Source organism: Macaca fascicularis, chromosome 8, assembly GCF_037993035.2.
Source record: "Macaca fascicularis isolate 582-1 chromosome 8, T2T-MFA8v1.1".
NCBI classification, from domain to species: Eukaryota; Metazoa; Chordata; class Mammalia; order Primates; family Cercopithecidae; genus Macaca; species Macaca fascicularis.
The window spans coordinates 15,358,033-15,646,390 of NC_088382.1; the positions used below are offsets into that span (position 1 = coordinate 15,358,033).

General features: G+C 47.5%; 4 protein-coding genes, 1 long non-coding RNA gene and 3 pseudogenes across 11 annotated transcripts; 3 read left to right on the top strand and 5 right to left on the bottom strand.

Annotated features, from left to right (window-relative positions):
* Nucleotides 1–588: 588 nt before the first annotated feature.
* LOC135964502 (SH3 domain and tetratricopeptide repeat-containing protein 1-like) lies at nt 589–52,350 on the bottom strand. Of its 7 annotated transcripts, none has more exons than XM_074000310.1 (8): nt 16,282–16,378; nt 11,163–11,503; nt 10,279–10,459; nt 8,953–9,102; nt 5,728–5,850; nt 4,865–5,021; nt 3,708–3,903; nt 589–975 (listed from the first exon to the last, which is right to left on the bottom strand). In XM_074000310.1, the coding sequence occupies exons 3-5, from the start codon at nt 10,410–10,412 to the stop codon at nt 5,808–5,810; spliced, it is 327 nt and encodes a 108-aa protein (XP_073856411.1). In that variant the 5' UTR covers nt 10,413–10,459; nt 11,163–11,503; nt 16,282–16,378; the 3' UTR covers nt 589–975; nt 3,708–3,903; nt 4,865–5,021; nt 5,728–5,807. The 7 variants fall into 7 exon arrangements, with proteins under 7 accessions (XP_073856411.1, XP_065374733.2, XP_073856409.1 ...); XM_065518661.2 differs by having other exon boundaries at nt 10,978–11,503; XM_074000308.1 differs by lacking the exons at nt 11,163–11,503; nt 16,282–16,378 and adding an exon at nt 52,143–52,350.
* An 8,715-nt stretch (nt 52,351–61,065) lies between these two features.
* Nucleotides 61,066–77,790, bottom strand: LOC135964503 (zinc finger protein 705D-like; annotated as a pseudogene).
* A 3,270-nt stretch (nt 77,791–81,060) lies between these two features.
* Nucleotides 81,061–241,115, top strand: LOC135964672 (SH3 domain and tetratricopeptide repeat-containing protein 1). The gene is made up of 8 exons (XM_065518879.2): nt 81,061–81,090; nt 89,749–89,872; nt 132,307–132,487; nt 133,663–133,813; nt 136,998–137,120; nt 137,828–137,984; nt 237,800–237,996; nt 240,729–241,115. The coding sequence occupies exons 1-7, from the start codon at nt 81,061–81,063 to the stop codon at nt 237,901–237,903; spliced, it is 870 nt and encodes a 289-aa protein (XP_065374951.2). The 3' UTR covers nt 237,904–237,996; nt 240,729–241,115.
* Nucleotides 81,906–90,764, bottom strand: LOC135964674 (zinc finger protein 669-like). The gene is made up of 3 exons (XM_065518888.1): nt 90,347–90,764; nt 83,450–83,576; nt 81,906–83,254 (listed from the first exon to the last, which is right to left on the bottom strand). The coding sequence occupies exons 1-3, from the start codon at nt 90,416–90,418 to the stop codon at nt 83,181–83,183; spliced, it is 273 nt and encodes a 90-aa protein (XP_065374960.1). The 5' UTR covers nt 90,419–90,764; the 3' UTR covers nt 81,906–83,180.
* LOC135964860 (uncharacterized) lies at nt 185,837–187,075 on the bottom strand (annotated as a pseudogene).
* Nucleotides 191,788–232,614, top strand: LOC141407563 (uncharacterized). The gene is made up of 2 exons (XR_012417089.1): nt 191,788–191,995; nt 232,585–232,614. It is a non-coding gene; the product is annotated as an uncharacterized lncRNA (long non-coding RNA).
* Nucleotides 241,116–275,730: 34,615 nt separating the features above from the next.
* On the bottom strand, nt 275,731–278,218 carry LOC135964662 (presequence protease, mitochondrial-like). The gene is made up of 2 exons (XM_065518868.2): nt 277,648–278,218; nt 275,731–277,015 (listed from the first exon to the last, which is right to left on the bottom strand). Exons 1-2 carry the CDS (start codon nt 277,725–277,727, stop codon nt 276,778–276,780), a joined length of 318 nt encoding a protein of 105 aa, XP_065374940.1. The 5' UTR covers nt 277,728–278,218; the 3' UTR covers nt 275,731–276,777.
* A 6,929-nt stretch (nt 278,219–285,147) lies between these two features.
* LOC135964504 (uncharacterized) lies at nt 285,148–286,039 on the top strand (annotated as a pseudogene).
* The last annotated feature ends 2,319 nt before the right edge of the window (nt 286,040–288,358 follow it).

Consider the following 288,358-nt stretch of genomic DNA (forward strand, 5'->3'; position numbering starts at 1 on the left):
CAGTGGCCAGAGGCGGGACTGGCCAGGCTCAGCCCAACCAAGTCTGGGAGCAGAGGACACTGAGTGAGGGATCCCCGGGGCCACCGTCACTGGCCTGTGGCTCTCCTGACACCACAAGAGAGGTCCAGGAGCTGACCTTGGGTCCTAATGGGGGACACCTTCCTGGCTGCAGGCTGGCAGGGTGGTGTGGTGGTCAGTGTACTGGGCTCTGCGTCTCTGCCCCTACCTGCTGCTGTGTGACGGTGGGCCAGACACCTAACCTCTCTGTGCCTCTATTTCTTCAATGGCAAACAGGGACACTAGCAGCCCCCACATCCGGGCACAGTGGCCTGAAGGTTAAAGTCAAGGGCGGCACGAGACCTACAGTAAAAGCTCTGAGCAGGGAGGGCAGGGAGCTGCCCAGAGAGTTCCACCACCATCTCCCCTCTGGCCACCGAGGAAACCGAGGCTCATGGTGACTTGGCCCAGGTCTGTTGGACTCATGGTCCTTCTCATCCCCAAGATCAGAGGGCTGCCACCAGGGAAGGGGCTGGCCCCTAGACACAGCCCAGGAAGCACACAGGGAAGGATGCCCTGGGGACTTCGGTATGTTATTGCAAAGAAAAATTTATTGCTATTTGAACCCTGCTTTCATGCCCCATTTCCCAGAAAATGAGCCACGGGAGACACCAGGAGAGGGAGGAGACCGTCCTCCTTGCACAAAACCCACACCCTCGGATGCCGTCCTCAGTGAGGGTGGCTGGGGGCCAACCAGGGGGCCCACCCGCAGAGTGGCAGAGGAGGCAGGTTGACCCTGCGGACGTTGAGCTCTGTGGCAAAGGTCCTGGCCTTCTGGTAGAAGAGGAGCGACTTCTCACGGTCCAGGAGGAAGTTGTGGGAGACGGTGGCCGGCCGCGTGTAGATCTTCAGCTGTGCCTTCTTGTTGCCCAGGTCCACGGCGGCTGCCAGTGCCAGCTGGTAGTACTCAAACGGGTCCTGAAGGGGACAGGTCATGCTCAGCAAAAGGGGGACTCGGAGCCCGTCTTCCCAGAGGCCGTTCCTGTCTCCAGGTCATTCCACGTGTCCAGCCAATGCTGGCTCACCCCATGAGCCCCGAAACCTGTTACACTGCTGTGGTCTCAGCTGCAGGAAGTGGGGACGACCCTTACACCCCTGGAAGCCTTCCTGACTGCCCCTACGCCCCACTCACCCCAAGCCTCCTGCCCCAGTGCCACCCTCTCCGCAGGCAGTGGCTGCTTTCCCCATGGGCTGAGGTCAGGGCAGATCCTGCCTGCTCTGAGAGTTCCGTGCAGGACCCGTGGCTCCGAGCCACAGCAGGGGCACAGCGTTGAGTGACCCAGGCTCCCCTCTGGCCCCTGTCCATGCTGACCATTTCCAGGCCCTCCACGGGACAGGCCAGGTACAAAACGATCTCACAGGTGTCCTCTCTGGCAATGTTCCCTGAAATATTGACGGAGTGTGACGCCCCAGACATCCAGTCCCATTTTCAATGCATCTTTGGCCCAAACTCACCATCCCTGGGTTGGGATGCCGCCTCCCAGACCTCCTCCTTCACCCTCCCATCCCCCACCCGGCTTCTCCCCAGGCGCCTCCTCCACATGGGGGTCACCCAAGGAACCTCTCTGAGACCCATGCCTGGCCTGTCCCTCTTTACCATCTCAAGATGGCTCCCAGGGTCAAGGACAAAGTCCAAGATGCAGCAAGTCCATTCCCCCACTGCCCCGCCCCACACACGGAGCAGGGGCGTGAGAAGGCCCCGAGTCACCGCCACTGCTCATCCAACGCCCCCGGCCCAGCCGAACACTGGACTCTGTGCCGGGTGCGTGGCTGAGCCTAACGTCCTTGCTCCCAGTCTGAGGGACCTGGGAGTAAACACTGACCACACAGGGTGGCCCAGGCTGTGGCAGAGGGAAGCCCAGGAGCCTGTGGGGGGCCCAGGAGGCCCCAGACTCAGCCGGGGGTGGAAGGCAAAGGCTTCCTGAAGGGGTGGGGGCAACCCAACTAAACAGGAAGGAGCCAGCCAATGCATATGTCTCTGCATGTGCCTGTGCATGTGCTTGTGCATTTGTGTGCCTGTGTGCATGCCTGTGTGTGCGTGTGCCTGTGCCCGTGTGCATTTGCGTGTGCATTTCCATGTGCCTGTAGTGTGTGCAACAGCTAGTGAGTGGCAGGCTGAGCCAGGACACACCTAATCTTCCCTATTCCAGGGCTCACTCTCACGTGTACACTAAAGGCGACCCCATTTTAGAGGCAATCGGCAAAGATGCCCATTTACCCCTGCCTCTCTGCCAGCCTTCCAGGCCCCATGCAGCCCGGCGTTTTCTCCTACTCCTCTGGGCCCTGGGTCCAGAGCCTCCTATACAAGGAGGAGGGTGTAGCCTTGGAAAGACAGCCGCCCTTAGGGAATTCCAAGGGGGCCTCCCTGTGGGAAGCTGGCCTGCACTGACAGCATAGTCACGACGAGGCCCAGAGGGCTGTGCATGGGAAGGAGGTGAAGGAGGCCTCTGCCCCTCAACCCCAACCGTGGACTTTGGCCTCTCAGGTACTACTTGGCCCTTTCCTTCCTCCTGGGCAGGCGGAGTGGGCGGCAGCCTTGACCAAGAGAGATAAAGGCCTCTTCTGGGAGGCCCGTCTCCCTGGGTCCCAGGCGAGCCCCTGAGCGGTGAGCAGCGTCCCTCTGGGTCTGACACTTGGCACCTCCCTGTCTGGCTGGGACTTGGGAGGCCACAGGGACCACTTCTGACCACCAGGTGTCGCCAGCACTGGGCGGGGGCCTCCCGGGCAGCCCCAGGCCTGCGGGTGGGGGATACGGGGCGAGGTCGTAGGGCTGCCCCAGATCCTCATGTTGTTCTAAGGACCCCAAGATCTCGGCCCCTGGACTGGAGTGCCCTGGCCCCTCAGCCCATAAGGAGCACTGATGCGGTGCCGGTGCGATGCTGAGGAGGGGCGGTGCCTGCTGGGCAGAGGGGTGGAGACACGCCAGGTCTGAACCTGACAGTCCCAGCTCTCCACCCCTGCAGGGCTGGGGGCAGAGGGAGCACAGCACCTCCGCTCCAGACAGACCCGACCCAGCAAGGCCTCAGCCTGGCTGGCTGGGGCCCCGCCCCACTGCACCTGCCCTGAGCTGGGGTTTCCCTGTCTGTGAACCCGATGGTAAGACACTGGTCCCACCCCACCCTTCCTGGGTGATGTGAAGATTCAAGGTGTCTCGGGACTCCAGGAAGGAGTTGCTCAGTACAGGCTGGCACCCTGGGCAGGCTTCCTAGAGGAGGCGCCACGATTTGGGTTGGATCTTGCAACGTGGATTCAATGTCAAGATGATGTGGTCCTCCGAAATGTCCTTCTCCTGACCCTGTTTTCTTTGTTAAATGCAACTTGACACTTGACTGTCAAGACTCAGTTTTGGTGTCACCTCCTCCAGGAGGGTCCCCCTGACTACAATCCGCCTTCTTTACCCAGGGGCCACCATTGCCCACTCATGTGTCAGCCTCCCTGGCTGAGACTGAGTTCTTGAGGGTGGGGACTGGCCAGCTTGGGAGCTGGGTTGTATCTGCTAACATTGCCGGTTCCTCCAGCCGCATGCAGAGCTCCAGGGAGGCCACTGGGCCATTCCTAAGGTAGGCTGGAACCCAGGAATCTGGGGTCTGGGTGGAGATCCCACTCCAAGGGGGCCGGGAACACCCCGAGCCCTGCCCCTCCCCACCCACCTTCAGGTCATAGAAGATGATGTCACCGAGCACCAGGTACACCTTCACGTAGTAGAGGGTCTCCTCGTCGAACTCCAGTGGCGAGTTGCAGAGCTACAGGGCCTTGAGGTAGAAGTGCTCTGCCAGCTTGCCCTGGCCCAGCTGATGGTGCAGGGCGGCCAGCGGTGGTAGGCCACGTGCTCGTTCAGCCGGTCCCCTGGGGTGCAGGCCAAAGGGGCAGGTGTGAGGAAGTGGCTCCCTGGGGCAGGGAGGGCACAGGCCCCTCAGGAGCAGGTATGCAGACCCCGGGCAGCACCTGGCTTGCCTCCAGGCACCTGCGGTCACCTGGGCAGCTCTGGCCAGTCCCTTCCAGGTTCCCAGACTCACTTTCCCATCTGCAAAGCAGAACTAATAAGGCCTGCCCCTGTCTACTGTGAGGCTTTGGCAAAGTCGGACTTGGATGGCCCAGCTCTGTGCCTACACATAGCCACCTGCCTTTGCTCACTGGTTTTAACCAGGGGAGCCCAAAAGCCATGCAGTCCAGGTGCTCCCGGGCACCCCGGCTCCAGGCAACCCACAGACGTGACATCCGACTCCTCCTGCGTGTGTCACAATCAGAGCCCCCTACTTTGGGGAGTCAGCTGCACACCTACTGTGTACTGGGCCACGGGGCACAAGGTGCTGGGGCATGCGGCCTGCCTAGGGTTCCCTGTCTCTGGAGGGGGACAGACGACCCTGGCACAGCACCAGGGGATGCCCGGCCTTAAGGTGCCGACTGCTGGAAGGAGAACTGGGATTTTATCAGCCAGAGAGCCGTGTGGTTGATGAGGTTGGGTAGGGCACAAGAGAAAGGGAATGTGCCACTCAGCCTGGCACATACAGGGACCAACGAGATGCCTGGCATGTCTGGAAGGCAGAGGGCACACTGGGCGGCCCTTGTGGTCAGCAGCGGGAACAGGCAGAGGAAACAGAGCTCAGTCAGGCAGGGAGCTCTGCACTGCGTGAGACACCTCGGGCCGTGCCCCACAGCTAGACGGGGAAGCCAGTTGGGCAGATCTGCCTGCCTGGACAGGAGACCAGGAAAATCCAGCAGCTGTTTCAGCTCCTGCCCTGCAGACCTGGAGGCTGGGCTCTGGCAAAGTGTGGGTCCTGGCAGGGTGGGGGCTCAGGGGACTTACCCAGAGTGATGCTGGGTGCTAGGGCCATGTAGGCAAACTCCAAGCCGTCCTGGGGCTTCTCCAGTGTGGCCAGGAGTGCCACCAGCTTGTTGCACAGCTGTAGCTGCAGCTCCGCCTTGCAGTTGCCCGTAGTCACTGCCAGGGCCAGGACCCGGTCCTACCACACAGGCAGGTGGCTCAGGTTTCCCACAGCACCCACCTTGCCCAGTGCCCTCCTCAGAGCTCAAACATGTGCTTGGAGCTTCCCACGCCCCAGCTACCCCTGCACCTCCACACAGCTCTGTGCTCTGGGATAACACACAGTTCAGACACCCAAGTTGGGGGCTGAAGAGTCACCTGAGGCCCATCCAGCTACACCCAGAAGCCTCAGACCAGCCTTTCCCACCTGGGCACCAGGGGGTCTGGCTGGGGGGAGCCAGCACTCCTCTCTGCTCTAAAAACACCGCATTTATCTGTGCCCAGGGCTGAGCCACACCGTGAGCTCAGAGGAAGGGAGAAGCTGTCCCACTTCGGGGTGCAAGCAGACCTGGGCCTCCCACTGACATGCTGTGTGTCCTTTGACATGTCCCTGTGCCTCTCTGAGCCTCAGCTTCCTCATCTGGAAGATGGGGACAGAACTTCCAGCTCATGGTTGCTTGAGATCATCAGGTACAAGGGTAGAGCCATTGTCACATCCAGGCCCCAAAAGTTTGTCCCGGGCAGGGGCATGGTCAATATCATTCCCGGTGAGACCACTTGGAAACTGAGCAGGTGCATGGGTGGCCCTGCCTCCAGGTGGGAGGCCTCTGCCCTGCCACACCTGTGCCTCAGCCCTCCAGGTGCTCCCCTGAGGCCCACCCACATCAGCCCACAGACCAGCTCACCCGGTAGAAGGACACGGCTTTCTCCCGCTCCCAGGCCCCATTGAAGAAGATGTCTCCAGCTGCCTCAAACAGCTCCAGCCTCAGGCTGGGGTCTCCTGTGTACAGGACCACATTCTGTGCCACCTGAAAGGAGACAGAAGTTCCCTCAAGACCCACACCTGGCGAGGTGGCCACGCCCACCTTTGCCAGCCTCCTTCCTCTCACACACTACAGGTACACCTGAGCATTTTTCAGGCTCTGTGCATTAGCGATGCCCCCACCACTGGCGTGAGGACAATGAACTGATGCACCTGAGTGCCAGGAGGTGACTGAGCAGCTGCAGCCCAGGAGCCCGACACCCGTGAATCCTACCACCAGGGCTAGGCCTAGCCCACTCCGCCTGTACTCAAACCAGTCTCCGTGGCCCCCAGATAGCTGGGAGCCCATCCCCTGGCTCCTTTCTGGGTTGCCACATCCCTGCCACATCAACAGTGTTTGTGGGTGGGCCGGGTCCCCTCTTGGCCATGAGCTCTTGATCCCTCTCCTCAGCTCAAGGAGGTATACAGCAGGTGCTCAATCACGAAAGCTTCACCAGGCTGGTGAGCTTCACAATTTGTTCCAGATCACACTGTGTTTGTGAAAGCCGCTGAAAACAGCCACTATGATAGATTCATTTTGTCAGGAGATGTGCCACGTGTCGCTTGGAGCAAGTTCTTCTGTGTGTTAACTGAGTGGTCACATTATTTGAGCATGTGCTGTACACCAGCAGGTGCTGGGCACTGTGAGGGGCCGCGCCTCTGCCCTCAGGGAGAAGATGCTGGCCACTGGGGGAGGATGTGCAGGAACCAGTTGGAGGGAGGGAAAAGGCACACAACAGGTGCTCAGCAGTGGCTTAGGAATGAGTGGATGGATGGATGAATGGATGAGGAGATGTAGACACATGGATGGATGGATGGGTGTGTGGATAGATTAATGCTGGGATGGATGGATGGATGGATGGATGGATGGATGGATGGATGGATGAATGGATGGACGGACGGATGGGTGGATGGACGGACGGATGGGTGGATGGATGAATGGATGGATGGGTGGGTGGGTGGAATGATGTATGTATGTCTGCATGTATGTATGGGTGGGTAGATAATGTATGGATGGGTGGAGGGTAGATGATGTATGTGCATATTGATGGCTAGATGGTGGATAGACGAATGTATGGATAAACCAATGGACAGATAGATGAATGGAGGGATGGATTAATAGGTAGAGTAGTGGGTGGATGGATGAATGATGGATGGATGGACGAACAGTGAATGGATGGATGGGAGAAAGGATGGATGATGGAAGGATGGATGGATGATGGATGGATGGATGAATGAATGGGTGGATGGATGATGGATGGATGGAAGGATGAACAGGTGGATGGATGGATGATGGAAGCATGGATGGATAATGGAAGCATGGTTGGATGATGGATGGATGGATGAATGGATAAATGGATATGTGGATGGATGATGGATGGATGGAAGGATAAACAGGTGAATGGATGGATGATGGAAGGATGAATGGACGGATGGATGGATGAACAGGTGAATGGATGGATAGACGGGTGAATGGATGGATAAAAGGATGGAAGAATGATGGATGGATGAATGGACAGATGGATGAATGGACAGATAGACGGATGATGGATGGATGGATGATGGATGGATGGATGGATGGATGGATGGATGGATGGATGGATGATGGATGGATGGAAGGATGAACAGATGAATGGATGGATGATGGAAGGATGGATGGATGAATGGATAAATGGATAGATGGATGAATGATGGATGGATGGAAGGATGAACAGGAGGTGAGTGTGATGGATGGATGAATGATGGATGGATGAATGGTGGATGGATGGAAGGATGAACAGTTGGACGGATGGAAGGATGAACAGGTGGATGGATGAAAGGATTAACAGGTCGATGGATGGAAGGATGGAAGGATGAACAGGTGAATGGATGGTTGATGGAAGGATGAATGGACGGATGGCTGGATCAACAGGTGACTGGATGGATAGACGGGTGAATGGATGGATGATGAATGGATGGATGATATAAGAATGGATGATAAAAGGATGGATGATATAAGAATGGATGGATGAATGGACAGATGGATGGATGATGGCTGGATGGATGATGGATGGATGAATGGATAAATGGATGGATGGATGGATGATGGATGGATGGAAGAATGAACAGGTGAATGGATGGATGATGGAAGGATGGATGATGGAAAGATGGATGGATGATGGAAGGATGGATGGATGAATGGACGAACAGGTGGATGGATGGTGGCTGAATGAATGGATGATAAAAGAATGGATGAATGATGGATGGATGGATGGATGGATGGATGGATGGATGGATGGATGGATGATGGATGGATGAATGGAAGGATGAACAGGTGAATGGAAGGATGAACAGGTGAATGGATGGATGAACAGGTGAATGGATGGATGCTAGAAGGAAGGACGGATGGATGGATGGAAGGATGAGCAGGCGAGTGGATGAATGACGGAAGGATGGATGGATGATAGATGGATGGATGGATGATGGATGAATGGATGGATGGAAGAATGAACAGGTGAATGGATGATGGAAGGATGGAAGAATGGATGGAGGGATGGATGGATAGGTGAATGGACGGATCATGGATATATGGAAGATGGTTGGATGGATACTGGAAAGATGGATGGAAGGATGGATAGAAGGATGGTCGAACAGGTGAATGGATGGACGAAGAGGTGAACAGAAGAATGATGGATGGATGGATGGATAGAAGGATGAACAGTTGGATGGATGATGGAAAGATAGATGGAAGGATGGATGGATGGACGAACAGGTGAATGGATGGACGAATAGGTGAATGGGTGGATGGACAAGTGAATGGATGGATGATAAAAGGATGGATGGATGATAGACGGATGGAGGGATGGATGATGGATGGATGGATGGATGGATGCTTGGAAAGATGAACAGGTGAATGGATGGATGATGGAAGGATGGAAGGATGGATGGATGGATGGATGGAAGGACCCACAGGTGTATGGGAAGACGACGGAAGAATGGATGGATGGATGGATGGATGATGGATGTATAGATGGAAGGATGAGCAGGTAAATAGATGATGGAAGGATGAATGGATGGGTGGATGGAGAGTCAACAACACAGGGGTCCTCCTGCATCCCTTGCCACTCACCTGGATGTACAGGTCCACCAGCTCGCTCTGCCGCAGGATGTAATAGATCTTCCCTGCTTGCAGCCAGGCATGCGCCTCCTTCTCTTCCTTCTGAAGGTCAATGAAAATCCCCAGACTTCCTTGGTGTAGTCCAGAGTGGATTTGTAGGCCCTGGAATCAGACACAGGTGTCAGAACAAGGGTTCTCATCCTCCTGGAACCAGTCTGCCTCCTCCCTTGGGTCTGGTGACAGATGAATCTAGAATGTGCGTACTGGGAACGGCCCTCTTGTGTGTGCAGTGTTCTGCTCTTCCCAGGCTGCTGGGAGGGCCAGGGTGAACACCCATGGCATGGAAAAGATGAAGGACATCCTTCAGAGGGAATCGAGCATCATGCTGCCCTGTGGCAGGAGGAGTGTGCTAGTCCATCTCCCCTGCCTCCCAGACATGACCTGTGTCTTCTCCAGACGCACCAGGAGCCGTTAGTGTTCAGAGGCTATCTGGGCCGATGGTTCTCAAGGTGTGCAGGCATCACAGTCACCCGGAGGCCAGTCCTTATAGCTTGCTGGCCCTGCCCACAGAGCTTCCGGCTCCACAGGCCTGGGGCAGGCCCTAGAACTCCCACTTGCCACAAGCTCCTAGGTGACATGGATGCTGTTCTACTGGTCCAGGGACTACACTTTGAGAAGCATGGCTCTAGCACACTGGCCCATTTTCCTTCTGTGAACCTGAGACCAAGACTGGAGGCAGTCTCCCGGGTCCCCATGGAATCTGGCTCCTTCCCTGCCCTCTCAGTAAGTCCGACACTCGAGGGGGTGTGACTGCAGCAATGTCACTGGGCCCTGTGGGTGGGGTGGCCAGGGCCATGGTTACCCCACCAGGTCAGGATGCTTGGGGGAAGCCGAGTAGGCCACAAATGGGACGTGAGACCTTGAAACCCTGTCCCAGGGAAGCAGGTGACACAACTGGCTCTGTCTTCTGTGAGAGAGAAGCCACAGGTGGCTGCTGTGGTCACATTTAAGGGGACAGATGAAGGCCAGGAGTGAAGATTCGGGGCAGGCAGAGGTCAGAGGACAAAAGCCATCATAGTAGGAAGAACAGCCCAGAGTGCACGTACTGCCTCTGCTGGGGTTGAGATGACCTTTGACCCAACAAGGGAGGCTCAAGCTGGGACTCACGGGCCAGCAGCAGCCCTGGGATGACCCCAGGCCCACCAGCTCAAAACATCTGATGCCAAGGAACCAAATGATCAAAAGGAGAGGGGTTGCTGGTGTCCTGGGCCAGCTTCCCTTTGCCCCCCTCCCTGCCCTGCCCACCCCCACCTCCACCACTGCAAAGCCAGCCCTTACCGCTTGGTGCCCAGGGACAGGTAGAGTTGACTGATGGTCTCCAGGAGCTGCCCCTCCAGCACCTTGCCGGCCACCTTGCGGGCCAGGGAGAGCTGGAGCTCATGGTAGATGACACACTGGGCCTCGGTGGGCATGACGGTGCTGTAGAAGTAGCACAGCCAGTGGACGGCCCGCAACTGGCCTGGGCAGAAGACAAAATGGAAGACGTTAATCTCCCAGCATCGAAGCGAGGCTGGCTGGGCTCGGAGGCCCCTGCGCCGTGCTTGCCTCTTTCACACCTCTGTGAGTCTGGGCCCCATAGGCGGGGAGACTGAGCGCAGACAGGCCATGCACCCGTGCCAGGGCAGACGCCGAGCACACAGTCACATGGGCACACCTTGGTGCAGAGGCTCATGGTAGAGGCCAGCCTTCTTTACAACTCCCAGGGCCGAGGTCCTGGCCAGGCTCGGCCCCTGCACCAGGCCATCTATTTCTGCTTCACAAAGCCCCTCAGGCCAGGACCAGGGCCGCCTTCAGCCTGAGCTGATGAGGCCAGGGGTACAAGTAGACCCTGTCACCGATGGAACCCTGAGAGAGCAAAGCCAAGCGTCATGTCTGCCACACACGGCATCATGTTGGCGGAATGGGGTTCAAAGCCGGCCCCTGGCGTTCCCACACATGCTTCTCTCATGCAACCAGGCTCCCAAGCCACATGCTCACTGGCCTCTCCCAAAGTCAGGGCGCTGGGAACGGTGGAAAGCTTCTGATTTTCTAGTGCCAGAAACATTCCGGAGATTAACACAGGAAACCAGGTACGCTGAATGGACATCTGTTACACACGCCACCCAACAACAGCTGAATACACAGTCCTCTGAAGCACCCAGGGGACATTCCCCATGACAGACCATGTGCCAGGCCACAAAATGAGCCGCAGTGAATGGAGAAGGACTGAGACCGAAGCAGAGGTGTTCTTCAGCTGTACTGGCACGAAACTGGAAATCAACAGTGAAGGAAATGTGAGAAATTCAAACATATGTGGAAATTACACACTCCTAAACAACCAGTGAGTCAAAGAGACCATCAGGGAAACTGAAAACTAATTTGAGAAGAATGCAAACAAATGCACAGCCCGGGACAGCGCAGTGGTTCACGCCTGTCATCCCAGCTCTGTGGGAGGCCGAGGTGGGAGGATCGCTTGAGTCCAGGAGTTTGAGATCAGCCTGGGAAACATGGTGAAATCCCGTCTCTATAAAAAAATAAAATATAAAAATTAGCCGGGTGCGGTGGTGCACGTCTGTAATCCTAGCTAGCTACTTGGGAGGCTGAAGCATGAGAATGGCTTGTACCTGGGTAGAAGTTGCAGTGAGCCAAGATTGCACCACTGCATCCCACCCTGGGCATTAGAGCAAAATTCTGCCTTAAAAAAAAAAAAAATAGCACAGTGTATCAAAAATTCCAAGATGCAGCTAAGGCAGTGCTGAAAGGGAAATTTATAACTGTAAATGTCTACATTCAAAGAAAGAAGAAAAATCTCAAATCAAAAACCTAACCTTCCACCTTGAGAAACTAGAAAAAGAATGAACTAAACCCAAAGCAAATAAAAGGAAGAAAATAATAAACATGAGAGTGGAAATGGGAAGTAAAAATACAGAGAATGGAAAAACAAAAGAGATAATCAACAGAACCAAAAGTGAGTTTACTGAAAATAGTAACAAAATTAACAAATCTTTCACCAGACTGACCAAGAAAAGAAAGATGGGACACAAATGACTAAAATCAGAGACTGAGCTCCATGGCTGACGCCTGTCATCCCAGAGCTTTGTGAAGCCGAGGTGGAAGGATCGCTGAGGCCAGCATTCAAGACCAGCCTGGGGGAACATGATGAGACCCCATCTCTAATAAAAAGAAATAAATAAAAAATTAAAAACCCAAGTTTCTAAAATCAGAAATGAAAGAGGAAACATTATTGCTGACCTGACAGAAATAAAAGGATTCCATGAAAACACTACGAACAATTGTACACCAACAAATCAGACCATCTAGACACAACAGCCAAGCTCCTAGAAGGACACAAACTACCAAAAGTGACTCAAAAATGACCCCGAGTAAGCATGTGGGGTAGCAGCCCCGCCCTCGGTCTCCTCGACCGTTCAGCGCGGGGTGGGGAGACATGAAAGAATGATCCCCGTTCCCTGGCCTGCATTTCCAAGTCTGAATCCCCCAGCACCCCAGGGAGGGCCTCCTAGGAGGAGGTGCCACAGGCTATTATGCCACGAGCAACCGGAGGCTGCAGTGGGGGCTGGGGCGCTGGATTCCTGGAGGGTCTCCTTCCAGTCAGAGAATGCCCCTGGGGAAGAAGCCTGGGTCTGAACCGGGGCCCCTTCACACGGTCCTTTCCAAAATCTCATCCCTCCTAGGGCCAGGAGTGGGTGCCAGGCCTGTGCTGGGAAATGGGCAGATTTGGCCACAGCCCCTGGGACTCTGGTCCAGGCCACAGGAGGCATCTCTGAGTGGTCTCACTATGCCATGACAAACCGCTGCAAGGCAGAGGGGACCCACAACAGTATCCCTTGTCTCGGCCATTTCCCTGGACTCAACTTCCTCATCTATCCTCTGCGGCCTAGATTTCAGACAGCCCTGCCCACCTACTGTCTGTCTGTTCACTGCTCAGTCTGCAGTGACTGTTCGATAGCACTCCATGGCTCCCCAGTGCTCTTGGGGAAAAGGCCAAGCCACAGCCTGAGGCCCCAGGCCCTGCTTAGCTCTCCAGAAGAGCTTCTCACCATCCAGCACCCAAACCACCCACTCCTAACTCTGCACCTCCCTGCATAAGCCCTGCTCACTCACCCCCGCTCACACCCCACTTATCCCCGCTCACACTTCCGCTCACTCACCCCAATCACACCTCCGCTCACTCACCCCCACTCAGTCATCCCCGCTCACGCTCCCACTCACTCACCCCATCACACCTCCGCTCACTCACCCCCACTCACTCATCTCCATTCACACTCCCGCTTACTCACCCCCACTCACACCACCACACCCCACTCATCCCCGCTCACACTCCTGCTCACTCAACCCCCATCACACCTCTGCTCACTCACCCCCACTCACTCATCCCTGCTCACTCACCCCCATCACACTTCCGCTCACTCACTACCACTCACTCATCCCCGCTCTCTCTCCCGTTCACTCATCCCCACTCACCCACCCCCACTCAATCACCCCCGCTCACACCCCCTTCATCCCCGCTCACTCATCCCCACTCGCTCACCCCTGCTCACACCCCACTCATACCCGCTCACACTCCCACTCACTCACCCCCATCACACCTCCGCTCCCTCACCCCCACTCACTCACCACCACTCACCCACACTCGCTCATCCCTGGTCCTTCACACAGGCTACACCACCAGCCCCTCCCCCACCACCTATTACTTGACTAAATCCTCTCAACCCTCTGGTCCCAGACTAAAGAGGCTTCCCTAACCCGGGGCCAAGTGCTGGCCCGCCATCACACCACTTACCCTTTTGTGGCTTCTCTGGCCTAAAGCTCACATTCCCACGCTCAGTCCCTGCCACCCGAGGACCCCACAAGCCCCATTTGTGGGTGGGGCCTGGCACACAGTGCACAACGAGCTGCTTTTGCATGAACTGCTCTGCGGCTTTGGGCAATCACCCGCCCCGTGTCCTCTGTGAAGTGGGATGACAGGTGCGCAGCCTGCCAACATACCAAGCAGATAACACGGGCACAAGAACCGGCGTTCACGGCCTGGCTCATGGAGGGGCCCCAAGTCCCAGCTCAGCAGAGCCTGCCTTGATCCCAGGGTTATGGCTAGGGATTCCCAGCACGCAGGACTTTCCGTGCTCAAGGCAGCATGGTCCCTGGGCAAACTGGGAAGAGCTGGCTGCCCCAGTAGGGCAGACAGCCTAGCCCTGTGTGGGAACCGCCTGTCTCCAGGGCGCTTGCCAACATCTGCTGCTGGCCATGACTCAGCACTTTCAATGGTGGAAAAACCACCACTTGTTTCTGAATCACAAACCCCAGGTGTGCCCTGACCTGAGTGGCCCCGGAAGGAGCACATGAGGAACCGGGGCACTCACTCTCCACATGGCCCATCCCCACAGTGACCAGAAGGGCCCACTCATAGTAGCCCTTGCCCTGCTGGGCCGGACCCTGGTGGGTGCAGAGGTGGCCCAGCTGCAGGAGCACGTGGTGAAGTCCCGGCCACACTCCCTGCAGGACAGCCTCGATAACAGCCGTACGGCCTCCAGGAGGTAGTGCTGGGCCATGCTGCTGGCACCCGCGTGCAGGCACAGGGTCCCGAAGTTGGCCAGCACCACTGCCTGGTTCCTCCGCTGGCCCAGGTCCTGAGCTGCCCGCAGGGTGTGGTAGTAGCCCTAGGCTGCCTGTCTCGTCCGGCCCAGCAGGGCAAGGGCTACTATGCCTTCAGAGCCACGTCTCTCTCTTGTCATCTAACCCATTTAAACTCTCCTTTCAAACTCTATGCCAGACCTAACCACTTCTCACCTTTCTCATCATTTCCAACCAGGTCCAGCCCTCATCATAGCGCTCTGGGTTACTGCAAAAGCCTCCAAAATCGCCAGGCACAGTGGCTCATGCTTGTAATCCCAGTACTTTGGTAGGCCAAGGTGGGTGGATCATCAGAGGTCAGGAGTTCAAGACCAGCCTGGCCAACATGGTGAAACCCCTTTACTAAAAATACAAAAAATTAGCCAAGCATGGTGGTGGGTGCCTGTAATCTCAGCTATTCAGGAGGCTGAAACAGGAGAATCACTTGAACTCAGAAGGCAGAGGTTACAGTGAGCCGATATCGTGCCATTGCACTCCAGGCTGGGTGACAAGAGCGAAACTCCATCTCAGAAGGTTAAAGAAAAAAAAAAGCCTCCCAACCCACGTCTCTCCTTCCACCTTTCACCCTGCCCTGCATTCTACCTTCCACTCTTAAACATTTCAGAAAAAAAAAAATTATATCCACAGAGAGAGAAAGAGAAAGTAGAAATGGGGTGAAATGTTTGGGGAATCTGAGGGAAGAGTATATGGGAATTCTCTGTACTATTTTTTCAACTTTTCCATAAGTCTGGAGTATTTTGAATTCAAGAGTTAAACAAAGAAAAAACAAAAACAAAAACAAAACTAAAACACTGTCTCCCTTTGTGAACCCATCCTGTCTTTCCCCTGGCAACTGAAGGACGCTCTCAACTAACACATCTATTTTTTCATGAACACTAAAAGAACCCTTGCCTAGTTTTGACTTTCTGTGCTTGGCAGTAGAAGTGTGTGTGTGTGTATTTCATATATATGTGTGTGTGTATATATGTGTGTGGTGTGTGTGTGTATATAGAGAGAGGGAGAAATACATATGTGTTTATATATATAGTATATTTACATTGGTAATGTATATAAATATAAATGTATGTGTGTGTGTAGATATATATAATACATACCCCATAGCCTGTCCTTAACCTGTTTTAAACTTAGTCGGAAAAACACACACGTAAGCAGAGAATTTCAAAACAATATGATGAATATTTTGATCGAGGGATGTGTTGCTATGGAACACGCTGCTAAGACACAAAACCTCCTAGATGGGGCAATGAATGAACGAAGTTTTGCACCAATAGGCACCCCCTCTGATATCACCTCAAACGTTTATAGTTATATGCTTTTGCTTCCCCCAGGACCTCTGTTTCATAAGGGTTAGTCCTAGAGCCCAGCGAGTTCCTACTACAGCTGGCACACATATGCCATTCAAGAAACAGTGGCTGAGTGAATGACGAGTTAAGAACCATTTGTCAGCCAGTGCCCAGTAACATAACATGCACTGGTATGCAAATTATATTTTTGTTGAAAACAAGGGCAGGATCACAAATTATCTTTCCAGAGAAAGCAAACATCAAAAGCTTCTTTACCCTACTAAAGCACGTTCTAAGAAGCTCCCCTTATATAAAAGAAAACCTCCTCATTCGTTATCAATGGCATGTAAACCTAATAAGCCTTCACCTCTGATGACATCTCTTCCATCCCCAGGGCTAGATGAAGGAGGTTCTGGAAACCCTGGTAGTTGTGAAGGTGGCTCCCAGCTCTGACAGTCTTGAACCCTGTGGGCGCGGGGGTCACACAGCAGAAGAACAGAGGAAAGCATCATCAGGCTTCAAATATGTTTGAACCAGAGATGGCAAATAGGCTGCAGCCAACTGAAAACACCAGAGATTCATGGTGGCCACCTGAGGGGTTGTGCTCTTAAAAAACAAAAATTAAAATTAAAAACTAAAAAATTAAAAAAGGAAGGGGTCAAGAATCCATCAGGTCTGACTGAGATGTGTATCAGTGACTAACACCCCGTATGGCAAAAGTACTCCGGTGCGCTTTGGGTACTCACAGCTTCAGCAGTATTCAAAGGCGTGTGCTTCCCTAAGACTAAGCCACGGGAATACCCCCCCAGCAACACTGCCAGGAGAAACGTCTCACATGGATTTGGCTAGAAATACAGTTGTCTTCAACAAATTAACACTGAATACATCCTGACTTATTAGAGCCTGTGAGAATGACATTCTCAATGATAACAGTTATCACTACAATCTCCAAACATCTGTGATCCTACAAGGAGGAACTGTGACAGCGCAGGCCACGTGTCCAGACTGCTTCCCAGACTGCCTGCTACAGAATAAAAGAAATGAAATCCCCCCTAAGAATGTCTTCACTCACATTTAGCCAGTTGTTCCTTTGTGTGCATCTCTGTGCTAAAATGGCCATTCTTCCCCACAGCCTGAAGTCATACGCTAAAATCAATGAGACTCACATGAAGCCAGAAATGTGCAGATGCCAAGGAAACCAACACAAACGAAATGGGCTGGAGAGTGTGGCCAGGAGGATGGTACTTCCCAGGAAGCAATTACTTCATCTCTGCCCATGAAGCAGGCAGCTGTCACTGTCCCCCAGGCCCACGCCAGCCACTCGAAGTAGGTTCTAACCAAACTACCTCCAACAATCAACATAAATACACCACACAATTGGCTTCTGAAAGGACACCTTGCAACCAACAAGAAACTGTAAGCACAACTTTGAAAAACTGTGCAACTAAAATCCTTGGAAAGGGATCAACACTGCCACATTTTGACTCAAATACTGTTTCGTGGTAGCACTGCAATAATTCACTGAAACAAAAGAATGAATGAGGAATATGTTTATATAGGAATCAGAGGAAGCTTGACTAATCATTTAAAGAAATAGGTCAAGAAACTGCTAGGTTCAGATGCTACCGTGAGACACTGTCAGGGCCTTAGGCAAATTCACTTCTCTTGGTCCTGTTTCTAGGTTCATCAAAAATCAGCTTTGGACTAGGGAATCTGTTGCTTTCCAATGCCTTCCTTCTGCGATTCCAGCCCAGATTTTAGGACTGCTCTCCCACTTGGTATATGAAAGCATTTTCTATGTATAATAGCAAGAGTACATTTCTGTGTTGAATGCAGTTTGGGACCTACTCTATGAGGCAGAATATCATCATGTAATGTTAAGCATGATGACAAGGCGTACTCTAGATAAGGATAACACATAAGACATGGCCATACACCTGTGCGTGCCTGGCAGGGAGATGGGGAAGTCTCATTTAATGAAGCCGGGGTGCCTGTTGCACCTTAACATCCTCAGTCCACATCAAGTTCACAACGTTCTTCTGACATCAAACCACAGGTATCACATACTTTTCCATACTTTCCACCCAAGATTAAAATATGCAGAGCACCGTGATAAAGACGCCTCCATCCCCAGCATGTGGGCTCTCATTCTGTAGAATTACATACTTTCGGGGCAAAATGGTGACCAGGTTGCAGCGGCAAGCAAGACTGGGCTCCGTGGGGACAGCAGACCCTGCAGCAGCCACCACTCCTGTCGCCACAGTCTGATGCAGCTGCAGAGAAGCTGTGGCTGAGGCCATTCACTTTGTGAGAGAACCGCACAGGAGGGAAAAGCTAGGGAAGGTAGGGAACAGGGCAATGTCAGGCTTCTGAGCCCAAGCCAAGCCATCGCATCCCCTGTGACTTGCAAGTATATGCCCAGATGGCCTGAAGTAACTGATGAATCACACAAGAAGTGCAAATGCCCTGTCCCACCTTAACTGATGACATTCCACCACAAAAGAAGTGAAAATGGCCGGTTCTAGCCTTAAGTGATGATATTATCTTGTGAAATTCCTTTTCCTGGCTCATCCTGGCTCAAAAAGCTCCCACACTGAGCACCTTGTGACCCCCACTCCTGCCCAGAGAACAACCCCCTTTGACTGTAATTTTTTTACCTACCCAAATCCTATAAAACGGCCCCACCCTTATCTCCCTTCGATGACTCTTTTTCGGACTCAGCCCGCCTGCACCCGGGTGATTAAAATGCTTTATTGCTCACACAAAGCCTGTTTGGTGGTCTCTTCACAGGGACGCGCATGACACGCAGGTGCAGAGCCAGGGAAGGATCTGGGATGAGAACAGAAAGGAATGTGCCTCCCTGTACACATGCTCGGATTTTATGACAATGTGCGCAGGAGGCTGAACTGGATGCCTGAGAACATTCCTCCAAGTTCTTTTGCTGATTTTCTAAATATTGGTGTAAAATCTGAACTCAGACAAAAATTTTTTAAATCACTTAACATCTTTGTCTGGTGCTCAGCATCATGTCTACATGATCATCTAGAAAACCAACTTCTGTTCTAAGGCTCACATCCTCCTATAAAGTCCTAGGGATTTCACAAGGGAATGCACTTCTCATTCACATCAAGAACACACACAACTACCATTAAAGAAACGCTTAATTTGCTTACACAATGTTTTAAACACCCAGATTTGAAATACAATAGAGAAGACAACTTTTTGATAGCTCTGCTTTCCAAATGCGAACTGCCCATGGAGAAAATAACCTGCCGTGATTTCTAACCAGTCAACCACCTGTCTTCCCTGGCTGCAGTAGGAGCAATCTTTCTGAGCTCAGGATGAAAAAGAACCCAGCTGGTTAGGGGACAGAAAATCATCACTTCTCAGGGGGCTTCCCGGGTCCCAAATCCCCATGTGATACATGGAAGTAAAAAACTATCAATGACCAAGCATCTGAACGCTTATCCCACCTCGCCATCTGCTCCTCCTGCCATGCAAATTTAAAATTAATAAGCCTGCTATTAGAGAACAGAGTTGGTGCTGCATCTTTCTAAAATTATGGATAATTACCAGCCCACAATGGCTTCTAATCAGATTTGAGTGGTCCCTTAGACAGAAAGCTAAAGTGCCTCAGCCCTAAACTGAGAAGAAAACAGAAACTGAAATGCTCTAGATTTGATTTTTTCCCCCTTGTTCTAAAGTTGCTGTTCCCGAATCTCCTTCTACTGTCTTGTTCATAAAATGTATGAGAAACAGGGAAATTTAAAGACATGATAGAAATGGCCACTTTTTCTAGGTACAAACTTTGTGAACATGATTTTCAGCTGCTGGGCTTTTTCTCCACAAACTGTGAGCCTGGAGTACATTTTCTCCCTCGTGGTTATACATTCAGAGTCAGGGAAAGTGGCTTTAGCAGTAAAGAGGGGAGTGCAGTGAGAAGTGACCGGGCACTGAGAAGGGCAGACAGGGACTCTACCTCGGTGGCCTGCAGCACTCCTGGGCCTCGACCTTTACTTCTCTATCTGTACAAGGGATCTAAAGGCCCGTGATTCTAGAACACGACAGCTCTTCATACATACATACGCAAACATCACACGCCTATGTGAAAGCTGTGACACTTGGCTGATTTCCTGAAGAAGTTGTCTTGTATCATTTCTACTCAAGTACTCCGCCTCCTTCCAGACAAGTATCTGAGGATGATGGTCTATCCCACAGCAATGTGTGTAACCTCTCCTGCTTAGGATCCCTGTTCACATAGCATTTTCCAAAAGCATTTGGTGTGAAGTGACAGAAGAAAGAAGAAGGTTCTTTCAGCCCATTCATTCATTCATTCATTCATTCAAAAAATATTGACTAACTATCTATGTGCCAGGAACTGGTGATATAACAGGGAACATATATTTTTGTAGGTAGAGACAGACAACCAAAAAGTATGTTAAAGAGTGATCAATGCTGTAGAGGAAAATACACCAGGAAACAGGAAAGAAGAATACCCGTAGCCACCCTACACTGGGGTGACGCTAGCGTTACAAAATGGAAACAGTGGCCAGGCGCGGTGGCTCACACCTGTAATCTCAGCTCTTTGGGAGACTGAGGCAGGCGGATCACCCGAGTTCAGGAGTTCAAGATCGGCCTGACCAATACGGCGAAACTCTGTCTCTACTGAAAACATAAAAATTAGCTGGACGTGGTGGCACACACCTGTAATCCCAGTTACTCAGGAAGCTGAGGCACAAGAATCACTTGAACCTGGGAGGCAGAGGTTGGAGTGAGCCGAGATCGCGCCACTGCACTCCAGCCTGGGTGACAGAGGAAGACTCTGTCTCAAAAAAAAAGTAATAATAAAAATAAAATGTAAACAGAGAATAAGATACCAAAAGAAAGTACATGAACGATTAATTGTAACAAAACCCTTTGTAAGTTGATACTTTCCTTCCTGGATCCTTGTCCCTTACAAATGGAAAAACACGGCGGGTAGGGGTAGCATCAAAATGATGGTGATGTTTTAAGATGACTTTGGGTTTCAGATGTCTGACAGCCATACTCATGTACTTCAACGAGAAAGCTCTAGCTCTATAAGCCATCTGGGCAATGGTTTAATGTCTTTTTTTTTTTTTTTTTCCCCAATGGGTTTTTAAAATACAGGAAAACATGTGTGTTTATTTGGCTGCTCTGTGCCCGCACACGTGCAAACTGTGCTAACAGGTTTTTCCATTTTTTGCTGAATTTGCCAGCTTGCCATAAACAGGCTTCCATGTCTTAATTGTCTATAAATAGCACAAACACCCAAAAATGCAAATCAAGACAAGCTGTTCCTTCAACTGCTGCTGCCATGATGACAGCGAGCGACAACTGGCCAAATCAATACCTGGAGACTGAAGCTGTCCGGCAGACAGCACAGGGTCCACTGCTTTTCCCATAGCATTTAAAGAAACAAGCGGAAACGGCTCTCCACACAGGACAGACACGTCCTTTGTCCTTTGAATAAATGCTGCCAATGCCCAAAATACTTTCTCCATCACACTATCTATATAGAATTCAAGTTCCTTCCAATACCATAAGTAACGCCAGTGATAGACTATGTTTAGCCATCATGACCCATTAGCATTCCTTTTCCTCTAAAATGTTGAAATAATAACATTGAGTGAGCACTCACAAGGTGCCAGGCTCTGAGTTTGATCTCGCTGAGTTCTCATTGAAATCCGGTAAGATCAGTACCATATTCTCTCATTTTTCATAGATGAGGAAACTGAGGCATAGAAAGGCTAAGTAAGTTGTCCATGGTCACAGGTTATTTAGGAACTTTTCTCCAAACTTTCAAAAGTTAACTACTACCACTATTACAAATGAGTTTCTGTTTGTTTGTTTTGGTTTCTTTTTTTTGAGACAGGGTCTTGCTCTGACCACGCTGGAGTGCAGTGGCGTGATGATGTTTCACTGCAGCCTCTACTTCCCGGGCTCAAGTGATTCTCACACCTCAGCCTCTCCAGTAGCTGGGATTACAGGCATGAGCCACCACACCTGGCTAATTTTTTAATTTTTATTTTTTGTAGGGATGGGGTTTCACCATGTTGCCCAGACTGGCTCCGAACTCTGGGCTCAAGAGATCCTCCCAGGTCGGCCTCCCAAAGTGCTGGGATTACAGGTGTAAGCCACTGTGCACAGCCCTACAAATGTGACTTGTACAAAGTCAGAGCAGTGAGCAGGAAGAGAACAGAGACTTCGGCGAGTCTCCTGGCTGTTGCAACACCATATCCCTCCTCCATACCGTAATGTGTCTGCACCCACCAAGCTCCTAGACGTTGAAGGCAGGCCAGCTCAGAGACGAAACAGAGTCAAGAAAGAGAAGATGCAGACATGCGTCCTGATTTCAGCTCGAGCGAGCATCTCTCCCCTGCAGCTGCACAGGCAGAAACCAGGGGCCGTGAGTCTGAGGCAGTGTGTTTGGTTCCTGGCAGGTAATCTTTTGGGAGACCATCCCATACAATTAGTGTTACACTTCTCAAAAAGGAAGTGTGACTTGTATAGAAAAATCGATTCCATTTGGGAGAAAGGTCTAATAAAAACACAAAAGGATAATACATTCATACAAAAAGAAATTCAATTCATCTGTCACAAACCGAAATCCCAAAGCCCTCTGGGCACACAGCTGCTTTTCTGAGCTGAAATTCAACTCCAGTTGAGAAACAGGTCAACTTTTCTAAAAAGATTTCTTTTTCACATGCCTTCAATAAAAATTCCTTTCCCTCACTTGTCATTTTCCAGATTTAATGGCTCTGTTGGCCTTCCTCTCATTTAGGCCATGAACACTGACTGCAAGTCTGCTACGGCCCAGACTCCAAGGGAGGCACCCTAGGGAACACAGATGACCGCAGCACAGCGACACCCTCAAGGAGCACACATGGGGAAGGCAAGATGATACCATCGCAGCCTTCACACACAAATGAACTTGGCATCCATATCCCGTCCCATTTCTAGAAAACAACGATGCTGAGTCAGTAAAATGTACTGAACAGCCTGCAGTATGGAGGCAGGCACGAGGGGGCTTCATGCGGGGAAGAGCACCTTCAGAAGGGGGCATGCAAGCAACGTGGAGGCAGGAGACGCCCCCATGCACAAGGGCCAGCCTGGGGGCCTGCAGAAATGCCCATGCATCTGGGAGGACGGAGAGAGGACAAGATACTTAAATGCTCCAAAATGAATAGAAGCCTCCCAAGAACCTCTCCCGAGATGGGGCAGGGATTTACAAAAGACCAAACCGAGCATGCGCAGTTACCTGAGCATAGCGCCACCAGAGCGAGCTATCCAGGAAGAAACAGGGTCATTAGAAGCCTGAGCCTCTACTCCCAGCTCTGCAACTCATTCACCCTATGACCTTGGTGAAGGCTCTTAGCTTCTGTGAGCCACAAGAGAATCACGGGAAAACAGAAGATATGAAAACTGCTCTGCCTTTTTCACAGAACTGCTGAGGGAATAAAATCAGATAATGGATTTTAAAATTCTCTGTGAATTACGAAGCAAAATACAAACGCATGAAATCATTCTTACCATTAACAACAGCACTGTCAAATTAAGAGCAGAGTTAAGACCACAGCATTTTCCACCCCCCGGCTCCCGAGAGAAATAGTGAGTCCAGCCGATGTATTTGGGCAACCCCAGTATCTAGGCTTTGAGAGCCTCAAACAGCTCATGAACTCTGACAGTATCGCTCCAGCCCAGTGCTCACTAAGTTCTCCAAGACAGCCAACTGACAGAAAATACTATAGATTTTTCAGCTGGGCTTGAAGCCCTCCAAGCTCACAGCACAGCTCAACAATGAAGAAGAGTTTTCTGCCACTAGGCTCAAAAGCTGGCTTTTGTAGATTCCCATAGAAAGAACATTCAAGGCCAGGCGTGGTGGCTTATGCCTGTAATCCCAGCAATTTGGGAAGCCGAGGCAGGAGGATCACCTGAGGTCAGAAGTTCAAGAACAGCCTGGCCAATATGGCGAAGCCCCGTCTGTACTAAAAATACTAAAATTAGCCGGGCATGCTGGCGGGAACCTGTAATCCCAGCTACTCGGGAGGCTGAGGCAGGAAAATCGTTGAACTCAGGAGGCTGAAGTTGCAGTGAGCTAAGATCACGCCACTGCACTCCAGCCTGGGTGACAAGAGCAAAACTCCATCTCAAAGAAAAATAAAAAAAAGAAAGAGCATTCTTTTTTGCTGATGTTAAGTTTCCTGTGCTTAATACAGAGAAATCATATAATACTGAAATCCTGAAAAACATATCATAAAAAGCATTTAGTGACTGAAAAGACATTCAATATAACCTGTAACAGTGAGTTCCCCTCCTCTCTCCAGCCAGCTCCACTAACGCTGTGACCCTTAACAATGCTTTCACTACCACAGAGGAAAATTAATAGGACCTCTTACCCCTCTCAGCTGACAGCTAAACCAGTGCTTCTCCCTGGGCTCACTAAAGATGACCTTTACCCAAAACCAGGCTGCAATGACCCTGTAGATGTTGACTAACAATTTCAAAATTCCCATATTCTTTGTCCACTCTTAAGGAAGATGAACTGAAGCCAGGGGTCTCCAAGTCAGAACTAACAGAGGCCTTAAACATCAGATGGCCCATCCCCTTCTTTGACAACCAGGGGATCTAAAGCTGAGCTTATGGAAGAAAACAGCCTGTTTAGTAACAAAGCAAAAACCAAAGCCTAGTCACTTAACCTCTGGTCTAGAACTCCTGCAACAACCCAACTCCCATACAGGATGAGTCTCCCTAACCAGAAACTCCGAAATCCACAACTTTTTTTCAGTGCTGACGTGACGCTCAAGGAAATGTTCATTGGAGCAGCTCAGATTCTGGATTTTTGAATTCAGGATGCTCAACCAGCATGTATAATACAAATATTCAAAAATCCAAAAATGTAAAAAAATCTGAGACACTTCTGGTTCCAAGCAGTTTGGATGAGGGATATTCAACCCGCATTTTTTTTTTTTTCCTCTAATGAAGGAAATTAAAAATGAGGACTGAGCAAAGTCATTCAATCCATACTAAAGTCATTCAATAGTTTAATTAGTACCCATTTAAAGTTAAGTGCTACCCACAGATATCTAAAAGGATGAACAAATACATGCCTACAATCCCAGAACTTTAGAAGGCCGAGGCGGGAGGATCATCTGATGTCAGGAGTTCAAGACCAGCCCAGCCAGCATGGTAAAACTCCATCTCTACTAAAAATGCAAAAATTAGCCAGGCGTGGTGGCGCATACCTGTTATTCCAGCTACTCGGGAGGCTGAGGCATGAGAATCACTTCAACCTGGGGGGAGCACGTTGCAGTGAGTCAAGATCACACCACTGTACTCCAGCCTGGACCACAGAGCAAGACTCTGTCTCAAAAAAAAAAAAAAAAAGGAAAAAAGAAAACTAATTTAAATTGTGTTTTCACATGGAGCCCATGTTCCCAGAACACAAGCCCTGCTCTATGCTCCAAAGGGTGCCCCTTTATCTTAATACTCACCATATTCCATGGCAGCCATTGGCGCGTGTCTGTCCATCGCACTAGACTTCCTGCACATGAGGCAGGGATCATATATTATTACCTTTCTGCCCCAATGTATGGCCTAGAAGACACTCAGTAAATGATTACTGAACTAAGTCAGTTACTAAGACATTTAAACTTGTATTAACAAAATTGATTTAATAATTTTGCCAATGCAGTGTTCATACCACACAGCTTAAATCTCAACCTGTGGATTCATCTTGTGTTCTGCTAGATTATCACCTATTAACATTCAGGAGGCACCTAGTATGTGCTAGGCATTACTAATTGCTGGGGACCTAGCAGTGGCAAAACAACATTCCTTGTTCAAAGAGAAGTTCTAGTATAAAGAGGAATAGAACAGGCTAGATTAATGAGAGAGCTAAGAAAAGGACAGGCTGCTGTGGGAAGCACCTGGTCTTGTCTGGATGGTACACAGTTAACGAAGTCTGAGTGCTTCATATAGCGTAAGATCATCTCCTCCAAAGAAGCTAATGAAGCTTTGATTCCCCAGTAGCAGAAGACACCACAAAGGTGCCCACAGCCACGTGCTTAGTGTACGAAGTGAAACCAACCAAACTAACAAAGCTCCAACTTCCAGAGGCAACGGTCCAATTATGAAATCCTCTGGCTATGTTCAATTGAAATTCAAGGTATTCAAGAGGCCAATATTTAAGTGATAAATTAACCCAACCACTTAAAACTAAAGTAGTCTTTGGTTCAAGGGGTAAGGGTATACTACCTTTTACAAATTTATTAGCTCTTAATATTTACATTTAAATATGATGAAGATGGTGTAATAATAACTTTACTGAGTAGTTACTATGTGTTAGGCACCAAACTAAGCACTTTACACACACATTTGCACGATCCTGTGAGATGATAATGACCCCTTGTCATCCCATTTCATAGATGAAAGTCAGGTTTATATAAGCTTAAAAACTTGCCCCAAATAACACAGCTAGTTAGCAAAACCCAGGCAGCCTGACTCCATAGGCCTTGTTTAAAGAAGTAATATTTATAAACTGTCCAGCACAGCGGTGGTGCAAACAAGAGTTCAATAAATGCCTAAAGGGTACTTCATACCCAAAATCGTTTCCCGCCAATCAAACTAGACTTACTCTGGTTCTGCATAACCAACTGTCAAATTATTGTTCCATGAAGAAAAGGTGGAATGGATAGAGATCAGAATAGAGTGAATAACTGGTAAATATACTTGATGACAGGTAGTAACAGGATGTGGCATTTAGGCTATTTCCACATTTGTTTGCATAACACTTTTTTCACAGTTCTAAAGCACAAGAACCATTCTAAGCTGGTGAAAGCATAAGGCATGTCTATGATCCAGGACTCCAATTCACTGTGGATTGGTGGATCTCAACCTTTACGGTATATCAGAATCACCTGGGGGTTTTTAACAGCACTATAGCTGCCCAGGCTCCATTCCTGCAGATTCTATTTCAACTAGTCTGGAGTAAGCACGAACGCATTTTTCACAGCCCCCCAGATGCAGCTAGGTTTGCAAACCACTGTCCAAGATGCTCTCACACTTCTGCTCAGTTCAACACACACTCACTGAGATTCTAAGCACTAGGAATCAGGGTAAGTTAACAAGTCAGGCTCCACTCCCTAATAATATTGGCAAAGAAACCAATATCAGAGATTTATTTCAGTCCAAACCAAATAAATTGCCGGGTGAAAAAAATGCCCTGGCATAGTTTGCCACACAAAACAACTTCCTGTATCTTCCCAGTCAGTAGCCTAGAGACTGACTCTGAGCCATGAGAATTCAGAATCAGGGGAAAATGCCAGTCTGAGGCATCTGTCACACTCCTAGCACACCCCCAAAAGCGCCCAGCTACATTTCACATCCACTGTCCTAACAGGGGTCGAAATAGGGAAGAGCAGTGCAATACAGAAAACAGAGCCCGCTGGGTGGCAAAAGGCTGGGAAATTCCAGTCCTAGTCCTGCTACCAATCGCTCTGGTCACTTCTCTCTGGTCCTGGTGTGGCCAACAGTTACATGAGAGAGTGAGGCATAAAAACACAGATGTCAGGCAAGCTCCAGCATCGAAAATACATAGAAATTAAAAAGCATTAAGGTGATATCAAGGAATGTATGCCATCAACCAGAAAAGTAACTGAAATATTCCTTTTCCCATTCTTAAGAAATCAAAAGTGGAAGCAGAAAATTGAGCAATCAGCCTACCAAGTTGACTGGGGCAACAGAATACACTCATGGATTCTGCTCACAACATCGGGGGTGACAGACCAAAAGAAGAACCGCAGAGCGTCCCTCTCTCCTCTGTCCACCCATGCCACCAGCACGTGAGTGCGTCCACATGCAGCGCCCAGTCTCCTGTTCCACCGACGTCAGCGTCCACACTCCGCAAGCCTACTAAGTGCCACATGTGCTATGATGCTCCCTCATCTCATCACCATAGACATCCCTGCTGGAGGTGAGTATGTGACAGATGAAAATCATGGAGGCCTAGGGAGGTTGAGACCCGCATTCCCACTGCGGTGAGGGCGTGCTTGAGAGGAACCCCACGGCTGGGCGTCCATGCTGCTCTCCTCAGTAATCACTCCCGGACCAGAGCAGCGAGGGGGAATTTTCTTCCTCTCACTATTTTCAGCCCCTTGGCTGACCCACCATTCCCCAGAAAGCTATCGAGTTCTGGCAGCTCTGAGGCCACAAAGCCATAAACGCAGGGGACACACAGCCCATCTGTCTCGAACGGGTCTTTTCCTTGTCATGCTGGTCATTTCTAAGAGCAGATGGGTTAAGAAACACTTGGCAAGTTACCACGAAATGAACCCTCCACTCCTGCCTGGGGGAAGGCTGACTAGCCAGCAGTCAGGCCGGCTTTCTTCCCCTCTTCCTGCATTCCTGTCCCTAAGGAGCCACAGACAATCCCATCAAATATAGGCAGGGGACAGCCGCCTCCTTCCTACAGCTGGAGGGGGGAAGGGTCCTCTCGGGCCTTTCTAACTGCATGAAAACCAAACTGGGAGTTGTACTGACTCGGGCCTCACCCATGTTGCAGGCATGTACAACAAGGTGTCCAGTGGTATCATCAGGCAGAACTACGAATGTGCTTTCCATCGTTTTCATACAATGATTCCAGAACCGCTATCCACACAGCTCCACGTCTCACACATACGACGTGCTTCATGGATTACACAGCATATTCACCAAGTCCCTCATCCGCTCCTCCCAGCAGCCTTGTGTAATACCTTGAGTGTGCTTCTTCATCGCCATTTCTTAAGAAATGGAGTTTCTGAGGTTATGAAACCAAAACTTTCCCAAGAACATCCAGCTAGTGTTAGAACCAGGATATGAGGGCTTCTGATTCTAGAACCAGTATTTGTGCCACTGTTCCACATGGGCCCCTCCAGGGATTTCTGCCTGATCTTGAAATGCAGACAGGAAATCCATCTCTCTACAGTCCTGGGGTTCCCTATAGACAAGAAGTCAAACTTCTAACAGAAAGCTTATACTTTTTTGGAAGACTACCTGGGATATTTCTTTTAAGTTAGTTTGTTCATGTTTTGGAAAGATTGTTCCAATGACAATGCGGGGCATGAAGTGTAGAAAGGATTCCATGATGAGGCAGAGAAACAATTCGGGGGCTCTTACAACAGTTCAAATGAGGCATGAGGTGCAACCAGAAAGGACAGAGGGAAAATGCATTGGAAAGAAATGCAAAATGAAATCCACTCAGACCCAGGATGGAAAAAGGGGGATTAAGCATGATGGTGGTTTCTAGTTTGAAAGACTGATGACCAACGATGTCATTAACTACTGCAGAGTGGTATCTGGGGCCTGGGTGCACCAGTTTGTTTAACCATTCACCTGCTGAGCAGTCTCCGGGCTGTTTCCAGTTTCTAGCCTTCATGATGAAGCAGGAGAATCACTTGAACCCAGGAATTCCAGACCAGCCTGAGCAACAGAGGGAGGCCCTGTCTCTTCAAAAAATTTTAAACATTAGCTGGGCATGGTGTTGTACACCTGTGGTCCCAGCTACTTGGGAGGCTGAGGTGGGAGGATCTCTCCAACCTATGAGGCTGAAGTTGCAGTGAGCCATGATCGCACCACTACATTCCAGCCTGGGAGAAAGTGAGACTTTGTCTCCAAAAAAAAAAAAAAAAAAAAAAAAACTAGAGCATCACCCATATTAAAGACAAGTATTGTCTTTTTGAAAATTTAATTACAGTTATGTAATGGACATGTAAAATGTCCACTTTGAAAGCTTGAAAAATATATAACTCTAAGTATTCTTACCTTAAAATTCTGATTCCTACCTAAGATATCGCATACTGTTTACATAAGTATCACAATGTCTGGACAACAACTAAAAATGTGTACGAGAGAGAAAAATGAGCATGTATGCCTATTGAGGTATATTTCCCCCTTATTACATAAACAAGTCATCACGGCAAACCCCTGTGACTGTATCTAAAGCAAGCCTGCAGTTTTACTTCTCTGTATTACAAAATGCAAGGCTAAAATTCAAATACTAAACATTTCCTGAAGCCAAGGGTAGTTTACTTAAAATAAATGCCTAGGGTCTATATCAAAAATATGAAAAAGCTAGCTACTTCATAGCCATTCCAATCTAAGTTCAGCTTTTTTTTAATTGACACATAATTGTGTACTGTACATACGTATGGAGTACACATAGTGATGTCATAATACATGTAATGTATGTGATCAGTGTAATTAGCATATTCACCATCTCAAACATTTATCATTTCTTTGTGTTGGTAACGTTCAATACCCTTCCTCCAATTATTTGGAACTATATATTCTTTCTTTTTTTTTTTTTTTTTTTTGAGAAAAAGTCTTGCTCTCTGTATCCCAGGCTGGAGTACAGTGGTGTGATCTCAGCTCACTGTAACATCTGCTTCCCAGGTTCAAGCTATTCTCCTGCCTCGGCCTCCCTGGTAGCTGGGGTTACAGGCACCCACCACTATGCCCGGATAATTTTTGTATTTTTAGTAGAGATGGGGTTTCACCACGTTGGCCAGGCTGGTCTCAAACTTCTGACCTCAGGTGATCCACTCACCTCAGCCTCCCAAAATGCTAGGATGACAGGCATGAGCCACCGCGCCCAGCCTGAAACTATATATTGTTGTTAACTACAGACATCCTATGTTATAGAACACTAGAACTTATTCCTATCCAGCTATAATTTTGTATCCTTTAACAAATTTCTCCCTATCTCCCTCTTCCCCCACCCTTCTCACCCTCTAGGATCCTCTGTCTACTTTCAACTTTCATGAGATCCACTCTCTTTTGCCTTCCACATAAGAGAACATGTGCTGTGTAACTTTGTGTCTCTGGCTTATTTCATAATATCTTCCAGTTCCATCCACATTGTTGAGAATAACAGGACTTCATCCTGTGTTACGGTTGAATAGTACTCCACTGTGTATAAAGACCACATTTTCTCTATCCATCATCTGCTGTTGGACACCGAGGCTGATTCCATATCTTGGCTACGGTGAACAGTGCTGAAGGAAACACACAGGTGCAGAAGCCCCTCCGACACTGATTTCCTTTTCTTTGGGTATCTACACTGTAGTGAGACTGCTGGATCACACTGTAATTTTATTTGTAGTTTTCTGAGGACCCTCCATACTGTTTGCCATACTGGGTGCCCTAGCTTACTCACTCTTATTCTTTTTTCTCTTTGAGACAGAGTCTCACTGTTGCCCAGGCTGGAGTACAGTGGTGCAAATTGGCTTGCTTACTGTAGCATCCGCCTCCCGGGTTCCAGTGGTTCTCATGCCTCAGCCTCCCGAGTAGCTGGGATTACGGGCGCCTGCCACTGCACCCGGCAAATTTCTGTATTTTTTAGTAGAGATGGGGTTTCACCACGTTACCAGGCTGGTCTTGAACTCCTGGCCTCAAGTGAACCACCCACCTCAGCTGCCCAGCAGTGCTGGGATTACAGGTGTGATCCACCACTCCCAGTTAATTTTTGTGTTTTTACTAGAGACGGGGTTTCACCATGTTGGCTAGGCTGGTTTCAAACTCCTATCATCAGGTGATCTGCCTGACTCGGCCTCCCAAAGTGCTGGGATGTCAGCGTGCGCCCCGCGCCCAGCCTGCTGCCCTAGTTTACACCCCCCTACAGTGTGTAAGAGCTCCCTTTTCTCCATATCTTCACCAGCACTTGTTATTTTTTGTCTTTTTGGTAATATCCATCCTAACAGGTGAGATGATACCTCACTGCGGTTTCTGATTTGCATTTCTCTGATTATAAGTGATACTGAGCATTTTTTCACATATTTTTTGGCCATTTGTATGTCTTTCTTCAGGAAATGTCTGTTCGGTTGGGTGTGGTGACACAAACCTGTAAGCCCAGCACTCACAACGCTAAGGCAGGAGGACAACTTGAGCCTAGACCAGCCTAGGCAGCATAACAAAACCCTCGCTCAAAAAAAAAAAAAAAAAAAAAGAAAAGAAAAAGAAATATCTGTGTCTGTTCAGCTTTTTGATCTCCAAAAATTAAGAGCCCATTTTGGAATCAGACGACCTGCCTGATTGAGAAACAATCTGTGTTTGGTTCTACTCTGCTACTTCCTATGTGACTTTGGGAAGTTCCCTTAGCCACTTTGAGCTCAACTTCCTCAACATTAACCAGGAATAAGTAGCACCTGCCTCTGCTGGTTAACGCTGAGGACTGAAAGGAGAACCTCCACAACGCCACTTGACGATGCCGCCTGGCGGAAGCCCCTCAATGCGGGGCTGGTAGGATCATCTGAAGCCAAATACAACTTTCCTTTCCACTGTCCCAGGCTCACTCTGCATGCGATTAGCAAGGAATAGCGAAAAAAGGAAACCAAAATAGTTGCTTAATTTTTAATAAATTTTATAAAGAGGGGGTGGTGGCAAAATAGGAGGGAGAGGAGGGGAAGGAAAAGCAGCCGGTCACAAGTTCTAGTCCAGGGCTCATCCCCGGCCTCCTCACTCAGGCAATCACCAGTCCCCACCTCCTGGGGAGGGGTACTTTCTCCGCTGGCTTCACATACAGGAAACGCACTGCCACAGGTGTTCAGAAACCAGGAGCACCTTGAAATGGGCAATGTGCTTTGGGTAGGAGACCTACAATTTCCCCAAAGAAACCACGGCACAAAAGTGACCCACATAGGAGGGACCAACCGCTGTAAACCCTTGGTGGCAAAAACGGATGTCATACCTTCTGTACAGGAGACACACACCCAAATAAAACTTGCCAAAATAGCAGAGAAAAAAATACAGCAGAAATCCAGTGCCATTCTGTCACAGAAATATTTATATCCCAAAGCCAGGGACCTCTCTGGAACACTGTCTTTATTTCCACGTTTCATGGAAGATGTTTGAGTGCACTCACGTGTGTCTCAACAAGCTTCCAGTCCCTCCTCTAAACCCTGTGGCTCCTCAGCAAAACCCAAAAACAAGTATCAGTTTTCCTTCCAAATGGGAAATTTCCTGACCTAGCGAAACCAGCATCAAATCCACTTATTACGAGACAGCTGATTACAGGCGAAGTCCTCTAGTCCAGGATGACTCCCCTCCTGCAGGAGCAGGAAGGATGGGCATAGCAGTGGCCTGCCAGACCACATCTCCAGGCAGTTTGAAACCATGGCTGCTCAGGTGAGCCATGATAAAAATCAAAACCAAGTATCTCTGAAAAGTGTACATGGCAAGACCCAGACCTCGGACCAGACTCAGCCGAAATGAATGTTGCAAGGTTTGTTCAGAGACCTCCTCCCCATGCCCCCTCTCCCCGGGACCTCCCTCCTTGAACTAGGGGCCCAGGGCCAATGGACAGCTCCCTTACCTCTAGCCCAGTGCATTTCCAGGACCAGCTCCCAGACTGTACCAGACCCTGAAATGTATTCACTGAATGCACTATTTCTTGAAATGATCATAAATCACCTGATTATAACAACAATTGTTTTAAAAGTGTTCTCTCTCTCCCGCGGGAATCGTGCCATGAGTTTGAGCACGCAGCTTTGCTTCTCTCTACTGCAATTCTATCACTTGCAAAATGTTAACAATTACTGTGTTCACCCATAGCATTGTTGTAAAAAGCCTTAAGACCCACTTCATGTAGCCTGCCTGGAGCACAGACCCTGTCATATGGTAAAAGCCCACTGAAGGTGAGTTATCTGTAGCTATTATTACCTAGTACTACAGCGAACAAAAGGAGTCGATCAAGTCTCATCGTATCACCATGAAAGGATGTCCATGTAGACTGCGGAGTGGGAGTAGGGGGACTCAATGTGTATCAGGTACTATTTTGTTTTTTACAATGTGTACATGTATCTTTGTAGGTACACTGGAAAAGATCTGGAAGGAAATACACCCAGTGTTAATAGTGACTACCCCAAAGACACATTCATCCAAACACACAACAGAAAAACACTCACCATCTTTCTGTCTTCCAAATCATTTGAACTATTTTCAATAAGCATCTATGGCTTTTGTAAAGTTTTTGAAAGGAATTTATTGCAATTTTTTTCTGGAGAAACAAGCAGGAGCATGAAAAAGGTAGAAACAGAAGGTAAAATGGAATGGGACTCAATGGAATTGAGTCCCAGCCAGGCTCAGCAAGCACACGAACCACACACCTCTCACTACAACTCAACACCAGCTCTCTCTTCTCTTGGTCCTATGGCCCAAGACTTAGAGATAAAATGTTTATTGTTATCACATCAATCACACCAAGGAGCTTGGAACCACCCTTTCAAACTCCTCTGGTTCTGTGTACCTGCCCGGGGCTGTTAGCTTTCCTCCTGTGTCTTTGGCTGGCCTGTAATCCCCTAGTGGTGGAAATGCACCCGGACACTTAGCTATCATCCCCACAACACTCAGCACCGCAGAGACCAGGGCAGTGATGCCCACTCGGACTGTGATTCTACTTATAAAGCAAAGGACCAGGGGCCAGATGTGACTTGTCTTTGGTAACTTACCAGCTGTTGCTTGAACCAGAACAAAGCCAGGTCTCCTGATGCCCAGAAAAGAGCTAGTGCCTGTCCCGCTAGAAACGTGGTGAAAATGTTTTGCTTGCTGTAAAAAGATGCACTACTGGAGAATATGGGTGCAACTTCTCATGGAGCCACTCAGCCGAGATCACTAGGAAACAGGGCTGCCGGATGAGACACTCGGCCCAGGTCACCAGGAAACAGGGCTGCCGGATGAGACACTCGGCCCAGATCACCAGGAAACAGGGCTGCCGGATGAGACACTAAGCCCGTCCACCGGAAAGGAAATCTGGTTGGGCAGTAGAGGGAAATTCACACAGGTTACTCCAGCCCAACGGCAGCAACAACATGAACCAAACAAAAAATACCTGACTGGAAAGCCGTAGCCTGGCTAGCAAATTCGAAACAGAGCCACAATCCTAGCAGCACATATCACTGCAACACAGAACTTCAGTCAGTGTGCACACACTTTAAGTAGAAATGTAAAACGCCCATGTTTTTGGAACAAGCGGTCTATTTGTGTGTGTGTGTGATGTCAAACAAAATAGCTCAGAAGAAACTGTTGGCAAGGAAATAGAAATAGGCGCCCTTACACATTGACAGTGAGATAACGGTATGGCCCTAACGGAAGGGAATCGAGCAACACCCATCAACATTTAAAATGTGCAGAACCGTGGATCCCACAATTCCATTTCTAGCAATGCATCCTATGAACATATTCACGCAAATATGCAAGAATTACGTACAACTCAGCACTGATTAATCCAAACGGTTGGGAACAACCTAAATATTTACCAGTGAGGAACAGGTGGAGAACAGTATTTATCTTAAGCCGACATCTGTGTTTTTAAAAAGAAGATACATAGGCTGGGCGCAGTCGCTCACACGTGTAATCCCAGCACTTTGAGAGGCTGAGGCAGGTGGATCACGAGGCTAAGATATCCAGACCATCGTGGCCAACATGGTGAAACCCTGTCTCTACTAAAAATACAAAAATAATCTGGGCATGGTGGCGCACGCCTGTAGTCCCAGCTACTCAGGAGGTTGAGGCAGGAGAATCGCTTGAACTCAGGAGTTGGAACTGGTAGAGAACAGTATTTATCTTATGCCAACATCTGTGTTTTTAAAAAGAGCTGAGGTCACGCCAGCCTGGTGACAGAGCAAGACTCCATCTTGGAAAAACATACAAGCAAACAAACAAACAAAACTGACAACAGTGGTCACAGAGCAGTGATGAGAGTAGGACTGCCTTTCACTCTCCAGGACCTTTTGAATGTCGCTCATATTACATATTCAAAATATATGACTACAGTAAATATTTTCAAAGTAACTATGAAAAACTGGGGAAATAATAATAATATCTAACACACAGGACTGCTGCATAATTAAAGGATGAAAAATTTTAATCACTATCAGAGTTCAAAGGAAGAAAGATTAATTCTACCTTGGATGTCAGAGCAGGGATCATGTAAAAGAAGTGAGTATTTCAAGTCTTGAAGGATGGAGAAGATATAAAGAGGCAGAAGTGTGGAGATGATGTCCCAGATGGAGATAAGAACATAGGCGAAGAAGATGAAGAGATGAGAAGGTCTAAATTCTAAGTGCAGCTCTCAGGCTGGGCTTCAGAACAGGGCTTAGGCAACAAGCTGGGGTGCAAGGCTGATGGCGGGAATGGAAACACTGAAACCCAAACTTCCGTATCACTCCCGGATCATGAGCCTTGAATGCCAAGCCAGGGAACCCGTCCTTGATCTTAACAATGAAAAATCACTGGGCTGGCTGTGGCAGTTCATGCCTGTAATCCAGTGCCTTGAGAGGCTGAGGTGAGAGGACTGCTTGAGGCCAGGAGTTTGAAACCACTCTGGACAACACAGCAAGACTTCGTCCTTACAAAAAATTTAAAAATTAGCTAGGCAGGATAGTACACCTGTAGTCCCAGCTACTCAAGAGGCTGAGGTGGGAGGATCACTTGAGCCCAGGAATTTAGGGTTACCGTGAGCTGTGATGGCATGCCTGCATTCCAGCCTGAGCAACAGAGCAAGGGCATGTCTCAAAAATAAAACAAAATGAAATAAAATCACTAAACGTTTGTAGAGACATAAAGTATAAAATCATACCGTATATGATTTAATCCAGATATATAATATAAGTTCAAAGAGGAAAAGAGAAATTAGGAAGCTGTTATAAGAAGACAAGACTCAACTAAGACATGAGCAAACGCCCTGGGCTCACAGCGCTGTCTTTATATAAAGGAATGAACTGCCACATTTATTTTCATGGCATCACCAAGTTAAATACAGGCTACAGTATTCTGGAACCATCTCTGTATCAGTCAAATCACATGGCCATAATACCATAGGCAAATACCATAAAAAACACCGTAGACTGTGTGGTTTAAACATTAGTTTATTTCTCACAGCTCTGGAGGCTGGAAGTCCAAGATCAAGGTGTCGGCCGACTCAGTTCCGAGACAGGGACCTCTTCCTGGCTTGCAGACAGTCACCTTTCTTCTTGTTTCCTCACACCAGGGCAGTGGGAGCTCTCTGCTTTCTCTTTTTTTTTTTGAGACAGAGTCTCCACTCTGTCACCAGGCTGGAGTGCAGTGGCACATTCTCAGCTCACTGCAACCTCTGACTCCCTGGTTCAAGCAACTCTCCTGCCTCAGCCTCCCGAGTAGCTGGGATTACAGGTACATGCCACCACACCCAACTAATTTTCATATTTTTAGTAGAAACAGGGTTTCAGGATGGTCTCAATTTCCTGACCTCGTGATCTGCCCACCTCAGCCTCCCAAAGTGCTAGGATTACAGGTGTGAGCCACCACACCCAGCCTGGTTTCTTTTCTTCTAAGGGCACTAATCCTGTCAGACCAGGGCCCACGCTCATGACCTCATCTAACCCTAATCATCTCCCAAAGGTCCTATCCCCTAATGCCATCACACTGGCAGTTAGGGCTCCAGTACAAGAATCTGGAGGAGACATAAACATTCACTTTATAACAATGTCTTTTCAATCCTGTTGAAAAAAGCAACCAAATGAGTAGGCGAAGAAGTACCTTATATGTAAACAAGTCAGGACTTTTCATATTTCTGCTAATACATTAAGGTCAATTTAAAATGTCTGATAACAAGAGTCAGAAGCAGAGATAAATGAAAGTTAGCTACTCTGCATTTTAGGCCCACATTGAGTTGTCTTCCAATGACATTGCGGCACAAAGAACACTGCTTTCTATTCCTGGTTTTGCCACCAAAGAAGCTGGAACATTTCCCTGTATTTCCGTTTATCTTGAAAATCACTGGGCTGATCTAGCAGACCTCTAAGGTCTCTTCCATTCACAAATTCCACAAATAACTTCCTACCAACAGAGGCTACACAAATAAACTACACTGATGAAGGGGAAAGCTAACACTAGCAAACAATGAGATGCACACAAGACAAGACGTATAGAGAAGTGGATCAACCACAAACCGGTGGACGATGAGCCAGCGGGGGATAAAAACACATTCCCTAACGATGGACAGACAGGCAACGGCGCCGAGGTAGTATTGTTGAAGATTTCCTATTTTATACCTTCAAGATAAATGGCCCAATTGTTTATATTCATTCTGATTAAATGTGAACGTGAAAACTTCCTTCAGGGGACACAGACATCTAAAAAGTTCCCAATGTATCCAATTTGTCATTTGATATTTTTACTGACCAGAAAAATGAGGGACTGAATATACAAACAGACCATGCCTGATCATATGTATAAAGACAGAACTCAGACCACAACCGGTAGCTGCCCACCCGGGAAACCAATCCCCTATCTACAGTCAACAGCCAGGAGGCCAGCCAGGCTAGCACATCAGACAGGAAGCCAGACTGCTCTCTCTCCACAACCCAGAAACTAAACCACGACTCTGTCCCACGTGGCCAGGATTTGACTCAAAACTGACAGCCACCCTAATTTTGGCCCCTATTTCCAGTTAGGATAATTCAGAGAAAGCCATATATGCCCCTAACCAATCACATAAAACACCCCACTTCTGCACAGCCGCCTCCAGCCCCCAAAACAGCCTCCACTGGGAGCCGTTCTTTTCCATCCTGAAGCTTCCCCACTCCTCATCCGCCACTCACTGCCATGTCAGTCTCTGCCACACGCAAGTGACGGTGTCGACTCCATTGCCACAGCAGCTCTGAGAAAGTTGCCTCTGCCTGTCTCATGTGGGCAGTCTTCCTTTATTTCCCCCAAAGAATAAGTCTTAAATGAGGGGCTTCTCTCCATATGGCCAAGCTATACAATTCAGAAGCCCAACATGGCAGATTCCAAGCCTGGAAAGACCGTACACCCCTCAGGTCCTCTTTCCACAAAACACAGCTTCCTTGAGTTCCTCAGTCACTCCCCACCAACCAGGGAAGGAACCACGTGTTATGGAAAGATCAAGGGCCTTGAAGTCAAACTTCTGAGTTCATCAAGTACTTCATTTTTCCACTTAAATTACATGGCCTTGGCCAGGTGTGGTGGCTCACACCTGTAATCCCAGCACTTTGGGAGGCTGAGTTGGGCGGATCACCCAAGGCTGGGAGTTCAAGACCAGCCTAACCAACATGGAAAAACCCCATCCCTACTAAAAATACGAAATCAGCCTGGCGTGGTGGCACATGCCTGTCTTCCCAGCTACTCCGGAGGCTGAGGCAGGAGAATCACTTGAACCTGGGAAGCAGAGGTTGTGGTGAGCCGAGATCGCGCCATTGCACTCCAGCCTGGACAAGAAGAGCAAAACTCTGTTTCAAAAAAAAAAAAAAAAACGGGACCTTGAACAATTTTCTTAACTTGTCTAAGCCTCTATCTTCATCTTCAGTAAAATAATTTTACCTCTAAGATTGCATTCAATGGAATCCCACATGTAAAACAGCTGACAAATATTAGGGGCCCAACAGCTGTGCGCTCCTACTACCGCCCCACTTTACCCCAAGGGAGAAGCACAAGATGTCCAGAAAAAGCCTGTTGATCCCTATACCTCAGCAACTGGTGTTCACACAAGGCACAGTGGGATCCAGACTTACCAGGGTCACCCAAATACAAGACATGTTTTCATTTTTCAACTTAGGTACACATGGCTTCTAACGTTCACCATGTATGATCCATAATTTAGAAGAGATTTTCCTACACTACCCCGTGGTTCTATTTTAGCAGACTTAGATGTGCCATAATAGCTCACTCTCTTAAGCCCTCTTCAGTATCAAAAACAAAACTTTAACCTGTAACACAGTTATCAGCAGCGAAAGTGGAAAAGGTACCTATGAGTCAAAATGACCTTCTGCCCCGCCCCGCCCTACAAAAAGCTGTTCAGGAGGATTTGGGCTGGTTATGAGAATGCTGTCTGTATTCCCAGGGACAGACAAACGCCTACCCTCATTAGAAGCTGCGCTGCTCAGCCTCCAGGGTAGAAAGCTCCCCACACCCGCTACCCAAGGAGAAGAGAAGCAAACGGGGTGGCCAGGCTCCAGGACGTGGACTGTTTAGTGTGGTTTCTGCAGTCCAGGTCACCGCCCTAGGTGAAGTTTTTCCTTCCTTCTTTTCCACCCAAGTGGCCAAGGTCCTACGGCTGCTGTAGGGTCTCTTCCCTAGAATGAGCCAGCCCAGCCATTCCCTTTCCCTCTTTTCATTTTTTTTTTTTTTGAGATGGAGTCTCACTCTGTCACCAACGCTGGAGTGGAGTGGTGCAATCTTAGCTCACTGCCACCTCTGCCTCCCAGGTTCAAACAATTCTCCTGGCTCAACCTCCCTGGTAGCTGGGGTTACAGGCGCCCACCACCACGCCCAGCTAATTTTTATATTTTTAGTAGAGACGGAGTTTCTACTTGTTGGCCAGGCTGCTCTCGAACTCCCGACCTCAGGTGATCCACCTGCCTCGGCCTCCCAAAGTGCTGGGATTACAGACATGAGCCACCGCATCTGGCCGAGTCAGCCCAGCCATCCTGACTTTTTGTTCTGGCAAAATTACTCTCTTCCACGTCTACCTTCCAAGTAGCTAAATCAGAGATCCGGCCTTGGGGCAGGCTGGAAGAATCCCTGATTTTGGTCCTCGAGGGGTCCTACCAGGGTCTGGGACAATTCCAAGACTTGTGTTCTTAAAGAGGAAAGAAGCCTCACATACACAGCTCTCGCAGAGCTCAGGCAGAGCTCACGCAAGGCTTGGGAGGCGGCCCTAAGGTTTGGGTGTGCCATCTATGATAAGAGCTAAGAGATCTGAAGCCAGCTGTCTGGGTTCCATCCTCAATTCCAACAGCGCTGGCTGTGTGATGTTAGACAACGTCCCCAGCCTCTCTGTGGTTCCGTTTCCTCACTGTAAAAGGGCCACAATAATAGAGCTGCTCTCAAAGTTAAGTGAATTCGTGCATATAAGGTATTCAGAACAATGCTTGGCACATGGGGGACTTCAATACACGTATTGAACAGAGTAACTTAGCAATTAGTAAATATATTCATGCAGGCCATGCACGGTGGCTCATGCCTGTAATTCCAAAACTTTGGGAGGCTGAGGCGAGAGGATCACTTGAGCCCAGGAGTTTGAGACTAGTATGGGCAACACAGCAATATTCCATCTCTAAAAATGTGTTTCTGTAACGTATATGTATATATACACTCATGTATTCACAGCGTATTTATAATACACAAAATAGCTGGAATGCAGACTTAACTATTCACAATGGTTACTTCTAGAGAAGGGGGAATGCAAATTTCAGCTTTTTATGCTACACGTATATTCTTGTATCATCTGAAATATTTAAGCAAATTGTATGTATAAATTTGCCCCAACACACATAGCAGAACAGTGTAGTTTTGACTCAAAAATCTTCACATCATGGAAGATGGAATTGTTCTGTGAAAGTTATAGAGATGAAAAGTCTCCCTCCAGCCTAAATGCTCTTTCATCTGACCTATATTACACACACCAATGCAGACGCCCCAATCCTTTCCCCACTGTCATAAGAATTTTTCAGTGAACTGCAATCCCCTTTACAAACTAGATGATAGTTAGAGTCACCAGGCAAGAACGTGGATCCAGTTCTGCTTTTTCAAAGCCCAATGTTCCTCACATAATAGCAATGCATTCTTCAACCGGTCCACTGCCCCCAACACCTGACCTCTCTGTTGTACACAACTCAGCAAAGCCTGGGAGAAAGCAGGTGCAAATTTCACTTACTCAGTAACAACACATCCCGCCTGATTCCTCTGCTGGGCTAGTTCTCAAGTCATCTTTTTCTAAGCTTTCATTCGGCTCTACCACATGTACCTAGGCTGGGTAAAATACTTTACCAGGTTTTTTTTTTTTGAGACAGCGTTTCACTCTCTACCCAGGCTGGAGTGCAGTGACACCATCTCGGCTCACTGAAACCTCCACCTCCAGGGTTCAAACGATTCTCCTGCTTCAGCCTCTCAAGTAGCTAGGACTACAGGCGCACCCAGGACTACCACCACACCCAGCTAATTTTTGTATTTTTAGTAAAGATGGGGTTTCACCGTACTGGCCAGGCTGGTCTCAAACTCCTGACCTCATGATACGCCCGCCTTGGCCTCCCAAAATGCTGGGATTACACGCGTGAGTCACCGCACCTGGCCTACTTTACCAGTTTTATTCCTGAATTAAACCTGTTATTACTATCAATAATGTCAATCAGTGCCATTTCATTCACCGTATGACACACACACACAAAGCACTTCATACTCGCTCCACCTATCTGCTTTTCTGCAATGGCCACAGTGTTCCCCATCTTACAGGAGAGGCACAGACAAAGACAATGACTTCTCCAAGGTTTTGTAATTCACAATCAGTGGCAGAACCAACATGACCAACCACGTCTGGCCAAGGCCTGTGTTTCAGCCACACCACCTGGTTGCTGCCCCTAAGGCTCAATGGGCAAGTAACAGATCACTCCGATTGCAGAGGCTTCAGAAATGCCCTCCGCCATGGTACAATGGACGGTTCGCTCTCAGGAGGGGAGGCAGGGGTGGGAATCAGCACACAGTTCTGCTAGGTTTCTCATGCAGGGCACAGACTATGTATTTTGTGCCTTGCTTTACAGGTGAAATGTCTCCTGCCCCCTGTACAACAGCTTTCTTTGTCCTCTCCACATAAAAGTACAACTGAGTTCCTCAGGGGAAGGCAGTGATCACTGCCCTGTGCCACACCTGACTGATGTCCAAACAAGTGGACACACAGGCTCTTCTTTTATGGCCCAGGTTGCTCCCATCTGCTAAGCATCGAAAACTACACACAGGATTCGCAGAACATGAATGACATGGAGGTGACCGCTTTATCTCTGTGGAAAACTTACTGCACTGTCTTAAAAAAGGGAATTCAGGAAAAGCTGAACATTTGAGGCTGGCTGGCTGTAATCTTCAGCTGCTGAGAAAGCCTCAGCTGCTCGGTTCCACTGTGGAAATCCAACTCCTCCCTCAAAGTCCAACTCAAGTACACCTCCTCTGCGGTGCCTGCCCCTTCCTCCCTTTCACAAGCACGTGTTCCCTCTGCAGTCCCAGAGCATTCTATTGCCACCTCTGGAGCCACGCTGTCCCAGCCTACAGCCAGCTCAGTGCGCAGCTGCATCTCCCTGTGTGTACCTGCAGGCCCCACCTGGGCTGGAAGGCTGCCTTCTTCTCCTCCGCACAGAGGCCGCACTCAGGAACTACTGAATGAGGGATGGAGTGGATGAGCAAGATCAGCCAAGGGCTACAGGGAGTGACCTGCAGCTCCCAGCAGGAACAGCCCCTGCCCTGCCAATCCGGAGGTGCTGGCTCTGTTCTCAGCAGGGCCGCTAAAAGCTCCGTTATAACAGCTCTAGGCCACAACGGTCAACTTGGTGTCAGGCCCTAGAGACACCGAAACTCCTAACAAATAAAGAGGCCGCGTATGCAGCATGCCAGTTAAAAGCACAGGCTTCGGAGTCAGAGCTTGAATTCCACTTATTATGTGATCTTGAGCAAGTTACTCAATGCATCAGTCTCATTTTGTCACCGGCAAAATGAGGACATTATCTGCCACACAGTGTTGCTGAAAAAGTAAGTGAGGTGACAGACGCAAAGTGCTTGGCAGTTACTTACTCTTATTGGTTTATTACAAAGAAGAGAACACGGGAACAGCCAAATGCAAGAGAGGCACAGGGCACACCACGGGGCAGAGAGGTCGGGGCTCCCATGCCGTCCCTGGAAGTGCCACCTTCCCAGCACCAAATGACTTCACCAAACCAGAAGCTCCCCAAACCCAGTGTTTAGAGGGTTTTATGGAGTTTTCATAACATCAACATGATTAAGTCATTGGCTACCCGTGACTAGCTCAATCTCCAGCCTGTCTCGTCTCCCCTCCCAGAGGTAGGGGTGGGGCTGACATGTCCAACTCTATAATCATGACTCATCTTTCTGGCAACCAGCCCTGATCCTGAACCTGTCTAGGGGCCGAAGCCACCTGTCATCTCATTATCATACAAAAGACAATCCTATCACCCCAGAGATTCCAAAAGTCTTAGAAGCTCTTGTATCAGGTATTGAAACCTAAGACCAAATATTATAACCAATGATGTTCCTATCACTCAGGAAATTACAAGGGTTTTAGAAGCTGTGGGCCAAAAACCAGGAAGAATACTAAATATATACACTATTGTACTATGTATCCCACTATCACAATAATTTTTTTTGAGACAGAGTCTACCTCTGTTGCCCAGGTTGGAGTGCAGTGGTGCGATCTCAGCTTATGGTGCGATCTCAGCTCACTGCAACCTCCACCTCTCAGGTTCAAGCAATTCTTGTGCCTCATCCTCCTGAGTAGCTGGAACTATAGGTGTGCAACACTACAACTGACTAATTTTTGTATTTTTTAGTAGAGATGGGGTTTCACTGTGTTGGCCAGGCTGGCCTTCAACTCCTGGCCTCAAGTGATCTCCCCGCCTCGGCCTCCCAAAAATCTGGGATAAGTGACGAGCCACTGTGGCTGGCCTCACTATCACAATAATTATACTGAGAGGATGGGGGAGAAAAACATGGGGAACTGGAGGAGCGGGGAAGGTAAGCAGCCTGAATCTTTGTCTTCCACAGTAAGACATCTCCCTGTCTTTCACACAATCTGGAAGAACGAGCTAAAACATAAACACAGTAACCTCCAGGGACCAGGGATCAGAGTGGAGAAGGGTAAGGTAGGGGATTGCTGGGTTTTGTCCTAAGCCTTGTTAATTTCTGACTCTTAGAGCTGTAGGTCTGTACAACTTTGCTAAAAATGAGCATTTACCTGTAATCCCAGCACTTTGGGAAGCCAAGGTGGGCAGATCACGAGGTCAGGAGATCAAGACCATCCTGGCTAACACGGTGAAACCCCGTCTCTACTAGAAATACAAAATATTAGCCGGGCGTGGTGGCAGGTGCCTGTAGTCCCAGCTACTCAGGAGGTTGAGGCAGGAGAATGGTGTGAACCTGGAAGGCGGAGCTTGCAGTGAGCTGAGACCATGCCACTGCACTCCAGCCTGGGCAACAGAGCGAGACTCCATCTCAAAAAAAAAAAAAAAAAAAAAAAAGTTTTTAGTTTTTAAACAAAATCTGATACTTGACCAACAACAATAGTATATTAAGTGATATGGTTTTGTGTTTTTGTTTGAGAGAGGGTCTTGCTCTGTTGCCTGGGCTAGAGTGCGGTGGTGTAATTCTAACTTACTACAGCCTCAAATTATTGGGATCAGGTGATCAACTCTCGAGCAGCTAGAACCACAGGTGTGCACCACCACGCCCAGCATTCTTTCTTTTTTTTCTTTTCTTTTTTTTTTTTTTTTTGGTAGAGGTGGAGGTCTCACTATGTTGCTGGTCTTAAACTGCTGACCTCAGTGGATCCTACTGCCTCAGCCTCCCTAAGTGCTAGAATTACAGGTGTGAGCCACCACACCAGGCCAAAGTGGTGTATTCTAAAATTTTTTGTAATCCAACCACTTTGAAAAACTATGGAGAGCTATAAATCGTCTCCCCATAAACACACATGGATGCATACACACAAAATTGTTGCACAGGATTTTGGGGACTTCATAAAGTTCTGAAAGCCAGGTTAAAAACCTTAGGATTATAGATTCTGGGTTGTTTTTTTTTTTTTTTTTTCCTTTTTTTGAGACAGAGTCTCACTTTGTCGCCCAGGCTGGAGTGCAGTGGCGTGATCTCCGCTCACTGCAAGCTCTGCCTCCCAGGTTCACGCCATTTTCCTGCCTCAGCCTTCCGAGTACCTGGGGCTACAGGAGCCCGCCACCATGCCCGGCTAATTTTTTGTATTTTTAGTAGAGGTAGGGTTTCCCCAAAGCCAGGATGGTCTCAATCTACTGACCTCGTGATCCACCCTGCTCGGTCTCCCAAAGTCTGGGATTACAGGCGTGAGCCACCGCGCCCGGCCCTAGATTCTGGTTTATTAAAGGAAATTTATTTCAAGTCAGAGCTTGTCATTTATTGCACAGGAAAATAAAAATTTCGTTAAGAAAATCAAAAACACCTACATGATAAAATGAGGTCCTGCTTGGTCTTAAACTACTTGGTGACCACCATCAGTTGTTTTCTTGACCACAGGATGCACCTAATTCCTAACTATGAATAAAGGTACAAACATTGTTTATTGGGCTTTTGGCTTCAGCCTGAGACAATCGGATTCTCTCAAACTCAGGAATGTGAATCGCTGTTGGGTGGATGCAGCTGTTTCCATTCTAGAAATGGACCTGGAATCATGTACTTTGCGACTATGAAGAGTCCTTTGTGTAAAACTTGAAAAGGCAAGGTCCCAAATTCCCCATATGGGTGTTTCTTCCAGTAGAGGAATTACTCTAATGACTTCTTAGCAAAACTTACATGATCAGGGCAGGCCATCAAAATACTCCAGAACACAAAGTTTAGCTCCATTTCTGATGGACCTGTCTCCACTGCTATCAGTCTCACCAACAGCCTCACATCAAGTCAGAGGAACGGTTTTTTCATTTAAGAAGGATCTTCATGGCTGGGTGTGGTCGCTCACGCCTGTAATCCCAGCACTTTGGGAGGCCAAGGTGGGCGGATCACGAGGTCAGGAGTTTGTGACCAGCCTGGTCAACATACTGAAACCCTGTCTGTACTAAAAATAAAAAAATTAGCCAGGCTTGGTGGCACGTGCCTGTGGTCCCAGCTACTTAGGAGGCTGAGGCAGGAGAACTGCCTGAACCCGGGAGGTGGAAGTTGTGGTGAGCCAAGACTGCACCACTACACTTCAGCCCGGGCAAGAGGATGAGACTCCGTCTCAAAAAAAAAAAGAAGGATCTTCATGTTCCTGCCAATTTGAAAAAAAAAAAAAAATTGGTATCTGTTAACCAGAGGTAATGAAAAGCACCTCCCAGGCTGCTGTAGTAAGTGGATTGGTAACTGTGGTGGGAGATTCCAACCCGCGAGACCTGTGACTATATCACGCAGCAAAAGGGCTTTGCCAAAGTCCTTAGGAGGAGTATCTTGGGCTATCCAGGGAGGTCCAATCTAATCCTATGAGCCTCTAAGAGCATAGAACTGGCCAGGCGAGGTGGCTCACACCTGTAATCTCCGGACTTTGGGAGGCTAAGGCAGGCAGATCATGAGATTAAGAGATGGAGACCATCCTGGCTAAAATGGTGAAACCCCATCTCTACTAAAAATACAAAAATTAGTTGGACATCCTGGCGGGCACCTGTAGTCCCAGCTACTCAGGAGGCTGAAGCAGGAGAATCACTTAAACCCGAGAGGTAGAGGTTGCAGTGAGCTGAGATCATGCTACTGCACTCCAGCCTGGGCAACAGTGCGAGACTCCATCTCAAAAAAATATTTTAAAATAGGGCATAGAACTTTCTCCAAGTGCAAGAAGAGAAATGCACACAGGGGAACTGAAGAGCCTGACCAGGTCCCTGGGTTAGCTAGTCCTGAGCTGATGGGACCACGTGCAAAGACCAGATAGAGGCCTCAGGAGCTGAGGGCAGCCCTCAACAGATGGCCAGCAAGGGAACAGACACCTCAGTCCTGCAACCACAAGGAACTATATTTGGCCAAAAGCGCTTGGAAACAATTCTCCAGTGAGGAATGCAGCTCAGCCCACATTATGATTTTTGCCCGGTGACACCCACGTCAGAACAGTGGGTGCCCCAAAAAACTGTGAGATGATACAATTTCAATTATTTTAAGCCACAAAATTTGTGGAAATGTGGTAAAGCAGCAACAGAAATGAATAGTGATTTACGTGGAAACCCCTAGAAGAGTGTCTGGCACGGTGTTGACACTTGACAAGTGTTTACTGATTTCCTCACATCGCAAGGCAGGGCTGGCCACACTCCATCCAAAACAATAGATGATAGACTTGTTCTGACAAAACAGATTCAGTGAATTATAAATGGCCCAGAACACCTACAAATTTTAAGTTTCAGGTAAGTGATTGACTTTCCTTTCACTTAGAAACCTCCCAATGCTCATCTTACTGACAAACTCTAAGTACCAGGCAGGAGACTAAACACCAGACAAACCCAGCCCCAGATGCCCCGAGGGAGCCCGTCCCAGCACTCACTCCGCTGCACTGAAATGATGTCCAAGTCAGTTTATCCCACTAGACCAAGAACTCCAGCTCTCCATGTGTGAGTCACCAGTGCTGCCTCTGCATCTCTGCTTCTAGGATGGTGCTTCTGCACTTCACAGGAAATCTGTATCAATGTTTGTCAACACTATGTATGACAGTGTCACTTAATATCTGCACAGAAAACATCAATTCTTTGAGGACCAGGGCCGGGTTTATTAGCCTTCGTACTCCCACTGCCACTGTCTGGGACATCAGAGGCACTCGGTAGAAGTTGGTGAAGAGAAAGAAAAGGCAGAGGAGAGAGAGGAAAGCAGGACCAACACCGCAGACACAGATTCTGAGGTGGCTGGAGGAGAGGCAGGACAGAGAAACTTCCTGGTTGCTGGGATGGGGTTCACTGTGATACCTGCTGCTGGATTTCAAATGTCAAAGGTGACGCTTTGCTGACCTTGACGTCTGACTGCCCTTTAGCTTTCCCAACCTCAAGACAGGGCACTTAGAAACTGCAATGTCAAGAAATTATGCTTCATTAAGGCATGGGAATGTTATTTACATGAACCTTCATTACTGCATTTTTTTTTTACATGGGAATGTAAATAATTGAAGAGATTGTTAAAGACTAATCACGCACATTCAATAACTTTGTAAAATATTAATGATAACTGAAACACAAATTTTGATGTTCCCCAAAAATGCTAACATATAAAACAATACTGGCCAATTAAAGATAGAAAACAATCCTAATGAAGCTCCCCAACAGACACATTAAAACTTCTCTGTACATTAAACATTTGAGATTTCAAAGGAAAACCCAGATTCATTCCATTCTTAATATGGCGTTTAAAAAAAAATCTTAGGTAATACAATATTTCATTTAAAATTTACAAAATTCCATTACATTCATAATTTCGTTTGATCCTCAAAACAATCTCCTGAGTTAGGCAGAACAGGTATTACTAACAACTAACTCCATTTTATAGGTAAGGGAACTGAAGTTCAGCAAGTACTTGGGCTTAACAAAAGCTTTAATAGGGCCACATATCGAAACCAAATCCTCTGCTCAAAAGAACTAGAATAAGTTATCTTTTACATATTATTCATACTTATATCCTGTCAATATCCAAAAATGTTTTGAGGTAGCCTGCAATAATAGACACCTATCCAATAAAAACATTAAAATGAAAAACCGGGAAAAAAACAGCAGGTGATATGGGAGACAGACGAAGGTAGATAGCAAAGGCTGAGACTTATAATCTAACAAAACTTCATCTCTGACCTTCCAGTTCCAGGGAGATAACGCTAAAGGAAACAAGATGGTTTATAGACTCAAAATCTGACAAAAGAGAGGTTGCATCAGTTCTTAACTCTGAAACACTCCTAGCAGCCACAGCAAATCTCTAGGACAACATACCAATGGCATCAAAGCAAGAGTATACTTCAGTGATAGAGTGAATTAAGTTCCCTGTTTGGGACCCAGGCCAGGGCTAGAGAAAAGAACTCTGAAATATAGAGCTCAGAAATAAATCCTCTGTCGGCCACAGGCAGTGGCTCACACCTGTAATCCCCAGCACTCTGGAAGGCTGAGGCGGGCAGATCACGAAGTCAGGAGATGGAGACCATCCTGGCTAGCACAGTGAAATCCTGTTTCTACTGAAAATACAAAAAATTAGCCAGGCGTGGTGGGAGGCCCCTATAGTCCCAGCTGTTTGGGAGGCTGAGGTAGGAGAATGGAGTGAACCCAGGAGGCGGAGCTTGCAGTGATCCGAGATCCTGCCACTGTACTCCAGCCTGGGCAACAGAGCAAAACTCTGTCTCCAAAACAAACAAACAAACAAACAAACAAACAAACAAAAAAAAAAAAAATATATATATATATACACACACACACACACCCTCTGTCTTCTCCATACCCATATGTCCCCTTCCGTGAGAGACTTCCTTTCATTTAATCCATATAAAAATCAAGCCTACTCTAAATGAAAAATACTTCGACATAGAAGCAGCATTAACTAGTTAAGTTTTATTAAGACATTAATAAAATCTAGAAAACAATAAAGAAAATCTGGTCGCGTTTTGAAGCCCTCTCCTAAGATCAGATTCCCCAAAAGAACAAAGTGTATGGGGCATATAACAAAGATATTTTCCTAATCTAAGAATGCAAATCAAAATAAAGGCAAAATCCTACTGAGTGAAGCAAAAATTGTAATTCAGTAGCTCAAGACTTGACCAAATGTCTATTTTTAATCCCTATAATCATCCAAATAACTAGGAATAGCAGAGAAAATTGTGTCTCCTTTCTACAGAGACACATGGTTTTAAGAAACTCAAACACATCAAATTCCCACCTTACCAAACAGGTAAATTGGAAAGGAGCTTAGTATTTTATTTTTAAATTATTTATTTACCTTTTTATTTTTTAGAGAAAGGGTTTCACTCCGTCACACAGACTGGAGTGCAGTGGCATGATTATAGCTCACTGCAGCTTCTAATCTTGGGCTCAAGTGATCCTCGCTCCTCAGCCTCCCAAAGCGCTGGCATTACAGGTGTAAACCACAGCAACCGGCCTATTTTAAAGAATTAATTACCATATACCTTAGAGAATTGTAGCTCCTTTATAGGTCATTCAACATGTGATGCAATTTTTTACAAGTGCATTTTTTTTTTTTTTTTTTTTTTTTTTTTTTTTGAGATGGAGTCTCACTCTGTCGCCCAGGCTGGAGTGCAGTGGTGCAATATCCGCTCACTGCAACCTCCACCTCCCGGGTTCAAGTGATTCCCCTGCCTCAGCCTCCCGAGTAGCTGGGACTACAGGCGTGTGCCACCACACTCAGCTAAGTTTTTGTATTTTTAGTGGAGACGGGGTATTTTTAGTGAAGACGGGGTTTCACTGTATGAGCCAGATTAGCCATCTTCTAACCTCGTGATCTGCCTGTCTTGCCCTCCCCAAGTGTTGGGATTACAGGTGTGAGCCACCACACCTGGCAACAAGTGGTAATTTTCAACTATGCTTCAAACCATTACACAAGCCAAGTACATCTACTCAAGGCACTCTCAAGTTTCCATTTACTCCCATTTTAGTCAACAAAATAAAATGTTAAATTGGAACATATTTCACATGACACTTAAAAGATCAACAAAATGCTCCTGAAAAGTTCTGAGCTCAACAACTCCATTAATGAGAAAAAAACAAATCAACTGGATATAGGGAAGATGCTGCACATAAAACACAATTGTGAAGAATATGCAAGATATTGCCAAAAAGTTACTTAAGTTTTCATCATAGATACTTGTCCTTAAGTCTGAGATAAAGTATATACTCATGTAACTAAACTCGTTTAAAAGGAAACAAAGGGGAAGAAGAAAAAGAACTTCCACTTTAGAATCCACATTTTCAAAGGCGTCCATTATTTACACCATTGCGGGGAAGAGAATTTTTCTCTGCTGTATTTGCTTGAAAGAATTAAAGCTGTAGGGCAAAAATTCTTGGAAATTATGTAGTTTACGATCCTCAAAAGTGAGAAAAATGAAGCCCAGAAGAGAAGGCCTTCCAGGAAAATTCCAGAGCCGGAGGTAGACCCAGTACATTGTTTTTGTTTTTGTTTTGAGAGGAAGTCTCACTCTATGGCCCAGGCTGGGGTGCACTGCAGCCATTTCACTCACTGCAACCTCCACGCAGTCCCCTCAGTGAGTTGGCGAAGCAGTCTCGCTGCGAGGGAAGGCGGGGAGGGCGGGGAGGGCGGCGGAGTCTCCCACTCGCGGTGACCCGTACCCCGCCCCACGAGTGGGTCCTCGCAGGGCCCCCTCTGCCGCACGCGGGGACCAGCCACCCTGCGGGGTACGGGGCAGAAGCCCGCGCCCGGGTCCATGCAGTCCACTCCGCGGCAGACGCGGGGAGCCGGGGAGCAGTGGGGACCGGCCCCCACCCGCAGGGCAACCGGGACTCCCCGCGCGGGCCCACGCGGTATCGCAGCAGGCGCGAAGCCCCCGGTGCCACACGGGGCCGAGACAAAGCCCAGGCGCAAGGACCCCGGATCCCGACCTCGGACCCTGCGGAGCGGAGCTCGGACCCTGCGGAGCCGAGCTCGGAGCCGCCACACCCGGGGCAGAGACGCCCACCCGGTCTGGAGACCCCGTCGCCCATGGCGCCGTCTCACCTCAGGCCGCCGCCTCGCAGCCCTAGCTCCTCGCCGCGGCGCCTGGGCCGACTGGAGCGCAGCTCAGCAGCCGACAGAGCCACCGCAGCCTCAACAATGGAGCCCCAGGGCGGGGCCGCCGCCGCGCCGCTTCAGCCCGTGTTGCCCGCTCAGGATCCGGCTCGGATCAAGGAGCTGCAGCTGGCGCGGGGCTGCGGCCCGGAAACACACCCTGCAGGTGCACACGGCCCTGCCCGCCTCCCGCCGCCCCGCCCCGCCCCGCCCCCAGCGGAGCCAGGCGCCCAGGGCCCGCCCCCCGGCCAAGGGGGAGCCAGCTGCGCGGAGAAGGTGGGGCCTGGGGGAACAAAGGGAGGTTGGGCGGGGCGGCGCTGGGACTGGGCGTGCGGGGTACCGCGGGAGGACCGGACCCAAGAGCTGGCCGGATCCTGGCCTCCTGGAAGACCCAGCTCAACGTCCACCTGGAGTCTACTGTACAGGACGCGCTCATCTCAAGCCCAGAACTCAGGCTTTTAGGACAGAGAGCGAGAGACAGGCTTGCTTTACAAAAAGGGAAACTGAGGTCCAAGGAATAGGATTGCCTGCTGCCCGAAGTCACGTAGTCCCATTCACTCGTTCACCTTGTCATTCAGCAAACATTTGGAAGCACGTATGGTGGGTGTTAGGAGTGAAGTAGGGCCGGGCGCGGTGGCTGGCGCCTGTAATCCCAGCACTTTGTGGGGCCGAGGCAGGTGGATTACTTGAGGCCAGGAGTTCGAAACCAGCCTGGCCAACAAGATGAAACCCCATCTCTGCTAAAAATACAGAAACTTAGCCGATCGTGGTGGCGCGTATCTGTGGTTGCAGCTACTGGGAAGGCTGAGGCAGGAGAAATCGTTTGAACCAGGGAGGTAGAGGTTGCAGTGAGCTGAGATGGTGCCACTGCATGTGCTCCAGCCTGGGCGACAGAATGAGACTCCGTCTCGAAAAAAAAAAAAAAAATTAATAGATGGGAAGTAGAGGCGAACCTAGGCCTTCCCTGAAGGAGCTCGGCCAAGGAGTACCTGAAATGTCTCTGCATCTCTTTAAGGTCTGATAAACGAACCAGGAGCGAGCACTAATCACTTCCCTTTCCTGCCACAGAGCTTTCATGTGTTTGCTGTTCCCCGCCTGAAATGCCAAGTACCAATGGTATTTATTTATTTATAGAAATGGGGTCTCCCTATGTTGCCCAGGCTGGTCTCAAACTCCTGGCCTCAGGCTATCCTCTCCTCTCAGCCTCCCAAAGTGTTGGGATTACAGGCATGAACCACTGTCCCCAGACCTGATCGTCTTTAAAACCTCTTTCCTCATCTTATTTGAGCTCCCTGCTTCATGTGACCCCACACCCTTGGTTTCCCTGTACTCCCATAGCTGCTCCTCGGTGGGTCCCAGGGACCCACCCCCTTCTCTGCCCCACTTGTATATGTCTGGACTCAGGCCAAATGCCCTTCCATTTGCAGTGGGCACTGCCACAGGAAATCTCATGCCCTTCCGGGCTTCACAAACCATCCACATGCTCGGCTGCCTGCCAGAGACCTCCATCCCATCAGATGCCCAGCCCTGACCTTCCCAAAGCTCCAGCTGGACGCAGGGAAGCATCTCAAATTTTCCACAGGCCGAAACAGAGTGCTTTATTAGTGCCCTAACCTGCTCATTCACATTCTTGTGATTCTCTGTGAACAGCCCCTCCATCCACCCAGCTGCTCAGGTGAAAATCTCAAATCCTCCTCCAGTCCTTCCTCCCAGAACCTCTCATGCAGCCCTCTGCCTTCCTAGGACACTGAGCACCCCTCACTCCCAGCGCCGGCTGGGGTGCTGTCTGAGTGGCTGCCACCCACGTGGCATGAATTGTGACCTTTTGCCCGGAGTGGTGGCTCACGCCTGTAGTCACAGCACTTTGAGAGGCTGAGGCAGGCAGATCGCTTGAGGCCAGGAGACTGGGACTAGCCTGGCCAATATGGTGAAACTAAAATACAACAATTAGCCAGCCATGGTAATGCGTGCCTATCATCCCAGCTACCCTACCGAGGAGGCTGAGGCAGGAAAATTGCTCGAACCTGGGAGGCAGAGGTTGCAGTGAGCCAAGGTCACACCACTGCACTCCAGCCTGGGCAACAGAGTGAGAATCTGTTGCAAATTAAAAAAAAAAAAAAAGCAGAAGAAGAAGAAGGAGAAGAAGTGTGACCTCTCTAAGGCAAGGCAGTGTCCCACTCTGATTCAATTCCATGTGTAAAACAGGACCTGCACCCTGAAGGCACTCACCCAGGGAGGCTGCTGGGATGGGTGGATGCAGTTAAAGTCTTCTTGGTGGCTGGGGCTGACCCCATCCCCATCGCTCTTCCCACACACACCTGCACACTCATCACTCCCAAGCTTGCACCCACCACTGAAAGCCTGTTCCTTAATCTGATTTGCCTAACAAGGTCCCCGGATGAACAACACATGCTTCCCTACCTCTCCCCTGCTAGGGCCCCACCGTGTTCTGGGATGTACTCAGGGATCAGGAGAACAAAACCTCAGGGAGTGAAAGGACATTCCAGGGTGCAGGCCTCTGCATCCCCCTCCATGCCCTCACCCCTGCCTGACACACCCTCACCCCTGTACTTGACCAACTCCTACCAACCCTTAAAGTCTCACCAAATTCAGTGGTGGCAGCCACACCCTAAAGTGGCTGACCACCCCCCAGTGACCTATGCCCCTGCATAATCTTCCTGACCTTGGGTACGAGCAAAACCGGTGACTGGCTTCTAACCCATAGAGCCTGGCGAAAGCAATGGGATGTCACTGTCACAGTGCGTCACCTTCGCACACTAGAGAGAACGGTTCCGCCTGCAGGCGCTGCAGGAGGGAGATGCTGTGCTGAGAAAGGACCTTTGGAGGGCCCCGTAGGCAAGGAAGCAAAACGCTGGGCCCTTGCCAAGCGGGTCCGAGGAAATGAATTCGGCCAATAACCTCGGCGGACCTGGAAATGGATTCTGCCCTGATGTAGCCTCAGATGAGGATGCAGCCCAGCTGCTTAGCGTGAGATCCCAAGCACACGACCCGCTAAAATGTGCTCAACTCCTAGCTTGCCAAAATTGGCTTAAAGGTGTGTGTTGTTTTAAGCTTCTAAGTTTTTAGTTATTGCCTATGAAAGTGTTAAAATATGAGACAATAACTTAAGTCCCCTCCCCATCACACACATTCTGCTTTCTGGCATTCATCACAATTATACTTATTGATTTAAAATCTCCCTCTTGACTGGGTGCAGTGGCTCAGGAGTTCCAGACCAGCCTGGCCAACATGGTGAAACCCCATCTCTACTAAAAATACAAAAATTTGCTAGATGTGGTGGTGCAATCCTGTAATCCCAGCTACTCGGAAGGCTGAGGCAGGAGAATTGCTTGAATCCAGGAGGCAGAGGTTGCAGTGAGCTGAGATTACACCATTGCACTCCAGCCTGAGTGACAAGAACAAAACTCTGTCTCAAAAAAAAAAAAAAATTGTCTCTTACCACTAGCATGAAGGTTCCATGAGAAGAAAAATGGAAACTCTTGCTCATAACAGTGCTCCAAATGCCCAGCACGGTGTAGCTCTAGGGCAGTTAGTCAATGGTGCATGCTGCTGGTTGGAGGGCCCAGCTGGTCCTCCCAGCTGCCTTCTCTTTGGTCACATTCCATTATAGAGAACAGAATAGTTTCTTGCCTTTCCAGAGTCCCTCTTAGTGGGGATTGGCCTAGTGACATTGTCCTGCCCCGGGAGACATAAGTGGAAGTTGGCTGAAAGGTTTCTAGCCTTGGTGTGCTGGGACAATTTGAACCAGGACATGACAGCTGACCGTCCATTGTGTGGGAATTCTGCAACTTGGTTGTTCAACACATTCAGTACTTAAAAATATTAAATAATATAAACTCGCAAATTAAAAAATGCATTAGACCAGATGCAGTGGCCCACGTCTAACACATTGGAAGCCTGAGGCCAGAAGATCACTTGAGCGCAGGAGTTCAAGACCAGCTTAGGCAAAAAAGGAAGACCCTGTCTCTACAAAAAATTTTAAAATTAGCTACGCATGGTGGTGTGTGCATGCAATCCTAGCCACTCAGGAGGCTGAGATGGGAGGATCGCTTGAGCCACCTGTTCAAGGCTCCAATGAGCTCTGATAGTGTCACTGTACTCCAGCCTGGGTGACAGAGCCAGACCCTGTCTCAGAAATAAATATATTTCATATATTAATAAATTTATAATAAATGTATATATACACATTTATGTATTATAATTATATATTTAGACATAAATATCTATTTCTTGTTTTATTTATTTATTTATTTATTTATTTTGAGATAGAGTTTAACCCTTGTCACCCAGGCTAGAGTGCAATGACACAATCTGGGCTCACCGCAACCTCCGCCTCCTGGGTTCAAGTGATTTTCCTGCTTCAGTCTCCTGAGTAGCTGTGATTACAGACAAGCACCACCACACCTGGCTAATTTTTGTATCTTTAGTAGAGATGGGGTTTCTCCATGTTGGTCAGGCTAGTCTTGAACTCCTGACCTCAGCTGATCTGCCCACCTCGGCCTCCCAAATTGCTGGGATTGCAGGTGTAAGCCACTGTGCACAGCCTACATTATATATTTATATATTATAATTATGTATATTAATTTTATGTAATATATATAAATATAAATATAAAAACTTTCCTTGCCTTCTCTTGTTTCTACCTACAGTCAGTCCCATGACTTCAAATACTATCTACATGTAGTAATTTTAAATTTATAGTTTTTTAATATATATATATTTTTTTATGTTGTTGCTGTTGTTGTTGTTGTTGTTGTTGTTGAGACAGAGTCTCGCCCTGTCACCAAGCTGGAGTGCAATGGCGCAGTCTCAGCTCACTGCAACCTCTGACTACCGGGTTCAAGCGATTCTCCTGCCTCAGCCTCCCAAGTAGCTGGGCTTATAAGCGCCCACCACCACGTCCAGCTAATTTTTGTATTTTTAGTAGAGACAGAGTTTTGCCATGTTGGTTAGGTTGGTTTTGAACTTCTGACCTTAACTGATCACCCACCTCGGCCTCCTAAAGCGCTGGGAATACAGGCGTGAGCCACCTTGGCCAAAATATTTTTCTGTTTCCAAACATTTTATATGAGAGGAAAGTGGAGAATAAATTATCTGACACTCTACTGTAAAAAAAAATCTTTGTGCCTCTCTTCTTTTCATCTTTCCTAAGTGCACATATTACCAAAATGTCTTTAGGTTGAGGTCTCCCCGTGAAAACTTTACAGGGTGTTGTGTCCTCAGCCACCCTCCTGTCTTTTCCTAGTCCTGGCATTTTAGAACTGTCTGGGGATGACCCAGGATACCCACTGTGGCCATGTCTATTGGAGGGTCTAGTGAGTATCAGCCCCAGGGTCATCTCATCCCCAAGGACAGCCCGAGGTAGGGGGTAGAGTCTCTCATGGGAGCAGCTGGATGCTCTTGGCCTTAGAGGAATCTCCTGGTATAGTTTCATCTAAAATGGTGACCCCTTAGGGTTATTAAAATTTTAGGACATTAAAATGAATGGACAATACAACGTAATGTCATTAAAGCTAGGTTATTGAAACTGTTCCTCCAGCCGGAGCTTTTATTCCTCGGAGACACATTGACGATCCGCAAATGGGATGCTGATATTGAGAGGAAAAGGCAGAAATGATTTCTGCTTTCTAGATTGTCTCAGACTTGCGAAGAGAGAAAAATTGTCCCAAAGGACAAGGAAACCCACCCCAGAGAGGATGTGCAAGAACCTGAATATGAAAATGCACTTAAGGCACACAGGAGGGCAAAGAGCAGTGCCAGTGCCTCCTAGGTGGTCACTGAGTGCTTTACTGAACAGGATGGGTGTCCCGAGGAATAGAATGGCCTGCCGTGACACTTAGAAAGGTCTGTGTTGGAGTCAGCAATGCCTCTCCCTGAGTTTGTTACCTTGATAAGGCTTGTCCGCTTATTTGACTTTCAGTTTTTCATTGACTATAAGATACATGTTGTCAGTACAGCTTGAAAGATAAAGGTACTATTTCCAAAGTAGCAAGGTAAAATGACGTATATAATTTGCTAAAAATTCATATTTATTCCTTCCCCAGAGTGAGTGTAGTAGGTTTTAAAGGTCTGTTCTTTTTAAGGGTAATTTCAAATGGAATTGTAGGACTTAGCTTTGTCAATGCTACTGGTGAAATAAAAGTATGATAGATAAATTGATGATTTACAAAGATTCACCAAAATGTCAGTTCCCCTCTTGTAGCATGGTGAAGAATTTATGACAGTGGATACATCTGTATCCTCTTATCTGGATATCTGAGGGGTTTTTTGGTGTTGTTTTTTGTTTTTTTTGGAGACACTGTGTTGCTCTGTAGCCCGGCTGGACTGCTGTGGCACCATCTCTGATTACTGCAACCTCTGCCTCCCGGGTTCAAGTGATTCTCCTGTGTCAGCCTCCCGAGTAACTGGGATTATAGGCACCCACCACCACACCCAGCTAATTTTTGTTTTTTTTAGTAAACACGGGGTTTTAGGCCTGGCACGGTGGCTCATGCCTGTAATCCCAGCACTTTGGGAGGCCAAGGTGGGCGGATCATGAGGTCAGGAGTTCCTGAGTTCCAGAGCAGCCTGGCTAACATGGTGAAAAACTGTCTCTACCACAAATACAAAAATTAGCTGAGCCTGGTGGCAGGCACCTGCAATCCCAGCTACTCGGGAGGCTGAGGCAAGAGAATTGCTTGAACCCGGGAGGTGGAGGTTGCAGTGAGCCAAGATCTTGCCACTGCACCCAAGCCCAAGCGACAATGCAAGACACCATCCTCACACTTGACATAAACCCTGGCTGCAGAGTAAAATCAATCACTTGTGGAGATTTTTTAATATAATGATGTGTCAATTTCAACCATGGATAAGGCCATTTAGCCTTAGTAAGACCTATCGTGTTAAGATTGTGCCTGTTTTGCAAAATTTCATGTCATCATCCCACTTGTTATTCAGGAAACGTTTTCTCTTGAGTTTTAGGTTCAGTACTGAGGCTCCTTGATGGACAATACATTTTCCAATTCTGAGGACAAGGCAGAGGAAGCCCCCTCTGTGAGAACTTTCATTTTGCTTCTGGAAAAGTACATTGAATCAAATATAGGAAAGGCTTGCATGGTGGCTGACAGGTTCGCCTGCTTTATCATGCTGGTGTTTTATCTTCTGGACAGAAGTAAAAGGAACACAGCTATGTCTGTCTCTGTGTAATAACTCAGGACTTACCTGAGTAAACTCTGGGGTGTCATGAGATGAACTGCTACCTCCACTTAGAGAGGCTTCAGGGACAAAATTTCAAGAGATTTCTGAGGGATAGAAGAGCAGGGCTGCCTTATTCTCTGATCCCAGGTAACTACTCAGAGACCGAGGCAACGGCTGGGGACACCCAAATGCATATACTAGGTGTCTTTGATCCAGCCTCCATTTCCTTGCTAAATCTATGCAATGACACACTGAGAAATCTGACGAGTGGGGCTGAAGATCCCTGATGTGTCAGTTCCAGGGTTGGATGGAAACAAGTGGTTTCAGTGGACATTGAAGTAAAGGGAGGTGAGCTGTGAGGAAAGAGCCGTCGAAGACTGGGGAGGCTCGGAAGTTGGGGTAGAATGTCGGCCCATAAGCCAAGGAGTGCAGATGCACATCGATTTGTTAGGGCTGCATAAATGAAAGAAGGACTTCACCAACACACTAAGTTTTTTCAACAACCGATTGTATTCTTTCAATATTTGTAAGTATTGATCTTTTGGAAATGTTTAATGAGATTTCTTATATAATTCTGCATTCAATTTATGCCCAGGTCACTTTGCTATTATACATTTATGTGCTGCATTTTTATGAATAGACATTTTCTCAAATTTCTTAATTATTTTGCTAAACTATGTGTTAAGAGTTTTTTCTAGAGGTCCACCTTCTTGACTCACTTTTCTGATGAGAAATCTATCAGGTTTCTCCACAGTGATTTTCAAATTTGATAGCTCCTCAATGTGAGAAACTTAATGTCAACTAAGAAATGAATTACCACTAAAGAATATTCTCCTTTCAAGATGCTAACCGTGTTTTGTCCAGTGTGAAATCTCACATGTGCCACAAGCGTTACTCTGTGAAGAAAGGATTTCTCATGATTTTTCAAGGCATAACTTCTCCAGTAAGAAGTGTTTGGTATTCCAAGAGAATTCATTGCCCTTGGAAAGACTTTCCCTTCTTATTTAGCTTATAAAGGATTTCCTTTCTTATTTTCCATTTTAGCAGCATTTTATCACTGTGTTTTCTTGTGAACATCAAGCCTAGTGCTTGGCTGAATGTTTATTCACAGAAAATATAAATAAAAGGTTCATCCAAGTAAAGTTTTCTTAGGTTATTTGACAACAAATTGCACATAAAAACATTTTCACACTGAACACAGAGCTAGAGATTCTCTACCTGAAAGTCCCACACGTTTTAAATTATTAAAACTGTTGCTGAAGACTTTTAGTTTATCATGTTGACAGTTTCAGCTCTCTCGTGTCATTTATGATCAGATCACTAACAAGTCTTTGGTACACACATGTCGTACAATTTCTCTTCCATATGAATTTATTGATGTGGACTGAAGAATAAAGGCAACTGAAGTAACGTCCATGTTGGGTATAGTAATTCTACAAAATGTGGGTCCTTTGGCATGTTTAGATGTTACACTACAGCTGAAGTCCCTTCCATATTCCTTACGTCCATCATTCCTAACACCATGTCATCTAAAGTCAGAATATGTTCTGAAGGCATTTATAAGTTTCTCTCCAGGGTGAATTTTCTGATGTTATTTAAGATTAGTACGTTGACTGAAGGCTTTCCCACATAAATGGCATTCATATGGCTTTTCTCCAGTGCATGTTCTCTCCTATCATCTAAGGTCAGAAGATACACTGAAGGCTTTCCACACATAGAAGACAAGCATGTGGTTTCTCTTCAGTGTGAATTCTTGTGTGTCCTCTAAAGCCAGAGCTTTGACTAAAGACTTTCCCACTTTTATCACATTCATAACGCTTTTATCCAAGGTGAGTTCTCTTATGTCTTCCAAGGTTAAAGGATTGAATAAAGCCTTTCCCACACTGATGACACTTCTACGGTCTCTCTCCCGTGTGGGTTTTCTCATGTCTTCTAAGGTGAGAACGCTGAGTGAAGGATTTTCCACATAGATGACATGCATATGGCCCGTCTCCAGTGTGAGTCATCTTGTGCCATCTAAGGTGAAAGCAATTAGTATAGGCCTTTTCACATATATTACATTGATATGATTTACCTTTAGTATGAATTTGTTTATGTGGTTTAGGGGACAACTGATTACTAAGGGATTTTCCACACTGTTTGCTGACGTAGGGTTTCTTTCCACTCTGAGTTAACAAACACTGAGTCATTGTGGAACTGTGAGTGCAATCTTCTCCCAAATCATTACATTCAAAGGGATCCTCCAGAATGAGAGAGTTCTCCTTTAGAGACAAAGATTAAAAGCTCTTAATGATTTACCGACATACATCTATACATTCATTTCACCACCTTTGAATCCTAGACCAACCATTCAGTGGTAGAGCCCAGTTGAAATGTTTCCAATGTTACTTGTGTGAAAGGAAATTAAATTTTGGCACCCCAAACTCATTTAACCAAAGGGAAAAATCAAGCTGGGAACAGGGTCACACAAACCTGCCTCCCCCTTCTGGTTCCTAAATAATACGGCTACAAGATGAAAAGCTACATGCCTCCCCCATATTTTGCCCACAAGGAGATTCCTGATGAGCTGTTAAAATTACACCATGACAATGCAAACTGATAGCTTGTCTTTACAGGCGCAGTCATCCCCAGTTCACCAGACACAAATGCATATCCAATTGTTTCCCTGCCCCATTTTGCCTATGTTGTCTTATATAAAATGCAGCTTTCCTGCATTATTCCTCTGCCTCATTTGTTTATGTCATCTTATGAAAAAAAAAATCCAGATTCACTAAGCCAGAAAAATTCATGAATGACTATTTTTTTCTACCCAACTTTTACATGAAAATTGTGTACTTCTCAATATCCCACCCTTTCCCCCTTTAAATTTGGAGAAAATTATCTTTGGAGAAAGGTATACACCTGTTCCCCAGGTGCATGTCCTTAACTCTGGCAAATACATCTCCTAAAATGATTGAGACTTGTCTCGTCATTTTTCTCGATTGACACTTGCGTACACATTGTCTCCTGCAGACACAGATATTTTCTCTTTTGTAAGATCCCAACTGCAGAGTTATTCCATTGATTGTGATGATATCAATATCTTTCAAAGTCTGAGCATGAGTAATGTGTATGCACTTGTTCTATTTTAAAGATCTCATGTTATGGTTTACAACACAGGTCACTTTATTCACTGAATTCAAAGTATCAAATTTTTTTTTTTTTTTTTTGCTTAGAAAGCACTTAGTGCCAGCCTAATTACACTCAGGTGCCTGTGCGTCATTACTAACTTAACCCATTACCAGATCTTTAACTTAGATGACTGGTGTACAGAGCTATAAAACTCACCATTGTCATACCGGTGGATGCATCTTTTCTGATAGGATGCATGGTTATCGTGTGTTTTTTCTTAAGGGCACTTTCCTTGTCTGAAATAATTGAAAAATAAATTGTTACCTTGGTATTATGGTAATAAAATTGTTTGAAAACCCACAAGGCCTGTTTACTTTTTTTCAAAAATTGACACTTAGATGTGGCAAATGTGTCAAATGAAGAAAATACTTCAATAGAACAGAAGGTACAGCGTCAGCAATTAGAAAAGAGTCTTAAAATTAAAATGTGAAAAGATTTAAAATGGACATGAGCTATCAGGCAGGTAAATAGAGGGATAGTCTTCACAGGGGTATCGGTAAAAGAGTCAGCATGTGACAGTTTAACCCCAACGAGTACATGAATTATCCTTTTCCTGAAAGTAAAAGAAAAGGCAAGAGGACACAAGAGTAGCATCTGACATATGAACAAAACTGATGATACCATCTAAGGAATTCTGCTCCAGTAGCTTAACCTACATTTTAGAAATTACCACTCATTTAATAAAACCTCTAATTAATATTTGACTGATATTATTCATTGACAAAGCACCTCCTCCTATTAGAGCACAGGACCCTGTTGCTTACCCAGATTCTGGCCTTGGAGAAATTCTCTTCCTTCCCGCCAGAGCTCTTTTCCTTCCTCCAGCTGCAAAGTTATATAGGATTTGCTTATCTGGTACCCTGTTAGTGGAAACAGTACATGTGTTTTGAGTTCACTGTCAATAAATGTGCATTATCACCAACTGTAGGGCAGGCTATCAAGGAAGAATAAAACAGTGAAGGTCAGCTCAGGCCACAAGACCTAGAACACAGAAAACTCCCCAGGATTTTTTTGACCCAACATGAGACTAGAAAATAAATCCAAATGAAAGGTCCATCAGGAAAAGGAAATTCAAAACAGTCAGGACCTATGAATGCTGAGTCCATGCCTAAGTTCCAAGACACAATGCAGAATACACAGTCCTTTCAGAAAGAGATTAATTAAACCTCTGCACAGTATGTTTATTATTATTCTCATGCAGAACAAAAAAAAAATTTGATTTACAAAAATAATTGATGTTCTATACAGAAAAGATATTGCTATTGTTTTCACTAATGGGTCTCAGCCTAAGCATAGCGACTAAAGCAGAAGAGTTATTTAGAAAATATTAAATTTAATACATTGAAAATATTCATTAGGCCGGGCGCGGTGGCTCAAGCCTGTAATCCCAGCACTTTGGGAGGCCGAGACGGGCGGATCACGAGGTCAGGAGATCGAGACCATCCTGGCTGACACGGTGAAACCCCGTCTCTACTAAAAAATACAAAAAAACTAGCTGGGCGAGGTGGCGGGCGCCTGTAGTCCCAGCTACTCTGGAGGCTGAGGCAGGAGAATGGCGTGAACCCGGGAGGCGGAGCTTGCAGTGAGCCAAGATCACGCCACTGCACTCCAGCCTGGGCGGCAGAGCGAGACTCTGTCTCAAAAAAAAAAAAAAAAAGAAAAGAAAATATTCATTAAGTTCTCAGGTCTGTTCTGAGTATTAGACACTGAGTACCAAGGAAATCATGAAATCCTTGTCAAGATTACATTCTAATTGAGTGACAAACTAAATAAAACAAAACAAAATAAAATAAAATAAAGATATTTCTTTCAGACAGATTTAGAGAGCTCAAACTTTTTCAGATAAGATCTGTGAGAGAATCAGAGAAGAGATTAGAGTTAGATATGGGGAAGCTGTTCCAACACTTATTGAATGAATGAGTCAATGTGTGTCTACATACATATGTGAATGTTGAGGGACTCACCGAGGGACACCAGGTGACTGTTGTTTTCCAGTCACCAACAACTGGATGTGTCCATCCAGTTCTCTTGGATGTGTCCATCATGGCCCACTCTTCCTGGGTGAAGTCAATAGCTACATCTTCAAAAGTCACTTTCTTCTAAAACATCACAGACACTTTAGTTTAGACAGAGAATCCCTTTTAACGTCCAGAGGAGGAAGGCTGAGATGACATAGGTAGGAGCTGGGTATGCAGAATTCCCAGTGTTTTAGGTTCCAGCCAGTTCATTCTCAATACTAAGCTGGTATCTGCCTTTCCGATTCATTCACAGAGACGTACCCACTCTTAATCCATTAAACTTTACTATGAAGAAATATCACATGAGGTGTGGCATAATATAGCCCAGATATTTTTCAGTAATGTGTTAATCACCTGTACATAACTGATTATAAAATTTTCGCTTGAACCTTCATAAATAAAACAAATTTACCATGAATTTCAAGAAAATTACAGAGTAGTCACAAGACAAATAACCATGATTTACTACTTTTTAAACACGGCCGTGATTAAATAAATTATTTCTCTAGATAAACCACAGGTTTCTCACCAATCAAATGGTTAAAAGACCTATTATGTGCTTTGAATAATCTAACGAAGTAATAGAAAACATGTTTCCTATCTAGCAAATATTTATTAAATACATGTCATTGGTCCCTTATTCATTAAAAAGTTAGAAAGTAATGAACCAGACTCCAGCATTCTTCAGAACTGAACAAGTTTTACGCAGAATATAGGATTCAATTTATACATAGAGTCACTCTAATGTTATGTCATTCAGGTGTTCATGACAAGGCTTGAAGACAGTCGAGCAGCACAAGACAAGACCGCTGAGGCTGGTACACTGAGGAAGTCTTAGTCTGATGATTCCTGTGATATGAAGCTTCCTGTTCTCAACTTTCTCTGGGCAATCCAAACATCAGTTATCACTGCCTCTCTTTTAACTTTACTTTCTCACTTGGCTTGTTCAAGGATAAAAAGACCTCTTTACTGTTTTGCTTTTTTCTAACCAGCCCTTATGAAGCATTTCCACAGAACCCTAAATTGTACTCTATCTACTATATTCCTTCTCCTGAGTGTGCAACCATAATTAAGTAATTGTATTTCTTATATGTTACTTTCAGTTACCAGAAGGTGAAAAGGTTAATTATCAAAAGGTAAAATGAATGGGGATAAGAATAATAATGACTTCTTTAGTTGTCCTTTTGCAAAGTTTTTAAAAGCACAAATATATTTTATCAAACTCTCCTTTTTCCTCAGCACTGTGCAGCTCTTGCCCAAGGCCTATCACACGGGATTTATTGAACTCAGCTGCTAGAACATCAGCCTCATTATTGGGCTGTGATCTTCTGCTCTTCACGCATCTCTATTGCCTGCATTCATCAAAATCCTAAGTCTATTTCAGCCAACGGTACAGTTAATGGGTCAATTATTTCCCTATGAGGTTATAGGATGGATAGAAGAAAAAGAAATACATAAATGAGACCTCTCATGTCTTTTTTTGTAAATAGCCTGAATAGGGGCTGGAATAAAGTAGTGTATTATTAGAAATTATATTGATAATTTAGGAATCTTTGACACATGATACCCAACCTAGAGTCCTGAGAAAACTTAATTGGAGGCCAGATACCTGAAAGTCTCCTGATTGCATTTGGAACACCCAGGCTGGATGGATTTTGCATCATGAAAACAAACAAACAAAAAGAATAAAAATGAAACACCCATGCAAACTGCAGAAAACTGCCCATTTGCCAGCAATATGGGTGTCATTTCAGCAGAGAGAGGCATCCCCTACTCACTAGTGAATGCATTGTCAAGAACTCAGTCTCTCTCTGTCTTCTTCTGGATTTCCACTTGCAGACACTTCAGGCACTAAAAAAAGCTGAGGTTGGAGAAAGAACAAGTGAGACACCAGCCTTGTACACAATTTTCAGACCAACCTGTGATGAAAAGCCAGACCTTCACTGAAGTGTGACACCACCTGCACCACAGCCTGACCAATACACACAAACACACAGAGGCCTCTCCTCTTTCCCCAAGGTCAAAATTAGGAAGCCTATGACTATGGTTTCTGGCAAAGAAGGAACACAGATATCTTGTGAACGAGAACATTAAAAGCACTGAGTTTTGTATGTTAATTGACACAAGTCCAGATATTCAATTCCCTCACTGATTTTAAAATACAGGGACCCCTGACTCCGCCCACATGTGGAATATGATTTCCACCTGTAGATAAACACTGTGGGATTTCTCAGATTTTATTATCCCAGCTTTATGCCCTAGCAATGTTTCTCCAACACCAATCACAGCCTTCTGAAGCCTTACTCCACTTTTACTTTCTCTCAATTTCGACTTTTGTATTTCCCCTTGGAACTTGGAAATCAATCAAGTAAGAATCTGTTTTAGGGTCAAGTGCGGTTGCTCTTGCCTGTAATCCCAGCACTTTGGGAGGCCAAGGCAGGTGGATCACCTGAGGTCAGGAGTTCGAGACCAGCCTGGCCAAAATGGTGAAACCCCATTTCTACTAAAAATACACAAATTAGCTGGGCATGGTGGTGCTTGCCTGTAATCCCAGCTACTCAGGAGGCTGAAGCAGGAGAATCGCTTGAACCCAGGAGGCAATTACAGTGAGCCGAGATCCTAACACTGCACTCCAGCCAGGGCGACAGAGCAATACTCTGTATCAAAAAAAAAAAAAAAAAAAAATCTGTTTTAGGATGGGGATAATCATTTCAGGAATTTATTTCACTTGGAGGGTCAACACTCCCTTCCTGCTGATCTAGCCCTTAAAATCCCCTGCATCAGAAATTCGCAGCAGTACCCTGGGTCATGGTGTTTCTGTCCTGTGTATACAGTCACAATCCTCTAAGATGCTCAGAAAATACAAAATGACTTAGGGCTGAGAGAAATGTAGCAGCTCAATCTGATATTTTACTAAGGTGGCATCTAAAATTCTTGCAATCATGGTTTATATTAGTCTTTGTTAGTTGCAATATCTCTGATTATCATGATACATATTTGCTGAGAAATACTGATGTCCATGTGTATATTCATACATAGATATGTAGGTATATAGATGGATATGTTTATATGAATGCATGTGTTTGAGATGGGGGAAAACATGCATGTATTATTTCCCTGCTAAAAATAAAAAAAAATAAATATATTTTATGTACAAATGATAATTATGTTTCATAAACAAAAAATTAACTGACCCATTTGTACATGAAGTCCAGGAAAAAATAAAAAGGGTAACTTTGTATTAATTGTGATGTTGTGCTTACAGATATACATAAATTTCCTTATTTAACCCTTATAATAACCCTGCTGATGATAGTTTATTTACCAGTTCAATAAATGATCAACAGAGTTTGAAAAATATGACAAAATTACAAAACTAGAAAATGACACAGCAATACTTTTAATTATATTCTGCCTTGTCACTGCCTCTTCTTGCTTTTTTACAAAATTACTCCCCTAACCAAGGTTCTCTATGATTCTGGGGACTCCAGGATTTAGACCCCAGTTCCCAAACTTCACTGTGTCTATTTTTACTGCCACATTTTAATGCACATTTACAGACTTCAACAAGCACTTTTCAATATCAACTTTTTTCTTATTCCTTGGTCTATTTCCTACATCTGTTTATCAAGGCTTCAGTAACATATGACTCCATCTGCCTGTCCCTTCCATGAATGTACCTGACAGTACATGTATTATGTAGTCTATAATTCAAGCAGAAGAGATATTCCTTCAAAAAAATAAGATATTAGAGAATGCCTACAAAGCTTCAGTGAAACCAGCTGTAACCCTTAATATTATTACCATGTAAACTCTTCCTCGAATATCAAAATAAGATTTGGACTTTAGAGAATATTTGTGTGTGATTATAACCCAAACATGAACTAAAAGTAATTTAAATGGTCGTATACAGACTGTGCCAGGGACAAACAAGGACAAATATTATAAGAAAATCAAAGCACACTTATTTCCTAAAGGACTCTTGTATGGAATCTATAAAAACTATTTCAAGATATAGAGATTAAATATATTTCAAAACAGACACATACACAAGCAATCTTTAGGATAAATTTTTTAAAACTTATGTTATGGGTCTAAAATTTTCATTAATTCATGGAAAAAATGTATTGACAAACTTCTCACCAGAGCAGGAATAACAACTTACGTATTTGGTGACTTCAAGATGAGAGCCTGCACAGCTTAGTATCTCCATCCAGATCTCTCTCTCTCTCTCTCTCTCTCTCTCTCTCTCTCTCTCTCTCTCTCTCTCTCTCTCTTTGTTTTTTGACAGAGTTTTGCTCTTGTTGCCCAGGCTGGAGTGCAATGGTGAAATCTCAGCTCACTGCAACATCCACCTCCCAGGTTCAAGCTATTCTTCTGCCTCAGCCTTCCAAGTAGCTGAGATGACAGGCATGCGCCACCACGCTTGGCTAATTTTGTATTTTCAGTCGAGACGGGGTTTCTCCAATTTGGTCAGGCTGGTCTGGAACTCCTGATCTCAGGTGATCCACCCGCCTCAGCCTCTCAAAGTGCTGGGATTACAGGCATGAGCCACAGCGCCCGGCCCAGATCTCTTAAAAAGTCATGAGGAAGGAGCCATTCTGCATCCTCAATATTACCTTAATATTTTCAGGACACCCATAACAATTAAGAGGCTGACTTGTGACTTCCTAGCCCTTTCAGGGCTATTTAGGCCCACCTTAGTGAAGTATTAGGAATGCAGTATTAGGTCTCAAGTTCCTGGACACCAAAACCATGTTCTCCAACAGATCTTCAGTAAAAATAGCTGATGTCTATATTCTTTTGCCTGTCCTTTCCCTTCCTTTTAATTCAGAACTGCGGTCTCAAAAAGTGCTATTATTTAGTAGATTCTCTCAATTCTCAACACCAGCACTATTCAGTGTTGAGTAACATCTCAGGTGCTAGGGAAACAGCAGCTGACATTCTAGTAAAGCACAAATAGAAAAGCAAAGATCACCACAGAGTAAAAGAGAATAGATTTTTTAAAAGTATGAAACCAAAACGAATATATATCAGATTACACTATAAATGGAAAATCCTGTTATCTTGACTGGATTGCAAGTCAAAACCTCTCATGGCTTCCAACATCCAATATATTCAAAGCAGTTCAGGAATGGTGAAAGTGGAATGGAATTTAGAATTATTCTAAGGTTGCATGTGTGAAAGCACCATGCCCTGAAACAAAATATTTATTTTTAAAGCGCATAATGAACACTTCATACAAAGTTTGTGTAACCAGAGAAAAAATCTCATATTTTTTAAAAAAGGAATATGCAACATATTTACATATAATAAAATAAAATTAAAATAACAGAAATGGAAGACACAATCTGACCTCTGAAAATCAAGGGAGAAATCTCTTTTAAATAAACTTGGCACAATTTTTAAAGTAAGTTATGAAAAATAATAATACCTGAATATAGTATGTAAAAGTACCAACACAATAAAGCTAAAACAATATCCGTGGAAAAATTATTTGCTGTACATTATTTTTAAAAAATGATCTAAGTACTTTCCTCAAGAAGGTAAATGAATGAAATTTTAAAATTGCCTGAGAAAATCTGTGAAAGGAAATGAATATAGAGAAGCAGAATATAATTTAACTATAAACCACACAAATAGAATTTAAAAATAAGGCCGGGCACAGTGGCTCATACCTGTAATCCCAGCACTTTGGGAGGTGGAGGCAGGCGGATCACCTGAGGTCAGGAGTTTGAGACCAGCCTGACCAACATGGAGAAACCCTGTCTCTACTAAAAATAGAAAAAAAAAAAAACAAAAACAAAAAAACAAACAGGCGGGCGTGGTGGCACAAGCCTGTAATCCCAGCTACTAGGGAGGCTTAGGCAGGAGAATCGCTTGAACCTGGGAGGTGGAGGTTGCGGTGAGCTGAGATCATGCCATTGCACTCCAGCCTGGGCAACAAGAGCAAAACTCTGTCTCGAAGAAATAAAAAATAAAAATAAATTAAAAATAAGTGGCAGCCAACATGCCCCACATGATTTTCTGTGATGAAAGAAATGCTCTATATCTACATTGTCCAATGCAGTAACTACCACACATATGTAGTTACAGAATTTCTAGTTTGGCCACGAATTTGGCAATTACTACTAAGGATATGCCATTTAGTTATTTAATTATAATTAATTTACAGTTTATGGCCACATGTGACTAGTAGTTACTCTATTGGTCAATGCAGATCTAGAATCTTGGAGAAGGCAGTTAAAATAATGAGATATGGTCAAAACAAAAATGGAAAAGGCACACAAATAGTGAACACAGAATATGAGAATGTGAAGTAACAATTCACACAGTAAAATTTACTAATGAGATGCTGCCTTGATGGGACACATGTCTGATGCTATTCAAGGCTTGTCTTGTTACAGGTAGAAGAGCAGGAGCAGGGCAGGAGAGGGCTCTTCCCCTACCCACTAGAAATGTCAGGTGATGGCCTGTTAGTGATCACTTTGCCTCTCTAACAATGATAATTAGGCAGCACCAGAGACAGGCCATTTCCTGGTGGTCTACACCTGTTAACATCAAAAATGTTAATTAAATGCAGACCCCAGGAAGAAGCAACTTCTTGGGCATTTATGTTAAGAGACAAAAATGGCAAAGTATAATCTTCCGGGGACACCACTGGAAAAGGAAAGAAAGCCTCAGATGGACATGCACATAACTCCCTAAACACACCGTGCATGCCAATTCCAAAGGGTAAGGAAAGCACTGTGCATGCCGGAAACTCTCCCTAAAGGAAGAATCGTGGGAAAGAGGCAAGCCCATCCCAGGATCAAGGTTAAAGGCCCTTCTCTTTTCTCTCTTGGACCTTCAGGCATCCACTTGGGTCTCTTCCAGGAGAATTTTCCTTTCCTTTCTGTTCTAAAGCCTTTTTAAATAAACTTCCACTCCTGCTCTGAAACTTAGTCTCTTTTTCCGCTGTATGCCCCTCAGTCGAATTCTTTCTTCTGAGGAGGTAAGGACTGAAGTTGCTTATGGACCCATGCAGATATGCTGCCAGTAACTCGAATCTCTTCTACTGGTAACAGTATCATTGTAAGGGAATGAGGCCAGTTCACATCTCAGTGCTCGGAGAACTCACCAAAAATAAAAAGTTGGAGGATGCTGTGAACTTATCTACCTTCCAAGGCAAGTCCCACAAGCAAGCAGCAAGACTCCCTTTCCCCAAGGTCTTAAACTCTTCTGATGCTCCTTCTCTGGGAAAACGCATCCTCTGGCTTCCCCTTATATAGGAAAAAACAATTAATAAACCTAATCAGCACTACATTCCAAGAGACATGCCCTGATTGCACAGATACTGAACCTAATCGAAACTGCATTCTGGAGACACACCCGGTTCAATTTGATTGGATTTTTGAGACAGCTACTGAAAACCCCACATAAAGTTGGAAACCAAAAAGTTAAGGCTATGTTGAAGGAAAAATAGGAAGATTTTTTCCTTTTTTCATTCATAAGTACTTTTTTTTTTTTTTTTTTTGAGATGGAGTCTTGCTCTGTTGCCCAGGCTAGAGCGCAGTGGTGAGATCTCGGCTCTCTGCAAGCTCCGCTTCCCGAGTTCACGCCATTCTCCCGCCTCAGCCTCCCGAGTAGCTGGGACTACAGGCGCCCGACACCACGTCCGGCTATTTTTTTGTATTTTTTTTAGTAGAGACTGGGTTTCACCCGTGTTAGCCAGGGTGGTCTCAATCTCCTGACCTCATGATCCGCCTACCTCGGCCTCCCAAAGTGCTGGGATTACAGGCGTGGGCCACCGCATCCGGCCTCATAAGTACTTTTGAGTGTATTATATGTACTAGAAAGCATTCGCAGTCATGGGGTACAGCAAGAAACCAGACAAACTAGAGTCTTATGGAGACTCTATATTCTAAAATTATTTGGAAGTAAACTGGACTTGAAAACAAATGGAAAGTGAATAGATATAAAAAGTTTCAATGCTCATGATGACGTAAAAAAATAAAATATATTGCAGAAATGAAGTCAAGAAGTGTTAGGGGTCATATGGTACTTCTAAGGCCATTGGTATCCTCTAAAACTCAAGCAGGCTGAAGACATTTGCATAACTAAAAGGAAAGCAGATGCTAATAGAAGACAATGAAGAAAGGGCCTGAAAGGCATTTCAGAGACCTTGGCTGGTGGCAGCCCCTCCCTTCAAAGGCGTGGAGGCCTATAAGGGAAGACTGGTTTTGTGGGCTGGGCCTAGGGCTGCACCACCCCGGGCAAGCGCAGGACAGTGCTCACAGCATTCTACCTCCCAACCACTCCAGCTCCAGCCATGGCTAAAAAAGGCCCCAGACACAGTTTGGGTCACTGCTTTGAGGGTGCAAGCCTTAAGCCTTGGCAATTTCCATGGGATATTAAACCTGCAGTTGCACAAAGTACAGGAGTGCGCTGCTGATAAACACATACCCAAGACTGGGCAATTTACAAAAGAAATAAGTTTATTCGGACTTACAGTTCCACATGGCTGGGGGGAGGCAGAAGGCGAAAGGCATGTCTTACATCACAGCAGGCAAGTGAGAGAATGACAGCCAAGCAAAACTGGTTTCGCCTTATCAAACCATCGGAACTCGTAAGACTTATTCACTACCACAAGAACGATATGGGAGAAACTGCCCCCATGATTCAATTATTTCCCACTGGGTTCCCACAACATGTGGGAATTGTGGGAGTACAATTTGAGGTGAGATTTGGGCGGGGACACAGAGCCAAACCATATCAGAAGCCTTCACCTGGATTTCAAAAGATGTATGGAAAAGCCTGTATGTCCAGTAGAAGCCTGCTGGGGTGGAGACCTCATGCAAATGTCTACTACAGCAGTGCAGAGGGAGAATATGGGGTAGGAGCTCCCACAGAGTCCTCACTGGGGCACTGCCTAGTGGAGCTCTGAGAAGACGGCCACCATCCTCCAGACCCCAGAATCATAGATCCACTGACAGCTTTCACCCTGAGCCTGGAAAAGCTTCAGGCACTCAATGCTAGTCCTCGACAGCAGCCACGGGGACTGACCCTTGTATCCAAAAGAAAATACCACAAAGACACGAGCACTCATATATTTATTATAGCATTATTTGCAATAGCAAAGACATGAATATTTTCTCTATCATCGGATAGAGAAAATGTAGTATATATACACCATGGAATACTATGCAACCATTAAAAAAAATTATGTCCTTTGCACCAACATGGATGCAGCTAGAGGCCATTATTCTAAAATAATGCAGGAAGAAAAAACCAAATATCATATGTTCTTAGTTATAAGCACGAACAAAGCGCTGATTATACATGGATGTAAAGATGGGAACAACGGATACTGAGGACTACAAGAAGGGCAAGACTCCGTCTCAAAAAATAAAATAAAATAAAATAAATAAATAGGTGAAGATCTGAATAGACATTTCCCAGAAGAAGAGATACAAATGGCCGACAAATACATGACAAAATTCTTACCATCTCTAATTGTCAGGGGGATGCAAATAAAAACCACCATGAAATGTCACCTGACACCTCTTAGAATAGCTGTTATCGAAAAGATGAATAGTAAGTATTAGTGAGGATGTGGATAAAAGATAACCCTTGTATATTCGTGGTGGAAATACAAACTACTATGGCCATTTTGGATAATAGTATGAAGGTTTCTCCAAAAATTTTTAAATAAAACTACCTGCTGATGAGGCTGTTGAGATATAGGAACACTTTTACACTGTTGGTGGAATGTAAATTAGTTCAACCATTGTGGAAGACAGTATGGTGATTCGTCAAAGACCTAGAACCAGAACTATCACTTGACCCAGCAATCTCATTACTGTGTATATACCCAAACGAATATAAATCATTCTGTTATAAAGATACATGCACACACATGTTCATTGCAGCACTAGTCCCAATAGCAAAGACATGAAATCAACCCAAATGTCCATCAATGATAGACTGGATAAAGAAAATGTGGTACATACACACCATGAAATACTATGTATGCAGTCATAAAAGGGAATGAGATCATGTCCTTTGCAGGGACATAGATGGAGCTGGAAGCCATTATCCTCAGCAAACTAACCCGGGAATAGAAAATCAAACAGTGCATGTTCTCACAAGTGGAAGCAGAACAATGAGAACACATGGATACTGAGAGGGGAACAACACACACTGGGGAGGCAGGTGGAGGGAGAGTATCAGGATAAATGGTTAATACATATTTGCATTGGAATATTATTCAGTGTTACATAATAATGAAACCCTGTCATTTGTGACAACATGGGTGGACTTTGAGGGCATTACGTTATATGAAATAGGCCAGCCACAGAATGACAATTACTATATGATTTCACTTGCATTTGAAATCTAAAATAGACAAACTCACAAAAGCAGAGAGTAGAATGGTGGCTGCCAGGGGTCGTGGTGCAGGGGAAATGGGTAGATGTGGTCAGAGCACAAAGTTTCAGATATACCATATAAGTAAGTTCTGGAGGTCCCCAGGCTCACTGAGATGCGTACCTTAAACATGGACAGCTTTTTAAATGTAATCATAGCTCAACAAATTGGGTTAAAAAAAAAAAAAAGAGGGGGTTGGTTAAAAAATTTAAAAGGAGGGGTAGACGTTCCCTTGTTTTTCTCTCTTTGTTATTTTCTTTCCTGCTACCTGGAATTAAAAAATGATAGGTGGGCATTTAGCAGCCAAACTGGAGCCTCTTCTAAAATGCAGCAGAGCAGACAGCTGGAAGGGGCCTGCATCCCTAATGAATTTGGCAAACATCTGTACCAGCCATGATACGTGTAACTATAGATTTAAGTGAGAAAGAAATAAACTTCTGCCTTGTTTAAGCCACTTTGTTCAGACATTAATTTCATATGCGTATAGAGAATGTATGCTCCTTACGAGTAGGAAAAATGTTTATGCCATATGGTTCATAATGGGTGTTCAGCAATGTAAGGTGATGCTGATTATGATGACAATAGTGACAAACAGCATGAAATAATAAGTAATGAAAAAAATGGTTTAATAGTTGTATATGGTTACTTTCTTTAAAGATTCTGCTGCTAATATCATTCAATGTATTTGTATGCCGGTGGGAGTTTTATTAGATGTAGACTAAGAAAGTTGACATTATTTAATGAAAAATACTAGATCAATTTTAAAAAACAGTAAAAATATCATGAGATGGAACTAAGCATCTGTATTGCAAAGCAACTCTCCCAGTTGATTTTATGCATAGTAGTGATTGAGAATCCCCTGATCTAGATCCAACAGATCTCAACCTTTATAGGTGCTATCAAGGAAGCATCTAAGGAAGAAAATTTTCCTGATTCTATCCATACCTCCAGTTAGTAATAGATCTAGAGAACTAGAACCCAAATCCAGACCTCCTGCTTCCATGTGCAGTGGTCTGTCGCTGTTCTGTTTTGTTCCACTTGGTGAAGAGGATTTGAGAATAAATGGCCACATGATTCAACTCCCTCCTCTGCTCTGAGGAATATAGCCTTGTCCTAGCAAGCAAGAAGCTCATACAGTGGTGGAAGAGGCAAATATACATTCACTAATCTAACATACAAGGCAGTAAGCACTGTAACATCAACAAAGCACTTTGGGGCTTCAGACCAGGAGCAAGTGGGGTGATTAATTCTTAGCAGGGCTAGTAAAGTCTGGGAAGTGTTCACTAACAAAATGTCTGATCATTAACGAAAGCAACTGGTTTCTCAACATAGTCTAATTTATTGTAACAATATAAATGGTTGTTTGTTCATAAACTTTCATCTTTTGCCAAAATGTTTGTAGCTTATGTTCCCATTGAACAAGGTTTTCTGGCCAAAACTGTGCACCCACATCGGTCCTCCCATAAAAGCAATTTTGCATGCATAGAACACCTCTATCTATGAATATTCCTAATGAGGTACAGAAAGGCTTTCATTATCCAAACAGAGACATTCCACTGGTGCTAGAGAGCCACAGACGGAAGTTTTCTCTGCCTCCTGGAAATGAAGCCAAACTTTCTTCTTTCTTCAGCCATAAGGATTCCTGTCCTCCTCTTCACCATTTTCTTCTTTATGAGCCAGGTTCTACCAGGTAACAAAATAAACTTGGTAAGAATGGAGTGCCTAACACCTTACAGGGATTCAGTACTTAAAGAGAAATCACCATCATCTATGACCAGATAGGGGATCTCATAGGAAATCGGGAAGACACACCAGTCTCTGGCTCCCTGGTCAGGCCCAGTTCTGTCCAACCCATCTATATAGGCCCCACACACCCAGTGCCCACCAGGCTCCTGTCAGCCAGGAGGACCCGTGCTCATCCCCTGAAGCATCCCACAGGGACCTGCATCCCACAGGGACCCACATCTCGGGGCCAACCTCCATGGGGGCCTCTTGGTTGTGGTGGCAGGGGCGGGGGGTAGTTGACCTCCAGCCCTCCCATCCTGGCCACTGTATTTTGTGGTGATCGTTCAGTCCTGGGAGCTTCCTGGGGACCCCAGAAGGAAGAGAACAGGGTGGTCATGGCAGCCTCAGCCCCAGGCTCTGGGCCCAAGCGCAACAGAAGGTAGAGAACAGGGTGGTCATGCCAGCCTCAGCCCCAGGCTCTGGGCCAGAAGTTGATAATGACCAATTGAGAGCAACCACTGAATTCGATCCTCTTACAGATACACGAGAAGTTGGCGAAGAACTGAATGTCGACCATTCTATGGTCATCCAGCATTTGAAGCCAATTGGAAAGCTGAAAAATCTTGGTAAGTGGGTGCCTCATGAGCTGACCAAATATTTTAAAAAGCATCCTTTTGAAGTGTCATCTTCTCTTATTCTATGAAACAACAATGAACCATTTCTTGATCAGATTGTGACATGCCACGAAAAGTGGATTTCATACAACAGCCAGCTCAGTGGCTGGACTGAGAAGAAGCTCTAAACCACTTCCCAAAGTCAAACTTGTACCAAAAAAAGGTCATGGTCACTGTTTGGTGGTCAGCTGCCGGTCTTTTGATCCCCTACAGTTTTTGAATCCTGGTGAAATCTTTACATCTGAGAAGTATACCAAGTTAATCGATGAGATGCATGGAAAACTGTAGCACCTGGAGCTGGCACTGGTCAACATGAAGGGCCCAGTTCTCCACAACGTGTGACCACATGTCATACAACCAGGGCTTCAAAAGTTGAAGAAACTGGGTTATGAAGTTTTGTCTCATCTGCCGTATTCACCTGACCTCTCGCCAACCAACCACCACTTCTTTAAGCATCTTGACAACTTTTTGCAGGGAAAACACTTACACAACCAGCAGAATGCAGAAAATGCTTTCCAAGAGTTCATCGAACCGTGAAAGCATGGAATAAACAAGTTTATTTCTCATTGGCAAAAATGTGCTCAATGTAATGGTTTCTTTTCTTTTAAAGACTGAGTCTCACTCTATCACACAGGCCAGAGGGCAAAGGTGCAGTCTCAGCTCACTGTAACCTCTGCCTCCTGGGTTCAAGAGATTCTCCTGCCTCAACCTCTTGAGTAGCTGGGATTACAGGCACATGCCACCACACCCGGCTACTTTTTGTATTTTTAGTAAAGACGGGATTTCACCATGTTGCTCAGGCTGGTCTCAAACTCCTGACCTCCTGAATCACCCGCCTCAGCCTCCTAAAGTGCTGGGATTACAGGCGTGAGCAACTGTGCCCAGTCCACTGTAATGGGTTCTATTTTGATTAATAAAGATGTGTTGAAGCCTAGTTATAAAAATTTAAAATTCATGGTCCAAAACCACAATTACTTTGGCACCAACCTAATAGTAGAAGAATTAAAAGAGGCCTTTATATTAGAGAGCCCATGGATGATAAAATAATAAAGAATATTACAATTTCCATAATGCACAAACTTGGTAACTTAGACCAACTGGATGAATTAAAAGACACAATCTCTTAATACTAAAACATACGAGAAATAGGTAATCTAAATATATTGATATCTATTTTAAAAATGGAATCAATACTTACTAACCTCACAGAAAACCTATATATTCCAAAAATCTGCCATTCTGTCATGTTATTCTAACTGGTGGGATTCGGGGATTTCCATTTTGATAAGAACATAGGTGAGTCGCACACACTTACTTTCAGTGCTCATTGGTCAGGAAACCTATGTCCTCTATCGGATACTGCAGAGCGATGCGTTTTGGAGAATTTAGGCAAGATAATATTATTTTCAGAATTAAAGGAAGACAACCTGTTTTATGTACAGCACTTCCTCATAATATCACAGGGGATACCATATTTAAACTTTGGGGTATCCCCAGGTATAATTCATATTTGAGCCACATGTGAATTTCAGACACGGAGGCTGCCGAACTTTGGTGGCTTTCAACAGATGTGGAAGTTAATTCACAACCCACTTTGTGGAGGCATAAAATTCAATGAGCACTCATTTAGCAATTTATTTTAATACTATTTTTGTAAACTTTGCATTTCCAATTAGGTGAAATTTTAAACCTGTTTCAGTTCTTATACACTTTTTTTTTTTTCCCCTGAGACGGAGTCTTGCCCTGTCACCCAGGCTGGAGTGCAGTGGCATGGTCTTGACTCACTTCAACCTCCACCTCCCAGGTTCAAGCAATTCTCCTGCATCAGCCTCCCAAGTGGCTGGGATTACAGGTGCCCACCACCATGCCCGGCTAATTTTTGTAGTTTTAGTAGAGATGTGGCTTCCCCATGTTGGTCAGGCTGGTCTTGAACCCCTGATCTTGTGATCTGCCTACCTCGGCCTCCCAGAGTGCTCGGATTACAGGCCTGAGCCACCGTGCCTGGCCTCTTCACTCTTTTTAGGCAGAGGGGAGTAAGGGTTGCTTTAAGTTAGGAGGGACTCCCGTGTACCCAACCCATTTGTGTAAATTTCTTCCTTCAGAGTTCTTCAAATCAGCATCACCATTGTTAAAGGCCTTCCACATGGTAATAATTGTGCTACAGGGTTTTACGCACATGAAGTTTATGTTTGGCTGAATGAACCTCCTTGCTGTGGCACAAGGGGGGCATAGGCGTTTTCACCAATTATGAAGTGGGTTCACTGTGCAATGGCTACCAACTTTTCTGAGTACAATGAGACCAAACACATTCATACATAAATTCCATGAAGTGAATTTATTACTTACAAATAGCAAACAAAAGACAACAGAAGCCTAGGATTCAGTATGAACCGCTACCACAAGATCAGGAAGGCTACCCAGAGCAGATGGATGGAGTTTTGATGTAAACACTTCACTTGCACTACAACTGAGGGACCCCAGAAAGCAGCCCACCTTGGGTTTTCTCCAATGATGTGGTTTGCTGGACACAAGCATTAAAGGCCATTCTGTTTTGAGCAGGGACTATAACAGAGCCTGGGCTGTTCTGACCAATGTCACCTGATTATCAGGATATTGCCTTCCCAGCATATCATATAGTTATCTTGAGAACTACCAGTAAGAAAGGGAGGAAAATGGCCCTGCACCCTTAAAACTGAAGGATCAGGATATTTGTTGTGACAGAGGCACAGACAGTAGCGACAGAGTATTCTTGTGAGCCATCCACTAGTTATCTTGACTGGAGCATGGCACCTAACTGCCTTTCTCTTTCCTTTCAATGGAAACTGTTTCAGAATATTTTGAATATTTTGAGTTTCTACATCTACAGAGTTGAGGCACATGATTGCTGGCAGTGTAGACTCTCTGCATGGTTACAGGAAAGAGTTCAGGAGCCCATCAAGCCACATTGGAGGAGACCACCTAATCCTCCAGAGACTGTCATTCCATCTTCCTGGAGTTAGCTCCACATGCAGTAAGGCCATTATGTCTAAGGCCGGCAAGACTTGCCGTCCGAAGATTCGACTTTTGGCATGCTGATAAGCAGCAGTGATAAGAAAAACCCACACACTCGCTAGGAATTTTTCAATGAAAGCAGCTGAGACTCTTCTTCATATGCTTTGATAGGGGCTAATATCAAACTCTTTCTTCCCATTTTCTTTATTCATCCGTGACTGAACCATGAGGCACCATAGATGTACACCTCATCAGGAGGGTGTAGGGGACAGTGGCAAGGGGAGCAGCAGCACAAGAAACAAACAAGGCCACTACTTCTGCCTACATAAAAACTATTGTCTTGGAGTATATAATAATTAATAATGTTCACATGGCTGCCCTAAGCATACAGAGATGGTGACCAGAGTAGATGCAGGGACTACAGAGATACAGCCTGATCCTTGCTAATTAGGACTTAAGTGTTGGCTTATGTGCTGCGCTTTTGTGCATTAATAAACCAGGGCCTCAAAACTGCCTGCTAAGCACAGGCCAAATGTCATGCTGGGTGCAAGTAAACATTCATGTCTAGGAGATGAGAGCAGTTTAGTGTGGGAGAAGATGACAACACCTGAAGACCACAAAACACTGTGCAGACCAAAGGGAAGGCCCATCATCAGCTCACGGTTCTGACTCAGGTGATTGCTGATGTGTTACGGAACCGTCAGCCGACAGCAGGTAGGTCAAGTTGAGCAGGTGTCCTTCATGAGGGCTGGTCCGTTCCATTTGTGTTGCCAATTGTTTCAACAGCGTCTCACGCACCCCACTGGTGAGGAAGGAATGAGCACCCTACGTTTACTGGCACCGTTAAACACATAACATCTATTACTAAACAGATAAGCCAGACATCAGTTATTAATTACTTATAGGAGGATGGTGTAAGCTCCCACAGGCCCAAACAGGGATTAACTTGGGAGCAGAGAGTGGTATAGCAGTGGTATAGCATTAAAAAAGTGAGGATGTTCTTTTTTTTTTTTTTTTTTTTGAGACAGAATCTCTCTCTGTCACCCTTGCTGGAGTGCAGTGGTGTGATCTTGGCTCACTGCAATCTCCGTCTTCCGGGTTCACACCATTCTCCTGCCTCAGCCTCTCTAGAAGCCGGGACTACAGGCACCCACCACCACACACGGCTAAATTTTTGTATTTTTAGTAGAGATGGGGTTTCACCGTGTTAGCCAGGATGGTCTCAATCTCCCGACCTCATGATTCACCGGCCTCGGCCTCCCTAAGTGCTGGGATTACAGGCGTGATCCACCCACGCGGCCGAGGATGTTCCTTGTTCCTACAGGAGTATGTGATTGGTTTGTCTATTGGCTGATAGGGAACTGAATCATGTGACACTGACTGGTAAGACTGTAATACTCTAAAATACAGTATATAAACTATCATATCATAATGGTGCAATACTATCTACTACAATAAGAAAGGCATTGATGAAAAGCCCAACGCTATCATATGTGACTGAGAGATTGAATGCTTCCTCTCTCAGATTGGTTACAACATATTGTCCTATCACAGTCCTCTCTCCTTCATTCAAAGTGAATGACCCAAATAATAGACAGAAATAATAAAGAATAAAGGGCAACACATACAAAGAACTCACGAGATGATACTCTATAGTAAAATTTATGTACTTAGGAATTAATACCAACTCATTATTAGCAAAAAATAAACATCTTTACATCAAGAGTAGTTTTTCCTTTAATAAAGAAAGGTGGAATGTGTATAATGAACAAGGGATAATCAAAATTTGCCAAATGAGGCTAGTAAGACAATCCCAACAATTCACAATCATTATTCACTGGTCCGTTAATCACAGGACAATACATAAAAGCGAAACTTACCCGACCGGGTGCAGTGGCTCATGTCTGTAATCCCAGCACATTGGGAGGCTGAGGTGGGCAAATCATGAGGCCAGGAGTTCAAGACCAGCCTAGCCAACATGGTGAAACCCTGTCTCTACTAAAAATACAAAGAATTAGCTGGATGTAGTGGCAGGCACCTGTAGTCCCAGCTACTACAGAGGCTGAGGCAGGAGAATGACTTAAACCCAGGAGGCGGAGGTTGCAGTGAGCCGAGATTGCACCACTACACTCCACCTCGGCAACACAGTGAGACTCCATCTCAAAAAAAGGTAATAATGAAATAAAAAAAAATTAAACTTACCTACATATTAGAAAAACATTAAAATTCAACCATGAATCCAGCACATTATCAAATGAATAGACAAAAATTCTACCAATAAACTTAATATCATTATCTATGAAACTCAAGTACTACTGCTTAAAGAGCATTTACAGAACTCTCACCTCAAGGTTTCCCTGCAAAACAAGGTGAATTGCATACTCATGACTCCTTAAGAATGAGCCACTGATAAAAACAATATACTTGTAACTTGTGTAACATACATTTTTTCAAGCACTGCACCGTAATTAATTTGCATCAGGCTTTCCAAATTAGAAAAGCTTCACTTATAGAACTTCTTTCCTGTGGGAGTTTTCACATGACTTTTCAAGTAAATGTGAAAACTGAAAATATTCTTGCAGTTTCTAAACTATTAGAGTTTTAATCCTGTGTACGTTCTTGTATTTACAAGGCCCAGGGAGCTACAGTGTCCATTTTCATATGTCCTTGAGTGGGTATGAGAGAAATGAAATATTCCCACTTTCTAAAAAAAATAAATTTCAAGTGACTCTTATTTGTTTTGATTGCTTGTTTTTAAGTTCATGACTTGATAAGATTCCTTCAGAGGACTTTATTTCCTCTTCTCAGTACAAATTATCTATATCTTTCCCAGGTTTTTCAAAGTGATCTTCAATATTCTGGTCTTTCCATTTGTTTCCTAAAATGCAGACCCACAAAATTATCATGAATTATTACAAACTACAGAAACATTACTAGATTTAATGTTCTTTGTACACAGTGCCCATGCCTGATTTATTCACCAAATCATTCCCTTGCCACATTGCAAATCACAAATAGCACTGATGATAGGGAAATACTTCTGTAATTAAGTGAAATGTGTTGTCATTCTCACCTACAGAAGCCAGGTTCCTGCAGGTTTCCTGCATCACTTCTCTGTAGAGATTCTTCTGAGAAGAATCTAGCAAAACCCATTCCTCCTGGGTAAAGTTCACAGCCACATCCTCAAAAGCCATGGAGTCCTAGAACATTCCACACATGTGGATAGAAGGATGGGTGAGACTGACTGCACTGGGAATCTATACTCAATCCATAAGCTGTTTACATGATTCTAAAATTTCCAAGCATTTTTTCTGTGACTTGATTGTCACAACTCTTACTCTGTTCACACATACTCCCTCCCACACAGCAGTACTAATGCTGGAATTGAACTATTCAGAAAGGCAACAGCAAAGTAGAAACACCCATCTCATTAGAGAATCCAGGGAGTAAGATGTGCTGCTAGGAGTTACCTTTTAACTTCACTTTGTGCATTTTTAGTATCTGTCATAATAAAGTCCTACCTGATGTGCATAAGGGAGTTAATATTATCAGTCCTGAGACTACTTATTCTTAAAAATGCCTGCTCACAAAGTTCCACCTTTGTTTGTAATAGTAACTTACATTTTGAAAGGGATTCCACCAACCCAAGTAATAAGAATGACTCACTGCATCTAAATGGCTTATGCAATATATTTACCAAAAGTTTTTCTGCCGAAGGTCTATTATTTTCACTGCAGTGGTGCTTAGGGAACCAGACACCGAAACACAGTCTGAACACTAAGTGTTCAATGAGTTTCCCTGGTAGACAATATTTTACATGTGCTGTCACTTGTTAACTGGGGAGTTGAGCCCATTCAATGTGATTATACCAAGAGAAAGTAGGCTTACTAAATTTAATTGAGTAGTAAACAAAACCAATAATTGATATTTAACAATACTAATACAACAATTTTTAAAATTTCTATTGCACAATGTCAAGGCAGAAAGGAATAAGAGGAAATACGACACGTGTTTTTTAAAATGACATTAATGTCACCATTTCCAGATGCTATTCCTATGAAATCACATAAATTCCCCAATCAGGCTTTTTTTAGGAAGGAAAAACTACTTTTTCATGCGTAGTAAAAATGACAAATGTCTAATGCTTTTTAGTCATCTAAAAAAAGAGTGATGACTTGTCTAACATACTTCTAAGATTTTCAAACGACAATACTCAGGACAGCACAGTATTAGCAGAGAGACGAGCAAGCAGACCAAGGGGAAGAAAAGTCGTAATGACCCAGCATTTATATGGAAAGTTGATGAATGATAGAGTAGGCACTGTAGAATAGAAAAAGAAATCACATGCACTTTAAAATATGAGGCAAACCAGGCTGGCATCTACTTGGGAAAATGCATTGCATTCTTCTCCATTCCATGATCCATAATCAACTTATTATATATTCAAATATGAAAGATAAAACCAGAACACTTTCAGAAGTCACAGGAAGATTTTTTTTATGAAGGATTAGGCAGAATTTCTTTTATGTAAGAAAACAGTGATAAAGGAACAGACAAACTCAAACATATTAAAATTTAGAGAATAAAAGGAAAATAGAGTGGGCCGGGCATGGTGGCTCACGCCTGTAATCCCAGCACCTTGGGAGTATGAGATGGGTGATCACCTGAGGTCAGGAGGTTGACACCAGCCTGACCAACATATCAAAACCCCGTCTTTTTGCTGTTTGTTTGTTTGTTTGTTTTTTGAGACGGAGTCTTGCATTGTCGCTTGGGCTGGGGTGCAGTGGCAAGATCTTGGCTCACTGCAACCTCCACCTCCCGAGTTCAAGCAATTCTCTTGCCTCAGCCTCCCGAGTAGCTGGGATTACAGGTGCCTGCCACCAGGCTCAGCTAATTTTTTTGTATTTGTGGTAGAGACAGTTTTTCACCACGTTGACCAGGCTGCTCTGGAACTCCTGACCTCGTGATCCACCCACCTTGGCCTCCTGAAGTGCTGGGATTACAGGCATGAGCCACCGTGCCAGGCCTAAAACCCCGTGTTTACTGAAAATACAAAAATTAGCTGGGTGTGGTGGTGGGTGCCTATAATCCCAGTTACTCGGGAGGCTGACACAGGAGAATCACTTGAACCGGGCAGGCAGAGGTTGCAGTAAGCAGAGATGGCGCCACTGCAGTCCAGCCGGGCTACAGAGCAAGACAGTGTCTCCAAAAAAACAAAAAAAAAAAACACGAAAAACCCCCTCAGATATCCAGATAAGAGGATACAGATATGTCCACTGTCATAAATTCTTCACCATGCTATAAGAGGGGAACTGACATTTTGGTGAATCTTTGTAAATCATCAATTTATCTATCACACTTGTATTTCACCAGTAGCATTGACAAAGCTAAGTCCTACAATTCCATTTGAAATTACCCTTAAAAAGAACAGACCTTTAAAACTTACTACACTCACTCTGGGGAAGAAATAAATACGAATTTTTAGCAAATAAAATGCATCATTTTATCTTGCCTCTTTGGAAATAGTATTTTTATCTTTCAAGCTGTACTGACAAAATGTATCTTACAGTCAATGACAAACTGAAACTCAAATAAGAGGACAAGCCTTTTCAAGGTAACAAACTCAGGGAGAGGCAGTGCTGACTCCAACGCAGACCTTTCTAAGTGTCACGGCAGCCCATTCTATCCCTCGGGACACCCATCCTGTTCAGTAAAGCACTCAGTGACCACCTAGGAGGCACTGGCACTGCTCTTTGTCCTCCTGTGTGCCTTCAGAGCATTTTCATATTTAGGTTCTTGCACATCCTCTCTGGGGTGGGTTTTCCTCATCCTTTGGGAGAATTTTTCTCTCTTCACAAGTCTGAGACAATCTAGAAAGCAGAAATCATTTCTGCCTTTTCCTCTCAATATCAGCATCCCATTGGCAGACCATCAATGTGTCTCCGAGGAATAAAACCTCCAGCTAGAGGAACAGTTTTAATGACCTAGCTTTAATGACGTTACGTTGTATTGTCCATTCATTTTAATGTCCTAAAATTTTAATAACCCTAAGGGGTCACCATTTTAGATGAAACTATACCCGGAGATTCCTCTAAGGCCAAGAGCATCCAGCTGCTCCCCTGAGAGACTCTACCCCCTACTTCAGGCTGTCCTTGGGGATGAGATGACCCCGGGGCTGATATTCACTAGACCCTCCAATAGACATGGCCACTGTGGGTATCCTGGGTCATTCCCAGACAGTTCTAAAATGCCAGGACTAGGAAAAGACAGGAGGGTGGCTGAGGACACAACACCCTGTAAAGGTTTCACGGGGAGACCTCAACCTAAAGACATTTTGGTAATATGTACACTTAGGAAAGATGAAAAGAAGAGAGGCACAAAGATTTTTTTTTTTACAGTAGAGTGTCAGGTGATTTATTCTCCACTTTCCTCTCATGTAAAATGTTTGGAAACAGAAAAATATTTTGGTCAAGGTGGCTCACGCCTGTATTCCCAGCGCTTTAGGAGGCTGAGGCGGGTGATCAATTAAGGTCAGGAGTTTGAAACCAACCTAGCCACAATGGCAAAACCCTGTCTCTACTAAAAATACAAAAATTAGCAGGACATGGTGGTGTGTCCGGAGCTGCACGCCCCGGCCATAGCGAATAATAATTAAAGATTAAATGCCTGAGCTATATTCATTTCCACCCCACACCTTCTCTCTAGATTTACCTTCTTCCCTATATTAATACCGCCATTAAAAGATGGCTCTCCTCCTGCTTCTTCTTCACTCACTTTTCCCGCGCCCGGGAAAATTGTTACTTAATAGCGCAAGCGCAACATGACGTCCGACCGGAGAAACCGAAACTAACCTGGCCACGCCCTCGGCAATGAGATCATTTCCGCCTTAGCCCAACCCCTTCCCTTCCAAGTGTATATAAGGCAGTGCATTACCGCCATTAAACGAGACTTGATCAGAGCACTGTCTTGTCTCCATTTCTCGTGTCTCTTGTTCCCCAAATTCCCAACCCCTTCTCCAGGGCCTGCTCTGACTATCCCGCGGGCCAGGATAGTGGTGGGCGCTTATAAGCCCAGCTACTTGGGAGGCTGAGGCAGGAGAATCGCTTAAACCTGGGAGTCAGAGGTTGCAATGAGCTAAGACTGCGTCATTGCACTCCAGCCTGGTGACAGGGCGAGACTCCATCTCAAAAAAAAAAAATATATATATATATATATAATATACATTTAAAATTATTACATGTAGATAGTATTTGAAATCATGGGTATATACTGACTGTAGGTAGAAACAAGAGAAGGCAAGGAAAGTTTTTATATTTTTATATTTATATATAATTATATAAAATTAATATACATAATTATAATATGTAAATATATCATATAGGCTGCGCACAGTGGCTTAAACCTGTAATCCCAGCAATTTGGGAGGCCAAGGTGGGCAGATCAGCTGAGGTCAGGAGTTCGAGATTAGCCTGACCAACATGGAGAAACCCCATCTCTACTAACAAAAATTAGCCAGGCGTGGTAGTGTGTGCCTGTAATCCCAGCTACTCAGGAGTCTGAGGCAGGAAAATCACTTGAACCCGGGAGGTGGAGGCTGCAGTGAGCCCAGATTGTGTCATTGCACTCCAGCCTGGGCAACAAGAGTTAAACTCCATCTCAAAATAAATAAATAAATAAATAAAACAAGAAATACATCTTTATGTCTAAATACATAATTATAATACATGTGTATATATACATTTATTATAAATTTATTAATATATGAAATATATTTATTTCTGAGACAGGGTCTGGCTCTGTCACCCAGGCTGGAGTGCAGTGGCACTATCATAGCTCATTGAAGCCTTGAACAGATGGCTCAAGCGATCCTCCCATCTCAGCCTCCTGAGTGGCTAGGATTGCATACACACACCACCATGCGTAGCTAACTTTAAAATTTTTTGTAGAGACAGGATCTTCCTTTTTTGCCTAAGCTGGTCTTGAACTCCTGGGCTCAAGTGATCTTCCTGCCTCAGGCTTCCAATGTGTTAGACGTGGGCCACTGCATCTGGTCTAATGCATTTTTTAATTTGCGAGTATATATTATTTAAAATTTGAAGTACTGAATGTGTTGAACAACTAACTTGCAGAATTCCTGAACGATGGACGGTCAGCTGTCATGTCCTGGTTCAAATCGTCCCAGCACACTAAGGCTAGAAACCTTTCAGCCAACTTCCACTTATGTCTCCTGGGGCAGGACAATGTCACTTGGCCAATCCCCACTAAGAGGGACTCTGGAAGGGCAAGAAACTATTCTGTTCTCTATAATGGAACGTGACCAGGGAGAAGGCAGCTGGGAGGACCAGCTGGGCCCTTCAACCAGCAGCGTCCACCATCGACCAACTGCCCTACAGCTACACTGTGCTGGGCATTTGGGGCACTGTTATGAGCAAGAGTTTCCATTTTTCTTCTCATGGGACCTTCATGCTAGTGGCAAGAGACAATTTTTTTTTTTTTTTTTTTTGAGACAGAGTTTTTTTCTTGTCACTCAGGCTGGAGTGCAATGGTGTAATCTCAGCTCACTGCAATCTCTGCCTCCTGGATTCAAGCAATTCTCCTGTCTCAGCCTTCCGAGTAGCTGGGATTACAGGATTGCACCACCATGTCTAGCTAATTTTTGTATTTTTAGCAGAGATGGGGTTTCACCATGTTGGCCAGGCTGGTTTCGAACTCCTGGCCTCAAGTGATCCACCTGCCTCGGCCCCACAAACTGCTGGGATTACAGGCGCGAGCCACCACGCCCGGCCCTACTTCACTCCTAACGCCCACCATACGTGCTTCCAAATGTTTGCTGAATGACAAGGTGAACGAGTGAATGGGACTACGTGAGTTCAGGCAGCAGGCAATCCAATTCCTTCCACCTCAGTTTCCCTTTTTGTAAAACAAGCCTGTCTCTCGCTCTCTGCCCTAAAAGCCTGAGTTCTGGGCTTGAGATGAGCGCGTCCTGTAGAGCAGACTCCAGGTGGACGTTGAGCTGGGTCTTCTAGGAGGCCAGGATCCGGCCAGCTCTTGGGTCCGGTCCTCCCGCGGGACCCCGCACGCCCAGTCCCAGCACCGCCCCGCCCAACCTCCCTTTGTTCCTCCAGGCCCCGCCCTCTCCGCGCAGCTCGCTCCGCATTGGCCGGGGGGCGGGTCCTGGGCGCCCGGCTCCGCTGGGGCAGGGCGGCGGGCGGCGGGCGGCGGGCGGCGGGCGGCGGGCGGCGGGCGGCGGGCGGCGGGCGGCGGGCGGCGGGCGGCGGGCGGCGGGCGGCGGGCGGCGGGCGGGGCCGTGTGCACCTGCGCGGTGTGTTTCCGGGCCGCAGCCCTGCGCCAGCTGCAGCTCCTTGATCCGAGCCGGATCCTGAGCGGGGAACACGGGCTGAAGCGGCGGCGGCGGCCCCGCCCCGGGGCTCCGTTGTTGAGGCTGCGGTGGCTCTGTCGGCTGCTCAGCTGCGCTTCAGTCGGCTCAGGCGCCCAGGTGAGGAGCGAGCGCTGCGAGGCGGCAGCCTGAGGTGAGACGGCACGACGGGCGACGGGGTCTCCTGACCGGGCGGGGGTCTCTGCCCCGGGCGTGGCGGCTCCGAGCTGGGCTCCGCAGGGTCCGAGGTCGGGATCCGGGGTCCTTGCGCCAGGGCTTTGTCTCGGCCTTGGGCGGCACTGGGGGCTTCGCGCCTGCTGCGGTACCGCGTGGGCCCGCGGGGGAGTCCCGGTCGCCCTGCGGGTGGGGGCCGGTCCCTACTGCTCCCCGGCTCCCCGCGTCTGCCGCGGAGGGGACTGCATGGACCCGGGCGCTGGCTTCTGCCCGGTCCCCCGCAGCGTGGCTGGTCCCCGCGTGCGGCAGAGGGGGCCCTGCGTGGGCCCACTCGTGTGGCGGGATCCGGGTCACCGCGAGTGGGAGACTCCGCCGCCCTCCCCGCCCTCCCTAGCAGCGAGACTGCTTCGCTAGACTCACCGAGGGGACTGCGCGGACCCTCGGACGAGGGAGTCCGTGACTCTGGGTGGGGGCTGTTTCCCGGCCCCGCATGACGGCTTCCTGTTTTGTCACCTATATAGGTGGCTGCGTGGACCCGCGCGCGTGGGTCCTGGCCGCCCTGCTAGTGGTGCTGTGCGCCGCCCCGTGGCTCGTCTGCGTCGACTCCGCCTGGGACACGCGTGTAGTGGGGGTCCGTGTGCGGGGGGCGCGGTTGGTGGGGGCGCACTGCCCCCGCCCCATAGTTTATCCTCTCACTTGCCTGGCGGGAGGAAGCGAGAGGCGCGGGCCCGGAGCTGTCGCGCAGTGGCCACACCGACCTCTGCCCTGGCTGGCGGGTCCCAGGGGGCGAGGGGCCCTCACAGCGCGTCCCACCGCGGGTCCCACCGCCGCACTTCCTGCTCTGGCCCCGGGCTGGGCTCTGATTGGAGGGAGCAGGGCCCTTCTGCCCAGCACTTCTTTATTTCTTCCGTTAGTAATGGGAAGAAAAAAAAAATCTGGAAAGCCAGATTGAACTTTGTAGCTCTTAGCGCTTGGAGAGTGGAAGAAACTCTCCCAAGAATTTGGCGGGCTGGAAAATGCGTTTCAAGCAGGAGCATCCACACCCACGGAATGAGGCCAAGGCAGTTACAGTTAGAGGTCAGACTTATGAGGGGAGAGCGAGGCTGAGGTCCGTGGGTGGGGAGACTCCGACCTCAGCTTGATGGGAAGACCTGATGCTGCCCCTCAGACGCTGTATTTCTCAGCCAGCGAAGAAAGTGGAATCACTCCTTAATGAATGCTTTCATCAAACTTTTGAAAAACCTGTAATGTCCCAGGAAGCGAAATCGAACTGGACAGTTTTCCCCTTTTAAGAGTGTTAAACGTCCTGGAGACAAACAGCAGAAGGCTCAAGGAGTCCAAATACTCAACCTGAAGTTCTTTCTGAACAAGAGATGGTGTATAAGTAACAGGCATAGGAGACAAAACTGAACTAATCACCACAGCTGTGGCTCCTAGCCCTGTAGCGTGTCATGCAGGCCCTTTTGCCTTCTCTGCCCTCCGCTGTCCCAGACTCCAAGACTACTGCGCACCTCCAGTCATCAGCTCCTGCCGACCCATTGCTATGAACTCTGTTTCGGTGGCTCTCTTCTCTCTGAAGTTTTGCTTGTTCTCCTGAAGTCCTGGTCTTTAAGAGCTTACGATCCGCAGGGACAGATTGGCTTTGGGCGGTACATAGTTAACTGTAGCACAGCTTGAAAAATGCTCTGATAGAAGTGCGCAGGCAGTTTGTACATACGGGTAAATGCGAGGTCCTTTTTCAATACCATGAATCCAAGTATTCATGCTATTTTAAATCTGCAATTCTTTGACTCTCCAGAGGGTTTTTAGATTAATTTTTTTTTTCTATTACTTCCTAGTGTTTGTAGCATAGTTCAGAATACTTGATTAAAACTTACCAGGTCGGCCGGGCGCGTTGGCTCACGCCTGTAATCCGAGGACTTTGGGAGGTCTAGGCAGGTGAATCACTTGAGGTCAGGAGTTCGAGACCAACCTGGCCAACATGGTGAAACCCTGTCTCTACTGAAAATACAAAAATTAGTTGGGCGTGGTGGTGGGCGCCTGTAATCGCAGCTCCTCAGGAGGCTGAGGCAGGAGAATAGCTTGAACCCAGGAGGCGGAGGTTGCAGTGAGTGAAATGGCTACACTGCACTCCTGCCTGGGCCATAGAGTGAGACTTCCTCTCAAAACAAAAACAAAAACAATGTACTGGCTCTACCTCCGGCTCTGGAATTTTCCTGGAAGGCCTTCTCTTCTGGGCTTCATTTTTCTCACTTTTGAGGATCGTAAACTACATAATTTCCAAGAATTTTTGCTCTACACCTTTAATTCTTTCAAGTAAATATAGCAGAGAAAAATTCTCTTCCTCGCAATGATGTAAGGAAGTCTCTCACAGAAGGGGACACAAGGGTATGGAGAATAATTTTTTGTTTTTTTTTTTTTTTGGGGTGACGGAGTTTTGCTCTGTTGCCCAGGCTGGAGTGCAGTGGCAGGATCTCGGGTCACTGCAAGCTCCGCCTCCTGGGTTCACTCCATTCTCCTACCTCAGCCTCCCAAACACCTGGGACTATAGGCGCCTGCCACCACGCTTGGCTAATTTTTTGTATTTTCAGTAGAAACAGGATTTCACTGTGCTAGGCAGGATAGTCTCCATCTCCTGACTTCGTGATCTGCCCGCCTCAGCCTTCCAGAGTGCTGGGGATTACAGGTGTGAGCCACTGCCTGTGGCCGACAGAGGATGTATTTCTGAGCTCTACATTTCAGAGTTCTTTTCTCTAGCCCTGGCCTGGGTCCCAAACAGGGAACTTAATTCACTCTATCACTGAAGTATACTCTTGCTTTGATGCCATTGGTATGTTGTCCTAGAGATTTGCTGTGGCTGCTAGGAGTGTTTCAGAGTTAAGAACTGATGCAACCTCTCTTTTGTCAGTTTATGAGTCTATAAACCATCTTGTTTCCTTTAGCGTTATCTCCCTGGAACTGGAAGGTCAGAGATGAAGTTTTCTTAGATTATAAGTCTCAGTCTTTGCTATCTACCTTCGTCTGTCTCCCATGTCACCTGCTGTTTTTTTTCCCCGTTTTTCATTTTAATGTTTTTATTGGATAGGTGTCTATTATTGCAGGCTACCTCAAAACATTTTTGGATATTGACAGGATATAAGTATGAATAATATGTAAAAGATAACTTATTCTAGTTCTTTTGAGCAGAAGATTTGGTTTCGATATGTGGCCCTATTAAAGCTTTTGTTAAGCCCAAGTACTTGCTGAACTTCAGTTCCCTTACCTGTAAAATGGAGTTAGTTGTTAGTAATACCTGTTCTGCCTAACTCAGGAGATTGTTTTGAGGATCAAACGAAATTATGAATGTAATGGAATTTTGTAAATTTTAAATGAAATATTGTATTACCTAAGATTTTTTTTTTAAACGCCATGTTAAGAATGGAATGAATCTGGGTTTTCCTTTGAAATCCCAAATGTTTAATGTACAGAGAAGTTTTAATGTGTCTGTTGGGGAGCTTCATTAGGATTGTTTTCTATCTTTAATTGGCCAGTATTGTTTTATATGTTAGCATTTTTGGGGAACATCAAAATTTGTGTTTCAGTTATCATTAATATTTTACAAAGTTATTGAATGTGCATGATTTAGTCTTTAACAATCTCTTCAATTATTTACATTCCCATATAAAAAATGCAGTAATGAACGTCCATGTAAATAACATTCCCATGCTTTGATGAAGCATAATTTCTTGACATTGCAGTTTCTAAGTGCCCTGTCTTGAGGTTGGGAAAGCTAAAGGGCAGTCAGAAGTCAAGGTCAGCAAAGTGTCACCTTTGACATTTGAAATCCAGCAGCAGGTATCACAGTGAACCCCATTCCAGCATCCAGGAAGTTTCTCTGTCCTGCCTCTCCTCCAGCCACCTCAGAATCTGTGTCTGCGGTGTTGGTCCTGCTTTCCTCTCTCTCCTCTGCCTTTTCTTTCTCTTCACCAACTTCTACTGAGTGCCTCTGATGTCCCAGACAGTGACAGTGGGAGTACGAAGGCTAATAAACCCGGCCCTGGTCCTCAAAGAATTGATGTTTTCTGTGCAGATATTAAGTGACACTGTCATATATAGTGTTGAAAAACATTGATACAGATTTCCTGTGAAGTGCAGAAGCACCATCCTAGAAGCAGAGATGCAGAGGCAGCACTGGTGACTCACACATGGAGAGCTGGAGTTCTTGGTCTAGTGGGATAAACTGACTTGGACATCATTTCAGTGCAGCGGAGTGAGTGCTGGGACGGGCTCCCTCGGGGCATCTGGGGCTGGGTTTGTCTGGTGTTTAGTCTCCTGCCTGGTACTTAGAGTTTATCAGTAAGATGAGCATTGGGAGGTTTCTAAGTGAAAGGAAAGGCAATCACTTACCTGAAACCTAAAATTTGTAGGTGTTCTGGGCCATTTATAATTCACTGAATCTGTTTTGTCAGAACAAGTCTATCATCTATTGTTTTGGATAGAGTGTGGCCAGCCCTGCTTTGCAATGTCAGGAAATCAGGAAACGCTTGTCAGGTGTCAACACCGTGCCAGACACTCTTCTAGGGGTTTCCACGTAAATCACTGTATTCATTTCTGTTGCTGCTTTACCACATTTCCACAAATTTCATGTCTTAAAACAATTGAAATTGTATCATCTCACAGTTCTGTGGGGCAGAAGTCTAACGTGGGTGTCACTGGGCAAAAATCAGCATGTGGGCTGGGCTGCATTCCTCACTGGAGAATTGTTTCCAAGCGCTTTTGGCCAAATATAGTTCCTTGTGGTTGCAGGACTGAGGTGTCTGTTCCCTTGCTGGCCATCTGTTGGGGGCTGCCCTCAGCTCCCTCTATCTGGTCTTTGCACGTGGTCCCATCAGCTCAGGACTAGCTAACCCAGGGACCTGGTCAGGCTCTCCAGTTCCCCTGTGTGCATTTCTCTTCTTCCACTCGGAGAAAGTTCTATGCCCTGTTTTAAAGTATTTTTTTGAGATGGAGTCTCGCACTGTTGCCCAGGCTGGAGTGCAGTGGTGTGTTCTCAGCTCACTGCAACCTCTACCTCCCAGGTTCAGGTGATTCTCCTGCTTCAGCCTCCTGAGTAGCTGGGACTACAGTTGCCCGCAATGACACCCGAGTAATTTTTGTATTTTTAGTAGAGATGGGATTCACCATTTTAGCCAGGATGGTCTCCTTCTCTTGATCTCGTGATCCGCCTGCCTTAGCCTTCCAAAGTGTAGAGATTACAGGTGTGAGCCACCACACCTGGCCAGTTCTAGGCTCTTAGAGGCTCATGGGATTAGATTGGACCTCCCTGGATAGCCCAGGATACTCTTCCTAAGGCCTGTGGCAAAGCCCTTTTGCTGCATAACATAGTCACAGGTCTTGGGGGTTGGACTCTCCCACCACAGTTACCGATCCACTTACTACAGCAGCCTGGGAGGTGCTTTTCATTGCCTCTCGTTAACAGATACCAATTTTTTTTTTTTTTTCTTTGCAAATTGGCAGGAACATGAAGATCCTTCTTTTTTTTTTTTTTTTTGAGACGGAGTCTCATTCTCTTGACTGGGCTGGAGTGCAGTGGTGCAATCTTGGCTCACCACGACTTCCACCCCCCGGGTTCAAGCAGTTCTCCTGCCTCAGCCTCCTGAGTAGCTGGGACTACAGGCACATGCCACCAAGCCTGGCTAATTTTTGTATTTTTAGTAGAGATGGGGTTTCACTCTGTTGGCCAGGCTGGTCACAAACTCCTTACATTGTGATCCGCCCGCCTTGGCCTCCAAAAGTGCTGGGATTACAGACATGAGCCACTGCGCCCAGCCATGAAGATCCTTCTTAAATGAAAAAACCGTTCCTCTGACTTGATGTGAGGCTGTTGGTGAGACTGATAGCAGTGGAGACAGGTCCATCAGAAACAGAGCTAAACTTTGTGTTCTGGAGTATTTTGATGGCCTGCCCTGATTATGTAAGTTTTGCTAAGAAGTCATTAGAGTAATTCCTCTACTGGAAGAAACACCATATGGGGAATTTGGGACCTTGCCTTTTCAAGTTTTACCCAAAGGACTCTTCATGGGTGAAAAGTACATGATTCCAGGTCCATTTCTAGAATGGAAACAGCTGCATCCACCCAACAGCGATTCACATTCCTGAGTTTGAGAGAATCCGATTGTCTCAAGGCTGAAGCTAAAAGCCCTATAAACAATGTTTGCACTTTATTCATAGTTAGGAATTAGGTGCATCGTGTGGTCAAGAAAACAACTGATGGTGGTCACCAAGTAGTTTAAAACCAAGCAGGACCTCGTTTTATCATGTGGGTGTTTTTGATTTTCTTAACGAAGTTTTTATTTTCCTGTGCAATAAATGACAAACTCTGACTTGAAATACATTTCCTTTAATAAACCAGAATCTAGGGTCGGGCACAGTGGCTCATGCCTGTAATCCCAGACTTTGGGAGGCTGAAGAGGGCAGATCACGAGGTCACTAGATTGAGACCATCCTGGCTATGGAGTGGTGGCTCACACCTGTAATCCCAGCACTTAGGGATGCTGAGGCAGTAGGATCCACTGAGGTCAGGAGTTTAAGACCACCAACATAGTGAGACCTCCACCTCTACCAAAAAAAAAAAAAAAAAAATGCTGGGCGTGGTGGGGCACAGCTGTGGTTCTAGCTGCTGGGGTTGGGGGGGGTGTTGATCACCTGATCTCACTAATTTGAGGCTGTAGTCAGTTAGAATTACACCACGGCATTCCAGCCTGGGCAACAGAGCAAGACCCTCTCTCAAACAAAAACAAAAAAAACCATATTACTTAATATACTATTGTTGTTGGTCAAGTATCAGATTTTGTTTAAAAACTAAATACTCTTTTTTTTTTTTTTTTTTTTTTTTTTTTTTTTTTTTTTTTGAGACGGAGTCTCGCTCTGTCACCCAGGCTGGAGTGCAGTGGCATGGTCTCAGCTCACTGCAAGCTCCGCCTCCCCGGTTCACACCATTCTCCTGCCTCAACCTCCTGAGTAGCCAGGACTACAGGCACCCACCACCACGCCTGGCTAATATTTTGTATTTTTAGTAGAGATGGGGTTTCACCCTGTTAGCCAGGATGGTCTTGATCTCCTGACCTCGTGATCTGCCCACCTTGGCTTCCCAAAGTGCTGGGATTATAGGTAAATACTCATTTTTAGCAAAGTTGTACAGACCTACAGCTCTAACAGTCAGTAATTAACAAGGCTTACAATAAAACCCAGCAATCCCCTACCTTACCCTTCTCCACTCTGATCCCTGCTCCTTGGAGGTTACTGTGTTTATGTTTTAGCTCGTTCTAGATTGTGTGAAAGACAGGGAGATGTCCTACTGTGGAAGACAAGGATTCAGGCTGCTTACCTTCCCCGCTTCTCCTGCTGCCCACGTTTTTCTCCCCCATCCTCTCAGTATAATTATTGTGATAGTGAGGCCAGGCACGGTGGCTCGTGACTTATCCCAGATTTTTGGGAGGCCGAGGCGGGCAGATCACTTGAGGCCAGGAGTTGAAGGCCAGCCTGGCCAACACAGAGAAACCCCGTCTCTACTAAAAAATACAAAAATTAGTCGGTTGTAGTGTCCCACACCTGTAGTCCCAGCTACTCAGGAGGGTGAGGCACAAGAATTGCTTGAACCTGAGAGGTGGAGGTTGCAGTGAGCTGAGATCGCACGATAAGGTGAGATCGCACGATAAGGTGAGATCGCACCACTGCACTCCAACCTGGGCAACAGAGGTAGATTCTGTCTCAAAAAAAAAAGTATCGTGATAGTGGGATACATAGTACAATATTGTGTATATTTAGTATTCTTCCTGGTTTTTGGCCCAGAGCTTCTAAAACTCTTGTAATTTCCTGAGTGATAGGAACATCATTGGTTATATTATTTGGTCCTATGTTTCAATACCTGATACAAGAGCTTCTAAGGCTTTTGGAATCTCTGGGGTGATAGGAGTGTCTTTTGTATGATAATGAGATGACAGATGGCTTCGGGCACCTGGACAGATTCAGGATTAGGGTTGGTTGCCAGAAAGATGAGTCATGATTAAAGAGTTGGACATATCAGCCCCACCCCTACCTCTGGGAGGGGAGATGAGACAGGCTGGAAATTGAGCTACTCACGGTGGCCAATGACTTAATCATGTCTATGTTATGAAAACTCCATAAAACCCTCTAAATACTGGGTTTGGAAAGCTTCTGGTTTGGTGAACTCATTTGGTGCTGGGGAGGTGGCACTTCCAGGAACGGCATGGGAGCCCCGACCTCTCTGCCCCGTGGTGTGCCCTGTGCCTCTCTTGCATTTGGCTGTTCCCGTGTTCTCTTCTTTGTAATAAACCAATAAGAGTAAGTAACTGCCAAGCACTTTGCGTCTGTCACCTCACTTACTTTTTCAGCAACACTGTGTGGCAGATAATGTCCTCATTTTGCCGGTGACAAAATGAGACTGATGCATTGAGTAACTTGCTCAAGATCACATAATAAGTGGAATTCAAGCTCTGACACCGAAGCCTGTGCTTTTAACCAGCATGCTGCATACGCGGTCTCTTTATTTGTTAGGAGTTTCGGTGTCTCTAGGGCCTGACACCAAGTTGACCATTGTGGCCTAGAGCTGTTATAACGGAGCTTTTAGCGGCCCTGCTGAGAACAGAGCCAGCACCTCCGGATTGGCAGGGCAGGGGCTGTTCCTGCTGGGAGCTGCAGGTCACTCCCTGTAGCCCTTGGCTGATCTTGCTCATCCACTCCATCCCTCATTCAGTAGTTCCTGAGTGCGGCCTCTGTGCGGAGGAGAAGGAGGCAGCCTTCCAGCCCAGGTGGGGCCTGCAGGTACACACAGGGAGAGGCAGCTGTGCACTGAGCTGGCTGTAGGCTGGGACAGCGTGGCTCCAGAGGTGACAATAGAATGCTCTGGGACTGCAGAGGGAACACGTGCTTGTGAAAGGGAGGAAGGGGCAGGCACCGCAGAGGAGGTGTACTTGAGTTAGACTTTGAGGGAGGAGTTGGATTTCCTCCGTGGAACCGAGCAGCTGAGGCTTTCTCAGCAGCTGAAGATTACAGCCAGCCAGCCTCAAATGTTCAGCTTTTCCTGAATTCCCTTTTTTAAGACAGTGCAGTAAGTTTTCCACAGAGATAAAGCGGTCACCTCCATGTCATTCATGTTCTGCGAATCCTGTGTGTAGTTTTCGATGCTTAGCAGATGGGAGCAACCTGGGCCATAAGAGAAGAGCCTGTGTGTCCACTTGTTTGGACATCAGTCAGGTGTGGCACAGGGCAGTGATCACTGCCTTCCCCTGAGGAACTCAGTTGTACTTTTATGTGGAGAGGACAAAGAAAGCTGTTGTACAGGGGGCAGGAGACATTTCACCTGCAAAGCAAGGCACAAAATACATAGTCTGTGCCCTGCATGAGAAACCTAGCAGAACTGTGTGCTGATTCCCACCCCTGCCTCCCCTCCTGAGAGCGAACCGTCCATTGTACCATGGCGGAGGGCATTTCAGAAGCCTCTGCAATCGGAGTGATCTGTTACTTGCCCATTGAGCGTTAGGGGCAGCAACCAGGTGGGGTGGCTGAAACACAGGCCTTGGCCAGACCTGGTTGGGCATGTTGGTTCTGCCACTGATTGTGAATTACAGAACCTTGGAGAAGTCATTGTCTTTGTCTGTGCCTCTCATGTAAGATGGGGAACACTGTGGCCATTGCAGAAAAGCAGATAGGTGGAGCGAGTATGAAGTGCTTTGTGTGTGTGTCATACGGTGAATGAAATGGCACTGATTGACATTATTGATAGTAATAACAGGTTTAATTCAGGAATAAAACTGGTAAAGTAGGCCAGGCGCGGTGACTCACGCCTGTAATCCCAGCACTTTGGGAGGCCAAGGCGGGCGGATCATGAGGTCAGGAGTTTGAGACCAGCCTGGCCAATATGGTGAAACCCCATCTTTACTAAAAATACAAAAATTAGCTGGGTGTGGTGGTAGTCCTGGGTGCGCCTGTAGTCCCAGTTACTTGGGAGGCTGAAGCAGGAGAATCGTTTGAACCTGGGAAGTGGAGGTTGCAATGAGCTGAGATGGCGTCACTGCACTCCAGTGTGGTCTACAGAGTGAAACTCTGTCTCAAAGGAAAAAAAAAAAAAAAAAAAAAAAAAAAAAAAAAACAACCTGGTAAAGTGTTTTACCCAGCCTAGTTACGTGTGGTAGAGCCAAATGAAAGCTTAGTAAAAGATGACTTGAGAACTAGCTGAGGAGAGGAATCAGGCGGGATGTGTTGTTACTGAGTAAGTGAAATTTGCACCTGCTTTCTCCCAGGCCTCGCTGAGTTGTGTACAACAGAGAGGTCAGGTGTTGGGGGCAGTGGACCGGTTGAAGAATGCATTGCTATTATATGAGGAACATTGGGCTTTGAAAAAGCAGAACTAGATCCACGTTCTTGCCTGGTGACTCTAACTATCATCTAGTTTGTAAAGGGGATTGCAGTTCACTGAAAAATTCTTATGACAGTGGGGAAAGGATTGGGGCGTCTGCATTGGTGTGTGTAATATAGGTCAGATGAAAGAGCATTTAGGCTGGAGGGAGACTTTTCATCTCTATAACTTTACTTTCGCAGGACAATTCCATCATGATTTGAAGATTTTTGAGTCAAAACTACACTGTTCTGCTATGTGTTTTGGGGCAAATTTATACATACAATTTGCTTAAATATTTCAGATGATACAAGTATATACGTGTGGGGCAAAAAGCTGAAATTTGTATTCCCCGTTCTCTAGAAGTAACCATTGTGAATAGTTAAGTCTGTATTCCAGCTATTTTGTGTATTATAAATACGCTGTGAATATATGAGTGTATACATACGTATATGTTACAGAAACACATTTTTAGAGATGGAATATTGCTGTGTTGCCCATGCTAGTCTCAAACTCCTGGGCTCAAGTGACCCTCTTGCCTCAGCCTCCCAAAGTTTTGGAATTACAGGCGTGAGCCACTGCGCCTGGCCTGTATGAGTATATTTACTAATTGCTAAGTTACTCTGTTCATTACGTGTCTATTGAAGCCCCCCATGTGCCAAGCATTGTTCTGAATACCTTATATGCATGAATTCACTTAATTTTTAGAGCAGCTCTATTATCGTGGCCCTTTTACAGTGAGGAAAGGGAACCACAGAGAGGGTGGGGACGTTGTCTAACATCACACAGCCAGTGCTGTTGGAATTGAGGTTGGAACCCAGACAGCTGGCTTCAGATCTCTTAGCTGTTATCATAGATGGCACACCCAAACCTTAGGGCCGCCTCCCAAGCCTTGCGTGAGCTCTGCCTGAGCTCTGCGAGAGCTGTGTATGTGAGGCTTCTTTCCTCTTTAAGAACACAAGTCTTGGAATTGTCCCAGACCCTGGTAGGACCCCTTGAGGACCAAAAAACAGGGATTCTTCAAGCCTGCCCCAAGGCCGGATCTCTGATTTAGCTACTTGGAAGGTAGACGTGGAAGAGAGTAATTTTGCCAGAACAAAAAGTCAGGATGGCTGGGCTGACTCGGCCAGATGCGGTGGCTCATGCCTGTAATCCCAGTACTTTGGGAGGCCGAGGCAGGTGGATCACCTGAGGTCGGGAGTTCGAGAGCAGCCTGGCCAACAAGTAGAAACTCCGTCTCTATTAAAAATATAAAAATTAGCTGGGCGTGGTGGTGGGCGCCTGTAATCTCAGGTACTTGGGAGGCTGAGGCAGGAGAATTGTTTGAATCTGGGAGGCAGAGGTGGCAGTGAGCTAAGATTGCACTATTGCACTCCAGCTTGGGTGACAGAGTGAGACTCCATCTCAAAAAAAAAAAAAAAAAAAAAAAAGGGAAGGGGAATGGCTGGGCTGACTCATTCTAGGGAAGAGACCCTACAGCAGCCGTAGGACCTTGGCCGCTTCGGTGGAAAAGAAGGAAGGAAAAGCTTCACCCATGGCGGTGACCTGGACTGCAGAAACCACACTACACAGTCCACGTCCTGGAGCCTGGCCACCCCGTTTGCTTCTCTTCTCCTTGGGTAGAGGGTGTGGGGAGCTTTCTACCCTGGAGGCTGAGCAGCGCAGCTTCTCCTGAGGGTAGGCGTTTGTCTGTCCCTGGAAATACAGACAGCATTCTCATAAGCAGCCCAAATCCTCCTGAACAGCTTTTTGCAGGGTGGGGCAGGGCAGGGCAGAGGGTCATTTTGACTCATAGGTACCTTTTCCACTTTCGCTGCTGATAACTGTGTTACAGATTAAAGTTTTGTTTTTGATACTGAAGAGGATTTAAGAGAGTGAGGTATTATGGCACATCTGAGTCTGCTAAAATAGAATCAAGGGGTAGTGTAGGAAAATGTCTTCTAAATTATGGATCATATATGGTGAACGTTAGAAGTCATGTGTAACTAAGTTGAAAAATCAAAACGTGGCTTGTATTTGGGCGACCGCGGTAAGTCTGGATCCCACTGCGGCTTGTGTGAACACAAGATGCTGAGGTGTAGGGATCAACAGGCTTTTTCTGGACATCTTGCGCTTCTCCCTTGGGGTAAAGTGGGGTGGCAGTAGGAGCACACAGCTGTTGGGCCCCTAATATTTGTCAGCTGTTTTGCATGTGGGATTCCATTTAATGCAATCTTGGAGGTAAAATTATTTTATTGAAGATGAAGATAGAGGCTTAGACAAGTTAAGGAAATTGTTCAAGGTCATGTCATTTGTGTTTTTGTTGTTGTTGTTGTTCGTGTTTTTGTGTTTTTTTTTTTTTTTTTTTTTTTTTTGAGACAGAGTTTTGCTCTTCTTGTCCAGGCTGGGGTGCAATGGCGTGATCTCGGCTCACCATAACCTCTGCTTCCCAGGTTCAAGTGATTCTCCTGCCTCAGCCTCCCAAGTAGCTGAGATGACAGGCAAGCGCCACCACACCAGGCTGATTTCATATTTTTAGTAGGGATGGGGTTTTTCCATGTTGGTTAGGAGGGTCTTGAACTCCCAACCTTGGATGATCCGCCCAACTTGGCCTCCCAAGGTGCTGGGATGACAGGTGTGAGCCACTACGCCTGGCCAAGGCCATGTAATTTGTTAAGTGGAAAGATGAAGTACTTGATGAACTCAGAAGTTTGACTTCAAGGCCCTTGATCTTTCCATAACATGTGGTTCCTTCCCTGGTTGGTGGGGAGTGACTGAGGAACTCAAGGAAGCTGTGTTTTGTGGAAAGAGGACCTGAGGTGTGTATGGTCTTTCCAGGCTTGGAATCGCCATGCTGGGCTTCTGAATTGTATAGCTTGGCCATATAGAGAGAAGCCCCTCATTTAAGACTTATTCTTTGGGGGAGATGAACGAAGGCCACCCAGCCACCCACATGAGACAGGCAGAGGCAACTTTCTCAGAGCTGCTGTGGCAAGGGAGTCGGCACCGTCACTTGCGTGTGGCAGAGACTGACATGCCAGTGAGTGGCGGATGAGGAGTGGGGAAGCTTCAGGATGGAAAAGAATGGCTCCCAGTGGAGGCTGTTGTGGGGGCTGGAGGCGGCTGTGCAGAAGTGGGGTGTCCTATGTGATTGGTTAGGGGCGAATTTGGCTTTCTCTGAATTATCCTAACCAGAAATAGGGGCCAAAATTAGGGTGGCTGTCAGTTTTGAGTCAAATCCTGGCCACGTGGGACAGAGTCGTGGTTTAGTTTCTGGGTTGTTGAGAGAGAGCAGTCTGGCTTCCTGTCTGATGTGCTAGCCTGGTTGGCCTCCTGGCTGTTGACTGTAGATAGGGGATTGGTTTCCCGGGTGGGCAGCTACAGGTTGTGGTCTGAGTTCTGTCTTTATACATATGATCAGGCATGGTCTGTTTGTGTATTCAGTCCCTCATTTTTCTTGTCAGTAAAAATATCAAATGACAAATTGGATACATTGAGAAGTTTTTAGATGTCTGTGTCCCCTGGAGGAAGTTTTCACGTTCACATTTAATCAGAATGAATATAAACAATTGGGCCATTTATCTTGAAGCTGTAAAATAGGAAATCTTCAACAATACTACCTCGGCGCCATTGCCTGTCTGTCCATCGTTAGGGAATGTGTTTTTATCCCCCACCGGCTCATCGTCCACCAGTTTGTGGTTGATCCACTTCTCTATACGTCTTGTCTTGTGTGCATCTCATTGTTTGCTAGTGTTAGCTTTCCCCTTCATCAGTGTAGTTTATTTGTGTAGCCTCTGTTGGTAGGAAGTTATTTGTGGAATTTGTGAATGGAAGGAACCTTGGAGGTCTGCTAGGTCAGCCCAGTGATTTTCAAGATAAACGGAAATACAGGGAAATGTTCCAGCTTCTTTGGTGGCAAAACCAGGAATAGAAAGCAGTGTTCTTTGTGCCACAATGTCATTGGAAGACAACTCATTGTGGGCCTAAATTGCAGAGTAACTAACTTTCATGTATCTCTGCTTCTGACTCTTGTTATCAGACATTTTAAATTGACCTTAATGTATTAGCAGAAATATGAAAAGTCCTGACTTGTTTACATATAAGGTACTTCTTCGCCTACTCATTTGGTTGCTTTTTTCAACAGGATTGAAAAGACATTGTTATAAACTGAATGTATATGTCTCCTCCAGATTCTTGTACTGGAGCCCTAACTGCCAGTGTGATGGTATTAGGAGATAGGACCTTTGAGAGGTGATTAGGGTTAGATGAAGTCATGAGCGTGGGCCCTGGTCTGACAGGATTAGTGCTCTTAGAAGAAGAGAAACCAGGCTGGATGTGGTGGCTCACACCTGTAATCCCAGCACTTTGGGAGGCCGAGGTGGGCAGATCAGGACGTCAGGAGATTGAGACCATCCTGAAACCATTTCTACTAAAAATACAAAAATTAGTTGGGTGTGGTGGCACGTGCCTGTAATCCCAGCTACTCGGGAGGCTGAGTCAGGAGAGTTGCTTGAACCAGGGAGTCGGAGGTTGCAGTGAGCTGAGATTGTGTCACTGCACTCCAGCCTGGTGACAGAATGAGACTCTGTCTCAAAAAAAAAAAAAAAAGAAAAAGAAAGCAGAGAGCTCCCAATGCCCTGGTGTGAGGAAACAAGAAGAAAGGTGGCTATCTGCAAGCCAGGAAGAGGTCCCTGTCCCAGAACTGAGTTGGCTGACACCTTGATCTTGGACTTCCAGCCTCCGGAGCTGTGAGAAATAAACTAATGTTTAAACCACACAGTTTTTACATTTTTTTAAATGGTATTTGCCTATAGTATTTTTATGGTGTTTTTTATGGTATTTGCCTATAGTATTATGGCCATCTGATTTGACTGATACAGAGATGGTTCCAGAATACTGTAGCCTGTATCTAAGTTGGTGATGCCATGAAAATAAATGTGGTAGTTTATTCCTTTATATAAAGATAGCACTGTGAGCCCAGGGCCTTTGCTCATGTCTTAGATGAGTCTTGTCTTCTTATAATAGCTTCCTAATTTCTCTTTTCCCCCTCTAATTTATATTATATATCTGGATTAAATCATATATGGTATGATTTTATACTTTATGTCTATACAAACTTTTAGTGATTTTATTTCGTTTTTTTTTTTTTTTTTCAGACATGCCCTTGCTCTGTTGCTCAGGCTGGAATGCAGCAACAGAATCACAGCTCACGGTAACCCTAAATTCCTGGGCTCAAGTGATCCTCCGGCCTCAGCCTCCTGAGTAGCTGGGATTACAGGTGTGCTATCCTGCCTAGCTAAATTTTAAATTTTTTGTAAGGACAGAGTCTTGCTGTGTTGTCCAGAGTGGTTTCAAACTCCTGGCCTCAAGCAGTCCTCTCACCTCAGCCTCTCAAAGCACTGGATTACAGGCATGAGCCTCCATACCCACCCCAGTGATTTTTTTGTTGTTAAGATCAAGGACGGGTTCCCTGGCTTGGCATTCAATGCTCATGATCTGGGCGTGATATGCAAGTTGGGTTTCAGTGTTTCCGTTCCCGCCATCAGCCTTGCACTCCAGCTTGTTGCCTAAGCCCTGGTCTGAAGCCCAGCCTGAGAGCTGCATTTGAATTTATACCTTCTCATTTCTTCATTTTCTTTGCCTATGTTCTTATCTCCATCTGGGACATCGTCTTCACCTGTGTTCTTATTTCTCTCTGGGACATTGTCTTTGCCTACGTTCTTATCTCCACCTGGGACATCGTCTTCGCCTATGTTCTTATCTCCATCTGGGACATCATCTCCACACTTCTGCCTCTTTAAATCTTCTCCATCCTTCAAGACTTGAAATACTCACTTCTTTACATGATCCCTGCTCTGACATCCAAGCTAGAATTAATCTTTCTTCCTTTGAACTCTGATAGTGATTAATGTTTTTCATCCTTTAATTATGCAGCAGTCCTGTGTGTTAGATATTATTATTTCCCCAGTTTTTCATAGTTACTCTGAAAATATTTACTGTAGTCATATATTTTGAGTATGTAATATGAGCGACATTCAAAAGGTCCTGGAGAGTGAAAGGCAGTCCTACTCCCATCACTGCCCTGTGACCACTGTTGCCAGTTTTGTTTGTTTGTTTGCTTGTTTGTTTTTCCAAGATGGAGTCTTGCTCTGTCACCAGACTGGCGTGATGTCAGCTCCCTGCAACCTCCACCTCCTGGGTTCAAGCGATTCTCCTGCCTCAACCTCCTGAGTAGCTGGGACTACAGGCGCGTGCCACCGTGCCCAGATTATTTTTGTATTTTTAGTAGAGACGGGGTTTCACCGTGTTGGCCAGAATGGTGTGGATATCTTGGCCTCTTGATCCACCTGCCTCAGCCTCTCAAGGTGCTGGGATTACATGTGTGAGTGACTGCACCCTGCCTATGTATCTTCTTTTTAAAACACAGATGTTGGCATAAGATAAACAGTGTTCTCCACCAGTTCCCCACTGGTAAATATTTAGGTTATTCCCAACCGTTTGGATTAATCAATGTTGAGTTGTACATAATTCTTGCATATTTGTGTGAATATGTTCATAGGATGCATTGCTAGAAATGGAATTGTGGGATCCAGGGTTCTGCACATTTAAAATGTTGATGGGTGTTGCTCGATTCCCTTCTGTTAGGGCCATACCGTTATCTCAGTGTCAATGTGTAAGGGCGCCTATTTCTATTTACTTGCCAACAGTTTCTTCTGACATCACACACACACATAAAAATATCCCTTAGTTCCAAAAACATGGACATTTTACCTTTCTACTTATAGTGTGCGCACACTGACTGAAGCTCTGTGTTGCAGTGATATGTGCTGCTAGGATTGTGGCTCTGTTTTGAATTTGCTAGCCAGGCTATGGCTTTCCAGTCAGGTATTTTTTGTTTTGTTCATGTTGTTGCTGCCGTTGGGCCGGGCTAACCTGTGTGAATTTCCTTCTACTGCCCAGCCAGATTTCCTTTCCAGTGGACGGGCTTAGTGTCTCATCCAGCAGCCCTGTTTCCTGGTGATCTGGGCTGAGTGGCTCCATGAGAAGTTGCACCCATATTCTCCAGTAGTGCATCTTTTTACAGCAAGCAAAACATTTTCACCACGTTTCTAGCGGGACAGGCACTAGCTCTTTTCTGGGCATCAGGAGACCTGGCTTTGTTCTGGTTCAAGCAACAGCTGGTGAGTTACCAAAGACAAGTCGCATCTGGCCCCTGGTCCTTTGCTTTATAAGTAGAATCACAGTCCGAGTGGGCATCACTGCCCTGGTCTCTATGCGATGCCAAGTGTTGCGGGGATGATGGCTAAGTGTCAGGGTGCATTTCCACCACTAGGGGATTACAGACCAGCCAAAAACACAGGAGGAAAGCTAACAGCCCTGGGCAGGTACACACAAGGAGAGGAGTTTGAAAGGGTGGTTCCAAGCTCCTTGGTGTGATTGATGTGATCACAATAAACATTTTATCTCTAAGTCTTGGGCCATTGGACCAAGAGAAGAGAGAGCTGATGTTGAGTTGTAGTGAGAGGTGCGTGGTTCATGAGCCTGCTGAGCCTGGCTGGGACTCAATTCCATTGAGTCCCATTCCATTTTACCTTCTGTTTCCACCTTTTTCGTGCTCCTGCTTGTTTCTCCAGAAAAAAATGCAATAAATTCCTTTCAAAAACTTTACAAAAGCCATAGATGCTTATTGGAAATAGTTCAAATGATTTGGAAGACAGAAAGATAGTGAATGTTTTTCTCCTGTGTGTTTGGATGAATGTGTCTTTGGGGAGTCACTATTAACACTGGGTGTATTTCCTTCCAGATCTTTTCCAGTGTACCTACAAATATACATGTACACATTCTAAAAAACAAAATAGTACCTGGTAAACATTGAGTTCCCCTACTCCCACTCCGCAGTCTACCTGGACATCCTTTCATGGTGATACGATGAGACCTGATCGACTCCTTTTGTTCGCTGGAGTGGCAGGTAATAATAGCTACAGATAACTCACCTTCAATGGGCATTTACCATGTGACAGGGTCTGTGCTCCAGGCAGGCTACATGAAGTGGGTCTTAAGGCTTTTTACAACAATGCTATGGGTGAACACAGTAATTGTTAACATTGTGCAAGTGATAGAATTGCAGTAGAGAGAAGCAAAGCTGCTTGCTCAAACTCAAGGCATGATTCCTGAGAGACAGAGAGAGAACACTTTTAAAACAATTGTTGTTATAGTCAGATGATTTATGATCATTTCAAGAAAGAGTGCATTCAGCGAATACATTTCAGGGTCTGGTACAGTCTGGGAGCTGGTCCTGAAAATGCACTGGGCTAGAGGTAAGGGAGCGGTCCATTGGCCCTGGAACCCTAGTGCAAGGAGGGAGGTCCCGGGGAGAGGGGGCATGGAGCGGATGTCTCTGAACAAACCTTGCAACATCCATTTCGGCTGAGTCTGGTCCGAGGTCTGGGTCTTGCCATGTACACTTTTCAGAGATACTTGGTTTTGATTTTTATCACGGCTCACCTGAGCAGCCATGGTTTCAAACTGCCTGGAGATGTGGTCTGGCAGGCCACTGCTCTGCCCATCCTTCCCGCTCCTGCAGGAGGGGAGTCATCCTGGACCAGAGGGCTTCGCCTGTAATCAGCTATCTCATAATAAGTGGATTTGATGCTGGTTTCGCTAGGTCAGGAAATTTCCCATTTGGAAGGAAAACTGATACTTGTTTTTGGGTTTTGCTGAGGAGCCACAGGGTTTAGAGCAGGGACTGGAAGTTTGTTGAGACACACGTGAGTGCACTCAAACATCTTCCATGAAACGTGGAAATAAAGACAGTGTTCCAGAGAGGTCCCTGGCTTTGGGATATAAATATTTCTGTGACAGAATGGCACTGGATGTCTGCTGTATTTTTTTCTCTGCTATTTTGGCAAGTTTTATCTGGGTGTGTGTCTCCTGTACAGAAGGTATGACATCAGTTTTTGCCACCAAGTGTTTACAGCAGTTGGTCCCTCCTATGTGGGTCACTTTTGTGCCGTGGTTTCTTTGGGGAAATTGTAGGTCTCCTACCCAAAGCACATTGCCCATTTCAAGGTGCTCCTGGTTTCTGAACACCTGTGGCAGTGCCTTCCCTGTAGGTGAAGCCAGCGGAGAAAGTACCCCTCCCCAGGAGGAGGGGAATGGTGATTTCCTGAGTGAGGAGGCTGGGGATGAGCCCTGGAGTAGAACTGGTGACCGGCTGCTTTTCCTTCCCCTCCTCTCCCTCCTATTTTGCCACCACCCCGACTTTTTAAAAATTAAGCAATTATTTTGGTTTCCTTTATTCGCTATTCCTTGCTAATCGCATGCAGAGTGAGCCTGGGACAGTGGAAAGGAAAGTTGTATTTGGCTTCAGATGATCCTACCAGCCCCGCATTGAGGGGCTACCTCAAGGTGGCATTGTCAAGTGGCGTTGTGGAGGTTCTCCTTTCAGTCCTCAGCGTTAACCAGCAGAGGCGGGTGGTACTTATTCCTGGTTAATGTTGAGGAAGTTGAGCTCAAAGTGGCTAAGGGAACTTCCCAAAGTCACATAGGAAGTAGCAGAGTAGAATCAAACACAGATTGTCTCTGAATCAGGCAGGTCGTCCGATTCCAAAATGGACTCTTAATTTTTGGAGGTCAAAAAGCTGAACAGACACAGATATTTCTTTCTTTCTTTCTTTTTTTTTTTTTCTTTTTTGAGCTAGGGTTTTGCTATGCTGCCTAGGCCGGTCTAGGCTCAAGCTGTCGTCCTGCCTTAGCATTCTGAGTGCTGGGCTTATAGGTTTGTGTCACCACACCCAACAGAACAGACATTTCCTGAAGGAAGACATACAAATGGCCAAAAAATATGTGAAAAAAATGCTCAGTATCGCTTATAATCAGAGAAATGCAAATCAAAACCGCAGTGAGGCATCATCTCATCTGTTAGGATGGGTATTATCGAAAAGACAGAAAATAACAAGTGCTGGCGAGGATATGGAGAAAAGGGAGCTCTTACACACTGTAGGGGGGTGTAAACTAGAGCAGCTGGCTGGGCGTGGGGCGCACGCTGACATCCCAGCACAGTTGGGCAGCTGAGGTGGGCGGGTCACTTAAGGCCAGGAGTTCAAGACCAGCCTGGCCAACGTGGTGAAACCCCATCTCTACTAAAAAATACAAAAATTTGCCAGGTGCAGTGGCGGGCGCCCATAATCCCAGCTACTCGGGAGGCCAAGGCATGAGAACCACTAGAACCCGGGAGGCAGATGCTACAGTAAGCAAGCCAAGATTGCACCCCTGTACTCCAGCCTGGGCAACAGTGAGACTCTGTCTCATAGAGAAAAAAGAATAAGAGTGAGTAAGCTAGGGCACCCACTATGGCAAAGAGTATGGAGGTTTCTCAGAAAACTGCAAATGAAATTATAGTGTGATCCAGCAGTCCCACAACAGTGTAGATACCCAAAGAAAAGGAAATCATTGTCGAAGGGGCATCTGCACCTCTGTGTTTCCTGCAGCACTGTTCACCATAGCCAAGATATGGAATCAGCCTCGGTGTCCAACAGCAGATGATGGATAGAGAAAATGTGGTCTTTATACACAGTGGAGTACTATTCAGCCATAACACAGGATGAAGTCCTGTTATTCTCAGCAACGTGTATGGAACTGGAAGATATTATGAAATAAGCCAGGGACAGAAAGTTACACAGCACATGTTCTCCTTTGTGGAAGGCAAAAGAGAGTGGATCTCATGAAAGTTGAAAGTAGACAGAGGATCCTAGAGGGTGAGAAGGGTGGGGGAAGAGGGAGATAGGGAGAAATTTGTTAAAGGATACAAAATTATAGCTGGATAGGAATAAGTTCTAGTGTTCTATAACATAGGATGACTATAGTTAACAAGAATATATAGTTTCAGGCTGGGCGCAGTGGCTCATGCCTGTAATCCTAGCACTTTGGGAGGCTGAGATTGGTGGATCACCTGAGGTCAGGAGTTTGAGACCAGCCTGGCCAACGTGGTAAAACCCCATGTCTACTAAAAATACAAAAATTATCCGGGCATAGTGGTGGGTGCCTGTAACCCCAGCTCAGGGAGGCCGAGGCAGGAGAATAGCTTGAACCTAGGAAGCAGATGTTGCAGTGAGCTGAGATCACACCACTGCACTCCAGCCTGGGCAACAGAGCAAGACTTTGTCTCAAAAGAAAAAATATATATATATCTATATATCTATATATCTATATATCTATATATATATATATATATATATATATATATATATATATAGTTCCAGATAATTGGAGGAAGGGTATTGAACGTTACCAACACAAAGAAATGATAAATGTTTGAGATGGTGGATATGCTAAGTACACTGATCACATACCTTACATGTATTATAACATCACTATGTGTACTCTATACATATGTACGGCACAAAATTATGTGTCAATTAAAAAAGAAAAAGCTGAACTTAGATTGGAATGGCTATGAAGTAGCTAGCTTTTTCATATTTTTGATATAGACCCTAGACATTTATTTTAAGTAAACTACCCTTGGCTTCAGAAAATGTTTAGTATTTGAATTTTAGCCTTGCATTTTATAATACAGAGAAGTAAAACTGTAGGCTTGCTTTAGATACAGTCACAGGGGTTTGCTGTGATGACTTTTTTATGTAATAAGGGGGAAATATACCTCAATTAATAGGCATACATGCTCATTTTTCTCCCTCATACACATTTTTAGTTGTTGTCCAGGCATTGTGATACTTATGTAAACAGTATGCGTTACCTTAGGTAGGAATCAGAATTTTAAGGTAAGAGTACTTAGTTATATATTTTTCAAGCTTTCAAACTGGACATTTTACATGTCCATTATATAACTGTAATTAAATTTTCAAGAAAACAATACCTGTCTTTAATATGGGTGATGCTCTAGCTTTTTTTTTTTTTTTTTGGAGACAGCATCTCACTTTCTCCCAGGCTGGAGTGTAGTGGTGCGATCATGGCTCACTGCAGCCTCAGCCTCATAGGCTGGAGAGATCCTCCCACCTCAGCCTCCCAAGTAGCTGGGACTGCAGGTGTACAACACCATGCCCAGCTAATGTTTAAAATTTTTTGCAGAGACAGGGCCTCCCTCTGTTGCTCAGGCTGGTCTGGAATTCCTGGGTTCAAGTGATTCTCCTGCTTCATCCTCCCAACGTGTTGTGATTACAGTCATGTGCCACTGCCTGGCCCCATATAAGTGGGATGATGACTTTAGCCTAGGAGTTCCACACCAGCCTGGGTAACATGGCTCAAGACCCCGTCTCTACAAAAACTAAAAAAATTAACTGGTCATGGTGGCACCTGCCTGTGGTCCCAGCTACTCCAGGAGGCTGAGGCAGGAGGATAACTTGAGCCCAGGAGTCGAAGCTGCAGTGAGCTCTGATCTTGTCATTGCATTCCAGCCTGGGTGACAGAGTGAGACCTTGTCTCTTAAAAAAGTTACGGCTACCTGATTATTCATAGGAAAAAAACCTGAACTCTGATCTAAACCTCATACCTCGCACAAAAATTAACTCACAATGGATTATGGACTAAAATGTAAAATGCAAAATAAAGATGAAAAGGGGAGATAGAGACTAGGAGAAACTATTTGCAAACCACATGTCTGATAAAGGACTCATATCTATAATATATAAAAAACTATCAAAATTCAACAGTGAAACCAAACCATCTACTTTGAAAATGAATAAAAGACCTGAAGAGATATTTCAGATAACATATAAGCACATGAAAATTTGTTCAACATCATGAGCCATCAGAAAAAGGCACACTAAAGCCACGTAACTATACACCTATCAGAATGCCTAAAATAAAAAGTAGTAACAAGGCCAATGCTGGTGAGGATGCGGGGAAACGGGATCACTCACACCTGGCTGGTGGGAATGGAAGATGGCACAGCCATTCTGGAAAACAGCTTGACAGTTTCTTAAAAAACTAAATGTACAATTGCCATAGGATGCAAAACTCACATTCATGGGCAGTTATCCCAGAGAAATGAAGACTTATGTTCACACAAAAGCCTTTATGTATCTGTTCATAGCAGCATTCTTTATGAAGGCTAGAAACGAAACAGCCCGGAGACTGCTCAGCAGGTGAATGGTTAAACAAACTGGTGCACCCAGGCTCCAGATACCACTCTGCAGTAGTTAATGACATCCGTGTTCATCAGTCTTTCAAACTAGAAACCACCATCATGCTTAATCCCCTTTTTTCCATCCTGGGTCTGAGTGGATTTCATTTTGCATTTCTTTCCAATGCATTTTCCCTCTGTCCTTTCTAGTTGCACCTCATGCCTCATTTGAACTGTTGTAAGAGCCACCGAATTGTTTCTCTGCCTCATCATGGAATCCTTTCCACACTTCATGCCCCGCATTGCCATTGGAACAATCTTTCCAAAACATGAACAAACTAACTTAAAAGAAATATCCCAGGTAGCCTTCCAAATAAGTATAAGCTTTCTGTTAGAAGTGTGACTTCTTGTCTATAGGGAACCCCAGGACTGTAGAGAGACAGATTTGCTGTCTGCATTTTAAGATCAGGCAGAAATCCCTGGAGGGGCCCATGTGGAACAGTGGCACAAATACTGGTTCTAGAATCAGAAGCCCTCATATCCTGGTTCTAACACTAGCTGGATGTTCTTGGGAAAGTTTTGGTTTCATAACCTCAGAAACTCCATTTCTTAAGAAATGGAGATGAGGAAGCATACTGAAGGGATCACACAAGGCTGCTGGGAGGAGCGGATGAGGGGCATGGTGAACATGCTGTGCAATCCGTGAAGCACGTCGTATGTGTGAGAAGTGGAGCTGTGTGGATAGTGGTTCTGGAATCATTGTATGAAAACGATGGAAAGCACATTCGTAGTTCTGCCTGATGATACCACTGGGCACCTGTGTTGTACATGCCTGCAACATGGGTGAGGCCCGAGTCAGTACAACTCCCAGTTTGGTTTTCATGCAGTTAGAAAGGCCCGAGAGGACCCTTCCCCCCTCCAGCTGTAGGAAGGAGGCGGCTGTCCCCTGCCTATATTTGGTGGGATTGTCTGTGGCTCCTTAGGGACAGGAATGCAGGGAGTGGGGGAAGAAAGCCGGCCTGACTGCTGGCTAGTCAGCCTTCCCCCAGGGAGGAGTGGAGGATTCATTTCGTGGTAACTTGCCAAGTCTTTCTTAACCCATCTTCTCTTAGAAATGACCAGCATGACAAGTAAAAGACCCGTTAGAGACAGATGGGCTGTGTGTCCCTTGCGTTTATGGCTTTGTGGCCTCAGAGCTGCCAGAACTCAATAGATTTCTGGGGAATGCTGTGTCAGCCAAGGGGCTGAAAATAGTGAGAGGAAGAAAATTCCCCCTCGCTGCTCTGGTCTGGGAGTGATTACTGAGGAGAGCGGCATGGAGAGCCCAGCCGTGGGGTCCCTCTCAAGCACGCCCTCATCGCAGTGGGAATGCAGTTCTCAACCTCCCTAGGCCTCTGTGATTTTCATCTGTCACATACTCACCTCCAGCAGGGATGTCTATGGTGATGAGATGAGGGAGCATCATAGCACATGTGGCACTTAGTAGGCTTGCGGAGAGTGGACGCTGGCGTCAGTGGAACAGGAGACTGGGCGCTGCGTGTGGACGGACTCACGTGCTGCTGGCATGGGTGGACAGAGGAGAGAGGGACGCTCTGCCGTTCTCCTTTTGGTCTGTCACCCCCGATGTTGTGAACAGAATCCGTGAGTGTATTCTGTTGCCCCAGTCAACTTGGTAGGCTGATTGCTCAATTTTCTGCTTCCACTTTTGATTTCTTAAGAATGGGAAAAGGAATATTTCAGTTACTTTTCTGGTTGATGGCATACATTCCTTGATATCACCTTAATGTTTTTTAATTTCTATGTATTTTGGATGCTGGAGCTTGCCTGACATCTGTGTTTTTATGCCTCACCCTCTCGTGTAACTGTTGGCCACACCAGGACCAGAGAGAAGTGACCAGAGCGATTGGTAGCAGGGCTAGGACTGCTATTTCCCAGTCTTTTGGCACCCAGCAGGCTCTGTTTTCTGTATTGCACTGCTCTTCCCTATTTCGACCCCTGTTAGGACAGTGGATGTGAAATGTAGCTGGGCGCTTTTGGGGGTGTGCTAGGAGTGTGGCAGATGCCTCAGACTGGCATTTTCCCCTGATTCTGAATTCTCATGGCTCAAAGTCAGTCTCTAGGCTACTGACTGGGAAGATACAGGAAGTTGTTTTGTGTGGCAAACTATGCCAGGGCATTTTTTTCACCCGGCAATTTATTTGGTTTGGACTGGAATAAATCTTTGATATTGATTTCTTTGCCAATATTATTAGGGAATGGAGCCTGACTTGTTAACTTAGCCCAATTCATAGTGCTTAGAATCTCAGTGAGTGCGTGTTGAACTGAGCAGAAGTGTGAGAGCAACTTGGACAGTGGTTTGCAAACCTAGCTGCATCTAGGGGACTGTGAAAAAAGCTCGCGTGCTTACTCCAGACCAGTTGAAATAGAATCTGCAGGAATGGAGCCTGCGCAGCTATAGTGCTGTTAAAAACCCCCAGGTGGTTCTGATATACCGTAAAGGTTGCGATCCACCGATCCACAGTGAATTGGAGTCCTGGATCATAGACATGCTTTATGTCTTCACTAGCTTAGAATGGTTCTTGTGCTTTAGAACTGTGAAAAAGTGTTATGCAAACAAATGTGGAAATAGCCTAAATGCCACATCCTGTTACTACCTGTCATGAAGTATATTTACCAGTTATTCACTCTATTCTGATCTCTACCCATTCCACCTTTTCTTCATGGAACAATAATTTGACAGTTGGTTGTGCAGAACCAGAGTAAGTGTAGTTTGATTGGCGGGAAACGATTTTGGGTGTGAAGTACCCTTTAGGCGTTTATTGAACTCTTGTTTGTACCACTGCTGCGCTGGACAGTTTATAAATATTACTTCTTTAAACAAGGCCTATGGAGTCAGGCTGCCTGGGTTTTGCTAACTAGCTGTGTCATTTGGGCAAGTTTTTAAGCTTATATTAACCTAACTTTCATCTATGAAATGGGATGACAAGGGGTCATTATCATCTCACAGGATCGTGCAAATGTGTGTGTAAAGTGCTTAGTTTGGTGCCTAACACATAGTAACTACTCAGTAAAGTTATTATTACACCATCATCATATTTAAATGTAAATATTAAGAGCTAATAAATTTGTAAAATGTAGTATACCCTTACCCCTTGAACCAAAGACTACTTTAGTTTTAAGTGGTTGGGTTAATTTATCACTTAAATATTGGCCTCTTGAATACCTTGAATTTCAATTGAGCATAGCCAGAGGATTTCATAATTGGACCGTTGCCTCTGGAAGTTGGAGCTTTGTTTGTTTAGTTGGTTTCACTTCGTACACTAAGCATGTGGCTGTGGGCACCTTTCTGGTGTCTTCTGGTACTGGGGAATCAAAGCTTCATTAGCTTCTTTGGAGGAGATGATCTTATGCTGTACGAAGCACTCAGACTTCGTTAACTGTGTACCATCCAGAGAAGACCAGGTGCTTCCCATGGCACCCTGTCCTTTTCTTAGCTCTCTCATCAATCTAGCCTGTTCCTTCTATTCCTCTTTGTACTAGAACTTCTCTTTGAACAAGGAATGTTGTTTTGCCACTGCTAGGTCCCCAGCAATTAGTAATGCCCAGCACATACTAGGTGCCTCCTGAATGTTAATAGGTGATAATCTAGCAGAACACAAGATAAATCCGCAGGTTGAGATTTAAGCTGTGTGGTATGAACGCTGCATTGGCAGACTTATTGAATCAATTTTGTTAATACAAGTTTAAAATGTCTTAGTATCTGACTTAGTTCAGGAATCATTTACTGAGTGTCTTCTAGGCCAGACATTGGGGACAGAAAGGTAATAATATATGATCCCTGCCTCATGCACAGGAAGTCTAGTGTGATGGACAGACACATGCCAATGCCTGCCATGGAATATGGTGAGTATTAAGATAAAGGGGCATCCTGTGTGCCCTTGGAGCATAGAGCAGGGCTTGTGTTCTGGGAACATGGGCTCCATGTGAAAACACAATTTAAATTAATTTTCTTTTTACTTTTTTTTTTTTGAGACAGAGTCTTGCTCTGTGGTCCAGGCTGGAGTACAGTGGTGTGATCTCAGCTCACTGCAACGTGCTCCCCCCAGGTTCAAGTGATTCTCGTGCCTCAGCCTTCCGAGTAGCTGGGATAACAGGTGTGTGCCACCACGCCTGGCTAATTTTTGCATTTTTAGTAGAGATGGAGTTTCACCATGCTGGCCGGGCTGGTCTTGAACTCCTGACATCAGGTGATCCTCCCGCCTCGGCCTTCCAAAGTTCTGGGATTGTAGGCATGTATGTTTTCATCCTTTTAAATATCTGTGGGTAGCACTTAACTTTAAATGGGTACTAATTAAACTATTGAATGACTTTAGTATGGATTGAATGACTTTGCTCGGGCCTCGTTTTTAATTTTCTTCATTAGAGGGAAAAAAAAAAAATGCGGGTTGAATATCCCTCATCCAAACTGCTTGGAACCAGAAGTGTCTCAGATTTTTTTACATTTTTGGATTTTTGAATATTTGTATTATCCTTGCTGGTTGAGCATCCTGAATTCAAAAATCCAGAGTCTGAGCTGCTCCAATGAACATTTCGTTGAGCATCACATCGGCACTGAAAAAGTTGTGGATTTCAGAGTTTCTGGTTAGGGAGACTCATCCTATATGGGTGCTGGATTGTCACAGGAGTTCTGGACCAGAGGTTAGGTGACTAGGCTTTGGTTTTCGCTTTGTTACTAAACAGGCTGTTTTCTTCCATAAGCTCAGCTTTAGATCCCCCGGTTGTCAAAGAAGGGGATGGGCCATCTGATGTTTAAGGCCTCTGTTAGTACTGACTTGGAGACACCTGGCTTTAGTTCATCTTCCTTAGGAGTGGACAAAGAATATGGGAATTTTGAAATTGTTAGTCAACATCTACAGGGTCGTTGCAGCCTGGTTTTGGGTAAAGGTCATTTTTAGTGAGCCCAGGGAGAAGCACTGGTTTAGCTGTCAGCTGAGAGGGGTAAGCGGTCCTATTAATTTTCCTCTGTGTTAGGGAAAGCATTGTTAAGGGTCACAGCGTTAGTGGAGCTGGCTGGAAAGAGGAGGGGAACTCACTGTTACAGGTTATACTGAATGCCTTTTCAGTCACTAAATGCTTTTTATGATATGTTTTTCAGGATTTCAGTGTTGCATGATTTCTCTGTGTTTAGCACAGGAAATTTAACATCAGCAAAAAAGAATGCTCTTTCTTTTTTTTTTTTTTCTTTGAGATGGAGTGCAGTGGCATGATCTCAGCTCACTGCAACCTCAGCCTCCTGAGTTCAAGCTATTTTCCTGCCTCAGCCTCCGAAGTAGCTGGGATTACAGGTGCCTGCCAGCATGCCCGGCTAATTTTTGTATTTTTAGGACAGATGGGGCTTCGCCATATTGGCCAGGGCTGTTCTTGAACTTCTGAGCTCAGGTGATCCTCCTGCCTCGGCTTCCCAAATTGCTGGGATTACAGGCATAAGCCGCCACACCTGGCCTTGAATGTTCTTTCTATGGGAATCTACAAAAGCCAGCTTTTGAGTCTAGTGGCAGAAAACCTCTTCTTCATTTTTGAGCTGTGCTGTGAGCTTGGAGGACTTCAAGCCCAGCTGAAAAAGCTGTAGTATTTTCTGTCAGTTGGCTGTCTTGGAGAACTTAGTGAGCACTGGGCTGGAGTGATACTGTCAGAGTTCATGAGCTGTTTGAAGTTCTCAAAGCCTAGATACTGGGGTTGCCCAAATACATCGGCTGGACTCACTATTTCTCTCAGGAGTCGGGGGGTTGGAAAATGCTGTGGTCTTAACTCTGCTCTTAATTTGACAGTGCTGTTGTTAATGGTAAGAATGATGTCTTGCGTTTGTATTTTGCTTTGTAATTCACAGAGAATTTAAAAATCCATTATCTGATTTTATTCCCTCAGCAGTTCTGTGAAAAAGGCAGAGCAGTTTTCATATCTTCTGTTTTCCCGTGATTCTCTTGTGGCTCACAGAAGCTAAGAGCCTTCACCAAGGTCATAGGGTGAATGAGTTGCAGAGCTGGGAGTAGAAGCTCAGGCTTCTAGTGACCCTGTTTCTTCCTGGATAGCTCGCTCTGGTGGCACCCTGCACAAGTAACTGCGCATGCTCGGTTTGGTCTTTTGTAAATTCCTGCCCCATTTTGGGGGAGGTTCTTGGGAGGCTTCTATTCATTTTGGAGCATTTAAGTATCTTGTCCTCTCTCCCTCCCAGATGCATGGGCATTTCTGCAGGCCCCCGGGCTGGCCCTTGTTCGTGGGGGTGTCTCCTGCCTCCACGTTGCTTGCATGCCCCCTTCTGAAGGTGCTCTTCCCCGCTTGAAGCCCCCTCGTGCCTGCCTCCACACTGCAGGCTGTTCGGTGAATGTTACTGACTCAGCATCGTTGTTTTCTAGAAATGGGACGGGGTATGGATGCCAAGTTCATTTGTGTGTGAAGGCTGCGATGGTATCATCTTGCCTTCCCCGTGTGTGCTCCTTGAGGGTGTCGCTGTGCTGCAGTCATCTGTGTTCCCTAGGGTGCCTCCCTTGGAGTCCCGGCCATAGCAGACATGAAGTCAGTGCTCATGGTCTAAATAAGAGGAAGGCCAACAGAGCCATTAAATCTGGAAAATGACAAGTGAGGGAAAGGAATTTTTATTGAAGGTATGTGAAAAAGAAATCTTTTTAGGAAAGTTGACCTGTTTCTCAGCTGGAGCTGAATTTCAGCTCAGAAAAGCAGCCGTGTGCCCAGAGGGCTTTGGGATTTCAGTTTGGACAGATGAATTTAATTTGTTGTTGTATTACCCTTTGGGGTTTTATTAGACCTTTCTCCCAAATGGAATCGATTTTTCTATAAAAGTCACACTTCCTTTTTGAGAAGTGTAACACTAATTGTATGGGATGGTCTCCCAAAAGATTACCTGCCAGGAACCAAACACACTGCCTCAGACTCACGGCCCCTGGTTTCTGCCTGTGCAGCTGCAGGGGAGAGATGCACGCTCGAGCTGAAATCAGGACGCATGTCTGCATCTTCTCTTTCTTGACTCTGTTTCGTCTCTGAGCTGGCCTGCCTTCAACGTCTAGGAGCTTGGTGGGTGCAGACACATTACGGTATGGAGGAGGGATATGGTGTTGCAACAGCCAGGAGACTCGCCGAAGTCTCTGTTCTCTTCCTGCTCACTGCTCTGACTTTGTACAAGTCACATTTGTAGGGCTGTGCACAGTGGCTTACACCTGTAATCCCAGCACTTTGGGAGGCCGACCTGGGAGGATCTCTTGAGCCCAGAGTTCGGAGCCAGTCTGGGCAACATGGTGAAACCCCATCCCTACAAAAAATAAAAATTAAAAAATTAGCCAGGTGTGGTGGCTCATGCCTGTAATCCCAGCTACTGGAGAGGCTGAGGTGTGAGAATCACTTGAGCCCGGGAAGTAGAGGCTGCAGTGAAACATCATCACGCCACTGCACTCCAGCGTGGTCAGAGCAAGACCCTGTCTCAAAAAAAAGAAACCAAAACAAACAAACAGAAACTCATTTGTAATAGTGGTAGTAGTTAACTTTTGAAAGTTTGGAGAAAAGTTCCTAAATAACCTGTGACCATGGACAACTTACTTAGCCTTTCTATGCCTCAGTTTCCTCATCTATGAAAAATGAGAGAATATGGTACTGATCTTACCGGATTTCAATGAGAACTCAGCGAGATCAAACTCAGAGCCTGGCACCTTGTGAGTGCTCACTCAATGTTATTATTTCAACATTTTAGAGGAAAAGGAATGCTAATGGGTCATGATGGCTAAACATAGTCTATCACTGGCGTTACTTATGGTATTGGAAGGAACTTGAATTCTATATAGATAGTGTGATGGAGAAAGTATTTTGGGCATTGGCAGCATTTATTCAAAGGACAAAGGACGTGTCTGTCCTGTGTGGAGAGCCGTTTCCGCTTGTTTCTTTAAATGCTATGGGAAAAGCAGTGGGCCCTGTGCTGTCTGCCGGACAGCTTCAGTCTCCAGGTATTGATTTGGCCAGTTGTCGCTCGCTGTCATCATGGCAGCAGCAGTTGAAGGAACAGCTTGTCTTGATTTGCATTTTTGGGTGTTTGTGCTATTTATAGACAATTAAGACATGGAAGCCTGTTTATGGCAAGCTGGCAAATTCAGCAAAAAATGGAAAAACCTGTTAGCACAGTTTGCACGTGTGCGGGCACAGAGCAGCCAAATAAACACACATGTTTTCCTGTATTTTAAAAACCCATTGGGGAAAAAAAAAAAAAAAAGACATTAAACCATTGCCCAGATGGCTTATAGAGCTAGAGCTTTCTCGTTGAAGTACATGAGTATGTCTGTCAGACATCTGAAACCCAAAGCCATCTTAAAACATCACCATCATTTTGATGCTACCCCTACCCGCCGTGTTTTTCCATTTGTAAGGGACAAGGATCCAGGAAGGAAAGTATCAGCTTACAAAGGCTTTTGTTACAATTAATCGTTCATGTTCTTTCTTTTGGTATCTTATTCTCTGTTTACATTTTATTTTTATTTTTACTTTTTTTGAGACAGAGTCTTGCTCTGTCACCCAGGCTGGAGTGCAGTGGCGCGACCTCGGCTCGCTCCAACCTCTGCCTCCCAGGTTCAAGTGATTCTTGTGCCTCAGCTTCCTGAGTAACTGGGATTACAGGTGTGTGCCACCACGTCCAGCTAATCTTTATGTTTTTAGTAGAGACAGAGTTTCGCCGTATTGGTCAGGCTGATCTTGAACTCCTGAACTCAGGTGATCCACCTGCCTCAGTCTCCCAAACAGCTGAGATTAGAGGTGTGAGCCACCGCCCCCGGCCGCTGTTTCCGTTTTGTAACGCTAGCGTCACCCCAGTGTAGGGTGGTTGGGGTATTGTTCTTCCTGCTTCCTAGTGTATTTCCTCTACAGCATTGATCACTCTTGAACATGCTTTTTGGTTGTCTGTCTCTACCTACAAAACTATATGTTCCCTGGTATATCACCAGTGCCTGGCACGTAGATAGTCAGTCAATATTTGTTGAATGAATGAATGAATGAATGAGCTGAAAGAACCTTCTTCTTCTTTCTTCTGTCACTTCACACCAAATGCTTTTGGAAAATGCTATGTGAACGGGGATCGTAAGCAGCAGAGGTTACACACATTGCTGTGGGATAGCCCATCATCCTCTGATACTTGTCTGGAAGGATGTGGAGTACTTGAGTAGAAATGATACAAGACAACTTCTTCAGGAAATCAGCCAAGTGTCACAGCTTTTCACATAGGCGTGTGATGTTTGCGTATGTGTGTATGAAGAGCTGTCGTGGCCTAGAATCACGGGCCTTTAGATCCCTTGTACAGATAGAAAAGTAAAGGCCGAGGCCCAGGAATGCTGCAGGCCACTGAGGTAGAGTCCCTGTCTGCCCTTCTCAGTGCCCGGTCACTTCTCACTGCACTCCCCTCTTTATTGCTAAAACCACTTTCCCTGACTCTGAATGTGTAACCACGAGGGAGAAAATGTACCCCAGGCTCACAGTTTGTGGAGAAAAAGCCCAGCAGCTGAAAATCATGTTCACAAAATTTGTACCTAGAAAAAGTGGCCATTTCTATAGTGTCTTTAAATTTCCTTGTTTCTCATACATTTTATAAACAAGACAGTAGATGGAGATTTGGGAACAGCAACTTTAGAACAAGGGGGAAAAAATCAAACCTAGAGCCTTCCAGTTTCAGTTTTCTTCTCAGTTTAGGGCTGAGGCACTTTAGCTTCCTGTCTAAGGGACCACTCAAATCTGATTAGAAGCCATTGTGGGCTGGTAATTATCCGTAATTTTAGGAAGACAGATGCAGCACCAACTCTGTTCTCTAATACCAGGCTTATTAATTTTATATTTGTATGGCAGGAGAAGCAGATGGGGAGGTGAGATAAGCGTTCAGATGCTTGGTCATTGATAGCTTTTTACTTCCACGTATTACATGGGGATTTGGGACCCGGGAGGCCTGCTGAGAACTGATGACTATCTGTCCCTTAACCAGCTGGGTTCTTTTTCATCCTGAGCTCAGGAAGATTGCTCCTACTGCAGCCAGGGAAGACAGGTGGTTGGCTGGTTAGAAATCAGGGCAGGTTATTTTCTCTACCTGCAGTTCCCTGTTGCAAAGCAGAGCTATCAAAAAGTTGTCTTCTCTATTGTATTTCAAATCTGGGTGTTTAAAAAATTGTGTAAGCAAATTAAGCATTTCTTTAATGGTAGTTATGTGTGTTCTTGATGCGAATGAGAAGTGCATTCCCTTGTAAAATCCCTGGCACTTTGTAGGAGGACGTGAGCCTTAGAACTGAAGTTGGTTTTCTAGATGATCATGTAGACATGATGCTGAGCACCAGACAAAGATGTTGATTGAAGCGATTTAAAAAAACTTTCTGAGTTCAGATTTTACACCAATATTTAGAAAATCAGCAAAGGAACTTGGAGGAATGTTCTCAGGCATCCAGTTCAGCCCCCTACCCACATTGTCATAAAATCCGAGTGTGTGTACAGGGAGGCGCATTCCTTTCTGTTCTCATCACAGAGCCTTCCCTGGCTCTGCACCTGCCTGTCATGTGCGTCCGTGTGAAGAGACCACCAAACAGGCTTTGTGTGAGCAATAAAGCATTTTAATCACCTGGGTGCAGGCGGGCTGAGTGCTAAAAGAGAGTCAGTGAAGGGAGATAAGGGTGGGGCCATTTTATAGGATTTGGGTAGGTAAAGGAAAATTACAGTCAAAGGGGGGTTGTTCTCTGGTTGGCAGGAGTGGGGGTCACAAGGTGCTCAGTGTGGGAGCTTTTTGAGCCAGGATGAGCCAGGAAAAGGAATTTCACAAGATAATGTCATCACTTAAGGCAAGAACCGGCCATTTTCACTTCTTTTGTGGTGGAATGTCATCAGTTAAGGTGGGACAGGGCATTTGCACTTCTTGTGTGATTCTTCAGTTACTTCAGGCCATCTGGGCATATACGTGCAAGTCACAGGGGATGCGATGGCTTGGCTTGGGCTCAGAAGCCTGACATTGCCCTCTTCCCTACCTTCCCTAGCTTTTCCCTCCTGTGCGGTTCTCTCACAAAGTGAATGGCCTCAGCCACAGCTTCTCTGCAGCTGCATCAGACTGTGGCGACAGGAGTGGTGGCTGCTGCAGGGCCTGCTGTCCCCACGGAGCTCAGTCTTGCTTGCCGCTACAACCTGGTCACCATTTTGCCCCGAAAGTATGTAATTCTACAGAATGAGAGCCCACATGCTGGGGATGGAGGCGTCTTTATCACGGTGCTCTGCATATTTCAATCTTGGGTGGAAAGTGTGGAAAAGTATGTGATACCTGTGGTTGGATGTCAGAAGGACGTTGTGAACTTGATGTGGACTGAGGATATTAAGGTGCAACAGGTACCCCGGCTTCATTAAATGAGACTTCCCTATCTCCTTGCCAGGCACGCGCAGGTGTATGGCCACGTCTTATGTGTTATTCTTATCTAGAGTGCGCCTTGTCGTCATGCTTAAAATTACATGATGATATTCTGCCTCATAGAGTAGGTCCCAAACAGCATTCAACACAGAAATGTACTCTTGCTATTACACATAGAAAGTGCTTTCATATACCAAGTGGGAGAGCAGTCCTAAAATCTGGGCTGGAATCGCAGAAGGAAGGCATTGGAAAGCAACAGATTCCCTAGTCCAAAGCTGATTTTTGATGAACCTAGAAACAGGACCAAGAGAAGTGAATTTGCCTAAGGCCCTGACAGTGTCTCACGGTAGCATCTGAACCTAGCAGTTTCTTGACCTATTTCTTTAAATGATTAGTCATGCTTCCTCTGATTCCTATATAAACATTCATTTATATAATGTTCATTCTTCATTCATTCTTTTATATTCATTTATATAATGTTCCTCATTCATTCTTTTGTTTCAGTGAATTATTGCAGTGCTACCACGAAACAGTATTTGAGTCAAAATGTGGCAGTGTTGATCCCTTCCCAAGGATTTTAGTTGCACAGTTTTTCAAAGTTGTGCTTACAGTTTCTTGTTGGTTGCAAGGTGTCCTTTCAGAAGCCAATTGTGTGGTGTATTTACGTTGATTGTTGGAGGTAGTTGGGTTAGAACCTACTTCGAGTGGCTGGCATGGGCCTGGGGGACAGTGACAGCTGCCTGCTTCATGGGCAGAGATGAAGTAATTGCTTCCTGGGAAGTACCATCCTCCTGGCCACACTCTCCAGCCCATTTCGTTTGTGTTGGTTTCCTTGGCATCTGCACGTTTCTGGCTTCATGTGAGTCTCATTGATTTTAGCGTATGACTTCAGGCTGTGGGGAAGAATGGCCATTTTAGCACAGAGATGCACACAAAGGAACAACTGGCTAAATGTGAGTGAAGACATTTTTGGGGGGATTTCATTTCTTTTATTTTGTAACAGGCAGTCTGGGAAGCAGTCTGGACACGTGGCCTGCGCTGTCACAGTTCCTCCTTGCAGGATCGCAGATGTTTGGAGATTGTAGTGATAACTGTTATCATTGAGAATGTCATTCTCGCAGGCTCTAATAAGTCAGGATGTATTCAGTGTTAATTTGTTAAAGACAACTGTATTTCTAGCCAAATCCATGTTAGACGTTTCTCCTGGCAGTGTTGCGGGGGGGGGGGGGTATTCCTGTGACTTAGTCTTAGGGAAGCACACGCCTTTGAATACTGCTGAAGCTGTGAGTACCCAAAGCGCACCGGAGTACTTTTGCCATATGGGGTGTTAGTCACTGATACACGTCTCAGTCAGACCTGATGGATTCTTGACCCCTTCATTTTTTAATTTTTTAATTTTTAATTTTAATTTTTGTTTTTTAAGAGCACAACCCCTCAGGTGGCCACCATGAATCTCTGGTGTTTTCAGTTGGCTGCAGCCTATTTGCCATCTCTGGTTCAAACATATTCGAAGCCTGATGATGCTTCCCTCTGTTGTTCTGCTGTGTGACCCCCGCGCCCACAGGGTTCAAGACTGTCAGAGCTGGGGGCCACCTTCACAACTACCAGGGTTTCCGGAACCTCCTTCATCTAGCCCTGGGGATGGAAGAGATGTCATCAGAGGTGAAGGCTTATTAGGTTTACATGCCATTGATAACGAATGAGGAGGTTTTCTTTTATATAAGGGGAGCTTCTTAGAACGTGCTTTACTAGGGTAAAGAAGCTTTTGAGGTTTGCTTTCTGTGGAAAGATATTTTGTGATCCTGCCCTTGCTTTCAACAAAAATATAATTTCCATACCAGTGCATGTTGTATTACTGAGCACTGGCTGACAAATGGTTCTTAACTCGTCATTCACTCAGCCACTGTTTCTTGAATGGCATATGTTTGCCAGCTGTAGTAGGAACTCGCTAGGCTCTAGGACTAACCCTTATGAAATGGGGTCCTAGGGGAAGCAAATGCATATACGTATAAATGTTTGAGGGGATATCAGAGGGGGTGCCTATAGGTGCAAAACTTCATTCATTCATTGCCCCATCTAGGAGGTTTTGTGTCTTAGCAGCATGTTCCATAGCAACACATCCCTCGATCAAAATATTCATCATATTATTTTGAAATTCTCTGCTTAGGTATGTGTTTTTCCGACTAAGTTTAAAACTGGTTAAGGACAGGCTATGGGGTATGTATTATATATATTTACACACACACATATATTTATATATATACACATTACCATTGTAAATTTACAATATATATTTATATATATATACACACATATATATTTCTCCCTCTTTGTATATACACACACACCACACACATATATGTACACACACACATATATATGAAATTCTACTGCCAAGTACAGAAAGTGAAAACTAGGCAAGGGTTCTTTTAGTGTTCATGAAAAAATAGATGTGTTAGTTGAGAGCGTCCTTCAGTTACCAGGGGAAAGACAGGATGGGTTCACAAAGGGAGACAGTGTTTTGTTTTTGTTTTTTCTTTGTTTAACTCTTGAATTCAAAATAATCCAGACTTACGGAAAAGTTGCAAAAATAGTACAGAGAATTCCCATATACTCTTCCCTCAGATTCCCCAAACATTTCACCCCATTTCTACTTTCTCTTTCTTTCTCTGTGGATATAATTTTTTTTTTTTTTTCTGAAATGTTTGAGAGTGGAAGGTAGAATGCAGGGCAGGGTGAAAGGTGGAAGGAGACAGGTAGGTTGGGAGGCTTTTTTTTTTTTTTTTAAACCTTCAGAGATGGAGTTTCGCTCTTGTCCCCCAGGCTGGAGTGCAATGGCACGATCTCGGCTCACTGTAACCTCTGCCTTCTGAGTTCAAGTGATTTTCCTGCTTCAGCCTCCCGAATAGCTGGGATTACAGGCACCCACCACCATGCTTGGCTAATTTTTTGTATTTTTAGTAGAGGGGTTTCACCATGTTGGCCAGGCTGGTCTTGAACTCCTGACCTCTGATGATCCACCCACCTTGGCCTACCAAAGTACTGGGATTACAAGCATAAGCCACTGTGCCTGGTGATTGGGAGGCTTTTGCAGTAACCCAGAGAGCTATGATGAGGGCTGGACCTGGTTGGAAATGATGAGAAAGGTGAGAAGTGGTTAGGTCTGGCATAGAGTTTGAAAGGAGAGTTTAAATGGGTTAGATGACAAGAGAGAGACATGGCTCTGAAGGCATAGTAGCCCTTGCCCTGCTGGGCCGGACGAGACAGGCAGCCTAGGGCTACTACCACACCCTGCGGGCAGCTCAGGACCTGGGCCAGCGGAGGAACCAGGCAGTGGTGCTGGCCAACTTCGGGACCCTGTGCCTGCACGCGGGTGCCAGCAGCATGGCCCAGCACTACCTCCTGGAGGCCGTGCGGCTGTTATCGAGGCTGCCCTGCAGGGAGTGTGGCCGGGACTTCACCTATGTGCTCCTGTGGCTGGGCCACCTCTGCACCCGTCAGGGCCCGGAAAAGCAGGGCAAGGGCTACTATGAGTGGGCCCTTCTGGTCGCTGTGGAGATGGGCCATGTGGAGAGTGAGTGCCCCGGTTCCTCCTGTATGCCTTCCGGGGCCACTCGGGTCAGGGCACACCTGGGGTTTGTGATTCAGAAACAAGTGGTGGTTTTTCCACCATTGAAAGTGCTGAGTCATGGCCAGCAGCAGATGTTGGCAAGCGCCCTGGAGACAGGCGGTTCCCACACAGGGCCAGGCCCTCTGCCCTACTGGGGCAGCCAGCTCTTCCCAGTTTGCCCCGGGACCATGCTGCCTTGAGCACGGAAAGTCCTGCGTGCTGGGAATCCCTAGCCATAACCCTGGGATCAAGGCAGGCTCTGCTGAGCTGGGACTTGGGGCCCCTCCATGAGCCAGGCTGTGAACGCCGGTTCTTGTGCCTGTGTTATCTGCTTGGTATGTTGGCAGCCTGCGCACCTGTCATCCCACTTCACAGAGGACACGGGGCGGGTGATTGCCTAAAGCCGCAGAGCAGTTCATGCAAAAGCAGCTTGTTGTGCACTGTGTGTGTCAGGCCCCACCCACAAATGGGGCTTGTGGGGTCCTCGGGTGGCAGGGACTGAGCGTGGGAATGTGAGCTTTAGGCCAGAGAAGCCACAAAAGGGTGAGTGGCGTGATGGCGGGCCAGCACTTGGCCCCGGGTTAGGGAAGCCTCTTTAGTCTGGGACCAGAGGGTTGAGAGGATTTAGTCAAGTAATAGGTGGTGGGGGAGGGCCTGGTGGTGTAGCCTGTGTGAAGGACCAGGGATAAGCTAGTGGGGGTGAGTGGTGGTGAGTGAGTGGGGGTAAGTGAGCGGGGGTGAGTGAGTGGGGGTGAGTGAGCGGAGGTGTGATGGGGGTGAGTGAGTGGGAGTGTGAGCGGGGATGAGTGCGGTGTGAGCAGGGGTGAGCGAGTGGGGGTGAATGAGCGGGGATGAAGGGGGTGTGAGCGGGGAAGAGTGAGTGGGGGTGATTGGGGTGAGTGAGTGGGGGTGATTGAGTGGGAGTGATTGAGTGGGGGTGAGTGAACGGGAGAGTGAGCGGGGATGAGTGAAAGGGTGAGTGAGCAGAGGTGTGATGGGGGTGAGTGAGCAGGAGTGTGAGCGGGGATGAGTGGGTTGTGGTGGTGTGAGTGGGGGTGAGCAGGAGTGTGAGTGGAGATGAGTGAGTGGGGGTGAGTGATTGGAGGTGTGATGGGGGTGAGTGAGTGGGAGTGTGAGCGGGGATGACTGAGTAGGGGTGAGTGAGCGGAGGTGTGATTGGGGTGAGTGAGCGGAAGTGTGAGCGGGGATAAGTGGGGTGTGAGCGGGGGTGAGTGAGCAGGGCTTATGCAGGGAGGTGCAGAGTTAGGAGTGGGTGGATTGGGTGCTGGATGGTGAGAAGCTCTTCTGGAGAGCTAAGCAGGGCCTGGGGCCTCAGGCTGTGGCTTGGCCTTTTCCCCAAGAGCACTGGGGAGCCATGGAGTGCTATCGAACAGTCACTGCAGACTGAGCAGTGAATGGATAGTAGGTGGGCAGGGCTGTCTGAAATCTAGGCCGCAGAGGATAGATGAGGAAGTTGAGTCCAGGGAAATGGCCGAGACAAGGGATACTGTTGTGGGTCCCCTCTGCCTTGCAGCGCTTTGTCATGGCATAGTGAGACCACTCAGAGGTGCCTCCTGTGGCCTGGACCAGAGCCCCAGGGGCTGTGGCCAAATCTGCCCATTTCCCAGCACAGGCCTGGCACCCACTCCTGGCCCTAGGAGGGATGAGATTTTGGGAAGGACCGTGTGAAGGGGCCCCGGTCCCACACATCTGCCCAAGGAGGGGTGGGGGGTTCAGACCCAGGCTTCTTCCCCAGGGGCATTCCCTGACTGGAAGGAGACCCTCCAGGAATCCAGCGCCCCAACCCCCACTGCAGCCTCCCGTGGCTCCTGGCACAATAGCCTGTGGCACCTCCTCCTGTGAGGCCCTCCCCAGGGTGCTGGGGGATTCAGACTTGGAAATGCAGGCCAGGGAACGGGGATCATGCTTTCCTATCTCCCCACCCTGCGCTGAACGGTCGAGGAGACCGAGGGCGGGGCTGCTACCCCACATGCTTACTTGGGGTCATTTTTGAGTCACTTTTGGTAGTTTGTGTCTTTCTAGGAGCTTGGCTGTTGTGTCTAGATGGTCTGATTTGTTGGTCTACAGTTGTTCGTAGTGTTTTCATGGAATCCTTTTATTTCTGTCAGGTCGGCAATAATGTTTCCTCTTTCATTTCTGATTTTAGAAACTTGGGTTTTTAATTTTTTATTTATTTCTTTTTATTAGAGATGGGGTCTCATCATGTTCCCCCAGGCTGGTCTTGAATGCTGGCCTCAGCGATCCTTCCACCTCGGCCTCACAAAGCGCTGGGATGACAGGCGTGAGCCATGGGGCTCAGTCTCTGATTTTAGTCATTTGTGTCCATCTTTCTTTTCTTGGTCAGTCTGGTGAAAGATTTGTCAATTTTGTTATTATTTTCAAAAAACCCACTTTTGGTTCTGTTGATTATCTCTTTTGTTTTTCCATTCTCTGTATTTTTACTTCCCATTTCCACTCTCATGTTTATTATTTTCTTCCTTTTATTTGCTTTGGGTTTAGTTCATTATTTTTCTAGTTTCTCAAGGTGGAAGGTTAGGTTTTTGATTTGAGATTTTTCTTCTTTCTTTGAATGTAGACATTTACAGTTATAAATTTCCCTTTCAGCACTGCCTTAGCTGCATCTTGGAATTTTTGATACACTGTGCTATTTTTTTTTTTTTTTTAAGACAGAGTTTTGCTCTATTGCCCAGGGTATGGTGAAGTGGTGCAATCTTGGCTCACTGCAACTTCTACCCAGGTTCAAGCCATTCTCATGCCTCAGCCTCCCGAGTAGCTGGGATTACAGTCATGCACCACCCCACCCGGCTAATTTTTATATTTTATTTTTTTATAGAGATGGGATTTCACCATGTTTCCCAGGCTGATCTCAAACTCCTGGACTCAAGCGATCCTCCCACCTCGGCCTCCCACAGTGCTGGGATGACAGGCGTGACCCACCGCGCTGGCCCGGGCTGTGCATTTGTTTGCATTCTTCTCAAATTAGTTTTCAGTTTCCCTGATGGTCTCTTTGACTCACTGGTTGTTTAGGAGTGTGTAATTTCCACATATTTTTGAATTTCCCACATTTCCTTCACTGTTGATTTCCAGTTTTGTGCCAGTACAGCTGAAGAACACCTCTGCTTCGGTCTCAGTCCTTCTCCATTCACTGCGGCTCATTTTGTGGCCTGGCACATGGTCTGTCATGGGAAATGTCCCCTGGGTGCTCGAGAGGACTGTGTATTCAGCTGTTGTTGGGTGGCGTGTGTAACAGATGTCCATTCAGCGTACCTGGTTTCCTGTGTTAATCTCCGGAATGTTTCTGGCACTAGAAAATCAGAAACTTTCCATCGTTCCCAGCGCCCTGGCTTTGGGAGAGGCCAGTGAGCCTGTGGCTTGGGAGCCTGGTTGCATGAAAGAAGCATGTGTGGGAACGCCAGGGCCTGGCTTTGAACCCCATTCCGCCAACATGATGCCGTGTGTGGCAGACATGACGCTTGGCTTTGCTCTCTCAGGGTTCCATGTGCGACAGGGTCTACTTGTGCCCCTGGCCTCATCAGCTTAGGCTGAAGGCGGCCCTGGTCCTGGCCAGAGGGGCTTTGTGAAGCAGAAATAGATGGCCTGGTGCAGGGGCCGAGCCTGGCCAGGACCTCGGCCCTGGGAGTTGTAAAGAAGGCCGGACTCTACCGTGAGCCTCTGCACCAAGGTGTGCCCATGTGACTGTGTGCTCGGCGTCTGCCCTGGCACGGGTGCATGGCCTGTCTGCGCTCAGTCTCCCCGCCTATGGGGCCCAGACTCACAGAGGTGTGAAAGAGGCAAGCACAGCGCAGGGGCCTCCGAGCCCAGCCAGCCTGGCTTTGATGCTGGGAGACTAACGTCTTCCATTTTGTCTTCTGCCCAGGCCAGTTGCGGGCCGTTCACCAGCTGTGCTACTTCTATAGCAGCGTCATGCCCAGCGAGGCCCAGTGTGTCATCTACCATGAGCTCCAGCTCTCCCTGGCCCGCAAGGTGGCCGGCAAGGTGCTGGAGGGGCAGCTCCTGGAGACCATCAGTCAACTCTACCTGTCCCTGGGCAACAAGTGGTAAGGGCTGGCTTTGCAGTGGTGGAGGTGGGAGCGGGCAGGGCCGGTAGGGGTGCACAGGGAAGCTGGCCCAGGACCCCAGCAGCCCCTCTCCTTTTGATCATTCGGTTCCTTGGCATCAGATGTTTTGAGCTGGTGGGCCTGGGGTCGTCCCAGGGCTGCTGCTGGCCCGTGAGTCCCAGCTTGAGCGTCCCTTGTTGGGTCAAAGGTCATCTCAACCCCAGCAGAGGCAGTACGTGCACTCTGGGCTGTTCTTCCTACTATGGTGGCTTTTGTCCTCTGACCTCTGCCTGCCCGAATCTTCACTCCTGGCCTTCATCTGTCCCGTTAAATGTGACCACACCAGCCACCTGTGGCTTCGCTCCCACAGAAGACAGAGCCAGTTGTGTCACCTGCTTCCCTGGGACAGGGTTTCAAGGTCTCACGTCCCATATGTGGCCTACTCGGCTTCCCCCAAGCATCCTGACCTGGTGGGGTAACCATGGCCCTGGCCACCCCACCCACAGGGCCCAGTGACATTGCTGCAGTCACACCCCCTCGAGTGTCAGACTTACTGAGAGAGCAGGGAAGGAGCCAGATTCCATGGGGACCCGGGTGACTGCCTCCAGTCTTGGTCTCAGGTTCACAGAAGGAAAATGGGCCAGTGTGCTAGAGCCATGCTTCTCAAAGTGTAGTCCCTGGACCAGTAGAACAGCATCCATGTCACCTAGGAGCTTGTGGCAAGTGGGAGTTCTATGGCCTGCCCCAGGCCTGTGGAGCCGGAAGCTCTGTGGGCAGGGCCAGCAAGCTATAAGGACTGGCCTCCAGGTGACTGTGATGCCTGCACACCTTGAGAACCATCGGCCCAGATAGCCCCTGAACACTAACGGTTCCTGGTGCGTCTGGAGAAGACACAGGCCATGTCTGGGAGGCAGGGGAGATGGACTAGCACACTCCTCCTGCCACAGGGTAGCATGATGCTCGATTCCCTCTGAAGGATGTCCTTCATCTTTTCCATGCCGTGTGTGTTCACCCTGGCCCTCCCAGCAGCCTGGGAAGAGCAGAACACTGCACACACAAGAGGGCCGTTCCCAGTCCTCACATTCCAGATTCATCTGTCACCAGACCCACGGGAGGAGGCAGACTGGTTCCAGGAGGATGAGAACCCTTGTTCTGATACCTGTGTCTGATTCCAGGGCCTGCAGATCCACTCTGGACTACACCAAGGGAAGTCTGGGGATTTTCATTGACCTTCAGAAGGAAGAGAAGGAGGCGCATGCCTGTCTGCAAGCAGGGAAGATCTATTACATCCTGCGGCAGAGCGAGCTGGTGGACCTGTACATCCAGGTGAGTGGCAAGGGATGCAGGAGGACCCCTGTGCTCTTCACTCTCCATCCCCCCATCCATTCATCCTTCCATCATCTATTTACCTGCTCATCCTTCCATCCATCCATCCATCATCCATCCATCCATCCATCCATCCTTCCATCCTTACATCATCCATCCATTCACCTGTTCGTCTTTCCAAGCATCCATCCATCTATCCATCCATCATCCATCCCTCCATTCATCCATCCATCTATCATCCATCCATCCTTTTATCATCCATCCATTCACCTGTCCATCCACCCATTCACCTATTCGTCATCCATTCACCTGTTCGTCCATCCATCCATCCTTCCATCTATCTTTCCATCATCCATCCAACTGTTCATCCTTCTATCCATCCATCCATCCATCCATCATTCTTCTGTTCACCTCTTCATCCATCCATTCACCTGTTCTTCCATCCTTCCATCCATCTTTCCATCCATCTTTCCATCCATCTTTCCATTATCCATCCAACCATCTTCCATCCATCCATGATCCGTCCATTCACCTATCCATCCATCCCTCCATCCATTCTTCCATCCTTCCATCATCCATTCACCTGTTCATTCTTCCATCCATCCATTCATCCATCATCCATCCATCCATCTATCATCCATCCATCCTTCCATCATTCATCCACTCGCCTGCTCATCCTTCCATCCATCCATCCATCCTTCCTTCCTTCTAGCATCCATCCATTCACCTGTTCATCCTTCCATTCACCTTTTCATCCTTCCATTCACCTGTTCATCCTTCCATTCATCCATCCATCCATCCATCCATCTATCCATCCATCCATCATTCATTCATCCATTCTTTTATCATCCCTTCATTCAGCCACCATCCATCCACCTGTTCGTCCATTCATCCATCCATCCTTCCATCATCCATCATTCATGCATCCATCCATTTATCCATTCATTGATATATCCATCCATCCATCTATCATCCATCTATCCTTCTATCATCCATCCACTCACCTCCTGTTCATCCTTCCATCCATCCATTTAACCATTCATTCATCCTTCCATCCTTCCATCATCCATCCATCTTTCCGTCATCCATCCTTCCATCATCCATCCATTCATCTGTTCATCCTTCCATCCATCCATCCATCATCCATCCATCCATCCATTTATCCATTCATCCATCCATCATCCATCCAGCCATCATCCATCCATCTGTCCATTCATCCATCCATCCTTTTATCATCCATCCATTTATCATCCATCCATTCATCATCCATCCATTCACCCGTCTATCCATCCATTCACCTGTTGATCCATCCATCCGTCCATTCATCCTTCCATCAACCATCCATTCACCTGTTCATCCTTCCATCCTTCCATCCATCGACCTGTTCATCTTTTCATCCATCCACCTGTTCATCCTTCCATCCGTCCAACTGTTCATCCTTCCATCCATCCACCTGTTCATCCTTCCATCCATCCACCATTCATCCATCCGTCATTCATCCATCCATCACACTCAACTCCTGTTCATCCTTCCATCCATCCATCATTCATCCATCTATCCATTTATCCATTCATCCATCCATCCTTCCATCATCCATCCATTCATCTGTTCATCCTTCCATCCATCCATCATCCATCCATCCATCCATCCATCCATCCATCCATCATCCATCCATCCATCATCCTTCTATCTGTCCATTCATCCATCTGTCCATCTATCTGTCCATTCATCCATCCATCATTCTTCCATCCTTTTATCCATCCATTCACCCGTGTATCCATCTATTCACCTGTTCATCCATCCATCCGTCCATTCATCCTTCCATCATCCATCCATTCACCTGTGTATCCTTCCATCCATCCATCATCCATCCACATATCCATTTATCCATTCATCCATCCATCCATCATCCAACCATGCTTCCATTATCCATCCATGCTTCCATCATCCATCCATCCACCTGTTCGTCCTTCCATCCATCCATCATCCATCCACCCATTCATTCATCCATCCATCCATCATACATCCATCCACCCACTAATCTACCCATTAATCCATCCCTCCATTTATCTATCTGTCCATTGGTTTATCCATACATTCGTCTATCCACCATCTAGCCATCAATATGCACATACATCATCTACCCTCCACCCATCCATGCATTATCTACCCACCCATACATACATGCAGACATACACACATCATTCCACCCACCCACCCATCCATCCATCCATCCATCCATCCACCCACCCGTCCGTCCATCCATCCATTCATCTGTCCGTCCGTCCGTCCATCCATCCATCCATCCATCCATCCATCCATCCATCCATCCATCCATCCATCCCAGCATTAATCTATCCACACACCCATCCATCCATCCATCCATCCATGTGTCTACATCTCCTCATCCATTCATCCATCCATCCACTCATTCCTAAGCCACTGCTGAGCACCTGTTGTGTGCCTTTTCCCTCCCTCCAACTGGTTCCTGCACATCCTCCCCCAGTGGCCAGCATCTTCTCCCTGAGGGCAGAGGCGCGGCCCCTCACAGTGCCCAGCACCTGCTGGTATACAGCACATGCTCAAATAATGTGACCACTCAGTTAACACACAGAAGAACTTGCTCCAAGCGACACGTGGCACATCTCCTTACAAAATGAATCTATCATAGTGGCTGTTTTCAGAGGCTTTCCCAAACACAGTGTGATCTGGAACAAATTGTGAAGCCCACGAGCCTGGTGAAGCTTTCGTGATTGAGCACCTGCTATATACCTCCATGAGATGAGGAGAGGGATCAAGAGCTCATGGCCAAGATGGGACCAGGCCCACCCACAAACACTTGATGTGGCAGGGATGTGGCAACACAGAAAGGAGCCAGGGGATGGGCTCCCAGCAGTCTGGGGGCCACGGAGACTGGTTTGAGTGCAGGGGAAGTGGGCTAGGGCTAGCCCTGGTGGTAGGATTCACAGGTGTCGGGCTCCTGGGCTGCAGCTGCTCAGTCACCTCCTGGCACTCAGGTGCATCAGTTCATTGTCCTCATGCCAGTGGTGGGGGCATCCCTAATGCACAGAGCCTGAAAAACGCTCAGGTGTACCTGTAGTGTGTGAGAGGAAGGAGGCTGGCAAAGGTGGGCGTGGCCACCTCGCCAGGTGTGGGTCTTGAGGGAACTTCTGTCTCCTTTCAGGTGGCACAGAATGTGGTCCTGTACACAGGCGACCCCAGCCTGAGGCTGGAGCTGTTTGAGGCAGCTGGAGACATCTTCTTCAATGGGGCCTGGGAGCGGGAGAAAGCCGTGTCCTTCTACCGGGTGAGCTGGCCTGTGGGCTGATGTGGGTGGGCCTCAGGGGAGCACCTGGAGGGCTGAGGCACAGGTGTGGCAGGGCAGAGGCCTCCCACCTGGAGGCAGGGCCACCCATGCACCTGCTCAGTTTCCAAGTGGTCTCACCGGGAATGATATTGACCATGCCCCTGCCCGGGACAAACGTTTGGGGCCTGGATGTGACAATGGCTCTACCCTTGTACCTGATGATCTCAAGCAACCATGAGCGGGAAGTCCTGTCCCCATCTTCCAGATGAGGAAACTGAGGCTCAGAGAGGCACAGGGACGTGTCAAAGGACACACAGCATGTCAGTGGGAGGCCCAGGTCTGCTTGCACCCCGAAGTGGGTCAGCTTCTCCCTTCCTCTGAGCTCACGGTGTGGCTCAGCCCTGGGCACAGATAAATGCGGTGTTTTTAGAGCAGAGAGGAGTGCTGGCTCCCCCCAGCCAGACCCCCTGGTGCCCAGGTGGGAAAGGCTGGTCTGAGGCTGCTGGGTGTAGCTGGATGGGCCTCAGGTGACTCTTCAGCCCCCAACTTAGGTGTCTGAACTGTGTGTTATCCCAGAGCACAGAGCTCTGTGGAGGTGCAGGGGTAGCTGGGGTGTGGGAAGCTCCAAGCACATGTTTGAGCTCTGAGGAGGGCGCTGGGCAAGGTGGGTGCTGCGGGAAACCTGACCCCACCTGCCTGTGTGGTAGGACCGGGTCCTGGCCCTGGCAGTGACTACGGGCAACTGCAAGGCGGAGCTGCAGCTACAGCTGTGCAAAAAGCTGGTGGCACTCCTGGCCACACTGGAGAAGCCCCAGGACGGCTTGGAGATTGCCTACATGGCCCTAGCACTCAGCATCACTCTGGGTAAGTCCCCTGAGCCCCCACCCTGCCAGGACCCACACTTTGCCAGAGCCCAGCCTCCAGGTCTGCAGGGCAGGAGCTGAAACAGCTGCTGGATTTTCCTGGTCTCCTGTCCAGGCAGGCAGATCTGCCCAACTGGCTTCCCTGTCTGGCTGTGGGGCACGGCCCGAGGTCTCTCAGGCAGTGTAGAGCTCCCTGCCTGACTGAGCTCTGCTTCCTCTGCCTGTTCCCGCTGCTGACCACAAGGGCCGCCCAGTGTGCCCTCTGCCTTCCAGACATGCCAGGCATCTCGTTGGTCCCTGTATGTGCCAGGCTGAGTGACACATTCCCTTTATCTTGTGCCCTTCCCAACTTCATCAACCACATGGCTCTCTGGCTGATAAAATCCCAGTTCCCCTTCCAGCAGTCTGCCCCTTAAGGCCGGGCATCCCCTGGTGCTGTGCCAGGGTCATCTGTCCCCCTCCAGAGACAGGGAACCCTAGGCAGGCCGCATGCCCCAGCACCTTGTGCCCCGTGGCCCAGTACACAGTAGGTGTGCAGCTGACTCCCCAAAGTAGGGGGCTCTGATTGTGACACACGCAGGAGGAGTCGGATGTCACGTCTGTGGGTTGCCTGGAGCCGGGGTGCCCGGGAGCACCTGGACTGCATGGCTTTTGGGCTCCCCTGGTTAAAACCAGTGAGCAAAGGCAGGTGGCTATGTGTAGGCACAGAGCTGGGCCATCCAAGTCCGACTTTGCCAAAGCCTCACAGTAGACAGGGGCAGGCCTTATTAGTTCTGCTTTGCAGATGGGAAAGTGAGTCTGGGAACCTGGAAGGGACTGGCCAGAGCTGCCCAGGCGACCGCAGGTGCCTGCAGGCAAGCCAGGTGCTGCCCGGGGTCTTCATACCTGCTGCTGAGGGGCCTGTGCCCTCCCTGCCCCAGGGAGCCGCGTCCTTACACCTGCCCCTTTGGCCTGCACCCCAGGAGACCGTCTGAACGAGCACGTGGCCTACCACTGGCTGTCCGCCCTGCACCATCAGCTGGGCCAGGGCAAGCTGGCGGAGCACTTCTACCTCAAGGCCCTGTAGCTCTGCAACTCGCCACTGGAGTTCGACGAGGAGACCCTCTACTACGTGAAGGTGTACCTGGTGCTCGGTGACATCATCTTCTACGACCTGAAGGTGGGTGGGGAGGGGCAGGGCTCGGGGTGTTCCCGGCCCCCTTGGAGTGGGATCTCTACCCAGACCCAGAGGCCTGGGTTCCAGCCTTCCTTAGGAATGGCCCAGTGGCCTCCCTGGAGCTCTGCATGTGGCTGGAGGAACCGGCAATGTTGGCAGATACAACCCAGCTCCCAAGCTGGCCAGGCCCCACCCTCAAGAACTCAGTCTCAGCCAGGGAGGCTGACACATGAGTGGGCAATGGTGGCCTCTGGGTAAAGAAGGCGGATTGTAGTCAGGGGGACCCTCCTGGAGGAAGTGACACCAAAACTGAGTCTTGACAGTCAAGTGTCAAGTTGCATTTAACAAAGAAAACAGGGTCGGGAGAAGGACATTTCGGAAGATGGCATCATCCTCACATTGAATCCACGTTGCAAGATCCAACCCAAATCGTGGCGCCTCCTCTAGGAAGCCTGCCCAGGGTGCCAGCCTGCACTGAGCAACTCCTTCCTGGAGTCCCGAGATACCTTGAATCTTCACATCACCCAGGAAGGGTGGGGTGGGACCAGTGTCTTACCATCGGGTTCACAGACAGGGAAACCCCAGCTCAGGGCAGGTACAGTGGGGCAGGGCCTCAACCAGCCAGGCTGAGGCCTTGCTGGGTCGAGTCTGTCTGGAGCGGAGGTGCTGTGCTCCCTCTGCCCCCAGCCCTGCCCGGGTGGAGAGCTGGGAGTGTCAGACTCAGACCTGGGGTGTCTCCACCCCTCTGCCCAGCAGGCACCGCCCCTCCTCAGCATCACACCGGCACCGCATCAGTGCTCCTTATGGGCTGAGGGGCCAGGGCACTCCAGTCCAGGGGCCGAGATCTTGGGGTCCTTAGAACAACATGAGGAGCTGGGGCAGCCCTACGACCTCGCCCCGTATCGTATCCCCCACCGCAGGCCTGGGGCTGCCCGGGAGGCCCCCGCCCAGTGCTGGCGACACCTGGTGGTCAGAAGTGGTCCCTGTGGCCTCCCAAGTCCCAGCCAGACAGGGAGGTGCCAAGTGTCAGACTCAGGGACGCTGCTCACCACTCAGGGGCTCGCCTGGGACCCAGGGGGCGGGCCTCCCAGAAGAGGCCTTTATCTCTCTTGGTCAAGCCTGCCGCCCACTCCGCCTGCCCAGGAGGAAGGAAAGGGCCAAGTAGTACCTGAGAGGCCAAAGTCCACAGTTGGGGTTGAGGGGCAGAGGCCTCCTTCACCTCCTTCCCATGCACAGCCCTCTGGGCGTCATCGTGACTATGCTGTCAGCGCAGGCCAGCTTCCCACAGGGAGGCCCCTTGGAATTCCCCAAGGGCGGCTGTCTTTCCAAGGCTACACCCTCCTCCTTGTAGAGGAGGCTCTGGACCCAGGGCCCAGAGGAGTAGGAGAAAACGCCGGGCTGCATGGGGCCTGGAAGGCTGGCAGAGAGGCAGGGGTAAATGGGCATCTTTGCCGATTGCCTCTAAAATGGGGTCCCCTTTAGTGTACACGTGAGAGGGAGCCCTGGAATAGGGAGGATTAGGTGTGTCCTGGCTCAGCCTGCCACTCACTAGCTGTTGCACTCACTACAGGCACATGGAAATGCACACGGGCACAGGCACATGCACACACAGCACGCGCACACACAGGTGCACACACGCACACACAGACATGCACACAGGCACACACAGGGACACGCACACACAGGCACACAAACACGCACAGGCACACGCACAGGCACACGCAGAGACATATGCATTGGCTGGCTCCTTCCTGTTTAGTTGGGATGCCCCCACCCCTTCAGGAAACCTTTGCCTTCCACCCCCGGCTGAGTCTGGGGCCTCCTGGGCCCCCCACAGGCTCCTGGGCTTCCCTCTGCCATAGCCTGGGCCACCCTGTGTGGTCAGTGTTTACTCCCAGGTCTCTCAGACTGGGAGCAAGTTCGTTAGGCTCAGCCACTCACCCAGCACAGAGTCCAGTGTTCGGCTGGGCCGGGGGCATTGGATGAGCAGTGGCGGTGACTCGGGGCCTTCTCACGCCCCTGCTCCATGTGTGGGGCGGGGCAGTGAGGGAATGGACTGCTGCATCTTTGACTTTGTCCTTGACCCTGGGAGCCATCTTGAGATGGTAAAGAGGGACAGGCCAGGCATGGGTCTTAGAGAGGTTCCTTGGGTGGCCCCATGTGGAGGAGGCGCCTGGGGAGAAGCCGGGTGGAGGGTGGGAGGGTGAAGGAGGAGGTCTGGGAGGCGGCATCCCAACCCAGGGATGGTGAGTTTGGGCCAAAGATGCATTGAAAATGGGACTGGATGTCTGGGGAGTCACACTCCGTCAATATTTCAGGGAACATTGCCAGAGAGGACACCTGTGAGATGGTTTTGTACCTGGCCTGTCCCGTGGAGGGCCTGGAAATGGTCAGCATGGACAGGGGCCAGAGGGGAGCCTGGGTCACTCAACGCTGTGCCCCTGCTGTGGCTCGGAGCCACGGGTCCTGCATGGAACTCTCAGAGCAGGCAGGATCTGCCCTGACCTCAGCCCATGGGGAAAGCAGCCACTGCCTGCGGAGAGGGTGGCACTGGGGCAGGAGGCTTGGGGTGAGTGGGGCGTAGGGGCAGTCAGGAAGGCTTCCAGGGGTGTAAGGGTCGTCCCCACTTCCTGCAGCTGAGACCACAGCAGTGTAACAGGTTTCGGGGCTCATGGGGTGAGCCAGCATTGGCTGGACACGTGGAATGACCTGGAGACAGGAACGGCCTCTGGGAAGACGGGCTCCGAGTCCCCCTTTTGCTGAGCATGACCTGTCCCCTTCAGGACCCGTTTGAGTACTACCAGCTGGCACTGGCAGCCGCCGTGGACCTGGGCAACAAGAAGGCACAGCTGAAGATCTACACGCGGCCCGCCACCATCTCCCAGAACTTCCTCCTGGACCGTGAGAAGTCGCTCCTCTTCTACCAGAAGGCCAGGACCTTCGCCACAGAGCTCAACGTCCGGAGGGTCAACCTGCCTCCTCTGCCACTCTGCGGGTGGGCCCCCTGGTTGGCCCCCAGCCACTCTGGCTGAGGACAGCATCCAAGGGAGTGGGTTTTGTGCAAGAAGGATGGTCTCCTCCCTCTCCTGGTGTCTCCCGTGGCTCATTTTCTGGGAAATGGGGCATGAAAGGAGGGTTCAAATAGCAATAAATTTTTCTTTGCAATAACCTACCGAAGTCCCCAGGGCATCCTTCCCTGTGTGCTTCCTGGGCTGTGTCTAGGGGCCAGCCCCTTCCCTGGTGGCAGCCCTCTGATCTTGGGGAAGAGAAGGACCGTGAGTTCAACAGACCTGGGCCAGGTCACCATGAGCCTCGGTTTCCTCGGTGGCCAGAGGGGAGATGGTGGTGGAACTCTCTGGGCAGCTCCCTGCTTTCCCTGCTCAGAGCTTTTGCCGTAGGTCTCGTGTCGCCCTTGACTTTAACCTTCAGGCCACTGTGCCCGGATGTGGGGTCTGCTAGTGTCCCTGTTCGCCATTGAAGAAATAGAGGCACAGAGAGGTTAGGTGTCTGGCCCACCGTCACACAGCAGCAGGTAGGGGCGGAGACGCAGAGCCCAGTACACTGACCACCACACCACCCTGCCAGCCTGCAGCCAGGAAGGTGTCCCCCATTAGGACCCAAGGTCAGCTCCTGGACCTCTCTTGTGGTGTCGGGAGAGCCACAAGCCAGTGACGGTGGCCCCGGGGATCCCTCACTCAGTGTCCTCTGCTCCCAGACTTGGTTGGGCTGAGCCTGGCTAGTCCCACCTCTGGCCACTGGTCAGCCCTGTGGGAAGTGAGATGCAGGGATCTCTGCCTGTGTAGATGCTGCTGCCCAGTATTGAAAGCCTTATCTGGGCTGCCCCCAAGCCATCCCCACATACCCCTCCCCTTCCGGTCCCCGGCCCTCATCTCAGTCCCTGGAATCCCAGGTTTTCCTTGTTGGAATCTCTTGGCCTTAGGGAACACAGCTCACACGGTCTCTTTGCCAGTTTACAGCAAGAAAACCGAGGTTCAGAGACTGTGGGTGTCGCACGTGATTCTCACATACACTGCACTCTCCCAGGCCCCTCTCTTAAACACTTTAAATGAGGTGACATTCACATCGCATGCAATGAACTATTTCAACGTGAATAATGTGGTGGCATTTGTGCATTCACAGTCCTGTGCAACCACTCACGCCATCTACTTTCAAAATGTTTTCATCTCCCCAGAAGAAACCTGCCATCCTCACTAAGCTGTTACCCCTCCTTGGTATCCCCCAAGCCCCTCGTTTAATGGAAGGGGAAACTGAGGCCCGGAGAGAGACTTGCCAGTGGGCGGAGCTCTGATCATAAGGAATCAGGCAGCCATCTGCTGCTTCAGTCCTGGGTTGGTTTGCCACCCAGCAGAGGTGACAGAGCCAGGAGGTTCTGGGACCCCATGCTTGCAGCCAGAGCCCTGCCCCGAGCCTCCCCACCAGGGGGAAGCAGAGAGCTTTCCAGAACCGGCCGCGGGACTGGCGGGAAGCAGCGGGTCAGAGCTGCTGACAAACCTCACGTGGACCCCAGATCGCTGTCTCTGTGGGTCGGGCTTGGGAATTGGAGAGGAGGCCGCATGATTGGAAACGTGAAGACGGCATGGCCTGGCTGGAGGAGTGGGAAGCGCCGTCACGTTGACTGGGGACACAGACCTCCTGCCCGCTGGGCCGGGCCTGCAGCCATTCTTCTCGGGGTAGGGTCCGCAGGTCCGGCTTGCTCTCGGCCCCCGACCTTCCTCAGAGTCCGGGGGGCTTTGGAACTGTGCCTTCCCATCTCCACCCACCCTGGCTGGTGCCATGAGGGGCCTGGATCCTGGGATCCTGTTCCTCTTGGGCAGCAGAGACTGGGGGACCAGAGGAGATGATGGGTCTTCAAGCCCCACATTCCAACCCCAGCCCACCACTGACAGTCTGGGGGTTTGAGATGAGGGAGTTGATGTCTCTGAGCCCCAGTTTTGTCACCACTAAAATGAGGCCGACATACTGGGGCAGAGTGCCAGCCCCAGGGCTAACAGGCCTGTTTCCTACTATTCCCTCTTACTCCTAGGAATAGCTCCAACAACCGCACACTAGGGAACGCTCAACCCAGGCCAACTTGTCAGAGGCACGTGAACCAGAGCGACTCCATCTTGAATGGGGGCTGGTTAAAGGGAGGCTGAGACCTGCTGGGCCACATTCCCAGGAGGCTAGGCATTCTTCGTCACAGGATGAGATAGGAGGTCCCCACAAGATACAGGTCATAAAGACCTTGCTGATAAAGCAGGTTGCAGTAAAGAAGTTGGCCAAAGCCGCAAACCCAAGATGGCCACGAGAGTGACCTCTGATTGCCCTCACAGCTCATCATGTGCTAATTATAATGCGTTAACTGCTACAAGGCACTCCCACCAGCGCCACGACAGTTTACAGATGCCATGGCAACATCTGGAGGTTACCCTACATGGTCTCGGAAGGGAGGGCAGAAACTCTCAGTTCTGGGAATTGCCCACCCCTTTCCTGGAACACTCATGAATAGTCCAACCCTTGTTTAGCGTATGATCAAGAAATAACCATGAAAATGGGCAACCAGCAGCCTTTGGGGCCACTCTGCCTATGGAGCAGCCATTCTTTTTTTTCCTTTTTTTTTTTTTTGAGATGGTGTCTTGCTCTGTTGGCCAAACTAGAATGCAGTGGCATGATCTTGGCTCACTACAACCTCCACCTCGTGGGTTCAAGCGATTCTTCTGCCTCAGCCTTCCTAGTAGCTGGGATTACAGGCACCTGCCACCACACCGTTAATGTTTTGTATTTTAGTGGAGACAGGGTTTTGCCATGTTGGACCAGGCTGGTCTCGAACTTCTCACCTCAGGTGATCCACCTGCCTCGGCATGCCAAAGTTCTAGGATTACAGGAGTGAGCCGCTGCGCCCGGCCAGAGTAGCCATTCTTTTATTCGTTTTCTTTCCTAATAAAGTTGCTTTCACTTTAAGGACTCACCCCGAATTCTTTCTTCCGTGAGATCCAAGAAACCTCTCTTGCGGTCTGGATTGGGACCCCTTTCCAGTAACAAACTTTCTTAACCTCTCAGACCCGTTGTCTCTTCATCTGTAACCAAAGACAAAGCCTCCCCCAAGGTTCCAACAGTGAGGAGAGAACACATGGGAAACGAGGGGCACAGAGTTGGTGTGCAGAACCAATATCACAGACTGGGTGTCAAGCCACTGTCATATTGGAAGTAATATCATGCTCTCCCCTACAAGTTATGAGGAACAATATCACAGGGGGGTATGTACCTTCTCCGGTAGTGGGAGTAGTATTATCATGTCTTCCTTTAGATGACAGGAACAATATCACAGGGTGGGTGTACACCCGTGTGTTTTTGGAAGCAATATCATTCTCCTAGGTTTTATGATTCATGTCACAGGTGGGGTGTACACATCATCCACTCACCCCCTGGATATCAGCAATCATATCACAGAAGAGGTGTCCACCCCCTTCGATACTGTCAGCCATATCATCTTCCTCCCGCCTGGATATTAGGAACAATACCCCGGGGTTGGGGGCGGTGTACACCCACTGTGATATCGAAAGTAAACTCAGCCTCTTTCCCGCTGGATATTAGGAACTATATCACAGGTGTGTGTGCACCTTCTGGGATATTGGGAGTACTGTCAGCCGCCAACCCACTGAATATTAGGGATAATATACAGGGGACAGGGTGGTTACATCCCCTGCGATATTGAGAGCAATATTCTTCTCTTTCTCCTGTACATTAGGAACCACATCACAGGGGTATGTACACCTTCTTCGATATTGGGATTAATGTTATTGTCTCCCCCAACTGAACGTCAAAAACGATATCACAGAAGGGTGTACATCCCCTGCGATATGGCCAGTAATATCAGCGTCTCTACCTTTGGATACTAGGAACAACATCACAGAGGGTGTGTATACTCCTCAGCAATATTGGGCATAATGTTATCCTCTCTTCCCCTGGATATTAGGAACGATATCCCTGGTGGTGGGAGGTGGAGTACATTCAGAACAACATCACTGAGTGGGTGTCCACCCCCTGCGGTATTGGGTGTAATATCATCCTCTCTTCCCCAGGATATAAAGAACAATATCACAGGAGGAGTGTACAGCCACAGCCCCTGCGTTATTGGGAGTAATAGCTTCTTTTCCCACTCTCGATATAAGGAACAATATGCTAGGGTGGGTGTACATCCCCTGTGATATTGGACGTATTGTCATCGTCTCCCAACGTGAATATTGGGCGTAGTGTCCCAGGGGGGTGTACGCCTTCTTCCATATTGGGAGTAATATCATCCTCTCCCCTCAGGATTGTAGGCAAAATATCGAAGGGGTTTTACACTTTGTACGATATGGGCAGTAACATCATCCTCTCCCTACCTGGATGTAAGGAACTATATCACAGCCGGCTGTACACTTCTTGCCATATTGGGAGTCTTATCATTCTCTCCCATCATGGATATTAAGAAAAATATTACAAAGGGGGTGTACACCCCCTGAGATATTGAGAGTAATATTATGCTCTCCCCTTCGGGATATTAGGAACAATATCGCAGGAGGTGTGTACAACCCTTGCGATATTGGGAGTCATATCATCCTCTCCCCCTGAATATAAGAAACAATATCACAGGAGGATGTACCCCCCCCCCGTGATATGGGAGTCATATCGTGTTAGTCGGAACAATAGCACAGTGGGTGTGTACATCCCCTGCGATATTGCCACTAGTAACATCGCCTCCCTCCCAGGATATAAGGATGAATATCCCAAGGGGGTGTACACCCCTGCGGCGATATTGGCGGTAATATCTTCCTCCCCCCGGCTGGCTATTAGGAACAATGTCACAGAAGGGGTGTACACCCCCTGCTTTATTGGGAGTGATATCATCCTCTCCATCCCTGGATATTAGAAACAATACCACCAGGGAGTGTACACCTCCTGCAATATTCAGACTGATGTCATCCTCTCGCCATCTGGATATTAGGAAACATAGAACAGGGGTGGTGTACAACCCCTGCGAAATCGGAAGAAATATCACCCTCTCTACCTTTGGATGTTAGGGAAAATATCACGGTGGAGGTCCACGCCCACTGTGATATTGGGAGTCATATCATCCTCTCCCACCTTGGAAAGAAGGAACAAGATGTCCGACGGGATATACCCGCACTACGGTAGTTTTAATACTATCCTCTACCCCCTGGCTACTAGGAATAACATCATAGAGCAGCGTACACTTTCTGTGACAAGAGGAGTAATATCATCCTATCCTGGCCGGATATCAGAAAAAAGGCTATTAATTACTAATATTAATAAATATAAATGATAAATATTAATTATAGATATTAAAATCACAATTAAGATACTAAAATTAACACTGCTTTAAAAAGTTAATCATGAGTATTAATAATTAATATTTAATAATAATAAGACAATTAATAATAAAATATCAACAATTAACGTTACTTAAATCAATACTAAGTGATATTGGCTATAAAATAATAATAATTATTAAGAAATATTATTATTGATAAATGACATTGATATTAAAAATTAATCCTTGGAGGAGATCATAACCTATTCAAACAATTATAATAATTACCGGCTGGCTATTAGGAACAATGTCACAGAAGGGGTGTACATCCCCTGCTTTATTGGGAGTGATATCATCCTGTCCGTCCCTGGATATTAGGAAAAACATCCCCAGGGAGTGTACGCCTCCTACAATACTGGGACTGATATCATCCTCTCGCCATCTGGATATTAGGAAACATATCACAGGGGTGGTGTACAACCCCTGCGAAATCGGAAGAAAGGTCACCCTCTCCGCCTTTGGATGTTAGGGAAAATACCACGGTGGAGGTCCACGCCCACGGTGATATTGGGAGTCATATCATCCTTTCCCACCCTAGATAGAAGGAAGAAGATGACCGACGGCATGTACACACACTGCGCTACTTTCTTTTTTTTTTTTTTTTTTTTTTTTTTGAGACGGAGTCTCGCTCTGTCACCCAGGCTGGAGTGCGGTGGCCGGATCTCAGCTCACTGCAAGCTCCGCCTCCCAGGTTCACGCCATTCTCCTGCCTCAGCCTAACATGAATCCCAAAATCGCTGAAGGTGTGCAGACCCCTGTGATGTAGTTCCTAATGTACAGGGGAAAGAGAAGAATATTTCTGTCAATATCGCAGGGGGTGTAACTATCTTGCCCCCTGTATATTGCTCTTAATATGCAGCGGGGTGGAGGCTGATAGTACTCCCAATATCCCAGAAGGTGCACACACACCTGTGATATAGTTCCTAATATCCAGCGGGAAAGAGGATGATTTTACTTTCGATATCGCAGTGGGTGTACACCGCCCCCAACCCCGGGGTATCGTTCCTAATATCCAGGCGGGAAGAAGACGACATGGCTGACAGTATCGAAGGGGGTGGACACCTCTTCAGAGATATGGTTCCTCTTATCCAGGGGGTGAATGGATGATATTACTCGCAATAAAGTAGGAACCGTACAGCCACCTTGGGATTTTGTCCTTAATAACCACAGGGGGGAGGCAATATTACTACCAACATCGCAAAGGGTGTACACCCCACCCCTCCTGTGATATTATTTCTTATGTCCAGGAAAGGAGAAGATGGTATTAGTACCAATATTGAAGGGATGGACAGCCCCCATGGGATATTGTTCTAAAGATACAGGTTGAAAGAGGATGAGATTCCATCCAATATAACAAGGGGTGTACATCCTGCCTGTGATATGAATCCTAAAACCTAGAAGAAGAGAGAATGGCATTGCTTCCAAAAACACACGGGGTATACACCCACCCTGTGATATTGTTCCTGTCATCTAAAGGAAGACATGATATTACTACTCCCACTACCGGAGAAGGTACACACCCCCCTGTGATATTATTCCTCATAACTTGTGGGGGAGAGCATGATATTACTTCCAGTATGACAGTGGCTTGATACCCAGTCTGTGATATTGCTCCTAATTTCCAGTAGGTAAAGTATGATGTTCTTGCCAAGAGAGTAGTGGGTGTACAACTGCCCTGTGATATGTCTCCGAATATTCAGGGAAACACAGGGCGACATTACCCCAAATCTCCCAAAAACTGTACACCCATTGTGTGATATGGATGCTAATATCCGGAGGTGCAGAGGATGGTATTCGTTCTCCTGTTAAAGGCTGTGTACGTGAAACCTGTGAAATTGTTCCTAATATCCTGAATAAAAGAGACTGCTAATAATGGACACACATTGCAGGAGGGAGTATTTGGCTATTACGATCCACGTCGCAGGGGGTGAGGCACTCCCCATGATATGGGGAGTAATAGCAACCCCCTCTCCCCCCTGGCTATTACGATCCACATCGCAGGGCAGTCCAGGACACCAGCCCTGCCCCAACCTTGACCGAGACAATGGGTGTCATGGGACCACCTCAGGGTGGGTAGCAGCTCAGGTCGAAGGTATCCTTGCTGCCAAAGACCAACTGTTCCTGCTACTTTGAATCTGGCCACAGGGTCTCTGTTGGTGAGACAGGTGACCATGAGGCAGACACCCTGAAATCTAGCACGACAGAGCTCAATGACCCATGAGAGGCACCATAGCACGCAGACTTTGCAGACATACTAGCGAAGGCCACAGCAGGCCCTGAGGGAGGAACAAGCTGACCAAGATCCTGGGGTCCTGCCACACAGCCCTTAAACCAGGGACTGGAAACTGTTTCCCTAAAGAGCCAGGAGTCAGTATTTTCAGCTTTGCCAACTGATCTTTGCCTCAAGAATGCAACTCTGCCATGGCTATACCACAGCAGCCTTCTGCAGGTGGCCTATACCACAGCAGCCTTCTGCAGGTGGCCTGTGAAGAGATGGGCATGACTGCACCCACATGAAACTTTACTTATGGACATGGACACTTCTCAGTGTCATGAATTGTTATTTTTTTACTTGTTCAGCCATTTGGAATTGTAAAATCCATTCTTGATTCACGGACCACAAGAGCAGGCAGGTACGGGCTGCTCCTGGCCGACCTCTGGAATGAGCTTAGAGAAGGAAATGACAGGCTGGGCCAGCGCAGCCTTCTCACAGCAGATTCGCTGCAGGAGGGTCCTGCGTAGCAACCACTTCTCATCCTTCATCTTGGCTTCAAGTGCAGCTCAGGTGGAGAAAGAGAGAACAGAACAGGCCTCAGCAACAAGAAGGAAGGAGATGCAGGGTCAAGTAGCCATGTGGATCCATCACACTCAACATTCACACCAAGCGAAGCACAGGCAGGACCAGCCCGGGGTGGGGGGGCTGAAGTGGAGGCTGTCTGGGGTGGGGGCTCTCTGGGTGGGCAAGATTCTCCACCTAAAACTCAAATAGAAGATCTACACAGCAGTAGTTACAGAAAACACACACTAAGAAAAAGGCCAAAATAAAAATAGGACACCAGGTTTGACCAACCAGGTCTCACAAGCCAGTAGGTAAGAAAACCCAGGAGGGCCCACCAGAGGAGCTGGGGGTGGGTTCCTGCCTGCAGGGGCCCTGGGACACCCCATTCCCACAGACGAGGACCCAAGCTTTGTGGAGGAAGCTGTCAGAGTCACCCAGTGAGCTGCTCAGAGCTGGACCCACAGAGCAGGGGAGGAGCCCTGGCCACGTTCCCGTGCGGGCTGAGGAGCTGGGGTGGGGGCACACCCCCAGGGGCCGATGCAAACAGTGGACCGCGGGCCCTCCTACTGCCCAGAGGATGCTCAGCTCCCAAGGGACCACCAAAGTCTGGAACCCAGGGACACATGACCTGACCCTCATGCCCAGGCCTCCTGGACCAGGCAATGTCCAGTACAGGCAGGCAGTCTGGGCTTGGGGCCAGGACAGGGTGGACGGTCCTGCTAGGCAGGCCTCTTTCTCCCTACCAGCTGGGCTGGTTGCACTGTAGTTTTGCTCTGGCAACATATTGCTGCCCACTTTGGCCACACCATTCCCCAGCTCCCTGGCTAGGCCCAGTGCTGTCCAACCCACCTACACAGGCCCCACACACCCAATGCCCACCAGGCTCCCGTCAGCCAGGAGGACCCATGCTCACCCCCCGAAGTATCCGTGGGAACCTGTATCCCACAGCGACCCACAGCTCAGGGCCAACCTCCATGGGGCCTCTTGGTTGTGGTGGTAGAGGTGGGGGGGAGTTGACCTCCAGCTCTCCCATCCTGGCCACTGTGTTTTGTGGGGATCATTCAGTCCTGGAGCTTCCTGGGGACCCCAGAAGGAAGAGAACAAGGTGGTCATGGCGGCCTCAGCTCCAGGCTCTGGGCCCAAGTGCAAGAGTCTTTCGCTTCTGGTTTGATGTGGGCGGTAACAACAGGTCAAGTCATTCACACAAGGATTGGCTTCAATATAACGCATCAAGGGACTGTGGAGGACACAGATCAGCCTCCAGGCCAGTTACACCTGGTGACTTCGCCAGTGCAGGCTGGGGAGTGGAAAAGCTGAGCCCTGACCTCCCCACCTACCCTGCCCACCAGATGCCAGTAGCGGCCAGGGATCCCTGACTTCAGGCAGAGGCAGACAGCACAGTTGCTGCCTCCTTTGATCCCATCCCAGGGCCCACAGGGCCTGGAGAAACCTGGCAGGGGCTGAGTTGGGAGAATCAGGCAGGGAGATGCCAAGTGAAGAATGTGAGGGACTGGGTATGAGGGGCACTAGGGCACAGGGTCTGCTTCCCCTGGAGAGGTGGCAGTGAGACATAGAGTAGCCAAGCCTCGGCAGGCACCACCCTGCTGCCAGGCACGTGTGGTGCCCATACCCACCCCAACGGCTGCAGGAAGGTTCCTCATCAACAAAAGGGGAGGACGCACCCACACCCACATAGGCATTGGTGCCCACACACATCAGAGAAGAAAATTGCGGCTGTGCCCAAGGTGTGGAGACATGGCCAGGCCAGCATCCTGGGGAGGGCTGCATTCCCTGCCTGGGGAACCTTGCTCCCAGTTAGGAATCACTAGAGTTGAGGCCCCTAATGGATTGGGGGAGGCACAGGGGTAGAATGGAGGTAGCCCCATCATACGGGCCTGTGTAGACCCCAGAATACAAGCATTGAGTTCAGACTCTTGTCTGAAGCTGGTCACCTGAAAGTATTTGGGCTTTGGGGTGTGATGAGGGTCTGGGGTCAGGGAACAAAGTGTTCTGGTTTGGACACACAGGACGTTCTCTGCAGCTCTCGCAGGTACAGGGAGTGTTGCTAAGTATATGCTTTTAAAAACCCTAGGAAGAGAGGGCACCCAGAAGGGGCCCTGAAGCCAAGGGCCTTTCCACCTCCCCAGCTGAAGACATGCTGGAGGACAATTCTCTGAGTTTCATAACAAAGAAGAGAAGAAAGAAATCAAAAAGACCTGGAGGATAGGCAAGCCAATGAGGGCTGACTGGGATTACCCTGCCTAATCCTCAAAACAAGCCTTCCCTATCTGTCCTCTGGGCCAGGTGAGGAAACAGGTCACAGTAGGACATTCAGACCCTGGGCAGGCAGCTGGCAGCCTGGAGCCCAGGAGGTGCAAACAGACTGTCCCAACCCCAGCCCTCAGCCAGGAGCGGCTCCGCCCACAGCTCATTCACTGGTAAATTAGGCCAACTGGGCTGCCTGCCCTTCCCCAATCCCCCTGGCTCACCAGGCAAAAGCCTCCCTGTTCGTGGCTGCCAGACTGTGGATGGCAGTGCATGCCCCCTTCATTCTGGATTCTCAGCAACCCACCAGGCCATCCCTCTCTGCCCGGCCACCTGGAGCCCGGCAGTGTGCATGCGGGGTGGGCAGCACCTGGAATACTTGGGCCGGCTTGGCTGGGGGCTGCAGTTCCTGTGCAGGGTGGAGTTAGCGTCCCATCCCATTCCCTGGGCCCATGGCCCCTCTGAGAAGACCCTCCACATACTGCCAGGCCTTGACCACCAGTAGCCCCACATCCAGGAGGCATCGACATGCTCACGTCTGATTTGCAGTGGGCATGTAACCCTGGGGAAGACCCCTTAGAATCCCAGCTATGAGAGAGCTAGGTGAGGGCAAGGGTGGCATCAGAGTGAAGGGGGCCTGCCCCTCCACACCTGTGGGTATTTCTCAAAAGGTGGAGATGAGAGACTGAGAAAAGAAATGACACAGAGACAAAGTATAGAGGAAGAAAAGTGGGCCCGGGGGACCTGCGCTCAGCATATGGAGGACCTGCACCGGCACGGGTCTCTGGAGTTCCCTCAGTATTTATTGATCACTATCTCTACTATCTCGGCAAGGTGGATGTGACAGGACTACAGGGTAGTGGTGGGGAGAGGGTCAGGAGGAAAACGTGTAAGCAAAGGACTCTGTGTCATCAATAAGTGTAAGGAAAGGTGCTGTGCCTCGATGTGCACGTCGGCCAGATTGATGTTTGACTTTACACCAACATCTCCGTGCAGTAAAGAGCAGTATTGCCGCCAGCAGGTCTCGCCTCCAGCCATAAAGTGGTTTTCTCCTATCTCAGTAAATAGAATGTATGGTCAGGTTTTACCCCGAGACATTCCATTCCCAGGGATGAGCAGGAGACAGATGCCTTTCTCTTATATCAACTGCAAAAAGGCCTCCTCTTCCACTCCTCCTCAGCACAGACCCTTTACGGGGGTCGGGCTGGGGGATGGTCAGATCTTTCCCTTCCCACGAGGCCATATCTCAGGCTGCCTCAGTGGGGAGAAACCTTGGACAATACCCAGGCTTTCTTGGACAGAGGTCCCTGAGGCTTTCCGCAGTGCACTGTGTCCCTGGGTACTCGACACTGGAGAATGGTGATGACTTTGACCAAGCATGCTGCGTGCAAACACATTTTCACTAAGGCACATCCTGCATAGCCCTAAATCCATTCAACCTTGAGTCAATAGCACATGCTTCTGTGAGCACCGGGTGGGGGCTGGGGTTACAGATTAACAGCATCTCAAGGCAGAAGAATTTTTCTTAGTACAGATCAAAATGGACTTTCTTATGTCCTCGTCTTTCTACATAGACACAGTAACAGTCTGATCTCTCTTTCTTTCTCCCACACAGAGAGTGTCACCACTGTATGTCAGCCACTGGGGGACAGGCTTCAGCTTACACCCACCTTATAAATTCCATCCTCTCTCCTTGGCAGAAGCTGGCCAGGAATTAGGGCCAATGGATGGGTGGGGTCTGCAGACGACACCGTGTTCAGGTCCCCATGATGGTCTCACACATGTGTGGTGGCCCTGCAGTTCCAGGTGCCACACACACGCCATCCCCTGCTTGGGCCCTGATCTTTGAGGAGGGGGATCAGCAAAACCCAGGCACTGACCCCACAGTGCCACTCACACCCACAGACGATTCTCCAGACAGGCATCAGGTCTCGGTCCTGGCCACCTTCCCCTGCAGGGCCTCAGCTCTTTCCCAGGACTCACGTGGTCTTTCCTCACATGCAGCTCTGCTAGGATGCATTGATCTGTACACAGGGGCTCTGAGGTGACAATGGCCACGATCATGCAGAATGCAAGGGCACAGGCTGGGTGCCCATTGTGGGGACTCTGACTGCAGCACTCCCAGACTATCATCGGGCATGCTGGCCCCCAGGCTTAGCTAGGGCACCAGCGGTAGGAGTGCACTGCTCTGGACTCTGCAGGAGGACAACTGTCACCACATCTTTATGTTCTCCTGCTGGTGTCACTGTGTGTTTCTCATCTCCTGGTTGTAGGATTCAGGGCAGACTCCCTGAACACCTTGTGGGAAACAGCACAGTCCAGCAGAGAAGAGGAGCAAAGCTCAGCTGCAAAGATGAAAAAATGGAAGGTGTGACATGGACCCCCATTCAGATTCTGTATTTAAATGAGGTCTTCCAGAACACCTGCTCTCATTGGATAATACTTCAAATACATACATATATATATATATATATAATTTTTTTTTTTTCCAGAGAGAGTCTTGCTCTGTAGCCCACGCTGGACTGCAGTGGCAGGATCTCGGCTCACTGCAACCTCCGCTTCCCGGGTCCCAGTTCAAGCAATTCTCCTGCCTCAGCCTCCCGAATAACTGAGATTACAAGCATGCACCACCATGCCCAGCTACTAGGTTTTCTTTTTTTTTTCTTGAGACAGAATCTTGCTCTGTCACCCATGCTGGAGTGCAGTGGCACGATCTCGACTCACTGCAGTTTCCAACTCCTGGGTTCATGCTATTCTCCTGCCTCAGCCTCCCAAGTAGCTGGGACTACAGGCGCCTGCCACCACACCCGGCTAATTTTTTATATTTTTAGTAGAGACGGGGTTTCACCGTGTTAGCCAGGATGGTCTCGATCTCCTGACCTCGTGTGACAGAGCGAGGTCGCCTGGGCAAAAGAGCGAGACTAAGTCTCAAAAAAAAAAAAAAAAAAAAAGAAAGAAAAGAAAAGAAAAAGAACAATATAAGCCAAATTCACTCAAAAGAAATAAAAACAAGATGACAAGTCAATGGCACTGAAAACAGAAAATCAACAGAAGAACTCAATAGAACAATAGCTGTTTCTTCATAAAGATCAACAAAATTGGTCACTATCAAGCCAGGCTAACAAAGAAAAAAGAAATCACACAAATTACTATAAGGTGATTACAAAAGTAATGGCAGTTTTTGCATTCTTGAAATTTGCTGTTTGATACTGGAATACCCTCTTAAGTAAATGTGGTTATGTTATTCATCATTTTAATGGGCATTTCTTGCTTTTTTTTTTTTTTTTTTTTTTTTGCTAATGACTTATTACTTACTTATTTTAGACTGTGGAAATGATGTCAGACAAAAAGCAAATTCAAGCGACTTTCTTATTCGAGTTCAAAATGGGTCCTAAAGCAGGGGAGACAACTCACAACATCAACGCATTTGGCCCAGGAACTGCTAATTAATGTACAGCGCAGTGGTTCAAGAAGTTTTGCAAAGGAGGCGAGAGCCTTGAAGATGAGGAGAGTAGTGGGCAGCCACCGGAAATTGATAACGACCAATTGAGAGCAACCACTCAATTCGATCCTCTTGCAGCTACAAGAGAAGTTGGCGAAGAACTGAATGTCGACCATTCTATGGTCATCCGGCATTTGAAGCCAATTGGAAAGTTGAAAAAGCTTGATAAGTGGGTGCCTCATGAGCTGACCAAATATTTTAAAAAGCATCCTTTTGAAGTGTCATCTTCTCTTATTCTATGAAACAACAATGAACCATTTCTTGATCAGATTGTGACATGCCACGAAAAGTGGATTTCATACAACAGCCAGCTCAGTGGTTGGACTGAGAAGAAGCTCCAAACCACTTCCCAAAGTCAAACTTGCACCAAAAAAGGTCACGGTCACTGTATGGTGGTCAGCTGCTGGTCTTCTGATCCACTACAGTTTTTGAATCCTGGTGAAATCATTACATCTGAGAAGTATGCCACGCCATTCAATGAGATGCACGGAACACTGCAGCACCTGGAGCCGGCACTGATCAACAGAAAGAGCCCCGTTCTCCACAACGCCTGACCACATGTCATACAACCAGGGCTTCAAAAGTTGAATAAACTGGGCTATGAAGTTTTGCCTCATCTACCATATTCACCTGACCTCTCGCCAACCAACTACCACTTCTTTAAGCATCTTGACAACTTTTTGCAGGGAAAACACTTACACAACCAGCAGGATGCAGAAAATGGTTTCCAAGAGTTCATCGAACCCTGAGAGCATGGAATAAACAAGTTTATTTCTCATTGGCAAAAATGTGTTCATTGTAATGGCTTCTATTTTTTTTTTTTTTTTTTTTTTTTTTTTTTTTTAGACAGAGTCTCACTCTGTCACCCAGGCCAGAGTGCGAAGGTGCAATCTCAGCTCACTGCAACCTCTGCCTCCTGGGTTCAAGAGATTCTCCTACCTCAGCCTCCCTAGAAGGTGGAACTACAGGCACCCGCCACCACACCCGGCTAATTTGTTTGTATTTTTAGTAAAGACAGGGTTTCACCATGTTCGCCAGGATGGTCTCGATCTCCTGACTTCGTGATCCGCCCGCCTTGGCCTCCCAAAGTGATGGGATTACAGGCGTGAGCCGCTGCGCGCGGCCAGGTGACTTCCTTTTATTAGTTTTATTAGGAATTTAGGTAGAATCAACTTCTGATTAAAGGCTGAATTTCTGTCATTTTGTAGAGAAATGAATAGACTGGACACTGTGTAGTCAGTGTTTAGATTTGCCCCTGGGTTTGTTTAAATCTACGTCATGGATCCTGAGACACAAATATAATTAAGACAGGTCTAGAGACAGGAGAAGCAGAAATAAGTTGACCCAGGAGTACAGTCTCAAGTAGCTCATGAATGAGAAAGTGGACATCTGGCAAGAGTCTTTTTACTTTATCCTGGCTGAAAATCCAAATCTTGTTTTATTTTTTCCACTAACAGTAACTAAAATAATAACGAATTTTATTTGTTCTTGGGTTCTTTTTTCCTTTAATGATTGTGCTGTAACTTAAAATAATGATGTTACTTTTGAACATGTTTAAACCATATCTGAAAACGATTGATGTTTATAACTCTCTTTTGGCTTCAAAATAAGATTGTGTTATCACCATTTTGGTAGATGAGATTGTCTGATGAAAATGATGCGCATGACTTGTACCGTTCAGTGTACATCCTGCAGTAGTGGACGACTGAAAACATATATATGCGGAGTATAAATTAAAAATTAATTTGGTTTCTTCTATTCCTTAATTTAGGATGTTAAACCATGACTGTAAGGGATTTTCTTGGTAAAAAGAGAAGATTCTCAGAGTCAAAAATGTTCTTACAACTGGGGCTTGATGGCCTTTGAATTAGGAATGGATTGTTCCTCTCTCTGAAGCCTGTTGTCACATGGGTTTTTAATCCTGGCCTTGCTGCTAGAAATCTGTGCTTGAAGTCGTCTCTTTCTGGTGGTAACCTACCACTTAAAAGTCACGACGTGGTGGAACTCAGTTTACTAGACTCTTTAGCCTTTGAGCTAAACTGAGCAACCTCTTAGATGTACACACACCACTTTGTATGAAAGGGTTCTCTAGAATGGTTCTTTGGAGAGAAATATTTTCATGTAATTTTGACAGGGGTGTAAATAAAGCATGGTGACTAATAACTCTTTCACTGTTCATCTGATGAACGTAAGAATCTACGCATCCAGATATTATTTTGTATACAAATATTTAATTTGGTGATTGATAATCTCTCTTTGGGGTAGTCACATGGAAAGCTCTTTTAAATTTAACTTCTGCCTTTGGATTTTTTTTTGAGAAAAGCCATTGAAGGGCAAAACTAATGTAAACGTCTTGATCATTTAAAAAGCTTACTTGTCCTCGAAAGGAAACACACGTCATCAGTGAGTATACACGTAGACAGTTGATTTGTGAATGCTGTCGGCCTCAGCGTGCTTGATAATAGATTCTACCGATCTAGCTGGAGTAATTTGATCACTTACTTCCTTATTAACACTAGATCACACAGTGTCTTTCTTATTCCTTCTTCTTTACTTACTGGCATGAGCACAGAGTCCCACTATCTGAAATAGAAGGGAGAGTTTGGGGGATTATTGGAGGATTCTTAAAAACTTGGTTGGCAGCTGGGCACGATGGCTCATGCCTGTAATCCCAGCACTTCAGGAGGCCGAGGTGGGTGGATCAACTGAGGTCAGGAGTTTGAGACCAGCCTGACCAACATGGTGAAACCCCGTCTTTATTAAATACAAAAAATTAGCCGGGTTGGTGGTGCACACCTGTAATCTCAGCTACTTGGGAGGCTGAGGCAGGAGAACTGCTTGAACCTGGGAGGTGGAGATTGCAGTGAGCCGAGATTGTGCCATTGCACTCCAGCCTGGGCAACAAGAGTGAAACTCCATCTCAAACAAAACAAAACAAAACAAAACTTTGTTGGCTTCCTGACACCTCACTGTCTACTTGAGGAATTCCATGGAATCTTCAAAGGATTTGGGGGAAAGTGCATTAACGTGGACAAAGGATGGAATCAAAATAATCTTATAGTGGGAATAATTCAAGCACCTATTTAAATTGTTTCCAATTGCCAGCATAGTGATGATATGACACCAGCATATCAAAGTAAGTAACAAATTAGCTACGCAAACATCTTAGAATTTGGTTGGGTTCTCTTTTCTCATCACAGATCTCCATGCAGAATAGTGCTCATCTTTCTTTCTTTCTTTTTAAAAAAAAATTTTTTTTCATCCTTATTTCTTGTTTGCCTTTCTATTTCCTTCCAAATTCTACATGCCAAGAATTTCTCTGTCTTTTAAGTGGCCATCAACTCAATAGGCAAAAATTTGGAGTAATCCAGAGAAAAAACAATCCAAATATAAACCAGGTAGGAACATGAATACCTCTGAATATTAATGACCAAAAAAAAAAAAAAGCACTGGTGAATTTTTAAATTAAATTACTACATATATATATACATATATAGGGGTTTGGAGGAGAACAGAAGGTCTAACTCAGGAGTTGGACTTGGTGGGGGCGGGCACAGGTTAAATGTGAGCTGTGAGCACCCAGTTTGGGAGGAAGGAGGAAATGGGAATCAACTGCCAGTCAAGCAGCTGCAGTCTAAGAAGAACGAATTAGGGCAGGTCTCAGCATCTCCTTCCGATTACATAGAAAATCTGAAATACGAATAGCTGTGAACTTTTCTTAATATACAACATTCATTAGTTTATATGCAGTCCTCACCACAGCCCTCCGAGATAAGTATACTTACTGTTCCCATTTTGCAGATGAGGAAAGCTGAGGCAGAAAGAAATTAAATTGCTTAAGGTTACACACATAGTAGGTATCACACATTTAGTCAGAGACAGAGCTGGGATTCAAACTCAGGTCTGGCTCCTAGCCTCTGCTCTTAACCACAACACCATATACTCCCACCCCTGGGCCCAGCTCATGTGCTTGGCAGAGTATTAGAACCTTTCAAGGTAAGTGTGATTATCCGCTTTACAAATGAGCTTTGGAAAAGTTAAGCAAAGATTACACAGCTAGACAGTAATTCAATAGTAGTCTCTTACCTATTTTTCCTTTTATGTTTTCATTTGTAAATCTGTTTTAATTTGATTTGAACTAAAAAATAGTACTTGATTGTGAAATATTCTGGGACCACTTTTCTCCAACTCTTCAACCTTTCAACAATTATATGATTGTTTTCCCATTTTATAAGTAAGGCCACTGAGGACTACTCGGATATTTCATTCACTCCATCTGTTTACTAAGCCCTGCCGTGTGCTGGATACACAATCTTCTGTGTGCTGGATACATGTGATACAAAGGAATGACTATCTGGCATCTTGAAGGTACCCAGAATATTGGACTTAACTGACCTGAAGGTGCCAAGCTGGAACATTCTTCATATTCCCTGTCTGCCTATTGCCAAGTTATATTGTTTAGTTTGAGAGAAAAAAAAAACGCTCCCTTAGAGAATCACGATGCATATTAGCATATTTAAGGACTACCCTGAAACTTAGACTTAATCTAGCCTGCCCTAGATATATTAACATCCGGTAGCATAAGTGTTCTGTGAGATATATTTCAGAAAAATACAGAATAAACGCAGACTCCTTTGGATGGCATTCAGGCCCTTCATAAACTAACTGAATTATTTTTCAGTCTCATTTCCTGCAATTGCCCTCGATTTTTTTCTGTTCTGCAATCTGCTATTTTAGACAAAGCTTTCATAAGAAATTACATAATGACAAGTAATTCCCACATTCCCTAGATATATACTTGGATTTCAAATGCCATAATTGTAATCTTTCTCCAAAGAAAAATGCACGATACAGGCTTCATTCCATCAAGAGGCATATGAGGTAAGTGTTACTAAACATCCTTCCAGCAGATAGGAAAACCACTGAAGTGGAAAGGAATCAGAGAAGCATTAACAGACCCTCAAACAACCATAATGCTTAACTCCTCTTGTTCCAATCTTAACTCAAAATTATGATTATTTTGATTATTTGATGATTGTTTTGATAGTATAAACTCCATATCTGCAACCTCAGTTATCTACAAAACTGAAGTACAAACATTGAAAAAGAACTCTCACCAACCAAGGATTGAAATTGTAATGCAAATAGAAAGGGCTCAGCTTGAGAGCACAATCAGAAACTGAAGAGAGTTGATCAAAGAGAAAATTCTAGCTGAATTGTCCTATTTTTAATTCCCCAGGGATCCCACTGTCTATGACACATTAACAGCGGTGTGAATTGTTTCTGTTACATCACATACTCTGTCCTCTCGTGATGCGGGTCATCCCCAATTGAGTATATACAGATAATCAATGACTTTATCTGGGAGGGATTGGAGCTATAGAATAATCTATCTGACCAATCTGATGGACCATTTGTAAGAGCTGATTGCCAAACTGGATCTTCATTTGACAAATAAATACTAGAGCTGCAGAAAGTAAAGTTTACTCCAACCCAATTAATCATTAATTCATCCACAGGAAAAATACATTTTCTCCACATGGAATATTGATTTTTCTACGAATATTACCTCCGCATTGAAAAACGACTGAGTCACTGCAGTTAAGCAAGTGTACCCTGACGATGAATTCCCTGAAGAAGGTACAGTTATATTTACATTGCCTTAGCAAGAATTTGGTTAAGTGATAAGCACTTTTCTCTTCCCTCCCTCCCTCCCTTCCTTCCTTCCTTCCTTCCTCTTTTTTTTTTTTTTTTTTTTTTTTTTTTTTTTTACCGTGTCTCTGTTGCCCAGGCTGGCGTGCAGTAGTGCAATCTTTGCTCACTGCAACCTCTGTCTCCCAGGTTCAAGCAATTCTCGTGCCTCGGCCTCTTGAATAGCTGGGATTAAAGGAACATGCCACTACTCCTGGCTAATTTTTGTGTTTTTTTTTAAGTAAAGATGAGCTTTCAACATATTGGCCACGATGGTCTTGAACTTCTGACCTCTTATGAGCTAATCATACCACTTCTAACTAGATTTTCTATTAATGTTTAAGGAGGGACTCCACTACTAAAGTTTGTTTTACTTCTCTGGTTATTTACACAGAACGCTGGCAATACATTAAAGCTCACTAATGTGGACCTAAGTGGAATTTCTGAGAGGCTTTGAATATGTATGTGCAAACTGTCCTATTTTCTTCATATGCTCTCTTAAATATGTATGTATGTAAAATGACACATATATATATTCCTAGACATCTAGGGTTTGTTGTCGTTAGTGACCAAGAAAAAGTAGTTCTTTTGTGCACGTGTGAAAACATCAAATTAGCAATTACCATAGAAATGCATTTCATTGAATAACTAGGTTTTGTTTGTTTGTCTGTTTCAGGGAAATGTAAAACAATTATTAGATGTTATTGTGCCTCTTCTTGTGTTGATATGTGCATTTGGGTCAAAAGTGCAAAAACTTTTTTCTACAATATACAGTTATTTTGGCTTTTCCCAGGGGAAGCTAGCAATAGTTTTAAAAGCACAAATTGATGTAAAATATTTTGACTCTTAAAATAATGTGAAGAAATTTTATTTGCATTAACCAAAAATGTTCGGGATCTTTTTGTAGTAAGTATATTTTAAATGGTGTAATTTGTATGTTTATGATATGTATTCAATTATTTAAGTTAGGTATCAATGTATTTTTCAAAAACTGTTCCCAGGTGAACAAAACTTTGCTTTTCTTCTCCATTCTGTACAGGACAAGCATTATTCAGTTCACACAGTCAGCTCTCACTACACTTCAACTGGACGGGGCGAGTTCGTATTTGAATTCTGTCATCTTTATCTAAGGGAAGCAAAATTAACCATTTAATACTAGATTATCTTTAATGGTTATTAAAAGAATGTTATTGACCAAAATAACATTTTTGGAGATTACATATCTCAAAAATCTCAAAATCTCAAAATACATATTTGGAGATTAATAAAGATGTATTAGACTATCCAAAAGTGGATGCATGCAAATATGATCCTAATCTAGAAAGGATGTCATTTTTGTATGTTGCTTGGGAGGTAGGCAAGTTTGTTCTCTTTCCTGACCTGCTCCATCTGCAACTTGTCAGCTCATTACCAGCATGGGGGTGTGAAACGAGGGAGGATTTGTGCCGGCCCTGTTGTGGCTCTCATGCCACTCAGAGGGATGCAATCTTGCAGCAGATGGTGCCCTGACATGGCGCAGCTTGACGGCTCCTCACCTGTGATGGACGAAGCTACTCCATCTCCCTGAGCATCAGTTTGGCCCTCAGGTGGCTGCTTGAAAGGCAAAAATCATAACAAATAAAATTCACTCTATGCTGACCTTTGGCAAGAATCAGTGAGACCTCAGTCCTGTGCTTTGTACTCTGCCAGAAACCTCCCAGTTTAAAAATATTGCTAGTTATTGTCTTTAGAAGCCATCCCTTCTTCCATCTTTGTGCTTCTTTTCTATTTTTGAAATATCTAAGCATAAATTCAGTTTTAAAATTATATATTTAACAGATGTATAGTGGGTTTTACAGTTTTCTCAATGGGTAAAATCAGAAGGAAACTGTCAACGTCAGTACACTTCACTCCCCACCCCATCCCGGATGCAGGGCACAGAAGATAATCCCCATACAAGTGCACGTGTGTGCAAGGAAAAGCAGCAGATGCCTGGGATACTAGAAACCTTCAGAGCCACTGACTCCGAGAAGGAGTGACTTGCAAAGCCAAGAACCAGATCCATATGCTTCTTTCTGCATTCCTCCACACACACCTGCGTTTGCATTCCTCCAGACAGTTGTCCTATGCATCCATCCAGATCTTTGTCACACTGCAGCCCACTCAGGTCCCATCTGCAAAGAAATGCCCCTGATCCCACAGTTCCACGTTGATCTTCTCCTCCTTCACCATCTACAGCCCTTTGCATTTAGGGTATTTTACAGCACTACTCGTTTTACACCTTTACAATTTAGCAGTTAAAAAACCATTCTGCATCAGCCACAAGTTTTCCCTTATGTGTCTCCACCAATTTTTGGTTAAGGGGGATAGTTGACCAACGCCATTCCAGCTCCAGTCACTTTTCTACCTAGCACAGTCATCCCTCCAGATCCCTGGGTTCCACTTCTGTAGATTCAAGCAATATTTGAAAAAAGGAGATTGTGTCTGTGCTAACACGTACGAACATTTTCTCTTGTTATTATTCCTTAAACAATAGAGTATACCAACTGTTTACACTGTGTGATGTATTATAAGGAACCTGAAGATGATTTAATGTCTAAGGCAGGATGTGTGTCAGTAATATGCAAATGCTATGCATCATTTCTATATCAGGGACTTGAGCATCCATGGATTTGGTATCTGAGGGCATCTTGGAACAAACTGCCCACGGATATTGAGAGACCACAGTATTTTTATCCTCCATGTCACCCCCTGCGCTGACCTCCAGAAACAAACAATCATTTGCCGTTTTAAAGGACCTTCTCTAAATGAGCAACAGAGGAGCTCTCCCGCCCACCACCGACTGCCCGCCTGCCTTCAGCCTTGTGGGGAGGAAGAGCCCCGGCCCCGGCTGATGGAACTCAGCTCCTGGGATCAGCTGGCAATAGAGGGTCATGTCCCAGCTTCACTGACTTCCTGCATCGTAGGTCTCCTCTTAGGAGATAACCTCTCCTCTCAGGCCCTTAGGACCAAGTGCCCTCTCTCCACCTTCTCTGAGACCTCAGGTGTGAAGAATACGCTTTTATTTATTTGCTAGATGTTTGTTTGAATACTGATGAACACTAATCATGTGGACTTGGTCCTCGGGGTTAATCGTCCAAGTGTAAAAACGAAAACCACCAGTGAATGATATTTGACCATCAGTTACAAGTTTTTCTTTCTCTTGCAATGAAACAGCTCACAATAACTGGAAATGAAGGGCGTGGTAAGTTGAGATAGAGATATCCCTTCCTTCCCAACACCCCACCCCTGAAAAATCGAGGTAGGCAGGCCTCTGTTAGAGCTCTCTTGCTGCAGAAGAGAACTCACAGCCACTTTGAAGTGAACCCCACCCATCTTTGAGAGGCCAGGGCCCTCAAAGGGTTTACCCACGGAGACTCTGCATTGAGGGGAGGGTGGGAACAGCCCCACTCGCCAGCAGCTGTTCGCAGCCATGAACTTGAGCCCCCAAGATGCTGCCCAGGAGTGGAAGAAACCTGACTTGGAATAGCCCCGGATGTCGCGCTGAGCCTGAGCCCTGGCCTGCCTGCCCGGGAAGCTTCGCGACGATTCCTGTGTCCATGCTTGGCATAGAGTGAGTGGAGCTGCCACCTTCAAACTGCATAGGGGGGCCACTTCCACAGGCCTGGTTCTTGCTGCGTTGGGGAGCACTGTCCCCACCCCAGAGGCAACTAAAAACTTCTCATTAAAACAAATGTAGTGGAGCCCCAAAGTTCCAGGAAATAAGATGAGTCCAGGAGAAGTTGATTGTTAGGGTGTCTGACTCAACCCTATACTCCTTTCTTTGGCTAAGGAAAGAACTTCGGTGTGATGGATAAAGTGACCTGCACACCCCGCATGGGTAGAATTCTCCTGCTTCGGGGGTAAGAAGCTGTCCTGAAGCAACCCTCACCCAAGCCATCTTGTGAGCTCTCGGCCCTCAGAAGAGGTGGTCTGTGAAGAACTAGAGTTTTTCATTATCATATCATCTTGGGACTCAAAATATGTAACCACCCCGAGAAAGGGACAGAAAACACAGGAACGGAAAGAGCTTGTTTCCCTGTCGTTTTAAAGACTTCAATTTTAAAAGCTGCCATTTCTTTGCATTTTTTTGTTCATCAATTTCTGACGAATTCCTATAGGCAAGGGCCTTTCCAGGCTCTGCTGGAGATTTTATGGGAAAAAAGTTCAGTGTCTGATCTTGGAGAATTTAAAATTGGCAGGACAGATAAGAGGGGCACAGTTCTTTCTAGAATGTGATTCCACTCCTCAGTTGGCCTGACTTAATCACGCTTCCATCTCAGCTTCGACGTGCCTTTCCGAGGGAAGCCTTTGGGGCCCCTGCCCCTGATACAGAAGAGACACTAAGCTATTTTCCTGCTCTGTGGTCCCGGAGTTACGTGAATTTCCTTTTGAAACTCATCACGCATATTTATTTATGTATTTATTTAAGCATATTTCTCTGTGAGAGTATACCTGTCACCATGGCAGGGACTTGTCTGCCTCTTTCACTGTAGTACCTGCATAGTGCTGGCGCTGTTGGGGGTGCCCAGTAAACCTGGGTGAACGAATTTTTACCTGACTGAATGAGGGTGCTCAGAAGTAGCAGTGAACGCTGGGATGCTGGGGGAGGAAGAGGGTTATCTAAAGAAGGTGACACAAGGCTGGACCTCACAAGATGAAATCTCAGTAGGGCAGGAGAGCAGGGAATTTGGACAATGGCAGAGAAGAAGCGAAGCTCAGAGTAAATTAAGTAAATTGATGATGATGACAATGACAGTACCATTTATCATGTGGTCACTTTATGCCAGGAACTCTTACATTCGTAGCAAAGTTTATTTGTTACACCAACCATGAGGGGCAGGTACCACTGAGCCCCATCTAGTGATATGAAAACCAGGGTTCATAGAGGTTAAGTTCCTGGCCACGGTCATATGGATGGAAAGTAAAGACATTGAGCTCTGCATTTAGACTCGGATCTAAAGTTGTTCAAACCCTAGTTCTGCTCACTCCACGGAAATGTGGGTTTTTTGAGGGGAGTACAAGTAGAGGAAAGTGGAGAAGTGGATTGCAGTTTGATTCTTAGGGGCCAAGAATGCCACCAGGGGATTTAGACTTTAACCTAATCACACGTATTTATTTCTTCAAATGCTAGACAGCCTTGGAACGTTTTTGAGCACGTGCTTTGGAAACATTCCTCTGGAAAACAGAGAAGGTGAGGGAGGGGAGGGGAGGCTCTGAGATTTGAGGGGTCTTTAGCAGGAGGTTGGGAGACACAGTAGGGAGCTGGGACAGCAGGTCTAGAAATGAAACTAGGACACATCCAGACCTCAGGTGGAATTAACTAGAATCTAGTTAGAGAGCCAGGAAGAACAAAGAGAAAAAATACCTCCCAAGTTCCCACCTGGCTGCCCAGGAGGCTGTCATGCGCTTAACAAATAAAGCCTGCCCTTTAACAAATAGAGGAGGCCGGGCGCGGTGGCTCAAGCCTGTAATCCCAGCACTTTGGGAGGCCGAGGCGGGCGGATCACAAGGTCAGGAGATCGAGACCACGGTGAAACCCCGTCTCTACTAAAAATACAAAAAATTAGCCGGGCGCGGTTGTGGGCGCCTGTAGTCCCAGCTACTCGGGAGGCTGAGGCAGGAGAATGGCGTGAACCCGGGAGGCGGAGCTTGCAGTGAGCCGAGATCGCGCCACTGCACTCCAGCCTGGGCCACAGAGCGAGACTCCGTCTCAAAAAAAAAAAAAAAAAAAAAAAAAAAAAAAAAAAAAAAAAAAAAAAAAAAACAAATAGAGGAGGGAGGAGGTGGCTGCAGGGAGGCTACAGACAAAACATGGAATGAGGCTGCCCTCTTCTGGAGAATGAAAGCCGGATGCTGAATCAAAATCCTCATATGCCCTGGACAATTTATTATTATTGTTATTATTTTATTTTCAGAGACAGGGTCTTGCTGCCCAGGCTGGAGTGCAATGATGCAATCATAGCTCACTGTAACCTCGATCTCCTGGGCTCAAGCGATCCTCCTGTCTCAGCCTCCTGAGTAGCTGGGACTACATGTGTGTGCCACTACACCCAGCTATTTTGTTTGTTTGTAGAGAGGAGGTCTCATTATGTCGCCCTGGGTGGTTTCAAACTCCTGGCTTCAAGCGATCCTCCCAACTTGGCCTCCCAATGTGCTGGGATTACAGGTGTGAGCCATCACACCCAGCCATCAGCACGTTTAAATATACATCCTTATATATATTTAAATACATATCTTATATATATACATATACATCCATACAGAACCGACCAATGCTGAGTTGATACTAACTAGTCAACCAACAAACAACTGGTAACTAACGACTTGGTAACCAGGTAGGAATTCAGACAAATCTGGTTGTTCAGGGAGAACAAGGGTCTGTCAAACAAGTTGTTACATCTTCTAATGCATCCTATTTCAGACTCAGGAGCAGTTTATATTTTACATGGTCTCTCTCTCTAATTCCTTCAGACTTATCAAGCACAGGAGAAAACCTAGGTAAAAAATAAATAATAAAACACTCAAGAACATCTCAAATGAAAAAAAGAGTTATAATATCAAATGATGTTGCAGATGTGGAACAAGATGTGGAAAAACTTGAAACTCCACTAATAGGAGATACTGAAAAGCCAGACAGCAAGGACATAGAGAGGGAGACAGAGCTGAGCTAAAAGTGCAATCTAAGACAGTACACTACGACCCAGTAATTCCCACTGACAGTGTAGACCAGATAAAAAGAGTTCTATGTTACCAAAAGATATGTACGTGTATGTTCTTAGCAGTACTTTTCATTATAGCCCAAACCTGGAAATCATCAAGTTATCCATCAACAGTAGAATGGACAAGTGTATTTATACAAGTGTATTCATATAATTTAATGTAATAGAGCTATGGGAATTTACTGCTACCCTGAACAGCAAAAGTAAATCTCACAAGCGTAACTTAAGTGAAGGAATCCAAACCAAAAATCACATATATCATTCCATTCACAAATTTCAAAAACTGGCAACATTTTGTATGGCGATGGAAGGCAAAATAACAGCTCCTCAGGATATGGGCTGGGTAATGTTCTGCTCCCAAATCTAATTGTGGATACAGGGGTGGGTCACTGTGTGGATACATGGGTGTGTCACTGTGTGAATTCAGGAGTATACACTTTAATATGTGAGTTTTTAACTTTGTATTTTTTATATATATATATAAATATGTAAATATATAAATATATATAATATATAAAAATCTCTAAATATATAAATATATAAAAATATATACATATATATAAAAATATATAAATATATATATATATTTAACGGACAGGGTCTTGCTCTGTCTCCCAGGCTGTAATGCAGTCCAGAACTCCTAGGCTCAAGGGCTTCTCCTGCCACAGCCTTCTGAGTAGCTGGAGTAGCTGGGACTATAGGCATACACCACCACACCTGGTGGTATTTTCAGCTTTAAATAAATGAATTGGCTGGGTGCGGTGGCTCACACCTGTAATCCCAGGACTTTGAAAGGCTGAGGCTGGAGGATTGCTTGAGGCAAAGAGTTCAAGACCAGTCCGGGTGACAGGGTGAGACTCCGTCTCTAAAAGATTTTTTTAAAATAAAACGTACTTAAAATTTAGGAAAGATCTCAGTTGCAAGGGCTAAGTTGAAAAGACAGGAGTAAAAGGGTAATAGACAATTTAGAATATATGGATATATATCATTTGGTACTTTAATATATATTATTATTATTTTTTAATTATTTAATAGTCCATGGATAGATGAAATTCCATGAAGATAAGAACTGTACCTCATTCATCTTTATAGCCTCTGGATGCCCAGTGTACATCATAAAGTAGCTATTCAGAAAATATATATTTAAAAAATTTTTGAATGTTCTGTTTACAGCAAAGTTCTCTAAACTAAATATAGTGATTGAATACATTTCTACAATAAAAAAAATAGACAATAAAGACAAATGGCATTTCTGGGCTTATACTGGACAAAATAGGAGCAAGAATAGAGGCAATTTACTCTGTTTCTGTTACCTTAGGATGAAAAGAGTTTGATTGGATTTATCTAAAATCTTTTTTCTCATCCAAATATGAAAATATTATAAAGTTAAATTTTCAGCAATAACATTGTATTAGTCCATTTTCATGCTGATGATAAAAGCATATCCAAGACATGACCATTTACCAAAAAGAAAAAAAAAAAAAAAAAAAGAGGCTTAATGGATTCACAGTTCTACATGGCTGGGGAGGCCTCACAATCATGGTGGAAGGTGAAAGGCACATCTCACATGGCAGCAAACAAGAGAAGAGAATGAGAATCAAGCAAAAAGGGTTTCCCCTGATAAAACCATCAGACCTTGTGAGACTGATTCACTACCATGAGAACAGTTCGGGGGAAACCACCCTATGATTCAATTATCTCCCACCGGGTCCCTCCCACAACATGAAGGAATTATGGGAGCTACGATTCAAGGTGAGATTTGGGTGGGGACACAGCTAAAGCATATCAGACATATTATCTATTGCTACATAATAAATTACGCCCCAAACTTAGGGCTTAAAACTACATACTTTTTTTTTTCTTCACAGTTTCTGAGGCTTAGGGATCTGGAAGTGACTTAGCATGGGTTCTGACTCAGGGTCTCCCAAGATGTTGGCTGGGGCTGCAGTCACCTGAAGGTTTGACTGGACTTGGAAGATCCATTCTTCAAGAGGCTCACTCACATGGCTGTGGGCTGGAGGTCTACTCACAACTCTCCCCAGAGCAGATCATCCAAGAGTAAGAGCAAGCCGGAAAACACCATCACTTTTATGACCTAGTCTCTGACATCACACACAATCACTTCTACATTCTATTCACTACAAACAAGTCACTAAGACCGGCCCACATTCAGGTGGAGGGGAATTATGTTCTATCTTTTGAAAGGAATATTAAATAATCTGTGGATGTATTTTAAATCATCACAGTCCACCATCTGGCCACAAATTATTTCTATTTCTCCCACATGTAAAATACTCTCATTCCTCTCAACTCCTCCCAAAAGTCTCAAACTTGTGCAGGATGTCCAGGTTTGAAGTCCAGGTTGTAATTATTTAAATCAGATCCCAATACAGAGAAGTATTCTCAGGTGTAGTTCTTTTTTTTTTTTTTTTAAATTGAGACAGAGTCTCACTCTGTTGCCCAGTCTGCAGTGCAGTGGTGCAATCTCAGCTCACTTTTAGTCTTGACCCCTGGACTCAAGTAATCCTCCTGCTTCAGCCTCCCAAGTAGCTGGGACGACAGGCACACACCACAATGACTGGCTAATTGTTTAAAAGTTTCTTGTGGTGATGGGGTTTCACCATGTTCCCAGGCTGTTCTCAAACTTTTGGGCTCAAGCAATCATCCTGCCTCGGCCTATCAAAATGTTGGGATTATAGGCATAAGCCACTCTGCCTGACCAGGTGTAGTTCTTTAAGAATAGATCTTCAAGTAGAGTTCCTGTCTGTCTAAAGTCTTGCGGACTAAAGAGACAAGTTATCTGCAATGTCTATCAATTATCTATCACTGTGTAACTAATTACCCCCAAAACTCTGTGGTTTAAAACAACATTTATCTCAGTGTCTGTGGGTCAGGAGTTCGGTGGTTTTGCTGGATGAGTCTGACTCAGTGTCATTTCACAATGTTGTAGTCAATGTGGGATGCAGTAATCTGAAGGCCTGATTGGGGCTGGAGGGTCTGCCTCTAAAAATCCCTCACGAGCATGGTTGTCGGCTGGTGGCCTCCGTTCATTACCATGTAGATCTCGCCCTGGATTGCTTAAATCTCACAACACACAGTTGGTTTCCTCCAGAGGAAGTGACCCAAGAGGAAGCCAGCAACATGGAAGCCATGATGTCCTTTATGACCTAACTTTGTGACATGCCATCACCTCTGCTGTGTTCTATTGGTTACTCAGAACAGCCTTGATATGACACAATAGAGGACTAGGCAAGAGCATCAATCCAGGAATTTAGGGCTCATGGGTGCCATCTTGGAGACAAGCTAGCATGCCTGTAATGCTAGAAGCTGAACCCAGGAGCACCATCAGAGGCTGTAGATTCTGGTGATGTCTCAAACACTCTTCCTGTGATCTTGATACAGTAACAAAATTTCTGAGTACCCTGAAAATGGAAATAATATGTTTCTACCAGGTGAATGATGAGGTGATGATGATCACTTTGAAGTAACATGAGCCTGGCCATGTAAATCCAGCAATGTGTTCTTGGAAAAAAAATCACTGCCCTTCTCTAGGTCTTGGTTTCCTCAGCTTCAAAAAGTGTATAATAATAGCTGCTTTGGGCCAGGCGCAGTGGCTCATGCCTGTAATCCCAGCACTTTGGGAGTCCAAGGAGGGCAGAGCACAAGGTCAGGAGTTCCAGACCAGCCTGGCTAATATGGTGAAACCTGTCTCTACTGAAAATACAGAAATTAGCCAGGTGTGATGGCTTGCACCTGTAGTCCCAGCTACTCAGGAGGCTGAGGTAAAAGAATCACTTGAACCCAGGAGGCCGAAGTTGCCATGAGCCAAGATCATGCCATTGCACTCTAGCCTGGGCGACAGAGTGAGACTCAATCTCAAAAATAATAATAGTAATAATAATAATAATAGCTGCTTTGGTCAGTTCTTACAGGGGTTCAAGGTTACATATGTAAGATACAATTATTAAGCAATTGATAAATGGTAACTATTTTAAAGAATATTGTATATTGGCCAGGCACAGTGGCTCACGCCTGTAATCCCAGCACTTTGGGAGGCTGAGATGGGCGGACCACAAGGTCAGGAGATCGAGACCATCCTGGCTAAGACAGTGAAACCCCATCTCTACTAAAAATACAAAAAATTAGCCAGGTGTTGTGGCACGCACCTGTAGTCCCAGCTACTCGGGAGGCCGAGGCAGGAGAATGACGTGAACCCAGGAGGTGGAGCTTGCAATGAGTCGAGATTGTACCACTGCACTCCAGCCTGGGCAACAGATCAAGACTCCATCTCAAAAAAAAAAAAAAAAAAATGCATATTTTGTGATATTGCCTGGTAACCATCTGAGTTGATAGACATATTTCAGTTTTTGGAAAGAAATATTTAAATTAGTCAGAAGGTAAACCTTTCTCATTTAATAACTGACATACCGTATTTCATAAAATTAAGAAAATAGAAGAAAAACATCCATTGTCCTACAACTCTAATGCAATGTCATCACTGTGTTTCCTTACAGCCTTCTTTTCCACACATTTCCCATAACTGAAGTCAGAGTGTACATAAAAGTTTGCTTTTTGCTTCTTTCTCTTTATATCTTAATATAGAAACTTCTAACAGAGTTTGACACAGACACTTGCCCCAGTGTGTCATGCTCAGAGGAATGACCCATGGGTCCTAATGAGAGGTAAGCACTGGAAAAGGAGGGGAAATTCCATAGGTCAGCAAGGCTGCATCAGGATCAGATGAAGTTCTGACAGCAGATCTCATGGAGAATATCAAAGGCTAACTAGGGGAAACAGTAGGAGTCACTAAGAGATTCTGGAAGTTGTGTAGGGATGAAAGTTGCTTAACTACTCTCTGACTCAGTTCATCTTCTATACACCAAAGATGTTACATGCCCCTACCTTTATAGGGCTGCCGGGAGGATTCATCAAGTTCCTGCATGTAAAGTTCCAGGCACAAAGTAAAGATGTTGCTATTAAAATGGTAAGATGTGGCTGGGCGCAGTGGCTCATGCCTGCAATCCCAGAATTTTGGGAGGCCGAGGCGGGTGGATCACGAGGTCAGGAGTTCAAGATAAGCATGGCCAACATGGTGAAACCCATCTCTACTAAAAATTAGCCGGGCGTGATGGTGGGCACTGCTCGGGAGGCTGGGACAGGAGGATTGCTTGAACCCAGGAGGCAGAGGTTGCAGTGAGCCAAGATCGCACCACTACACTCCAGCCTGGGCGACAGAGTGAGACTCCATCTCAAAAAACAAAAAAACAAAACAAAGCAAATGGTAAGATGCAATGCATCAGGGTCTGGGATTTTCCCAAGTGTTTAGCAACGCAGGAATTCTCAACAGACTTCTGAAACATAATTTATGCCCTAAAATGTTGATGACTAATATCTATGATATAGGGAAGTATGTCTGGATATCAAGTCAGTGTGGGTTTGATCATTCATTTCAACCATTGGAAACAAACCCCAATGTCTCAAGGAGCCAGGTGGGTGACCTAAGGGTGCAACGGCAGGAGGGTGTACCACCTAGAGAGCACAAGCCCTCCTCAAAAGAGAAGCTGTTACTGGGTTCATTGTTGCCCTATGTAAGTGTGGACCAGGGTTGCTGTTTGACATCTACAGAGCATTATTTCAACATTCATCAGATTTAATGCACTATGCCACATAAGCGATGTGATGCTACTAGGGTAGTTTTTGGAAATTTACACACACACAAGTCTGCTAAAGTAGTTAGGCTGAAGGAGTCCTAGCTCTGGGAGAAAGGTTACATTTTCTGCCTTATCCCCAGCTCCCCAGCTATTGGGGTTATTTGAATTATTTAACCTTGACCTGTTGGATTAGTCCGTTCTCACACTACTAATAAAGACATACCTGAGACTGGGTAATTTATAAAGGAAAGAGGTTTCATTGACTCACAGTTCTGTATGGCTGGGGAGGCCTCAGGAAACTTACAATTATGGTGGACGGGGAAGCAACATGTCCTTCTTCACATGGCAGCAGCAAGGAGAAGAATGTAAGCTGAGAGAAGGGGAAAGCCCCTTATAAAACCATCAGATCTTGTGAGAACTCACTATCATGAGAATAGCACGGGGTTAACCACCCCTGTGATTCAATTACCTCCCACCAGGTCCCTCCCGACTCACATGGGGATTATGAGAACTACAATTCAAGATGAGATTTGGGTGGGGACACAGCCAAACCCTATCACCTGCATTTAATTTATATAATAAAATACATTTAATTTATAAATTATGTTAAAAGTACACATTGACACATGAAAGGTTTCAAGAAATCCTATACTAGAGCAAAGAAACCCATTTAACTGTATTCAGCCACTTGTTTCTCATAATATTTTATTCAAAAGCTTTATTTTCCATACAAAATGTACGAACACCTTACAGAGCACTCTTTGGGAAAGGATGACCGACTTTTAAAAGGAAGACCCAAACAAACCGGTCAACAGAAACGGAGTGCTGCTCTGGTGCCATGCCCGAGACACCTGCCAATAGTCCTCTGCCACTCGCCATCCTTGCATCAGTATCTGGGACATGGTAATTCCACTTGACGGCTTGTCACTCCACCTCTCCTCACTCCTCAGCTCACAGAAAAGAGATTTGTGAAATACCAGCTCTGGTCTTGGCAAATATTTGTTTCCCCCTGGCACCCTGGAAAATGCATTTTTAAAACTCTTCCTACACTTGCGGTATGGCAGCAGCTTTATCAGTATGTGAAGATAGAGCGATGATGTGGCTTGGATACTTGACATTTTGTATTGTTGCAAAGTGGCAAATTACACTGAGCTGTAAATGCACTGTAAACGGTGTTGTGCTGAATTATAAAGACAATTAGCATATTTCTTCCTTGTTTCTCATTTATCTTTTAGTTTGTAAACATGGAAAGCAGAGTGCGGTAAGCTTTACACGCCTTATCTGTAAAATGAGCACAGTGATACTTACGTTACAGACTTTTGTAAGCCAGAATTTTTAGAATGCTAAACTACCTAAGAGAATACAAAAAACATAGCAGCATCCAATAAATGACAATTCTTAGTATTACTTCCACGCCTCCTGTTAACATTAAACTCTTGGAGGATGGAAGAAAGCATGGCTGTGAGGCACATAAAATCACCAGAGGAAATCAGAATACTGCAATGTTTGGGGTTCCTTGAAATTTTTTAAAGCGTGTAAGGGTCCTTAGACATGATCTTTTACAGATGAGAACAAGATGAAATGAGATTGATAAAAATTAACCAATTTGCCTACGTTTTGCACAGGAGCATAAATTACCAGCAGACAACATCTGGATTCCATACTAAGAACAAGCATCTCACTACAAAGTTACAAACTGAACATGCCTCATGCCTAAAGTGCACACACCTATCAATCTTCACTTTGCATGGTCCCAAAGATTCTGTAACTTTCACAAATTTGCATGTTTAATAACAAATTTGAACTTTTGGGCTACTGAGTCATGTGCTGAAAATGTCACCGGTCCTTTGTTTAAGTCTCTGCGTGTATTTCAGTCAACAGGTTTTCTTCATTACGCACTGTGTTTTCTGTCCATCAGGCAGCGAAGCATCAGCGCATCCCACCACCAGATGGCGCCAGACCCACTTGCGGAGGCTCTAGGGGCGCCATCAGCTTGGAACTAGAAGCTGATGAAAAACGAGAAGTTTCATTTCCGGGTTCCATTTAAACATTCATCCTGGGCCATAAAAGCAGATGAATTAGATATGCCATTATCCTGCATATATATATATTTATTTATATTTTATTATATATATATATACAGAGGGGGAGAGAGAGAGAGAGAGAGAGAGAGAGAAGAGAGAGAGAGAGAGAGAGAGAGAGAGAGAGAGAGAGAGAGAGAGAGAGAGAGACGGACTCTCGCTCTGTCACCCAGGCTGGAGAGCACTGGCGGGATCTCAACTCACTGCAACCTCCGCCTCCAGGTTCAATCGATTCTCTTGCCTCAGCCTCCTGAGTGGCTGGGATTACAGGCGCGCACCACCACATCTGGCTAAATTTTGTATTTTTAGTAGAGATGGGGTTTTACCATGTTGGTCAGGCTAGTCTTAATCTCCTGAGCTCGTGATCCACCCGCCTTGGCCTCCCAAAGTGCTGGGATTACAGGCGTGAGCCACCGCGCCTGGCCTATCCTGCATATTTAAAGTTAATTGAGTTTAATAAAAACAGCAGAGAGAGAGAAATAGCTGCCCGCCTAGCAGCTCTGAGCTATCTCATGTAAGGCTTAGCGGGGAATCCTGACCCACAGTCCAATCTCCAAGCTCTACACATCTCACCAACAAAACAGGAAGCCAACACTTTCTGGATCTTCTTTCCAAGATAAAGTCGACCATTTGTAATATTTTTTTTCAGAGACAACAGAAGCTGAAATATAACTGCTGAGAAAGGAGGAACTTTTGTAGAAGAACTTAAATCCAAAAGGCTATGGGATAGTAATGAGAAGTGGAGGAGAACAAAAAAGGCATGGAAAGTAAAATCAGGAGGCAAAACAAACGTTTTAGAACAGCCAAGTGTGGGGAGTTGGAAAGTGAAGCTCTGAGTAGAAACCAGAGTTACAAAATTTCAGAGCTGGAAGGGGCCTTATAAGGAAGCAGAACTGGGCCCGAGGACTAAATATTTGCCAAAAACCACACAGGCAATTAGTGGCAGACAAGACAGGACCTTCCTTTTTGCTAACCAGGGCTCTTTCCATTGAAACATGTGGCCCTCTCAATATCTAACTAAAAACCTTTCACAAAATCCAAGTAAACACAGAAACATCCTCTCTTCTGTCTTCACTGCTTTCTCTGCCCACACGTGCACATGTGCACACACAGCCACAATTATAACAATACAGGAAATTGAAGGAAGCCATCTGAAACCTCAACGTCGGGCACAGCCGCCACAGATAACATATCAAATGCAAGGCTAGAAATCAGCACTGTTCACATTCACACAGGAAGCCCGACTCAAGCTGTTTGACCCTATTTAGTAATCAGTTCCATACTCACAAAAGAATGCCAGAACAAAAACAGAAGGAAAAGAAAAAAAAAATAACTCCAACCATCCTTTTCCTTTGGAAGAGGATTTATACCAAGAAGTTTAAAGAGAGGCCCAGCTGGTTTATAGAATTTTGCAGGAAATTTGGGGACCGCTGTGATGCCATTGTCTTCCCTGGCCCAGGAAAGCAGCCATACCAAGGCAGTTATGGGGATAATTCAAACAAATCAAAGCCATATTTCACCTCAATTGTGCTTATACTTTAGGCAAAAGTATTTTGGACCTAAATATTTCCAATAATCATCAGATGCATCCTGGTCTCATGGGAAATGCTGAGAAAACCTATGGGGCTATTATCCACTTACTAGCTTGGTAACCTTGGGCAACTTACTTAACTGTTCTGAGCCTCTTCCTTCCTCTATCAAAATGAGATTGATCAACTATTGCCTTCCAGAATAGTTCTGAGGTGAAAATGAGAAATGAGAGTCAATGTTCTATGGCATGAAGACACACCAGGAAATATTAGCCGTTTCTTTCAGACATATATACAATATTTAGTAAATATTAGATATTTAATATATATTTATAGATATTAAATTTTATACAGTATTATATATAATTATATAAAATTATATATAGTAAATATTACATATATATTTAAGTTTTACATATATATATATATATATATTTTTTTTTTTTTTTTCCTGAGACAGGGTCTCCTTCTGTCACCCTGGCTGGAATGCAGTGGCAGAATCATGGCTCACAGGAGCCTCAACCTCCCTGGGCTCAGGTGATCCTCCCACCTCAGCCTCCGAAGTAGCTGGGACGACAGGCGTGCCACCACACACAGCTAATTTTTGTATTTTTTGTAGAGATGAGGTTTCACCATGTTGCCCAGGCTGATCTTGAACTCCTGGAGTCAAATGATCCACCTGTCTTGGTCTCCCAAAGTGTCGGGATTACAGGCATGAGCCACCGTGCCTGGCCCCATTTAATTTTTCTATTTTGTTTAATTTGTGTGGACTTGGGCCTCAAAGAGAAAAGTGAGAAGAAAATGCTTCGTGTACAGTGGAGCCACTGGCGAGTTCTCTTAGGCCTAATCTGCATCTGAAGTTCTCAAATATTTTGGTCTCAGAACCCACCTACTTTCTGAAAAATTGAGGATTCCAAATGGCTTTTTAAGTGTGGGTTATTGATGTTTACTATATTCACAAATAATACTCAGGGTTGGGAGTGGTAGCTCATACCTGTAACCCCAGCACTATGGGAAGCCAAGGTGGGCAGATCACTTGATGTCAGGAGTTCGAGACTAGCCTGGCCAACATGGAGAAACTCCATCTCTACTAAAAATAAAAAAATTAGCTGGGCATAGTGGTGCACGCTTGTAATCCCACCTAGTTGGGAGGCTGAGGCAGGAGAATCACTTGAACATGGGAGGTGAGGTTGCAGTGAGCTGAGATCGTGCCACCGCACGTTAGCCTGGGTGACAGAGTGAGACTCAATCTCAAAATAAAATAAATTAAATAATATTACTGGGGAAGTCTTAAATTATTTATTCATATAAAAGTAAAAGTAATATATGTTAATATAAATAACACAGTTTATGAAAAATGCATTTTCCAAAACAAAACAAAAATGTAGTGAGGATAGTGATGTTATTTACAGTTTACAGATCTCTTTAATGTCTAGCTTAATAGAAAACAGCTGGATTCTCATAGCCACTCCACTTCTACACTCAGCCTGTTGTAATAACGTGTTTTAGTGGAAGTTCGTGAAGAAAAATCAGCCTCTGTGTAGGGGAGAAATATTTTAATAGCTTTTTCAGGTATTGGTGCTTATGGTGTGACACTATACCTAAGTTCAGTAAGTACTAGTTTCTCAGAAGTTAATTTCAGTGTGGAATCTGCAGCCTTAACAATGGAGTTTTGTGCAACTTTAACAATGGAGTTTTTCCTCTGTTACAGGGATTCCATTGATTTATTCTGCACTTTGAATACATTTTATCCATGCATGATTTTGTAACGTTTGGAAGATACTGGTTCACTGAGTTATATAGATCTTTCAATTTCAACAAATTTTATTATACAACATCAAAAGTCATTTTTTAACAATATTACCACCAATCTTATCAGGATAGTCTCTATAAGGAAACTGTCAAGCTCACTGTGATAGACATAAGTTTTCTATAGTTTTTATTTTCTCTTGAGTTCAGATTTTATCTTTGGCAACAGATACTCTTTGTTATTTTACTTGAGGTGACAATCTCACTTTATTCATTTTTGAGAAAGCATTTCTGAATTTCTCAAAACATGACTCCCAACATAGCAATGAATGGACAGCCACCTGGTGATATTGCTCCTAATATCCACAGAAGCAGCATATGATATGACTCCCAATATCGCAGGGAGGGTACAGCTCTTCTGTGATATTGTTCGTAGTATTCGGAGGGGGGGAGGATGATGATAATTCCAGTATCACAGGCTGTGTTCACCCACCCTGTGATATTGTTATGAGTATCCTAGAAGGGAGAGGATGATATTACTCCCCGTAGAGCAGGAAGCGTACACCCAGCCTGGGATATTATTCCTAATATCCATGGAGGGAAGAGGCTGATATTACTCCCAATATGCCAGGGAGTGAACATCCACCCTGTGATATTCTTCTAATGTTACAAGGCCAAGAGGTTGATATTACTCCCAGTATCACAGACACTGTACACCCCCGTGTGATACTCTTCCTGATATCCGAAAGGGGAGAAGATAGTATTAATCCCCATATCGCAGGAGGTGAACACCCACTCTGTGATATCTTTCCTAATATGCAGGGGGAGAGAGGATAATATTATTCCCAATATTGCAGAAGATGTACACGCCCCCCACCCGTGATATTGTCCTCAATATTCCAAGGCACAGAAGATGATGTTACTCCCAATATCGCAGAAAGTGTACACCCCCCAGTGATGTTGTTCCCATGATCCAGGAGGGAAGAGGATGATATTGCTTTCAATATGGCAGGGGGTGTACATGCCCCTGGTGATACTGTTCCTAATTTCCACCTGGGAGAGGATGATATTACTCCCAATATCGCAGGGGTCAAAAACACTCCTTTGATATTGTTCCTAATATCCAGTTGGCCAGAGGATGATATTCCTCCCTTTATTGCAGAGGGTGTACACTTATCTTTGATACTGTTCGTAATGTCTAGAGGGGGAGATGATATTACTCACAAAATCGTAAACATGCTGTGTGTCCACCATGGATCCTACATTGAATTGTCTATTAATTTTAATGTCCTAAAATTTTAATAACCCTAAGGGGTCACCATTTTAGATGAAACTATACCAGGAGATTCCTCTAAGGCCAAGAGCATCCAGCTGCTCCCCTGAGAGACTCTACCCCCTACCTCAGGCTGTCCTTGGGGATGAGATGACCCCGGGGCTGATACTCACTAGACCCTCCAATAGACATGGCCACTGTGGGTATCCTGGGTCATCCCCAGACAGTTCTAAAATGCCAGGACTAGGAAAAGACAGGAGGGTGGCTGATGACACAACACCCTGTAAAGTTTTCATGGGGGGACCTCAACCTAAAGACATTTTGGTAATATGTACACTTAGGAAAGATGAAAAGAAGAGAGGCACAAAGATTATTTTTACAGTAGAGTGTCAGATGATTTATTCTCCACTTTCCTCTCATGTAAAATGTTTGGAAACAGAAAAATATTTTTTGCCAAGGTGGCTCACGCCTGTATTCCCAGCACTTTAGGAGGCCGAGGTGGGCAATCAATTATGGTCAGGAGTTCGAAACCAACCTAGCCAACATGGCAAAACCCTGTCTCTACTAAAAATACAAAAATTAGCTGGACGTGGTGGTGGGCGCCTATAAGCCCAGCTACTTGGGAGGCTGAGACAGGAGAATTGCTAGAACCCGGGAGTCAGAGGTTGTAGTGAGCTGAGACTGCGCCATTGTACTCCAGCCTGGCAACAGGGCGAGACTCCATTTCAAAAAAAAAAAAAAAAAAATATATATATATATATATATATATACATTTAAAATTATTACATGTAGATATCATTTGAAGTCATGGGACTGACTGTCAGTAGAAACAAGAGAAGGCAAGGAAAGTTTTTATATTTATATTTATATATAATTATATAAAATTAATATACATAATTATAATATGTAAATATATCATATAGGCTGAGCACAGTGGCTTACACCTGTAATCCCAGCAATTTGGGAGGCCGAGGTGGGCAGATCACCTGAGGTCAGGAGTTCGAGACTAGCCTGACCAACATGGAGAAACCCCATCTCTACTAAAGATACAAAAATTAGCCAGGCGTGGTGGTGAGTGCCTGTAATCCCAGCTACTCAGGAGACCGAAGCAGGAAAATCACTTGAACCCAGGAGGTGGAGGTTGTGGTGAGCGCAGATTGGGTCATTGCACTCCAGCCTGGGTGGCAAGGGTTAAACTCCATCTCAAAATAAATAAATAAATAAATAAAACAAGAAATAGATATTTATGTCTAAATATATAATTATAATACATAAATGTGTATATATATACATTTATTATAAATTTATTAATATATGAAATATGTTTATTTCTGAGACAGGGTCTGGCTCTGTCATCCAGGCTGGAGTGCAGTGACACTATCATAGCTCATTGGAGCCTTGAACAGATGGCTCAAGCGATCCTCCCATCTCAGCCTCCTGAGTGGCTAGGATTGCATGCACACACCACCATGCGTAGCTAATTTTAAAATTTTTTGTAGAGACAGGGTCTTCCTTTTTTGCCTAAGCTGGTCTTGAACTCCTGGGCTCAAGTGATCTTCCTGCTTCAGGCTTCCAATGTGTTAGACGTGGGCCACTGCATCTGGTCTAATGCATTTTTTAATTTGCGAGTTTATATTATTTAATATTTTTAAGTACTGAATGTGTTGAACAACCAACTTGCAGAATTCCTGAACAATGGACAGTCAGCTGTCATGTCCTGGTTCAAATTGCCCCAGCACACCACGGCTAGAAACCTTTCAGCCAACTTCCGCTTATGTCTCCCAGGGCAGGACAATGTCACTTGGCCAATCCCCACTAAGAGGAACTCTGGAAAGGCAAGAAACTATTCTGTTCTCTACAATGGAAGGTGACCAGGGAGAAGGCAGCTGGGAGGGCCAGCTGGGCCCTGCAACCAGCAGCGTCCAGCATCAACCAACTGCCCTAGAGCTACACCGTGCTGGGCATTTGGGGCACTGTTATGAGCAAGAGTTTCCATTTTTCTTCTCATGGGACCTTCATGCTGGTGGCAAGAGACAATTTTTTTTTTTGAGACAGTTTTGTTCTTGTCACTCAGGCTGGAGTGCAATGGTGTAATCTTGGCTCACTGAAACTTCTGCCTCCTGGATTCAAGCAATTCTCCTGCCTCAGCCTTCCGAGTAGCTGGGATTACAGGATTGCACCACCACATCTAGCAAATTTTTGTATTTTTAGTAGAGATGGAGTTTCATCATGTTGGCCAGGCTGGTCTGGAACTCCTGAGCCACTGCACCCAGTCAAGAGGGACATTTTAAATCAATAAGTATAATTGTGATGAATGCCAGAAAGCAGAATGTGTGTGATGGGGAAGGGACTTAAGTTATTGTCTCATATTTTAACACTTTCATAGGCAATAACTAAAAACTTAGAAGCTTAAAAAAACACACACCTTTAAGCCAATTTTGGCAAGCTAGGAGTTGAGCACATTTTAGCGGGTCCTGTGCTTGGGATCTCACGCTAAGCAGCTGGGCTGCATCCTCATCTGAGGCTCCACCAGGGCAGAATCCATTTCCAGGTCCGCCGAGGTTATTGGCCGAATTCATTTCCTCGGACCCGCTTGGCAAGGGCCCAGCGTTTTGCTTCCTTGCCTACGGGGCTCCTCCAAAGGTCCTTTCTCAGCACAGCATCTCCCTCCTGCAGCGCCTGCAGGCGGAACCGTTCTCTCTAGTGTGCGAAGGTGACGCACTGTGACATTGACATCCCATTGCTTTTGCCAGGCTCTATGGGTTAAAAGCCAGTCACCGGTTTTGCTCGTACCCAAGGTCAGGAAGACTATGCAAGGTCATAGGTCATTGGGGGGACAGTCACTTTAGGGTGTGGCTGCCACCACTGAACTTGGTGAGACTTTAAGAGTTGGTAGGAGCTGGCCAGGTACAGGGGTCAGGCAGGGGTGAGGGCATGGAGGCGGATGCAGAGGCCTGCACCCTGGAATGTCCTTTCACTCCCTGAGGTTTTGTTCTCCTGATCCCTGAGTACATCCCAGAACACGGTGGGGCCCTAGCAGGGGAGAGGTAGGGAAGCATGTGTTGTTCATCCGGGGACCTTGTTAGGCAAATCAGATTAGGGGCCAGGCTTTCAGTGGTGGGTGCGAGCGTGGGAGTAATGAGGGTGCAGGTGTGTGTGGGAAGAGCGATGGGGATGGGGTCAGCCCCAGCCACCATGAAGACTTTAACTGTGCATCCACCCATCCCAGCAGCCTCCCTGGGTGAGTGCCTTCAGGGTGCAGGTCCTGTTTTACACATGAAAGTGAATCAGAGTGGGACACTGCCTTGCCTTAGGTCACACTTCGTCTCCTTCTTCTTTTTTTTTTTTTTTAAATTTGCGACAGATTCTCACTCTGTTGCCCAGGCTGAAGTGCAGTGGTGTGATTGGCTCACTGCAACCTCTGCCTCCCAGGTTCGAGCAATTTTCCTGCCTCAGCCTCCTGGGTGGGGTAGCCGGGATGATAGGCACGCATTACCATGCCTGACTAATTGTTGTATTTTAGTTTCACCATATTGGCCAGGGTGGTCCCAGTCTCCTGGCCTCAAGCAATCTGCCCGCCTCAGCCTCCCAAAGTGCTGTGACTACAGGCGTAAGCCACCACACCGGGCGAGAGGTCACACTTCATGCCATGTGGGTGGCAGCCACTCAGACAGCACCCCAGCCGGCGCTGGGAGTGAGGGGTGCTCAGTGTCCTAGGAAGGCAGAGGGCTGCATGAGAGGTTCTGGGAGGAAGGACTGGAGGAGGATTTGAGATTTTCACCTGAGCAGCTGGGTGGATGGAGGGGCTGTTTACAGAGAATCACAAGAATGTGGATGAGCAGGTTAGGGCACTAATAAAGCACTCTGTTTTGGCCTGTGGAAAATTTGAGATGCTTCCCTGCGTCCAGCTGGAGCTTTGGGAAGGTCAGGGCTGGGCATCTGATGGGATGGATGTCTCTGGCAGGCAGCAGAGCATGTGGATGGTTTGTGAAGCCCGGAAGGGCATGAGATTTCCTGTGGCAGTGCCCACTGCAAATGGAAGGGCATTTGGCCTGATTCCAGACATATACAAGTTGGGCAGAGAAGGGGGTGGGTCCCTGGGACCCACGGAGGAGCAGCTATGGAAGTACAGGGAAACCAAGGGTGTGGGGTCACATGAAGCAGGAAGCTCAAATAAGATGAGGAAAGAGGTTTTAAAGACGATCAGGGCTGGGGACAGTGGTTCATGCCTGTAATCCCAACACTTTGGGAGGCTGAGAGGAGAGGATAGCTTGAGGCCAGGAGTTTGAGACCAGCCTGGGCAACATAGGGAGACCTCATTTCTATAAATAAATAAATACCATTGGTACTTGCCATTTCAGGCGGGGAACAGCAAACACATGAAAGCTCTGAGGCAGGAAAGGGAAGTGATTAGTGCTCGCTCCTGGTTCCTTTATCAGACCTTAAAGAGATGCAGAGACATTTCAGGTACTCCTTGGCCGAGCTCCTTCAGGGAAGGCCTAAGTTCGCTTCTACTTCCCATCTATTAATTTTTTTTTTGGAGACAGAGTCTCACTCTGTCGCCCAGGCTGGAGCACATGCAGTGGCACCATCTCAGCTCACTGCAACCTCCACCTCCCAGGTTCAAACGATTCTCCTGCCTCAGCCTTCCCAGTAGCTGGAATCACAGGTACGCGCCACCACGATCGGCTAAGTTTCTGTATTTTTAGCAGAGATGGGGTTTCATCTTGTTGGCCAGGCTGGTTTCGAACTCCTGGCCTCAAGTGATCCACCTGCCTCGGCTCCACAAAGTGCTGGGATTGCAGGCGCGAGCCACCGCGCCTTGCCCTACTTCACTCCTAACGCCCACCATACGTGCTTCCAAATGTTTGCTGAATGACAAGGTGAACGAGTGAATGGGACTACGTGACTTCGGGCAGCAGGCAATCCTATTCCTTGGACCTCAGTTTCCCTTTTTGTAAAGCAAGCCTGTCTCTCTCTCTCTGCCCTAAAAGCCTGAGTTCTGGGCTTGAGATGAGCGCGTCCTGTAGAGCAGACTCCAGGTGGATGTTGAGCTGGGTCCTCTAGGAGGCCAGGATCTGGCGGGCTCTTGGGTCCCGTCCTCCCGCTGGACCCCGCACGCCCAGTCCCAGCGCCGCCTCGCCCAACCTCCCTTTGTTCCCCCAGGCCCCGCCCTCTCCGCGCAGCTCGCTCCGCCTTGGCCGGGGGACGGGCCCTGGGCGCCCGGCTCCGCTGGGGGCGGGGCGGCGGGAGGCGGGCGGGGCCGTGTGCACCTGCACGGTGTGTTTCCCGGCCGCAGCCCCGCGCCAGCTGCAGCTCCTTGATCCAAGCCGGATCCTGAGCGGGGAACACGAGCTGAAGCGGCGGCGGCGGCCCCGCCCCGGGGCTCGGTTGTTGAGGCTGCCGCGGCTCTGTTGGCTGCTCAGCTGCGCTCCAGTCGGCCCAGGCGCCCAGGTGAGGAGGGAGCGCTGCGAGGCGGCGGCTTGAGGTGAGACGACGCCACGGGCGACGGGGTCTCCGGACCGGGCGGGGGTCTCTGCCCCGGGCGTGGCGGCTCCAAGCTGGGCTCCCCAGGGTCCGAAGTCGGGATCCGGGGTCCTTGCGGCTGGGCTTTGTCTCGGCCTTGGGCGGCACCGGGGGCTTAGAGCCTGCTGCGATACCGCGTGGGCCCGCGCAGGGGTCCTGGTCGCCCTGCGTGTGGGGGCCGGTCCCCACTGCTCCCCGGCTCCCCGCGTCTGCCGCGGAGGGGACTGCATGGACCCGGGCGCTGGCTTCTGCCCAGTCCCCCGCGGCGTGGCTGGTCCCCGCGTGCGGCAGAGGGGGCCCTGCGAGGACCCACTCGTGGGGCGGGGTCCGGGTCACGGCGAGTGGGAGACTCCGCCGCCCTCCCCGCCCTCCATCGCGCAAGACTGCTTCGCCAGACTCACCGAGGGGACTGCGCGGACCCTCGGACGAGGGAGTCCGTGAGTCTGCGTGGGGGCTCTTTCCCGGCCCCGCATGACGGCTTCCTGAGTGTTTTGTCACCTATATAGGTGGCTGCGTGGACCCGCGCGCGTGGGTCCTGGCCGTCCTGCTAGTGGGGCTGTGCGGCGCCCCGTGGCTCGTCTGGGTCGACCCCGCCTGGGACGCGCGTGTAGTGGAGGTCCGTGCGCGGAGGGCGCGGTTGGTGGGGGCGCACTGCCCCCGCCCCATGGTTTATCCTCTCACTTGCCTGGCGGGAGGAAGCGAGAGGCGCGGGCCCGGAGCTGTCGCGCAGCGGCCACACAGACCCCACTGACCTCTGCCCTGGCCGGCGGGTCCCCGGGGTGGAGGGGCTGTCGCCGCGCGTCCCACCGCTGCACTTCCTGCTCTGGCCCCGGGCTGGGCTCTTATTGGCGGGAGCAGGGCGCTTCTGCCCGGCGCTTCTTGATTTTTTCCGTTAGTAATGGGAAGAAAAAAAAAAATCTGTAAAGCCAGATTGAACTTTGTAGCTCTCAGCGCTTGGAGAGTGGAAGAAACTCTCCCAAGAATTTGGCGGGCTGGAAAATGCGTTTCAAGCAGGAGCATCCACACCCATGGAATGAGACCAAGGCAGTTACAGTTAGAGGTCAGATTTATGAGGGGAGAGCGAGGGTAAGGTCCTTGGGTGGGGAGACTCCGACCTCAGCTTGATGGGAAGACCTGATGCTGCCCCTCAGACGCTGTATTTCTCAGCCACCAAAGAAAGTGGAATCACTCCTTAGTGAATGCTTTCATCAAACTTATGAAAAACCTGTAATGTCCCGGGAAGCAAAATCGAACTGGACAGTTTTCCCCTTTTAAGAGTGTTAACCGTCGCGGAGACAAACAGCAGAAGGCTCAAGGAGTCCAAATACTCAACCTGAAGTTCTTTCTGAACAAGAGATGGTGTATAAGTAACAGGCATACAAGACAAAACTGAACTAATGACCGCAGCTGTGGCTCCTAGCCCTGTAGCGTGTCATGCAGGCCCTTTTGCCTTCTCTGCCCTCCGCTATCCCAGACCCCAAGGCTACCGCGCACCTCCAGTCATCAGCTCCTGCCGACCCATTGCTATGAACTCTGTTTCGGTGGCTCTCTTCTCTCTGAAGTTTTGCTTGTTCTCCTGAAGTCCTGGTCTTTAAGAGCTTACGATCCGCAGGGACAGATTGGCTTTGGGCAGTACATAGTTAACTGTAGCACAGCTTGAAAAATGCTCTGATAGAAGTGCGCAGGCAGTTTGTACATACGGGTAAATGCGAGGTCCTTTTTCAATACCATGAATCCAAGTATTCATGCTATTTTAAATCTGCGATTCTTTGACTCTCCAGAGGGTTTTTAGATTAATTTTTTTTTCTATTACTTCCTAGTGTTTGTTGCATAGTTCAGAATACTTGATTAAAACTTACCAGGTTGGCCGGGTGCGGTGGCTCACGCCTGTAATCCGAGGACTTTGGGAGGTCTAGGCAGGCGGATCACTTGAGGTCAGGAGTTGGAGACCAACCTGGCCAACATGATGAAACCCTGTCTCTACTAAAAATACAAAAATTAGTTGGGCGTGGTGGTGGGCGCCTGTAATCGCAGCTCCTCAGGAGGCTGAGGCAGGAGAACAGCTTGAACCCAGGAGGCGGAGGTTGCAGTGAGTGAAATAACTGCACTGCACCCCAGCCTGGGCCATAGAGTGAGACTTCCTCTAAAAACAAAAACAATGTACTGGGTCTACCTCCGGCTCTGGAATTCTCCTGGAAGGCCTTCACTTCTGGGCTTCATTTTTCTCACTTTTGAGGATCGTAAACTGAATAATTCCCAAGAATTTTTGCCCTACACCTTTAATTCTTTCAAGCAAATATAGCAGAGAAAAATTCTCTTCCCCGCAATGGTGTAAATAATGGAGGCCTTTGAAAATGTGGATTCTAAAGTGGAAGTTCTTTTTCTTCTTCCCCTTTGTTTGCTTTTAAACGAGTTTAGTTACATGAGTATATACTTTATCTCAGAGTTAAGGACAAGTATCTATGATGAAACCTTAAGCAGCTTTTTGGCAATATCTTGCATATTCTTCACAATTGTGTTTTATGTGCAGCATCTTCCCTATATCCAGTTGGTGTTTTTTTTTTTTTTTCTCATTAATGGAGTTGTTGAGCTCCGAACTTTTCAGGAGCATTTTGTTGATCTTTTAAGTGTCGTGTGAAATATGTTCCAATTTAACATTTTATTTTGTCGAGTAAAATGGGAGTAAATGGAAACTTGAGAGTGCCTTGAGTAGATGTACTTGGCTTTGTGTAATGGTTTGAAGCATAGTTGAAAATTACCACTTGTGGCCGGATGTGGTGGCTCACACCTATAATCCCAACACTTTGGGAGGGCAAGGCAGGCAGATCACGAGGTTAGATGATGGAGACCATCCTGGGTAATATGGTGAAACACTGTCTCCACTAAAAATACAAAAAATTAGCTGAATGTGGCGGCACACACCTGTAGTCTCAGCTACTCGGGAGGCTGAGGCAGGAGAATCACTTGAACCCGGGAGGTGGAGGTTGCAGTGAGCCGAGATTGCACCACTGCACTCCACCCTGGGTGACAGAGTGAGACTCCATCTCAAAAAAAAAAAAAAAAAAAACCACTTGTAAAAAATTGCATCACATGTTGAATGACCTATAAAGGAGTTACAATTCTAAGGAATATGCTAATTAATTCTTTAAAAGAGTCAGGCCGGGTGCTGTGGTTTACACCTGTAATGCCAGCGCTTTGGGAGGCTGAGGAGCGAGGATCACTTGAGCCCGATTAGAAGCTGCAGTGAGCTATAATCATGCCACTGCACTCCAGTCTGTGTGACGGAGTGAAACCCTTTCTCTAAAAAATAAAAAGGTAAATAAATAATTTAAAAATAAAATACTAAGCTCCTTTCCAATTTATCTGTTTGGTAAGGTGGGAATTTGATGTGCTTGAGTTTCTTAAAGCCACGTGTCTCTGTAGAAAGGAGACACAATTTTCTCTGCTATTCCTAGTTATTTGGATGATTATAGGGATTAAAAATAGCCATTTGGTCAAGTCTTGAGCTACTGAATTACAATTTTTGCTTCGCTCAGTAGGATTTTGCCTTTATTTTGATTTGCATTCTTATCTTAGTTTAGGAAAAGATCTTTGTTATATGCCCCATGCACTTTGTTCTTTTGGGGAATCTGATCTTAGGAGAGGGCGTCAAAACGCGACCAGATTTTCTTTATGGTTTTCTAGATTTTATTAATGTCTTAATAAAACTTAACTAGTTAATGCTGCTTCTGTGTCGAGGTATTTTTCATTTAGAGTAGGCTTGATTTTTATATGGTTTAAATGAAAGGAAGTCTCTCACGGAAGGGGACACATGGGTATGGAGAAGACAGAAGGTATATATATATGTTTTTTTTTTTTTTTTTTTTTTTTTTTTTGAGACGGAGTTTTGCTCTGTTGCCCAGGCTGGAGTGCAGAGGCAGGATCTCGGCTCACTGCAAGCTCCACCTCCTGGGTTCACTCCATTCTCCTACCTCAGCCTCCCAAGCAGCTGGGACTATAGGCGCCTGCCACCACGCCCGGCTAATTTTTTGTATTTTCAGTAGAAACAGGATTTCACTGTGCTAGCCAGGATGGTCTCCATCTCCCGACTTCGTGATCTGCCTGCCTCAGCCTTCCAGAGTGCTGGGGATTACAGGTGTGAGCCACTGCCTGTGGCCGACAGAGGATGTATTTCTGAGCTCTACATTTCAGAGTTCTTTTCTCTAGCCCTGGCCTGGGTCCCAAACAGGGAACTTAATTCACTCTATCACTGAAGTATACTCTTGCTTTGATGCCATTGGTATGTTGTCCTAGAGATTTGCTGTGGCTGCTAGGAGTGTTTCAGAGTTAAGAACTGATGCAACCTCTCTTTTGTCAGATTTTGAGCCTATAAACCATCTTGTTTCCTTTAGCGTTATCTCCCTGGAACTGGAAGGTCAGAGATGAAGTTTTGTTAGATTATAAGTCTCAGCCTTTGCTATCTACCTTCGTCTGCCTCCCATATCACCTGCTGTTTTTTTCCCCGTTTTTCATTTTAATGTTTTTATTGGATAGGTGTCTATTATTGCAGGCTACCTCAAAACATTTTTGGATATTGACAGGATATAAGTATGAATAATATGTAAAAGATAACTTATTCTAGTTCTTTTGAGCAGAGGATTTGGTTTCGATATGTGGCCCTATTAAAGCTTTTGTTAAGCCCAAGTACTTGCTGAACTTCATTTCCCTTACCTGTAAAATGGAGTTAGTTGTTAGTAATACCTGTTCTGCCTAACTCAGGAGATTGTTTGGGGATCAAATGAAATTATGAATGTAATGGAATTTTGTAAATTTTAAATGAAATATTGTATTACCTAAGATTTTTTTTTTAAACGTCGTATTAAGAATGGAATGAATCTGGGTTTTCCTTTGAAATCCCAAATGTTTAATGTACAGAGAAGTTTTAATGTGTCTGTCGGGGAGCTTCATTAGGATTGTTTTCTATCTTTAATTGGCCAGTATTGTTTTATATCTTAGCATTTTTGGGGAACATCAAAATTTGTGTTTCAGTTATCATTAATATTTTACAAAGTTATTGAATGTGCATGATTTAGTCTTTAACAATCTCTTCAATTATTTACATTCCCATGTAAAAAATGCAATAATGAACGTCCATGTAAATAACATTCCCATGGTTCAATGAAGCATAATTTCTTGACATCTCAGTTTCTAAGTGCCCTGTGTTGAGGTTGGGAAAGCTAAAGGGCAGTCAGAGGTCAAGGTCAGCAAAGCGTCACCTTTGACATTTGAAATCCAGCAGCAGGTATCACAGTGAACCCCTTTCCAGCATCCAGGAAGTTTCTCTGTCCTGCCTCTCCTCCAGCCACCTCCGAATCTGTGTCTGCGGTGTTGGTCCTGCTTTCCTCTCTCTCCTCTGCCTTTTCTTTCTCTTCACCAACTACTACCGAGTGCCTCTGATGTCTCAGACAGTGGCAGTGGGATTACAAAGGCTAATAAACTCAGCCCTGGTCCTCAAAGAATTGATGTTTTCTGTGCAGATATTAAGTGACACTGTCATACATAGTGTTGACAAACATTGATACAGATTTCCTGTGAAGTGCAGAAGCACCATCCTAGAAGCAGAGATGCGGAGGCAGCACTGGTGACTCACACATGGAGAGCTGGAGTTCTTGGTCTAGTGGGATAAACTGACATGGACATCATTTCAGTGCAGCGGAGTGAGTGCTGGGACGGGCTCCCTCGGGGCATCTGGGGCTGGGTTTGTCTGGTGTTTAGTCTCCTGCCTGGTACTTAGAGTTTATCAGTAAGATGAGCATTGGGAGGCTTCTAAGTGAAAAGAAAGGCAATCACTTACCTGAAACCTAAAATTTGTAGGTGTTCTGGGCCATTTATAATTCACTGAATCTTTTTTGTCAGAACAAGTCTATCATCTATTGTTTTGGATGGAGTGTGGCCAGCCCTGCCTTGCGATGTAAGGAAATCAGGAAACGCTTGTCAGGTGTCAACACTGTGCCAGACACTCTTCTAGGGGTTTCCACGTGAATCACTGTATTCATTTCTGTTGCTTTACCACATTTCCACAAATTTAGTGACTTAAAACAATTGAAATTGTATCATCTCACAGTTCTATGGGGCAGAAGGCTGACGTGGATGTCACTGGGCAAAAATCAGCATGTTGGCTGGGCTGCATTCCTCACTGGAGAATTGTTTCCAAGTGCTTTTGGCCAAATATAGTTCCTTGTGGTTGCAGGACTGAGGTGTCTGTTCCCTTGCTGTCCATCTGTTGGGAGCTGCCCTCAGCTCCTGAGGCCTCTATCTGGTCTTTGCACATGGTCCCATCAGCTCAGGACTAGCTAACCCAGGGACCTGGTCAGGCTCTCCAGTTCCCCTGTGTGCATTTCTCTTCTTGCACTCGGAGAAAGTTCTATTCCCTATTTTAAAATATTTTTTTGAGATGGAGTCTCGCACTGTTGCCCAGGCTGGAGTGCAGTAGCGTGATCTCAGCTCACTGCAACCTCTACCTCCCAGGTTCAAGTGATTCTCCTGCTTCAGCCTCCTGAGTAGCTGAGACTACAGGTGCCCGCCATGATGCCCGACTAATTTTTGTATTTTTAGTAGAGATGGGATTTCACCATTTTAGCCAGGATGGTCTCCATCTCTTGATCTCGTGATCCGCCTGCCTTAGCCTCCCAAAGTGCGGAGATTACAGGCATGGGATTAGATTGGACCTCCCTGGATAGCCCAGGATACTCTTCCTAAGGCCTGTGGCAAAGCCCTTTTGCTGCATGACATAGTCACAGGTCTCAGGGGTTGGAATCTCCCACCACAGTTACCGATCCACTTACTACAGCAGCCTGGGAGGTGCTTTTTATTGCCTCTGGTTAACAGATATGAATCTTTTTTTTTTTTTTTTTTTTGCAAATTGGCAGGAACATGAAGATCCTTCTTTTTTTTTTTTTTTTTTTTTTTTTTTTTTTTTTTTTTTTTGAGACGGAGTCTCATTCTCTTGCCCGGGCTGAAGTGTAGTGGTGCAGTCTTGGCTCACCACAACTTCCACCTCCCGGGTTCAAGCAGTTCTCCTGCCTCAGCCTCCTGAGTAGCTGGGACCACAGGCACGTGCCACCAAGCCTGGCTAATTTTTGTATTATTAGTACAGACGGGGTTTCTGTATGTTGGCCAGGCTGGTCACAAACTCCTGACCTCGTGATCCGCCCACCTTGGCCTCCCAAAGTGCTGGGATTACAGGCGTGAGCGACCACACCCAGCCATGAAGATCCTTCTTAAATGAAAAAACTGTTCCTCTGACTTGATGTGAGGCTGTTGGTGAGACTGATAGCTGTGGAGACAGGTCCGTTAGAAACGGACCTAAAACTTTGTTTTCTGGAGTATTTTGATGACCTGCCCTGATCATGTAAGTTTTGCTAAGAAGTCATTAGAGTAATTCCTCTACTGGAAGAAACACCATATGGGGAATTTGGGACCTTCCCTTTTCAAGTTTTACACAAAGGACTCTTCATGGGCGAAAAGTACATGATTCCAGGTCCATTTCTAGAATGGAAGCAGCTGCATCAACCCAACAGCGATTCACATTCCTGAGTTTGAGAGAATCTGATTGTTTCAAGGCTGAAGCCAAAAGCCCAATAAACAATGTTTGTACCTTTATTAATAGTTAGGAATTAGGTGCATCCTGTGGTCAAGCAAACAACTGATGGTGGTCACCAAGTAGTTTAAAACCAAGTAGGACCTCATTTTATCATGTGGGTGTTTTTCATTTTCTTAACGAAGTTTTTATTTTCCTGTGCAATAAATGACAAACTCTGACTTGAAATGCATTTCCTTTAATAAACCAGAATCTAGGGCCGGGCGCGGTGGCTCATGCCTGTAATCCCAGACTTTGGGAGACCGAGGAGGGTGGATCACAAGGTCAGGAGATTGAGACCATCCTGGCTATGGTGAAACCCTGCCTCTACTAAAAATAGAAAAAATTAGCTGGGCATGGTGGCGGGCGCCTGTAGTCCCAGGTACTCGGGAGGCTGAGGCAGGAGAATGGCGTGAATCTGGGAGGCAGAGCTTGCAGTGAGCGGAGATCACACCACTGCACTCCAGCCTGAACGACAAAGCAAGATTCTGTCTCAAAAAAAAAAAAAAAAAAGAAAAGAAAAGAAAAAAGAAACCAGAATCTATAATCCTAAGGTTTTTAACCTGGCTTTCAGAACTTTATGAAGTCCCCAAAATCCTGTGCAACAATTTTGTGTATATGCATCCATGTGTGTTTATGAGGAGATGATTTATAGCTCTCCATACTTTTTCAAAGTGGTTGGATTCCAAAAAATTTTAGAATACACCACTTTGGCCTGGTGTGGTGGCTCACACCTGTAATCCCAGAACTTAGGGATGCTGAGGCAGTAGGATCCACTGAGGTCAGCAGTTTAAGACCAACAACATAGTGAGACCTCCACCTCTACCAAAAAAAAAAAAAAAAGAAATAAAGAATGCTGGGCATGGTGGTGCACACCTGTGGTTCTAGCTGCTCGAGAGGTTGATCACCTGATCCCAATAATTTGAGGCTGTAGTAAGTTAGAATTACACCACCGTACTCCAGCCCGGGCAACAGAGCAAGACCCTCTCTCAAACAAAAAAACCCAAAAAACCATATCACTTAATATACTATTGTTGTTGGTCAAGTATCAGATTTTGTTTAAAAACTAAATATTCTTTTTTTTTTTTTTTTTTTTGAGATGGAGTCTCGCTCTGTCGCCCAGGCTGGAGTGCAGTGGCATAGTCTCAGCTCACTGCAAGCTCTGCCTCCTGGGTTCACACCATTCTCCTGCCTCAGCCTCCTGAGTAGCTGGGACTACAGGCGCCTGCCACCACGCTGGGCTAATATTTTGTATTTTTAGTAGAGATGGGGTTTCACCGTGTTAGCCAGGATGGTCTTATCTCCTGACCTCGTGATCCGCCCACCTTGACTTCCCAAAGTGCTGGGATTACAGGTAAATACTCATTTTTAGCAAAGTTGTACAGGCCTACAGCTCTAAGAGTCAGAAATTAAGAAGGCTTAGGACAAAACCCAGCAATCTCCTACCTTACCCTTCTCCACTCTGATCCCTGCTCCTTGGAGGTTACTGTGTTTATGTTTTAGCTCGTTCTTCCAGATTGTGTGAAAGACAGGGAGATGTCCTACTATGGAAGGCAAGGATTCAGGCTGCTTACCTTCCCCGCTCCTCCTGTTGCCCATGTTTTTCTCCCCCATCCTCTCAGTATAATCATTGTGATAGTGAGGCCAGGCACGGTGGCTCGTGACTTATCCCAGATTTTTGGGAGGCCGAGGCGGGCAGATCACTTGAGGCCAGAAGTTGAAGGCCAGCCTGGCCAACACAGTGAAACCCCGTCTCTACTAAAAAATACAAAAATTAGTCAGTTGTAGTGTTGCACACCTGTAGTTCCAGCTACTCAGTAGGATGAGGCACAAGAATTGCTTGAACCTGAGAGGTGGAGGTTGCAGTGATCTGAGATCGCACCATAAGCTGAGATCACACCACTGCACTCCAACCTGGGCAACAGAGGTAGACTCTGTCTCAAAAAAATTTATTGTGATAGTGGGATACATAGTACAATAGTGTATATATTTAGTATTCTTCCTGGTTTTTGGCCCAGAGCTTCTAAAACCCTTGTAATTTCCTGAGTGATAGGAACATCATTGGTTATAATATTTGGTCTTAGGTTTCAAGACCTGACACAAGAGCTTCTAAGACTTTTGGAATCTCTGGGGTGATAGGAGTGTCTTTTGTGTGATAATGAGATGACAGGTGGCTTCGGCCCCTAGACAGGTTCAGGATCAGGGCTGGTTGCCAGAAAGATGAGTCATGAGTATAGAGTTGGACATGTCAGCCCCACCCCTACCTCTGGGAGGGGAGACGAGACAGGCTGGAGATTGAGCTAGTCACGGGTAGCCAATGACTTAATCATGTTGATGTTATGAAAACTCCATAAAACCCTCTAAATACTGGGTTTGGGGAGCTTCTGGTTTGGTGAACTCATTTGGTGCTGGGGAGGTGGCACTTCCAGGGATGGCATGGGAGCCCCGACGTCTCTGCTCCGTGGTGTGCCCTGTGCATCTCTTGCATTTGGCTGTTCCCGTGTTCTCTTCTTTGTAATAAACCAGTAAGAGTAGGTAAGTGCCAAGCACTTTGAGTCTGTCACCTCACTTACTTTTTCAGCAACACTGTGTGGCAGATAATGTCCTCATTTTGCCGGTGATAAAATGAGACTGACGCATTGAGTAACTTGCTCAAGGTCACATAATAAGCGGAATTCAAGCTCTGACTCCGAAGCCTGTGCTTTTAACCAGCATGCTGCATACGTGGCCTCTTTATTTGTTAGGAGTTTCGGTGTCTCTAGGGCCTGACACCAAGTTGACGTTGAGGCCTAGAGCTGTTATAACGGAGCTTTTAGCGGCCCTGCTGAGAACAGAGCCAGCACCTCCGGATTGGCAGGGCAGGGGCTGTTCCTGCTGGGAGCTGCAGGTCACTCCCTGTAGCCCTTGGCTGATCTTGCTCATCCACTCCCTCCCTCATTCAGTAGTTCCTGAGTGCGGCCTCTGTGTGGAGGAGAAGGAGGCAGCCTTCCAGCCCAGGTGGGGCCTGCAGGTACAACACAGGGAGACGCAGCTGTGCACTGAGCTGGCTGTAGGCTGGGACAGCGTGGCTCCAGACGTGGCGATAGAATGCTCTGGGGCTGCAGAGGGAACACGTGCTTGTGAAAGGGAGGAAGGGGCAGGCACCGCAGAGGAGGTGTACTTGAGTTAGACTTTGAGGGAGGAGTTGGATTTCCACAGTGGAACCGAGAAGCTGAGGCTTTCTCAGCAGCTGAAGATTACAGCCAGCCAGCCTCAAATGTTCAGTTTCTCCTGAATTCCCTTTTTTAAGAGAGTGCAGTAAGTTTTCAACAGAGATAAAGCGGTCACCTCCATGTCATTCATGTTCTGCGAATCCTGTGTGTAGTTTTTGATGCTTAGCAGATGGGAGCAACCTGGGCCATAAGAGAAGAGCCTGTGTGTCCACTTGTTTGGACATCAGTCAGGTGTGGCACAGGGCAGTGATCACTGCCTTCCCCTGAGGAACTCAGTTGTACTTTTATGTGGAGAAGACAAAGAAAGGTGTTGTACAGGGGGCAGGAGACATTTCACCTGCAAAGCAAGGCACAAAATACATAGTCTTTGCCCTGCATGAGAAACCTAGCAGAACTGTGTGCTGATTCCCACCCCTGCCTCCCCTGCTGAGAGCGAACCATCCATTGTACCATGGCGGAGGGCATATCTGAAGCCTCTGCAATCGGAGTGATCTGTTACTTGCCCATTGAGCCTTAGGGGCAGCAACCAGATGGGGTGGCTGAAACACAGGCCTTGGCCAGACGTGGTTGGGCATGTTGGTTCTGCCACTGATTGTGAATTACAAAACCTTGGAGAAGTCGTTGTCTTTGTCTGTGCCTCTCATGTAAGATGGGGAACACTGTGGCCATTGCAGAAAAGCAGATAGGTGGAGTGAGTATGGAGTGCTTTGTGTGTGTGTGTCATACGGTGAATGAAATGGCACTGATTGACATTATTGATAGTAATAACAGGTTTAATTCAGGAATAAAACTGGTAAAGTAGGCCAGGTGCAGTGACTCACACCTGTAATTCCAGCACTTTGGGAGGCCAAGGCGGGCGGATCATGAGGTCAGGAGTTTGAGACCAGCCTGGCCAATATGGTGAAACCCCATCTTTACTAAAAATACAAAAATTAGCTGGGTGTGGTGGTAGTCCTGGGTGTGCCTGTCGTCCCAGTTACTTGAGAGACTGAAGCAGGAGAATCGTTTGAACCCGGGAGGTGGAGGTTTCAGTGAGCCGAGATGGTGTCACTGCACTCCAGCCTGGGCTAGAGAGTGAAACTCTGTCTCAAAAAAAAAAAAAAAAAAAAAACCTGGTAAAGTATTTTACCCAGCCTAGGTACATGTGGTAGAGCCGAATGAAAGCTTAGAAAAAGATGACTTGAGAACTAGCCGAGCAGAGGAATCAGGCGGGATGTGTTGTTACTAAGTTAAATTTCCACCTGTTTTCTCCCAGGCCTTGCTGAGTTGTGTACAACAGAGAGGTCAGGTGTTGGGGGCAGTGGACCCGTTGAAGAATGCATTGCTATTATGTGAGGAACATTGGGCTTTGAAAAAGCAGAACTGGATCCACGTTCTTGCCTGGTAACTCTAACTATCATCTAGTTTGTAAAGGGGAATGCAGTTCACTGAAAAATTCTTATGACAGTGGGGAAAGGATTGGGGCGTCTGCATTGGTGTCTGTAATATAGTTCATATGAAAGAGCATTTAGGCTGGAGGGAGATTTTCATCTCTATAACTTTCACAGAACAATTCCATCATGATTTGAAGATTTTTGAGTCAAAACTACATTGTTCTGCTATGTGTTTTGGGGCAAATTTATATATACAATTTGCTTAAATATTTCAGATGATACAAGAATATATGTGTAGCATAAAAAGCTGAAATTTGCATTTCCCCTTCTCTAGAAGTAACCATTGTGAATAGGTAAGTCTGTATTCCGCTATTTTGTGTATTATAAATACACTGTGAATATATGATTGTATATATACATATATGTTACAGAAACACATTTTTAGAGATGGAATATTGCTGTGTTGCCCATGCTAGTCTCAAACTCCTGGGCTCAAGTGATCCTCTCGCCTCAGCCTCCCAAAGTTTTGGAATTACAGGCGTGAGCCACCGTGCCTGGCCTGCATGAATATATTTACTAATTGCTAAGTTACTCTGTTCATTACGTGTTTATTGAACTCCCCCATGTGCCAAGCATTGTTCTGAATACCTTATATGCACGAATTCACTTAACTTTGAGAGCAGCTCTATTATTGTGGCCCTTTTACAGTGAGGAAACGGAACCACAGAGAGGCTGGGGACGTTGTCTAACATCACACAGCCAGCGCTGTTGGAATTGAGGTTTGAACCCAGACAGCTGGCTTCAGATCTCTTAGCTGTTATCATAGATGGCACACCCAAACCTTAGGGCCGCCTCCCAAGCCTTGCCTGAGCTCTGCCTGAGCTCTGCGAGAGCCATATATGTGAGGTTTCTTTCCTCTTTAAGAACACAAGTTTTGGAATTGTCCCAGACGCTGGTAGGACCTCTTGAGGACCAAAAAACAGGGATTCTTCAAGCCTGCCCCAAGGCCAGAACTCTGATTTAGCTACTTGGAAGGTAGACGTGGAAGAGAGTAATTTTGCCAGAACAAAAAGTCAGGATGGCTGGGCTGACTCAGCCAGATGCAGTGGCTCATGCCTGTAATCCCAGCACTTTGGGAGGCCGAGGCAGGTGGATCGCCTGAGGTCAGGAGTTCGAGAGCAGCCTGGCCAACAAGTTGAAACTTCGTCTCTATTAAAAATATAAAAATTAGCTGGGTGTGGTGGTGGGTGCCTGTAATCTCAGGTACTTGGGAGGCTGAGGCAGGAGAATTGTTTGAACCTGGGAGGCAGAGGTGGCAGTGAGGTGAGATTGCACCATTGCACTCCAGCTTGGGTGACAGAGTGAGACTCCATCTCAAAAAAAAAAAAAAAAAAAAAAGGGAAGGAGAATGGCTGGGCTGTCTCATCCTAGGGAAGAGACCCTACAGCAGCCGTAGGACCTTGGCCACTTGGGTGGCCTGCAAAACCACACTAAACAGTCTGCAGAAACTGCCGGGCGCGGTGGCTCAAGCCTGTAATCCCAGCACTTTGGGAGGCCGAGACGGGTGGATCACGAGGTCAGGAGATCGAGACCATCCTGGCTGACATGGTGAAACCCCGTCTCTACTTTAAAAATACAAAAAACTAGCCGGGCGAGGTGGCGGGCGCCTATAGTCCCAGCTACTCGGGAGGCTGAGGCAGGAGAATGGCGTGAACCCGGGAGGCGGAGCTTGCAGTGAGCTGAGATCCGGCCACTGCACTCCAGCCTGGGCGGCAGAGCGAGACTCTGTCTCAACAACAACAAAAAAAAAAACAAAAAAACAGTCTGCAGAAACCACACTAAACAGTCCACGTCCTGGAGCCTGGCCACCCCATTTGCTTCTCTTCTCCTTGGGTAGAGGGTGTGGGGAGATTTCTACCCTGGAGGCTGAGCAGTGCAGCTTCTAACCAGGGTAGGCATTTGTCTGTCCCTGGGAATACAGACAGCATTCTCATAAGCAGCCCAAATCCTCCTGAACAGCTTTTTGTAGGGTGGGGCAGGGCAGGGCAGAGGGTCATTTTGACTCATAGGTACCATTTCCACTTTCACTGCTGATAACTGTGTTACAGATTAAAGTTTTGTTTTTGATACTGAAGAGGATTTAAGAGAGTGAGGTATTATGGCACATCTGAGTCTGCTAAAATAGAACCACGGGGTAGTGTAGGAAAATCTCTTCTAAATTATGGATCATATATGGTGAACGTTAGAAGCCATGTGTACCTAAGTTGAAAAATCAAAACGTGGCTTGTATTTGGGCGACCCGGGTAAGTCTGGATCCCACTGCGCCTTGTGTGAACACAAGATGCTGAGGTGTAGGGATCAACAGGCTTTTTCTGGACATCTTGCGCTTCTCCCTTGGGGTAAAGTGGGGTGGCAGTAGGAGCACACAGCTGTTGGGTCCCTAATATTTGTCAGCTGTTTTACATGTGGGATTCCATTTAATGCAATCTTGGAAGTAAAATTATTTTATTGAAGATGAAGATAGAGGCTTAGACAAGTTAAGGAAATTGTTCAAGGTCACGTCATTTGTTTTGTTGTTGTTGTTGTTGTTCGTTTTTGTTTGTTTGTTTGTTTGTTTTTGAGACAGAGTTTTGCTCTTCTTGTCCAGGCTGGAGTGCAATGGTGTGATCTCGGCTCACCACAACCTCTGCTTCCCAGGTTCAAGTGATTCTCCTGCCTCAGCCTCCCGAGTAGCTGGGATGACAGGCATGCGCCACCACACCAGGCTGATTTCATATTTTTAGTAGGGACGGGGTTTTTCCATGTTGGTTAGGCTGGTCTTGAACTCCCAACCTTGGGTGATCTGCCCAACTCGGCCTCCCAAGGTGCTGGGATTACAGGTGTGAGCCACCACGCATGGCCAAGGCCATGTAATTTGTTAAGTGGGAAGATGAAGTACTTGATGAACTCAGAAGTTTGACTTCAAGGCCCTTGATCTTTCCATAACACGTGGTTCCTTCCCTGGTTGGTGGGGAGTGACTGAAGAACTCAAGGAAGCTGTGTTTTGTGGAAAGAGGACCTGAGGGGTGTATGGTCTTTCCAGGCTTGGAATTGCCATGCTGGGCTTCTGAATTGTATAGCTTGGCCATATAGAGAGAAGCCCCTCATTGAAGACTTATTCTTCGAGGGAAACAAAGGAAGGACGCCCACATGAGACAGGCAGAGGCAACTTTCTCAGTGCTGCTGTGGCAAGGGAGTCAGCACTGTCACTTGCGTGTGGCAGAGACTGACATGCAAGTGAGTGGCGGATGAGGAGTGGGGAAGCTTCAGGATGGAAAAGAACGACTCCCAGTGGAGGCTGTTGTGGGGGCTGGAGGCGGCTGTGCAGAAGTGGGGTGTCCTATGTGATTGGTTAGGGGCGTATTTGGCTTTGTCTGAATTATCCTAACTGGAAATAGGGGCCAAAATTAGGGTGGCTGTCAGTTTTGAGTCAAGTCCTGGCCACGTGGGACAGAGTTGTGGTATAGTTTCTGGGTTGTGGAGAGAGAGCAGTCTGGCTTCCTGTCTGATGTGCTAGCCTGGCTGGCCTCCTGGCTGTTTACTGTAGATAGGGGATTGGTTTCCTGGGTGGGCAGCTACCGGTTGTGGTCTGAGTTCTGTCTTTATACATATGATCAGGCATGGTCTGTTTGTATATTCAGTCCCTCATTTTTCTTGTCAGTAAATATATCAAATGACAAATTGGATACATTGAGAACTTTTTAGATGTCTGCGTCCCCTGGAGGAAGTTTTCACGTTCACATTTAACCAGAATGAATATAAACAATTGGGCCATTTATCTTGAAGATGTAAAATAGGAAATCTTCAACAATACTACCTCGGCGCCATTGCCTGTCTGTCCATCGTTAGGGAATGTGTTTTTATCCCCCGCCGGCTCATCGTCCACCAGTTTGTGGTTGATCCACTTCTCTATACGTCTTGTCTTGTGTGCATCTCATTGTTTGCTAGTGTTAGCTTTCCCCTTCGTCAGTGTAGTTTATTTGTGTAGCCTCTGTTGGTAGGAAGTTATTTGTGGAATTTGTGAATGGAAGGGACCTTGGAGGTCTGCTAGATCAGCCCAGTGATTTTCAAGATAAACGGAAATACAGGGAAATGTTCCAGCTTCTTTGGTGGCAAAACCAGGAATAGAAAGCAGTGTTCTTTGTGCCACAATGTCATTGGAAGACAACTCAATGTGGGCCTATTGGAAGATAACTCAATGTGGGCCTAAATTGTAGAGTAACTAACTTTCATGTATCTCTGCTTCTGACTCTTGTTATCAGACATTTTAAATTGACCTTAATGTATTAGCAGAAATATGAAAATTCCTGACTTGTTTACATATAAGGTACTTCTTCGCCTACTCATTTGGTTGCTTTTTTCAACAGGATTGAAAAGACATCGTTATAAACTGAATGTTTATGTCTCCTCCAGATTCTTGTACTGGAGCCCTAACTGCCAGTGTGATGGTATTAGGGGATAGGACCTTTGAGAGGTGATTAGGGTTAGATGAGGTCATGAGCATGGTCCCTGGTCTGACAGGATTAGTGCTCTTAGAAGAAGAGAAACAAGGCTGGGTGTGGTGGCTCACACCTGTAATCCTAGCACTTTGGGAGGCCGAGGTGGGCAGATCAGGATGTCAGGAGATTGAGACCATCCTGAAACCGTTTCTACTAAAAATACAAAAATTAGTTGGGTGTGGTGGCACGTGCCTGTAATCCCAGCTACTCAGGAGGCTGAGTCAGGAGAGTTGCTTGAACCAGGGAGTCGGAGGTTGCAGTGAGTTGAGATTGTGTCACTGCACTCCAGCCTGGTGACAGAGTGAGACTCTGTCTCAAAAAAAAAAAAAAAAAAAAAAAAGAGAAAGCAGAGAGCTCCCAATGCCCTGGTGTGAGGAAACAAGAAGAAAGGTGGCTATCTGCAAGCCAGGAAGAGGTCCCTGTCCCAGAACTGAGTTGGCTGACACCTTGATCTTGGACTTCCAGCCTCCAGAGCTGTGAGAAATAAACTAATGTTTAAACCACACAGTTTTTACATTTTTTAATGGTATTTGCCTATAGTATTTTTATGGTGTTTTTTATGGTATTTGCCTATAGTATTATGGCCATCTGATTTGACTGATACAGAGATGGTTCCAGAATACTGTAGCCTGTATCTAAGTTGGTGATGCCATGAAAATAAATGTGGTAGTTTATTCCTTTATATAAAGATAGGGCTGTGAGCCCAGGGCCTTTGCTCGTGTCTTAGTTGAGTCTTGTCTTCTTATAATAGCTTCCTAATTTCTCTTTTCCCCCTCTAATTTATATTATATATCTGGATTAAATAATATATGGTATGATTTTATACTTTATGTCTATACAACCTTTAATGATTTTATTTCATTTCTTTTATTTTTGAGACATGCCCTTGCTCTGTTGCTCAGGCTGGAATGCAGCAACAGAATCACAGCTCACGGTAACCCTAAATTCCTGGGCTCAAGTGATCCTCCGGCCTCAGCCTCCTGAGTAGCTGGGATTACAGGTGTGCTATCCTGCCTAGCTAATTTTTAAATTTTTTGTAAGGACAGAGTCTTGCTGTGTTGTCCAGAGTGGTTTCAAACTCCTGGCCTCAAGCAGTCCTCTCGCCTCAGCCTCTCAAAGCACTGGATTAGAAGCATGAACCGCCGCACCCGGCCCAGTGATTTTTCGTTGTTAAGATCAAGGAGGGCTTCCCTGGCTTGGCATTCAAGGCTCATGATCTGGGCGTGATATGCAAGTTGGGTTTCAGTGTTTCTGTTCCCGCCATCAGCCTTGCATTCCAACTTGTTGCCTAAGCCCTGTTCTGAAGCCCAGCCTGAGAGCTGCATTTAGAATTTATACCTTCTCATTTCTTCATTTTCTTTGCCTATGTTCTTATCTCCATCTGGGACATCATCTTCACCTGTGTTCTTATTTCCGTCTGGGACATCGTCTTTGCCTATGTTCTTATCTCCACCTGGGACATCGTCTTCGCCTATGTTCTTATCTCCATCTGGGACATCATCTCCACACTTCTGCCTCTTTAAATCTTCTCCATCCTTCAAGACTTGAAATACTCACTTCCTTTACATGATCCCCGCTCTGATATCCAAGCTAGAATTAATCTTTCTTCCTTTGAACTCTGATAGTGATTAATGTTTTTCATCCTTTAATTATGCAGCAGTCCTGTGTGTTAGATATTATTATTTCCCCAGTTTTTCATAGTTACTCTGAAAATATTTACTGTAGTCATATATTTTGAGTATGTAATATGAGCGACATTCAAAAGGTCCTGGAGAGTGAAAGGCAGTCCTACTCCCATCACTGTTCTGTGACCACTGTTGACAGTTTTGTTTGTTTGTTTGCTTGTTTGTTTTTCCAAGATGGAGTCTTGCTCTGTCACCAGGCTGGCGTGATCTCAGCTCACTGCAACCTCCACCTCCTGGGTTCAAGCGATTCTCCTGCCTCAACCTCCTGAGTAGCTGGGACTACAAGCGCACGCCACTGTGCCCAGATTATTTTTGCATTTTTAGTAGAGACGGGGTTTCACCGTGTTGGCCAGGATGGTCTGGATATCTTGGCCTCGTGATCCACCTGCCTCAGCCTCTCAAAGTGCTGGGATTACACACGTGAGCGACTGCGCCCAGTCTATGTATCTTCTTTTTAAAAACACAGATGTTGGCATAAGATAAACAGTGTTCTTCACCAGTTCCCCACTGGTAAATATTTAGGTTATTCCCAACCGTTTGGATTAATCAATGCTGAGTTGTACGTAATTCTTGCATATTTGCGTCAATATACTCATAGGATGCATTGCTAGAAATGGAATTGTGGGATCCAGGGTTCTGCGCATTTTAAATGTTGATGGGTGTTGCTCGATTCCCTTCTGTTAGGGCCATACCGTTATCTCACTGTCAATGTGTAAGGACGTCTATTTCTATTTCCTTGCCAACAGTTTCTTCTGACATCACACACACACATAAAAATAGCCCTTTGTTCCAAAAACATGGACATTTTACGTTTCTACTTAAAGTGTGCGCACACTGACTGAAGCTCTGTGTTGCAGTGATATGTGCTGCTAGGATTGTGGCTCTGTTTTGAATTTGCTAGCCAGGCTATGGCTTTCCACTCAGGTATTTTTTGTTTTGTTCATGTTGTTGCTGCCGTTGGGCCCGGGTAACCTGTGTGAATTTCCTTCTACTGCCCAGCCAGATTTCCTTTCCAGTGGACGTGATTAGTGTCTCATCTGGCTGCCCTGTTTCCTGGTGATCTGGGCTGAGTGGCTCCATGAGAAGTTGCACCCATCTTCTCCAGTAGTGCGTCTTTTCACAGCAAGCAAAACATTTTCACCACGTTTCTAGCGGGACAGGCACTAGCTCTTTTCTGGGCATCAGGAGACCTGGCTTTGTTCTGGTTCAAGCAACAGCTGGTGAGTTACCAAAGACAAGTCGCATCTGGCCCCTGGTCCTTTGCTTTATAAGTAGAATCACAGTCCGAGTGGGCATCACTGCCCTGGTCTCTATGTGGTGCTGAGTGTTGTGGGGATGATGGCTAAGTGTCCGGGTGCATTTCCACCACTAGGGGATTACAGGCCAGCCAAAGACACAGGAGGAAAGCTAACAGCCCTGGGCAGGTACACACAAGGAGAGGAGCCTGGGCAACAGCGTGAGACTCCGTCTCAAAAAAAAAAAAAAAAAAAAAAAAAGGGGTGGTTCCAAGCTCCTTGGTGTGATTGATGTGATCACAATAAGTCTTTTATCTCTAAGTCTTGGGCCATTGGACCAAGAGAAGAGAGAGCTGGTGTTGAGTTGTAGTGAGAGGTGCGTGGTTCGTGAGCCTGCTGAGCCTGGCTGGGACTCAATTCCATTGAGTCCCATTCCATTTTACCTTCTGTTTCCACCTTTTTCGTGCTCCTGCTTGTTTCTCCAGAAAAAAATGCAATAAATTCCTTTCAAAAACTTTACAAAAGCCATAGATGCTTATTGAAAATAGTTCAAATGATTTGGAAGACAGAAAGATAGTGAATGTTTTTCTCCTGTGTGTTTGGATGAATGTGTCTTTGGCGTAGTCACTATTAACACTGGGTGTATTTCCTTCCAGATCTTTTCCAGTGTACCTACAAATATACATGTACACATTGTAAAAAACAAAATAGTACCTGATAAACATTGAGTTCCCCTACTCCCACTCCGCAGTCTACCTGGACATCCTTTCATGGTGATACGATGAGACTTGATCGACTCCTTTTGTTCGCTGGAGTGGCAGGTAATAATAGCTATAGATAACTCACCTTCAGTGGGCATTTACCATGTGACAGGGTCTGTGCTCCAGGCAGGCTACATGAAGTGGGTCTTAAGGCTTTTTACTACAATGCTATGGGTGAACACAGTAATTGTTAACATTTTGCAAATGATAGAATTGCAGTAGAGAGAAGCAAAGCTGCTTGCTCAAACTCATGGCATGATTCCTGAGAGACAGAGAGAGAACACTTTTAAAACAATTGTTGTTATAGTCAGGTGATTTATGATCATTCAAGAAATAGTGCATTCAGCGAATACATTTCAGGGTCTGGTACAGTCTGGGAGCTGGTCCTGGAAATGCACTGGGCTAGAGGTAAGGGAGCGGTCCATTGGCCTTGGAACCCTAGTGCAAGGAGGGAGGTCCCGGGGAGAGGGGTCATGGAGAGGAGGTCTCTGAACAAACCTTGCAACATCCATTTCGGCTGAGTCTGGTCCGAGGTCTGGGTCTTGCCATGTACACTTTTCAGAGATACTTGGTTTTGATTTTTATCATGGCTCACCTGAGCAGCCATGGTTTCAAACTGCCTGGAGATGTGGTCTGGCAGGCCAGTGCTCTGCCCATCCTTCCCGCTCCTGCAGGAGGGGAGTCATCCTGGACTAGAGGGCTTCGCCTGTAATCAGCTATCTCATAATAAGTGGATTTGATGCTGGTTTCGCTAGGTCAGGAAATTTCCCATTTGGAAGGAAAACTGATACTTGTTTTTGGGTTTTGCTGAGGAGCCACAGGGTTTAGAGCAGGGACTGGAAGTTTGTTGAGACACATGTGAGTGCACTCAAACATCTTCCATGAGACGTGGAAATGAAGACAGTGTTCCAGAGAGGTCCCTGGCTTTGGGATATAAATATTTCTGTAACAGAATGGCACTGGATGTCTGCTGTATTTTTTTCTCTGCTATTTTGGCAAGTTTTACCTGGGTGTGTGTCTCCTGTACAGAAGGTATGACATCCGTTTTTGCCACCAAGGGTTTACAGCGGTTGGTCCCTCCTATGTGGGTCACTTTTGTGCCGTGGTTTCTTTGGGGAAATTGTAGGTCTCCTACCCAAAGCACATTGCCCATTTCAAGGTGTTCCTGGTTTCTGAACACCTGTGGCAGTGCCTTCCCTGTAGGTGAAGCCAGCGCAGAAAGTACCCCTCCCCAGGAGGTGGGGACTGGTGATTGCCTGAGTGAGGAGGCTGGGGATGAGCCCTGGACTAGAACTTGTGACCGGCTGCTTTTCCTTCCCCTCCTCTCCCTCCTATTTTGCCACCACCCCCTCTTTATAAAATTTATTAAAAATTAAGCAATTATTTTGGTTTCCTTTATTCGCTATTCCTTGCTAATCGCATGCAGAGTGAGCCTGGGACAGTGGAAAGGAAAGTTGTATTTGGCTTCAGATGATCCTTCCAGCCCCGCATTGAGGGGCTTCCGCCAGGCGGCATTGTCAAGTGGCGTTGTGGAGGTTCTCCTTTCAGTCCTCAGCGTTAACCAGCAGAGGCAGGTGGTACTTATTCCTGGTTAATGTTGAGGAAGTTGAGCTCAAAGTGGCTAAGGGAACTTCCCAAAGTCACATAGGAAGTAGCAGAGTAGAACCAAACACAGATTGTCTCTGAATCAGGCAGGTCGTCCGATTCCAAAATGGACTCTTAATTTTTGGAGGTCAAAAAGCTGAACAGGGTCAGGAGATCGAGACCATCCTGGCTAACATGGTGAAACCCCGTCTCTACTAAAAAATACAAAAAAAACTAGCCGGGCGAGGGGGCGGGCGCCTGTAGTCCCAGCTACTCAGGAGGCTGAGGCAGGAGAACGGCGTAAACTCGGGAGGCGGAGCTTGCAGTGAGCTGAGATCCCGCCACTGCACTCCAGCCTGGGAGACAGAGCGAAACTCCGCCTCAAAAAAAAAAAAAAAAAAAAAAAAAAAAAAAAAAAAAAAAGCTGAACAGACACAGATATTTCTCTCTCTCTCTTTCTTTCTTTCTTTCTTTCTTTCTTTCTTTCTTTCTTTCTTTCTTTCTTTCCTTTCTTTTTTTTTTTTTTTTTTTTTTGCTAGGGTTTTGCTATGCTGCCTAGGCCAGTCTAGGCTCAAGCTGTCCTCCTGCCTTAGCATTCTGAGTGCTGGGCTTACAGGTTTGTGTCACCACACCCAACAGAGCAGACATTTCTTGAAGGAAGACATACAAATGGCCAAAAAATATGTGAAAAAAATGCTCAGTATCGCTTATAATCAGAGAAATGCAAATCAAAACCGCAGTGAGGCATCATCTCATCTGTTAGGATGGGTATTATCGAAAAGACAAAAAATAACAAGTGCTGGCGAGGATATGGAGAAAAGGGAGCGCTTACACACTGTAGGGGGGTGTAAACTAGAGCAGCTGGGCGAGGGGCGCACGCTGACATCCCAGCACTTTGGGAGGCCGAGGCGGGCAGATCACCTGATGTCAGGAGTTTGAAACCAGCCTGGCCAACATGGTGAACCCCGTCTCTACTAAAAACACAAAACTTAGCTGGGAGCGGTGGATCACACCTGTAATCCCAGCACTGTTGGGCAACTGAGGTGGGCGGGTCACTTGAGGCCAGGAGTTCAAGACCAGCCTGGCCAACGTGGTGAAACCCCATCTCTACTAAAAAATACAAAAATTTGCCAGGTGCAGTGGCGGTTGTCCGTAATCCCAGCTACTCGGGAGGCCAAGGCATGAGAACCACTGGAACCCGGGAAGCGGATGCTACAGTAAGCAAGCCAAGATTGCACCACTGTACTCCAGCCTGGGCAACAGTGAGACTCTGTCTCAAAGAGAAAAAAGAATAAGAGTGAGTAAGCTAGGGCACCCACTATGGCAAAGAGTATGGAGGTTTCTCAGAAAACTGCAAATGAAATTACAGTGTGATCCAGCAGTCCCACAACAGTGTAGATACCCAAAGAAAAGGAAATCATTGTCGAAGGGGCATCTGCACCTCTGTGTTTCCTGCAGCACTGTTCACCATAGCCAAGATATGGAATCAGCCTCGGTGTCCAACAGCAGATGATGGATAGAGAAAATGTGGTCTTTATACACAGTGGAGTACTATTCAGCCATAACACAGGATGAAGTCCTGTTATTCTCAGCAACGTGGATGGAACTGGAAGATATTATGAAATAAGCCAGGGACAGAAAGTTACACAGCCCATGTTCTCTTATGTGGAAGGCAAAAGAGAGTGGATCTCATGAAAGTTGAAAGTAGACAGAGGATCCTAGAGGGTGAGAAGGGTGGGGGAAGAGGGAGATAGGGAGAAATTTGTTAAAGGATACAAAATTATAGCTGGATAGGAATAAGTTCTAGTGTTCTATAACATAGGATGACTATAGTTAACAAGAATATATAGTTTCAGGCTGGGCGCAGTGGCTCATGCCTGTAATCCTAGCACTTTGGGAGGCTGAGGTGGGTGGATCACCTGAGGTCAGGAGTTTGAGACCAGCCTGGCCAACGTGGTAAAACCCCATGTCTACTAAAAATACAAAAATTAGCCGGGCATAGTGGTGGGTGCCTGTAACCCCAGCTCAGGGAGGCCGAGGCAGGAGAATAGCTTGAACCTAGGAAGCAGACGTTGCAGTGAGCTGAGATCACACCACTGCACTCCAGCCTGGGCAACAGAGCAAGACTTTGTCTCAAAAGAAAAAATATATATATATATCTATATATATAGAGATATATATATAGTTTCAGATAATTGGAGGAAGGGTATTGAACGTTACCAACACAAAGAAATGATAAATGTTTGAGATGGTGGATATGCTAATTACACTGATCACATACATTACATGTATTATAACATCACTATGTGTACTCTATACGTATGTACGGCACACAATTATGTGTCAATTAAAAAAGAAAAAGCTGAACTTAGATTGGAATGGCTATGAAGTAGCTAGCTTTTTCATATTTTTGATATAGACCCTAGGCATTTATTTTGAGTTAACTACCCTTGGCTTCAGAAAATGTTTAGTATTTGAATTTTAGCCTTGCATTTTATAATACAGAGAAGTAAAACTGTAGGCTTGCTTTAGATACAGTCACAGGGGTTTGCTGTGATGACTTTTTTATGTAATAAGGGGGAAATATACCTCAATTAATAGGCATACATGCTCATTTTTCTCCCTCATACACATTTTTAGTTGTTGTCCAGACATTGTGATACTTATGTAAACAGTATGCGATATCTTAGGTCGGAATCAGAATTTTAAGTTAAGAATACTTATATATTTTTCAAGCTTTCAAACTGGACATTTTACATGTCCATTATATAACTGTAATTAAATTTTCAAAAAAACAATACCTGTCTTTAATATGGGTGATGCTCTAGCTTTTTTTTTTGTTTGTTTTTTTGTTTTTTTTTGGAGACAGTGTCTCACTTTCTCCCAGGCTGGAGTGTAGTGATGCGATCATGGCTCACTGCAGCCTCAGCCTCATAGGCTGCAGAGATCCTCCCACCTCAGCCTCCCAAGTAGCTGGGACTGCAGGTGTACAATACCATGCCCAGCTAATGTTTAAAATTTTTTGCAGAGACAGGGCCTCCCTCTGTTGCTCAGGCTGGTCTGGAATTCCTGGGTTCAAGTGATTCTCCTGCTTCATCCTCCCAACGTGTTGTGATTACAGTCATGTGCCACTGCCTGGCCCCATATAAGTGGGATGATGACTTTAGTCTAGGAGTTCCACACCAGCCTGGGTAACATGGCTCAAGACCCCGTCTCTACAAAAACTAAAAAAAATTAACTGGTCATGGTGACACCTGCCTGTGGTCCCAGCTACTCCAGGAGGCTGAGGCAGGAGGATAACTTGAGCCCAGGAGTCAAGGCTGCAGTGAGCTCTGATCCTGTCATTGCATTCCAGCCTGGGTGACAGAGTGAGACCTTGTGTCTTAAAAAAGTTACTGGCTACCTGATTATTCATAGGAAAAAAACCTGAACTCTGATCTAAACCTCATACCTCGCACAAAAATTAACTCACAATGGATTATGGACTAAAATGTAAAATGCAAAATAAAGATGAAAAGAGGAGCGAGAGACTGGGAGAAACTATTTGCAAACCACATGTCTGATAAAGGACTCATATCTATAATATATTTAAAACTATCAAAATTCAGCAGTGAAACCAAATCATCTACTTTGAAAATGAATAAAAGACCTGAAGAGACATTTCAGATAACATATAAGCACATGAAAATTTGTTCAACATCATGAGCCATCAGAAAAAGGCACACTAAAGCCACGTCACTATACACCTATCAGAAAGCCTAAAATAAAAAGTAGTAACAAGGCCAATGCTGGTGAGGATGCGGGGAAACGGGATCACTCACACTTGGCTGGTGGGAATGGAAGATGGTACAGCCATTCTGGAAAACAGCTTGACAGTTACTTAAAAAACTAAATGTGCAATTGCCATAGGATGCAGCACTCACATTCATGGGCAGTTATCCCAGAGAAATGAAGACTTATGTTCACACAAAAGCCTTTATGTATCTGTTCATAGCAGCATTGTTTATGAAGGCTAGAAACTGGAAACAGCCCGGAGACTGCTCGGCAGGTGAATGGTTAAACAAACTGGTGCACCCAGGCCCCAGATACCACTCTGCAGTAGTTAATGACATCCGTGTTCATCAGTCTTTCAAACTAGAAACCACCATCATGCTTAATCCCCTTTATTCCATCCTGGGTCTGAGTGGATTTCATTTTGCATTTCTTTCCAATGCATTTTCCCTCTGTCCTTTCTAGTTGCACCTCATGCCTCATTTGAACTGTTGTAAGAGCCACCGAATTGTTTCTCTGCCTCATCATGGAATCCTTTCCACACTTCATGCCCCGCATTGCCATTGGAACAATCTTTCCAAAACATGAACAAACTAACTTAAAAGAAATATCCCAGGTAGCCTTCCAAATAAGTATAAGCTTTCTGTTAGAAGTTTGACTTCTTGTCTATAGGGAACCCCAGGACTGTAGAGAGACAGATTTGCTGTCTGCATTTTAAGATCAGGCAGAAATCCCTGGAGGGGCCCATGTGGAACAGTGGCACAAATACTGGTTCTAGAATCAGAAGCCCTCATATCCTGGTTCTAACACTAGCTGGATGTTCTTGGGAAAGTTTTGGTTTCATAACCTCAGAAACTCCATTTCTTAAGAAATGGAGATGAGGAAGCATACTGAAGGGATCACATAAGGCTGCTGGGAGGAGCGGATGAGGGGCTTGGTGAACATGCTGTGTAATCCATGAAGCACGTCGTATGTGTGAGAAGTGGAGCTGTGTGAATAGCGGTTCTGGAATCATTGTATGAAAACGATGGAAAGCACATTCGTAGTTCTGCCTGATGATACCACTGGGCACCTGTGTTGTACATGCCTGCAACATGGGTGAGGCCCGAGTCAGTACAACTCCCAGTTTGGTTTTCATGCAGTTAGAAAGGCCCGAGAGGACCCTTCCCCCCTCCAGCTGTAGGAAGGAGGTGGCTGTCTCCTGCCTATATTTGGTGGGATTGTCTGTGGCTCCTTAGGGACAGGAATGCAGGGAGTGGGGGAAGAAAGCCGGCCTGACTGCTCGCTAGTCAGCCTTCCCCAGGGAGGCGTGGAGGATTCATTTCGTGGTAACTTGCCAAGTCTTTCTTAACCCATCTTTTAGAAATGACCAGCATGACAAGTAAAAGACCCGTTCGAGACAGATGGGCTGTGTGTCCCCTGCGTTTATGGCTTTGTGGCCTCAGAGCTGCCAGAACTCAATAGATTTCTGGGGAATGCTGTGTCAGCCAAGGGGCTGAAAATAGTGAGAGGAAGAAAATTCCCCCTCGCTGCTCTGGTCCGGGAGTGATTACTAAGGAGAGCAGCATGGAGGGTCCAGCCGTGGGGTTCCTCTCAAGCACGCCCTCACCGCAGTGGGAATGCGGTTCTCAACCTCCCTAGGCCTCCGTGATTTTCATCTGTCACATAGTCACCTCCAGCAGGGATGTCTATGGTGATGAGATGAGGGAGCATCATAGCACATGTGGCACTTAGTACGCTTGCGGTGAGTGGACGCTGGCGTCAGTGGAACAGGAGACTGGGCGCTGCGTGTGGACGCACTCACGTGCTGCTGGCATGGGTGGACAGAGGAGAGAGGGACGCTCTGCAGTTCTCCTTTTGGTCTGTCACCCCCGCTGTTGTGAACAGAATCCGTGAGTGTATTCTGTTGCCCTAGTTAACTTGGTAGGCTGATTGCTCAACTTTCTGCTTCCACCTTTGATTTCTTAAGAATAGGAAAAGGAATATTTCAGTTACTTTTCAGGTTGATGGCATACATTCCTTGATATCACCTTAATGCTTTTTAATTTCTATGTATTTTGGATGCTGGAGCTTCCCTGACATCTGTGTTTTTATGCCTCACCCTCTCGTGTAACTGTTGGCCACACCAGGACCAGAGAGAAGTGACCAGAGCGATTGGTAGCAGGGCTAGGACTGGTATTTCCCAGCCTTTTGCCACCCAGCAGGCTCTGTTTTCTGTATTGCACTGCTCTTCCCTATTTCGACCCCTGTTAGGACAGTGGATGTGAAATGTAGCTGGGCGCTTTTGGGGGTGTGCTAGGAGTGTGGCAGATGCCTCAGACTGGCATTTTCCCCTGATTCTGAATTCTCATGACTCAAAGTCAGTCTCTAGGCTACTGACCAGGAAGATACAGGAAGTTGTTTAGTGTGGCAAACTATGCCAGGGCATTTTTTTCACCCGGCAATTTATTTGGTTTGGACTGGAATAAATCTTTGATATTGATTTCTTTGCCAATATTATTAGGGAGTGGGGCCTGACTTGTTAACTTAGCCCAGTTCATAGTGCTTAGAATCTCAGTGAGTGCGTGTTGAACTGAGCAGAAGTGTGAGAGCCACTTGGACAGTGGTTTGCAAACCTAGCTGCATCTGGAGGGTTGTTAAAAAAGCATGCGTGCTTACTCCAGACCAGTTGAAATAGAATCTGCAGGAATGGAGCCTGCGCAGCTATAGTGCTGTTAAAAACCCCCAGGTGGTTCTGATATACCGTAAAGGTTGAGATCCACTGATCCACAGTGAATTGGAGTCCTGGATCATAAACATGCCTTATGCTTTCACCAGCTTATAATGGTTCTTGTGCTTTAGAACTGTGAAAAAAAGTGTTATGCAAACAAATGTGGAAATAGCCTAAATGCCACATCCTGTTACTACCTGCCATGAAGTATATTTACCAGTTATTCACTCTATTCTGATCTCTACCCATTCCACCTTTTCTTCATGGAACAATAATTTGACAGTTGGTTAGGCAGAACCAGAGTAAGTCTAGTTTGATTCGTGGGAAACGATTTTGGGTATGAAGTGCTCTTTAGGCATTTATTGAACTCTCGTTTGTACCACCGCTGTGGTGGACAGTTTATAAATATTACTTCTTTAAACAAGGCCTATGGATTCAGGCTGCCTGGGTTTTGCTAACTAGCTGTGTCATTTGGGCAAGTTTTTAAGCTTATATAAACCTGACTTTCATCTATGAAATGGGATGACAAGGGGTCATTATCATCTCACAGGATCGTGCAAATGTGTGTGTAAAGTGCTTAGTTTGGTGCCTAACACATAGTAACTACTCAGTAAACTTATTATTACATCATCATCATATTCAAATGTAAATATTAAGAGCTAATAAATTTGTAAAAGGTAGTATACCCTTACCCCTTGAACCAAAGACTACTTTAGTTTTAAGTGTTTGGGATAATTTATCACTTAAATATTGGCCTCTTGAATACCTTGAATTTAAATTGAACATAGCCAGAGGATTTCATAATTGGACCGTTGCCTCTGGAAGTTGGAGCTTTGTTTGTTTTTTGGTTTCACTTCGTACACTAAGCATGTGGCTGTGCGCACCTTTCTGGTGACTTCTGGTACTGGGGAATCAAAGCTTCATTCGCTTCTTTGGAGGAGATGATCTTACGCTATACGAAGCACTCAGACTTTGTTAACTATGTACCATCCAGACAAGACCAGGTGCTTCCCATGGCACCCTGTCCTTTTCTTAGCTCTCTCATCAATCTAGCCTGTTCCTTCTATTCCTCTTTATACTAGAACTTCTCTTTGAACAAGGAATGTTGTTTTGTCAGTGCTAGGTCCCCAGCAGTTAGTAATGCCCAGCACATACTAGGTGCCTCCTGAATGTTAATAGGTGATAATCTAGCAGAACACAAGATGAATCCGCAGGTTGAGATTTAAGCTGTGTGGTATGAACGCTGCATTGGCAGACTTACTGAATCAATTTTGTTAATACAAGTTTAAAATGTCTTAGTATCTGACTTAGTTCAGGAATCATTTACTGAGTGTCTTCTAGGCCAGACATTGGGGACAGAAAGGTAATAATATATGATCCCTGCCTCATGCACAGGAAGTCTAGTGCGATGGACAGACACATGCCAATGGCTGCCATGGAATATGGTGAGTATTAAGATAAAGGGGCACCCTGTGTGCCCTTGGAGCATAGAGCAGGGCTTGTGTTCTGGGAACATGGGCTCCATGTGAAAACACAATTTAAATTAATTTTCTTTTTTCTTTTCTTTTCTTTTTTTTTTTTTTTGAGACAGAGTCTTGCTCTGTGGTCCAGGCTGGAGTACAGTGGTGTGATCTCAGCTCACTGCAACGTGCTCCCCCCAGGTTCAAGTGATTCTCGTGCCTCAGCCTTCTGAGTAGCTGGGATTACAGGTGTGTGCCACCACACCTGGCTAATTTTTGCATTTTTAGTAGAGATGGAGTTTCACCATGCTGGCCGGGCTGGTTTTGAACTCCTGACATCAGGTGATCCTCCCGCCTCAGCCTTCCAAAGTTCTGGGATTATAGGTATGTATGTTTTCATCCTTTTAAATATCTGTGGGTAGCACTTAACTTTAAATGGGTACTAATTAAACTATTGAATGACTTTAGTATGGATTGAATGACTTTGCTCGGGCCTCGTTTTTAATTTCCTTCATTAGAGGAGAAAAAAAAAAAATGCGGGTTGAATATTCCTCATCCAAACTGCTTGGAACCAGAAGTGTCTCAGATTTTTTTACATTTTTGGATTTTTGAATATTTGTATTATACTTGCTGGTTGAGCATCCTGAATTCAAAAATCCAGAATCTGAGCTGCTCCAATGAACATTTCATTGAGCATCACGTCGGCACTGAAAAAGTTGTGGATTTCAGAGTTTCTGGTTAGGGAGACTCATCCTATATGGGTGCTGGATTGTCACAGGACTTCTGGACCAGAGGTTAGGTGACTAGGCTTTGGTTTTCGCTTTGTTACTAAACAGGCTGTTTTCTTCTATAAGCTCAGCTTTAGATCCCCCGGTTGTCAAAGAAGGGGATGGGCCATCTGATGTTTAAGGCCTCTGTTAGTTCTGACTTGGAGACACCTGGCTTCAGTTCATCTTCCTTAGGAGTGGACAAAGAATATGGGAATTTTGAAATTGTTAGTCAACATCTACAGGGTCGTTGCAGCCTGGTTTTGGGTAAAGGTCATCTTTAGTGAGCCCAGGGAGAAGCACTGGTTTAGCTGTCAGCTGAGAGGGGTAAGCGGTCCTATTAATTTTCCTCTGTGGTAGTGAAAGCATTGTTAAGGGTCACAGCGTTAGTGGAGCTGGATGGAAAGAGGAGGGGAGCTCACTGTTACAGGTTATACTGAATGTCTTTTCAGTCACTAAATGCTTTTTATGATATGTTTTTCAGGATTTCAGTGTTGCATGATTTCTCTGTGTTTAGCACAGGAAATTTAACATCAGCAAAAAAGAATGCTCTTTCTTTTTTTTTTTTCTTTGAGATGGAGTTTTGCTCTTGTCACCCAGGCTGGAGTGCAGTGGCATGATCTCAGCTCACTGCAACCTCAGCCTCCTGAGTTCAAGCTATTTTCCTGCCTCAGCCTCCCAAGTAGCTGGGATTACAGGTGCCCGCCAGCATGCCCAGCTAATTTTTGTATTTTTAGTACAGATGGGGCTTCGCCATATTGGCCAGGCTGTTCTTGAACTTCTGAGCTCAGGTGATCCTCCTGCCTCGGCTTCCCAAATTGCTGGGATTACAGGCATAAGCCGCCACGCCTGGCCTTAAATGTTCTTTCTATGGGAATCTACAAAAGCCAGCTTTTGAGCCTAGTGGCAGAAAACCTCTTCTCCGTTGTTTAGCTGTGCTGTGAGCTTGGAGGGCTTCAAGCCCAGCTGAAAAATCTGTAGTATTTTCTGTCAGTTGGCTCTCTTGGAGAACTTAGTGAGCACTGGGCTGGAGTGATACTGTCAGAGTTCATGAGCTGTTTGAGGCTCTCGAAGCCTAGATACTGGGGTTGCCCAAATACATCAGCTGGACTCACTATTTCTCTGGGGAGTCGGGGGGTGGAAAATGCTGTGGTCTTAACTCTGCTCTTAATTTGACAGTGCTGTTGTTAATGGTAAGAATGATGTCATGCGTTTGTATTTTGTTTCGTAATTCACAGAGAATTTAAAAATCCATTATCTGATTTTATTCCCTCAGCAGTTCTGTGAAAAAGGCAGAGCAGTTTTCATATCTTCTGTTTTCCCGTGATTCTCTTGTGGCTCACAGAAGCTAAGAGCCTTCACCAAGGTCATAGGGTGAATGAGTTGCAGAGCTGGGAGTAGAGGCTCAGGCTTCTAGTGACCCTGTTTCTTCCTGGATAGCTCGCTCTGGTGGCGCTATGCTCAGGTAACTGCGCATGCTCGGGTAACTGCGCATGCTCGGTTTGGTCTTTTGTAAATTCCTGCCCCATTTTGGGGGAGGTTCTTGGGAGGCTTCTATTCATTTTGGAGCATTTATGTATCTTGTCCTCTCTCCCTCCCAGATGCATGGGCATTTCTGCAGGCCTCCGGGCTGGCCCTTGTGCGTGGGGGTGTCTCCTGCCTCCACGTTGCTTGCATGCCCCCTTCTGAAGGTGCTCTTCCCCACATGAAGCCCCCTCGTGCCTGCCTCCACACTGCAGGCTGTTCGGTAAATGTTACTGACTCAGCATCGTTGTTTTCTAGAAATGGGACGGGGTATGGATGCCAAGTTCGTTTGTGTGTGAAGGCTGCGATGGTATCATCTTGCCTTCCCCGTGTGTGCTCTTTGAGGGTGTCGCTGTGCTGCAGTCATCTGTGTTCCCTAGGGTGCCTCCCTTGGAGTCCCGGCCGTAGCAGACATGAAGTCAGTGCTCATGGTCTAAATAAGAGGAAGGCCAACAGAGCCATTAAATCTGGAAAATGACAAGTGAGGGAAAGGAATTTTTATTGAAGGTATGTGAAAAAGAAACCTTTTTAGGAAATTTGACCTGTTTCTCAGCTGGAGCTGAATTTCAGCTCAGAAAAGCAGCTGTGTGCCCAGAGGGCTTTGGGATTTCAGTTTGGACAGATGAATTTAATTTGTTGTTGTATTACCCTTTGGGGTTTTATTAGACCTTTCTCCCAAATGGAATCGATTTTTCTATACAAGTCACACTTCCTTTTTGAGAAGTGTAACACTAATTGTATGGGATGGTCTCCCAAAAGATTACCTGCCAGGAACCAAACACACTGCCTCAGACTCACGGCCCCTGGTTTCTGCCTGTGCAGCTGCAGGGGAGAGATGCACGCTCGAGCTGAAATCAAGACGCATGTCTGCATCTTCTCTTTCTTGACTGCTGTTTCGTCTCTGAGCTGGCCTGCCTTCAACGTCTAGGAGCTTGGTGGGTGTAGACACATTACGGTATGGAGGAGGGATATGGTGTTGCAACAGCCAGGAGACTCACTGAAGTCTCTGTTCTCTTCCTGCTCACTGCTCTGACTTTGTACAAGTCGCATTTGTAGGGCTGTGCACAGTGGCTTACACCTGTAATCCCAGCACTTTGGGAGGCCGACCTGGGAGGATCTCTTGAGCCCAGAGTTCGGAACCAGTCTGGGCAACATGGTGAAACCCCATCCCTACAAAAAATAAAAATTAAAAAATTAGCCAGGTGTGGTGGCTCATGCCTGTAATCCCAGCTACTGTGGAGAGGCTGAGGTGCGAGAATCACTTGAGCCCGGGAAGTCGAGGCTGCAGTGAAACATCATCACTCCACTCCCTCCAGCCTGGTCAGAGCAAGACCCTGTCTCAAAAAAAAAAAAAAAAAAACAAAAAAAAACAAACAAACAAACAGAAACTCATTTGTAATAGTGGCAGTAGTTAACTTTTGGAAGTTTGGAGAAAAGTTCCTAAATAAGCTGTGACCATGGACAACTTACTTAGCCTTTCTATGCCTGAGTTTCCTCATCTATGAAAAATGAGAGAATATGGTACTGATCTTACCGGATTTCAATGAGAACTCAACGAGATCAAACTCAGAGCCTGGCACCTCGTGAGTGCACACTCAATGTTATTATTTCAACATTTTAGAGGAAAAAGAATGCTAATGGGTCATTATGGCCAAACGTAGTCTATCACTGGCATTACTATGGTATTGGAAGGAACTTGAAATCTATATAGATAGTGTGATGGAGAAAGTATTTTGGGGATTGGCAGCATTTATTCAAAGGACAAAGGACGTGTCTGTCCTGTGTGGAGAGCTGTTTCCGCTTGTTTCTTTAAATGCTATGGGAAAAGCAGTTGGCCCTGTGCTCTCTGCCGGACAGCTTCAGTCTCCATGTGTTGATTTGGCCAATTGTCGCTCGCTGTCATCATGGGAGCAGCAGTTGAAGGGACACCTTGTCTTGATTTGCATTTTTGGGTGTTTGTGCTATTTATAGACAATTAAGACATGAAAGCCTGTTTATGGTAAGCTGGCAAATTCAGCAAAACACGGAAAAACCTGTTAGCACAGTTTGCACGTGTGTGGGCACAGAGCAGCCAAATAAACACACATGTTTTCCTGTATTTTAAAAACCCTCTGGAAAAAAAAAAAAAAAAAAAAAAGACATTAAACCATTGCCCAGATGGCTTATAGAGCTAGAGCTTTCTCCTTGAAGTACATGAGTATGGCTGTCCGACATCTGAAACCCAAAGCCATCTTAAAACATCACCATCATTTTGATGCTACCCCTACCCGCCGTGTTTTTCCATTTGTAAGGGACAAGGATCCAGGAAGGAAAGTATCAGCTTACAAAGGCTTTTGTTACAATTAATCGTTCATGTTCTTTCTTTTGGTATCTTATTCTCTGTTTACATTTTATTTTTATTTTTACTTTTTTTGAGACAGAGTCTTGCTCTGTCACCCAGGCTGGAGTGCAGTGGCACGACCTCGGCTCGCTCCAACCTCTGCCTCCCGGGTTCAAGTGATTCTTGTGCCTCAGCTTCCTGAGTAACTGGGATTACAGGTGTGTGCCACCACGTCCAGCTAGTTTTTATGTTTTTAGTAGAGACAGAGTTTCGCCGTATTGGTCAGGCCGATCTTGAACTCCTGAACTCAGGTGATCCACCTGCCTCAGTCTCCCAAAGAGCTGAGATTACAGGTGTGAGCCACCGCGCCCGGCCGCTGTTTCCATTTTGTAACGCTAGCCTCACCCCAGTGTAGGGTGGTTGGGGTATTGTTCTTCCTGCTTCCTGGTGTATTTTCCTCTGCAGCATTGATCACTCTTTAACATACTTTTTGGTTGTCTGTCTCTACCTACAAAACTATATGTTCCCTGGTATATCACCAGTGCCTGACACGTAGTCAGTCAATATTTGTTGAATGAATGAATGAATGAATGAATGGGCTGAAAGGACCTTCTTCTTCTTTCTTCTGTCACTTCACACCAAATGCTTTTGGAAAATGCTATGTGAACGGGGATCGTAAGCAGGAGAGGTTACACACATTGCTGTGGGATAGCCCATCATCCTCTGATACTTGTCTGGAAGGAGGTGGAGTACTTGAGTAGAAATGATACAAGACAACTTCTTCAGGAAATCAGCCAAGTGTCACAGCTTTTCACATAGGTGTGTGATGTTTGCGTATGTATGTATGAAGAGCTGTCGTGTTCTAGAATCACGGGCCTTTAGATCCCTTGTACAGATAGAAAAGTAAAGGTCGAGGCCCAGGAGTGCTGCAGGCCACTGAGGTAGAGTCCCTGTCTGCCCTTCTCAGTGCCCGGTCACTTCTCACTGCACTCCCCTCTTTACTGCTAAAGCCACTTTCCCTGACTCTGAATGTGTAACCACGAGGGAGAAAATGTACTCCAGGCTCACAGTTTGTGGAGAAAAAGCCCAGCAGCTGAAAATCATGTTCACAAAGTTTGTACCTAGAAAAAGTGGCCATTTCTATCATGTCTTTAAATTTCCCTGTTTCTCGTACATTTTATGAACAAGACAGTAGAAGGAGATTCGGGAACAGCAACTTTAGAACAAGGGGGAAAAAATCAAATCTAGAGCATTTCAGTTTCTGTTTTCTTCTCAGTTTAGGGCTGAGGCACTTTAGCTTTCTGTCTAAAGGACCACTCAAATCTGATTAGAAGCCATTGTGGGCTGGTAATTATCCATAATTTTAGAAAGATGCAGCACCAACTCTGTTCTCTAATAGCAGGCTTATTAATTTTAAATTTGCATGGCAGGAGAAGCAGATGGTGAGGTGGGATAAGCGTTCAGATGCTTGGTCATTGATAGTTTTTTACTTCCATGTATCACATGGGGATTTGGGACCCGGGAAGCCCCCTGAGAAGTGATGATTTTCTGTCCCCTAACCAGCTGGGTTCTTTTTCATCCTGAGCTCAGAAAGATTGCTCCTACTGCAGCCAGGGAAGACAGGTGGTTGACTGGTTAGAAATCACGGCAGGTTATTTTCTCCATGGGCAGTTCGCATTTGGAAAGCAGAGCTATCAAAAAGTTGTCTTCTCTATTGTATTTCAAATCTGGGTGTTTAAAACATTGTGTAAGCAAATTAAGCGTTTCTTTAATGGTAGTTGTGTGTGTTCTTGATGTGAATGAGAAGTGTATTCCCTTGTGAAATCCCTAGGACTTTATAGGAGGATGTGAGCCTTAGAACAGTAGTTGGTTTTCTAGATGATCATGTAGACATGATGCTGAGCACCAGACAAAGATGTCAAGTGATTTAAAAAATTTTTGTCTGAGTTCAGATTTTACACCAATATTTAGAAAATCAGCAAAAGAACTTGGAGGAATGTTCTCAGGCATCCAGTTCAGCCTCCTGCGCACATTGTCATAAAATCCGAGCGTGTGTACAGGGAGGCACATTCCTTTCTATTCTCATCACAGATCCTTCCCTGGCTCTGCACCTGCGTGTCATGCGCGTCCCTGTGAAGAGACCACCAAATAGGCTTTGTGTGAGCAATAAAGCATTTTAATCACCTGGGTGCAGGCGGGCTGAGTCCGAAAAAGAGTCATCGAAGGGAGATAAGGGTGGGGCCGTTTTATAGGATTTGGGTAGGTAAAAAAAATTACAGTCAAAGGGGGTTGTTCTCTGGGCAGGAGTGGGGGTCACAAGGTGCTCAGTGTGGGAGCTTTTTGAGCCAGGATTAGCCAGGAAAAGGAATTTCACAAGATAATATCATCACTTAAGGCTAGAACCGGCCATTTTCACTTCTTTTGTGGTGGAATGTCATCAGTTAAGGTGGGACAGGGCATTTGCACTTCTTGTGTGATTCATCAGTTACTTCAGGCCATCTGGGCATATACGTGCAAGTCACAGGGGATGCGATGGCTTGGCTTGGGCTCAGAAGCCTGACATTGCCCTCTTCCCTACCTTCCCTAGCTTTTCCCTCCTGTGCGGTTCTCTCACAAAGTGAATGGCCTCAGCCACAGCTTCTCTGCAGCTGCATCAGACTGTGGCGACAGGAGTGGTGGCTGCTGCAGGGTCTGCTGTCCCCACGGAGCCCAGTCTTGCTTGCCGCTGCAACCTGGTCACCATTTTGCCCCGAAAGTATGTAATTCTACAGAATGAGAGCCCACATGCTGGGGATGGAGGCGTCTTTATCACGGTGCTCTGCATATTTTAATCTTGGGTGGAAAGTATGGAAAAGTATGTGATACCTGTGGTTGGATGTCAGAAGGACGTTGTGAACTTGATGTGGACTGAGGATGTTAAGGTGCAACAGGCACCCCGGCTTCATTAAATGAGACTTCCCCATCTCCCTGCCAGGCACGCACAGGTGTATGGCCACGTCTTATGTGTTATCCTTATCTAGAGTACGCCTTGTCATCATGCTTAACATTACATGATGATATTCTGCCTCATAGAGTAGGTCCCAAACTGCATTCAACACAGAAATGTACTCTTGCTATTATACATAGAAAATGCTTTCATATACCAAGTGGGAGAGCAGTCCTAAAATCTGGGCTGAAATCGCAGAAGGAAGGCATTGGAAAGCAACAGATTCCCTAGTCCAAAGCTGGTTTTTGATGAACCTAGAAACAGGACCAAGAGAAGTGAATTTGCCTAAGGCCCTGACAGTGTCTCACGGTAGCATCTGAACCTAGCAGTTTCTTGACCTATTTCTTTAAATGATTAGTCAAGCTTCCTCTGATTCCTATATAAACATATTCCTCATTCATTCTTTTGTTTCAGTGAATTATTGCAGTGCTACCACGAAACAGTATTTGAGTCAAAATGTGGCAGTGTTGATCCCTTCCCAAGGATTTTAGTTGCACAGTTTGTCAAAGTTGTGCTTACAGTTTCTTGTTGGTTGCAAGGTGTCCTTTCAGAAGCCAATTGTGTGGTGTATTTATGTTGATTGTTGGAGGTAGTTTGGTTAGAACCTACTTCGAGTGGCTGGCGTGGGCCTGGGGGACAGTGACAGCTGCCTGCTTCATGGGCAGAGATGAAGTAATTGCTTCCTGGGAAGTACCATCCTCCTGGCCACACTCTCCAGCCCATTTCGTTTGTGTTGGTTTCCTTGGCATCTGCACATTTCTGGCTTCATGTGAGTCTCATTGATTTTAGCGTATGACTTCAGGCTGTGGGGAAGAATGGCCATTTTAGCACAGAGATGCACACAAAGGAACAACTGGCTAAATGTGAGTGAAGACATTTTTGGGGGGATTTCATTTCTTTTATTTTGTAACAGGCAGTCTGGGAAGCAGTCTGGACACGTGGCCTGCGCTGTCACAGTTCCTCCTTGTAGGATCACAGATGTTTGGAGATTGTAGTGATAACTGTTATCATTGAGAATGTCATTCTCACAGGCTCTAATAAGTCAGGATGTATTCAGTGTTAATTTGTTAAAGACAACTGTATTTCTAGCCAAATCCATGTGAGACGTTTCTCCTGGCAGTGTTGCTGGGGGGGTATTCCCGTGGCTTAGTCTTAGGGAAGCACACGCCTTTGAATACTGCTGAAGCTGTGAGTACCCAAAGCGCACCGGAGTACTTTTACCATACGGGGTGTTAGTCACTGATACACATCTCAGTCAGACCTGATGGATTCTTGACCCCTTCCTTTTTTAATTTTTTAGTTTTTAATTTTAATTTTTGTTTTTTAAGAGCACAACCCCTCAGGTGGCCACCATGAATCTCTGGTGTTTTCAGTTGGCTGCAGCCTATTTGCCATCTCTGGTTCAAACATATTCGAAGCCTGATGATGCTTTCCTCTGTTCTTCTGCTGTGTGACCCCCGCGCCCACAGGGTTCAAGACTGTCAGAGCTGGGAGCCACCTTCACAACTACCAGGGTTTCCAGAACCTCCTTCCTCTAGCCCTGGGGATGGAAGAGATGTCATCAGAGGTGAAGGCTTATTAGGTTTACATGCCATTGATAACGAATGAGGAGGTTTTCTTTTATATAAGGGGAGCTTCTTAGAACGTGCTTTAGTAGGGTAAAGAAGCTTTTGAGGTTTGCTTTCTCTGGAAAGATAATTTGTGATCCTGCCCTTGTTTTCAACAAAAATATAATTTGCATACCAGTGCATGTTATGTTACTGGGCACTGGCTGACAAATGGTTCTTAACTTGTCATTCACTCAGCCACTGTTTCTTGAATGGCATATGTGTGCCAGCTGTAGTAGGAACTCGCTGGGCTCTAGGACTAACCCTTATGAAACAGAGGTCCTGGGGGAAGCAAAAGCATATAACTATAAACGTTTGAGGTGATATCAGAGGGGGTGCCTATAGGTGCAAAACTTCGTTCATTCATTGCCCCATCTAGGAGGTTTTGTGTCTTAGCAGCGTGTTCCATAGCAACACATCCCTCGATCAAAATATTCATCATATTGTTTTGAAATTCTCTGCTTACGTATGTGTTTTTCCGACTAAGTTTAAAACAGGTTAAGGACAGGCTATGGGGTATGTACTATATATATCTACACACACACATATATTTATATTTATATACATTACCAATGTAAATATACTATATATATAAACACATAAGTATTTCTCCCTCTCTCTATATACACACACACACCACACACATATATACACACACACACATATATATGAAATACACACACACACACACTTCTACTGCCAAGCACAGAAAGTCAAAACTAGGCAAGGGTTCTTTTAGTGTTCATGAAAAAATAGATGTGTTAGTTGAGAGCGTCCTTCAGTTGCCAGGGGAAAGACAGGATGGGTTCACAAAGGGAGACAGTGTTTTAGTTTTGTTTTTGTTTTTGTTTTTTCTTTGTTTAACTCTTGAATTCAAAATACTCCAGACTTATGGAAAAGTTGAAAAAATAGTACAGAGAATTCCCATATACTCTTCCCTCAGATTCCCCAAACATTTCACCCCATTTCTACTTTCTCTTTCTCTCTCTGTGGATATAATTTTTTTTTTTCTGAAATGTTTGAGAGTGGAAGGTAGAATGCAGGGCAGGGTGAAAGGTGGAAGGAGAGACGTGGGTTGGGAGGCTTTTTTTTTTTTTTTAACATTCTGAGATGGAGTTTCGCTCTTGTCACCCAGCCTGGAGTGCAATGGCACGATATCGGCTCACTGTAACCTCTGCCTTCTGAGTTCAAGTGATTCTCCTGTTTCAGCCTCCTGAATAGCTGAGATTACAGGCACCCACCACCATGCTTGGCTAATTTTTTGTATTTTTAGTAAAGGGGTTTCACCATGTTGGCCAGGCTGGTCTTGAACTCCTGACCTCTGATGATCCACCCACCTTGGCCTACCAAAGTACTGGGATTACAAGCATGAGCCACTGTGCCTGGCGATTTTGGAGGCTTTTGCAGTAACCCAGAGCGCTATGATGAGGGCTGGACCTGGTTGGAAATGATGAGAAAGGTGAGAAGTGGTTAGGTCTGGCATAGAGTTTGAAAGGAGAGTTTAAATGGGTTAGATGACAAGAGAGAGACGTGGCTCTGAAGGCATAGTAGCCCTTGCCCTGCTGGGCCGGACGAGACAGGCAGCCTAGGGCTACTACCACACCCTGCGGGCAGCTCAGGACCTGGGCCAGCGGAGGAACCAGGCAGTGGTGCTGGCCAACTTCGGGACCCTGTGCCTGCACGCGGGTGCCAGCAGCATGGCCCAGCACTACCTCCTGGAGGCCGTACGGCTGTTATCGAGGCTGTCCTGCAGGGAGTGTGGCCGGGACTTCACCACGTGCTCCTGCAGCTGGGCCACCTCTGCACCCACCAGGGTCCGGCCCAGCAGGGCAAGGGCTACTATGAGTGGGCCCTTCTGGTCACTGTGGGGATGGGCCATGTGGAGAGTGAGTGCCCCGGTTCCTCATGTGCTCCTTCCGGGGCCACTCAGGTCAGGGCACACCTGGGGTTTGTGATTCAGAAACAAGTGGTGGTTTTTCCACCATTGAAAGTGCTGAGTCATGGCCAGCAGCAGATGTTGGCAAGCGCCCTGGAGACAGGCGGTTCCCACACAGGGCTAGGCTGTCTGCCCTACTGGGGCAGCCAGCTCTTCCCAGTTTGCCCAGGGACCATGCTGCCTTGAGCACGGAAAGTCCTGCGTGCTGGGAATCCCTAGCCATAACCCTGGGATCAAGGCAGGCTCTGCTGAGCTGGGACTTGGGGCCCCTCCATGAGCCAGGCCGTGAACGCCGGTTCTTGTGCCCGTGTTATCTGCTTGGTATGTTGGCAGGCTGCGCACCTGTCATCCCACTTCACAGAGGACACGGGGCGGGTGATTGCCCAAAGCCGCAGAGCAGTTCATGCAAAAGCAGCTCGTTGTGCACTGTGTGCCAGGCCCCACCCACAAATGGGGCTTGTGGGGTCCTCGGGTGGCAGGGACTGAGCGTGGGAATGTGAGCTTTAGGCCAGAGAAGCCACAAAAGGGTAAGTGGTGTGATGGCGGGGCAGCACTTGGCCCCGGGTTAGGGAAGCCTCTTTAGTCTGGGACCAGAGGGTTGAGAGGATTTAGTCAAGTAATAGGTGGTGGGGGAGGGGCTGGTGGTGTAGCCTGTGTGAAGGACCAGGGATGAGCGAGTGTGGGTGAGTGGTGGTGAGTGAGTGGGGGTGAGGGAGCGGAGGTGTGATTGGGGTGAGTGAGTGGGAGTGTGAGCGGGTATGAGTGGGGTGTGAGCAGGGGTGAGCGAGTGGGGATGAGTGAGCGGGGATGAAGGGGGTGTGAGCGGGGGTGATTGAGTGGGGGTGGGTGAGTGGGGGTGAGTGAACGGGAGAGAGAGCGGGGATGAGTGAGTGGTAGTGAGTGAGCGGAAGTGTGATTGGGGTGAGTGAGCAGGGATGAGTGAGTGGGGGTGAGTGAGCAGAGGTGTGATGGGGGTGAGTGAGCAGGAGTGTGAGCGAGGATGAGTGGGGTGTGGTGGTGTGAGTGGGGGTGAGTAAGCGGGAGTGTGAATGGAGATGAGTGGGTGGGGGTGAGTGAGTGGAGGTGTGATGGGGTGAGTGAGTGGGAGCGTGAGCGGGGATGACTGGGGGTGAGTGAGCGGAGGTGTGATTGGGGTGAGTGAGCGGAAGTGTGAGCGGGGATAAGTGGGGTGTGAGCGGGGGTGAGTGAGCAGGGCTTATGCAGGGAGGTGCAGAGTTAGGAGTGGGTGGTTTGGGTGCTGGATGGTGAGAAGCTCTTCTGGAGAGCTAAGCAGGGCCTGGGGCCTCAGGCTGTGGCTTGGCCTTTTCCCCAAGAGCTCTGGGGAGCCATGGAGTGCAATCGAACAGTCACTGCAGACTGAGCAGTGAACAGACAGACAGTAGGTGGGCAGGGCTGTCTGAAATCTAGGCCGCAGAGGATAGATGAGGAAGTTGAGTCCAGGGAAATGGCCGAGACAAGGGATACTGTTGTGGGTCCCCTCTGCCTTGCAGCGGTTTGTCATGGCATAGTGAGACCACTCAGAGATGCCTCCTGTGGCCTGGACCAGAGTCCCAGGGGCTGTGGCCAAATCTGCCCATTTCCCAGCACAGGCCTGGCACCCACTCCTGGCCCTAGGAGGGATGAGATTTTGGAAAGGACCGTGTGAAGGGGCCCCGGTTCAGACCCAGGCTTCTTCCCCAGGGGCATTCTCTGACTGGAAGGAGACCCTCCAGGAATCCAGCGCCCCAGCCCCCACTGCAGCCTCCGGTTGCTCGTGGCATAATAGCCTGTGGCACCTCCTCCTAGGAGGCCCTCCCCAGGGTGCTGGGGGATTCAGACTTGGAAATGCAGGCCAGGGAACGGGGATCATGCTTTCCTGTCTCCCCACCCCGCGCTGAACGGTCGAGGAGACCGAGGGCGGGGCTGCTACCCCACATGCTTACTCGGGGTCATTTTTGAGTCACTTTTGGTAGTTTGTGTCCTTCTAGGAGCTTGGCTGTTGTGTCTAGATGGTCTGATTTGTTGGTGTACAATTGTTCGTAGTGTTTTCATGGAATCCTTTTATTTCTGTCAGGTCGGCAATAATGTTTCCTCTTTCATTTCTGATTTGAGAAACTTGGGTTTTTAATTTTTTATTTATTTCTTTTTATTAGAGATGGGGTCTCATCATGTTCCCCCAGGCTGGTCTTGAATGCTGGCCTCAGCGATCCTTCCACCTCGGCCTCACAAAGCTCTGGGATGACAGGCGTCAGCCATGGAGCTCAGTCTCTGATTTTAGTCATTTGTGTCCCATCTTTCTTTTCTTGGTCAGTCTGGTGAAAGATTTGTTAATTTTGTTATTTTTTTCAGTAAACTCACTTTTGGTTCTGTTGATTATCTCTTTTGTTTTTCCATTCTCTGTATTTTTACTTCCCATTTCCACTCTCATGTTTATTATTTTCTTCCTTTTATTTGCTTTGGGTTTAGTTCATTCTTTTTCTAGTTTCTCAAGGTGGAAGGTTAGGTTTTTGATTTGAGATTTTTCTTCTTTCTTTGAATGTAGACATTTACAGTTATAAATTTCCCTTTCAGCACTGCCTTAGCTGCATCTTGGAATTTTTGATACACTGTGCTATTTTTTTTTTTAAAAGGCAGAATTTTGCTCTAATGCCCAGGGTGGGATGCAGTGGTGCAATCTTGGCTCACTGCAACTTCTACCCAGGTACAAGCCATTCTCATGCTTCAGCCTCCCAAGTAGCTAGTATTACAGACGTGCACCACTGCACCCGGCTAATTTTTATATTTTATTTTTTTATAGAGACGGGATTTCACCATGTTTCCCAGGCTGATCTCAAACTCCTGGACTCAAGCGATCCTCCCACCTCGGCCTCCCACAGTGCTGGGATGACAGGCGTGAACCACTGCGCTGTCCCGGGCTGTGCATTTGTTTGCATTCTTCTCAAATTAGTTTTCAGTTTCCCTGATGGTCTCTTTGACTCACTGGTTGTTTAGGAGTGTGTAATTTCCACATATTTTTGAATTTCTCACATTTCCTTCACTGTTGATTTCCAGTTTCGTGCCAGTACAGCTGAAGAACACCTCTGCTTCGGTCTCAGTCCTTCTCCATTCACTGTGGCTCATTTTGTGGCCTGGCACATGGTCTGTCATGGGGAATGTCCCCTGGGTGCTCGAGAGGACTGTGTATTCAGCTGTTGTTGGGTGGCGTGTGTAACAGATGTCCATTTGGCGTACCTGGTTTCCTGTGTTAATCTCCGGAATGTTTCTGGCACTAGAAAATCAGAAACTTTCCACCGTTCCCAGCGCCCTGGCTTTGGGAGAGGCCAGTGAGCATGTGGCTTGGGAGCCTGGTTGCATGAGAGAAGCATGTGTGGGAACACCAGGGCCCGGCTTTGAACCCCATTCCCCCAACATGATGCCATGTGTGGCAGACATGACGCTTGGCTTTGCTCTCTCAGCGTTCCATCGGCGACAGGGGCTACTTGTGCCCCTGGCCTCATCAGCTCAGGCTGAAGGCAGCCCTGGTCCTGGCCTGAGGGGCTTTGTGAAGCAGAAATAGATGGCCTGGTGCAGGGGCCGAGCCTGGCCAGGACCTCGGCCCTGGGAGTTGTAAAGAAGGCTGGCCTCTACCATGAGCCTCTGCACCAAGGTGTGCCCATGTGACTGTGTGCTCGGCGTCTGCCCTGGCACGGGTGCATGGCCTGTCTGCGCTCAGTCTCCCCGCCTATGGGGCCCAGGCTCACAGAGGTGTGAAAGAGGCAAGCACGGCGCAGGGGCCTCCGAGCCCAGCCAGCCTCGCTTCGATGCTGGGAGACTAACGTCTTCCATTTTGTCTTCTGCCCAGGCCAGTTGCGGGCCGTCCACCGGCTGTGCTACTTCTACAGCACCGTCATGCCCACCGAGGCCCAGTGTGTCATCTACCATGAGTTCCAGCTCTCCCTGGCCCGCAAGGTGGCCGGCAAGGTGCTGGAGGGGCAGCTCCTGGAGACCATCAGTCAACTCTACCTGTCCCTGGGCACCAAGCGGTAAGGGCTGGCTTTGCAGTGGTGGAGGTGGGGGTGGGCAGGGCAGGGAGGGGGGCAAAGGGAAGCTGGCCCAGGACACCAGCAACCCCTCTCCTTTTGATCATTTGGTTCCTTGGCATCAGATGTTTTGAGCTGGTGGGCCTGGGGTCGTCCCAGGGCTGCTGCTGGCCCGTGAGTCCCAGCTTGAGCCTCCCTTGTTGGGTCAAAGGTCATCTCAACCCCAGCAGAGGCAGTACGTGCACTCTGGGCTGTTCTTCCTACTATGATGGCTTTTGTCCTCTGACCTCTGCCTGCCCTGAATCTTCACTCCTGGCCTTCATCTGTCCCCTTAAATGTGACCACAGCAGCCACCTGTGGCTTCTCTCCCACAGAAGACAGAGCCAGTTGTGTCACCTGCTTCCCTGGGACAGGGTTTCAAGGTCTCACGTCCCATATGTGGCCTACTCGGCTTCCCCCAAGCATCCTGACCTGGTGGGGTAACCATGGCCCTGGCCACCCCACCCACAGGGCCCAGTGACATTGCTGCAGTCACACCCCCTCGAGTGTCAGACTTACTGAGAGGGCAGGGAAGGAGCCAGATTCCATGGGGACCCGGGAGACTGCCTCCAGTCTTGGTCTCAGGTTCACAGAAGGAAAATGGGCCAGTGTGCTAGAGCCATGCTTCTCAAAGTGTAGTCCCTGGACCAGTAGAACAGCATCCATGTCACCTAGGAGCTTGTGGCAAGTGGGAGTTCTATGGCCTGCCCCAGGCCTGTGGAGCCGGAAGCTCTGTGGGCAGGGCCAGCAAGCTATAAGGACTGGCCTCCAGGTGACTGTGATGCCTGCACACCTTGAGAACCATCGGCCCAGATAGCCTCTGAACACTAACGGCTCCTGGTGCGTCTGGAGAAGACACAGGTCATGTCTGGGAGGCAGGGGAGATGGACTAGCACACTCCTCCTGCCACAGGGCAGCATGATGCTCGATTCCCTCTGAAGGATGTCCTTCATCTTTTCCATGCCATGTGTGTTCACCCTGGCCCTCCCAGCAGCCTGGGAAGAGCAGAACACTGCACACACAAGAGGGCCGTTCCCAGTCCGCACATTCTAGATTCATCTGTCACCAGACCCACGGGAGGAGGCAGACTGGTTCCAGGAGGATGAGAACCCTTGTTCTGACACCTGTGTCTGATTCCAGGGCCTGCAAATCCACTCTGGACTACACCAAGGAAGTCTGGGGATTTTCATTGACCTTCAGAAGGAAGAGAAGGAGGCGCATGCCTGGCTGCAAGCAGGGAAGATCTATTACATCCTGCGGCAGAGCGAGCTGGTGGACCTGTACATCCAGGTGAGTGGCAAGGGATGCAGGAGGACCCCTGTGTTGTTGACTCTCCATCCACCCATCCATTCATCCTTCCATCATCTATTTACCTGCTCATCCTTCCATCTATACATCCATCATCCATCCATCCATCCATCCATCCATTCTTCCGTCGTCTTCCCATACACCTGTGGGTCCTTCCATCCATCCATCCTTCCATCCTTCCATCCTTCCATCATCCATCCATTCACCTGTTCGTCTTTCCAAGCATCCATCCATCCATCCATCCATCCATCATCCATCCCTCCATCCATCTATCATCCATCCATCCTTTTATCATCCATCCATTCACTTGTCCATCCACCCATTCACCTATTCGTCCATCCATTCACCTGTTCGTCCATCCATCCATCCTTCCATCTATCTTTCCATCATCCATCCAACTGTTCATCCTTCTATCCATCCATCCATCCATCCATCATTCTTCTGTTCACCTCTTCGTCCATCCATTCACCTGTTCGACCATCCTTCTATCCATCCTTCCATCCATCTTTCCAGTATCCATCCAACCATCTTCCATACATCCATGATCCGTCCATTCACCTATCCATCCATCCCTCCATCCATTCTTCCATCCTTCCATCATCCATTCACCTGTTCATTCTTCCATCCATCCATTCATCCATCATCCATCCATCCATCTATCATCCATCCATCCTTCCGTCATTCATCCACTCGCCTGCTCATCCTTCCATCCATCCATCCGTCCGTCCTTCTAGCATCCATCCATTCACCTGTTCATCCATCCATTCACCTGTTCATCCTTCCATTCACCTGTTCTTTCTTCCATTCATCCATCCATCATCCATCCATCCATCCATCCATCCATCCATCCATCCATCCATCCATCATTCATCCATTCTTTTATCATCCATTCATTCAGCCACCATCCATCCACCTGTTCGTCCATTCATCCATCCATCCTTCCATCATCCATCCATCTTTCCATCATCCATCCTTCCATCATCCATCCATTCACCTGTTCATTCTTCCATCCATCCATCATCCATCCATCCATCCATTTATCCATTCATCCATCCATCATCCATCCAGCCATCATCCATCCATCTGTCCATTCATCCATCCATTCTTATATCATCCATCCTTTTATCATCCATTCTTATATCATCCATCCATTCATCATCCATCCATTCACCCGTCTATCCATCCATTCACCTGTTGATCCATCCATCCGTCCATTCATCCTTCCATCAACCATCCATTCACCTGTTCATCCTTCCATCCTTCCATCCATCGACTTGTTCATCCTTTCATCCATCCACCTGTTCATCCTTCCATCCGTCCAACTGTTCATCCTTCCATCCATCCACCATTCATCCATCCATCATTCATCCATCCATCACACTCACCTCCTGTTCATCCTTCCATCCATCCATCATTCATCCATCTATCCATTTATCCATTCATCCATCCATCCTTCCATCATCCATCCATTCATCTGTTCATCCTTCCATCCATCCATCATCCATCCATCCATCCATCCATCCATCCATCCATCATCCATCCATCCATCATCCGTCTATCTGTCCATTCATCCATCTGTCCATTCATCCATCCATCATTCTTCCATCCTTTTATCCATCCATTCACCCGTCTATCCATCCATTCACCTGTTCATCCATCCATCCGTCCATTCATCCTTCCATCATCCATCCATTCACCTGTTTATCCTTCCATCCATCCATCATCCATCCACATATCCATTTATCCATTCATCCATCCATCCATCATCCAACCATGCTTCCATTATCCATCCATGCTTCCATCATCCATCCATCCACCTGTTCATCCTTCCATCCATCCATCATCCATCCACCCATTCATTCATCCATCCATCCATCATCCATCCTTCCATCATCCATCCTTTCTCCCATCCATCCATTCACTGTTCGTCCATCCATCCATCATTCATCCATCCACCCACTACTCTACCTATTACTCCATCCCTCCATTCATCTATCTGTCCATTGGTTTATCCATACATTCGTCTATCCACCATCTAGCCATCAATATGCACATACATCATCTACCCTCCACCCATCCATACATTATCTACCCACCCATACATACATGCAGACATACATACATCATTCCACCCACCCACCCATCCATCCATCCATCCATCCACCCATCCGTCCGTCCATCCACCCATCCGTCCGTCCATCCACCCATCCGTCCGTCCATCCATTCATCCATCCATCCATCCATCCATCCACCCATCCATCCATCCCAAAATTAATCTATCCACACACCCATCTATCCATCCATGTGTCTACATCTCCTCATCCATTCATCCATCCATCCACTCATTCCTAAGCCACTGCTGAGCACCTGTTGTGTGCCTTTTCCCTCCCTCCAACTGGTTCCTGCACATCCTCCCCCAGTGGCCAGCATCTTCTCCCTGAGGGCAGAGGCGCGGCCCCTCACAGTGCCCAGCACCTGCTGGTGTACAGCACATGCTCAAATAATGTGACCACTCAGTTAACACACAGAAGAACTTGCTCCAAGCGACACGTGGCACATCTCCTTACAAAATGAATCTATCATAGTGGCTGTTTTCAGCGGCTTTCCCAAACACAGTGTGATCTGGAACAAATTGTGAAGCTCACCAGCCTGGTGAAGCTTTCGTGATTGAGCACCTGCTATATACCTCCTTGAGCTGAGGAGAGGGATCAAGAGCTCATGGCCAAGAGGGGACCAGGCCCACCCACAAACACTGTTGATGTGGCAGGGATGTGGCAACCCAGAAAGGAGCCAGGGGATGGGGTCCCAGCTATCTGGGGGCCACGGAGACTGGTTTGAGTACAGGCGGAGTGGGCTAGGCCTAGCCCTGGTGGTAGGATTCACGGGTGTCGGGCTCCTGGGCTGCAGCTGCTCAGTCACCTCCTGGCACTCAGGTGCATCAGTTCATTGTCCTCACGCCAGTGGTGGGGGCATCCCTAATGCACAGAGCCTGAAAAATGCTCAGGTGTACCTGTAGTGTGTGAGAGGAAGGAGGCTTGCAAAGGTGGGCGTGGCCACCTCGCCAGGTGTGGGTCTTGAGGGAACTTCTGTCTCCTTTCAGGTGGCACAGAATGTGGTCCTGTACACAGGCGACCCCAGCCTGGGGCTGGAGCTGTTTGAGGCAGCTGGAGACATCTTCTTCAATGGGGCCTGGGAGCGGGAGAAAGCCGTGTCCTTCTACCGGGTGAGTTGGCCTGTGGGCTGATGTGGGTGGGCCTCAGGGGAGCACCTGGAGGGCTGAGGCACAGGTGTGGCAGGGCAGAGGCCTCCCACCTGGAGGCAGGGCCACCCATGCACATGCTTAGTTTCCAAGTGGTCTCACCGGGAATGATATTGACCATGCCCCTGCCCGGGACAAACGTTTGGGGCCTGGATGTGACAATGGCTCTACCCTTGTACCTGATGATCTCAAGCAACCATGAGCTGGAAGTTCTGTCCCCATCTTCCAGATGAGGAAACTGAGGCTCAGAGAGGCACAGGGACATGTCAAAGGACACACAGCATGTCAGTGGGAGGCCCAGGTCTGCTTGCACCCCGAAGTGGGACGGCTTCTCCCTTCCTCTGAGCTCACGGTGTGGCTCAGCCCTGGGCACAGATAAATGCGGTGTTTTTAGAGCAGAGAGGAGTGCTGGCTCCCCCCAGCCAGACCCCCTGGTGCCCAGGTGGGAAAGGCTGGTCTGAGGCTGCTGGGTGTAGCTGGATGGGCCTCAGGTGACTCTTCAGCCCCCAACTTGGGTGTCTGAACTGTGTGTTATCCCAAAGCACAGAGCTGTGTGGAGGTGCAAGGGTAGCTGGGGCGTGGGAAGCTCCAAGCACATGTTTGAGCTCTGAGGAGGGCACTGGGCAAGGTGGGTGCTGTGGGAAACCTGAGCCACCTGCCTGTGTGGTAGGACCGGGTCCTGGCCCTGGCAGTGACTACGGGCAACTGCAAGGCGGAGCTGCAGCTACAGCTGTGCAACAAGCTGGTGGCACTCCTGGCCACACTGGAGAAGCCCCAGGATGGCTTGGAGTTTGCCTACATGGCCCTAGCACCCAGCATCACTCTGGGTAAGTCCCCTGAGCCCCCACCCTGCCAGGACCCACACTTTGCCAGAGCCCAGCCTCCAGGTCTGCAGGGCAGGAGCTGAAACAGCTGCTGGATTTTCCTGGTCTCCTGTCCAGGCAGGCAGATCTGCCCAACTGGCTTCCCCGTCTAGCTGTGGGGCACGGCCCGAGGTGTCTCACGCAGTGCAGAGCTCCCTGCCTGACTGAGCTCTGTTTCCTCTGCCTGTTCCCGCTGCTGACCACAAGGGCCGCCCAGTGTGCCCTCTGCCTTCCAGACATGCCAGGCATCTCGTTGGTCCCTGTATGTGCCAGGCTGAGTGGCACATTCCCTTTCTCTTGTGCCCTACCCAACCTCATCAACCACACGGCTCTCTGGCTGATAAAATCCCAGTTCTCCTTCCAGCAGTCGGCACCTTAAGGCCGGGCATCCCCTGGTGCTGTGCCAGGGTCGTCTGTCCCCCTCCAGAGACAGGGAACCCTAGGCAGGCCGCATGCCCCAGCACCTTGTGCCCCGTGGCCCAGTACACAGTAGGTGTGCAGCTGACTCCCCAAAGTAGGGGGCTCTGATTGTGACACACGCAGGAGGAGTCGGATGTCACGTCTGTGGGTTGCCTGGAGCCGGGGTACCCGGGAGCACCTGGACTGCATGGCTTTTGGGCTCCCCTGGTTAAAACCAGTGAGCAAAGGCAGGTGGCTATGTGTAGGCACAGAGCTGGGCCATCCAAGTCCGACTTTGCCAAAGCCTCACAGTAGACAGGGGCAGGCCTTATTAGTTCTGCTTTGCAGATGGGAAAGTGAGTCTGGGAACCTGGAAGGGACTGGCCAGAGCTGCCCAGGTGACTGCAGGTGCCTGGAGGCAAGCCAGGTGCTGCCCGGGGTCTGCATACCTGCTCCTGAGGGGCCTGTGCCCTCCCTGCCCCAGGGAGCCACTTCCTCACACCTGCCCCTTTGGCTTGCACCCCAGGGGACGGGCTGAACGAGCACGTGGCCTACCACCGCCTGGCCACCCTGCACCATCAGCTGGGCCAGGGCAAGCTGGCGGAGCACTTCTACCTCAAGGCCCTGTAGCTCTGCAACTCGCCACTGGAGTTCGACGAGGAGACCCTCTACTACGTGAAGGTGTACCTGGTGCTCGGTGACATCATCTTCTATGACCTGAAGGTGGGTGGGGAAGGGCAGGGCTCGGGGTGTTCCCGGCCCCCTTGGAGTGGGATCTCCACCCAGACCTCAGAGGCCTGGGTTCCAGCCTACCTTAGGAATGGCCCAGTGGCCTCCCTGGAGCTCTGCATGCGGCTGGAGGAACCGGCAATGTTAGCAGATACAACCCAGCTCCCAAGCTGGCCAGGCCCCACCCTCAAGAACTCAGTCTCAGCCAGGGAGGCTGACACATGAGTGGGCAATGGTGGCCCCTGGGTAAAGAAGGCGGATTGTAGTCAGGGGGACCCTCCTGGAGGAGGTGACACCAAAACTGAGTCTTGACAGTCAAGTGTCAAGTTGCATTTAACAAAGAAAACAGGGTCAGGAGAAGGACATTTCGGAGGACCACATCATCCTGACATTGAATCCACGTTGCAAGATCCAACCCAAATCCTGACGCCTCCTCTAGGAAGCCTGCCCAGGGTGCCAGCCTGTACTGAGCAACTCCTTCCTGGAGTCCCGAGACACCTTGAACCTTCACATCACCCAGGAAGGGTGGGGTGGGACCAGTGTCTTACCATCGGGTTCACAGACAGGGAAACCCCAGCTCAGGGCAGGTGCAGTGGGGCGGGGCCCCAGCCAGCCAGGCTGAGGCCTTGCTGGGTCGGGTCTGTCTGGAGCGGAGGTGCTGTGCTCCCTCTGCTCCCAGCCCTGCAGGGGTGGAGAGCTGGGACTGTCAGGTTCAGACCTGGCGTGTCTCCACCCCTCTGCCCAGCAGGCACCGCCCCTCCTCAGCATCGCACCGGCACCGCATCAGTGCTCCTTATGGGCTGAGGGGCCAGGGCACTCCAGTCCAGGGGCCGAGATCTTGGGGTCCTTAGAACAACATGAGGATCTGGGGCAGCCCTACGACCTCGCCCCGTATCCCCCACCCGCAGGCCTGGGGCTGCCCGGGAGGCCCCCGCCCAGTGCTGGCGACACCTGGTGGTCAGAAGTGGTCCCTGTGGCCTCCCAAGTCCCAGCCAGACAGGGAGGTGCCAAGTGTCAGACCCAGAGGGACGCTGCTCACCACTCAGGGGCTCGCCTGGGACCCAGGGGGACGGGCCTCCCAGAAGAGGCCTTTATCTCTCTTGGTCAAGGCTGCCGCCCACTCCGCCTGCCCAGGAGGAAGGAAAGGGCCAAGTAGTACCTGAGAGGCCAAAGTCCACGGTTGGGGTTGAGGGGCAGAGGCCTCCTTCACCTCCTTCCCATGCACAGCCCTCTGGGCCTCATCGTGACTATGCTGTCAGTGCAGGCCAGCTTCCCACAGGGAGGTCCCCTTGGAATTCCCTAAGGGCGGCTGTCTTTCCAAGGCTACACCCTCCTCCTTGTATAGGAGGCTCTGGACCCAGGGCCCAGAGGAGTAGGAGAAAACTCCGGGCTGCATGGGGCCTGGAAGGCTGGCAGAGAGGCAGGGGTAAATGGGCATCTTTGCCGATTGCCTCTAAAATGGGGTCGCCTTTAGTGTACACGTGAGAGTGAGCCCTGGAATAGGGAAGATTAGGTGTGTCCTGGCTCAGCCTGCCACTCACTAGCTGTTGCACACACTACAGGCACATGGAAATGCACACGCAAATGCACACGGGCACAGGCACACGCACACACAGGCATGCACACAGGCACACAAACGCACAAGCACACGCACAGGCACATGCAGAGACATATGCATTGGCTGGCTCCTTCCTGTTTAGTTGGGTTGCCCCCACCCCTTCAGGAAGCCTTTGCCTTCCACCCCCGGCTGAGTCTGGGGCCTCCTGGGCCCCCCACAGGCTCCTGGGCTTCCCTCTGCCACAGCCTGGGCCACCCTGTGTGGTCAGTGTTTACTCCCAGGTCCCTCAGACTGGGAGCAAGGACGTTAGGCTCAGCCACGCACCCAGCACAGAGTCCAGTGTTCGGCTGGGCCGGGGGCGTTGGATGAGCAGTGGCGGTGACTCGGGGCCTTCTCACGCCCCTGCTCCGTGTGTGGGGCGGGGCAGTGGGGGAATGGACTTGCTGCATCTTGGACTTTGTCCTTGACCCTGGGAGCCATCTTGAGATGGTAAAGAGGGACAGGCCAGGCATAGGTCTCAGAGAGGTTCCTTGGGTGACCCCCATGTGGAGGAGGCGCCTGGGGAGAAGCCGGGTGGGGGATGGGAGGGTGAAGGAGGAGGTCTGGGAGGCGGCATCCCAACCCAGGGATGGTGAGTTTGGGCCAAAGATGCATTGAAAATGGGACTGGATGTCTGGGGCGTCACACTCCGTCAATATTTCAGGGAACATTGCCAGAGAGGACACCTGTGAGATGGTTTTGTACCTGGCCTGTCCCGTGGAGGGCCTGGAAATGGTCAGCATGGACAGGGGCCAGAGGGGAGCCTGGGTCACTCAACGCTGTGCCCCTGCTGTGGCTCGGAGCCACGGGTCCTGCATGGAACTCTCAGAGCAGGCAGGATCTGCCCTGACCTCAGCCCATGGGGAAAGCAGCCACTGCCTGCGGAGAGGGTGGCACTGGGGCAGGACGGTTGGGGTGAGTGGGGCGTAGGGGCAGTCAGGAAGGCTTCCAGTGGTGTCAGGGTCATCCCCACTTCCTGCAGCTGAGACCACAGCAGTGTAACACGTTTCGGGGCTCATGGGGTGAGCCAGCATTGGCTGGACACGTGGAATGACCTGGAGACAGGAACGGCCTCTGGGAAGACGGGCTCCGAGTCCCCCTTTTGCTGAGCATGACCTGTCCCCTTCAGGACCCGTTTGAGTACTACCAGCTGGCACTGGCAGCCGCCGTGGACCTGGGCAACAAGAAGGCACAGCTGAAGATCTACACGCGGCCGGCCACCGTCTCCCACAACTTCCTCCCGGACCGTGAGAAGTCGCTCCTCTTCTACCAGAAGGCCAGGACCTTTGCCACAGAGCTCAACGTCCGCAGGGTCAACCTGCCTCCTCTGCCACTCTGCGGGTGGGCCCCCTGGTTGGCCCCCAGCCACCCTCACTGAGGACGGCATCCGAGGGTGTGGGTTTTGTGCAAGGAGGACGGTCTCCTCCCTCTCCTGGTGTCTCCCGTGGCTCATTTTCTGGGAAATGGGGCATGAAAGCAGGGTTCAAATAGCAATAAATTTTTCTTTGCAATAACATACCGAAGTCCCCAGGGCATCCTTCCCTGTGTGCTTCCTGGGCTGTGTCTAGGGGCCAGCTCCTTCCCTGGTGGCAGCCCTCTGATCTTGGGGATGAGAAGGACCATGAGTCCAACAGACCTGGGCCAGGTCACCATGAACCTCGGTTTCCTCGGTGGCCAGAGGGGAGATGGTGGTGGAACTCTCTGGGCAGCTCCCTGCCCTCCCTGCTCAGAGCTTTTGCTGTAGGTCTCGTGCCGCCGTTGACTTTAACCTTCAGGCCACTGTGCCCAGATGTGGGGGCTGCTAGTGTCCCTGTTTGCCATTGAAGAAATAGAGGCACAGAGAGGTTAGGTGTCTGGCCCACCGTCACACAGCAGGTAGGGGCGGAGACGCAGAGCCCAGTACACTGACCACCACACCACCCTGCCAGCCTGCAGCCAGGAAGGTGTCCCCCATTAGGACCCAAGGTCAGCTCCTGGACCTCTCTTGTGGTGTCGGGAGAGCCACAGGCCAGTGACGGTGGCCCCGGGGATCCCTCACTCAGTGTCCTCTGCTCCCAGACTTGGTTGGGCTGAGCCTGGCCAGTCCCACCTCTGGCCACTGGTCAGCCCTGCGGGAAGTGAGATGCAGGGATCTCTGCCTGTGTAGATGCTGCTGCCCAGTATTGAAAGCCTTATCTGGGCTGCCCCCAAGCCATCCCCACATACCCCTCCCCTTCCGGTCCCCGGCCCTCATCCCAGTCCCTGGAATCCCAGGTTTTCCTTGTTGGAATCTCTTGACCTTAGGGAACACAGCTCACACGGTCTCTTTGCCAGTTTACGGCAAGGAAACCGAGGTTCAGAGACTGTGGGTGTCCCACGTGATTCTCACATACACTGCACTCTCCCAGGCCCCCCTTTTAAACACTTTAAATGAGGTGACATTCACATCGCATGCAATGAACTATTTCAACGCGAATAATGTGGTGGCATTTGTGGATTCACAGTCCTGTGCAACCACTCACGCCATCTAGTTTCAAAATGTTTTCATCTCCCCAGAAGAAATCTGCCATCCTCACTAAGCTGTTACCCCTCCTTGGTATCCCCCAAGCCCCTCGTTTAATGGAAGGGGAAACTGAGGCCCGGAGAGAGACTTGCCAGTGGGCGGAGCTCTGATCATAAGGAATCAGGCAGCCATCTGCTGCTTCAGTCCTGGGTTGGTTTGCCACCCAGCAGAGGTGACAGAGCCAGGAGGTTCTGGGAGCGCCACAGGTGTCACTGGTTCAGTCCTGGGTTGGTTTGCCACCCAGCAGAGGTGACAGAGCCAGGAGGTTCTGGGACCCAATGCTTGCAGCCAGAGCCCTGCCCCGAGCCTCCCCACCAGGGGGCAGCAGAGAGCTTTCCAGAACTGGCCGCGGGACTGGCGGGAAGCAGCGGGTCAGAGCTGCTGACAAACCTCACGTGGACCCCAGATCGCTGTCTCTGTGGGTCGGGCTTGGGAATTGGAGAGGAGGCCGTATGATTGGAAACGTGAAGACGGCACGGCCTGGCTGGAGGAGTGGGAAGCGCCGTCACGTTGAGGACACAGACCTCCTGCCCGCTGGGCCGGGTCTGCAGCCATTCTTCTCAGGGTGGGGTCCGCAGGTCCGGCTTGCTCTCGGCCCCCGACCTGCCTCAGAGTCCGGGGGGCTTTGGAACTGTGTCTTCCCATCTCCACCCACCCTGGCTGGTGCCATGAGGGGCCTGGATCCTGGGATCCTGTTCCTCTTGGGCAGCAGAGACTGGGGGACCAGAGGAGATGATGGGTCTTCAAGCCCCACATTCCAACCCCAGCCCACCACTGACAGTCTGGGGGTTCGAGATGAGGGAGTTGATGTCTCTGAGCCCCAGTTTTGTCACCACTAAAATGAGGCCGACATACTGGGGCAGAGTGCCAGCCCCAGGACTAACAGAGGCCTGTTTCCTACTGACAATACCTCTTACTCCTAAAAACAGCTCCAACAACCACACACTAGGAAACACTCAACCCAGGCCAACTTGTCAGAGGCACGAGAACCAGAGCGACTCCATCTTGAATGGGGCCTGGGTAAAGGGAGGCTGAGAACTGCTGGGCCACATTCCCAGGAGGCTAGGCATTCTTCGTCACAGGATGGGATAGGAGGTCCCCACAAGATACAGGTCATAAAGACCTTGCTGATAAAGCAGGTTGCAGTAAAGAAGTTGGCCAAAGCCGCAAACCCAAGATGGCCACGAGAGTGACCTCTGATTGCCCTCACAGCTCATCATGTGCTAATTATAATGCGTTAACTGCTACAAGGCACTCCCACCAGCGCCACGACAGTTTACAGATGCCATGGCAACATCTGGAGGTTACCCTACATGGTCTCGGAAGGGAGGGCAGAAACTCTCAGTTCTGGGAATTGCCCACCCCTTTCCTGGAACACTCATGAATAGTCCAACCCTTGTTTAGCGTATGATCAAGAAATAACCATGAAAATGGGCAACCAGCAGCCTTTGGGGCCACTCTGCCTATGGAGCAGCCATTCTTTTTTTTTTTTTTTTTTTTTTTTTTTTTTTTTTTTTTTTTTTTTTTTTTGTGAGATGCGGTCTTGCTCTGTTGGCCAAACTAGAATGCAGTGGCATAATCTTGGCTCACTACAACCTCCGCCTCGTGGGTTCAAGCAATTCTCCTGCCTTAGCCTTCCTAGTAGCTGGGATTACAGGCACCTGCCACCACACCGTTAATGTTTTGTATTTTAGTGGAGACAGGGTTTTGCCGTGTTGGACCAGGCTGGTCTCGAACTTCTCACCTCAGGTGATCCACCTGCCTCGGCATGCCAAAGTTCTAGGATTACAGGAGTGAGCCGCTGCTCCCGGCCATAGAAGCCGTTCTTTTATTCCTTTTCTTTCCTAATAAAGTTGCTTTCACTTTAAGGACTCACCCTGAATTCTTTCTTCCGTGAGATCCAAGAAACCTCTCTTGCGGTCTGGATTGGGACTCCTTTCCAGTAACAAACTTTCTTAACCTCTCAGACCCGTTGTCTCTTCATCTGTAACCAAAGACAAAGCCTCCCCCGAGGTTCCAACAGTGAGGAGAGAACACATGGGAAACGAGGGGCACAGAGTTGGTGTGCAGAACCAATATCACAGACTGAGTGTCAAGCCACTGTCATATTGGAAGTAATATCATGCTCTCCCCTACAAGTTATGAGGAACAATATCACAGGGGGGTGTGTACCTTCTCCAGTAGTGGGAGTAGTATCATCATCTCTTCCTTTAGATGACAGGAACAATATCACAGGGTGGGTGTACACCCCGTGTGTTTTTGGAAGCAATGTCATTCTCTCTTGTTCTAGGTTTTATGATTCATGTCACAGGTGAGGTGTACACATCATCCACTCACCCCCTGGATATCAGCAACCATATCACAGAAGAGGTGTCCACCCCCTTCGATACTGTCAGCCATATCATCTTCCTCTCGCCTGGATATTAGGAACAATACCCCGGGGTTGGGGGCGGTGTACACCCACTGTGATATCGAAAGTAAACTCAGCCTCTTTCCCGCTGGATATTAGGAACTATATCACAGGTGTGTGTGCACCTTCTGGGATATTGGGAGTACTGTCAGCCTCCAACCCACTGAATATTAGGGATAATATACAGGGGACAGGGTGGTTACATCCCCTGCGATATTGAGAGCAATATTCTTCTCTTTCTCCTGTACATTAGGAACCACATCACAGGGGTATGTACACCTTCTTCGATATTGGGATTAATGTTTTTGTCTCCCCCAACTGACCGTCAAAAACGATATCACAGAAGGGTGTACACCCCCTGCGATATGGCCAGTAATATCATCGTCTCTACCTTTGGATACTAGGAACAACATCACAGAGGGTGTGCATACTCCCCAGCAATATTGGGCATAATGTTATCCTCTCTTCCCCTGGATATTAGGAACGATATCCCTGGTGGTGGGAGGTGGAGTACATTCAGAACAACATCACTGAGTGGGTGTCCACCCCCTGCGGTATTGGGTGTAATATCATCCTCTCTTCCCCAGGATATAAAGAACAATATCACAGGAGGGGTGTACAGCCACAGCCCCTGCGTTATTGGGAGTAATAGCTTCTTTTCCCACTCTCGATATAAGGAACAATATGCTAGGGTGGGTGTACATCCCCTGTGATATTGGGCATATTGTCATCGTCTCCCAACGTGAATATTGGGCGTAGTGTCCCAGGGGGATGTACGCCTTCTTCCATATTGGGAGTAATATCATCCTCTCCCCTCAGGATTGTAGGCAAAATATCGAAGGGGTTTTACACTTTGTACGATATGGGCAGTAACATCATCCTCTCCCTACCTGGATGTAAGGAACTATATCACAGCCGGCTGTACACTTCTTGCCATATTGGGAGTCTTATCATTCTCTCCCATCATGGATATTAAGAAAAATATTACAAAGGGGGTGTACACCCCCTGAGATATTGAGAGTAATATTATGCTCTCCCCTTCGGGATATTAGGAACAATATCGCAGGAGGTGTGTACAACCCTTGCGATATTGGGAGTCATATCATCCTCTCCCCCTGAATATAAGAAACAATATCACAGGAGGATGTACCCCCCCATGATATTGGGAGTCATATCGTGTTAGTCGGAACAATAGCACAGTGGGTGTGTACATCCCCTGCGATATTGCCACTAGTAACATCGCCTCCCTCCCAGGATATAAGGATGAATATCCCAAGGGGGTGTACACCCCTGCGATATTGGCGGTAATATCTTCCTCCCCCCGGCTGGCTATTAGGAACAATGTCACAGAAGGGGTGTACACCCCCTGCTTTATTGGGAGTGATATCATCCTCTCCATTCCTGGATATTAGAAACAATACCACCAGGGAGTGTACACCTCCTGCAATCTTCAGACTGATGTCATCCTCTCGCCATCTGGATATTAGGAAACATAGAACAGGGGTGGTGTACAACCCCTGCGAAATCGGAAGAAATATCACCCTCTCTACCTTTGGATGTTAGGGAAAATATCACGGTGGAGGTCCACGCCCACAGTGATATTGGGAGTCATATCATCCTCTCCCACCTTGGAAAGAAGGAACAAGATGTCCGACGGGATATACCCACACTACGGTAGTTTTAATACTATCCTCTACCCCCTGGCTACTAGGAATAACATCATAGAGCAGCGTACACTTTCTGCGACAAGGGGAGTAATATCATCCTATCCTGGCCGGATATCAGAAAAAAGGCTATTAATTACTAATATTAATAAATATAAATGATAAATATTAATTATAGATATTAAAATCACAATTAAGATACTAAAATTAACACTGCTTAAAAAAGTTAATCATGAGTATTAATAATTAATATTTAATAATAATAAGACAATTAATAATAAAATAATATCAACAATTAACGTTACTTAATACTAAGTGATATTGGCTATAAAATAATAATAATTATTAAGAAATATTATTATTGATAAATGACATTGATATTAAAAATTAATCCTTGGAGTAGATCATAACCTATTCAAACAATTATAATAATTACCAGCTGGCTATTAGGAACAATGTCACAGAAGGGCTGTACATCCCCTGCTTTATTGGGAGTGATATCATCCTGTCCGTCCCTGGATATTAGGAAAAACATCCCCAGGGAGTGTACGCCTCCTACAATACTGGGACTGATATCATCCTCTCGCCATCTGGATATTAGGAAACATATCACAGGGGTGGTGTACAAACCCTGCGAAATCGGAAGAAAGGTCAACCTCTCCGCCTTTGGATGTTAGGGAAAATACCACGGTGGAGGTCCACGCCCACGGTGATATTGGGAGTCATATCATCCTTTCCCATCCTAGATAGAAGGAAGAAGATGACCGACGGCATGTACACACACTGCGCTACTTTCTTTTTTTTTGTTTTGTTTTGTTTTTTTTTGAGACGGAGTCTCGCTCTGTCACCCAGGCTGGAGTGCGGTGGCCGGATCTCAGCTCACTGCAAGCTCCGCCTCCCGGGTTAACGCCACTCTCCTGCCTCAGCCTCCCGAGTAGCTGGGACTATAGGCGCCCGCCACCTCGCCGGGCTAGTTTTTTGTGTTTCTTAGTAGAGACGGGGTTTCACCGTATTAGCCAGAATGGTCTCGATCTCCTGACCTCGTGATCCGCCCGTCTCGGCCTCCCAAAGTGCTGGGATTACAGGCGTGAGCCACCGCGCCCGGCCACTGCGCTACTTTCAATGTCATCCTCTACCCCCTGGCTACTAGAATTAACATCATAGAGGACTGTACACTTTCTTCGATACTGGGAGTAATATCATACTCTCCCGGCCAGATATCAGGAAGAAGACTATTAATCATTAATATTAATAAACATAAAAATGTATATTAATCATAGACATTAAAAATCACAATTAAGATACTAAAATTAATACTGGTTAAAAATGTTAATGATGAGTATTAATAATTAATAATATTAACACATTTAATAATAAAATAATGATATCAACAATTGCTGTTACATAAATCAATACTAAGTGATGTTGGCAAAAAAATAATAATTATTCAGAAATATTAATATTGATAAATGATATTAATATTCAAAATTAATTCTTGGAGTAGAACATAATCTATTTAAAACAATAATTAAGAATTAATGGTAAACTATTAATTGATAGTATTATTGATAATTAATAAAATGGATCCTTGATGTTTAATAATTAATTATATTACTGCTCCCTGAGCAATACACTGAACGTGTACACCCGTCTGTGAAACAGTTCATTATTTCCAGAGAGGGAGACGAAACTACTCACAATATCGTCAACAGGCTGAGAATCCAACATGCCTCCCAATAGCCAAGGGGGGGAGAGGGGGTGGCTATTGGTCCCAACCTCGTGGGGGGTGGCTCACCCCCCCGCGAGGTGGCTCCCAATAGCCAAGGGGGGGAGAGGGGGTGGCTATTGGTCCCCACCTCGCGGGGGGGTGGCTCACCCCCCTGCGAGGTGGCTCCCAATAGCCAAGGGGGGGAGAGGGGGTGGCTATTGGTCCCCACCTCGCGGGGGGGTGGCTCACCCCCCTGCGAGGTGGCTCCCAATAGCCAAGGGGGGGAGAGGAGGTGGCTATTGGTCCCCACCTCGCGGGGGGGTGGCTCACCCCCCTGCGAGGTGGCTCCCAATAGCCAAGGGGGGGAGAGGGTGTGGCTATTGGTCCCCACCTCGCGGGGGGGTGGCTCACCCCCCTGCGAGGTGGCTCCCAATAGCCAAGGGGGGGAGAGGGGGTGGCTATTGGTCCCCACCTCGCGGGGGGGTGGCTCACCCCCCTGCGAGGTGGCTCCCAAAAGCCAAGGGGGGGAGAGGGGGTGGCTATTGGTCCCCACCTCGCGGGGGGGTGGCTCACCCCCCTGCGAGGTGGCTCCCAATAGCCAAGGGGGGGAGAGGGGGTGGCTATTGGTCCCCACCTCGCGGGGGGGTGGCTCACCCCCCTGCGAGGTGGCTCCCAATAGCCAAGGGGGGGAGAGGGGGTGGCTATTGGTCCCCACCTCGCGGGGGGTGGCTCACCCCCCTGCGAGGTGGCTCCCAATAGCCAAGGGGGGGAGAGGGCGTGGCTATTGGTCCCCACCTCGCGGGGGGGTGGCTCACCCCCCTGCGAGGTGGCTCCCAATAGCCAAGGGGGGGAGAGGGGGTGGCTATTGGTCCCCACCTCGCGGGGGGGTGGCTCACCACCCTGCGAGGTGGCTCCCAATAGCCAAGGGGGGGAGAGGGGGTGGCTATTGGTCCCCACCTCGCGGGGGGGTGGCTCACCCCCCTGCGAGGTGGCTCCCAATAGCCAAGGGGGGGAGAGGGGGTGGCTATTGGTCCCCACCTCGCGGGGGGGTGGCTCACCCCCCTGCGAGGTGGCTCCCAATAGCCAAGGGGGGGAGAGGGGGTGGCTATTGGTCCCCACCTCGCGGGGGGGTGGCTCACCCCCCTGCGAGGTGGCTCCCAATAGCCAAGGGGGGGAGAGGGGGTGGCTATTGGTCCCCACCTCGCGGGGGGTGGCTCACCCCCCTGCGAGGTGGCTCCCAATAGCCAAGGGGGGGAGAGGGGGTGGCTATTGGTCCCCACCTCGCGGGGGGGTGGCTCACCCCCCTGCGAGGTGGCTCCCAATAGCCAAGGGGGGGAGAGGGGGTGGCTATTGGTCCCCACCTCGCGGGGGGGTGGCTCACCCCCCTGCGAGGTGGCTCCCAATAGCCAAGGGGGGGAGAGGGGGTGGCTATTGGTCCCCACCTCGCGGGGGGGTGGCTCACCCCCCTGCGAGGTGGCTCCCAATAGCCAAGGGGGGGAGAGGGGGTGGCTATTGGTCCCCACCTCGCGGGGGGGTGGCTCACCCCCCTGCGAGGTGGCTCCCAATAGCCAAGGGGGGGAGAGGGGGTGGCTATTGGTCCCCACCTCGCGGGGGGGTGGCTCACCCCCCTGCGAGGTGGCTCCCAATAGCCAAGGGGGGGAGAGGGGGTGGCTATTGGTCCCCACCTCGCGGGGGGTGGCTCACCCCCCTGCGAGGTGGCTCCCAATAGCCAAGGGGGGGAGAGGGGGTGGCTACTGGTCCCCGCCTCGCGGGGGGTGGCTCACCCCCCTGCGAGGTGGCTCCCAATACCCAAGGGGGGGAGAGGGGGTGGCTCTTGGTCCCCACCTCGCGGGGGGTGGCTCACCCCCTGACAATATCACGGTTGCGTGTGCACCACCTGTAGTTCAATGAATGACATTATCTTCTCTCCCTTTAGCCCTGAGAACGATATCACATGACGGAGGACACCCCCAGCAATATTCGGAGTAGTGTCATTTTCTTTTCTTCTGGATAGTTGAAAAAATATGTCCGGCGAGTTGGACAACCCTTTTATTGAAGGTAGTATCATCCTCTTCCAAGGTGGGTATTTGGAACCATATCACAGGGGGCGTTTTGGCTTCCTCGGTATTCGTCGTGAAGTCATCCTCTCCTCACTGGGTATAGGAAACAATATGACAGCCGCAGTAGACACTCCCCGCGACCTGATGTGTAATATCTCTGCCTGGATATTAGAATCCACGATGGACCCACAGCGTTTTTACGATTTTTTGTGTAATGTCATGTCCTCCTCTAGACATCACGAACAGTATCAAAGACGGGTGTACACCCTCTCCAATATAGGGAGGAACATCATCCTCTTTCTGCCTGGCTATTAGTAGCAAAATCAAAGTAGTGTTTATAACCCCTGCGATATTCTGAGTAATATCATCCTCTCCCAGGTGGAAATTATGAACAGTATCACCGGTGGCGTGTACACCCCCGGCGATATTGAAAATAGTATCATCCTCTTCCCTCCCGGGTCATGGGAACATCACTGGGGGGTGTACACTTTCTGTGATATTGGGTGTAACATCATGTTCTGTGCCTTGGAATATCAAGGGCAATTTCACGGGGTGAGCGTGTACATCTTTTGCAATATTGGGAATGAAATTATCCTCTCTCCCCCTGCAAATTAGGAAAGATATCACAGAGTGTGTTTTCACCTCCTGCGATATGGGGATGAATACCATCTTCTCCCCTTCCGGATATCAGGAAGAGTATCACACGGGGATGTACAGTGTCTGCGATACTGGGAGTAATATGAACCTCTCGGCCTTGAGATGTTAAGAAGAGTATCACAGGGTGAATGTTCACCCCTGCCATATTGGGAGTAATATCAGCCTCTCCACTCCACGGATATTAAGAACAATATCCCGGGCTGGGTGTACGCCTCCTGCTCTATGGGGAGTCATATCATCCTCTCCCTTCCAGGATGTTAATAACAATATCACAGGGCGGTTGAACACAGCCTGCGCTACTGGAATTATTATCATCCTCTCCCCCTCCGGATACCAGCAACAATATCCGAGAAGAGTTGTACACTCCCTGCGATATTGGGAGTGATATCATATGCTTCTTCCGTGAATATTAGGAGCAATATCACCAGGTGGCTGTCCATTCGTTGCTATGTTGGGAGTCATGTCATACTGTATCACCCTAGATATTAGGATCGGTGTCACAGCGTGAGTGTACACATACTACGATATTAAAACTAATATCATGCTGTCCGTCCCTGAATATTAGGAACGACATCATAGGTAAGTGTACACCCCTTGCGGTATTAGGAGTAATAATATGATTAGTTATTAAACATCAATGATTGATTTAAATAATTATCAATGACAGTATTAATTAATAGGATACCATTACTATTTATGGATAATTATTTTATATACATGATTATGCACACTTAAAATTAATTATTAATATTAATGTCATTTAACAATATTATTAGTTCTTAATATTAATCATTATTTTATTACCAACATCTCTTACTATTGACTTAAGCAATATTAATTGCTGATATCATTAATTATTAATAGTGATATTATTATTAATTATTAATACTAATTGTCAACATTTTAACCAGTATTAATTTTTACTATCTTTTTTATGATTATTAATATTGATGATTATTATTAATTTTTATTATATTTATTAATATTAATAATTAATAGATTTGTTCCTGATATCCGGCGGGGAGAGGATGATATTAGTCCCAACATCGAAGAAAGTGTACACCCCTCTATGAGTTATTCCTAATACCCATCGGGTAGAGGAGAACATTATTGAAACTATCACAGTGGGTGTATATCTCCTCGGTCATCTTGTTTCTTATATCCTGGGTTGGAGAGGATGATATGACTCCCAATATCGCAGGGGTTGTAGACCTCCCCCGTGATATTGTCCCTAACATCCAAAGGTGGAGATGATGATATTTCTTCCAATTTCGCGATGGATGTACACCACCCCTGTGATATGATTCCTAATATCCAGGGGGCGAGAGGATTAGTCTCAGTATTGCAGGAGATGTTCACTGCCTAGTGATATTGTTCCTAATATCCAGGGAGGGAGAGGATATCATCCCCAATAGAGCAGGGGGTGTACACTCCTGTAACATTGTTCGTAATAGCCAGCGGGGGAGAGGAAGACATTACTCCCAATATTGCAGGGGATGTACACCCCCTTGGGATATTGTTCCCTATATCCTGGGAAGGAGATGATGATACCAGTGGCAATATCGCAGGGGGTGTGCACCCTTCTGTGATATAGTTTTTCACTTTCAGTGGGGGAGAGGATAACATGAATCCCAATACCGCTGAAGGTGTACAGGCCCCTGTGATGTAGTTCCCAATGTACAGGAGAAAGAGAAGAATATTGCTCTCAATATCGCAGGGGGTGTAACCACCCTGCCCCCTGTATATTGCTCCTAATATGCAGCGGGGTGGAGGCTGAGAGTACTCCCAATATCCCAGAAGGTGCACATACACCTGTGATATAGTTCCTAATATCCAGCGGGAAAGAGGATGATTTTACTTTCGATATCACAGGGGGTATACAGGGCCACCAACCCTGGGATATCGTTCCTAATATCCAGGCAGGAAGAAGATGACATGGCTGACAATATCGAAGGGGGTGGACACCTCTTCAGTGATATGGTTCCTCTTATCCAGGGGGTGAATGGATGATATTACTCCCAATAAAGTAGGAACCGTACAGCCACCCTGGGATTTTTGTCCTTAATAACCACAGGGGAGAGGTGATATTACTACCAACGTTGCAAGGGGTGTACACCCCTCCTGTGATATTATTTCTTATGTCCAGGAAAGGAGAAGATGGTATTAGTACCAATATTGAAGGGATGGACAACCCCCATGGGATAGTTTTCTAAAGATACAGGTTGAAAGAGGATGAGATTCCATCCAATATAACAAGGGGTGTACATCCTGCCTGTGATATGAATCCTAAAACCTAGAAGAAGAGAGAATGACATTGCTTCCAAAAACACACAGGGTGTACGCCCACCCTGTGATATTGTTCCTGTCATCTAAAGGAAGACATGATAATACTACTCCCACTACCGGAGAAGGTACACACCCCCTGTGATATTATTCCTCATAACTTGTGGGGGAGAGCATGATATTACTTCCAGTATGACAGTGGCTTGATACCCAGTCTGTGATATTGCTCCTAATTTCCAGTAGGTAAAGTATGATGTTCCTGCCAAGAGAGTAGTGGGTGTACAACTGCCCTGTGATATGTCTCCGAATATTCAGGGAAACACAGGGCGACATTACCTCAAATCTCCCAAAAAGTGTACACTCATTGTGTGATATGGTTCCTAATATCCGGAGGTGCAGAGGATGGTGTTCGTTCTCCTGTCGCAGGCTGTGTATACACAACCTGTGAAATTGTTCCTAATATCCTGAATAAAAGAGACTGCTAATAATGGACACACATTGCAGGGGGGAGTAATTGGCTATTACGATCCACATCGCAGGGGGTGAGGCACTCCCCATGATATGGGGAGTAATAGCAACCCCCTCTCCCCCCTGGCTACTACGATCCACATCGCAGGGCAGTCCAGGACACCACCCCTGCCCCAACCTTGACCGAGACAGTGAGTGTCATGGGACCACCTCAGGGCGGGTGGCAGCTCAGCTTGAAGGTATCCCTGCTTCCAAAAACCAACTGCTCCTGCTAGTTTGAATCTGGCCACAGGGTCTCTGTTGGTGAGACAGGTGACCATGAGGCAGACATCGTGAAATCTAGCACGACAGAGCTCAATGCCCCCATGAGAGGCACCATAGCACTCAGACTTTGCAGACATACCAGCGAAGGCCACAGCAGGCCCTGAGGGAGGAACAAGCTGACCAAGATCCTGGGGTCCTGCCACACAGCCTTTAAACCAGGGACTGGAAACTGTTTCCCTAAAGAGCCAGGAGTCAGTATTTTCAGCTTTGCCAACTGATCTTTGCCTCAAGAATGCAACTCTGCCATGGCTACACCACAGCAGCCTTCTGCAGGTGGCCTGTGAAGAGATGGGCATGACTGCACCCACATCAAACTTTACTTATGGACATGGACACTTCTCAGTGTCATGAATTGTTATTTTTTTTATTTGTTCAGCCATTTGGAAATGTAAAATCCATTCTTGATTCACGGGCCACAAGAGCAGGCAGGTACGGGCTGCCCCTGGCCGACCTCTGGAATGAGCTTAGAGAAGGAAATGACAGGCTGGGCCAGTGCAGCCTCCTCACAGCAGATTCGCTGCAGGAGGGTCCTGCGTAGCAACCACTTCTCATCCTTCATCTTGGCTTCAAGTGCAGCTCAGGTGGAGAAAGAGGGAACAGAACAGGCCTCAGCAACAAGAAGGAAGGAGATGCAGGGTCAAGCAGCCGTGTGGATCCATCACACTCAACATTCACACCAAGCGGAGCACAGGCAGGACCAGCCCAGGGGGGGCTGAAGTGGAGGCTCTGTGGGGTGGGGGCTCTCTTGGTGGGCAAGATTCTCTACCTAAAACTCAAATAGAAGATCTACACAGCAGTAGTTACAGAAAACACACACCAAGAAAAAGGCCAAAATAAAAATAGGACACCAAGTTTGGCCAACCGGGTCTCACAAGCCAGTAGGTAAGAAAACCCAGGAGGGCCCACCAGAGGGGCTGGGGGTGGGTTCCTGCCTGCAGGGGGCCTGGGACACCCCATTCCCACAGACGAGGACCCAAGCTTTGGGGAGGAAGCTGTCAGAGTCATCAGTGAGCTGTTCAGAGCTGGAGCCATAGAGCAGGGGAGGAGCCCTGGCCACGTCCCTGTGCAGGCTCAGAAGCTGGGGTAGAGGCACAGCCCCAGGGGCCGATGCAAACAGTGGACCGCTGGCCCTCCTCCTGCCCAGAGGATACTCAGCTCCCAAGGGGCCACCAAAGTCTCAAAACCAGGGACACACCACCTGACCCTCATGCCCAGGCCTCCTGGACCAGGCAATGTCCAATACAGGCAGGCAGTCTGGGCTTGGAGCCAGGACAGGGATGGACGGTCCTGCTACGCAGGCCTCCTGTTCCCTACCAGCTGGGCTGGTTGCACTGTAGTTTTGTTCTGGCAACATATTGCTACCCACTTTGGCCACACCAGTCCTCGGCTCCCTGGCTAGGCCCAGTGCTGTCCAAACCACCTACACAGGCCCCACACACCCAGTGCCCACCAGTCTCCCATCAGCCAGGAGGACCCATGCTCACCCCCCGAAGTATCCGTGGGAACCTACATCCCACAGGGACCCACAGCTCAGGGCCAACCTCCATGGGGCCTCTTGGTTGTGGTGGTAGAGGTGGGGGGATTTGACCTCCAGCCCTCCCTTCCTGGCCACTGTGTTTTGTGGGGATCATTCAGTCCTGGGAGCTTCCTAGGGACCGCAGAAGGAAGAGAACAGGGTGGTCATGGCGGCCTCAGCCCCAGGCTCTGGGCCCAAGTGCAAGAGTCTTTCGCTTCTGGTTTGATCTGGGCGGTAACAACAGGTCAAGTCATTCATACAAGGATTGGCTTCAATATAACGCATCAAGGGACTGTGGAGGACACAGATCAGCCTCCAGGCCAGTTACACCTGGTGACTTCGCCAGTGCAGGCTGGGGAGTGGAAAAGCTGAGCCCTGACCTCCCCACCTACCCTGCCCACCAGATGCCAGTAGCGGCCAGGGATCCCTGACTTCAGGCAGAGGCAGACAGCACAGTTGCTGCCTCCTTTGATCCCATCCTAGGGCCCACAGGGCCTGGAGAAACCTGGCAGGGGCTGAATTGGGAGAATCAGGCAGGGAGATGCCAAGTGAAGAATGTGAGGGACTGGGTATGAGGGGCACTAGGGCACAGGGTCTGCTTCCCCTGGAGAGGTGGCAGTGAGACATAGAGTAGCCAAGCCTCCGCAGGCGCCACCCTGCTGCCCGGCACGTGTGGTGCCCAAACCCACCCCAACGGCTGCAGGAAGGTTCTTCATCAACAAAAGGGGAGGATGCACCCACACCTATATAGGCATTGGTGCCCACACACATCAGAGAAGAAAATTACTGCTGTGCTCAAGGTGTGGGGAAAGGGGCAATGTCCCCTTCCTCCCCATGGTGGGTCCAAAGTTACCTGCTCCTGCCAGCACCCCCACCCCCAACTCCACCGGCTGCTGACCTCCACCACAGTGCCATGTCACGTGCCAGGAACAGCTCAGCGGTACATCCCAAAGGGTGCTATCCTGGAGCGGCTGTGCTGGGCAAGTGACACCTTTCCTAGTCACAGAGGTTTTCTTTCTTTACCGCTCCTGGCCCTGGGCCTCGGTTTCCCCCACTGTGGCACAGTGTAAAAATCCCATCTTAAAGGCTAGGAACCCAGAAAGGTCACCACACCTGGTGAAATGGGCGGTGAAACTCCCTGCCTTGGACCTCTTGCTCCAGGACTGATGTCCATTGGGACACGGCCAGGCCAGCATCCTGGGGAGGGCTGCATTCCTTGCCTGGGGAACCTTGCTCCCAGTTAGGAATCACTGGAGTTGAGGCCCCTAATGGATTGGGGGAGGCACAGGGGTAGAATGGAGGTAGCCCCATCATATGGTCCTGTGTAGACCCCAGAAAACAAGCATTGAGTTCAGACTCTTGTCTGGAGGTGGCCACATGAAAGGATTTGGGCTTTGGGGTGTGATGAGGGTCTGGGGTCAGGGAACAAAGTATTCTGGTTTGGACACGCAGGATGTTCTCTGCAGCTCACTCAGGTACAGAGTGTGTTGCTAAGTATATGCTTTTAAAAACCCTAGGAGGAGGGGAACACAAAGGGCCCTGAAGTCAAGGGCATGGTCCAGTCTTTCCACCTCCCCAGCTGAAGACAAGCTGAGGACAATTCTCTGAGTTTCATAACAAAGAAGAGAAGAAAGAAATCAAAAAGACCTGGAGGATAGGCAAGCCAATGAGGGCTGACTGGGATTACCCTGCCTAATCCTCAAAACAAGCCTTCCCTATCTGTCCTCTGGGCCAGGTGAGGAAACAGGTCACAGTAGGACATTCAGACCCTGGGCAGGCAGTTGGCAGCCTGGAGCCCAGGAGGTGCAAACACATTTTTACTGAGGCACATCCTGCACAGCCCTAAATCCATTAAAACTTGAGGCAATACAGCACATGCTTCTGTGAGCACAGGGTTGGGGCTGGGGTTACAGATTAACAGCATCTCAAGGCAGAAGAATTTTTCCTAGTACAGATCCAAATGGACTTTCTTATGTCTTCATCTTTCTCCATAGACAAAATAACAGTCTGATCTCTCTTTCTTTCCCCCACACAGAGAGTGTCACCACTGTATGTCAGCCACTAGGGGACAGGCTTCGGCCTCGCCATGCAGGAGACCTTTCAGGACAGACCTGAGGAAGGTGGGCAGAGTGGGTAGGGAGAGGAGGGCCTGGCCTGAGGAAAGAGCAGGCTGGGCCTGAGGTTGTCGGGGGCCTGAGGTTGTTGGGTGCCCGCATGGGCCTCTGGGCAGCACCAGGATCTGATGGGACCAAAGGACAGGCCAGTGGGCCGTGTGGGGCCTGTGACTCTGAGTCAGCAGAGAATATGCCTGAATTACATCCTGAAAGGTGCACCCTGACTCTGAAGCTGAGGACACCTAAGGCATGGAGGTGGGGTGGAGGTGGGGGCAGAGCAGGGGATGGGGAGGGAGCCTGTGCCGGTCCAGGTCAGAGGTGGTGGCTTGGCCCCAGTGGCTCCAGATGCAATGAAGAGCCAAGAGGGACTTTCCTGAGGGACTTAGATGCCGGGGTGGAGGAGCACTGCAAGGTTTCAGCCTGAGTCCCCGGGAGGATGGAGTCACCAGGAGCTGAGGTGAGGAAGACTGAGCGGTGGGGGGTTGTGCGGGGGTGCAGAGGCCTGAGCTCAGTTTGGCCCCTGCAGATTTGAGACGCCCACTCCATGCACAGGCAGAGACGGCAGGGGAGGGGAAGAGGCTGCAGCTCAGGTAGCCCTGGAATGTGCAGCCCGACATGCTGGGGCACTGGGTCCTGGTGCCCTCATGGCTGGGAGCTGCTTCCCTCCTGGGATGCCACAACTCCTTTCGGGCACATCTGCAGCTCCTGTGCCCACCACAGAGGGGAAGTGGGAAAGACATCTGTGCCTATGCATGTTCTCCTTCACCTTGTCCTAGGCAGGTCCCAGGCAGCACCTCCCCTCCCAAGTGGCTCCCCTTGGCCCCTGCCCCTAGTGTTCACAGACAGACCCTCGAAGAGTTCTGGAGTCAGCGGCTCACTTCTAATGAATAGAACCAGGCAAAAGAGATGGCGGTCTCTCCTGAGATTGAACTGGAGGGGGGTGCCGCAAGTTTTGTCCACTGGAACTCTCCCCCTGGCTCTTGATAGGTGCTAGTTCTGGCAAAGCCAGTCACCTGCCCAGGGCAGAGGGTGGCCTGAAGCTGATGCCACGGAGAGACTGGGGCCTTCAGTCCAACAGCTTGTAAGCAACAGAATCCTGCCAGCAACACAGAAGCGAGCGTGGAAGCAGCTCCTCCCCTGATGAGCCTGAGCCTTCAGAAGACACGGCAGCCCTGGGCAGACACCTGCTGCAGCCGCGGAGAGCCCCTGGCGCAGAGGGCTCAGTGAAGCCTGCACTCCTGGCCCCAGGAGTAATCATTCCTGTGGTATAACTGTGTGCTGGTGTGGCTGGGCCACAGTTTGGAGTAATCTGTCAAGGGACAATAAAGAACAAACACACACCTCAGGTCCTACTGGGTGGAAGCTGTACGGTCAGCACGGCATGTAATATCTTCCTCTTGAATTAGAAGATTCATTGCTAAGGCCAACGATTAAAAAAAAAATACCTCTAGTTGTAGCACCATTAAAATACATGACTTGCAAAAAACAAAACAAAACAAAACAAAAAAACTAAAAAAGAGCCATAGCTATTCTCTTCCATCTTAGCTACAGGAATATATTAATATATGTTAATTCCTTGACTGACTGAGCAATGGGCCAAACTCATGAGAACAGATATGTGAGGACCGTCAGTGACCGCCCTGACCCCAGCCCTTACATACACACAAACTGTTCAACATAAGCCGTAACCTGGGGGGTCCTGACACTCTAAATTTTATTGTTTTTAATTAACTATTTCTATTCCCTAAACAATACCTGTTCATCGGAGAGAAAAATAGCATTACCTATACTAAGCAAAAGAAAGGAAATAAAATGCTCAGAAACATTCACATATGTATGCAGACTCTCACACACACACTCACACACCCACGCACAGGCTCACACTGTGTCTAGGACTGCCTTTTCACTTATTTCTATGTCCTGAACATATTTCCACGTCAGTAGACATTTATCCTCGTAGCAGTAACAGCAATTAAATATTATTACAGCGTCTATTTTTACCATCATTTATTTAACTCATCATGTTTGAACTGTTAGGTTGTATCTATCGTTTTTTGTAATACAGGCAATTTGATGACAAATGACCCATCCCCTAATGTTCAATATAAAATATCAATTATATAAGGAGATAAGGGGTATTTGGCTAAAATAAAATTCAGCGTGCCCCACCTTCTCCACATGTACTATGCTCTAAAAAGGCATGAGTAATTAAATTAGCCCTTCTATTCTCCAGCACAGATCCTGAGCCCAGCGGTGGGTGCGGGTGCTTAGAGCACCGGTCTCCTCTCCTACCCGCCAGAAGGCAAAGGCCACTCAACTGCCACCTTAAGACACCCAGGATTCTCCTCTTCTTTTTTATTAATAGAATAAAGCTCAGGCTCAGTGCATGGGAGCAGCGCTCTCCGACTTTGCATTCATCAGAGTAACCTAGGTGGCCTGTTTAAAAATACACATTCCCTGGCTGCGCTCGCAGAAACTGGACCTCAGTGGTTTAGTGGGGGTGTGCATAGGCCAGGTGATTCTGAGGACCACAAGGGGTTAGGAATTGCCCCGTTAATTCTGGCCAAGGGAGAGATCAGACCATCCAGTATAGTCCGCAGCATATTTCTTTTCCCTCTTTTGCAATGAATATTTGATTCTCAGCGGGATGAGCCCCAGGATGAGGCACACATCCAAGAAAAATCCATGCCTCTCCATCTTTTCCCCAGGATTGCCCTTTGGCGAGACTCTCCTTTGCGACTGCTTCACTTTCCCTGGTTCATAGAACAAACCTCTTCTTAGTCTCTTTTGTTGTCTCTTATCTGTTCAACAAACACCCACTGCACAGGACCATCCTCCGGTAAGCCGTCGAGTGGGGCCGTTTGGGAGCCCTTCTTCGTGGGGTGAGCCCTGAAGGAACCGGGGCCCCATAAGCCCGTGCTTTTGTGGGGGTTGCCCCCTCTCCCATCGCAGGGTAACTGGCACCAGGCTGTTAAGCTGCGGATGGGCAACCGCACATCCCATTGGGTGTGCGTATTTCAGCACGTGGAGTTGGCCAGTGAAGCCGGCCGAGGTCGGCACAGCGTACAGCAGCGGGCCTGTCCGTGGGGAGGAAGGGTCGTCCCGCCTCCCCTCCAGGCTAGTCCTGTTGCGCCTCCTCCTGCCTCACTCTGACTTTCGCGCACCCAGGCGTCTCTGAGGGTCGCGCCCCGATACCCTCCTCCACCCCAAGGCTTCTTCTCCCCAAGGGCCAGGTTGGGGGCCCAGGAGGGCCACAGCCTCCGTAGGCCCGGGAAATCGCAGCTTCGTCAAAGCTAAGCCCGCCGTGCTCAGCTTTTCCCACCACCTGGAGGATCCACTCTCCGTCCGTCCTTCCCGACCTCAGGCTGCACAGAAAACTTGGGGGCGGGGATCGAGGAAGCCGCGCCCCGAGGCTCCCAGCGCAGCCCCAGGAGGAATCCTGCCGGCAACAAGAAGCTGTGCGCGCGGCCGGGCGCGAGCCTCCGCGTCCAGGTGGGGTCTCCGCGCCCCAATTCCACCACGCCCCGCCATCGGCGCTCCCCGCAACTGCGGGGTTTCCACCCGTCCTGGCGTTCGCGCCCACTCAGGGTCTCCCTCGCCCCCCCCCCGGTAGATGCTCCCCGCGTTCTATCCCGCCCCGCCCTGGCGCGCCCGGTAAACGATGTTACCCCGCCCCCCTGCAGTCTCCCCTCCCCAGGACGCTGCCCCTGCCCCCACTTGTGGTGCTCGGGGCATCTCTAAAGCCCCCAACCAGAGTCCTCCAACCCACCCGCGAGGGTCGCGCACCAGCAACGCGGCCCAACCCTCAGGGACCTCGCCCACCTGTGGCTCTACCCCCGCCTCTGCGGCCTTCCCCACCGCTAGCGCGGCCCCCACCTACGACGACCCCCGCGTAGGCCCTCCTGCCCACACGTGTCCCCCCGCTAGCCCTTGCCCCTACCCCTGCCCCTAGCCGTGCCCCTGCCCCTAGCCGCTCCCCCTCCCCCGCAGCCCCTCCAGTGCGCTCGGGCCCCGCCCATTGGCGCTGGGGCCGAGCAGGGGCGCTGGCCTGGCGGCGGTTCCGAGTCGGGCGCGCGCGGGCAGGGTCCCCACTGCCTGCTGCGCAGCCGGACTAGCGGCTGCCCTCCGCCTTCTCGCCATGGACGCGGACGACTCCCGGGCCCCGAAGGGCTCCTTGCGGAAGTTTCTGGAGCACCTCTCCGGGGCCCGCAAGGCCATCGGCATGCTGACCAGCGGCGGGGATGTTCAAGGTGCGCGCGCCCCCACCGGCGGCGAGGGAGGGACGGACGGAGAAGGGGAGAACAGGGCGAAGTGGATGTGGCAAGGGCCGCGAAAGACAAGAAACCTTTGGCGAGGGAAGAAGAACCGATCTCTGGAAGTCACCAGGGCGGGTGGAAGGTCAGGGGTTCAAGGTTATTTTGGAATTTAGGTGCTGTGCTTCCTGCACGGTGGCTCATGCTTGTCATTCCAGTGCATTTGGAGGCCGAGGCAGGAGGATCGCTTGAGCCCAGGAGTTCCAGAGCAGCCTGGACAACATAGTGAGACTCTGTGTCTACAAAAAATAAAAAAACAAAGAAAAACACATTAAGATGCTGTATGTATTGGAAAATATTTATAGGTCATTCTTTTGAGCTCCATGTCCAAAAGCTTGCTAAAATGCTTGGGAGTTTGTGTACAGGCACGTGAGATTAGGATACATTGGCAGAATCGCGGTGTTCTCTGTTACCCTGGTTTTGCCACCTGGGAGGAGTTACACATATTGAAGGTTAGTAAGTCCACGCCTCTTCTCTTCTGGGGAAAAAGGTACTTTGGAAACCAATATTATGTGGGAACGTGGCTTGGTTGGTACAGCCTCGGCTTAACAGGAGACAGCTGCCCTCAGCCCTGCAGGTGGCCTCAAATACTGTGGCCTCGAGCCCACATGGGTCACACCTGGGCTGTCCCTGGGGAAGCCCGCCACAGCGGGTCGCCTGGGCATTCTTTCCCTGGCAGAGCTGAAGTCACAATTTTTTTGTAGACTCTGTAAAGAGCTTTACCCTTCCGAGATATGATCTTGAACCTGTTGGAGCATTTGGACGCATTTCTTTTAAGGAAGTTCACCTCCAGATGTGCTCAGAGGGCCTGGTCTTAGCTGCCACAGATTTACAAATTCTTACAGTAAGTAGGTTATTCCTCGAGAATTTATCTGTTGTGCCCCCATTCTTTTTGCCATTTTATTCTGATTCTATATTAGTACTTGATTTTCCCTGACGTAGAAGACTATTGCCTGTAGCTAGAGATCAGAGAACACATTCCCATTCAAGTATTAACTTCAGGGGAATTATCTGTCAGATGTGAAATTATGGTAAAATTCCATATATTAAAATGACCATAGCTACCATTTTTTGAAAATATTTTGTATACTAGGAGCTTTACAATTCTTATCTCCAAGCCTAGATACATGATCCCAAGAGAGGCATGCCCTCATTTTGGAAGTGGGGAGAAAGACTCACAAAGAAAAATAACTTAGTTAAGGGCATGAGGTGCGTATGTGATTGTGGTAGGAGCAAAACAGATCCTAATTCCAAATATTGTACTGTCCCTTAGACCACCAAGAGTACTTATGTCTGGCTCTGTCACCCAGGCTGGAGTGTAGTGGTGCCATCATAGCTCACTGCAGCCTCAAACTCCTGGGCTCAAGTGATCCTCCTGCCTCAGCCTTCTGAGTAGCAGGGAAGACAGGAATGCACCATCATGACCAGCTAATTGTTATTATTAATATTATTATTATTATTTATGTAGAGACAGGATCTCACTATGCTGCTGAGACTGGCCTTGAACTCCTGGCCTCCTCTAGTGAGCGTCCTGCTTTGGCCTCCCAAAGAGCTGGGATTACAGACATGAGCCATCATGTCATGCCTCCACCATGCTTTTCAGGGGTGTTTCTTGGTGAAGCTCCTTAATCTAGTTAATGCTCAAAAGTGAGCAAAACCAACTAGCTCAAAATTACACAGATATTCTTTGGGTGGTTTTGTGAGGGGAACGGAAAGTAACTTTTTATAGCGATGGGAGTCAAGGTGGCAAAAATCATATTAAGGCTTAATACCAACGCCATGGGCTGCTTTTCTTCCCCCAGTAGAGTTCATATTATTTAATTATAAGATAAAATTGAAAATCTCTTTCCTATATTCCTGACTCCCCAGGCCTTGAATGAAGAAAGTGTTTCTCAGGCTAGTTTTTTTTTTTTTTTTTTTTTTCCCCTGCTTCTTTGGGTATATTCTGTTGTCCCAAGACATGTCTGGAAACTGAAATTAATTTTCGCTCAACCTAAAATAAGCTCCGCAGCTCTGGATCACGGACTGACCATGACTAAGTGCCCACCGCCACGTCACGCTGTGCCACACACCAAGAGTGACTCATTGTCTTCGTCACAGGTTGTGGCTTCTGCAGGGCCTGATGCCTGATGGAGCTGAGTGTACTAGGAAGTCCAGGTGCATCCTTAGGGTGGGCTGGATGCGAAAGCGGTGTCCTTTTTGCCTGTGGTGACATGAACATCAATACAGTATTTATAGAAAGTTCATATAAGTATCAACCTTTCCAATCCTAGTGAGAATAGCTAGCGTTTAGTGACTCTGTTATGTGGCAGGCCCTCAGTGATGCTGGTCACTGACTTATCCCGACTTTACACATGAGCAAGGGATGCCTGAGATGTTCCAGCTTCCGTGAGTTCACAGAGCTCCGTGGTGTGGCCAGGCCCTGTGGCTGCAGCAGGGATGTTCAGGGCTGCGTGTAGCTGTGTCTTCACTGGTGACCTTCCCTCGCCCAGCACCACGCCTGGCACTTGACAGGAAAGCAAGTGTTTGCTGCCTGCCTCCTGCTTGGAATCTCCACTGAGGAGCAGGAAACCAGGGGTTCTAGCTGTCTTCTTCATTTATGAAATCCTTTACAGGAATTCAACCCTCTCTAATCAAAAGTACCCAACATCCTCAGGTCTATATGTATAAACTGTTAAGACTTCAAGATTAGCACCTTAAAACCGAAGTCAGAAGTGTGAAGTTTCAATTGACTGAACATGCATTAGGTCAATGACACACATATTTATTGGACACCAGGCTTGAGCCCACATGGGCACCTTTGGTGTCTAAAGCAATATTCCTTGGGTGGTTTTGTGAGGGCAACGGAAAATGACTTTTTATAGCTATAGGAGTCAAGATGGCAAAAATGATATTAAGGCTTAGTATCAATGTGATGGGCTGCTTTTCTTCCCCCGGTAAAGTTCATATTATTTAATTATAAGATAAAATGGAAAATCTCTGAAGCAATGCTTCAGAGCCCAGTAGGAAGGAAGGGGAAACTGAGAACAGTGCCATTTCGCCTCACACAGCTCCGGCGCCCCTCACCATCCTGTGCACACACATTCTTTGATGGGATCTTTTCAGTGTAAAGTGCGGTAATTGATTTTGCGGAAATTACTGGGTCTGGGAGGCAGATGATGAGTGATAGTGTCACCCCGTGGCACAGTGGGAGATTTGTGTGATGGCATCATTTTCTATGAATGCAGACCGCTTTGTGTGCCATACTCGGAGGACCCTTCGAAGCTAGACAGTTTCTCATCTTTCAAAAGAAGCATGTTTTCCTTCTTGGTTACAGAAAACTAAAAGCTTTTGATACAGGACTCCAACTTTTTATCAGGGAGAATCAGGGCTCTTTAAATAAGCTCTACCAATCGGATGAGCCGTCAGAAACAATTAAAATTAGAAAGATGAAGATACGGTAACAACGTGGTCAGGGCAAACCTCAGGATACCAGATTGCACGTTCACAGTTGCCTTTCTGCTAAGAACGTGCGGGTGAAAATGGAACAGAGGGCCATGTGTCAGTAGTTGGGTTGTGTTTTGTGTTTCTTTTCTACAAGCCCTTTCTGGTGTGTTTGTGTATATTAGAGAGTAGCTGCCCAGAGGCTGTCGTTTCCCTCCCCACTCCTGGGTTCTCTCCATCTTCACCCCCAACTCCCAGTGCTTTGTTTGGAATTGCAGTCATTGTGCTTGTCAGGATGGAAGAGGCAGCCAGACACATGGCAGACCAGAGCACTGAGAGGCAGAGACTTACTTATAAGTCCCGCCCTGGCCCTGCAGTCTGGAGTGCTGATTAGGGTCTCAGTGTTTTCCTCTGCAGAATGGAGGCATCACTCGGTCTCTGTCTTCTCTCCCTGTCTCTTTCTTCACTCCCCTCTTCCCTAACACACATCCACAGTGAAAGTCTTCAGGAGCCAAAAGAGAAAAGGCTGGACTGTGCTGGGCCCCCCCGACCCCAGGGCCCATTTGCTGTCTTTCCAGCTTCCATGTGCCCAGAGTCGCCTGGGGCAGCCTTCGGAGGTGCAGATCCTGACTGTGTGGGTCTGAGTGAGGCTCCGACTCTCACCGGTAGGGGGAGGGCGCCGGTGCTGTGGGTCCCCCTGGGGCCAGTGTGGCGGTTTCCACATCGTGCAGATCAGCTTCTCCACTTCTCCAGATTTCTCCAACGTGAGATGCTCCCAGGAGTCCTTTGGGATTGTTTTCTGACTTTGACCAGGATTTTGACGGAGAAGATTCATTAATATAGGACCCCTTGTCTTAACGTATATATGTAAATGATCTGATCTGAAGTTTTCTGAATGGAAAATGATTGAAAGGTTGGCATGTAGTAGACTTGGGGAGTCATTCCTTCATATCTTTTCAGCTGTGTCTTACCACAATTAAGATTTTGTTTCTGTGTGTGTGGGGTTTTTTTGAGATGGAGTCTCCCTCTGTTGCCCAGCCTGGAGTGCAGCGGCTTGATCTGGGCTCACTGCAACCTCTGCCTCCTGGGTTCAAGCGGTTTTTCTGTCCCAGCCTCCCAAGTAGTTGGGATTACAGACTTGCGCCACCACGCCCACCTGGGTTGTGTGTGTGTGTGTGTGTGTGTGTGTGTGTGTGTGTGTGTGTGTGAGTGTGTATCTTTAGTAGAGATGGGGTTTCACCGTGTTGGTCAGGCTGATCTCGAACTCCTGACCTCAAGTGATCCACCCACCTTGGCCTCCCAAAATGCTGGGATTACAGGCCTGAGCCACCACACCTAGCCTTATTTCAGTGTTTCTGTAATCATTTCACACATTAACGGACCACCTTCGGTGAGTCAGAGCAGGCTTTAGGCAAAGGAACCAAGCCCTTTATGCCCCTGGAGCTCTCACTCCTGCGGTGAGATGCGGGTACAATGTGCCTGTAGCTGGACCTGAGAAGAAAAGTTCCTGTCTTATGAAAGGGCCCAGGGGAGCCTCTAGTTGGGGTCCTTTGACCTGACCCCACGGTGAGGGAGGAGTCAGTAGAGGAGGGTGGCCCAGAGGAGGACCTTGGATTTGCCTTAGGGGAACTGGGAAGCAGGTGGAGGGAAGCCAACTGACTGGGAAGCAGACTGACTGTCTCCGATAAGGGTGGCTCTGTGGAGAGGAGAGGACAGGAGGGGAGGTCATGAGTTTAGGGTCTCACAAGGAGCGGCCACAGATGAAAGCTTATGGGGTTGGGGCATGTGGCAGGGCAGCCCTATGCCCACAGACACACCCTGCCGAGGAGACCCAGGGACTTGAGTGTGTTGGGGCGGCGGGTAAATGGGCACTCAGCTATTACCGCTGGAAGGCAGAGCGTGTGAGCTGCGGCAGACAAAGGCAGGTGGGGTAAAAGGAGAGTCTTCACAGCAGTGCTTAGAATAGTAGAAAGTGGGAAAACCAGCAAAAACCTATCAATAGGAGATTAATGAATCCATTATGACACCTGGAATGGAAGGAATTTTTGTCAGCGTTTAATAAGGAGCTTTGTGCTGGTCGAAAGTCAGGAGGTGCACAGTACACTCAAGGGCGGTATTGAAGAGCCGATTCCAGAGCAGCTCTGCACAGCAGATCCCCCTGGGGCCAGAGGGGCCGTTTGCAAATCCAAGCAGATCCGCTTCTTGGAGGTTTCTCCAACGGGAGCATCTCCCAGGATTGGGGCCTGCGTGGGTGGTTTGTGTTATTTATGCAATTTTAAATGATCTAGTTGCCACATTAAAGAAAGGCTGGCCGGGACAGGGGGACACTGGGTGCCATGACTCACGCCTGTAATCCCAGCACTTTGGGAGCCCAAGGCAGGTGGATCACTTGAGCCCAGGAGTTTGAGGCCAGCCTGGAGAGCATGGAGAGACTCAGTCGCTACCAAAAATACAAAACAATGAGTCGGATGTGGCGGTGCACACCTACAGTCCCAGCCCCGTGGGAGATTGAGGTGGGAGGATTGCCTGAACCCAGGAGTTGGAGGCTGCAGTGAGCTGTGACTGCACAGCTTCACTCCAGCCTGGGCAACAGAGTGAGACCCTATCTAAAGAAAAAAAAGTAAAAAAAAAAAAAAGCAAAAAAAAAAAACCTGTTTTATATTCAGCATTCAGCCCACTATTTTGATAACAATCAGTTATTGTGTTGATTAATATTTTACACCGTTTTCCGTACTAAGTCTTTGAAATCCATTGTGTAAAGAATCTTAAAGTTCATCTCCATGTGGACGGGGTGCACGTGGCCAGCGACTCCTCTGAGGGACAGTGTGGTCACGGCGATGGGTGGCGTGTCCTGCCTGTATGTAGAAGGTCCCCGTGTGGGTGTTTCTGCGAAGGCCCTGAGGGATGTGCAGGGGAGGGCTGACACCCTGCCACGCAGAGGACCCTGGAATGCAGCACGCTGCCAGTGCCCCCCCGCCCCAGCCCCTCTGCTGCCTGAGCTCTTTCCCAGATGTCCACTTAGCTAACCTCCCTTCCCTTCTTCCCTTTCCTTCTTTCCCCAAACGTCACTCTCAGGCAAGTCTGCAGGCTCTCCGATTGTCAATGGCAGCCCTTCCTCCTCCCCACCCTCTTAACACCCCCACCCCACTTGTTATTTTTCTCCGTAGTGCTTATGGCCATCCACCCCTGGGCATCATGCATTTGTTCACTGTGTTTCTTGCTTTCGGGTCTCTCCTGATCGGAAGAAGCTCCGCCGGGACCAGAGACTTTCTATTTTCTCACCGGCACATCCACATAGCGCCCGGCAGCGATGGCGCTTGGGGCACTTGAGGTGGACAGTGAGCCGGTGGTTGAGTGAAGGGCACTACAGATTTATCTCAAGCCCTCCCCTGACCCTACCGGAAGACACGGTGGTCTGCACAGTCCAGATAGTCAGAGAGGCCCCCGGCTCGATGACTTTGACCCGGCGGGGGTGGGGATGGGGGAACAGCACGTTGACAGAATAGCCCCTTGGTATCCCACCTCCCCATGCCTACATAATCCCTCCATTGTCAAAGGAGAGACCCCTAGAAAGAGCTTCGGCAGCAGGAGTGAGATCAGCGCAGTGCAAGTTCATTTTCTGACAAACCAGTGGCAGCAGTCGGCAAACTGACTTTATTTCTCAAAAAGAATGTTTGCATCGAAATTAACAAGTGAGTGATCAGCAGTGTGGGAAAATTCAGGAAAACCAGTTCAGTGCTGTGAGAGAGGGCGAGGTAGGGAGCTTTAGTACTCCAGACAACGGAGGAGGTAAAAGGATAGAACTAGATTATTTCATTAGATTTCATCTATTCTTACTTTTTTTTTTTTTTTTTTTTTTTTTTTTTTTTGAGACGGAATCTCGCTCTGTTACCCAGGCTGGAGTGCAGTGGCGGAATCTCGGCTCACTGTAACCTCCGCCTCCCGGGTTCAAGCGATTCTCTTGCCTAAGCCTCCCAAGTAGCTGGGACTACAGGCGCATGCCACCACGCCCGGCTCAGTTTTCTTTGTATTTTTAGTAGAGAAGAATTTCACCCTGTTAGCCAGGATGGTCTCAATCTCCTGACCTCGTGATCTTCCTGCCTTGGCCTCCCAAAGCCCTGGGATTACAGGCATGAGCCATCGCGGCCAGCCTATTCCTTCCTTTTTTTTTTTTTTTTTTTTTTTTAAGTACAGTTTGGATTTTATCAGAGCAGAATCCCAGGAAACTGAGATTTTTAAACTGGGAAATCCAGCTCCTCCAAGTAGCCAGGAAATAAGGGTGACCTTGTTGGAACCGAACTGTCGATTCCCTCCTGGGCAGGGGTCGCTGCGAAGGATCACCGACACGAGATTCACAGCAGAGAGTTATTTATTACTAGCGCGCTAGGGTCCCAAGCTCTAAGTTGGCCCTGGGACCCCGAGTGCTTGTTACAGGTTGTTTATATAGGCAAACACAAGTTCAAACACAGCTTAAGGCGCGAAATTCAAACAAAGCTTTAGGCGCGTGGTAATTGGGTCTAGCTATGGCCTGAGCAAGGTGTCTTGTTCTAGTTGGTTAGAGCAGGACCTTATGAGGTTTTTTCTTGGAGTTGCTGATTCCGGGAACTTCGAGGCAGGGTGGGACCCCCGGAATTGGCAGGGTGGGACCCCATGAGGTTGTTTCCCGGAATCGGCAGGGTGGGACCCTATCAGGGTGGGACCCTATCGAGGCAGGGTGGGACCCTATCCAGAGCCACCTGGTGTTAATTTTTTCTATATGGGGCCTAGTTTCTAAATTTTATGAGGCCTAGTTTCAACCTCAGTCATTCTTGCTGGCCCTGGTGTGGGCCGGGGATGACTCTGACTCAAGGAAGAAGCGGTCTTGTGACTGTCTTACCCGCACTGTGGTTTAGTAAGAAGGTGTTAAAAAGTGTGTCATGTGAAGAAAGTGATTTAATAATTGGTCAGAGTAATGACCACGTATTTCCTATGTAACCACTCCCTCGTTATCTCCAACTTTATCTTTGGTTCTCATGACAAGATTATCACTTCCCTGAAAACCGGGGTTTTTGCAAATGACGAAGAGGTGCTTTTCCAAATGGTAAGGTTGTTATTTGGTGGGAAGATGTTTTCTCCTGGAAAACCTTAGGAAAGTTATTTGGTTCTGGGGTTGGGCTCCCAAAACCAAAACGAAACGAGATGGATTATCCCCAGGATACCTGAGATATAAGGACAATCTGTAGCTTGAGTGTGGAGTGAAAGACACTGAAACTGCCCTTTGTCCCAAATAGCTGTGTGCTGGGGCCCTAGAGAGCCCTAAGGAGATGGTGAAACAGGTGACGTTTGAAAGCCCGTACTGCAGGTGTGCATGTCTTCCTCCCTGTCCTGTGGGTGAAGAGCCTTCCAGTAAATGCTGGTGCATTTCCTTCTTACTTTTCATCCAACCATGTTCTCCTCCAACCTAACCCCTCACTGAATGTTCCTGGGGCTTCCTCAGGTTTCACCCTGCAGGGCCCAGCAGGAGGCAGCTGATTTGCCATCCTCACCATTCAGAAGTACAGAAGGAGGGCTTAGAACCACACAGGCTCCACCCCCAGGCAATGAAGTCAGCATCTGGCCTCACAGGCATTATTTTCCTTCAAGTTCCCATTGATGACTCTAAGGCACAGGCATTGTAATAGAGGAAATCAGGAAGTCTTGAAAGTTAAAATGAAATAAGACTAGGGTTTACACTGCAGCTTCAACACTTCACTAAGGTCATTACCTTCCAGTAATCAGTTTATCCCCCTCAGAGCCTCAGCTTTCTCATCCCTCCAGCGAGGTGTCAGGAGCTCTGCAGGCTTCCTGTGAGAATTATCCCGGTGAGGGCTCTGGCTGTGGGTGTGCAGTCAGCAAGGGACGCCCTACTAGGTCCCACCAAGTGCTGCCACCCCTTGAGCTCAAGGACGACACGTGAAGAAAAGCCCTTCGCAATGTAGGGCTCCATCCCACCAATGTGCAAGTGAATAGACGTCCTTTCAGGACCTAGTATTGTGTATTTTTAAGTGTGGTGCCCTGTCACCTGGAAATTGCTAGAAATGCAAGTTCCCAGGCTCCCTCTCCACCTGTGAAACCCTGGGGGTGGCCCAGCTACCTGGGGTGCGGTGGCCACCGCTGGTGATCTCCTGCTGTGGGGTGATGTCACTGTTCTTTCTGGGAGGGTGCAGGTGGACCCAGGGGTGGGAGGTGGGGAGAATCCCGCAGGGACTTCAGGGACTGAGTTTAGTGCTGCGGTTCATTTTTACTCTGCACAGGAGTCTCCTGGGGTCACCTTGTGTATCATGTCCAGCCTTTTTTTTTTTTTTCTTTTGAGAGAGTGTCTCGCTGTGTCACCCAGGCTGGAGTGCGGGTGGTGCAATCTCCGCTCACTGCCAGCTCCTCCTCCCGGGTTCATGCCATTCTCCTGCCTCAGCCTCCTGAGAAGCTGGGACTGCAGGCGTCTGCCACCACGCCCGGCTAATTTTTGTATTTTTAGTAGAGATAGAGTTTCACCATGTTGGTTAAGCTGGTCTTGAACTCCTAATCTCAGGTGATCTCCCCACCTCGGCCTCTCAAAGTGTTGAAATTACAGGCATGAGCTACCACGCCCAGTGGGCTAATTTTTAAGTTTTACAGATGGGTTCTCACTGTTACCCATACTGGTCTCAAACTCCTGGCCTCAAGCAATCCTCCCATCTTGGTCTCCCAACGTGCTTGGATTTGCAAGCATGAGCCACCACACCTAGCCAAACATTGATCTTTCATTTTAAACTTCATCTAGAGATGTGACAAAAACCAAATGAGGTATTTGTTAAAATACTTTATAACCCTAGTACAGTAATAGAGTAATCCAACTGACAGTTTCACAAAACTCCATTTTTGGCAACAAGTTCAAGGTTATACATGTTAATAAAGATAACATTTATTCAACCAGAGGAAAAAGGTTACAATGACAGAATTTATCTTTTTCTTTACTGTGTTGCCTGAGCTATGGTTAAGGTTTGAGGAACTGGTATCTTAAAGAACCTTCAGAAATTTCTCATTCTAGAATTTAGAAACAAACTTTACACTCTCGGGGTTGAGAGAATCCAGAAGCAATCACCACCCCTAGTGTCCAGATGCTACTCTCCAAAGGCCCTTCCCCACTAGCCACAGAAATCAGAGCTCCCTGGGAAACAGACAGTTGAGCCTCTGGAGCAGGGAGGGCCTGCTGTGCATGCTTTAGGGAGGTGGGAGTCGGGGTGTAGAAACCAAAGAAGTGAGACCAAAACGGGCGAACAGCTGGGGCAAATGTGGACATAAAACTAAATTCCATCTGATCACATAGTCTCAAATATGTACATATACAGAAATATTTCTGTGAGGTCACGGGGTACTAAAAAACAAAACAAAAGACTGGGCGGGGGGGGGAAGAAGAAAAGAAAGAACTCTCTTCCCCATGGTGGGCGCAGTGGCTTACACCTGTAATCCCAGCACTTTGGGAGGTCAAGGTGGGCAGATTGTTTGAACTCAGGAGATCGAGACCAGCCTGGGCACCATGGTGAGACTCTGTCTCTACAAAAAAATATAAGCACTAGCTGGGCATGGTAGTGCACACCTGTAGTCCCAGCTACTCAGGAGGCTGAGGTGGCTCAGGAGGCTGAGGCTGCAATAAGCTAAGACCATGCCACTGTACTCCAGCCTTGGGGACAGAACCAGACCCTGTCTTTAAAAAAAAAAAAAAAAAAAGACAGCCTCTTCTGTCATCATTAGAGGTAGCTCCCGCACCACCCTAACTCCTCCTCAAACTGGACTTCCCAGGGAGAGCAGCCGCCCCTGCCTTTTCCACAGAACCATATTTCAAGATAACCCGACAGCCCCAGCTGATGTGGAGCTCTTCTTTGAAGAAGTCCAGCAAACGAATGAAGAATTACAGAATTTGAAAACTTCACAAACTTTAATAAATGATTCAGGCAATAATCCTCAATGAATATGAAAACCATTAATAGGTTGATGAGGAACTCATTATCACAGGACACCAGAAACTCAAGTGCACCAGCTGCTCCGTGGTTGAAGGGAGAAGGCAGATCTTCACAAGACAGTGGCCGACTCTCAGCATGCACCCCGCTGGCGTGAGACCCCCAGTGGAGGCAAGCAGGCCTCACACGAAGGTAGAATGTGGCCATCTATGCAGAACTCCCCACGAGGGACTCTGCCTGAAAAGGCACAGCCTGACTCAAACTAAGTCTTTGGATCTAACTTCCAGTTCTCAGGAAACACAGGAACATGGCACCCAACACCACACAGGAGCAGCCAGGACACCTGGAAAGTGAGAGCGCCCGGAGGAAACCCGGCCTGCACACTCCTCTGGCGTCTGAGAGGGGGCCCAGGAGAGACCCGGGCTGAGCAGCTGTGATCTGTGGGACCCTGTGCCACAAACACTTTGAGGCCAACTAGAAAATTTGAATATGGAATAAGAAATAGGCAGTTTTAAGAAAGTATGTTTTATTCTATTAAAACTGAAAATGGCATTAGCTCATGTAAGAAATAATCTTCATGTTTTAGGGTCATAAATTCAAATATTTAGGAGTAAATGATGACGTTTATAATTTACTTCCAAAAACTTCACAAGGAAAAGGATATCTATTATGTGATAAGTGTTTAGGGGCTCATTATCCTAGTCTACTTTTCTGTATGCTTGAAAGTTTTCATAATTCTTTTTATGTAAAATAATCTTGGAAATACGTTTTTACATTAGCATTTATATGGAAATTATTAGTATTTTATATAAAACATATAACTATATTATTATGATAATGACCTTATATTAGTGACATAAGAAACAAGCGATGTATCAGAAAGTGAGGATGTAATTAAGGTTCTGTGACTGCATCCACTATCGGAAGAGCACTTCTCCATGCCAAGGACAGGCTCGAAGCTTCACACACCCTGGGTCGGGGTGGGCACCATCCATGCACCCCCACTCTCCATGCAACAAAGCTGGAAGTGAGGCAAGAAGCTGGGGGCCAGGACCCTTCTCTGGGCTTCTCTAAACACCGTGTTTGTAACCACCATGCTGAGCCCACTGAAGGCTATCATTGTAAATGTCCAAAATTAATGTCCAAGTAAGATAGGCAAACTTAGGCCAAGAATCTTACCTACACTTAGATATTTCTTAAGCATCGCTAACTGTGAGAGAAGCCATGTCATGAAAATGTAAGAATACAAACAAGTCAACTTTTCACAATCCACCATCAAACTTTTCCAACAAAATATTACCTAGCATTGCTTGGGTGATCGTGAGTGGCATGAAATTGCTTCAGCTGCTCCCACGTAAGCTCCGGGATGCACATTGGGTCACCCCCAGAGACCACTGAGTACATGTGGTGGGGAAGAAGTCTGTTTTGAAGGTGCTGGGAGAATATCCTCTCATTGTCTGTCTTGAAATGTGAAGTAAATAAATAAGAATATGTACATATAAAATAATACACACATGCTACATTACTTACAATATGGCCAATTGATCATATTCTGGTGCATATGCCTGTAATACTTTGCAAATAAAACTCTTCTAATGGTAAACAAACAAACAAAAGACAACCCTGCAGGCATTGTTTAACACTGTATTCAATCACTCATCACCCACGCACAGGACCCAAGGATTGAGAACAATGGACATTTTGATGTGTGTTGCAACAACGCATAGCCGAGGGCTGTAAATCGGAGGGATCATCAGGTCTGCCTTCCAGCCACGAGGGAAGTGGGGAGAAGCAGTCACCCCAATTTGAGTTTCAAGAAGACTCCTTGGAAGAAAAGACCACCAAATTGAGAATGAAAAGCTAAGAAATAGTTCACCAGCTGAGGGGGGCTATGGAAATCAGAGAGCAGGCCACCCATGAGCCTCAGGAACACCAGCACAGGCAGGTTGTCAAAGTCACAAGGGGACATGAAGACACTGGCCCAGGACAGCAGCTCTTAATCCAAAATGGTCTCAAGATTCCTTTACACTCTGAAAAATTAACCCATTTATTCCTGAGGTTGCAAGTTTTTTTGTAAAAATCAGACTTTGGCAATGACCTTGAGCTGTAGGATATAAATAACTCCCAGAAGCTTAGGATTCCAATAATGGAACACTAGGCACAAATGGGTTTTAATGAGGACCCAAACAGCTTTTGATTATGTGGGCTTTTTTTTTGCCTGTGTAGGTACCTGTGTGTGTTTATATAATTTTTCTATATTCTAAATTAAAGTTGATTAAAAAATTAAAGTATTAAAAATACTTATGCATTAAGGTAAGCCATCATTACATGTTAATATAAATATGTTTGAAAAATACTTCTCATAACAAAGTAAAAAACCGACTACTTAGAGTGATGCTGTGTTGCCTTTTTTGCAAATCTCTGTAGTGTCTGGCTCAGAGGTGAAGCTGGACTCCCCCATCTGCTCTGTATCCAGCTTGCTGTGTGTCACACACCTCACCACGCAGCCTCTAGAAAGTACACCATGTACTTGGGCAAGAATGAGTGAAAAAGACAATGTGTTGATAGTGGTATGAAAATAGCATTTCTCTTACTGCAGATCATACACGGGGGTCATCAGACATGGTCTGAGACCTGCTGGGAAGAACAGCAGCCTGGCCCTGCTACCCCCTGGCTTCTGCTCACAGCACTGACCCCAGCTAATCCAAGAACATGTCACCTATAATGAGAATATTGAAGAAAAAGCAACCATCTTTCAGATGTGTCCATATCATGATACGGTACATGGGTAAGGTAAGCTGAACACAACATAAAAAAGAAAACTTACAAACCCTCCCTTCATCTCATTAAAGATGACTCCTTTAAAGACCAAGGGCATCTGGGGGTCGCTGGAGTTCTCATGTTCCAGCCGCCATCCTTCCTGCCTGAGGACAAATAATTATAAGCGGACAGTGACTCAAATACTAAAGTCTGTATCAACTAGTTAATCACTCATGACATACCAGAAATCCAGCTCACGTAAACCTGGGAAAAAGGTGGCATCCAAATACACTGAGAGGAGATTCTGAAAATCCTTGGGATTTTGTGTGGAAAATGGATCCAGAGTATAATCACTAGCTGGGTACAAAGGAAAAGTGAAATTGTAAAATTTAACAGATTTCTACTAAAATTATTGAATCTCAAGCCTCATTTCCCCTTTGTACTAGGACAGTAAATTGTAGCTATTCTTGAGATGGGGCAGTGGCTCCATGCTCTGGCCTCCGACCTCAGCAGCTGTCCCAGCTCATCACCCTGAGTGCCGGCTTTCCCATCCCGTCTCAGGATCTGCACTGGACGGGCACCAGGGCTTTCTTCAGCGAACATCTAAACTCTCTCAAGTGTCTCCAGAGACTTTCACACGTCTACAAAGATGACCTCATTCTGTAAGAGCGTGGATTTAACTTGCTCTTCGATGTCACTCCTTCACAGAGTGCACTGTTCATCGTCACCCTATCCACTAGCGTCAGTCTTACTAAAAGTCAAACATCAATGTTAGTGGTAACTCTGGAGGCCTGGCATTGTAATGATATCCCCAAGAGAAAATTGTTTTGAACCTTTCTAGGAAAAGTTCACGTACGTTTTATTCAAATGCCAGTTTTTATAATCTCGCTACCATGTGGCTTTCCTGAAGAATGAAATTTCTAACGTCCTTCAAGTAGAGAGAGGTAAAACTTTTTCTAGAACATGAATTGCCCACTCCTGTCATCCCTTCTCAGAAACTAACTGAATTCCAGTGGGTGCGCCTGGCAAACGCAAACACGGTTTTCCGTTCAGGATGCTGGTCTTACCTGTGAAGGCGTTCATGAACGTGGAGAGGGGCCGGTTCAACATTTTGAAGAAAGGGTCTCTGCACGGATATTTCCGAGACCCACAAAGGACGGTATGCTCAAGAATGTGAGGAACACCGGTGCTGTCCATGGGAGTGGTGCTGAACTGCACGCTAGGGAAGAAGGAACGGCACGCCAGGGAAGGGGGACGAATAAGGAACAGAAGGCCAGGAATGGGGAGGAACAGAACGCTAGGGAAGGAGAATGACTAGAATACAAAACGTTCATCTTAGTGCTGCGGACACAGTTCCCAGATGCATCATCACCTCAGGCTACTAGAAGTTATCATTCTGACACCACAATCCTCCAACACAGGGTTTCCCAACTCTAATGTAAATCATTGATTCAGACTATAACATTGTATTTTGATGAGATTGTAAGTCCGTGTAAGCTTTTCCTTATTTTTCAAGATGCTCTGTCAATAAAAATACTAGTGAGATGATATTTAAACCACGTAACATACAGTCAGTGCTTTAAACCAAGCTAGTCTAACCCACAGCCTGCAGTCCGCATGCTCAGGATGGCTTGGAATGCATCCCAACACAATCCCTACACTTTCTTAAAACATTGATGTCCTCTATTTATTTATTTTTTTTTTAGCTCATCAACTGTCCTTAGTGTTAGTGTATTTAGTGTGTGGCCTAAGACAGTTGTTCTCCTAATGTGGCACAGGGAAGCCAAAAGATTGGACATCCTTGATTTAAATAAAACTTTCAAAACCATGTTCTTAAAATGCACGACATACCTGAACAGATTATTCCTGTCTTCTCTGGCCAGGTGTAAATACCTGGCTCTTGTGTCATCGTGGCTGAGCTTCATGGCCATCAGGAACGGCTCGGGAACAGATGTCACCTGAGTTAACCAGAAAAACACGAGCAGTTAAACGTAGACGAAATAGCCTGTGAAATGGTGATCTTCGACACACTGAGAAAACTGGATTTTCTGCCTGAAATTAGATGATGCCGGGAAGCCAGTATTTCAGAGCTGGAGAGAACAGAACCATCCTGTCCAAGTCCCTTATCCTACAAACAAGGAAAGAAAGACCTAAAGAAGGCAAATGAGAATGTGTGTATATATATGTATATTTTTGAGTGCTTATTACTGGCTAGGTATTTTCCATTTTTTTATTTTTTAATTTTTTATTCTTTTTTGGCTAGGCATTTTCTAATCATGTCACATAGAATCCTGTGACGGAGGTATTCTCATCCTCATTTACAGATGAAACAACTGAGGCTCAGGGTGATGAAACAAGCTGCCCGAATCAGAGCCAGGATTCGCCCTGGTGTCTGCCCTTCCCACGGTACTGTGCTGCACCTAAGTAACACAGCACCCTTTACAACACCTGCTGAGTGCCTCCTGCTTTTGTGTACTGCACCTCAGTAACACAGCACCCATTCCAACATCGGCTGTGTGCCTCCTGTTTCTGTGCATATAATCTCCTGTAGTGCGAAGCACGGGCCTGCAGGACGGGCAATGCTGGAGTGGGCTAGCCGGCGACAGCGGGGAGAGGGTCCAGGATCAGTCTTTGCTTCTCCTAGTTTGGGATGGATTCTCGGTGGTAGCTGTAAGCACTAAGCTGGGGCTTCCAGAACAGCTGGAGGGGCTGGGAGGATAGAAATGCCCCCCAAAAAGATGAGACTCCCCACTCCTGGGGCAGGGTGGAAGATCTTCTCCTACCTTAGGCAAGCCTCCTGGTAAGTGTCCATACTCTTTGGTATGAAAGAAACTGTCTTCTCTTCCAGTCAGGCCAGCCGGCCCAGCCCTCTCCCGCAATCACATACCACGTCCCTGTGATCACCACACCACTTGCCACTCCCTCCGTCCAGGTGCCATGAGTCACCTGGCCAAGCACACACAGCAAGTCACTGGCAGAGGTGAGACCTCGGGTCTCCTCAGCCCAATCTAGGGAGCCTGCCATCCAACAGTCATGCATAAAGCGGCCCACTACGACCTGCATTATCTACCGCTGTTAAATTACTTGTTTCCAAGCTTACCGTACTTTGTATCAGATGATCAATGCATTTAAAATCAGCAGATACAGTGAGATGTCTGCTTTCTAATAATATATAGCTTTAATAATAGCATTCATGGTAGCTATTTCTCAAACAAGAAACGTGACTTATCATAAGTTTCTATGGCTGGACACAGTGGCTCACACCTTTAATCCCAGCACTTTGGAAGGGCAAGGTGATATGGTTTGGCCACATCCCCACCCAAATCTCATCTTGAATTGTAGTTCCCATAATCTCCACATGTTGTAGGAGGGACCTGGTAGGAGGTAACCGAATCATGAGAGCGGTTCCCCCATGTTATTCTCATGACAGTGAGTATGTTCTCATGAGATCTGATGGTTTTATAAGGGGCTTCTCCCTTCACTTGTCATTCTCTTCCACACCACCCTGTGAAGAGGTGCCTTCCACCATGATTGCAAGTTTCCTGAGACCTCCCCAGCCATGCAGAACTGTGAGTCAATTAAACTTCCTTACTTTTTAGCTCATTCATTATAAATTACCCAGTCTTGGCTATTTCTTCATAGCAGTGTGAGATTAGACTAATACACAAGACAATAGGATTACTTGAACTCAGGAGATGAGACCAGCCTAGACAACAAAGTTTCCACCTACACCTACACCTACACCTACACACACACACACACACAAAATGAGCCAGGCGTGGTGGCACCTTGTCCCAGTTACTTGGGAGACTGAGGTGAGAGGATCGCTTGAGCCCAGGAGTTTGAGGGTGCAGTGAGCCAAGATCATGCCACCGCACTCCAGCCTGGGTGACAGGGTGAGTCCCAGTCTCAAAAATAAGTACATTTCTATAGAATTTGAAAAATAAAGGAGAAGAATCTACCACTCTGGGTGAGGCCCTTATTAATAGTAGCCAGTACTATAAACCCAGGTGTCTGCCCGGCCTTTGCAAGATTCACAAAGGCACTAAGTCTGTTGTCAGGACACCCATGCCTGGACATTGCCTGGAACCCCCTAGTCACTTCCCTGGCTCCCTTGCTGGAGCCCTGCCCAGAGGCAGCTGCTTTCTCACACCACCCTCTCCAGCTCTTCTCTCTCCCCCCAGCAGCAGCAGCTCCCACTCCTCCTCCCGCCCTTGTCCTTGGCCCTCTGCATGGCATCCACCATGTGCCTCCAGTCACAGCCGCATCAGTCTTTCTAGACAGTAAGCTGTTTATCTTTTACATTTGCTACAACATCAAGCATAGCACAGAGCCAACAGCTGGCCAAATATGTGAAGTGTTGTCATTTTTAGTTACTATACTAAAAAAAAAAAAAAAAAAAAAAAAATGGAAAAGGTTTAAGCAAATAACAAAACAAAAAAACAAATGAATCCATTTTAATATAAACCCAAGTAAGTATAGGTCCACAATTTCTTCGTTATAATTTTGAAACCCAAATGGCTCAGAAAACTGAAAGATTCTGCAGAAGTTTAGAGCAAACTATTTGATGGCAAAACCTGACTGAACAGATCAGGACACTGAGTCTTCGTGCTCACACTCAGAGAATCATCAGGTTTGGCGGCAGAAACCCTAGTGTGTCTAGGGTTTCTAGAAGGGCGTGCTATGTTGGGCGGGGCTGTGCAAGTGATGGGAGGAGCTTAGTGAGGGGTGGCTCTTTGCAGGTGAGGAGTGAAGCCTAGTAGGTGGGGATGCAGGTGAGCTGGGCCTTGAGGATGGGGCTTGCAGGAGATGGGGTGGAGCCAGTGGGGCGGGGCTGCAGGCAAGCTAGGCCTTGGGGGCGGGGCTTGCATGCGAGAGGCGGGGCCTTGTGGGGGCAGGGCTGGCAGAAGAGGGTGGGGCTTGGTGATGGACCGGGCTGTTCAGGTGAGGGTAGTGGCCTAGTTGGGGGCTGCCGGAAGCTGGGCCAGGTGAACCTTGGTAATCCTCTCTGGCCTTGGTCCTGTGGCTCAGGCTGTGCCCAGCAGGGAGGCCGGCCCGATCGAGCTGCGGTCTCCTCCCTGAGAGCGAGGGCTCCTTCCCCCAGCGCGAGTTAAAGCACCGTGTGTCCACCTGTGCAGTGGCTGGTCCCCATGTGACCTGGAGGGCAGAATCCCTGGGTCCTGCCTCTGGTCCGGGGCTTCTGCTTCCCCTTCCTGCAGTTCCTGGGAGCGTCTGTGTGTCCAGGGGGCTCTGATCCCTGTCTAAGGACCACGGGTGAGGGGTCAAGATCGCCGGCTGTGGAGCTGGCCTGGATCTTGGTTCTGTGGATCCTCGCTGTGTGGTTCTGGAGCAGTTCTGTCCTCAGGAGAGGGATCCTCACAGCTGCCTCTTGGTGCCGTGAGAAGAATTAATAGGACGACCCCCGGGTACCTGCTCGTAGCCCTGGGCAGGGCCAGCCCTGTGTCTCCACCAGTTCCTTCCCTCTGTGCTCCCCGACACTGTCACATCGCCAGCCTTCATTTCCTTTTCCTTGGACCCAGGCAGCGAGTGCCCCGCTGGCCTTGGCAGCCCCTTCTCTAATCTGTCATCAAATCACTTCCTGACGGACAGCACTGACCAGCCATTGGCATCACCAAAGCCCTACAAAATAGAACCCAACTTTCGTATTAAGCTGTGCAGAGCTGTCCCAGCCCCACTTCCCACAGGCTGGCCTCATTCACCATGGGATCCGTGGTTCTCACCTGGGGCTGGGGGTGCCCCTGGCATCCGGTGGAGAGTGTCAGGGATGTCCCTCCAGGCCCAGTACAGTCCCCCAGCCAGTGGCCGGCAGATAGCAGCACCCAGCCTGATATCTCTGTGGCTTCCGGTTCCCCGAGGCCAGCTGTGCTTTGCTGCCTCTTCATCCTCTCAGACGGGCGCCCTCTCTCCACCTTCGCTGGTTAGCAGGTTCCATCCATTAGAGCTCAAAGCACTGCCTCCCGGCAGCGCAGCCCCTTCTCCTGGCCTGCCGTCTGCCTGTGCCCCGTGGTCTGTGACATGTCCTCGCGGGCCCATCAGAGCGAGGCTCCCAGGGACGGAGCGGTTCCTGTTTGTGTCTCTGTCCCACCTTCTCTGGACCTGGCACCGTGTCCTTTGCTGACAGAGGTCTTGGGTTGATTGTCAGCAAAGCAGACAATCTATATGGCTCTAAATGGCTGTAAACATGCTTGATTGGAGTATTTTAAAAATAATTGGATATGTAAACATTTGAGTGTGACACAGGTGGATTTTTGGGCGAATGGTCTTGTTCTTCAGGGAATAACCACAGGCCCATCCACAAGGACCATTTCCAGCTGATTTATGGAACACTGTTCTACCTAGTTAATTTTTAACCTTATCTCAGCCTGAGAGGTAGGTCAGCATGTGACGAAGATCACTGGTTTGAATACTATCCTGCTCCTTTGGAGCTAGACCTTCCATGCCTCTGTTTCTTCCTTGGTTAGGTAGGAAAGGTATGAGCTACCTCAGAATTGTGAGGCCTGCATCGAGTGACCACATTAAAGTGCCAAGAACTGCACCCAGAATGTTGGTACTTAAAGACCTTTAAACATTCCGATGTTGCATTTTAGTACCCGGGTAAAACAGCAAAGTTATGACAGAGGCAGACGCAGACCCTCGGTGAGGTGATGGCAGGAGGTGGATCACCGACCCTGGAACGAGGGCGTGGTCTGTTCGAGGCTGAACAAAGTGCATGTCGTTGTGTGTGCCACGGAGGTCCCTCTGGTGAAGTCCTGGAAGGGTCCATGTGGCTGAGCCGTGCAGTCTTTCCATGACGTCCGGCAGGAGCAGAGCTTTCGGGTGCAGCCTTGCTCTTGTGTGCACGGCCCTCAACTGTCTCAAAAGTCTGAGGCTTAAAGCAGGCTTGGGGTTTCCTTACACCTCCCAGACATCTAATTTGCCTGGCAAACATGTTTTTCTTGGGTGTAAAGGTGAAGGAGTGGGTGACTCTGGTGAAAGTGTACTAATTACTGCACTTCTGGGTCAGTGACGCTTGGTTGAAGACACTATCTGCCCTGGGTGGACATCTCTGGGGTGGTGAAAACCGGTGGCTGGATGTCACGGGGTTGCCAAGAAGATGCCAGCTTTTTCCTTTTTCCTCAGTAACAACACCCTACTTTGTTTAGGGAAGCAGCACACCCAGCTGAAAATCCAATTCTCTTGTACGGCGAAGCGGCTGGTGACACAGGTCCAGATGCTGGGATGCTGATGGGGGTTCCTGGAGTGGGAGGTGTCGGGAGGCTTTCTTGACCCACAGCAGCCCTGAGCCCTTGTCCGGCCGTCTTGCCTGGGGCATGATGCCTGGAGGGAAAGCAGCTTTGGGGACCCAAGTGCCAGAAGCCAGAGTCTTGGCCTGTGGGGCAGGCCTGGGCCAGGCTCCTCAGAGGATGTCACAGAGCTGCTGCCCATGCGGGGACCACCCACCTCTGAGCCCCATGCAGATTTTCCTCTGTAGCCAAGTGAAATGCTGGTACGGCGAGTGAGGCAGTCAGAGGCACCTTTTGTGGAAGGAAGACAAAGCTGGAGAGAAAGAGGTTTTCCTAAAAGGTAAAAGGAGCTGATACTTCGTTAGGGATAAGTCCTAGGAGTGTGGTTGCTGATGGGTGGAAAACTGTAGCCAGAGAATAAGTGGGAATAGCCCTTGTTGGTATTTAACTGATTGGTTCACGAATGGTCTGAACAGTTCTAGTGAAAAGAACATTTTGGAAACAGAAGTTTTCATCCTGCCTGACAAGCAGCATGACCGTGGGCTGTTTCATCCTTCCTGGGCAACAGTGAGAGGGTCTCAGGCCCTTCTGGCCCTGTGCTGGCATTTCCTCAGGGTGTGTGTCCCATCCCGAATAGGCTGGAATGCCTCTGGGTGCAGCTGAGCCTCTTGAAAAGGGAAGAGTCATGTGACGTGCTCTGGGTGAACAGGAAAATGAGGGAGGACAGGAAGAGGGGCCTGGAGGTGAGGAGGATGGTGAGCAACCTGGGGACAGGTGACGGAGGGTAGCGCAGGGGACAGGGGATGGAGGGTAACACCACTTCTCCAGGTGCCTTTGGGGGATGCTGCCACCTCTCGCACCCCAGAGTGAAGTCAACAGGATTCTGTTCCCAGGAGCCCCAAAGCCTGGCAGCTGGGATTGGCCCAGTATGAACCACCGTTCACTGGCTCCGCACCCTGAGACAGGCTCCCTGGTGTTTCCACCCTGGCTTCCCATCTGGACAGTGGGACCCTGAGTGTCACCTTCACAGCTGCGCCCGGAGTCCTGGACTCCAGCGTGTCGTCGGCACTCGTTAGCGTTTCTTTTGTTGTGGTCCGTGGATGAAGTGGCTCTTTCTTTATGTGTTCACAGCCCTCCTGCTCACTTTACCTTCTGGGAACACTTTTTAACATAGCTTCGTATGTGGGGAGGACTCGAGTGATTAATCGAATGTTTCGTCAGGTGCGGTTCTTCTGTTTCCCAGTTTTGACACAACATTTGGTGAAATTTCCAGGGACTCCTGTGGTCAGCCTCACAGTTTCACTCTGTCACTTTCTAATGCAGTATTCTTTGGGAGTCTTTTAAATTAAGTACCATCATTTCAAAATAAGTTTTATAATATGCAGTTTCAGGTTAATTCTTTACCTTTGTGTGTCAGGCAGTGGCTCTCCACCTGTGAGTAGTCAGAAAGGTTCGCGCAGTTTTCCAGGGCGGCCTTTGCATTTACTGGAACTATTAAGAACTGTTTCCTGCTTAGGCCGTGGTTGACACACAGTGCGCGTGAGGCCATGCGTGGCTTAGCGTCTTCTGCAGGCTTAGAGGTCACTTTCTGTTCTTCCCCAAGCCTGCTCTGCTGTGCCGAGTGTTCACTGCGGGCGACGGTCACACTGTCTGGCACAGGCCACCGAGGCCACAGGGCGGACTCCACCTAGCGGAGCCTGCAGAATGGCAGAGCCCAGCCCTTCACAGGGAGCAGAAAGCGCAAGCCTGTGATCAGAGCTGTGCTAGCCCAGAAAGCCTCCGAACAGGTTTAATTTAGGAATCAGCTCCTACCAGCTGCCCATGTTTAGGATGTGTTTGAGATTTTGTGATTTTTCCTGCACTGAAGCTACTGGGCTGGCTCTGAGTCACCGTCATGGGACTTCAGGTTGCCCCGACGGGAAGCGGCGGAGGCGGAGGGCCGCACAGAGGCTTGCTGCCGTGATAATGAAGGGCTTGTTGCCTCTTGGAACAGCGAGTTCAAGCTCTTTGTAATTGTCAGCGTAAATAGTGACCCGCTGAGGACATGGCTGTAATTCAGGGTGGCATGGTTGATTGTCATCATTGATATCAGGTACCTGCCTGTAAAATGATGGTACCCATAGTGCGGCTCCAGGAGGGCAGCTCCTGCCAAACACACGTGCTCCTGGGCCCCCGCAGGCAAGGTCGTGCTGCCAGCCAGGCCTGCAGCGGTGGGTGCAGGGGGTCTTCATGGCACTGAGGGCCTCCCTCGTTTGCTTGTGGGGCCCAGCCCTCTGTCCCTCCCTGTCCCCATTGCGGTTCCTCCCTGGGTTCTCCCAGCCCCATGCACACCTCCGTCTTCACAGCTTCCGTAGTTTTCTCGTGGGAGCCCCACGTGGGCGCCTGGGCAGGGATCGTGTGTTAGTCGAGTTCTCTCCAGCCATCCCTAGCTCATGGCTCAGCAGGTCCCTTCAGATGAGTCAGTCAGCTGTGTGGCTGCATGTTCAGGATACTTGTCAGGGGCCTTCCTCAGGTCAGAGCAAGACCTACGCTCACCTCCTCCGCGGGACTTTGGAGCCTGCCCTGGAGAGACGCCAGCCACGTCCAGAGGGGCCGCCCGGGTCCCCGCGGGCTGGTGGGAGTGACTTCTGAGCCACTCGAGGCCCCACTTTGTGTTCCTACACCCCACAAAGCCACTTAAAGCACCATATTCTGGTGCCGTGTGCCTCTCGAGTGTGGCACACAAGCCTGGACGGGGATGTGAGCGGGCACTGCCTTCCTCAGGCTGCACTTGTGTTTTGGGGCCCCTGGAGCACTCCTGCCTGTGATTCTCGCTGCTGTCTGGGCTCCCCTAGAGGGTCTCACCCGCAACCTGAGGGCCACATTGGCAGCCACTGAGGAACCGGCAGGTCCGGCGTTGGTCCCACTCAGTCCTTCTGGACTTTGGTGACAGAGGAGACAGCAAAGCTTCAGCTGGGAACCCCAGACCTTCTCTGCTTGGGACCCTGGGACTGAGATAGCACAGATCCTGCCATCCACGTGCTGGGGTCCCCCCTGTGCAGCTCCCTCCTCTGGTCAGGGGCCGCGCCCTTGGGCTGGGCAGCTCCGGGTCCTCACACTCAGGGGCTCAGGGCGGGTCCTGGATGCAGAGAGAAGGAAAAGGACGGCGGTTTGAGCCCAATTGTGTTGGCTTCATCTTCTGCCTCTTGTCCCTAAATACATTTGCAAAGTTTTCCAGATGAAAACTCAGAAGGGATTTTTAATGACTGGAATCTGTGAATTCCATGGAAGCCAAGTCTGTCCTCAGCTGGTCACTGTTTATGCTAACAGTTATAAACAGCATGAACTTGCTGTCCTGAGAGGCAACACACCCTCCATTCTCTCTGCAGTGCAGCTGTCTTGGTGGATGGAACATGCCCCTCCTCCCTCCCTCTCCCTTCCTCTCTTCCTCCCTCCCCCCTCCCCTCTCCCTCCCTCCCCCTCCTCTCTCCCCCTGCGCCCCCCATCTCCCTACCTCTCCCCTCCTCTCTCCCTCCCTCCCTCCTCCTTCTTCCTGTCTTCTCTCACCTTTCTCCCCTTACCTTCTCTTCTGGGTGAGGGACAGAAGAGAAGAGACCTCCGGAATCTTCTTCTTCATCCAAGCAGCTTGGGGGCAGCATCAACAGCTGCAATTTGCCTGTCCCAGCAGGTGCCTCAGGGCAGTCTTTCTAATGGGAATCCTGGAATCATGTCTTTCCTTAATGTGTCCTAAAGGCTGGAGGACATGAAGTGAAACAATGCTCCATGCTCAGTCCTGTGATTTTGTGTATTTATTGGACTTACTTTGAAATTAAACTAAATGATACCCAAGGTAGAGCATTAAAAAAAAAAAAAAAAAAAAGAAAGAAAGAAAAAAACAGGCTATGGTGTTTGAAAAACAAACAAAACTGTTTGGTTTGTTGGTTTGTTCTTAGACCTTCACAGGCTCCTAGGTCACACGTTTCAGTTTCTCAGCGAGTGACTTTCTCTCTGGAAGCCATGTCAGCCTCTTGTTTGAGGATGTCAGCCACAGCAGAAAGAAGCACTCTATAGACCCTGTGCTCAGCACCTTGGCATGAGCTCCTGCCATCTTCTGTTCATGCTCATCACAGCTCTGTGCAGTGGGCGTCCTCCCGATCCATGTGGGAGGACAGAGGATGGAGGCGGAAGGGTGGGTGACGGCAGGATCACATGAGGCGTCTCTCCTGAGGTAGGGAGGGGAACCGGCCCAGGACCTCAGTGCCCATCGCGTCCTTCCTCCTCCTCTTCTGCCTCTCTGTGACTGTTTGACTCAGGCTGCAGGGACAGACATGAGTATGTGCAGAGCGTGTGTGCACCCCTGGGGGTGTGTGCTGGTGTTGGTGGGGACAGATGTGTACAGAGCGTGTGTGCACCCCTCGGGGGTGTGTGCTGTTGTTGGCATGGACAGATGTGAGCATGTACAGAGCGTGTGTGCACCCCTGGGGGTGTGTGCTGGTGTTGGCGGGGACAGATGTGTACAGAGCGTGTGTGCACACCCGGGGGTTGTGTGTGCTGTTGTTGGCACGGACAGACGTGAGCATGTACAGAACATGTGTGCACACCTGGGGGTGTGTGCTGGTATTGGCATGGACAGACGTGAGCGTGCACAGAGCATGTGTGCACACCTGAGGGTGTGTGCTTATGTTGTTTTGTAAGCGGCAAATATGTGGCCCTTGCGTCAGGCGGCCCTGCACCCATGCTGAGTCCATCAGTGGCCCTGGGGTTGGGGTCTCCATCTCCCCAGACAGCACTCGAGTGTCTTGAGGTTTCAGATTCTTCCTCTCTGGGTACTTGGGCCTCCTCAGGACCAAACATCAGAACCAGCCAACTGCAAACTGCGAGAATGTTCAAATCCATCTTCAGTAGGAAAACAAAAGCAATTGGAATAATTTTCCAACATGATCCCGTGGTTAAGCCATTAGATACTCCAGCCAACAGATTGAGTCACTTTAAAATTCACACCGATTAAAATGGTTTTGAGGGTTGCAGAGCTTTACCACTAAACCTTGAAATAATTGAAGCGTTCTGCTCCACTTGCTTACTAACTAGGGTTGGGGATAACTTTCAGTCCAAAGTAACAACCTTCTAAATCCAGCTTCGATGCAAGGCTCCCACTGACACAGGAAGAGACAGTGGCCCTTGTTTATTCTCCTGTGTTCACATACTTTGTCATTTTTTTTTTGTATCCTGATCATCACTTCTGCTTTTCCAATTCAAACTAAAGGGAGTTTAGTTCTGTTTTGGAGAAGCTGTGGTTAGTGGTTTCTTTTCATGGTTTGCTTAATCTCTTAAGTCTGGTG

Excerpts from the sequence above, each read along its gene's own strand:
- LOC135964502 (XM_074000307.1), bottom strand. The coding sequence starts at position 16,426 with ATGATGCTTTCCTCTGTTCTTCTGCTGTGTGACCCCCGCGCCCACAGG. Across the intron at positions 9,103-10,278 it reads CTGTCCCTGGGCACCAAGCG|GGCCTACAAATCCACTCTGG; the intron begins GTAAGGGCTGGC and ends GTCTGATTCCAG. Across the intron at positions 5,851-8,952 it reads TGGTGGACCTGTACATCCAG|GTGGCACAGAATGTGGTCCT; the intron begins GTGAGTGGCAAG and ends GTCTCCTTTCAG.
- LOC135964662 (XM_065518868.2), bottom strand. The coding sequence starts at position 277,727 with ATGGCCATGAAGCTCAGCCACGATGACACAAGAGCCAGGTATTTACAC. Across the intron at positions 277,016-277,647 it reads GACAGGAATAATCTGTTCAG|CGTGCAGTTCAGCACCACTC; the intron begins GTATGTCGTGCA and ends CTTCTTCCCTAG.
- LOC135964674 (XM_065518888.1), bottom strand. The coding sequence starts at position 90,418 with ATGCGGGGCCGGGAAACAGCCCCCACCCAGAGTCACGGACTCCCTCGT. Across the intron at positions 83,577-90,346 it reads GGGTCCGCGCAGTCCCCTCG|GACTCCATGGCTTTTGAGGA; the intron begins GTGAGTCTAGCG and ends GGAATGTTCTAG. Across the intron at positions 83,255-83,449 it reads CAGGAACCTGGCTTCTGTAG|GAAACAAATGGAAAGACCAG; the intron begins GTGAGAATGACA and ends TCTGCATTTTAG.
- LOC135964672 (XM_065518879.2), top strand. The coding sequence starts at position 81,061 with ATGTGTTACGGAACCGTCAGCCGACAGCAG. Across the intron at positions 132,488-133,662 it reads CTGTCCCTGGGCAACAAGTG|GGCCTGCAGATCCACTCTGG; the intron begins GTAAGGGCTGGC and ends GTCTGATTCCAG. Across the intron at positions 137,985-237,799 it reads AGCACTCAGCATCACTCTGG|GGGACGGGCTGAACGAGCAC; the intron begins GTAAGTCCCCTG and ends CTTGCACCCCAG.